At 33.0% G+C, this 269963-nt stretch overlaps 2 protein-coding genes across 3 annotated transcripts; one reads left to right on the top strand and one right to left on the bottom strand.

Moving 5' to 3' along the window:
• The first annotated feature begins 27988 nt into the window (after positions 1-27988).
• Positions 27989-36142, top strand: LOC147079704 (acyl-coenzyme A thioesterase 13). Its single transcript, XM_085944641.1, has 3 exons — positions 27989-28365; positions 29059-29252; positions 35812-36142. The coding sequence occupies exons 1-3, from the start codon at positions 28279-28281 to the stop codon at positions 35969-35971; spliced, it is 441 nt and encodes a 146-aa protein (XP_085800767.1). The 5' UTR covers positions 27989-28278; the 3' UTR covers positions 35972-36142.
• A 15945-nt stretch (positions 36143-52087) lies between these two features.
• On the bottom strand, positions 52088-215532 carry Pxn (Peroxidasin). 2 transcript variants are annotated; one of them, XM_085943350.1, is made up of 8 exons: positions 215384-215532; positions 193540-193718; positions 88237-88452; positions 66143-66214; positions 59986-60233; positions 59413-59706; positions 58106-58378; positions 52088-55376 (listed from the first exon to the last, which is right to left on the bottom strand). In XM_085943350.1, the coding sequence occupies exons 2-8, from the start codon at positions 193713-193715 to the stop codon at positions 52462-52464; spliced, it is 4194 nt and encodes a 1397-aa protein (XP_085799476.1). In that variant the 5' UTR covers positions 193716-193718; positions 215384-215532; the 3' UTR covers positions 52088-52461. The 2 variants fall into 2 exon arrangements, with proteins under 2 accessions (XP_085799476.1, XP_085799477.1); XM_085943351.1 differs by having other exon boundaries at positions 58106-58375.
• Between the last annotated feature and the right edge of the window lie 54431 nt (positions 215533-269963).

Genomic DNA, 269963 nt, shown 5'->3' with positions numbered 1-269963 from the left:
ACATGCACAGGTCGATTACGAGACGTCGAAATTCTAGCCCATAACCAATCTTATGGTCACCCTTTTGAAACTTCACCAACAAAGTCTATTTATTTAATAAAAATGTATTAAGAATAAAATCATCCATTGATACTTTTTCAAAATGGGTCTCACCCAGATCATTTTTCTGTGTGCGTTAGACCAGTGCTCCGCAACCGGTGTGCTGTGGGACGATGCTAGGTGTGCCGCGGTGCATTGCTTCAAAAATAAAAATACAAATAATTTTGTATATTTTCCAATACTTACTTAATTGCCAAATTTTCATATATGGCTGGTAGTATATTTGAGTACCTGTATTTAGGGATTGTAATACCGGTATTTCAAAACTGGTATTCAATTATTTATCGATACCGAAATACCAGTTTCAAAAATCCAAAATACCGGTATTTTCGGATTAAGAAAGCATACATGTTGATGTTTTTTGAAAATGAATTTAATGTTATGTTTTCATTACTTATTGTAGGTACTTATATTAAAGTTAGTGTATAAGATTAATGCTGCCAAAATGCAAATATAATGAGTGAAACTAGCAAATATTAAATAACAATAAAACAAAATCCCTTAAATGTAATATACTTATGATTAATTAACATATTTCGAAAAAGAAAACATTCGTGGCAAATATTTCCAATTATTCTATAACTATTGATCCAACGTTGATCGTACATCCAACAAACGTTGAATTTGAGAGATTTTCCTGTACCTGGACTTCTTGGATGGTATTTGTAAAAATTAGCAGTTTTAAAATATTACGATCAACATAATAAATGTAGGTAGGTTCGTTAGGGCGCTATAAAAAGTGTTTTCAATAGATTTTAATAGGTATTTTTATTGATAGGTAGTGATACCAAATATCACAATGCCTAAATCCCCCATCAAAAATCTTGTAATGATATTGGGATGATAATAATATTATATTTTGTAACTGTAAACTAGTCGAGGCCAGGCCAGGGTGCACAGCCAAACAAACAAACAAAAAAATACTATTAATTGTTTCTGGGCGGATTAAGGACCGAGAGTAGTACGGCCAGTCGGTAACCTACCCCCGAGCCTTGAACTTCGCGTCTAAATACAATTTGCCACCTTTTCGCACCAAAGCGTGCATTTAAAAATGTTGCTAATAATTAATAAATTGTTACTCGTCTTAAAAGTGAAATATACGTACGTAATACTTAATGTCCCTGAATCCGTGTTTTTAATAAGTGTAAAAGTATAAATCAACACCCTTCATACACCCGTACCTATCAGTAGGTACTTCCTTAATTTTTTATAATATGTTTTGACGAATACCGGTATTTAATAAGAAATACTGGAATACCGATATTGATATATTCATTCGGTATTGCAATCCCTACCTGTATTAACTTTATAAGACAATGCAAGGTTAGAATGAAAATATATTGACATGCTCTGATAAAGTAGAAGGGGTTAAGACAAGGATCTCTACAAATGTACCAAAAGACCTACCAGACCACCATTAAAAACAAACAATTAATTTTGGATCAAAAATATTTAACTTTGCTGCAAAATAAATTTCATCATTACTTTCATACAATCAATATGACTGGATTCGAAACCCTTTTGCAACCAATGCTGAACATTCTAAAGCGCTTTCCCTATAAATTCGCCGAGGAATTTAATTTTGGTACATGGCCCCCACAAGGGGGAGCTGACAGGGTTCTAGTCTGTGGGCCTGGGCTCAGCGGGGCCGGCGTGGCAGGTCAACCAGATAAGTGAGATAAACACAAATTACAAATTTGTATTAATAGTAAAAAAGTCGCCTTCGGGGCTATTTTACTACGCTGGTATTAATATTTTAAAACATACGATTGTAGGATACAATTTATTATTATTATGTCAATACTCAACAAATAATAATAAAATTATTCTTAACCCGACAACTATCCATAATTCAAGTGGATGTATGATCCAAAAAATCACTAAACATGAAATCAATACCATTAATTTTACCTCGAACACCATTTGAAAAACGCTATTTTAGAGTATCATGCTGTCTTTAACCTTAGCGATAGGTAGGGGGGCCCGCCAAATTTCAGGGTGTGGGGTCCATATTTTTTGGTGTATAAATTGTTTTACGTGTGGTGTGCCGTGGAATTCTGAGAAGACCTTAGGTGTGCCGTGGGTGAGAAAGGTTGCGAAGCACTGCGCTAGACCAGTGTTTCTTAACCTTTTTACATCCGCGGACCACAAAAAAATCAAGAAATGTTTTGCGGACCATCAACATTGGAATAAAATAATAAATATTTATATTTACACTATTTTTGCAACAATTGTTGACATATATACAACCCCACTTCAAATTTGGGTTTCTAGGTAACTATTTTTGAACTACAGAAAATTTTTGTGGCCCACCCAAAAATCTTGCAGACCACCGGTTAACAACCTATGCACTAGACTCTAGTAAGTCATATCTGGCAAGAAAAATGCTAAAATGACGATGCTGCTTTTAAGTCAAGTAATCATTATGATGATTTTATTTGTGGTACCTACTTTCGCAGGTTCATTCATCAGCACTCAGTAACATAATCGGCATAACCTCATATTTAATTCCACTGAGTATATGCATAAACTATTCCAGTGGGTCTATTCTATACACAAGGCTGCTATCGATGGTTATTTATCCTATGTATGTATTGAAGTGCTTAATTGTTACAATAAGGTAACCGGAAAATTCAGATCGTATTACATATATAAATATAATTTATTTCTGCGCCAGCGGTCCACAAAACGTTTCTCCTATTTTCAGTGGTCAACAGGTGTAAAAAAATCGGGCTAGATTTTATGTAATTCTTAATCAGATTTAATAATAAACACCTTTATGCCAAAAACTATCTTAAGAATTTCTTCTTCTTTGACTTAACATATTGATGCATAAGCATAGGACCATAAGTTTGATATACAATATGGCCACTCGCTTATCAGATGCTTGGCGAATTATGTATCTTTTCCATGAATGTCTGTGTTCTTTGTACCTTGTAATAAAACTTCTGCCTGTCCAACATGAATGTTCGGCAGTTTTGTAGTAGCTTGAATTTGTTACTTACTACAATTTATAATATTACCTTTACATGCTCATCTCTCCCATGGGTAGGTACCTTAACTTAAAGTCCTGTACATTCAGTCAAAAGTACATTTGAGGGCATGGCGACCTTAGTCTTGGGTAACTGCTCCTGAGACATTCCCAGTCATATAAAAAATGATGCTTCACACCAAACGTAGGGTCCCGTGATATACCCGATTAAGACCGGGTGTGGTGCATGGGGGGTGGTTTGGTGAAGCCATTAACTTCAATGTCCAACAAGTTCCACGTGGATTATTACTAGCTAATTTGTATTTTTTACAAGGATAGTTCTCTGATTACATCGGGGTTACCTATTTACTGTTCATGTTTTATCAACCAACTGGTTGTTTTCATTTATTCGGGTATGTACCCTACCTACTGTGCGAAAACATCTTCTTGGCTACGTAAGAAAGCGCTGTTGGCGACTAAATGGGAGGAGCTTGTTAGTTCACAGTTTTAACATGTGGCCAAGATGTTTTCGCACTATATCTGTCGCTTTACTCACGCAGAGCCTCTTATCGTGAAGGTTATATGGTATTGATTTCAGCGTTTAGTTCTATTCTTCTTTGGGACTTTCTTGAATGAATGAGATTTTGTCCACTAGCGACAATGGTAGGTATAGTATTTTTTATTGTGTCTATAAGTCTGTAAAATAATAGTATTTTGTTATTAACTATTTCTTTTATTCAACGAATAATTCACAAGATTTAAGAATGTACCATTCTAATTATTGAACATAATTATAATTTTGAAAAACACTTTCTGAGAAAATATATTATAACCAATAGAAAAAATCTTATTGAAAAAAGTAAGCCACCCCGGCAAGGAATCGAACCCTGCATCTCCCAGGTTTACGTCCCATCCGCGCATTACCTCTATGCTACGCAGTGACATACTAATTGCGACAAATTTTAACTATTGGCCACTTTTAATACCCACTCATCAGCGCTCTTCTAAATCAGGCTACTTTGGCAATCGATTTTTGTTTATTAAATCAAAGTAGATACCTATTACTTCAATTACTAACTGACGTCGTTGATTTCTCCAATATTTTTTATGATCTAACTTACAAAGTAGCTTGATTTCGAAGAGCGCTGATGAGTGGGTATAAAAAGTGGCCAATAGTTCAAATTTGTCGCAATTAGTATGTCATTGCGTACCATAGAGGTAATGTGTGTTAATCATGTATGTTCAATAGTATTTTGATTATTATTAGTACGTAAAGCAACTTTAAGGTGATGTTTTAAATTAAAAATGTTATTATTTATTATATCCACCCTGAATATGAATACAAAACTATATAAGATTTTTAATGAAATAATTGCTATTAAAAGTATTTGTTCACTAATACTATATTAAAGAAATGGAATTAAAACACAATTTTTTTTAGAAAAAGTTTATTGTACACATAGTAAAAGTTTGTTATTGAAGAACTGAGGTTAACTCGTTTTCACTATACAGTTTATTGGTTTGTTATCGCGGAATGGGGTTATTTTATTATTTACTTTATTGCTTGTACTCTGTTTCATAGTCAACATCGACATAACTGGTCCGGTGGGAAAAATTCCATTGGGCCACACAGAATGTTAGAAAATAGATATTATGTAATGTTTCTACCACCCCTGTATTCAAGATTTTTGCTAAAACTTACTATGTTTCTGAATTACTAAGAGTGTAACATGTTTGGGAAGAGTCAGAGCGGTGATATTATGAGTTAGTTGTCATTATGTGAGTATTGGAAGTGTTTTAGTTCTACCCTGTCACACTAGCCATGAGGCAAGCGTTCTAACCTCTACTCTAGACTCTAATATTAATAATTTATAGATAAATAGATATTGTCAGATAAAATAAAGATAAAACAGTAAAGAATTCTTTTGATATATTTGTATATTTAAAAAAAAAAAAATTAAGCATTGAAATACTGAACAATTACATGAATAACATATACAAAAAGTAAAACATTGAAATAATTAACATAACATGAACATAATTTGATAGTGTTTAGGCAAAGGGGTTAACCAACCCTCACTGAACCAATTTTACAGAAAGCACAAAAAATGTTTTTTTGAATGATTTTGGTTTAATATATTGTTACAATGTGTTAACACAATCACTGCTGACCTGTTAATTAAATTTTAATTACCACATTTAAATATCATGTCTTTAATAATGGTAATTTTTCTTTAAATCATAAGCAGAGACAAGTCGTTTATTTTTGTAGTCTTGATAATGTGCATGAGCAGTTTTTATTAGGTATGTTTGTTAAGATGGTTTTCCGATATTCCTTCTGAGAATAATGTACTCTTACAATTAATAATTTAAAAAATATATTTCCACCTTCAACACCGTTTTAGATCATTTTTTATGATAAATGTAGAGTCGTCACTTCATAACTTTGCCCTCCGTAATATATTTTATTAAATATATTACCTATTTATTTATTACTACATATTACATAAAACAAGTGAATATCATTTGATCTAATTTAATGCGAGGTAATCAGTCGAAGAGGCGTATCAGTGCAGTAAAAAAGTGAAAAAAGGAAACCAACATTTCATGACTTTCATGGAGGAAACGTTCGGACTTCTGCTGATAACGAATCCAGCTATCTCAACTACTCGTGGTGGGTCTCGAATCGATTTGATCTTCGCTCGCCACATCAACAAAATTCATTCTAAAATTTACTTTTTCTAAAACTTATTTCAGCTATCATAAACCCATATTGACCATTGCTTCTAACGATTATGTGTAGCAAATACTTACGCACCAACATTACTAATTATTCATAAATTAAAATTTTCAGAAAAGTGCAATTGTTTGAATCTTTTGGATTCGGTTACTTTGACAAATAAATTTTCTTCCGAATTTGGACAACCAGCATTCAGAGAATCAGTACGCAAAGCATGTATCCATGTTTAATAATTTTAGCCGTCAGGGTTTAAGTAACCATCATCTGAGGGGCAGACGCGACGCGCAAAGCGCTGAGTTTTTTATCGGTAATATTCTAATAATATTTCGTCCTAATCAATCTAAAATGCTTGGGTGACTAGGTTAAGGAAATAATAAGTATAATAATTCTGTGGAGTGTTATTAATTGTTTTTGATAATCATTTAGTGAATGGTTCTAATAACTAACATGAATAGCATGACAATAAAATGAGATACGATAAATAGTAATGATCATTGTTGTTTTGCGGAGATGTTTTTGTCAGTAATTGGTGGTGCATGGATAACAATTTATTTGGCAATATCGTAATTTTCTTTAAAATGACAAATGCGATTTCATAATGATTATTCAATATTCGCAATGGCCGTATTAAAATCGAATCTGTAGGCCCCCCCACGAATAGCATCAATAATTGATGCTGTTCGGCCATACAAAAAAAGATTCTGAATTTTGAGCAACGCACTTCTACTATTTATCAGAAAGTATCCCAAAATTGTCAAAAAAGAGGGCACGCCGGCATGGCTATTACAATAGAACAATATTGTTAATGAATTATTCATATTATATAAATGTAATATTTTTCTTAGTTGGACATTATTATAAAGATAATATTATCAAAAAACAACATGGTTTAAAACAAGACAAGAGTTTTTTAGACATGGCTGCTGCAAATGCCTCGATGGAATACAGGATGGATCGTAGGAAAAATCAGCTCGTTACAATAGAACAATATTGTTAATGAATTATTCATATTATATAAATGTAATATTTTTCTTAGTTGGACATTATTATAAAGATAATATTATCAAAAAACAACGTGGTTTAAAACAAGGAAATGGCCCCTGAAAGTTGCCATTAACTTTTTAGACATGGCTGCTGCAAATGCCTGGATGGAATACAGGATGGATCGTAGGAAAAATCAGTTCGTTCAGGAAACCAACCCTCCAAGTGTAGGAGTCCGCCGAGTCAAGACAACGGTGGAAAAAGCCAACGGCCGCATTAAAATCGAATCTGTAGGCCCACGAACAGCATCAATTCGGCCATACAAAAACAGATTCCGAATTTTGAGCAACGCACGTTGTGACATTGCAGACGTCACCAACGGCCTGATTAATAATTTTAATTAGTGGAGAGGTTTTTCTCTCGCGGGCAACACAAAAATCCTGCGGTTGGTACTTCGAGAAAGCATCCGGGTTCGATAAGTGGTGGGGGGAATCGATCGTTGGCCGGTCGATATCCGCTCTGCGTCCATTTCTTTTCTGGTTGAACTTTGACACGAGAGGTCATGGAGCAGCAGTTCTGCGTGGCAACCGCCACGCGGTTGTAAATACGTTTCATTTTTATTATTAATTAATCTTAAGTTATTTGTTTTAATTATAGCCTCACTCACATGTGGATATTTTGTTTAAACTAGGTTAAGTTGCTGAGGATATATTGTATAAATATCATAGTTTGCAGACGGTAGCGCGTCTTTTGTTTAACGTAAATATTCGTTTATGTATTATAAATACCATCGTGTATGAACGGTGATGAATTTCCTGCGGCATTGCATCGCCATTTTGTACTTTCGTATTTATTTGTTATTACGATATTGTACCATTGACTTTTAATCATAAATTTATATTAAATGCAGTGAGGTTAAATTATCACGGTGTTTCATTTAATTTAATTGTACCCTATATTATTTTCTTTTCTTTCAGAGAAAAGCCGTTGGCGTCCAGTTCGAGTTTAGTTTTCAATACTCGCAATTAACCGCTGCAACGGTATGATAAACACATCCATTGGATACCAATTGATTCCGATGGTCCTTTCCGTAACAGGATTGGAATTCACCAGAGAGATAGTGCGAAACTATCTACTATACCCTGAGCTAGCTGTGCCTTTTGGCGCTTTCAACGCAGTCTCTCTGGTGAAGATTTATCGTAAGATTTTGTCATATTGTTGCAGTAATTTTTACTATTATATCCACATGTGAAAGCATTTTTGTATTTACATATGATAGCATTGTTTTATCCACATGTGAAACTCTTTTCTAGTTTTATTTTAGTTATAATGAAGTATCTTAAACTCAGTGTGAAGCAATGTTTTGTTTCAATTTTGTGTCACCCTTTTTTTTTTAAATGCTATGCGCTGTGAGTGGCTCAACCAAGTTTAGTGGTTGTGAAAATTCACGCGAGCGGAGCGCTGCAAGCGCGTGCTTCGATCACGGCGCGGAATAATTACTTCGTTTTCTGTTTGTGCCTCCAAGCAATGATGAAGCATTTTTTCTTTGCGCTCTCTGTCTTCACTAATATTTTTTTGCGAATATTTCAATTCTCCAGTTTTCATAACAATCACTTGTTGCAAACAGTGTTCATCATTGCTCAATTTTTCATTAATTGTGGCATTTAATTCGAAAAACCACGCGGTTTTCATTTTGACCACGTGAAGTTGAAAAGTGTGTGTTAGATTTCGTTGCTTGATAAACGGCCATTTTGCATTCGGCTCAGATCCGAAAATTTCAAATCCAACTTTATCAAGTACATCCGACGCATCTTTTCAAATGTATTGTTGAATTGTGTAATGCTTTGTTGTTTTCAATCAAATGTTCTAGATTTGTTTGATTGAAAACGGGTGTTGGCGAAATTTCGAGGCGGCATCTGCGGATTCAAGCTTGAACAGGTTCTTCCAGATTGGAACGTGGCGGCGTCATTCCGAGAATTGGAGCTAATTTCCGCTGCAATCTTCCTCGTGGACATGGGAGATTCGTAGAAAACATCCCCACGAAGCTGATGGCAGACTTTGGACGTTTCCGATAGAACCCCGTGCAGAGAAACGAAACCACGCTCGCAAATCAAAGATAAGTACAATAATGACAATTTGTGCTGTTTTCAGATTTTTCAAATTCATAGCTTATTTTTGCTAGAATTTTGTTTGTGCCGCTACAATTTTTATTTGAGATTGAATCATAATTTTTTATACATAGTTAATTTCATTTGTGATTCGTGAATGATTCAGATTAAATTTCCATTTAAATATAGCTTATTTTACTACTAGATAGTTAAGAGTTAAATTTTTTCACAGCTAGATCTGTGATTTGTTCATCTAACTATTGTTGTGGTGACCTAGAGAGTATTTAGGCAGTTAAGTTAGTACATAGAACTTCGTGTATAAGTCAAATCTTGATTCATCTAAGATGGATGAAAATGGTTCAGGAATTGTTAACCTTCCGATTGATATGGCACTTTCGTGGCATATTGCCACATTAAAACCAGCCCTTGAGGCGAGGGGTATTCGCCCAGGTAATAAACTCCCACAGATGCAGGAACAGGCAGACCTCTGGAACAAAAAACTGTCCACGGCATCCTCCAAGGAAAGAGCACGAGTGTTGGACTCGCCTACCCCAGCCGTAAAAGAGGTGGCGGTCATAAAAAAACCAGCTATAAATTATAAAATGCTAAGCTCATTCAATCTACGATTTTCTGGCAACACGTCGGTTCACGACTTTATTACACGAATTGAGGAGATAAGGAGAGTTTTCCACCATGTTTATTTATTTTTCGGAAATACTAGAAGGTAGAGCGCTCGGGTGGTTTCGTTTTATAAAAAAAGAAGTTAATACGTGGGAACAACTGAAAGAGGCGTTATACGTTCAATTTGAGACACCAAGTTTAACCGCTTCTCTTGTCGAAGACTTATTAGTCAGGCGACAGAAGGAGGGTGAAATGGCATGTAACTTTATATTAGACATGAGAATTTTAGCAGGAAGGTTGAGACCCGCGTATAGTGAAAGTGATCTCATGGAGATCATTACATGCAGACTATTGCAACCCATTCGTCAGGCAGTCGGCATGCAAAAGCCAAAAACTTTTAGCCAGCTGGTCGAGGTCTGTAGGGATCTCGAAAAGACAGGAAGGCCTCCCATTCCCTCCTTCTCTTCTCGCCCCAACCAATCAGAAATCGCGGCGATCAACACGCACCAATCGAATGATACCGGAAACATTTCTCAAACCTGTGCAAAGTGCAATGGCATGGGTCACCACTGGTCGGCCTGCCCCAAATACCCTTATCCCATTTGCTTCTCATGTGGGAAAGAGCAAAGCTCTAACAAAAAATGCAGTGCTTGTGCTCGGAATAGCAAACCCACTCCTGCTCCTCAAGCGGGTGGTGTTGGCAGGAATCCACAGGTTACTCATGCAAACAGACCAAATGCTCTGCCAAAAAACTAATTCCGCCCCGCTCCTTCAGGCCTTCAGATTTGGTGTGTGAGGAGTGGAGTGAACTTATAGGTTATGTCAAATATTTTTTAAGAACGGACAGGTTAGTCGCACCGATCTCTCAAAGAGAGGATTCCGATGTGAGACCTTTTGTGGAAGTTTCGTTGGGAGGGGTCATAGCGGATGGTTTTTTAGACTCAGGAGCGTCCCTATCATGCTTAAGCAGGGAGATGGCTGCCACTTTAGTAAGAAAAGGAGTCTACTGACTCATGCAGAGTGAAATGCCTTGCATTGGCCAAGAACTCTGGTGGAGTCTGGTTTGTGAGTGGAGATGACCGCAAGTTAGATATTTGTTTTATTTTAATCATAGTAAAGCTAAAAGAATTGCAGTTGTGCGAAAGCCAACGAAATGGGATACATGCTTATGAATTATGCTTGGTAATTTTCTAATCGTATGCATGGCGTTGAACTTTGGTTCATGCAAACGATTGACAGACGACCCAGCTGGAAAAAGCAGTGTCCTGCGCTTAGGTCTGAATTTTGTCGTGTTTTTTTTTTTTGTAGTGATAGAGACCATCAAGTACTCGTTTGTTGTGGTATCTTGAGGGGTTTCGTACCAGCAGCTCTGAGTAGAGGTCCCAGATGCAATCTCTAATATAGCATAGTAAATTAAGTTTGGTTCAACGAGACTTGAACAAACGGGGGTGCCTAACCTGCATTTTCTGGAGGCATGTAGCGTTATTTATATCAGAAAACAGCTTGGCATAAAGATCGGGCAATAAGATGATGTCAATCGACACATCGCAAAATTTTATCCTAAATTCAGATGCAAGTCTGAAGAAGGCTCGCGTCAGTGGCAAACCTGACCAATCTCTGTTAAATTCTTGGTAATGTCATGTTGTTCACAGGTAGTGCGCAACCCTTGCGCATTAGCATAAGATCATTTTAGTTATAAGCAGGGCTTTTTTTCCATTTAACGCGGTGGAACGGCGTTCCGGCACCTTTTTTCACGGTTTTATTTCAAAATCAATTAAACGAAAAAATATTTGCGCTTAAGTAATTACAATAATAATTCGTTAAAATGATAAAATAAGGTACAGGTGGAAGCCATTTTGAATGTTGGCGTGTTAGTGTTAGTGAAGTAACCGTATAGTTTAAATAGCAAACCTGCGTATGTAACTAGCTTCATACGTATGTCTTTGCGTATTATGATTTTGACAGTTTGACGTTTATCGCATGGCGGCATCTGCGTATATTGTTATTTACGTTTGTTTAGTCAGTTTGTGTTACGATTACGTGTTGTGCAACTATTTTATATATTATTTAGTGCAACCCCCAGTTTAAATAAGAAAAAAATTTCCTGTTACTTCTCAACCACCGGCAGCGGCGCCGATTCCGCAAATAAAAAGCTCAAAACAGTAACAGAAACGATGACAGAAGATATGGAAATATCGGTACATGTAGATGTTCCTGAATCATCTCGAGCTGATCTCGGGGATCAAGGTCGAACTCAAAACGATTGGCCAGACTGCTGGTCATTAGATCAAAAAAACGATTTTTGCTCAAAAAACGAATGGTTGACGTACACAAAATGAAACTTGGCTGCACAATTTGCAGAAACGTTGGAACTCTTGGAACTGAAACGACAATGGGAATGAAAATATCCAAAGAATGGGCCAATAATGAAATCACGTATTCTGGGAGAGAGGAAGCTACAATTGGGGTCACTTCGAAAAAAAAATTTCGATCACAGAGGATCTATTGCACACAAAGCAGCGTTAAAAATCATTTCTGAAGCCAAAAAAAAGCAGATTGAAAATACTTTTTTAAAATCGTTATCTCGCGAAAAAGTAATAACAGCAAACATTTTTCGAACTGCATATAAAATAGCTAAGGAAAATCAATCATTCAATATGTTTGAAAGTGAAATTAATCTCCAAGAACTAAATGGGATCGAAATGGGTCATATTCTCCATTCCACTAACGCATGTATTAACATTGTAAATCATATATGTGATTAAATGAGAAAAAATGTTTTCAAAGAAATTGTTCAATCGAAAAATATAATTTCTTTGATAATTGATGAGTCTACCACCATAAGCCAAAAAACCACCCTCATTGTGTATGTTCGATGCTGTGTCGAAAGTGTTGGAATGAATTCACCAATTAATTTGTTTTTGGATTTGATTGAACTTAAAGACGTAACGGCAAAAGGAATATTTGAATCATTACTCCAATCTCTTGATTTATATGGGATGACAGAAGAATATTTAAAAAAATATTTAGTTTCGGTTGCATGCGACGGCGCTGCTGTGATGTTAGGTTCTAAAAATGGAGTGAAAAAATTGCTGACAGAAAAATTTCCTTCAATTATAGTTTGGCATTGTACTAATCACAGATTAGAATTATCAGTAAGTGATGTTGTAAAGAAAATTTCAGGGATCAATAGATTCAAATCATTTATTGATAAACTTTATGTTATATACCACGCGTCGCCGAAAAATAATAGAGAGTTGCATTTATGTGCAGAATCACTAGGCGTTGAGGTACTGAAAATCGGAAGAGTTTTAAGTACCCGATGGGTGGCATCTAGTTTTCGTTCAGTTTCGGCTGTGTGGAATAATTATGAATCCCTTGTGCGTCATTTTGAAGAAGCGATGAATGACCTTACAAGAGATAAAAATGACAAGTGTACTTACAGTGGCTTAAAGAACAAAATAACATCAACAGCATTTTTATTGGATCTAGCATTGATGTGCGACGCTCTCCAAGAATTGTCGGAACTTAGCTCTGGCATAGCTCCTTTAAATTTCATTTAAGTGACATTTGAATATAATTTTATTTAGTAAAAAGCTTGACATGAAGTGAGTTCCGGCACCTTTTTTTTTTAAAAAAAAGCCCTGGTTATAAGAAGCGCCAGGGGAGCGTACGCTCGAAGAACGCATGAAAAACTCTCAGCTTGTCTGGAGGGACTTTGCAGCGTTTGGGGCGGAGTAATTTATAAAACTAGCATGTAAGCACACACATCACACAGGAGTAGCGTAGTCTCGAAGAAAGAGCCTTGGCTGCTGTCGGAGTCCCCACCATACAACGCTGATTGCAGTTCATAGGGTATAGAGTCGTGCGATTAAAATAACAATATAAAGCTTCCGCGCGATTAATCGGAGGTATATTTTCAGGTATAAAATATTTAAGCCTACGTGGCAATAGGATTTCATTGTACTGTAGTTTTCTTGCAGGGAAAGGTTTGGGAGAGTCACCCGCGACCGCCGTCTCCAGCTGCATCACATTTCTTGTGTTTCTCTGAACAAACCCCTCTTACTGTTATTGCTTAGGGGCAACAGTAAGAAAGCATGATGAGTTAGCAACATCTTGCATATTTCAGTATTTAATATTAAGATTTATGGTAAGCTTGGACTTCACCCATGCCGCAATACCAAGGAAAGGTCACTCCACGAGCAAACGATCATGATTTGATGTAGCTTGCTTAGGCATAAAAGTCTAAAACGGGGAGCCAATACTCTCAAATGATCAATTTAGTGCGTGGGCACGAACTTTTGTAGTTGAACAACAATATGTTTTGTTGGGGGCGACACTTTCGCCTGAGAGGATTTCTATCATCCGATGTAGGATGACATTTTCAGGCAGTCGGATTGATGCCCGAACATAAATCCTATTGACTAAATTTCTTGGAGATGTTTGGGAGAATTATGTCCCAGGTATTGTAAAGCTATATTTTTGCTTAACAATATTGATAATTTCTTGTTTTAAAAGAAAAACATTATTGATTTAGACTCAGTAATAAGGGTTCACATACAAGGCCAGCGGAAGGTGACAATAGCATAAGCAATATTGTATTTAGGTGTTAGTAAACCCTCATTGTTCGAGGATGCGCAATAAGTTTCTTGTATGCTCAATATTGTGTGAGCACCTCATTATTGAGAACACTCACATCCAAGCATGTACCTGTATGGTCATATTAGCTTTATTTAATTATATATAAATAGGTTAAGTCCAAATGCAAATTCAAAAAAGTAAATGTTTTAACACAAGGTCAACTGAGGAGGCAAGAAGGGATCAAGGAGCGCCAAGGCAGTCTCATCCAGAAAAGGATCTAGAAGACTCTTGGATCAGCGGATCGACTGCTTCGCCCCGCCACCACCTTTCACCCGGATCAAACTTCCACCGAACCCAGTTGGTTGTCCTGCGCCACTGAGGGACCCGCTTCCAAGAAAACGAGACACCCTTCCTTTATTCAAGAGGAGATAGTCCGCCATGAGAAGACCCAAGGAATGCTGTGGTCACAAACAAATTGACTCTTGCGGCGTCAATTTCTCCCGACTGATGGGGTATTGTGACGTTGCAGACGTCACCAACGGCCTAAATAATAATTTTAATTAGTGGAGAGGTTTTTCTCTCGCGGGCAACACAAAAATCCTGCGGTTGGTACTTCGAGAAAGCATCCGGGTTTGATAAGTGGTGAGGGGAATCGATCGTTGGCCGGTCGATATCCGCTCGCGTCCATTTCTTTTCTGGTTGAACTTTGACAAAAGAGGTCATGGAGCAGCAGCTCTGCGTGGCTACCGCCACACAGTTGTAAATACGTTTCATTTTTATTATTAATTAATCTTAAGTTATTTGTTTTAATTATAGCTTCACTCACATGTGGATATTTTGTTTAAACTAGGTTAAGTTGCTGAGGATATATTGTATAAATATCATAGTTTGCAGACGGTAGCGCGTCTTTTGTTTAACGTAAATATTCGTTTATGTATTATAAATACCATCGTGTATGAACGGTGATGAATTTCCTGCGGCGTTGCATCGCCATTTTGTACTTTCGTAATTATTTGTTATTACGATATTGTACCATTGACTTTTAATCATAAATTTATATTAAATGCAGTGAGGTTAAATTATCACGGTGTTTCATTTAATTTAATTGTACCCTATATTATGTACTTTTCTTTCAGAGAAAAGCCGTTGGCGTCCAGTTCGAGTTTAGTTTTCAATACTCGCAAGTAACCGCTGCAACGGTATGATAAACACATCCATTGGATACCAATTGATTCCGATGGTCCTTTCCGTAACAGGATTGGAATTCACCAAAGAGATAGTGCGAAAACCCAATACCCTGAGCTAGCTGTGCCTGTTATCCACATAGACTTGGATAACAGTGTTAATGGATCGTAGGTTGTATGTGGCCTAGAGTAAATTCTTCATAACAACGTTCAACCATTTATCAGGAAGTATAAAGTATAGTATAGTATAGTATATAAGTAAAAAAAAGAGGGCAAGCTGTCATGGCGATTACAATAGAACAATATTGTTAATGAATTATTCATATTATATAAATGTAATATTTTTCTTAGTTGGACATTATTATAAAGATAATATTATCAAAAAACAACGTGGTTTAAAACAAGGAAATGGCCCCTGAAAGTTCCCATTAACTTTTTAGACATGGCTGCTGCAAATGCCTGGATGGAATACAGGATGGATCGTAGGAAAAATCAGCTCGTTCAGGAAACCAACCCTCCAAGTGTAGGAGTCCGCCGAGTCAAGATAACGGTGGAAAAAGATAACGGTGGAAAAAGCCAACGGCCGCATTAAAATCGAATCTGTAGGCCCACGAACAGCATCAATTTGGCCATACAAAAACAGATTCCGAATTTTGAGCAACGCACCGTTCAACCATTTATCAGGAAGTATCCCAAGATTATAAAAAAAGAGGGCGCGCCGTCATGGTGATTACAATAGAACAATATTGTTAATGAATTATTCATATTATATAAATGTAATATTTTTCTTAGTTGGACATTATTATAAAGATAATATTATCAAAAAACAACATGGTTTAAAACAAGGAAATGGCCCCTGAAACTTGCCATTCACTTTTTAGACATGGCTGCTGCAAATGCCTGGATGGAATACAGGATGGATTATAGGAAATATCTGCTCCCCAAGACCAAAATTATGGATCTATTAAGCTTTCGCTTGCAATTGGGAAAAACGTTATTGGCTGTGCCAAAAAAAAGTCACAGATGTCTGTAGAAAAACTTTAGTAGAAAAAGACATGTCAAATTGAGCGCATGGAATCAGCGCAGCGATTGACACATCTTGGCCGTTCAGGAAACCAACCCTCCAAGTGTAGGAGTCCGCCGAGTCAAGACAAAGGTGGAAAAAGCCAACGGCCGCATTCCCCAATGCTGTGACACGACAGGGTGAAAGATGAAAAAATAATCAATAATTATTAGGTACCCATAATAGTGTAAGCATTGGGTTCCAACATGAATTCAATCTTTATTTTCTGGATAGGTAGGTTCACTATATTATGGAGGTTGCTGATTCCCTCGTTATAAAAGTAACATGAAAAGTTTATAAGAAAACAAAACAATCTATGTTGATCAAAAAATTACATGCACACACCGTGATCGTTATTACGAAAACTGAAAGAAGGCTACGTTGGCGATAGATGATGATATAACCAGCCACAACGATATTAAATATTGCGAATCTCCGACAGTGTTTGTAAATAATATTTCTACGAATCCCGTGTTGCAAATGTATTCAAAATCGAGTAAACTGGGTACGTCCATGGTACAGAAACCACTGTTATAAATTATACAATAATTACATAGTCTCCGAAAATCGGTTACTACCCATTTGAGGTTATTGTAGTCCCACTTTATATTGTTCTACTATTATAATTATTATGACTAGCCACCTATTGATTTGTAGGATTTGTAAGAATTGTAGGAAGTATATTTTAATACCATCAAACACTGTTCGGGAAAGGATAAAGAGCTACCTGACTTGCTATCGTGACAACCCACCGAGAACCCAATCGGAAAAGCACTGTACAATTTGCAATGGATGCTATCATGAATGAGAGACAAAGGAAATGCCCACGAACCAACTGCCTTGATGAACACGACCACACTTACCCTATCATAGACGACAAGTAGCGCTCAAAGTGAAGATGCCATTATTAAAGAGGTGATACAAAAATGGGAGGAAGTGAAACAGGAAAATGATACAAACATCCGATTACTATGGAAGGAGTTGAAAAATCATTACGATATGGTGGTATTGACATCATACTGATAATATGAATTAACTCTCTGGGCTTTTATGAGCTCGATTCACTCTGCCAAAACTCTGACCACGGCATGTATTAGGTAAGGTAAAGTCACCAATTACCGTCCCCTGTCCTAATACCGCCCCCCTCTTCTATCTCAGAAAGTATGAGTCGCAATTCTGCGATGAAAATTTTAACTTATGTTACATATGGTTTCATTCCCCTGCAAACAACATATCAAGCAAAAGCTAGTCGACAATAAAAATATTAAACTATTTGGCAATGATGAGTTTTTTTCTTAAATACACATAAATCTATGTAGGTTAGTTTCCATGCAACGTTTTACAAATATTTTAATGGAATAATATGATCGATGTGTCATGGATTGAGAGGATTAAGTTTTATTCTGTATTATTTAAGCCATGTGAAAGATACCAGCTTCCAAATTGATGCACAAATATCGCCCCCTATGGTGTGTACATAACGTCCCGGGGGCGGTATTTAGATCATCCCATATTCACAATTCATACAAATATATTGATCATTTATGAAAATAATATATTATATAATATTATATCTATAGATGTATCGATTGAGGGAATTACCCAATGGTCACTATTATCAATTGTGTTTGATTGTGATGGGGAAAAGGAAAAATTGGGACCAGATCTGTATGATGAAAGCAGTTGCAGCAGTAAAAAAGGAAAAGACAGGATACAAAATTGCCCACACTTATTTAATTGTAATACATAATGCATAATTTAAATAAAAATCATTGAATAATGTATTTAGTAATCCAACTTTCATTTAGCATTCCAAGTTTATGTTAAAAAATGATATTAATTCTGTTTGGATAACTTTTACAAAAGTAACAAAAATCCCATTTTATATTATATCGATAAAATTATTTTTGTTTTAGTTTATATGCTATTTTCTCTTGTATATTGTTATAACCAACAATATAAAGAATATAAAGAAAATCAATTAAAATATCACTACACACAAATAAGCTTGTGAAATGGCCAAAACAAACGGGGGATGGTATTTGGAGACTTTACGTTAACCATAAAGAATGCCCCATACACTTTTAAAATTTTGATATCACCTTAATCGAAGAATTCAAAATATTGTTTCTTTTCTGGCAGAGGTCTAAAAAATTTATTTATGACGATAACAATGCTGCTGAAAGATTTATTAGCATAATTTATAAGTATGTTGGAAGTAAACAAATAAATTTAAGTCCAAGGCAGTGGCTCTTGACCAGTGTGCCGCGGCACACTAGTGCCGTGAAGTTTTTTTTAAATTTCGACTTATTATAAAGTATGCTTATTCACAACCAAGAGTAAATGGTCGCTAGAGGGCTAGGGCAATTAAAGAGTGGGAGCTGTTAAACCCCGCACATGCGCCTTGTGCCACCCATGTCACTCGAGTTCGTGATATGCCATGATTGAGTATAGATGTATGCGCACGTGTTTGTTGTGTAGAACTGTGTGTTAACAATGGTGGTATTATTTGTATAATTTCAATAACCGTTATAAAGTAGCTGCCCTAAAAATGGATCAAACAGGGTTGCAACCAAAAGACCCGTAGTGTTAGTATGAATTTATTATATAAGCAAGAATTAACTGAATTCAGTATGAATTTACCATTGGCGAGTGCGCACAGTAACTAAAGATGCCAAAAGGCGAAACCCTAGTCGAGAAAAATGACTCAAATGGAATAGTACAAAACTTAAATCAATTAGAAAAATATATTATTAAGTATATTTATTTATAAACGGAATCTATAAAAAATTCACTTTGTTTACAATGTTTTAAATTGTACCCTTTTCTTATAATACAAAAATAATGACCAAAATATCGAATAATCGAGATTCCACTGTAATTACCAATAAACACTAAGTTTTAAGCATTTTTTGCTTAGGTACTTAATATTTAGATTTTGTAATTCGTCATTTTTATTTTCATATTCTGATATTGTCGATTTTGAATTTACAGGGTTTTACTTTAGTAACATCAGATACTCAACACAAATTATTAGGTTCCACAACCAAATTTATATTCTCAATATCTATGCTACTTTCTATGACCGCGGTGCGGCGGCTTTAGTATCAAGCCTGATTCTTTCAATAAGGTGAATTCAAATTAGTGTACACTCCATATTGAGAATCTGGTAGTTTGGTTTTTCTTACTGGTTATTGTGGTTTAAGAAAAATGGCACACTTCCTGTCAGCTCACTATGCACACATACCATACATTAGGTCAATGTAGCTACAAACTACAAATTACAAACTTGGCGACAATGAAGACATTAATTGCTGCTGACTTGCTTCTCTCTCCTAGCAAGAAGCGACAATGAAGACATAATAAACTATCGGCTTCTTCCTGGTGAGAGTCACGCTATGTGGATCTTGACGGACATTCTGCGCTGTCGCATTCTGAAAGCAATAAGAAAGTAAGCTATTTTACAGTCAAATTTTAAGATTTTGTCATCAATAAAAATCATCATTAACAATAATTTGCTATTTTATTATGATTACCTACTCCATGGCCCTCACAAGGGGGGGGGCTGATAGGGCTCTAGCCTGAGGGCCAAGGTTCAGGGGGGCCCGGTGTGGCAGTTTAACCAAATAAGGGAGATAAATACATCACAAATTTTCTTTACTAATGAAAAGATTGCATGCGGCGCTATTTTCCTGCAATAATATTAAGGTTTAAAAATTTTGATTATTGTGTGTGATACTTGACAATTCAAGTGGATGTATTAAATCAGCGATTTCCAAATTGGGAGGCGCGGAGTGGTGCAAAGGGAGGCGCGAAAAGTTTAACACAATTATTAATGTAGCAACAGGTATGCAGTTTGCAAATGCATAGTTTATAAAACGGCCGCTAGTTATAAACTACACAAAAAAACAGTCCTATAAAAAGTTGTTTGCAAACCTGTCTTATTATATATACTTATACCGTTTAAAAAAAAGATTTTTTTTCGGTTTCAAACACGCGCGTTAACATGATCTTACTCCCTACTTCAGTTTTACCCTACGCCAGCTTCCCCAAGCTAGGGCCTCTGTATATAATTATTTTTTCAGTATTTGCCAGTCAATTTCAAATTACAGTACCTTTATATTTTAGGCAGAATTGAAAATCTTTCAGGTCAATTATTTCAGTAGCCAGACCCTAAAATTCACATGCGACCATCGCAAATTAGGACACAAAATATGGCCAAGTCACATATTGACTGATTGACTTATTTTTACAATAATATTATTTACTGTACCGTCAAATGGGGTTATTCCGCTAACCAAGTATAATTCCGCGGGTCTAGGACGATTTGACACCGCGAACTGGCCTCCGCCGATTGGCCTCTGGTAATTGGCCGCCGGTACAATCAGACGCCGGCCCAATTGGACGCCGACCCAATTCGACGCCGACCAAATTGGCCTCCGGGAGGATTGGACGCCGCACAGTTGAATTAAATGCGCAAAGGAATAGACGTACGTTACGATTTGTTGGAGTAAATAAGCAAGTCAGTTTAATATGCTTCTATCTTCTCAGTAGTTGTACCTTATACATTTCGCGCTTGACGCATTTTTAATATAGATTGAGAAAAATTATTATGCCTTATGATGTTTATTAAAAGAAAATAATTCTTCCTCACTAAAACTTAAAGGATGTGCATAATCAATTAATTTATTGTCTATACATGGGTACTTATTTATATTTACAACAAATATTTCCTGGCCGAAATCCCGAAAAATAAAAAAATACAAACATCAATAATTGCGCAATCGTAAATTGCGCAATTTTTTTCAAACAAAATCCATTCGTTCTACAAAATGGTCTCTCCTGAAAAAAAATGCGCTGTTGTAAATATAAATAAGTACCCATGGATAGACAATAAATTAATTGATTATGCACATCTTTAAGTTTTAGCGAGGGAAGAATTATTTTCTTTTAATAAACATCATAAGGCATAATAATCATTCTCAATATATATTAAAAATGCGTCAAGCGCGAAATTTATAAGGTACAACTACTGAGAAGATAGAAGCATATTAAACTGACTTGCTTATTTACTCCAACAAATCGTAACGTACGTCTATTCCTTTGCGCATTTAATTCAACTGTGCGGCGCCCAATCCTCCCGGAGGCCAATTGGGTCGGCGTCGAATTGGGTCGGCGTCCAATTGGGCCGGCGTCCGATTGTACCGGCGGCCAATTACCGGAGGCCAATCGGCGGAGGCCAGTTCGCGGTGTCAAATCGTCCCATTCCCTAATTCCGCTTAGTAAAAAATATTTTGTTTGTGTGGCCACTACTTATTTTTACACTCGGGTAGACAAAATAGTTTTTATAACCTTATTCTCAATTGTCAGTTAGTCATATTGTACAATTTAAACGTCTATAACTTTGCGTTAGTTAATATAAAACTTGACTTTTGTAAATGGTGTGTGCATATGCAGTGACGTCAACTGTTGAAAAATCATCATTTATCTACCAGAAATACAAAAGGTACGATATTGATATTTTTACTCTTCATTCCATTATATTTTAGCAATTAGAATGCATAGCTATATTTAAATAAATTGAATTTTTAAGACTTAAAATACGTCAGGCGGACTTGTACCAAAGATCGACATGAAATTTTGGGGTTATTCCGCCTGGGATAGGATCGTCAAAACACTTTTTAATAGTATTATTTTTTGATATCAATAAATACAATAAATTGTCTATTATTTATTAGTGGAACGCCATTATTAGTATAACATCACGATTATTATTATTTGTTCGATAATAAACGAATTTGATAGAAGCATGGTGAAATTGATATTGGCGTCATAAAATTGTGTAAAAAGTACTAACATATAAAAATACACATAAGCATAATAATTGTATTATTGGTGTCTATTTTGTCAGAGGTTTCGTTAAATCAGTTTTTGTATTCAGTTACAAAGATACTTTTTGTTATAATTCTTTCAAAAAAACAAAAATAAGCATAAAAAACAATAGTTTCATACATTATTTTCTTCCCTAATTAATATGCACATTAATTTGTTAGAACATATCATAATATTATGACCATAGTTCATGTACAAAAAAAAAAAAATTATATGTTTTGCACACCCCTAAGTTCAATCTACAAAATGTATGCACGTGTCAGAGAAACAAGGGTAATTACGCCTATAAAATTTTGATGATGCAAAATCACACAAAAAAGATGAATGTAGATGGGTTATGGTATTTAACATGTTTGCAGCACGTGTTATGAGTATTATTCTACTACATTGTTGTTTCCTCATAACAGTGATAATGACTTACACAGATTGTTTTTAAAATTGGGTGGAATAACCCCGAGACAGTGTTATTACGCCTACATATTTTTATCAGTAAAATCAATGTATTAGAATGTAGATAAATAATATTAACTATTTTTAATAATAAAATTGCAGTTAAGTATATATAACCATAAAAACTACATAACAATGGATACGTAGTACAAAAAAATTAGAAAATACAAATTAACAACTCGGCGTAAAAAAACCAAGCGGAATAACCCCGTTTGACGGAATTTGAAATTGCAAGATAAAAAAAACATAGATGCCATGAAAAAGTAGTCGAAAAAACTTATGACATCTTGAAGTATAATAGGTTGTCATGGTTATCTCAATGTATTCTCAAAATATTCACGACAAAAAATTATATTGATAATCTCTGTGATCCCAAATTCGACAAGAATTAGGCATTTTATTATTTAAAAAATCGGCAAGATTAACACATTTCAAGATGATTCTAAAGATATTTATTATAAGCTATGTCTTTGACCATTCAAGTGTGATAAACATCTTATGAATATTGATTGCTTTATAATAATTATTGACCTAAGAATAAGGTAGTGTTTTTTTGAAATACGCCATTTCTTTTGTCATTCCCCAGTGGTTAAGCTACAACATAAGGCCGTAGCCATAAATTGACAAACTATAATTGAAGTAGGGAGTAAAATGATATTGACGCGCGTGTTTGAACATATACCGTTTAAAAAAAAAAAAAAAAAAAAAATCGGTTAGGTACATGTTCAAACACGCGCGTTAACATAATTTTACTCCCTACTTTAATTATAGTTTGTCAATTTATGGCTACGGCCGTATGTTGTAGCTTAATTACTGGGGAATGCCAAAAGAAATGGCGTATTTAAAAAACACTACCTTATTCTTAGGTCAATAATTATTATAAAGCAATCATTATTCATAAGATGTTTAATACACTTGAATGGTCAAAGACATAGCTTATAATAAATATCTTTAAAATCATCTTCAAATGTGTTAATCTTGCCGATTTTTTGAATAATAAAATGCCTAATTCTTGTCAAATCTGGGATCACAGAGATTATCAATATAATTTTTTATCGTGAATATTTTACATAAATTATACTAATGGTTTTATAAATGCGTTTAAAAATTAATAAATGTAAATTTTTTTAACACCACTGCACAGTTATGTACCGAAATATGACTATATTCTAAAACATTAGAGCGAGAGGTTTAAAAGAATACTATTTTATGTAACAAAAATACGTTATGCAGTCATCAAATGTTAAAAATAACTATAAAGGATAATAAGGCTTCAAAATTATATAAATAGATTATCTACAACGTCTAAGGAGTGTCCAGGATCATGGTTTGAAAATACAATAAAAACTCAATTTTGACCTTCGACGAGCATGTCCCCCCAATTCCTTAGTCTCAATACGTGTATAAGGAATTGAAAATTTTAAATTATCTATGCCTCTTGCATTGTATTACAATTATTATCTCTGAATAATTTAAATACATCAAGATTAAATTAATACATTTGACAGGTAAAAGTTCAACAATTATATAGTTACCGGTAGTCCCAGAAGTACCCGACCTGACGTATAGATAGCAGTTGTTTAAAAATATGACCATGATAGAAAGCACCAACCTTATAAAGCCTACGTTTGAAGTTTGACGACGCTACGTTGTTCAGTAATTAGAAAGAATTGTTTACCAAACATTCAACTTTGTAATTATTTATAATGGCCGTTCAATAAATACTCTGCTCAATTTAAACTTCTATTAGTTGTAAAATCAATACATTAAAAGAGTTTGTCCGGAATTTAAAATTTCCGAAACGCCAAGCCCAAAGGCGCTGAAATTTTCTACTGAAGATTTCTTGGCTAAAGCGCATAAAACCACAAAAAAAAATTAAATAAATTTGTAGGTTTAATTCACGAGATACGAACATGATTAAAATTTGAATTTACAGACGTTTACTTAATTTTATATTCCTTCAATAATCGATATTGGAATAACAAAATTGTCTGAAAACATTATTCAACATTAAAAGTAAGTATATCGATTGGAATTCAGAATTCACCAGTAATATTTACAATTTTACAATCACGTCGTAATAATGAATAGCGATATTGCAGAAATCCTCATTCGAAGAACAAAATGAATTGGAAGATCTTGAACGAATGTAAGATGATTTTGTGGTATGACATTCGAGAAGATGATAATTTTTATTTCATATTATTATCATCGGCCTGATTGAGTGGCGCACTCAGGATTTAATATTGGAGGGAGCCTAAGATGTAAATTAGTCCCATAGGCTCTTTTTCTTCTTCATATATTATTTTTTACATATTTTCACAATACACGGCGCGGCGGTATATTTGTACAGTTTCTGTTAGTTTTTAATTAAATTGGAGGCATAATGGCGGTAACCGTGGAGCGTGTCATCAGCGACTGGCGGATTGGAAGTGACTACCAGCGACCATGCTGGACATGTGCGCCTAGTATGGTAAAACATTACTCAAATAATATCGGCTATCCTACCCGCTTGGTCTAGTGAGCTACAATATCTATGCCGAATTCCATTGAAAAAAAATGTTCTTTTGATTTACACTACCACCGACTGTAGTGCGTGCAGTCGTTCTTTTCGCCGAATGTTCATCGTCAATTTTTGGTTTTTTAATATTGAGGTTCCAAAATATAAATTGAAAATGGACAAAAAAAATATTATTGCATTTAACTTATACACAAACCTACTCAACACAACACAGCCTAATTTCTCGTTTATCGGTCTTTTGTCTATTGTCGTACCTTTGTATACCTACACGATGGTACCCGCATCCTGAAACGGGCCCTCAAGCTAGGATATTTGGCGGACCCCCTACCTACCGCTAAGATTAAAGGTACTGTGAAACACTACATTAACGTTTTTCAAATTGTGTTTTAGTTCAAATTAATGGTACTTATACAATGAATTATTGGCGATTTTTAATACATCTACTTTAATAATGGAGCTGTCGAGTATCGATACATAATAATCAGAAAATATATTGCACAATTATATAATTTAAAATGTTCATAGCCACGAAGTATGATAGCATCGCAGGCGACTTTTTTAGTATTAAAGCTAATTTATGATGTGTGTTTATCTCACTTATCTGGTCAACCTGACACGCCGGGCCCCCGACAGCCCGGGCCCCCAGGCTAGAGTTCTGTCAGCCCTCCCCAGCCATGACCTACACCATTCCGGAAGTCGGGTGGACACCGAGAAATTTTTGACAGTTTCATTAAGGATTGGGTTTCTAAAAAAACCCGACATTAGTGTTTCGAAATTTTTGTGTTAGAAATTAGAATCTAACAATTTTTTTCTAAAACGGGTGCTGGAGAATTGCAAATCATTTTTTTTCATCAAGCTACATTTGCAAGGTATAGTTTATTACCTTTCAATTTCAATGTTTAAAATCATTCTGATAATTTTCATGTTTGGGGGGTGCCAGGGCCCCTTGTCCCCCCCTCCTGGGTGCGCCACTGACCTGAATTATATCAGGAATTTCATTAAAATATATCCAAGAGGGCGGGGCACATTGCTCGCCGAAAGGACGGCCGCTGGACAAATGCCGTCATCCAGTGGTAGCCAAGGGGTACAAAACGGCCATAGGGTCGCCCTAAAAGCCGCTGGATAGACGACCTGGTAAAGTTCGCCGGAATTACGTGGCAGCGAACGACACAGGATCGAGAGAGTTGGAAGAAGCTTGGGGAGGCCTTCATCCAGCAGTGGATTGACCCCGGCTGATGATGATGATATCCAAGAGGATAACTTAAATAGGTATACAAACATTAAGTATTTTAAGTTCGGTTGGATTCGCCTGTATCACGTCATGTAGGTAGTTAGTTATTGTTAAAATTACCTTCAATCTTCTTGGCCGTTGCCTGGGAATCTTGACCAAATTGTTGCCACAAAAATTTGACAGCTTAACTGTTTACATTTTTACGAGACATTTATCAACGCCGTTAATTTTAATCACTATCAAATGCCCATAGATATTTTATAATATTAAATTATAATATAAATTTATTATTAATTGAGTTAGCATTTACTTGGTAGAATTTAATTTTAAAACAAATGAAAATATAATTAATATTAAATTCTACAGGTTAACCTAAACCCAACCTAACCTAACCGAAAAAAAATATTTTTTTTAAACGGTACATGTTCAAACACGCGCGTTAACATCATTTTACTCCCTACTTCAATTATAGTTTTTCAATTTATGGCTACGGCCGTATGTTGTAGGTTAACCACTGGGGAATGCCAAAAGAAATGGCGTATTTCAAAAAATTATTATAAAAAATATTTATTATTATAAAATATAATTATTATAAAGCAATCATTATTCGTAGGATGTTTATCACACTTGAATGGTCAAAGACATGGCTTATAATGAGTATCTTTAGAATTATCTTCAAATGTGTTAATCTTGCCCATTTTTTGAATAATAAAATGCCTAATTCTTGTCAAATTTGGGATCACAGAGATTATCAATATAATTTTTTATCGTAATTATTTTACTAAAATTATCTCGTCATAAATTATACTAATGGTTTTATAAATGCGTTTAAAAATTAATAAATGTAAAAAAATCTTAACACCACTGCACAGCTATGTACCGAAATATGACTATATTCTAAAACATTAGAGCGAGAGGTTTAAAAGAATACTATTTTATGTTATAAAAAATACTTTATGTAGTCATCAAATAAATGTTAAAAATAAATATAAAGGATAATAAGTCTTCAAAATTATACAAATAGATTGTCTACAACGTTTAAGGTATGTTCAAGATCATGCTTTGAAAATAGAAAAAAGCTCCATTTTGACCCACGCTAAGCACGTTAGTATAATTTTCTTAATCATTTGTGCTTAAATTATATTTAATAGTGGCGACGAATGCATTACCAAATTTTCATTAATAATTATGTGATTGCTTTTGGATAATTCGCGATTAATTTCCAACTGTTCGATTAAATTTAATTTTAGACCTTTGTAACATAAATATGCAAACATTCTGGCGTTATTTTAGCACTGACAAACAACTTCCAAAAATGTTTTTTTCGTTTGTGCACGCACATTAAGGGGGTTAACTATTCGAATTTCAATTTGGGTGACCCGGCAATTAGGGTGACGCACAAATCGTCGACAAGTGTTTAAAAGTTAAATTTAAAAAAAATCCAAGTTCAGTGACGCAAGCATCCAGAATTTAGCTGGGTCACCCTAATTGAAATTCGAATAACCCGCTAAATTTGCGTGCACAAACGAACGTACCAAAAAAAGTTGGAGTTTCATGGGTGAGCCAGGTAAATGGACCTGTTATTGCTATTTTTATACTGGCAAGTGTCATACCTACTTGTTTTTTTTAATTTCAAAATAGTAACATTATAATCAACTGTCAAAAAGTCTAACGTCAATAACGTCTTACGTCAATCTGCATCCTGCATGCATCCTGCATTCTGCAATCTAGCTATTAAGTACATTCAGTATAACCAAACATTAAAATATTCAATCTGGCCATCGTACAGAGCTAAGTACTGTATTAAAAAAATAATTAACTCATTAGTGAAGCAAAATGACCACACAAAAGGGAATGGAACTATTAAAGATAGTATCGCAGTACATTAGCAAAGCTAATGGTTTTGATCGGGTTTTAAATAAGGTGAGTTTTAGTTTTATACCTATGTTAGTATTTCAATTTATTTGGCCAGTCTATAGTGTGAATAACAACGTCAGTTTATAAAAGTATATGCAATATTCACCCCATGTTAATTAAAAAAACGAAAACACGACATGAATAGAGCAAGTCAATTTAAAGGTTAGGTACATATGCTATTAAGCATAATATTATGTGAGCAAGTAATCTTACTAGAATATCATAGTTTGACATGGTTGATGAAAAAAAAAACTAATGCCCTCTTAAGTAACTCTTGCGTCTTTTAAATTATTCATCATTTATGGTGTGAATGAGTCATTGCATTTAAAATTTTCAGTTTTATTTTATTCTAATTCAATTAAGTATATTCATTATATGAATTAAGTTGGTACCTACTTATAGTAAAAAAATAGTATGTATTAAGGAGGGGATAGAGTTAATGATCTATCTACACGCCATACAAGTAATAAGATGTAATATTATTGTGTATTTAAAATTATAAATTAAACCTTTCCACAAACACTTAAATAAGTGTAACCATTATTGTAAAAAAATTACCTAACAAATCTTAATCTCATCTTAAACAAATTACGATGTAATGAAAACATCATACTCACAACCTTCAACGTTGCAAATTGAAATTGTAAGTCATTAATAACCATGAATTTTAGCTATACAACTAATGTGTTGATTTTCTAGGTGTCCCTTGTCGCAGGAGGAAATGGTATGTGCACAGCTGAGTTTAAGGTATCGACAGAACATTTGAATGGAGGAGGTGGTCTTCATGGAGGCTACATCGCCACTCTAGTCGATGTTATATCAACTTATGCTTTAATGACTAGTGAAAAATCCAATGGAACCAGTGGTGGAGTATCGGTAGACATTCATGTTAGGTAAGTAAAACCTTTTTTTTACGTTTATTGATGCCAAAAATATCTCCATTCTATTGAGCTAGCTACCATTGTTGATACTTATATCGTATAATCCAGGGGTGGGTCTAGCGGTAAGCGGACTAAGCGGCCGCGTGGTGCCACGAGATCTTGGAATGTTTTTAAAGAATTGTCTTACAGACGCATTTTGATAATTTCTGATAATTTTTTGATAATTTCTGTGATTGGGTGCAGTTCATCGTTCACTTTATAATGGTCTCACTGCTCAAGTCTTAGTTTCCGAACAATAAAAAAATGCCCTGAATTTAATCATTTATCCTGACGTTATGTGAATGTTGTTTCAGCAATAACTGATAGGAAGTGACTCACTATAGGTCGACCGGCAATAGTCTAGACGAGTGACTAGAGCCCTTCCGCCGTTAGAAGACCTACGAAATGAAGCGGAGTGAGAGGAAAGACTTGTGAAAGGTGGGGGTTGTGGTGGGTCCACTCATGTCTAGCGACACATTTCATTCAATAAACACATTTTTTTCCTCTCGCCCCGCTTCATCTCGTAGGTCTTCTAACGGCGGAAGGGCTCTAGTCACTCGTTAAGAAAATATGTTAGTGTATCAGACATTTTCAGACAGACTTTGGGAGCGGTTTGTTTACATTATCACGGGAATCGGATTATTTATTTTTATTGTGTTGTTCCCAATTTTAATTATATTCTCGACGCAAGAAAATACTGTAAAAGTACATCCTATTTTATATTTTAGTATATTAATGTACATATAACCAATCGTTTTGATTTAAAAAATCATTTTTTTTTAAATGCAGAAAAAATGCTAGTTATTTGTATTAAGTATATGAAATTTTCCGATTAAAAATAAATGGTAAAAAAAGTATCATATTATTGTTAGAGGGACTGAACAAAAATGTCATTATACGTAATATTATGTAAATAAACACGACAAAGTTATTGAGATCGAGCAATCTCATCCGCATTGGTGGCTTGCAAGGATTGAGATAGTATGTACATACAATCTCTTCCACAAAGAAAAGGTTAAATTGCTATATTTTTGGTTTTAACCGATTTCTCCATAAAAGCAAAATTTTATTTACATAAAAATATATATTATTTTACGTATAATATTTGTTTATAAATTTATTCGAAAAGAGTCATGTCATCTTCTTCTGAAAGATCATCAAAGCTGACCACATTCTGCATTCCATTCTGAATTTTCGCCAGATCCATTTCCTCACGCTAGGGCGGGCTTATTTTCGATAGATGTCTTATTTTCGGAAAACACGGTATACCATTTAAAGGGGGTACTTATACCAGCAGAGGCACCTAGCGGGAAAATACGAAGCTTGCAATTTGAGACATTCTTTTGATAATTTACAATTTCAACTCATTCGCTGCTGACTAGATAATGATTTTTTTTAATTACCACCTTTAAAAAGCACGTTAATTACATCGATCGGCCGCCTGGTCATTACGCGCCAGGTTCGTCTTCAGCGTCCAATTTGTTTACGGGCCGCACAAAATTGTGTTTTTGCTAATTGCTTTTCAATTACAAATTAACACGTTAATTACAAAAATAGTTAAAACGGCCCGTAAGCATTGTGTTAATATAAAATGTATTAGATGATTGTTATGACTTGCATCAAGCATCGCAAGACATTATTAGTACATAAATTCCACCAATAAAATATAATGCTATCAGTTAAAATAATTAGTAGGTAATTAATACACTACATAATTATTACACAATTTTATGGCAATTTATAAAAGGTAAACGAGAAACATAATATTATATTGGACAATAACATAGTAATTATTTCGTAGGAAAGTATGTGAACATTTGCTAAGTTACATCTGACGTTTGTATTATTTTCCCTGTATTATTTTTCATGGCTCTATTGCATTTATAGTTGCTTCGGCTGATTAAATATGGCTCAGAAAGTCTTCTTTGTGTAGTATTTAATCAATATTTGCATTACAACACTGATCGCAATTCCAGAACATTTTTAATATGCTTGAATCGGTAAAAAATACATATTTTCTATGTTGACAGGTAGTTGTAAATAATATGCAAATCGCACTTTGCTATTCTCGCTTGCTCTGCTTACTTAAATATATACTGTTATTTGTAATTGTTCTTCTTTGTGCTACAACCCTATGTACGTCTGAGTGTCTTCTCGTACCTGCTTCCATGCAAGTCTGTCCAAAGACTTTTATATGCCCGAGGTCTTCAATTCCAACTCGACACTATCCCTCTATTTTGTATGAGATCGACTTATTTGCCTTCTGGGTTCTTGAAAGTGAGTTTCCTTGTCATGCATGACTCACCCATCCCATCTATACGACCCAGCCATCTAAAGTATTTCAATTTAATGGACTGTAAGTTGTGCGGGGTTCTGCATAGAGCATACAGCTTGTAATTGTGTCCCTGTGCCAATAGTGTGTCATTGATGTATTCGATAATACCGTGCAGCACACTCCACTCAAATGAGCCCAATATTTTTTGATCATACACCAGGTTTCTGGCCATATCGTCGGTAATTTTCTACAAACACGTATCGCAAAAAACACAACTTTTCAGGAGAGGCAAATAACAATTTTATAGTTTATTCTCTCAGTTTTTAATTTAGAAATAAATTTTCTTCTATGAAATATACATTTAGTATAGTTACACATATTTTCATGAAAAAAATGTTTCTTTAATTTATCGCACTATACTTTCGATCGATCAGTCATATTGTCGAAGATACGTGAATGCGTTGCAACTTTACTGTGAATATTACTGCAGCAAACACTTATCTTGACTTACGAGAAAGAACTTCAGTATAATCATCTGTCGGAGTTCAGTATTCTGTATACTTACAAACACGTAACTCAAGATACGAGTTTATAATATTTATAAAAGTCTTTTATTGTGATACGATTTTTTTGTTATTGCTTAAACCTATTATGTTATAAAGTATGTTTTGAGATACGTGTTAGTGGAATATGTGCGTATTTAAATTCTGAATTCATTACATCAAACAACTCAAAACTGACAAAAATTGAGATATGTGTTTGTAGAAAATTAGCAACGATATGTGACTACAAGTCTTATTATTGTTTTGTACAAGATGCATTTCGAGTTCAATGACTTACAATAATTGTTCATCTAAATATCGTGGTTAGTTGTGGCTTCCTCTGTAGGAATTAACATAATATTATGTAGTTACTTTAAGAATTCAACTTTTTATTTATACTGACAATGCAATTTTTTGAATTAAAACAATGATGGTTGTCTTGAATTTATAATTATTAGTCTCCTTGGTATATTCATGATTTTTATTTTCCCCAATACCGAAAAGTTTCTTCTTACTATTGAATTATGCTGAAAGTACCTGTGGTTATGATCAGTGGCGGCCGGTGATTTTTTGGATTGTAATTTTTGATGGTGCACTGGAAATTTACCTTATTGAAAAATGAAATCAATTTGGCGTTGTTTTAGATTTGACAAAACGTTATTGACATTTGGAAAATTACCTGTATATTTTATATTTTTAATAAAACATGATGCGTTAACATTATGTTAACGCGCGTGTTTGAACATGTACCTAACCGATTTTTTTTTAATTTTTTTTTAAACGGTACATGTTCAAACACGCGCGTCAATATCATTTTACTCCCTACTTCAATTATAGTTTGTCAATTTATGGCTACGGCCGTATGTTGTAGCTTAACTACTAGGGAATGACAAAAGAAATGGCGTATTTCAAAAAAACACTACCTTATTCTTAGGTCAATAATTATTATAAAGCAATCATTATTCATAAGATGTTTATCACACTTGAATGATCAAAGACATAGCTTATAATAAGTATCTTTAGCATCTTCAAATGTGTTAATCTTGCCGATTTTTTGAATAATAAAATGCCTAATTCTTGTCAAATTTGGGATCACAGAGATTATCAATATAATTTTTTATCGTGAATATTTTACAAAAATTATCTCGTAATAAATTATACTAATAGTTTCATAAATGCGTTTAAAAATTAATAAATGTAAAAAATCTTAACACCACTGCACAGTTATGTACCGAAATATGACTATATTCTAAAACATTAGAGCGAGAGGTTTAAAAGAATACTATTTTATGTAACAAAAATACTTTATGCAGTCATCAAATGTTTAAAATAACTATAAAGGATAATAAGGCTTCAAAAATATATAAATAGATTATCTACAACGTTTAAGGAGTGTCCAGGATCATGGTTTGAAAATACAATAAAAACTCATTTTTGACCTTCGACGAGCATTTCCCCCCTTAAGAAATATTAGCTTATCACTAGAATTCATGAATTCATAATTTTCTATATTATAAATAACCAACATCATTTCGCGGTTAGTGAACACACAGGATAATGAAATATTAATTTTCCAGAAATGCGGTAGGCAGCGCCTATAATAACAAACCATAATTCAAATCTGTAATTGCTCTCTACTCAGACCAATATGATGTCATTTTACCCGGTCGGCACACGATATTCTGGAACTTACGCATGGCGAAAATGATTAGCACGGTTTAAGTTGTTTTATAATGGAGACGGGTATCTTTCCCGAATTGTGGAAGATGTCAAAGGTTACTCCAATCCATAAGAGTGGTGCTGAGTCATCAGTGGAGAACTACAGGCCGGTGGCTGTTCTCTCGGCACCCGCAAAAGTTCTTGAGATGATCATGCATAACATGATTTATCCAAAAATTGAGTCATTTATAATGAATGAGCAGCATGGATTTAGAGTTGGCCGATCAACGGAAACTAACCTGATGGTATTTGTAGATTATGTGTCGTCAGCACTAGATAGAGGCCATCAGGTTGACTGTTCCTACAATGACTTCTCAAAAGCGTTTGACAGAGTCGATCACGACATCCTGTTGGAAAAACTCCAACTAATTGGATTGTCCGATCGTTTTCTGAAGTTATTCGGGAGCTATTTTAGGAATCGTCAACAATACGTATCGTATGGCGTCTATCAGTCACAGATGTTCAATAAATTTTCTGGTGTCCCTCAGGGCTCAAACTTGGGGCCATTGCTGTTTACGATTTTTATAAATGACATAGCAATTGTCATTAAAAATGCTATGTTTTTGTTGTTCGCTGATGACCTGAAACTCTTCATGGAAGTTGTCACCTTGGACGATTGTCGTCAACTCCAACTTGATATAGACAATATATTAGATTGGGGCAGGCGTAACAAACTGGACTTCAATATTGAAAAATGCAATATTTTATCATTTACCAGAGCCTCGCGAGTATTATTTTTCCAATATTCGATGAATGGCAGAGTTCTTTCGCGAATACCATCTGTAAGGGATCTTGGCATTACGTTTGACAGTAAGCTGTCATTTAGTGGTCATATAGCTATCATTTGTAAAAAGGCGCTACAAATGTTGGGCTTCGTCTTGCGTACTTCCCGGGTCTTTTCGGATGTTACTGTATTAAAAATTCTTTATAATTCCTTAGTGAGAAGCCGGCTTGAGAGTGGGTCGATTGTTTGGGCCCCGCATCAGTTGAAATATGACCTTATGGTGGAGCGAGTTCAAAAGAAATTTTTGAGACTCCTTTATTTGAGGTTATATGGATACTATCCGTGGCTTTATCCAACTGACTTTCTCTTAGGTATGCTAACATACTGTAGTTTAAGTGCTAGAAGATATCAATATTTGGCCACGTATTTTTTTCGACTAATACGTGGTGTGAATGAGAACTCTGCCATTCTTGGTAATATTGACTTGTGTGTCCCTGATAACTATCTTAGAAATCGGGAGCATCAGTTGTTTGTTCTCCCGAGGAGCAGAACTAACCTGCCATTGGTGATGCCAATTGGTAGAGCAATAACTCTGTTCAACCAAATTGCTTCGGATGTTGATATATTCCATCTACGTGAAAATGAGTATAGGTGGACGTTATTTTATAAATTCTTAAAATAGGGTCTGCTTAACTCATCCGGTGTACTTCCTTGTACTTATATACTTCATATTTTTTGTATTTACACATTTATACTATAGAATAACTTAATATTGCATAATTACAATATTACATAATACTTTTTTAATAATATTTATTTGTTTCTAAATGTCATGTTGTGAACGTCTTAAACTTATAATTTGTAATGTCCACAATATGTAAAATAAATTAAAATTGAAAAAAAAATTGAAATTGAAAAAAAATACTAAGCTTTGGGTTCATTTTAAGTAAACTAAATTTAATATATTGCCGGGGGGCGCAAATGATTTCAGTGAGGATGACGTATACGGTGCATATTGCCTGTATTATCGCCTATTGGCAATATGGGCACATCGGTTTATGGTTTGCATTACAATAAGTGAGCGATAATATTAAAAACCTATGAAGAAAAAATATGATTTACGATATTGAATGATGTTTCAGAGCGATGCAAGCAGTGCAGTGCACTTGTATGATGTTAAACCAGCCGCCGTTGATTATGATATATTATTAATCATATTATTTGTATGTGTGCTTCATGTTATTAAACCATATATTTTTGTCCATTTTGCAGCTATATCAAAGGAGCTCGAGAAGGTGATGAAATAGTGATTGACGCTAAGACAGTGCGATGCGGCAGAACTTTAGCATTTTTAGAAATCGAATTGAAAAAGAAGGACACTAATGAAATTATTGCCAAGGGGATGCACACAAAATTTATAGGAAAAATGTAGGAAAATTGTAAAGGAATATAATATGCTTAAAAACACTGAAAGTGTGACTATTCTTCTTTGAGTTCTGTTGTATCCTCATTACAGATTAAAAATGTTATTTAAATTATTACCACAGGTGCTAAATATTATTGTAAATAAGTTTTATTGTGAATAAATTAATGTATTAGTCAAGGAATGTATTTATTTTTTGCTTACCCACCAATGTAATTTAATTTGTTCATTGTTTGAAAATCTAAAATCAAAATCCAAAAGAAGCTGGCAAATATTTATATCATATTTACTTATATTGTTATCAAGAATGCTGTTTGTGTTCTTTTCGCAGAAAATGATGAAGATTTTAATAAAAGTTTGCTAAAATATCTGGTAAGTAATATTTTCAATTTGTAATTATTGGACCGTGTGTTCCATTACCGGATCAAGTAATGAATCCAAAAAAAATATCAATGACAATGGCTAGTGAAGCCTCCAAATTACATCATATATTTGTCTTGATTTATCTGTCCGTGCATGAAAAAAAACATTATCTAAAATTGCAAGAGAGAGAGACAGAGATAAGATGTATTTTCATATGCTGGGTTTATCCGGGTCTGAAGAGACACTTATAGAGAGTTGAAAACACAATTAATTGTGCCCTGCAATGCACTATAAATATGGACCAACTATTATGTTTTGGCTTAGGCAGGGTTTGATTGAATTTTAAAAACTAACCAACACCCTCTGCAAATTGTATTCTTAGTTCAATGAAAACAAACAAGAATGTATGACTGACAAACTTTAGTGTGCACTATTTATGTTGGATCTTAACAGGCTACCTCCACCCATCGCCACTGATATGGGCAGTCAAAGTCCTGAGAGGGCTGGCCACAAACGTCTCGTACAGTTACAATTTGCAACATGATAACGGTGCTGTGGAAAAATGCATTCAGTAAGCTCATTATTTTGATAACCTAGAATTTTTGGGTAGTTCTTGTAAATAAAAGTAGAGATATGACGCAATTTTAAATTTTATTATTTTTGGCTTATTAAACAAATACTGGTGGCCTCTGTGATCCCTAAAGTTGAGCTGCTCCTGCGTACATTATATTAATTTTGCGTTAAGTTTGGTTGATGTATAAATGCATATCTCTGTTACATTTGTCGATCTATACTCAATAGATTTCTGTAAAATAATGGTGATGTGTTTGTTGATTAATTTGAATTTTAATGATAGTATTTTATACACTCAGATCAAAGTTCAGAGATAATAATAGTATGTATTATTATTAACTGATTGCAATCATTTATTGAACGATAGTAGATACAATATGGTGACTGCTTAATTAAAAAAAAATAGCATGTCATAAGTGTAATATTATGTCAGATTAATCTCTATATATATAAAAATCTCGTGTCACGATGTTTGTGGTCGAACTCCTCCGAAACCGCTAGACCAATTTTCATGATTTTTTTTATGTATATTTGTTAGGTATAAGAATAGGTCAACAAGTATATTTCATACCGCTAGGTGATTCGGGTATCTCTATCCAGAAAAAAAATTCTTTTATTTTTTTGACAATTTTTTTTTTGTATTTTTTTTTTATTTGGCATCAAAAAATACCTATAACCCAAAATTTTCACCCTCCTACTTCCACCCTCCCATTTTTTAATCGCGATTTTAGTATTTTTGTATGAACAAATGAACCGTCGTTCGTATTTCAAACAGAACGAAATTATTTATGTTGTTGAATGACAGATGGCGCTACGTCCGAGAAGAATTCACGAGAAGCGTCGTGTTATTTTGACATTTCATTCGGCATATCACAAGGCAGTGTGTGCAAAATGTTGTATGATTTATTTTAATTTATCTATTTGTGTGTGTGTGTGTTGTGTTACAGTGTACAATGCCAGCAAGACGCAAGAGGGCCTATTTGAGCCGTCAAACGAATAAAGCAACAAACATGCGAAACATTAGAGCAGAAATCACAGACGAACAAATCCAACAAGATAACGAAAATGTGCGTGTGAGCATGTCGCGATTGCGTGAATCTCAATCACAAGAGGCACGAGCTGAACGAAATCAACAACAACAATTGGAACGGAGACAAGCGCGCCAAACACACGCAGAGCAAATGACCGACAACGTCAACAAGTGCATCGAACATTATCCGCTTCGTTACTTCGTCTTGCATTCGAATACGAGCCAGATATTGAATATTCCGCTCATCCGAAAGTGCTGATTGGTGCTATGGACAAAGAATGTCCCCATTGTCATGCGCTAAAATTCAAACATGAGTCAGCCGGGATGTGTTGCGCATCAGGAAAAGTGCAACTACCAGAAATTGAGAACCACATAAATTTTTACAAATTTACTTCATGGGCGGTGAGGACATCAATCGCGTGGATGCACGTTGCGGCTACAATAACCTCAATTCGCCTAATGCTAGGCGCATCGTTGGCGAACTGGACACCCTATTGAATGAGCACAACGAATTATTGAAATTCTTCAAATCATATATGCACGAATTGCAAAGTGACAACCACGCTATTGTCATCAATCCTGATAAAACACCAGCTGGAGAGCACTTGCGTCGATTCAATGCGCCTGTTGTTGACGACGTTGCTGGAATCATGGTAGGCGACTGCACATCGCCGCGAGAAATCGTGATTCGAAGAAGAAACAATAATCTGGAGTTCATCGCTGACATACACCGTTCATACGACGCTCTCCAATATCCGCTAATTTTCTGGAAGGGACAAGACGGATATTGCATAAACATTAAACAACGAGATCCCGCCACAGGTAATTCATTCATTATAAACATCATTATTCATTTTGAATTAATATTTATGAATGAATTAATATTTTTGAATATGTTGTTACAGGAGCCGAAACAAACAAGAAAGTGAGCTCGATGGATTTTTATGCGTATCGTATGATGATTCGACGTGGTCAGGACAACGTCATTCTGCGATGTCGTGAGCTGTGCCAACAATTCATGGTCGACATGTACGCGAAGGTAGAGAGCGAACGACTGCAATTCCTACGACACAATCAACAGAAGTTGCGTGCGGAAGAATACATTCACTTGCGAGACGCTATCATGAGCGACGCCGACACCACCGAAATTGGTAACTCTATCATTCTACCATCATCCTACGTAGGCAGTCCACGTCATATTCAAGAATACATACAGGATGCTATGACTTTCTTGCGCGAGTACGGACGACCGTGTTTATTTATAACGTTTACATGTAATCCAAAGTGGCAGGAGATTACATCTTTGCTATTGCCAGGCCAAAATGCAATACATCGTCATGATATTACAGCACGTCTGTTCAAACAAAAATTGAAGTCTTTAATGAGCTTCATTACAAAATTACACGTATTCGGTCCCACACGTTGCTGGATGTATTCGGTAGAATGGCAAAAGCGAGGATTACCTCATGCACACATTTTGATTTGGTTAGTCGACAAAATACGCCCTGAAGAAATCGATAGTGTAATTTCCACGGAAATTATAGATCCGTCTACTGATCAACTACTGTTCGATATTGTTACCACAAACATGATTCATGGCCCATGCGGTGATCTGAATCGTTTATCGCCTTGCATGGCAGATGGAAAATGTACAAAGCGTTTTCCTAAACATTTCACCAACGACACGATCACAAATGTCGACGGATATGCAATATATCGTCGAAGAAATACTGATAATGGCGGACAATCATTTACGCTAAATATCAACAACGCAGACATTGACATTGACAATCGTTGGGTGGTACCATATTCGCCTCTGCTGAGCAAAACATTCAATGCTCATATTTATTAATGTTGAGTTCTGCAGTTCGGTGAAGAGCATCAAATACATTTGCAAGTATGTGAATAAAGGCAGCGATATGGCTGTATTTCAAATTCAAAATACCGATGTGAATGCTCCTCGATTGAATGACAACGACGAAATAATGCGCTACCAAATTGGCCGGTACATCAGCTCCAATGAAGCTGTCTGGCGTATCTTTGGTTTCCCAATTCATGAACGGGACCCAGCAGTTATACATTTAGCCGTCCATCTTGAAAACGGCCAGCGCGTATTTTTCACCAACGAGACAGCAATTGAGCGTGCCATAAATCCACCAAAAACTACACTCACCGAATTTTTCGAATTGTGTAATCGTGCGGATACTTTCGGTGCCTTTGCACGAACATTACTCTATTCCGAAGTACCTCGCTATTTCACATGGAATCAAACAAAAAAATGGATGCCCCGCAAGCAAGGTACACCAATTGTTGCGTGCCCCGGCCTATTCAAATCAAACACTTTGGGCCGAGTATATACAGTCAATCCAAGGCAGATTGAGTGTTTCTATCTGCGACTGTTGTTGGTTAATGTCACCGGCTCATTATCATTTCAAGATATACGCAAAGTGAATGGGCAACAGTATCCAACATATAAAGATGCATGCCTTGCACTCGGCTTGCTCGAAGACGACAATCACTGGGACGATATGCTTGCTGAAGCAGCATTGGGCTGTACAGCAACACAAATTCGTCTACTATTCGCTATAGTGTTGACTACATGTTTCCCGGGACGAGCAGACACGTTGTGGGATAAGCACAAAGATTCAATGACTGACGATATATTGCATCGAATTCGTACACGGTGCAACGATCTAACGATTACATTCAGTGACGCTATGTACAATGAAGAATTGATTACTATCGAGGATCTTTGCGTTGTCATTGCCAATTTACCACTCAGTCATTTCGGTATGAGTTCGCCAAATCGAAGTACTTCTGATTTAATGGACACCGAAATGAATCGTGAACTGCAGTACGATACTGCAGAAATGGCAGCGATTGTTACTCGCAATGTCCCACTACTGACTCATGAACAAAAAATCATTTACGACCGCATTATGCTGGCAGTTTTGGCGGGACAAGGTGGATTCTTTTTTTTGGATGTACCAGGTGGAACTGGCAAAACATTTCTCATTTCGCTAATTCTCGCCAAAATACGATCAAATAATGGCATTGCATTGGCTGTTGCATCATCTGGCATTGCAGCAACTTTATTGGATGGAGGCAGAACAGCTCATTCAGCATTTAAGCTGCCACTGAATATTCATAATAACCCAGACGCAATGTGCAACATAAAAAAACAATCGTCCATGGCCACAGTGCTGAAACAATGCAAAATTATCATCTGGGATGAATGCACTATGGCACACAAACATTCTCTTGAGGCGTTGAACAGAACACTCAAAGATATAAAAAACAACGACAAACTATTCGGCGGCACTCTGTTACTCCTTTCAGGTGATTTCAAACAAACACTTCCCATCATTCCACGTTCAACGTACGCTGATGAGATCAACGCTTGTGCTACAAAAAATAAACATGCGCATGCAAATGCTACAAGATCCATCTGCTGACACTTTCTCGAACCAATTGTTAGATATCGGCGATGGAAAAGTTGCTGTCTATGAAAATACTGGATGCATAAAATTGCCCACTAATTTCTGCAGAATCGTTGATTCGCAAAATGCTCTCATTGACCGCATATTTCCCGATGTATGCACACAATACATAAATCATGCGTGGCTAGCAGAAAGAGCCATTTTGGCAGCAAAAAATGTGGACGTTGACGATTTAAACTTCAAGATACAACAGTCGTTGCCAGGCAATTTGGTATCATACAAATCGATCGATACAGTTTGCGATGTCAACGAATTTGTAAATTATCCAACAGAGTTTTTGAACTCACTGGATTTACCAGGCATGTCAACACACCTTCTACGACTGAAAGTTGGATCTCCGGTTATTTTACTTCGGAATTTGAACCCACCACGGCTGTGCAATGGCACGCGATTGGTCATTAAAAAATTGATGAAAAACATTATCGAAGCCACCATTTTGAATGGCAAATTCCGAGCCACCTGCCACGAATTCCAATGATTCTTACAGACGTGCCAATTGAATTCAAACGCGTTCAATTTCCTATTAGATTGGCATTCACAATGACAATCAATAAGTCGCAAGGCCAAACGATGTCTGTTTGCGGCTTAGATCTGGGCACACCATGTTTTTCACACGGACAATTGTACGTGGCATGTTCTCGCGTGGGCAAACCATCGAGCTTATTCGTGTTGGCTAAAGACGGACTGACAAAAAATATTGTACACTCAATTGCTCTTCAAAATTAATATTGATTTTCTTTATTTCATTTTCCTACTTTAGGATAAAAAATTTATAATTTTTTTTCACTTTACATTTAACTTTTAAGAGATCAAACAATGCATATGTTATCGGCGGTCATCGTCTACAGTGCTCCATTCCTCTTTCTGTCATAGATCTCATCCCCACACACTTACAATACATTCGTTATTTTTTATTTAACAACCAAAATATTTACTAGAAATAATTTAGATGGCAGAACAACGTTTGCCGGGTCAGCTAGTAACATATAAAAAATTAAAAGTATTTTTATCACTTTATGTAACACAAATTGAGAATAATATAGGGTGCAGCAAATGTCATAATCTCATTTGGTAAGTCTATAATTTTGAAAATATTTAGTATTTATTCAAAAATATGCTTATTTTAGTCCTTGTATTATTTCAATTTGGCCCTTATGACATTGTTCATCACGGCCTTTAACATATTGGTCCTTACAATCCCACACATTTTTTTCCACATGTTATCCTTATGCTGTTCCAATATCCATGACTTATTCACATAAACTTTGCCTTCAAAGTAACTCCACTAAGAAAGATGGGCTGCTAAATCGCGTGAAATGTTCCGCGAGGTAAAATTAGTAAGAGTATTCAGTATATTATTGTTGAGTGCATCTGTTTGAAGTAGGTATTGAGTTGTCTTGACACACTATAATCACAAATTGTATCGCATAATCATATATTTTTAAATTTTAATAATCTCAAAGTAAATGTGCTACTTTTTTTGCTATTTGAGCAAATTTTTTATCATATAGACCAGGGATCGGCAATGCGCCGCGGTGCCTGCGGGCGCCAGTGCGCCCTCGGAGAATATTTCATGCGCCCTCAAGATACTATCAAATTATAATACTGTCACTCCACTAACAATTTGAATTTCATAAAAAAGGGCAAGTTTAATGATTTAAATTTAAAGATGCAAGGAAAAAATCACCACATTGCTGACACGAATGACAAGATTATGGATACTTTCTAGATTTGAGGAATTTGTGTTATTACGAGTAGAACCAGTGGTGAGATTTTTTCATAAATTCATTTAATATTACTGAAAAATATGATATACCCAGTATGTTATCAACATGTTTTGGAATTAGTAATACTGAAGACCTAATAATAGCAACAAATATACATGATTTTTCAATAAAAATTTAAATTGAATGTTGTTATTTAATAAAACGTTATTTTTTTAGAAACATAAAATTTTAATGCTCTTTTTTTCAATACCCCCCTTTACATTTTCCCTCCAATTAGGTTTTTTTTCCAGTCCCTTAAAAAACGTAAAATAGAAGTTATACTGTATATTAAAAGCACATTATAATGATAAAATTTTTTGGAATTTAGTCGAAGAGAATAGTTATCCTAATTTAAGACATAATGTACTATGACATATTCTTGCGAGTCTCTGTTTTCTAACATGAAATACCGAAAATCAAAATATCGATCAAGACACACAGACCCGCACTTGGATAATTGCTTAAGAGGGGGCTCAAGAGAAGGAGATTGAAATATAATCTAGTATAAAAAGGACATCGGCGTCGTTAGGACGTTAATTTAAATCGATATTTTCGCAAAAATCACTAATCATCGGAGATTTTATTTAAAAAAAAAAAAATTGTTATTGGTATTGTCGGCCGTCTTACACATTATTATTTGATAAACAACTGCACGTGTCCGCCGATCAGAAAACAGAGCTGTCAAAATATTATATGGATTAATACTTTTAAAATGTTAATTTCGTCATAGTTTTTAATCAAACCTGTAAGTACATACTGATAACTTGGGTGGATATCGTAGTAAACATACTATTGATATATCTACGGGTATATTATTATTATTGCCTAATTCAAATTGAGCATAGGTTGATACTCAAATACTATTATAGTATGTTTATGATTTCGAGAAAATAATACGATGGTATATAATCCATATCAATTATTTGAAAACATTACATTTGCATGTAGGTACATGTATAATATAGTGAAAAGGTCAGATACCTGTTTAATTTGCAAGATAACATCAAAATTTATATATACTTACCTAAATGAAGAATGACATTCATGAGTGAGCACGGCTCAAAGCTTGGAAAATGTGTTTTTTTTCCATTTGAAAATATTTTAATTGTGTATTATTTTATTACAGATTCAAAATACATTATATAACTAATAGAACATACTGTTTTTTCTATGAATAAAAAAGACTGGAAGGAACATATTGTGTCACAGCAATCAAGAAAGACCGGAAAATATGGCCAACAATGCATGATACACAAACAAAATTACCTATTTAAGTTTACCGCACACGTGCAGACCACGCGATATTTGTTTACGCAAAGTCGTCGCTTTCCAAAATGGCGAATTTGGTTCCCAGTTTTTATGGCGATGAATCAGTATGTTCCTTCCTGTCTTTTTTTATTTGTAGGTTTGTTTACTATGTACACCAAGAAATTTCCATTTATAAAATCGGAAATGAGTTTTGGAATATAATGCAACTAAAACTGGAAAAATTCTATCATGGGTGTTTACTTCTTGTTGTCATATCCATCATATCAGTTGCAAAACTTCCCACCAAAGAACTGATAAACATATTGAATTTAGTAACATTTATTAGAAAGTACTATTTTTTGGTCACCCCATAGCTTCACTTCACAAGCTGCACTTGGAGGGAGTTTATTGAGACAAACATTGGCGGCAACCTTTTTATATTAACTAGTAGACCAGTTATTATGGACCACATGAAAAAATCATATTTTCAATTCTCAAGGCCGATTCTGTAGAGCGTCCCCTTAAGGATAGGTAATTCGAATTATGTACCTGACTATAATAAGTTAGCTGTAGATTTACAGTGCCGAGTGTCGCATTGAATTTTTTTTGCATAGCATGTTTTCATATATAAATATATGTATGTGGGTACATTTAAATGTAAGAACACCCATATTAAAATAATTAACAATTTAAATTTATAATAATGTTGAAAATTTGAATCTTGGTTTATTGTTTAACTTTTTTAGTATATGTATTTTTATTTTAAAGCTTGAAATATTAGTTATATATTTTTTATGTTGATTTATATGTATACAGTAAAACCTCTTAATTAGTTAATAAGAACACGGATAATTCGAAATTCGGCGTAATTCAAAATTTTCATGAAAAAAAAGTCCCTTGAACATTATTTTCATATAAAATCATACCTTTAATTAGAATTTCTTAATTCGAAATTATTTCCGAGTCCTGGCATGTAAAAATTATGACAGACTTTTCTTAAAACATCATAAATTACTTATTTTAAGAAGGTAATAAAAATAATCCTGATATTTATCATGACCCATTAACACACACGGAACCAGAAATTTGGTAGGCACATCTATGATCTTAAACGATATTAATGAAAATCAATTTTTTTTTTAATTTCTATATTTTTCCTCCATACATTTCATAATTCGTATTTCGATTTTTTTTTCAATTTTCGGTCCCGTGGAATTCGTATTAACAAGGTTCTACTGTATTCTCTTAAATAAATATTAATTGATTGATTAATATGGTGTTTAATTTATAGAGCTTCATATTATTAATAAAGTACATTTTTGTGATCAAGATTTTATGTTCGTCAGCCTGTATATTTGTCACTTTATGTACTTAATACAATTGGGAATAATAGATATGCAATAAAAGAAATTTTTAAATTATCAAATACAAATTTTATTACAAGAATAAAAGTATTGTCAAATAAGATATCTCTTAATTATAACAATCTGATACATTGTTGCAGATATTTGGCAAGTACTTATTTTACATCATATTGTATTTTAAGCAATATGTAATTATGTAAACGTTTCATCATGATAAGTTGATGATTAACGCCACACAATGATACTAACACATCTCACACAACTACATTTATTTCTTAATCTTTCTACAAAATATGTCTCTACTCTAATACATACCTTTCTTTATATTCTTTTTCAATGCCTGTAATTGAACATTGTCATAATGCTCGTTAAATTAAAATAATGCAAGTCAATTAATGGAGGTACAGTACTCTCTCAGTAATCCGCCACTCCAATAACCAGACAAGTGTCCAATTAGTGAAAGCGGCAATTTATAGTGCATATATATAAAATATGGTAAGAATTAAAACAGGTATTTTGTAAAAATAGTTTATTTTTGAGAAATTTGTACTAGCAAATTACGGTTTTATTTATAATCAATATCAAGTATGTATTTACTAAATTATACATATTTATAAACTAAGTTTATTAACTAAATATTAAACAGTAAATCACCAAATGACCAAAAGCCTCAGTTGTTGTGTCCCGGTTGCAATGGAGCACGGCATAATTGTGATGCGGTCCTTGGGCACTTTTCTCTCTGGTACATTCCTTTCTTTGCGATGAACGTACGTTTTACGAAGGAGAAGTTTCCAAAATAAACCCGTCTCATCTGCGTTGTATACTTGTATGTGGTGGACTACTGAATTTGACAATCGAATACCGGCGAATTATAGAGCGTGATTTTGTGCTTTCAACTAGGAAAAATAACGTCGGATTATAGTAGTTGTAGGATAATCGAGCGGCGGATTACTGAGAGTGTACTGTATTTCAATTAATCATGAAAATAAGTTTTTGACTCGTTAACCTATGAACTTTGTATACCATAGACTAATATAGATAAATGTATACAAATTCCTATAAATAGCGTTTTAAATAAAAAAATATCTTTAAAAGGCACTTTCCATCAATTTTAGTCGAGATCAATGTTATTAAGAGAGTAAATCATTATTTTTTTATTATTGACTCTAAAAAGAGTTACTGATAAAATGCATTTATGGTCACAGAACTATTTTACGAAGAATAGTCATTAGACATTCGCTCAATTTATTTGATCAACAACAACATGGGATTTTGCCAGTTGCTGATTTGATGCCAGCTTCAGAGATGGTCGCTTTACCAACAAGACCATGGGACTGTCCATAGTATCTATGTCTTACATTTACCAATTAGGTTTCATAAGAATCATCAATAAGAATAATTTGCTGAAGAAAATCTTAATCAGCTGACATTATTTTATGAGAGAACATAATATGTTAGAATATTATTCTCTAATGTTAGAAATTTTCATTGTATTATTTTTAAAGGATTCAGCGTATGCTTTGTGGTGATTACAATTTAAGTACCAGAAAATCATAATTATATAAGTAGTTGTCCGATGGTCTTTATGAAGAGTAATATTTAGAAGTTTTATTTGATAATAATAATATATTATATTTTAAATTATATTACAAAATAAATATTATGTAAGTAACTAAAAAGGCATAAAAATTCTTCTATAAGAACTTTTGCAGATTAAACATATTCTTAATATATATATATATATAGTATAGATTAATTATAGTGGACATATTAAGTAAAATTAAAAAAATATATATTCAATATTGGAGGCAGTAGACCCATTCTGCAGTCAAATTTGTACATATTCATCAATATTATTCAAGATATGGTATGAATATATAGGTAAGTTTATGATTATCAATGTTCAGGACAACACCTATAAATGTGTCGCTAAATTTCAAAACCCGCTATAACACCTTTTCGAAATAATTAAGATATGTATTATCAATGGATTCGTAATTAAAATCTCTACATAAAAACTTTATCGCTTCTTTCAAAATCCGCTAGGATTGACTCATTTATGAAACAAAATCAATGCATCTATCAATTCCCGCTATAACATTATGTGTAACATTCAAAAACCGCTTTAACACAGTTACCAATAAAAAGCGAAAAACAACATGGCCGCCAGTACATTTATGTTGCGACTTGTGAGAAGAATGTTATTTTGTTGATTTGTAATTTAACTATTTATAGTCTTAAAGTGTGTGACGAACTTGTGAATATGGTTAAATGTCCAATTAATAAAGCAAGGAAGATGTTGAGCCAACCAAAATCTTGGAAAGTAAACCAAATGCGCCAAAAACAGTAAGTTAAATTTGACATAAATGTGTTAGAAATGCATGGGTCACTACCTGAATTTCCAGTGGCATGTATTTTAATTATGAGTGGTTAAAACTTTTCACTAATATATTTTTTAACAAAAAAAAATTGTCACGAAATCATTTAAAAATCTCATTCTAATATACGAGGAGAGTTCCATAAATTCGCGGAATGGTGGTGAAAGTAGCAAGTATCGGGGCTAAAATTATTTTTTTATTGTTAGGTAATCCTTTTTAGGTATTCTTCTGCAATTTCAAATTGATTGTTCCATTAAATCGTTTCCAATATTCAAAAGAACAAATGCAAGTCAGTGATAATTTTTTTTTTTTCGACCATGTCCGATCCTAATAGGATCATATGGGCCTCCACAGGGTAGAGGTTTGTATTAACAGATTTTGTTTTTTACGAGAAATGCATGTCAGCCACTTGCTCAACCTATTAGGTCCAAACCCTGACTCACACACAAATTGAAAAACAATATGTGTACTTTAAAAAATGTCAAATATTGAGATCCGTGCAGTAATTAAATTCCTCACAAAACAGGGAAAGAGTGTGGAAACCATCCGAAATTAAATGAAATTGGTTTATGGCACTCTTTGTTGTGGTAAAACCATGATTTACAAATGGTCATGTTTATTTAAACAAGGTAGAGAGTCATTAGAACATGATGAACGTTGTGGAAGGCAAAGTGACGTCACTACATGTGAAATGGTACTAAAAATCCCAGATATCCTTATGGAAATTGGTCGGCTAAAACTAATAGAAATCGCAGAAAGGTTCAAGATATCTAAAACAATAATTTTCAGAATTATAGACGAAAATCTGGGGATGTCAACGGCAAAGGCGCAAGATGGGAGCCACGAATGCTTATGCCACATCAAAAAAGTTAGTTCTAAGCAATTTTTAAAGCTGTCTGGCATCAATCAAGAAGAATTTATTAAGAAAATTGTTACGGGAGATGAAATTTGGGTTCATCATTATGAGTTAAAACAGGAGTCCATGCAGTGGCATAAAAAGGATGGTTCAGCCCCGAAGAAGTTTAAGGTCGTACCATCGGCTGGGAAGGTGATGGCAACAGTGTTTTGGGATTCACAAGGAATCCTGATGATAGATTATAAACAAAAAGGCACCAACATCACGAGACAGTACTACGTTAGTATTATAAGTCGCTTAAAAGAATCTATTAAAGTAAAAAAACAAAAGGCGTGTCCTTACTTCATGACAACGTACCTGTTCACAAGGCTCAAATTGCAATGGCTGCTATGATAAAATGCGGCTTCCAGGAATTCCCTCATCTACCTTAAAGTCCTGATCTGGCACCTAGTGATTATTACCTGTTTCCAAATTTGAAGAAAGATTTACGTGGAAAACATATTGATGATGATGAGTCCTTACAGGTGGCCGTAAACGGGCAAATCGGAAAATTATTTTTATGAAGGTTTAGAAAAATTAATCGATATACCTAAGAAGTGCATTCATGTGCAAGGAGATTATATTGAAAAATAAAAATATAAAACATAATATATATTCTTTTCCTCCTATCACGTTCCGCAAACTTATGGAACTCCCCTCTTATATACTATTTTGTATACGATAAATAATGATACCCAGCAGGTAAATTAATATGTAAAGTTACTAAATACGTAGGTACTATGCAAATTTTATCTAATTAACTATTTCATTTCAGATATGCATATATTTTGGTGTTGAGAAAACAACATTTTTGTAGCAATAAGTTTAAATAAAAATAATACTAATTCATCCTACCACACGCCACCAATGGAATATTCCGACATTAAGTCGTCAAAATATTCCCTAACAAAATAGGTACGCTATAACCTTCAATACGTATTTCAAAAACCGTTATATACTATATAACTTACAAAAGCTGCTATAACCAAACATTTAAGCCTTTTATTTAATCAGTAGACTATAATACAATATAAATAGGTATGCAAAATATTTCCAATAATGATCTATCATTGGGAAAAAAAGAAAAATATCAATAATCCAATCCATCAATCAATCAATCCATTATTGATTTTCTCAAAAAATTGAAAAGTGTTATAGTGGGTTTTGAAACTTGCCGACACAAATCGGGATATTTTTTATTTTTGGAATACATATATATATATAAAATATATTGAAATGTCTAATAGGTATATTTGAAAAATATATAGTAGGTAATTTGAAGTTAATAAGAAACTCCAAGAATTATCAACACACCACTGCTGCATCATACCTACATGAATAATATACCATATTATTATGTAGGTTATGACATTGAAAAGTTCATAGCATTTAAAAGTATAAAGAAAATATTATGTTTACACACTGCGTTCAATTTAAACCTTTTCGGGCTCCACGGGAAATTACCACACATTAATTTTATTTATTTTCTTTCACATTATTGAAATATTATAATAAAAGCAAAAAACATTATGAAGGATTGTACATTATTCTTGGTAATTGGTCATCACTTGAGTTTTTGTGAATTCATTTATGCATTGGTTCCCAACCTTCTTCGAGTTGCGACGCACTTTTATGTTAGCTACGACTTGTATATGGGATTGTTTGGAAATATTTTCTTGGATATTGCAACATCTTTCGTTTCTAATACTTGTGAATACAAATGAAAATAATTAATAGTTGTCATCATAGTTTGGATTTTGAGAAGAAGATAAGTAGGATTGGGTGATAAACGCTTTTTTTTCGAGTTGAACCCATTCTCTGCAAATTTCGAAATATGAGATTAAAAATTCAAAAGCTTCGGACATGTTTTCTTGATTCGGACACTTGGTCACATTTTACTAGTCTCTGTTTGATTATTGCCAAATATCGATTTATTGATTTTAAATTGTTTTTTTCTACTTTAAGCAAAATTCTCTAATTTTCAGTTGACAATGATCAATTTCTCGAGTCTAAAATTCTGGATTCAATGGGTGTGGTGAAGCTTCAAATCGATGATGTTTTATAAGACTACAGATTGCGCTATATGACAATAAAAGTAATTTGCCTTACAAGTGTCACATAATAAAATATATAATACACACATGTGCATAAGTATAATACACATAAGTATAATATATTATGAAATTCCATATTCGACATGAGGACCAATTAATAATGAATTTTGATATTTAATTTCGCATCATCGTTTATATATTTTTCAGTTGTTGGTGACCCTTGCAATTCATAGGTTGGGAACCCATGAAACATAAACTAATGCTGAAACTAGTGTATTTTGATTTTGCAAGTGATATAAATACATAGATATGATTAAATTTATTACAAATTTATTTGGTATCACATTAAATAATTGTGTAGACAAATATTTAAACTTGTTAAGTTTACATACTAATATTACGTGATATGACTATGCTCCAAACATTTTCCTGCGATAACGTTAATATATTATAAATATAAATAATAAATTTAAGGCTATACGGTAAAAAACAATATTAGCAATGCATATTAATTATTACTGTATTAAATATACATCTCTACATACATGTTACATACTGGTAAGTATAAAGAAATTGAATATGATTGTAATTATTAAAATATGCATTTGTGTCAACAAAAATTGACCCATGGGTTGTGTAAAATTGAATATTATCTTACATACATTTTTTTATACGAGATCAAAAGTGCTGGACCTAATAGTACACAAACATAATATGTTCAGTCATGTCAAAAAATGAAATAATTATCTAATTTTAAACAAATTCACCATTTCATATTTGATACATAGCAAAATAAAGTGATCGAAAACAGTTACAAAAAATAATTTCTTGCCACTCACACTCTCAGGTCCAGAATATATTTCACTATCTCATTAAAGAGACAGTATTTTATAAAAACTTCAAGGTAGAAATGTTTATAAATATTTTTATTCTAATCTTGACACGATTCTATCTGAGCTCATGTTGACACGATTCCTATTCTTTTTTGACAATTAATGTCGGTATTTTGTAAGGATCAACCAGAAAGATCAAATGAATCACTGCTATTCAGCATACGATAAGATCAACATAGAATATTTTATTAATTTTGTAGAAAATACTCATTCTACTTAACCACCCGAAACAAATAATACCGGCAAGTATTTCTGAAACTAAAATTTTTAATGTTCTTTTTCTATTTATTTACTTATTTCTTTTTAAAATAGGTAGGTATAACCTTTTAATTTCGTTATCACAGGGAAAGTTTTGATTTTTATTATGGCATTATAATATTAGTGCTTGCAAGTTGATTTTTATAAAAATCTTTATAATCTTTTACATAGGTTGATTTAAGTTTTTTTATAATCCATTTCTTTAATACAACTCTTTTCTAATATTTCCATTCTTGATTGGATCTCTTCAAACCTCTTCTCAAATGATTTTATGGTCTCTTCATACTTCTCTATTAGCAACTGCTGATTTAAAGAGGTAGACTCAGAATCTTTTGATGTATCAGGTTTAATCATATTAGAAATGTCTCGTCTATTCCTTCTAGAACTCGCAGTTGTTGAATCAGATGTACTACAAAAACCACCATCACAATCCGTACAATCTGTCCACATTAGCAAATCCATACTGGATAGCTCGTCACATTCAATGAAGCCGCCTTGACTTTCAGGTATGAAAAAAACATTATTTGTTATTTTATCAATTTTGTCACCATTATCGCACAAAATTCTAGAAAGTGAGCTTTTTTGGATTTGTATTAATTGTTCTGGCTTGAAGATTTGTGGATTTTCATACCAAAACCTGTCCCCATCTCTCAGTCGCCTAAACTGATCGATTAACAAACATTGAAACAGTGGGCCTACTTTACCACCTGGTACCTGATCTTCCAATATACCACCAACCCAGACATCGACGTTATGAACACTACCGTAAAGTTCCTTGAGTTTCTGGCGTACACCCGCATCAGATATTTCAGTCTGCAAGTCATCAAATGAATTCACTGGTGTCATATTACAAAACTTTCTCCATTCGGAATAAAAAGGAATTGCATGGTCTCTAGATCTCTGAATATTCATCGCTGCTAAATCCAAAGCGACAGCGTGAGCTACTTCAAACAATTTTTCAGTCAATTCAGTATTTAAATTTTGTCCAGGTGTTTTAAGCTTTGCAGGCACAGTAAATAAACCTCTGAGTAATGGATCGACTCCACCTTCTTCGACGACTCGCCATGAGGCAAAAAATGCTTTATGCAGAGGCAAATGGCCTTCTGCAATTTCCTCAAAATTGTTATTGAGTCTCTGAAGGACAGGATTTATTAATGAGTGACCAAAGCGAAGTGCAGCCGTTGCAAATACATTTGCTATTGTGGGATTAAGTGTTGGATCATATTTCTTGAATGAGCCTAATTTCGACATACCAGATGGACCTAAAATAATTGGCAACCAATGTGTATAAGTGAAGTGTTGCATTTGAGCGCCAACAATTTTTCTGGCCTCGTGATAAATAACATCCCCGTTCCAATGTGGATTTAAATAACGCAGCTCTAACGCAATGCGATTGTGTTCTCGTAACCAAAGAGTATGCATAGAGATTAAGCCTACTTGCTCATTGGCTCTTATATCTCCTGCGGCAAAACATTTCACATCACTTTCCAATGCGCCTTTACGACAGTCCATTTCATGAGTTCCTGAAGAATAGGGAAGCAAGGGTTTTCTGCCAGGGAATTGTGGCCCATTTCGTAAAAGACCATCGTCACTCGTCAAATTACGAAGATCTCTTGCAACATTTTCATCAAATCCATAGACTTGTGATCCATCAATGAATGTTGTCAGTTGATTGATTTGTTCTCTGGGCTGGACTTCTTCAAAAAATACTGATGTCAATCCGGATCCGCAAACTGAACTAGATCGAATAAAGTCAAGACATCTTCTGTTACCAACTCTCAAGTCACCTTTTGGGATATCAATAGGGAAACAAGGAGCAGCATAGTCACATGATTTTTTGCAGTCTATTCCGTCCCAACTTTGAGAACTCACTGAAGGTGTGGCATGATCTAAATCATGATCTAAAAATTGTCCCCATTGCATCACCATATGGGAAATGGAAGAATCGGGAGTTATTTCATTAGTTGCTATGAGTTTGGAAGATACTAGCCTTGAGCTAGGTAAATCAAATCCATTATATTTGATGCCTTTTGTCCAACCTACTGGTTGACTGAATCCATTTTCATAAATTGGTTTTAATAAGCGTCTAAATCCTGTATTTGATGCTCCCCATGTGGGGTTCTGGATATTATTACATGTGCCATCAATTGAACGATACTTGGCATTGAAACATATGTTGGTGCAATTAGTGTGAAGCCTGTGGCTAATGCATCCAGATAATTTTGCAACGAGACTCAAATGATCAGGGGAAAGCAATTCTTTATAGCTAAAATCTGATGTATTATTGACAGCTTTTCCTGCATTAACATGCTTTCGTATATTTACTAAAGTTCTCTCGTAAACTTCACCAGCTCGTGCTAGTTCTCTTGTTGGTGCACTTGGAAATCGTATTAATCTGTATAAGTCACCCATGTTGGACCGGATGTCTCGGTTGCCGAATAACGAGTTTATCGTTTGATTAATAGCTGAATCTACTTCTCTTGTTGCCTCAGCGAATGCTATTTTGACAAACTTATCACCGGGCTTAGATAAGGACAGCTCTTTGATACTCAGCAAGCAAGACGCTACATCTCTACCAATTTCATTCGCCGCTGTGCATTCGTATCGCCCACTATCTTGCTCAGTAACATTAGTTATGTATAAACTTCCAAAAGATGATACTCTGTGCCTAGTGCTTCTAAAAATGTGTGATCCATCTTTTTTCCAAGATATAGCTGGTATTGGGTAGCCTTCACTTCTGCACGGCAACTCTATTTTGCTTCCTAAAATTGTTTCTACATCATAGGGTTTATAAATAAGTCGTGGTGGTTTTCTTAAATTTCTTTCAACTATTAGTTCTGTTTTCTCTTCTATGAAGCCTACTGAATTTTCAGCTCTGCATAAGTAATATCCTGAATCAGTATCTCTCAGTGCAGAAATCTTTATATTGTTTTCCTGAATTTGAATTCTTTGACCTCTTTGTATTAAGTCATTGTCTTTGTACCATGAAACGATTGGAGTTGGTGATCCCTCAGTCTCACATTTCAACGAAACCTGTCCACCAATTATAATCGGAGATGGTGTCTGTGTTAGTGATACAATACTTGGCGCACCTAAAAACCAACAAAACATAATATTATATTTTAAGACTTTATAATGTAGGTATTTTAGGTTTCCTATTAAATTCTTTTATTTAAATATTGTAGATATAGAATGATAGATGATGATTGGTTTTGATTATAATTTAATGAATAATTTGAGGCTTAGTTAAGTCCGGTCGCACACACAAACTCTTTTCGACTACAACACGTTGAATTTGTTGATGTAATTTTGTTCTCATTCACAAAACACATGTAACTTTAACACAATCACTGCTAACCTTTTAATTACTACATTTAAATAACACGCTAATTATATCTAATGGCCAATGACTCCAAACGCGCCAGTCGCGGTGTTAGCACTAAATGAGTTTTAATGTAATACTGTATATAATGTCAGTGTGACATTTTTGATAAAAAAACAGCAAGTAGAATAGCAAAATATTTCTATTTATTTCGGCTAGCCGCATGACATCACTGTCCCGGCATGATCTCACCTGTGCGCGCAGAAGAGAGTTGCAACATTACCGGTGGTTTTGATTTATGATCATGTTCCAGTCGAGACGATTTTTCATGTGCAATCTAGGGCTTTCAAAACAATATAACGTCGTTTCCATTGCAAAATTGTATATTTACAAAATCTTAAAGTTTCAGGGGAGCATAAAAACAGTTTAAAAAATGTATGGCATTTGAATAAATTTAAAAAACGTTTCCATAATTTCAACGAAAAGCCAATTTTTGTGAATTGTGTTATTTTGCATGTTTTATTTATACAAAAATGCATATTTTGCAGATATACAATTTTACAATCGAAACGACGATAATATGAAAGATGGAATGGTACTTAGGTCTGTACAATAAGAAAGAATCTGTTGAGATAACCTACACCAATTGAGGCCCGTATGCTCTGCTTACCAGCCAAAATGGCAATTTACCTTTTCTTTTAGAAATCCAATTTCTTAAATGAATAAAACCATATATTCATTAGGGGACAAATGGAGCAACATGTTGCGGGACATCAACATCAATGTCACGGAAACAACGTTGCGGAACACTTTGCTTGTACACACCAGAATACACATCAGTTGTCACAGAAATAACGGCTGAGGAGATTGTGTTAGCGCTGCGTACATATTTATTCCAACGAGTAGTTTATCGAAACGTTAGAGAAAGAAAAGGTGGTGGGTGGAGAACTATTTACAACAAATAGAAAGAAAAGTGGATATTCAAGTGACTCATTGCGCGACACGTTGCGCACCCGTGTACACTAGACAACATCTGACGCAGGACAAACATGCGGTATGTGCGCTCGATTGCACTTGTTAGGGGACAGTGCGCAACGCTGCAGCGTCACATAGACTCTATGTTGCGTGTCATGTTGAGGAACATTTTATTCCCTAGTAAAACGAGGCTTAAATAGTAAACTTCTGATTATTCAGGTTAATGATGAGGAATTGATATTCTGAACTATTTATTTTTATTGGTTTAAAATCCTGATTATTAATACAGACTATTATTTTATTTTAATATGTATTATTTATTGAGAAGATCTGTGATTTTTGTTTATTTTTGAGAATCTAAATATTTTCTAATATTACTTAGTATGAATTTTCCTAAGACATGATTATACATATTAAAATATTATAAATGTATTCAAATCCTCATTATAGAAAAATTGAAACCTCGTTCATTTTATCATGTATGATTGAGAATTTACTGAATTAACATATTTTATGCAGTACCTACATCAGTGACGAAGGGTGGAGGTAGACTGTAGAGATCCGACATAAATAGTGGAAAATAAATATTGTCAGTCATACTTATTTGTTTTCATTAAACTAAGAATACAAATTCCAGATGGTATTGGTTAGTTTTTAAAATTCAATTAAACTCTGCCTACAGTAAACCATACTATTAGATAAAAAATATTCTTCTATCCATAAAATATATTTAACCCATCAGGGCTCGAAATGGACCGGAGCGCACCGGAGCGCTGTTCCTGTTCGTGAAGTTGGAAAAATTGTCGCTCCGTCTCGTGGATAAAACAATTTGACCGTCTGAGCTAGATAGGCCATATAATACAAAATCTAACACACTTATTTTTATGAAATACACATAAAATTTGATAACTACGTAAATATCTTCTGAAAACTGTCGGGCGCTCCGGTTCGTAAACTTTTCCATTTCGAGCGCCGTAACCCATTATGTTTGGTTAGGCCGGGTAATTGAATTTTAAAAACTAACAAATACATAACATTAACATTTGCAATTTGTATTCTTAGTTCAATGAAAGCAAGTATGACGTTCAAGTGTGCATTATTTGTGTCGGATCTCTACAGCCCTACCACTACTATATGTTGTGGTCTAGGTAGGGTTTAATTGAATTTTAAAACCTAACCAATACCATCTGCAATTTGTATTCTTAGTTCAATGAAAACAAACAAGTATGACTGACAAAGTTTAGTGAACACTATTTATATTGAATCTCCACAGCCTACCTCCACCCTTCGCCGCTGATGTAGGTACTGCATAAAATATGTCAATTCAGTTAACTGTTGATCATACAGGTGCGGATTATTCATGCATAAAATGAACGAAGTTTCAATTATATTCGGTTCAATTATGTGTGGTTTACTGAAATGTGATCAAAAAAGCTATGATTATTGCTGAATTTTGGTAGTTCATTGTTACGACTTAAAAAGGTTTTATGAATATGAATAAAACTGAAAAGTATTGTGACATACCGTGTACTGTTAGATCTGCAGAAGTGAATATTTTTCCATTTATATTTTTGGCTTCACATCTATAATTGCCTGCATCACTTTTGTCAATATCAGAGATAGTTAAACTTCCATCACTATCCAACTTAATTTTGTTTGTGAGACCAATTCTATCCTCGTTGTGATGCCACGTGATGTATGGATTTGGTGAACCTGTTGCTTTGCATTGAAAAGTCACAGATCTTTCACCAACATTTACGACTTGATCGTTTGGAATAACTGTGAATTCAGGTTCTTCTGTAATGAAAGAAAGTTACTCTAAAGCCATTTTTATATTATAAATATGTATAAATAGTTTTATAATATAGTATATACTATATGCTGTATCAACTTTGCAGTTTTTTTTTCACTTTTTACTACACTAACACGCTTCTTTGCCTGATTACCTCGCATAAAATTAGATCAAATGATAATCACTTGTATTAATATTTGTAATAATAAATAAATACATAATATATCGTCTCTGTTCTGGCAGAATACACTAACTGGAGAATACTAGTTTTGAGTAATTTGACTTTGAAGTAGTTAAAATGTTTGAAATGGTCTATCATGTTAGTTTATTAAGTAATCGTAAAAAAGATCACTTTAAAATAATAAAGACTGTTTATTTATTAAGAAGGTTTCCAGACGGTAAAGTTTGAAATAAGGAATATTTTGGTATAACTAACTCAATATGCAATTTTTTCGAATTAGTGTCTTTTGCCAGAACAGTGACGATATTATGTAAAAATTTTTTTTGAAATATTTTATATCATTGTCATCCTAGAGCCGGGGTGCAAAGTTATAAAGTCGCAACTCCAGTTATAATTATAATTGGTTAACGCAACATATAAGATTACTAAGCGCTTATGGGCAAATGTTTCATTTTGATAATCGCTTTGCTCGGATTGATTGTGTAGACAATAGATGACTTGAATCTCCTTAAATATATGCAGATAAACATTTGAGGAATAGTAACCTAACTTTATAAAAATAATTAAATACAACATTGATTATTTTCACTTAATTAAATATGTAGACAGTCATCGCGCTAAAAGATTTCACTCGCATTGCAAAAAAAAAAAAAAACGACCACTTGATTATCATAACTACTAAGCTGCCGAGCCCCAATATTTTGGTTTGAAAAGAAAGGTAAATTATTAAATAAAAAATTAATGCCACAATTACTTTGTGTTTAATGGTAATAATCAAATTATTTTTAATCTAGGGAAAAGGTTCAATTAATACAAATAAATGGTAGTCGCAGCTTTAGTAGATTATATTATTTTTACCATTATCGTAAACATTGTTTTGAACAATCATTCTAGCTTCTCTGGACTTAATTTCCCCCAGAGGATTCTTCGCCATACATTCATATGCGCCGACATCATTCTGATTTGGACGTTCAATCTTCAATGTGCCATTGTTCAAAACTTGATATCTCGGATCGGAATATGGAATTTCAAGGGAGTCTTTCATCCATACGACTTCAGGAAATGGATCCCCACTCACTTGGCAGGTGAAGAATGCTGTTCCACCAAAATTTACTTCTACATCCTTCGGTCCGACTCTTATTATAGGTTCCTCTGTAATTTTTTAAATTAATTAATACCTACACTATTACCAGTCTTAAAAATAATTAATTATTACATGATTATAATATTGTTGCTTGATAAAAATTAGATGATTTCTTATTGGTAAAAGTTTTTATAAATTATAATCATTTTACCACCAGAAAAACAAAGCACTCACAGATATTGTCTACTTGTCTACTACCATCTTTTAATAAGAAATATAAGTTATTTATAATGGACCATTGTTACAGGAATCTTCATGTGAAGAAATAGTACGAGGGCTAAATTTACCGCAATGCAGGCTAGATTTATCCATTAAAGCGATGGACATGCCCCGCATTTCCATTGGCGAATGACAGGTGGCTGCCGCTTGTAGCGATGGTTTGTTGTGATTGTTACTGCTATTCAACATATTCATCAGAGGTATTATAGAGCAGTCACAGATTATTGAGTTTCCGTCTAATCTCAATCTACTTAATGATGTTAGACCATCAAAGGTACCAGCAGGTATTCGTTTTATCATATTATTCTGTAAAAATCTGAAATATTACAAGAAAGTTTTCAATATCGCAATGCAGTACCTACAAAAGATATAATTACAATATTGATAGATAGATGATTGCACAATTAAGGTATAAAATGTTATCATTGATGTTTATTTATTATGTTATCATAATAATATAATAATGACCTAAGTAGGTATATAAAAGTTCAGAAAATATAATATTTATGTTTAGATATTATTACATATTTTTATGAATAAATTGTTGTTTAATAAGTTTTTTTGACGGTAAAAGAACTGTACCGATTGTTAACCAATTGTTAATATAATAAAAAACAGTAGTATATTTTTTTTTAAAGGATTGTATCTATATAATTATACCTAAATAGATTATATCATTTCTTTTAAAAGAATCTCAAAAACTCTGTAGATGAAAAATTATATTAAATTAAGCCATCTTCTGTCACTGATGTAGTAGCAAGTATTTTATAAACTCTCGTTGTATATTATATGTCGAATATGCAGCATTAGGAACGTATTCAATAATCGGTTCAGTTCCTACATTTTAATGTGTTTTGGTAAATAAAAATATGCTTTACTCTGAATTGTATATATTAATTTATAGTTACTACAATCCGATCCAATCGAGTCTACAATCCACAATTTTACACCCTCATGACAATATTTTTATGGTAATATTTGGTAAATTTTATTAAAATAAAATATAATAATTGAGTTTAAACTTTGTAATCCAATTCTTATTAAAATCATATGCAATTATTATTCACCCCATCTTCTGATGTCTGATAAAAAGAAGATGACAATAATTTGTTTTTCTTTTAACAATTTATATTAAGTACTTGCAAATAATATGTTGCATAAAAATGTAACTATTATAGTAAATAAAATTGTAGTAACTTAAAACGTAATTTCATCGGTAGATGTCACTAGTAAATATTATACCACTTAATATTAATAATATGTAATGAATGTGATAAAATACCTATGCTGCAATTTTTAAAAGTTATCAATGTTATCATTAGACACCGGACATCTGGAGTCCTTTTTTTTTTGGGACGGACTCGAATATTACAACATTTTTTAATTAAAAAATGCGTTAATAATTTATGGAACCTATGTTTTTCAGAAAAATAAGTTGTACGATGTAGTAGGTACAATGAAATATGAAATAAATGATATTGATAATATGTGCAAGAGACTTTATCGATACTTAATTATATAGAAACGCTGCTATTAGTAGATATACTATCCTATTTAGAGAAATTAATGAAGCGCTTACGTATAGAGTGGAAGAATTAGTTGTTAATAGTAATATCTATAATATTTAATAATATTCCACTTTTTATATACCTATTACTGAAATCAAAGTTTAAAATTTCTACTAAACTACTTTTATTTTCACTATCAAATAACAAATCACACTTGCTCCCATAATGAGAAGGACCTGACAGCTAGTGTATTATTAAAATCGTACCAAATCTGAATGATTTCGTATATTATGTTGATACTACGAAAATATATAATATGAAAACATATTATTATATTATATGGATTTATGGATAGGTACAATGGGGAATATCGGACCTACGTGGTTAATGAAACCCTTTAGAAAAAGTTTCGTACGAAAGATACTTCAAATCGTACTTTTGTGTTTCAAGCAAGTGGTTGGACATATTGAGATATTCAATTTTAATATATAGGTAGGTACTGATGTTGTCATGTTTTTTTTGACATTTTTATAGGCCATTTTCAAACACTTTATATTCATCATGCAAAATATGTAAGTACATGCGTTTTCTGTTAATTGCTACTCCCTAATACTATAAATTATATATCATAGTATTATTTCAATGAAATATATAAACCCGATATAATTATTTATTTCGGAAGTTATCAAAATGATACAATCATAATTAGTCGACATTGATACATTGTGTATATATAGTACCTAATACCATTGATAATAAATTATTTTATCAAGAAAATATTAGATATAAATAGGTATAACCAGCGCTCGAAATGGAAAAGTTTACGAACCGGAGCGCTCGACAATTTTCTGAAAATATTAACATAGTGATGTGTTATGTTATTATGTGTATTTTATAAAAATAAGTTTGTTAGATTTTTTTTATTTAGCTCAGATGATCAAATTATTTTTTCCACGAGACGGAACGAAAACTTTACTTATTTCACGAACCGGAACGGCGCTCCGGTGCGCTCTGGTCCATTTCGAACCCTGGGTATAACACAGTTGCAGTGCCTACCATTTGCCTTAACAAGTTGACCTTGGTTCTAATAGTCCATTGCTTTATCCAATCTGGGAGTTCACACATGAAACTATAATTTGATGTTATAGTAATATGGTAGAAAAAACAAAAAAAACTTAACCTGCGCGTTTGTTAACTGATCTACGTATTTTCTTAAAATCCGAGATCACTTCAGTTTTGACGATTATGGATTATAGCTTAAAATTGTTTATTTGTTTTTATTTAGTGAGTAGGTATATTTCGTGATATTTCACATTAGCTGGTTCCATTGTTTACGGGAAATGACGTTTTAACAGGCTTACCTATTGAATGTATTAATAGTATGTAATATATTCATTACGAGTTTTCACAAAGACTTCAGATAATCAAAATTTGTTTTTTACTTGATCCTTTACTAATAGGTAAGAAGGTTTTAACAATCTTTTATTATGTCAATGTGCATTTACGATCGGTGATGCGCATAGTGCACGAAGAAGCCAGAAGGCATAACCCGGTCGTAAATAATGACTAATAGAATACCTAGTACACTCGTACCCGTTAGATATAGGGACCATTATACCACTTTCCTCTAGAAGGTATATAAGGTACTTTTAAACACTTTGTACATTTTGCATTTTTGTTTATTGTTATTAAATCTTAGTTGATATTATTCTTTTGACTTATTAACTTAAAAATAACAACAATGGATGAAATATAATATTCCTAAATATTATAATATGTCACATATATAATATTGTGTAAGTATATAATATATAATTATCAAGCCTCGATAGCGAAGGCTGCGTGACTAGCAAATGCACTTACGACCTATGTAAACCTGCCGTTCATATTGTTTTAAAAGCATATTGCAAAGATTATCCTTTGCTTTGTAATTTTATTCTTGTAAATCCACGGTATTATAGATGGTTGCACTATTATATCTAAAATGTAAACATAAATTTATATACAATATTGGTATATACTACAGCTGATGATGATACATACTATCGTATGGAAAATAATTCATTTTTAAGTTGTGGACTTCTTGTACGTATCATGCGACAAAAGCAATAAAATCGTCTTCAAGTTTTTGTCATTGGTCGGGAACCTTTTTTGATACATACACCTATGTGGAATTTTAAACACAGCAAATTTTTCACAGTTTTGAAGTTACGCTATTTCTTAATGTATATAAATCAGTCATTTAATAAATAAGGACAAATATCACCAACAAGTTAGTTCAAGTAAACAATTGACTCCCACGTCCTCTATACTTAATTGACTTTTTATGCAATAATATGTACCTACCTATATTTTGTACTGTTATTCAATTGAAAATGTCCATTAGGATAAAATCGGTTGAATATCAACATTATGGAATAAATGTGGAAAAAGTACGAAAGTACATATAAAGTGTTTTAATGAAATATGTATCTAGATTCTAGGTACTAGTCGTTTTATGTGATGAATAGTTCTTTACACTTTATAATATGTAAGTATTTAAATCAAATACATAATATAATCATATATCAGATAATTACTTTTTAATAACAACATTTAAATATAATGCTAATTATGTCGAATGGCCACCTAATCGGCGCGCCTTTAGCGTACAATGAATTAAATGGGATGGCGGGACTTTTTTTCACATTACACACCTACAAACTTACCTGTAGAATTGCCAAAATGGAACTACGAATTACCATAGGACGCCATTTTGAAAATTTCATTCGAATGTCAGATTTTGTCCAGTTACTAGTCTTGATTGGGTAGTTTTCGACAATGGCTCCATTTTTTTTTGTAGTACATATTCCACTTTTAATCAATAAATTAGGACCGGTTTCGTCCGCCTCAGAGGGACATTTTCAACTGAATCTTCCCTTGTTCAGTTGAAAATATCCCTCTGATGCGAACGAAACCGGTCCTAATTTATTGATTAAAAGTGGAATAAGTACTACAAAAAAATGCGTTTTTTTAATTAAACAACAATAAATATTAACGCAATACAATCACTAAGTGAAAATCTGAAGTATTAAATGGGACGGCGGGACTTTTTTTTAACGTTACACACCTACAAACTTACCTGTAGAATGGCCAAAAATGGAACTACGAACTACCATAGGACGCCATTTTGAAAATTGGTCAAAATTTGAAAAATGTCAGATTTTGTCCAATTACGAGTCTTGATTGGGTAGTTTTCAACAATGGCTCCCCCATCCCATTCTTCAGATAAGTTTGTAGGTCTGTAACATGCATTTTATCTACTCAAGGTCTTATAACTAATTTAATCACGGTGAGTAGTTTAGTGTGTGGCATTGCGGATTAGTAGCTCTGGAATATTCTAAATCTAAATATATTAACGTAATACGTAATATTTATAATAAACCTATTCAATAAGTGAAAATCTGAAGTAATATTATACTGCAAACCTTTTAGAAAAATGCAATTACGGCTTATGCAATACACAATATTATAATAGTAGGTATTTTAATTATTCAAACGAATATTTCCAGGGATGTCTCGCATCTACATATGTATTCTATAGACCGTACGCCACTGGTATTTTGAAGAGGAAATTTCTTACGATCAATTTGATGAAATTCTGCAATGTCAATAGTTTATAATCAAATATACCAGATTGGGCAGAGCATCCTCAAAATACTTAAATATCTAAATAAATAAATAAGTATATGTATTTTTTATCGATATGTAGGTATTGTTGTTTAATTTAATAAAACGCATTTTTTTGTAGTACTTATTCCATTTTTAATCAATAAATTAGGACCGGTTTCGTCCGCCTCAGAGGGACATTTTCAACTGAAGGCATAAAGGCTGAACTCATTTCCCTCTGAGGCGGACGAAACCGGTCCTAATTTATTGATTAAAAGTGGTACAAGTACTACAAAAAATTGCGTTTTATTAAATTAAACAATTATACAATGCAGTTCCACCATGAATTAACAGTTAACAAAATAAAAGATATGTAGGTACTTTTGCGATATCGGTATTGTCACTTGGTAATACTAATAGGTATCAATATGATACATTTAGAACATAAAACGGGTCAGCGGACAAAATCTTTCAATATTTGTATTTATATTAATGGTAGGTACGCAAAAGCTATTCGATATTTAATTATGAAAAACATATTCTACACGCAGTTTATAAAAATGGTTTACCATTACTTACCTGCAATAAAACAAACCATCAATTTTGTAATGCGATCTTTTTAATTGCGATTTGCGAATTTGAATTCGTTTGAAGTGGCCACACTTCGCATTATAATATTGGCAAGACGATTATTTTAATTACAATAATTATCATCGCACCTGAGCTGCCAGAAAAAACAACTGACTATTTGTAGAAATCCATACTAAGAATCATTTGGGCAAAAGTCTCCTTAGGATATTGGATTCGTCCACCATCTTAATGTGTTTTTTTATGGGTTGACGGTTAAAGACTCGAAAGATCCGGCCTTTAGTTATCATATATTGCCAATCTCTAGACGTCTGTCTATATAACATAAATTTCATAATCATTTTCAATGTTTTCATAGCACAGTTAATAAAATAACTGAAAATAATAAATCATATCACGGATGACCTCAACCTTATCTGACCACCCAAGATTAGGAATTATAAAACAATAAAGATGATTAGACATAATATTGTATACTTACAATCTCTCCAGTGATGGTAAATTAGCAAAAACTTCTTTATTAAAATGTTCTATTTCATTCCCTTGAAGATATCTGGAAAAGTAAATGACACTCGATTAATAACACATTTTCCAGATTAAAGAATATTACCATAACAAGAAATAATGTACATACAGAATTAAATCATTTATCTAGTGCAATTACTTTTGAATATAAGACATTGAAGGGGGAACCTTCTTTTGAAAACGGAGTCCAAATATTATAATATTATGATATTGAAACTGAAAAGAAGACATTTCACATTAAGGATTCATTTGCAGCAAATATTACATTAAAATCGTTTGCATCTGTCAATAAACAAAAGCATTTATACATAATTTTAGATTCACTCAAGAAAACAGTTCAGTAAATTATTAAATTTGTCTTGAAATTTAATTTTGTTTTGAATGAATAGTATTGTTTTAATATACATTGGTCGTTGCAAATGCCAAACGTGATTGGCTTATATTTAAAGTAAAAACATCAGTGTGTGTACTTACGTACGCGCATTAGAAGTTATACTTCTTTGGCGTAACAAAACAAAAAATAACAAAATAAATTATTATTCCAGAATGTACCTACTTTGGAAAAAAAAATCTCCAAACCAGTGTTTGAAAAATTTAGCAAACCGCTATTTCGACCATCTTTGCTTAAACAGATGACTGTACAACTATTATCGTTAACAATATTAATTTATTACAAATCAATAGCCTATTTAATGGTTTAACTGAAACGTGATATTGGCTTTTGTGATGATTACTGATGAAACATAATAATTATTATTGTCTTCAATTATTATAAACCGCTAATAAATAAATTGACATGGGATATACCACATATATTATCCTAAACTGTAAAAATATGTATTTTTGTGTATGAAGTGTCTAAATATTGTAAATTTACAACATACCATTATTTGAATTATTTACCAACTCAACATTCACAAAATTTATTTATTTATTGATATATAATTTTACTCATAAATAATACTTACATAAATATAGCCTCAAATCTTGATACACAACCTTTACAATTAAAAATAAATATGCACTCCAATATAAATAAAGTTTTACGAATATAAATTAACAGTGTAGAATGTTAGTCTCCAGAAATTTGTTTATAAATATATATATATTATTATAATACAATATTAGTTATGTTTACAACACGTGCTGCTTACTTGGTTGTAGGTATTGAACGACTATGCGCATGTGCATGTACGCTTGAGACCGAAATGAAAAATGAATAATCATAATAAAAGTTGCAACATACAGTCTTTACCCAACCGGCCCAAGCCACAGCCGAAAATTACAGACCCCCAGCATTTAGAACACCCGAACGTCGCCACGCAAAATAAAATATGTTGCATCGGCGGGCAAAACTTCCGTCCCATGCCAAATTAATGCATTACATTTGCGCGCGCAACTTTATCACATGCCAAAAATACACTCTGATCTGTTTTCCCAAACTCGCCTAAAGAAGTAAAACTTCTTCTTACATTCACGGTTGGGGTTGGAAAATGAGGATAGGAGTAGGATCTGCTTTGTTTAGGAGAGGAAAGAGAATAACTCAATCATGCAATTAAATAAATTAATTTATGCCGTTCAAAAAACACACGTTTATTGGAGCACCAATCTACAATAGTCAGAAATGATCTCTTGGACGAGAGGTGATCGCTGTCGTGGACCCCGCTGATGGTGCTACAGCTGCCGGAGAGAGAAAGCTCTGAACGGGATGGAGCACTGAGAGCTTTTGAGCGTTTGGATTTTGCTAGTCTTTCAATGTTTGGTGCTAAATTAGTTACCGAGAGCAGCAGAGAATTCTTCAAATTTGAATCAGTTATTCGCGACCTTGTTTTGTTTTTAATCAATTTAATGAATGAAAATGCTTGTTCACATCTGTATGTCGATCCAAAGCGATATATTAAACTTTTTGCAAAATTTCTTAGCTCTGGGAAATATTCACAGGGTTAATGAACGCCAGAAATTAATTATATCAGAGGCATTTTGATCTGGAATAAGCTCATCAAATTTCATCTCATTTTAAATAATGAATTTGTTTTTAAATCAATCAGTTCCATTTGTATGTTACTAGGCATCTGCATTACATTTTGTTTATAAGTGAAAATGGGTTTATAAATGCGAGCATGCAGTTTTCTTCTTTAGCAAAATCATGAAAACGACTTTCTGACTTAATGACCCTTGTAAAATATAAATATCTCGATTTTTTCTATATATTTGGTCAAATTGCTATTATCCGCAGCACATTCATTCTGCTTTTTCAAGTGTGGAAATTGACTCAAATCCACATTTTATAACTGAGAGATGAACAGTTTTAATTTCATTTTTTTCAGTTACGGGGCCCGCCTACTTCAAGAGAATAAGTAGGTGCGCCATTTGTAATTTGTAACACCGTAACAACCGTTGTAACAACAGTTAGATATTGTTATGCAAATATGTAGCTTATAAGGACATTATTAAGGACAGACTGCATCAATTATTACTAAATTTAATATTGATAAGTAGTCAAAACACCGAAGCAGTGAATATGCATGTATGTGCGCTTTGTAAGCTATACAACTATAAAGTAATTACTATGTAGTTTGAACCCTAACATTTCTTACTGGAATAATTGTCATAAAATAAAATTTAATAGTATAAATAGAGCATAGATCGATTGAAAATGAGATAAATTTTAGTAACTATGCCATTTGCACTGACTTGCAGAGTAGCATGATGAATATTGTCCGTTATGAAAAATAGCACCATGACGTGTTTAGAATTTACGAATTACGGAATTAACTTAGTTTTGATGGCTAACCATATTAACAATAATTTTATGCATTTAAAAATGCACTTTTATGGTTTATCAAGATGCTGATACTGAAATCATTATACTGAAAATACGGTTCCAACCAAAAATATAAATCTGAAAATCTCACCCTATCTATATAATACGACGTTACACCGTAAAGGAGGGGGGGGGGGTTGATATTACGTGTTAATTTGTGACGAAGGGAATAAGGTTATATAAAAGTGACATTACAAAACCAACAAAATATAAACCTATTTTTTAATTAAATAAAACGCTATAATGATGATTTTTAATCAATGGGAGGTGCCAAGAGCATGGCCCCCACAAAGGGGGGCTGACAGGGCTCTAGCCAGAGGGCCCGGGCTCAGAATAGGCCAGGCGTGGCGAGTCGACTAGATAAGTGAGATAAACACATATCACAAATTTTGCTCTAATAGTAAAAAAGTCGCCTGCGGTGCTATGTTACTACAATAATATTAATATTTTAAATTAAGTGATTATGCATTACAATTTTTAATTGTGTGTCGATACTCGACTACTCTAAACCCGAGAATTATAATAGATGCATAATATGGATGCATTACTGTTGAGTGTCACACTGCCTTTACCCTTAGAGATAGGTACGGGGGCCCACCAAAGATCCTAACCTGGTGGCCCACTTCAGAATGTGGGGGTCATGGCCAAGAGGGGTTAAAATGTACCGTAATTTTGACAGAAGGATAAAAGGTTTTTGTGATGTGCGACTTTTGGATTCAGAAAATATCGAAAATCGCGATGACATTAAATTTATAAACGGCCGATATTATACTACGATTCTACGACGAACCCAGCCGTATGACATTTAGTTGTGTCGCCGTGTGGTGCCAGTTTGTAAAGGTTCTTATTGCATAAAGTCGACGTTTTGAATACATTCTATACTCTTATACCTTATGCGTACCATACTTACGAAACTTTAAACCGGGACAGGAACAGGGTGGGGTATAGGGCAAAGAAACAAATTTAACCACCAAAAATTGTTTTATTACCTATTAAAACTATGTACAAAAGAAGAATGCAGAAGTGCTGCTGCAGCAGAAATTTTTATTTATTGTACAAGTCATGACCCCCACATCTTGAAGTGGGACCCCAGGCTAAAATCTTCGGTGGGCCCCCCTACCTATCGCTAAGGTTAAAGTCAGTGTGACGATCTACAGTTGTGTAATACAAATAATATAATTTAGGGTATTTTATAGCGATTTCTTGTATTTTTAATACACCCATCTGAATTGTGGAGTTGTCGAATATCGACAAACAATAATCGAAAATTGCATCGCACAAGTACACATTTTGAAATGTTAGTAGGTATGATTGAAGTGAAATAGCGCCGCAGGCGAAATTCTTTACTATTAGTGCAATTTTGTGATGTGTGTTTATCTCACTTGGCTGGTTGGTCCGCCACGCCTGACTCCCTTAAGCCCAGGCCCCCAGGCTAGAGCACAGTCAGCCCTCCCTTGCCATGGTACCAGTCGTACTTCTCGATGGAATAAACTTTTTAACACCCTTCCCGCTGTCTCATACCATATACGATACTACGGCCAATCATGGCAATTTATTGTTGACAATCATTCATACGCGGCACAACAGCCGGACAAAATGTCAAACCGGCCGGGACGCCGGGACCAATGTGTGAAACCGGGCCAATTCTGCTCAAATCGGTATGTATGGTAAGCCTACTTATGCTTATATTATAACATGAATATTATTATAAATAGTACGTGCATCTTAGCTTGATGAGTGCATCGCTAAAATTCAAAGGTTATATTATTCTATATGTAATATATTATATTTTATACAATAACATTCCATCAGCAAATATTTGCAAAATTATAAACAGAATTCATTGTTTATCTGAAACTTGGTTTGTAATTAATTGCTATGCACAAAAACACCCGCTGCAGATATTACACACAAACTTTATACGTACACAGAAGACAGAAATAAGTATGCACATAGTAAGGTATTAAATTAAGACAGTGGTATCAAACAGTGCGCCACAGGCTGTTCGAAAACAAATTACACACAATCTTAAGGCTTATACTTCAGCTGAGGCATAGTCTAAAACGATTGTGACTATGCGACGCGCAGATTGTGAAAACGACGCGTGACAAACAAAACATAATTTGTCATAAAAATTCAACATGCGTCCATTTAATGTTATGTTTATTGTTATTTAAGTAATAATAATAATATCGTCGTCATAAAAGAGAAAGTGACCAAGTGCATTTTTTACGAAATTGGATTTATTGACTATCTGACATCTTACTAACATAATGGTTGTTTGGAAAAAATGACCAACTAAATTTCAGCCTGGAAACATACTATCTCGAATTTATCAAAATGACTATCTGCATTAAGGCACATTTTTTGCCAAGCAAAATTGACTATTAGACACATGGTCATTTCTCTTTGTAATCTTTTACAATAAAAAATGACCAAGTGACAGTTGGACAGTTTTCCTTGTAGTAGTAATTCTCAACGCCGTGAAGTTAGTCATATATTTCTTACGAAACGTTTGACGTATCAATTTTCTCTCATTGTAAAGTGATAGAATTCGTTCATAAAATGAGCTGTAGAAGTAAATCAATGGTGGAAATGTGCCAAAACCAAGACAGAGGTGAGTTGGAATCTATTTGTTTATCCATTGTATAAACATAAAAATCTTCAGAGCAGCTCAATCCCAACGACATAAAAATAAAAATAGTGAGCCATATGAAGTGAATGAGTTTAGAATCAAATGCCGCCTATTCCACGCTTGCATTCTGACGGTGCTGCTTTAGCGAATCATGGCACCTTACGAAGGCTCAGAGCAACCGTATACTGAACTTCGAAAACAGATGTTTGCGACGGATACTGGGTGTGCAGTGGTATGACTTTATCGGCAACGAGGAGATAAAAGATTGCACCGAGTAGCCTCTCATCACGCTGAGAGTAAAGAGGCAACGTTGGACCAGAATTTCAACCTGGCTTGCCTGTTCTTCAAGGATTCTGACGTCATGGAAGGCAGCTAAATACTATCTATAAAGTGTATATGGCTGAGCTACGGGATGCTGGTTTGACCTGGAACAATGCAAGAAGACTGGCGAGCGACAGGGATTCTTGGAGGCGCCTGGTATCCATATGCTCTAACTAAGGAGCTGATACGGCCAAAGAAGATCTTAAATTACTTGCTGCCAAAATAATGAAAAATCAGTATGAGCGTGACAGACCAGTACATTCTCTATAAAATATTCTTATAACGACGACTTTAAAACCCTGTCAGCGTTTGAGCGAGGTCGGCCACCACTCGTTCCCTCATTAAAATACATATTTAAAGAAGAACTTAGTATAACTAGGTTAAAAAGAGAGATTTAGTAAAGCTGTGTGATACTGGATTATACCATGGATGGTACAGATCACTTGCTGAAAATAACATGCCAGATATGCCAGACAGGGCACCAGAACCAAACATGGATTCTCAATCTGAAGCAGAGTAATTTTTTACATTAATTTATTTTAACGTAGGTACTTATATTTTTGTGACTTTTGTACTTTTTCATGTAAAGCAACTGGGTTTATTTTCCATAGAAAATTAAAAAAATATTCTATTTTCGCCATTCTATTCAGAATGCACTCAAAATAAAGTCAATTTGAAAGAAAAATACCTATACTTCATTTTTGTTTCACCTATATTCCAAGAATGAAAAGTGACTATATGCTATTTTTCCAATAATTCGTGGGTGCTAAAGCTGACCAACTCCATTTCGTATTTTTAAAATCTAGAACAAAAGTGATTTCTTAAAATATTATAATTTCATTTTCAAAGGAAATATCATATCTACATCCACAAAAAGAATCAGAAATGTGAATGCAATGTAAGGATTTTTTAGATTGATTACAAATGTTGAAATGGCTCTCCTGAACAATTTACTATTGTACACTTGGTCACTTTCTCTTGTATGACGACGATATATTCATTGACATGTTTTGTTTTTCGAGTAAATACGAAACGTTTTTTAGTCATCTTTACACGATTTAAGAATTAATTCCTCCGACGCCATCACAAAACAAATTGACGGGCTCAGGTCGACTATCGCTCTCCGATTGGCAACGCTTGCGAAATTATGTCCCACCTATTGCTGAAAATTATTTGCTGTTTCACTGTAGATGTCATTGTTCACCAGTTTGTGACTTCCAATGATTCTTGTCATAAGAATATAAAAATGTTTTTGAACAGTACCTGTGTATCTCACCCAAGAAACTGGTTTTAAAAATACTTTCTGGAAGATAATGAAGAGAAAGTCACATGAATCCAAGATTTGATAAAAATTAGGGTTTAGTGACTATGAGGTCATGCGTTGTTTAGGAGTTTTAAGTAAATGGTAGGAATACGAATAATACAACTTTTAGTAGATTTTTTGTAGATTCCGTGGAGTCGACAATTTTTTCAACTGGGGCACACTAACTGCGATTCCTACTTCGATATAGGGTAAGGGGATGAAGATCTTGGCATAAAAACAGCAAATGTCACAAAACACTTTTTTTTCAGGAGAGGGTAAACACATAATATCTTGGTTGTCAAGAGAAATTTTATTAATTGAACAATGAGGAATTATAGAGAAACCTTATATGCACTATATGAATGTAAAAAATATATTAAATTTATTTCGGTTAAATAGATATTTAAAAAAGAATGAGTGTGACATTTGCTGTTTTACACAATTTATGGACATTTGTTGTTTTTATTGCAAAATTGAAAAGATCGAAATGTAAATAGTATGACTAAAACTATAATTTTATTAAATAAAATAAAGAATATATATTTCTGTTATTTTTTAATCATAATACAACTTTTAATAAGGTTTGAACATATTATTTACCTATTAACAAACGACTTCAATGTATGTAAAAAATCAAGAATTAAATATTTAAAAAAATGTTTTAATTATGTGCGAGTTAATAATGATTAGTTTCATATTATTATTATTGATTTAATTTAATAAAACACATTTTTTATTATCTACTTATTCCACATTAAATAAATAAATGTGGACCGGTTTCGTCCGTCTCTGTTTTTCTGCCAACTGTTTTCAACAGTTGAAAATGTCCCTCTAAGGCGGACGAAACCTGTCCAGATTTATTTATTAAAAGTGGAATAAGTACTAAAAAAATGTGTTTTTATTAAATTAAATCATTAACATAATGGATTTCCACCATGAATTGATAGTTAACACGAAAAAAGAAAACCGATTAGCTTCGTCTGACACCTTCACTATCAACAAATTAAACGATGCATTTATTGAGTTTTGTAAATATTTAGCTCATTTTAAAATATATTTTTTTTAGCTCCTTTCAATGGAATTAATCCACCATTATGTTGTTTTAAATGCAATCGTGACTTGAATTTGATTTTTCTTCACTACATTAAATCTATCCCACAGCCCAGAGAGAAACTGAAATGTTCGCAAAGCACTTCTCCCTTACTATCCTGGTCTATTCCGTACATTTTAACTAGCCTACAAATTTTTACCGAAAAATGCCAAAGTTTTAACCTATATTTGATATTAAAAAAAATCTCTTTTCCGGTCTTTTTAGATTTTATAATGAAGGGCCTAGAATTTTCCTTATTGCATCCAATACCACCCTATTCAACTGATCCGAACTATCAACTGAACAATAATGAAAGTCACCGTTTTGGTAAAAACGTTGCTTGGTGTTGTTAATTTTTCTCTTTCGAGACGTTTCAGATGTCTATGCTAGTAATATCCATGATAAAATATTAAAAAAATCATAAGAAAACGTTATAAAAAGCAATAATTAAAAGAATCAAGGATAATTTGACAGCTCAGACACTAAATTGTATGGAATGTATACTAACATTATTAACGCCGCCTGGTGATAAAAGTGTAGAACTACTGGACCTTTGCTGTTTTCACACAAAAATGCCTGGACTATTGCTGTTTTTAGAAAAGTGGCATATTTTGGAGAGCAGATTTGAGGGACTTATGTTTTTTTTTTTAAATATATCTTTGCACAGTTGTATGTAATCATACACAGGGAATATAGAAATGCAATAAAATGAAAATGGAAAAAAGTGGACATTTGATGTTTTTATGCCAAGATCTTCATGTATTATCGTGATAGATTTTACAAAGTACTATATATAACTGTAAACTTGTATAATATTAAAAATGTGAAATATGTAATGTAAATGGCCATGCTTCACCTTAATGATGAACATTAAATGGACTTTATAAACATATTAACTATTCTTTTTTTTTACAATTTTATTTGAAACGAAAAAGTTTGGTAATATCGTGACAAGCACAGTTAATACCGTGATACTGGTAAGGTAATATCGTGACAACTAAAATAAAAAGGAAATCAGCGAAAATATTTATTTATAGATGAAAGAGATACTGACATTGGTATTTTTATCTACAGATTGATTAATTAATTGAATAATTAAATTAATTGAATGGTTAAATTAATAAATTACATTTGAACACTCGTCACACATGATGTAAAGTTCATCATCGTCTAGTGCAATGTTCAAGCAATCGTTATTATATGGACGAATGCAATAAGAACACTGTACCAATTTTTTCCCATTTTTCTCTTTTGCATCATGAGAATATGTTAATCCACATGCACCACAGATCCAATCTTCATCAGTATTTTTTAGTTTTCTGGCGTTTCTGTTTGATTTTTCTTTGTTTTGGCTGTTCTTTTCTTTTTTATTAGCCTCTGTTGAAGTAGATGCATGACTAATGATCTCTATATCATTCAAACATTTTGCTGATGAGTCGGACTTTCTTTTTGTTGTGGTTTTCGTTTTTTCAATAGGCTTCGTAATAGGCAACACATCTTCAATGTTTTGATCAGTCATTACATTTTCATCAGCACTTGTAATTTTTTTTCTGTTAAACGAGAAGGTGCCATAGCGTCTGGGTTTACAGCATCCTTACAAAAACGGAAAATTCCACATTTTTTGAAAGCATTTTGTATATTACTGGATGTGAATGATTTGAAATAAACCGGATTTAACATGGAGTGAAAATTGGTTCTGTCTGGTTTTTCTATCGGATGATTTTTCATATGATCCTTCACGCTATCATTGCAATGGTGCTTAAAGGACTTATAGACACCAACGTCCAATGGCTGCAGGATGTGAGTGTTGTGTGTCGGAAAAGTGAACAAATAAACTGAATTATCCTTCGCCAGATTAATCACGTCTGGAGTTATGTGAGATGAGTGGGAATCAAGAAGCAGAACCACAGAACGGTCCCCCGGGATAGCGTGAATGATGATTTTGAAGCTGCATAAATTGTCATTCCACCTTCTTGCACTAATCGTAAAGCACGATCTATATCTGAAGATGCGTATTATCTCCTTTTTTGGATTCTTTCGCTGTCGCAGCCATATCTGAATCAAAGAAATTATACTAATATAGGCAATATCGTGATAAAAAAACCAACGAAAACCGGATAAATAATTATCAAGTAATAATGCTGACCGTATAAGCTGTACGTACATATATTAATATAGCAGTAAAAATGTGTTAAAACATTAAAACAGTTCATTCAAAAATAGGTCGTCAAAATAACATGTAATTTTTTGAAAACAACCTAACAAATTCATCGGCTAACTTAAGAAATTTTGTTCAATATTTTATTAAATTTTGAACAAATACCAACAAATATAGTAAGGTTGATCTATTAACTATCGATGTTGTGCAGAAAAAAAATAACTTACCGGTTTCAAGTTAGATAATTTTACGAAAAACTGAGCGTATATGTTGCAAAAATCAGTTGAACACGTCTGAACAGGTTCGCGAATTAAAAGTTTTTGTACTCGCTCGACAGCGTCTTAGCGATCAATGTGAAAATACCATTGTCCTTTTCACTCCTTTGACTCATCGTATGCGTTGTTTCATATTCATCACCAGGCTAGGTAATATCGTAATTTTGAATTGAAAATGTATCACGATATTACCTATATCACGATAATACATCCCCTTACCCTAATGTGTTACGGTCAATTTTCGATGAGAATAGATCTTCTCGCTCGCAGTAACATGCCGCAAACTTTTTAAATGCTGAAAATTTTTCCCTCGTAGATACCAAGTCGTAATGACCGACCGTCATAAAATAAAATAAAAACGAAAATATAACAGAAAAAATACTTTTAATAACAAATAACTACATTAGAAATAAACTGAGTTTGAATGAAGTTTGATTTATTACCCATGTGTAAGTTGCCAATTCATTTTATTTTTTCACATAAATTAATAAAAATGAGAAAGATTGGAAAAACAATGATTCGCACTTTTAACAAAGTAATTCCACCAAGATCTCATACATTTTACGGCAATTTCATATTTGTCTGACTAATAAGATTTATGAAGCGGAAAGGCCATGCACCATGATTTGCTTTACTATTTTAAATCTCGCTAACCCATTCATTAAATCTTTACTATCAGAAACAGCAATCTCATATAATGTATTATGTAAACACTAAACACAATATTGATTTTACGAAATTTTATAAATGAAAATTTCACATAATATATACGATGACGGTAACATCCGTAAAGTGAATTTGAGAAATAGAATAAATTAATCAAGAAACATTTAGTTAGACGTTTCAGCCATTTACACCTAAGCTGTCTTCTTTTTATAGAAAGTAAACCATTACGCACTACCAAAAAATGCTATTCTGGAGATTACTTCGGGCATATTATTCAGAATAATGTTTTAATTACTTAGAATAATGTTAAAATTTTGGCTTGGGATTGGATTCCCAGTCATGAGGTCCTGATATTCCATTCGCTCTAAACTATTTGTACTTCTTTCTAATGAAACTGATTTTCGAAATACTTAATTGTTTCAAATTAAACCTTTTTTTAATATATTACCACAAGTTTACAACTTGTAGTTTTTTTGCATCTTGATGCGAATTCTAGTAGACCCGGTTGGAAATCACTGTAGGTAGGATGCGTCTATTGATTACAGTTGAAAATAAACAATGGCATACAGGATGCAGGATCGACAATAGCTACGCATTTCAGTTTGTGAAATTAACGGTATTATATTCCTTATAGAACCAGGATGGGATTTTCAATCTCTTGACAAACTATTATTTACGAATACCTTAGATATACATGCTAACATGGAATCGAAAGGAGAATAACAATGTCAAATATGTGTGGCCTTTCCAGATGCTATTTATTTCTCTCACGGTCGTCACAATGCAATCAAATTGCGAGAATACATTCAATATTTGTGCGGATTTGATTTCCTTTAATTATGCACATTGAGCATAAGTTGCACAAATTGGATTTTTCAATTCTCTTTGCTACGCTATGACTGTTATCAATTTTGAAGAGTAAGAGTTACGTCATTATCAAAGCGAGTAAAGATCTCAATGTTTTCTCAAATTTTATTTTATATGCCTTAGAGGTTTGGACAGTAAACCAAGAGAAAGATAGATACGTGCCTTTTTTTAATATGGTGCCGACGACGAATATTAAGTCGGGTGTATTCTTAAATTGTACACGAGAATATTGATTATAAATGCTATTACAGCCATTAAAACAATTACGGCAGTATGTATATTGATCATAAATGCCATCAGACTGAATCCCTGTTGGACAAAACACTGGCAAGAATATTATACAAAATATTTTCACACTTTGCAATTTGAAATTCAACATAAAATGATTGCAACATCATAATATTTATTAAAAATAGCACTTTGGTGTTATGAACATATAAGTAATAGCATTAATGAACTGGCCTCATAATATCAATAATAATAATATAAAGTACCTACCCAGATAGTTCGGAGAGATTCACAACCTTATTAAAAACAAAATATTGTTTATTCGCAGCGATATGTATGAAATTTATTTTTCTACAATTCTATATCCTAATCCGATGAGTTTTTTCAAAGTATCAAGGGAGCCAAGCCACAAATTTGGCGAAAATGAGTAAAGTACACAAAAGAATTTTAAAATCATCAAAGATGCAGTGGTCAACGTATTTAAGCCACAAAACTCTTTTGACTACCACACACGTGTGCCAACTGTACATTTCAATATTCAGTGGTCAAGAGATATAACACACATAACTTCTAAGATACAATTTTTTTAGTTATTTGCACAAAATAATAAAAAGATAACACCACGAAGGTGTATGTTCAAAGTTTCACCGTTATATCTTTAAAGACAAAAAAAATCAATAAAAAAATGTTACTTTTTTTGTCACACGAGATCTTTGCCTGCATATTTCTCAGCATTATGATTTTGTGGTCTGGCTCCCTTGACATCTACGGCGACGATATTTGATAACCCAGTCAGTCACATGACCGATTAAAAACCCAATACCCATTAGTCAGACCGTACACGAAACTCTAAACTTTAATAATAGTGCTAGTAACTGCTCAAATTTCGAATGCAATATTATTGTAAACATTTTGTAAACAATGATGATTTGAAGATAAAAAAATCAGAGCGTTGTAGCGGAGCTCGGAGCAGGAGCACGGAACAGTGGAGCAATGGGGTTTCACCTGGAGCAGAAGCGGAGCCGGAACACCGAGAATATGTTGTGCTCCACTGCTCCGGATGTTTTTTTTTTATTAAATTTCGTCCTAAAATCCAATGAAAATATTATATTTGACACATTGCAGCACTGGAATTGTTTTAAATGCGGCAATATTGCGCATGATAAATAACCTCATTTTTTGGACAGAAGAGACAAATAATGAAAGACGATTTGCTGACGGTTTTGTTAAATATAATTAACAGTGAAAATGACGATTATTTTAAAACTTTTTTACCCGGAGCGGACCAGACCCTGGAGCGGAACTGGAGCAAGTATTAGGTCCCGGAGCGGAGCAACTCAATAAAGGTCCGTTCCAACCCTCTGTAAAAAATAACTAGCAATACCATCGTAATTCGGAATTCAATGCCACAGTCTGTACATAGTCGGCCTTGATTAGAACCACGCTCTGGATCGAAGCATCAAAGATATTTGCCACTAGCGGAATTCGAACCAAATATCCACGGCTTTAGAAGCGGACAGTACCACTCGCCCACCACAACTGCTAATCACTACGACATTATAAAACAATTATAATTGAGGAACTAGTTAAAAGACGGTCCTACGCAGGGAACACAAAATGAATGGGAACTGGCTTACCCTACTGGGTGTGGTATATCTATATATAATAAGCTAAATATCTCGAGTGTGGAAAAATATGGGATAAACTTAAACACTTGTTATAGAATATGCTATTTTTAATAGTTAATAATATGCATGTTAGTTTGTCACGTTAAGGCTACACCTCAGTTGAGGCATGGTCTAAAAAGATCGTGGCTAGGCAATGCGCGGATTGCGGGTTGCGGGTGCAAATGACGCATGCCGAACGAAATATAATTTGTCATATAAATCCAACATGCGTCCATTTAATGTTCTGTTTATTCTTTAAGCACTACTGTGCATGGTTGCAGCATCAGTCCCGTGCGGCTCCGTCTCAGGACGGAATGAGCACTTAAAATCACTTCTTTCAGACACGTTTAAAGCGTCATAGAAAGCGGCCGTGCATATCCACGGCTGTGCATGTATGACGGGTGGTGGTGGGAACTTTAACGTGTTCTATTAGTATAGTAACAATAATAATATATTTATTGACATGTTTTCTCTTTCAAGTAAATCGGTATTGTTTTTAGTCATCTTTACATGATTTAAGAATTAATACCCCCGTCGCCATCACGAAAAAAATTTGCGTATTCACACCCCGACGTTCGCTCTCCGAATGACAGCGAGTCAAAAATTTCGTCGCGCTTATAGTTGAAAATTATTGTAACGTCCTTTCAATCTTTGAGAATTTTCTCGATTCCTTATTCAAGTCACCAAAAACATATCTACTGATATGCATTTTTTGTAAAAATGAAAAGGTTTAGACACGTTTTTTCTTAAAACAGTTTAGTATTATCCCAACCGATGTAACGTAGGTGTGCCGCACTTTTATTTTCGAAAACTTGTAATAAAGTGAAAATGTGTTATTATATTTTCAAGTAATTTACTAAAGTTTGGTGTGTGTCGCTAACTGACAAAAAAAATGAAAAGCACTACAACAGCTTAACACTTACGTCTCTTTCTAACCCTAACCAGATCCAGACTTGTGTATTGATTATTTCTTAATCAGAAATAATATTTAACGAAATGGGTTAGAGTGCGTTCTATAAATGTTTGTTAATAGTTCGGGTTTATATCCAATCGCACTAGTTATACGAGTAATTTATTTTTTGAATGTGAACAACGAAGTGAAAATAAATCTTGAACCAAAATTTATTTTTTCATTCGCGATCATAAAGTATTGTCCGCGGAAGTGAATTCTTTGTTAACTATAATAATGATAGATATTAACAAACCGTCCTCCCACTCCAGAAGAATACGGTAGAAGGAGTAGCATGTTTTATGAAGAGCGTCATGATGAACATTGTTTTGATAAAACTGATTTATTAACACTATAAATTACAAAATTGCTTTACAGTAACGCACGCTTCACACACTACGGTTTTTGCCGTCACGGTTAAAAATCAAACGGCAATATTCCATTAGTGGCGCGAAGAAATGAATAGCGCTTTTAACATTACACGACTATTACCCGTCGCCGTGTAATGTGAAAAGGGCTATTCATTTATTCGCGCCACTAATGGAATATTGCCGTTCGTTTTTCTGACGTGACGGCAAAAACCGTATAGTGTGAAAGGAGGGTTAGTTTGACGCTCGCCACGTCGTGCGTCGGAACACCTCTATGGTCGGAACATTTTAATATTTCTCTCATTATACAGCGCGATTACGAGAGTTAAGTATCCATTGAATGCGTCTTAATCTTATGGCGTATTGTACACGTGCATGGATTTACTTGCACACATAGTGTATATTTAAAACTATCGAGATAATAACTGTTTAGACGTAAAAGTGCTGACTGTCTCGCCAATCTCATTCTTCAAGAGTAAGCGAAACGCGGTGTCGTCATTGTATGGTACCTAATATTTGACGGGTCGTGAAAATCGGTTAACCTCAAAATGAGTCTGCGCGGTGTGGTTAGTTTTTTTTACCCGCAGGTTCGCTGCTATCATCGCACGGTCCAATTGTCGCGTGAAAATTCAGAAGCTTCTAAACTTTTTTGATCCATGCATGCAATTTGCACGATACTACGTTTTTTTTGTTTTGACCGCGATAATACGTACTGTCAGCAGTAAATCCATGCACTTGTAAACGGGGTATTACGGTAGGGAGGTAAAGACTGAATCTGAAAACACTTCCTATGTGCTAACTTTGAGTAAACTTTATGCATCCGGAATGCATCGTATATCCAACGACAACGTGTGTGGTGAATTAGCTTTACGAGCGACAACGGGGCTTGAAATGTATACATATGAGTGCCGCCATAAAAGGGTGCCTACTGCGTATCTACAATGTTATAAAACGTTATATTAGATGCTTTTTTTTTTTTTAATTACTCATAATGTAAGTAATTAACACATTAATACACATTAATCAGGTTTTATGATTTTTTTGTTTCATACACATATTATTATGTCCAAGAAACGTAGCCATAATATTATTTCGATTATAATCATTATTTAATATCTAGAAGTACTTCAAGCTCGTGCTCAAAGAGCTTATCAGAAAATCAGCAGTCAACTACTAAGTGCCTCCTATGGCGTTTCAGAGTTAGGGCTTTTTACAGTGCATATTATACAGATTTTTGCTCATAATTGCAACATTAAAATTAAGAGTTGAAGTTTTGCATTATCACAGGCCCAGTGTGTTGCTGAATACTTGATGAGTCGTGAAGAAGGAATCCGACGGTTGAACCATCCGGGTCGTGATCTTCAGTTACAGCCATCAGGCCCCGATGAAGAAGAAAACACAATAAAATAATAAAGGAAAAATTTCCTTTGGAAATGTCTGCAGTAGGTAGGGAAAGTTTGTATATATGTATAACATGCCCCCCCCATCCTGAAACGGTCTCCCAGGCCACGATATTTGGAGGGCCACCCAACCTAACGGCAATGAAATGTACTACAGTAGTATTCCCCAAATGGTATTCCGCGGAACTCCAGGGTTCCCCGTGTATTTTTAGCGATTTTTTTTGTATTCTTAAATAAATCCACTTGAATTTTCGACACTGGGCATTATATTATTAAGGCTATACCTCAGTTGAGCCATGGTCTAAAAAAATCGTGGCTAGGCGATGCGCGGATTGCGGGTCGCGGGTGCAAATGACGCATGCCGAACGAAATATTATAATTTGTCATATAAATCCAACATGCGTCCATTTAATGTTATGTTTATTTTTCTATTAGTAACAATAATAATATATTCATTGATATGTTTTTAGTCATCTTCACACGATTTAAGAATTAATACACCCGTCGCCATCACGAAACAAATTGACGTATTCACAGCTCGACGCTCGCTCTCAGAATGCCAGCGAATCCAAAATTTCATCGCGCCTATAGTTGAAAATTATTTGCCGTTTCACTGAAGTATCGCCTTAAGCACTTATCACGACGACCTTTTGTGATAGCCAAGTAAAATGCCTTCGCCATATTGGATAAATATTTTTATTAGTCAGGAAACACAATAAAAAGAATTATAAAATAAAATTCTACTCGTGAAATCGTGTCGCAGCCGACTTTTTTACCGTTCGAGAAAATTTGTGGCGTGTTATTATTTTACTTAACTGGTCGACCCACTACGCCGGGCCCCAAGGTAGAGCCCTGTCAGCCCTCCCCTTGTGGAGGCCATGATGTATAATATTTAACAGTGGATTGAAATAGTTTTTCACTCCTGGCCTAGTTAAACGAGTCAAATCATAAATGAATTATTGCCGAGGTTGAACCCTTGGTGTCATAACAATAAAACGTAAGTAGCATATTTATTACAGACTATAAGATGGTAGAAAGTATTTTATAATCAATTTTTATTTAGGTTGTACTTAACCCCGTATAGTAGTTTAAATCACTCCAGAGCCATATAGTGTAGTATTGTTAGCATTTTGACCCAAATATCTGTCATTTAAATAGCTTCACTTCAATTAGTATTGTCCATTTTCATCACACATTAAAATTAACAGCATGAAAAATTCCAAATATAATAAAATGGTAGATATATAAAATTAGTGAGAGATGATATTACATTTACGGCTGATTAACGATTAAATAATGGTATTATTTTTTCACTATTAATAAATACTAGGTCCTAGTTTTAGTGACAAATTTATCAGAAAAGTAGTGAGTCAAAACAACAGGCTTGACGTCACACCAGATACAAGAATTCAAAATTCGAATAGTTTGTCTGATATCAAAAAGATTTAAGTACAATTCAAACACCCAAATCATCGAATTCATTTTTATGTGTAGTTATGTACCTACTAAATAAATAATTATTGTTTTTTCTCATATTTTTTTTATTCCATAATATGTGGTTGTGTGTTAAAATTTTTGATTATTGTGTGTCGATCGATACTCGACAACTTTATTGTGTGTCGATCGATACTCGACAACTTTATAATTCAAGTGGATGTGTTGAAATTAAATATTAATAAAATCGCAACAAATACACTGATTAGGTACCTACCCTCAATTTTACCTCGAACATTGTTTGGAAAACGCTACTGTAGAGCGTCACACTGCCATATTGATTTCCATAGTAACGCACGTATATATTAATAATTTAGTTGCTAGGACCCCCTTGGCAACCAATAATAATAACTTAACATACAAAACAGAATTAACTGAAAATGAATTCAATTCTGCTTAAAAATGGCTAAATGTATTAAAAGAATGCATTGTCGTCGTGTTCTGATATATTCTAAAAGTTTCAAATAGCTAGCTAGTCGGAAAGTTAGTTAAAAATCTTCAATCGTCCAATACACATCTTGGACAAACAAGAAAAAAATTATACTGGACACACAAGAAAAAATCTGTACCGGACAAACAAGAATATAAGCTAATAAAAACGTGGTAAAATATCGCCGGCCGTGCTCATACACTAACTGGAGAATAAAAATAGAAAAGGGTGCTTCTTATTTCAGTATACCATCGTTTACTGCTTTACATGTATGTTATAAATGTTATACTTAATGTATTTTTTCTATCTAAACCTTAATATATTGTGTAGGCCAGGTGAAGGTTCCTCGAGATTCTAGAAAATTTTCAAGGGTTCCGCCAAACAAACAAATTTGGGAATCAGTACATAAAAAGGTATATATTACATAATTATGTTAGGTAGTTACCAATATAAAACAGTACACTATATTCACAATAGTTTTTGTTATAAAAGTTTTCATAAGTACAAATAGAAATTCACCTGTAATACTTTAAGAAGATCTCACGTCATAACAAGTCGTCCCACTGCAACAAGTCGAATTTCTTGATGTGATTTTACTGGCATTCACAAAAAATATTATTATATAACTATAATTATGTACCATCGCAAACCGCATGATTGCAACATTAAATTTTAGTTTGAAGAAAACAGCTGGTGTCGCATGCAATAAATTTCAGTCGACATACGGCGTTGGTATAATCCCAAAATGTCGCACTTGGTCTTTCATTTTGGCTGGCCGCGTGACGTCGCCAATGCGTTGCGTCCAGTTTTGATTAATGACTATAAATCCGAGTCGAGACGATTTTCAGTGTGCGATTGGGCTAATGCTAATTAATGGCCAGAATCCACTTGTTGTATATCCGCGTACTTACCGTATCATCATTGTGTACCAGTGTGGGCATGCAAACATTGCACCGTTGCATATCAAAACAAACGCAACGGGCAGCCTGAAGAATAAAATAGAATAGAAGAGAATAAAAGAGATGGTATGTCACGCTGTCGCATGTTCGTTTTGGTACGCTTTCGAGATATGGCTGTATAGACGCATCCTTTAAGTTCCTTGAACTGACCGGGTGACAAATGTTGAAGTTCTCAATCGAATGGGGAAGGACCGAGAAGTTCTACATAGTATCAAAACCAGGAAACTACAATATCTCAGCCACATTATGAGAGGACAAACATACAGCATTCCCCAACTTGTCATTCAAGGAAAGATCAATTGGAAGCGTAGCAGAGGACGGCGCCGCATTTCGTGGCTTAAGAACATACGTGATTGGTACGAGTGTAGCTCCACCGAACTGTTTCGGGTAGCAGACGACAAAGATAAGGTCGCCTTGATGGTGGCCGACCTCCGCTTGGGGATGGCACAATAAGAAGAAGAAGACGTCACGTTGCTTTAGTCGGTGCGGTACGGAAACGCAGTGTCGGGGAGGAAAACAATCTGTCACTACTCACTTGACTGTTACACCGTATGGTAAAACAGGACAATAATGCGATATACCTACAGATGCAACGATATGCGGATATGCAATGATTGGTTGATGCTCACAATACGATTTTAAGTAGGTATAAATAACAACGCTAGAAATAGATAATTGTTAATAAAGTATTTACATGTTAGCATGGGAGATTTACATTTAATTATTATGGAAGAAAAAAAAAACATAAATCTTTATTACATATAGTTTTTAATTCGCTTGCTGAAAGTAATAACTACGGTATCATTAAAAAACTTACTTAATTAGTTAGCATCAAGAATAGTTTACGTCGGCATGTGTACTGTATGATACTATAATAATAATACATAAGGCTGGTTGGTTCTTGTCGGTTTATAGGAAGTCAGCGGCAAACAAATTTTGAAAATAGCCGATATACCAGATTATTAAATTTATTAGGTTAGGTTTTCATTCTTCAATAAATTCATGAATTTTGCCAAAATCGGTAATGAAAATTAGCGTGGTTCCCGTCTGGCTTCTTATAAACCGACTCGTACTGGCTAGTTTTAGGAACAACATACGTATTTTGTGGCTACAGTGATTGTGGTTACCTTTTTCATAAATGGTGTATTAATTATTAATTATTGCGTGTTACACAAAATTGTCAAACATTGGGGTGCATTTCTTGCAATACAAATACCAGTATTCTCACAGTAGGTACACGATGTGTGCGTTTGACGTATCGACTCACGAGGAGTGGCGATACTGTTGGCTAGATCAGTCTTCCGCAACCTTTTCGGTATCATGTGTTATTAATACCAAATTTAATCATTTTCCTCAAGTTTTAATTAAAAAAAAGGGATGTAAACATATAAAAAATAAATTAAACTTAAAATTAATTAATATTATAAAAAAATAATGTAAATTTAAAAGAATAGTTGAAGAATAATTATATCACCAAACAATTAATAACAAGTAAGTTAATAACCATTAAAATTTCGTTAAATTATAATTATACCAAACGTGTTTAGCTCCGATAACAACAATCGGCCGCAAAATTTACGCGCATTTGGCAAATTTGTTTTCTTTAGTTTTAAGTAAATAAATACATCAGTGTTGCGGAATGCAGACTTCCATTCGTTACCGCCATTAGTAAGAGCAACATGCTTTTTAAAAGTTTTTTTACTTCCCAGTCGCGTCCGCATTGAAATCGTTGACTTCAATGGTTAACATCCGTCCTTTGAAAAACATGAGTTAGGCTTCCTAACAATTCTTACGATATTGTATGAATTCCACGAAAAACAAAAAAAAACATTGGTTGTAATTTGCAACTAATTTCTTTGTAAGTAGGTACATGTAGGTATGATTTAATACATATTTATTTTAACCATTTTGTCTATATTTTTATAATTTGGCTTGGCTGACCACCGCTTGCGGAACACTGAACTAGATCATGTCTCTAGAATGACAGACACCCAACCATACAAGTTTGCCCTCTTTAATAGAGCACGAAGTAAAACGTCTGGTCAGGAGAACGAAACGGATGTGGCATGACGGATCGGAAAAGGAAGCAGCAAGCCAAGGGACAGAGAGTAGTGGAGGTTTCCACAATTATAGATTGACATCGTGTTGTAGTACCTACTAATGATATATTATTATACGTTTTCAGGGAAGTGTCACACAATTTGTCGTCGTACAATTAAAAAAAATATACTAGTTTACTATATATATATACTGGTGAAAGCGTACATATAACTAAACTATCAATAATAATTGTTGTTGATACTATTGATCGGCCACAACTACTTGTCATTTAAAGCAATGCTTACTCTTTACAACACGTTGAGGTGACACATAGATGTTGTCGGGGTATAATAATATAAGATGGTAAGCAACTTACAATTGCTGCAGATTCTTCAGTCCTCGGAATGCATCATCATCTATGTGGTGTATTTTATTCTTGTAAAGGTATAGATGCTTGAGGCTATATAAGCCTTGGAAGGCATCGGCCCTTAGCATCACCAGATGGTTGAAGTTCATCATCAGATGCGAGAGATATCGGAGACTTCCGAACTCGCCGGGTAGCACATCGCGTATTTTGTTAAAGCGAAGATCTCTGGAAAGAAACAAAATAAATTGATTGAATTTATATTTTTGAATATTCACCAATGATAAATCACTAAAAACTTTATTATTTTTCACACTGCTTTTTAAAGATACATTTAAAAGTATATTTATTTATTTCAAAAGCTACAGAAAACTTTTTGTTGTTGTGGAGAATAAATAATCATTCTAAAAGTTATACAATTAAGTTCTGAGCACTAATTATCATCAAACAGTTCTTAGACGATACGTAAGATTCTATGCTACACGTCATAATAGTACAAAAAAAAGTACTTTAGTTTATTTATTTGCCACCAAAATTGTGTGGATTTTGATATCGGCAGATAAGAAATAGGACCACACAGAATTTGGCACTGTCAGTGATTTGTAATGACTAAAGATTGCCTATGCTGAGATTAATAGGCGAACAATAGAAACTGATAGCTTTGATTTTTTTTCTGGTGGATCACTTCCAAACCACGTAGGTAGACAACCTGACGAACGGTTTCGTTCGATTTCAACCATAAACAATCCCGCTCTTCAGCATTGTTTGTGAGAAGAAGTATGGAGAAAGGCCAAAACTTTCAACATTAATAAATTAATAAATCCAAATGTTATAGATACAATTAATAATACAACATAAAGGATGGATAATTCAGTTGAAATGGATTTTTAAATTATTAGGTTTCGAGCCAAAAATGAATGTAAAAAAAGAATTCCACTTTGTATTATCATAATATGTTGGGGTCAGATTAGCAGGTGCAAATTTATTTGTTGAGAGTGGGACCTGACAGGATCTGAGCTAGGTAACAGCTGATTGAACAATAGGACAAAAATTCTAAAAAAAAACATCTTGCCCCTGTCACGCGGTTTAAATAAATCAGCGCGTGTGGCAACTGATGTCGAAATTCATTCAACCGAATCGGCATTTAATTGGAAGAGGCGCGGGCCGCCATTGTTGGGATAATCGTCCTCGTACTCAACTCATCCGTATAACCTTGACACAACTCGATCATCCGACTGTGTCAATACGATAATAATAAAATGTGAAAAAATGACACATGGACGAATTTATCGCCTCTTGGTGTTTGATCCGACGAAACTGATAACTATGTAGCTTGGATTATTAATTATTATTACGACATTCTCGGAGCCAAAACGAGTCCCGGCTCATCTCTAAGAAACCAAGGTTATCTATGATAATGGGCACATAAAATAGATTATTGTTTTTGAGCGACTACCTAAGTAACTAGAATTATTATTCTTGATTGAGGTCTACTGAGCTACTCTAGTGACTAACCGAGGCAGTGTTGCTATCTTTTTCTAGGCTGATTATAGTACAAAGGCGTAAAAACTATAGTATTTCTGAAAAATATATAGTACAGGAACATTTTTCGTCTTCAATCCTTTAAAATTATAGTATTTTGGTATATTTGGCGTAAAATTATAGTATTTTACATTTTTCGCGGAATTAAAATTATAGTATTGTACTATAATTATAGTACGGTTGGCATCACTGAACCGAGGTCTCTTTTAATGTATTTTATTTTATGTTTTCCATAGTCACGTGCTTAACATTAATTAACTTTTATTGTAAGCTTAAAACATATTTTAATTTACTTAATATCAAGGGACATGTCCTAGCTATATTAAAACATATTATATTATCGGCGATGGAGAATAATTAATCCATAGTTCTCAAAGTATAACATTGTTCTCAAAGCGGAACACACCTACTGCTTGAGCAGTGGAGCAGAATCAGATAGATCCAAAATCTCGATGTATTTGATAATCTGGGGTTTTTAAATGTACGAAATCAGCCGACGCCTCCCGAATATTTTTGAAGCGGACGTTTGTTGCCTTAAAAAAAAAAAAACAATAAACATATTATATTTGAATACTTTAGCTAAGAAGGTAATTCGAAACAAAATCATAACCATGTAATACATGCATAACAACATAATAATTTGTCAGATGCGGGATGCGAACCTGCAACCAACTGCTGCAGAACCGAACTCTGCTATTGGTACGCCGTGTAGGCGTATGCTATCTATATTCTATGATAACCGGTTACGTGTACATTGTAGTATCTATAGTCTAGGACATTGTATGTATTTCGCCGTAGCACAGTTCATCGTGAGTTGTCCTACAGGAAAGAGATGGCCTTATAACAGACAGTGGAACAGGGGATTTGAGATAAGTAGGTACCGACATCCCAATACTCTCTCCGCACACGCGTTGTGTAAACAATATACGACGATCGTGAATTATTGACGACAATATTGACAATAACTATATTATTTGTTCCCATATATTTTCATGGACTTCACACGAAGATTAAAATTAATAAATTGTTTGTTAGCATTTTGGGAACTCCAATTCAATAATGTATTGTATGGATTAATTGATGGAACATCCAGTTAACAACCGACGCATAAAGTGAAGATAGGTGACCTAATTGCCAAAGTTAGAAAAGACATCTACTGGAAAGCATAGTTTCTGTCAAGTCAGGATGGCAATGGTCGCAGATTTATAAAATGCTTATAGTTATAGGAATAGTCACAGAACAGATTAATAAATAAAATTCCGATAGGCCATACCCCAAATACACTACATTTTGACGCAGAGTTTTGAATGTGTGAGTGTCCTACGAAAATAAACCACACATTATAGACGTGCAACAATGTGTGTTGCAATCTTCAAATACACCAATATTGAATGAGCGCAAGTGCATAAACCGAGAGCAGTTGTCAGAATGAAGGGCAACCTTAGGCATAAAGTCCACTAAAGCGGACTTGCGGGGCGCTCGCGCATATTCTATGTGAATCATCAAAAATACAACGTAATCAAATACGCCAGCGCACACTGGATTTGACGACGCATTGTGCCCGCGTGCCCCATGATTCATCGTTTTTTGGCTTCTCAGCGATACGAATTAACGAAAATACAACGTAATCCATTCATTGAACACGGCAAGCAAAATCACGCTCCTTGAAGCGTCGTCGATAGACGGGCGAGAAGCCATTATTTAATAACAGTGAACCCATTGTTTAGTTTGCTGCGTGTCCAATATTTCGCTGGTAAAATGATGTCATCGTGAATATTAATTACAAGCCCCGAGAAATAATATAATATTTTTATTGCTTTGTTATGAGAGACGCTGAAATAATAATTATTGTGTGCTTCTTGGACCCCTTATTACATAGGTGAAGGGTAATGCGCGGGTGGGAGGGGGCCTACTCAGTAGTGAGCGCACCGAGCGCTTTTTTGGTGGGCTTTATGCCTTAGTTACCTGTTATTCCACACCCGTTAGGTATTTCACTTCTTATTATTTCTGAATTCACTGGGAGTAGTAGATAGATACGTTAAGAATATCATAAGGAGGTATATAATCGCTGGGGTTTGTGTGTAAGTTGGAAGAATCTGAATAAAGCCTACATGTATGAAAAAAAAGTTTAATCTTGTCGGTCATTCCAGCTGATAAAAAGGTATTGTGTAACAAGTATGTAGGGTTCTATCCTCGATTTGCCGCCCTTACCTGCCCACCCTGCGGGATATCACCACTATCTATCACCGATATCAGCGGCTCCACCAAAGCCTTGAGCTCCCGCAGCTCATTGATAGACCCTTTTGACTGGGTTAAATGGACCCAATGAGAGGTCACTTCGATACGATACCTCATCGATACGTCAACGATCAATCAATAATCAGTTCCGTCGAGACGATCCCGAATCGGTCGTGTATGGTGATGTTATTTATGTAACTACGTTGGTGTATGTATATTATATCGACTCTTTTGTCGGACCCCGATCGATCAAGCAAATCCATGGAATTCTTTCATTCCAAGGACCGGATGATATTAAAATACTGCTGACCTCGGACAACAATATAACTTTACAATAACGATTTAACATTTTTATAACTACTGGCGCCGTACAACCGTTTTCAATTTACGTTTATTATGTTAATGGATTACACAATGCTTTTTTTTAAGTAGATACCTATACGAAATAGCGTTTAAGGTTAAATCGATTCATTTTACTACACAATAAATCGATGGCATAGTACAGGGCTTGCGAACCTTTTTCCGCACACGTGCCAAAATTTCCCAAATATTTTTTTTCGACTGACGTGCAGTTTTTCATGTAGAAAAAAAGTGGGTACTGTTCGGTTATCAGGAATACAGCGGAAAACACATTTTGAAAGTAGCCGATAAACTGGATTATTTGTTAGGTTAACCTAACCTAACCTAAACTAACCCAAACTAACAAATAATCAAGTACACCGGGTATTTTCAAAATGTGTTTTCCGCTGTATTCCTGATAACCGAACAGTACCAAAAAGTGTTTTTAAGAATTCTATTAAAAATGATAATGTTATAGATATTACTCATAAAACATAGCATACATATAGCTTTATTACTTTTTTTAATTACGCATACATTTCGGTCCACCAATTTTGAAATTGTCTGTCAGAAATACTACTACAAGCACCATCAAGTTTTTGTTTCTTATTTGGTACAGATATTTTTGTGGGTAGAAATGAACTGGTTTGTTACTATATTACTTATTTTGGTTCTTTACGCACAAATTTACACCAGAATTGCTTCGACCAGATGAGGCATTCTCTCGCAACAGTGGTCTCAAGCATGATTGTAAATCGATCAAAATCAGAGGTTCGCGACGCGGTTTCTCCCACCGCCTGATGAGGTTAGTGCGATAATATTATATGTGACGCATAAAACCCAAGAACCAGCCTATGCAATTATATATTTTATATTAAACGTAATACTTATTCTTGAAGAGTATTTATCTACCTGCTATTTTTAATACAGTACGACCTGTCATTTATTATTCTTATATGAATATTTTTTCTTTTGAAAATAAAACATTTGCGTGCCATGCAAAATTATCTTGCGTGCCACTAGTGGCACGTGTACCATAGATTCGCAACCACTGTCATTTTATATTGTAAAAACGGTTCAAGTGCAATTCTAATATTCGCCTGTTATTTCATGGATACAATTAATCTCGCGTTAATTTGAGATATCCCATTGATTATCGACGGACAAACATCGAACATGTCGACGACTTTATATACTTGGCGATGCACATCACGGAAGATAGCATTTCGCAAAGAAAATTCGACATTTAAATAGGAATGGCTGGAGAACATACTATGTGGAATATCTGGGCTGGGAATATATCGCCCATTCGATGCTTACATGCTGACGGTACTGCTATACGGTAGAGATTCATCGTACCTTACGAAGGCTCAAAACAACCGATACTGCGGTGCTAGAACTAGATCTAGCATTTAGATAATTTTCAAAATACATTTCTGACGTTTGGAGTTAAATCTAGAGTTTTTCGATACCGCAAAAAGTTTAAAATCCTTCATAAAAATGCTAGACTATTAGACCATACGTCTTTTATTTGTACCTTCTATCTTACCAATAAAATTAATGTAACATACATATTACAATATTTAAGGCGCGACCACATTTCCTATCTGCATTAATTTTTAGTTGCGAAACAATAAATTCATTATCAACCAACGTTTCAATCAATTAGTGAAAATAATGTCCACAATAATTGTGATTTAAAAAATGCTAGTTGTTGGAAATATTTAAATTTTGTGAAAATCTAGCATTTTTCTACATATTTACTTACTAGCTTATTTTCCTACCATATTATATGGCATATTTTTTTTAAATTTCAGTCAGCAACACTGTTTACACTACACGGGTACAGAGTTAAATACGCGATCATATTGTGTTTGAATTTTTAACATTTTCGTACGCCCACGATGGACGTGCGGCGTACGCGTCGGCTTGTAATGTCCCAGGTTCGAATCCTGGGTCTGGAAAATATGCATATTGTTTTTCAATTTGTGTTTGGAGTCAGGCTATGGACATAATAGGTTGCCATTTCTCGTAAAAACAAAAGTTAATACAAATCTCCGTTCCGTGGAGGCCTGTAATTATGATCTCATTAGAATAAATTGGACATGGTCAAATAAATAAATAATAATATTAAGTACCTATTTATAAAATTTGAGTACAAGATGATGAGTATCGAGAAATGGCCATGAATTTATCATTATTTAATTATTAATGAATCATTATCATATCGATAATATTGATGACAAAAATGGATTGAAATAGTAGATTTTATTTCGTGACTTTAATTTGATTTTATGGTTTTAGTTTTCGTAGAAAGATTGAAATAATTTCACCTTAACCGTGATGTTATCACCTAATTAAGTAAATCGTCCATTAATCAGTTGGCAAATCCGTAACAGAACGAAAAGAAGTCGACCAAAAATAATGTCACCGAATTTATTTTCGGCGATTTTTAATTGCATTCCCAAACAGTGAGCGAGAAATCTGAAATATCTGTTCTGGAAAAGTCGTTTATTTCGTGTGACTAACATACAACACCGACTCCAGTAGGAAAATAAACATTTTGTAGGTCAACAATAAATTTTGAATCACAATGTTAATGAAATAGATAATGAGGACGACAACGGAGAGTCCGTGAACATATTATACGTCAGTTGCTATCTATATGTCTACATTTATTTTGTTCAGTTCATTTCCCACTTCGCTTCAATTTTTATACCAATAATTTGTGGAACGCAAACCGTCAACTGTGTAAATTTATGTGGTATGATGGCAGAACATGATAATGTGTCTGTTTTTTTGGCAAATTGAGTTACGTATACCTTCAGACTAGTCTCAGTGAGATACAATAATATATCAAAATATGGTATGTCTATGTTTTATAGATTGGGAGAAACAAGCTGTGTCAATATGACGTGTAATAATGTCCATTGTTTGAATGTCTTTCGAAGTTGAAAATTACTCTCCTGATAAAAAAAATGGATATATCGTGTTATCTGACTAAAGATTTATACGTCAAATAGAGATCATTTTCAAGGGAAGCTGTGCTGACATATTTTACCACGTTTTTATTAACTCGTAATCTTGTTTGTCCAGTACACATTTTTCTTGTGTGTCCAGTCCTAGCAACTAAATTATTAAAATATATACGTGCGTTACTATGGAAATCGATATGAAATGTCAGAATGACATTTCAGTACCTATTCTATATTTATTCGGTATTTCTATCAAGTACATAAAAAAGTATTTACTGATTGTTGAATTGAATTGTCAAGTTTATATGAATCAAGAGACAATTTAAAAAGGTGGTATATAAAAAGTTCTTTTTATCTTGTAATTATTTATATTATGTTGCTTATAATACAAAGATGTAAAAAATATAGTATTTTGAAAAAACTACAGTACGCACCTACACTATATTTTTCGTTTTGAATCCTTCAAAAATATAGTGTTTTTGGTTAATTTGGCGTAAAAATATAGAATTGTTTACTATTATACATTTTTAGCGGAATCATTCGGTTTACAACACTGACGTGATGGTTGAACATCCATCTATTGGTGGTGCCGGTCATTTTTAAACTGTTTTGAGGCAGCCAATGTAGCGTGCGCATTGGCATGCACTGCGATGCGTCCCTCTAGCGAACGAAAAAAATGTACAATTAATGTGGACAGGACTAGTGGCTAGACATCTTATTCGTAATACATTTTTGTTAGACAATATGTCGAGAGCGTATATTTTACCCTTCTATGAGTTCTATGTATCTAAATTAATATTTAATTTATTTGTCAGCTGCCATGAGGTACACGGCGACGCTATCTTAAAATGTATGTGCCTAATACAACTGAAATAAAGTCTATGATATGACTTTCATTTGAAATAATGTATGTATTTCTAAGAATTAAGTAAATGACATACCTAATAAGAAATTGATAAGATTTAAAGATTTTTTGAAATAAAATTACTTAGGTACCTACATAGGTATACGACAATATTGTTATTTAACTCCTTAAAGCCTAGTCCAGACTGAACTATTTTCGATAACTATGAGTCCCGGGATTGGTAAACATAATCCCGCAATTTCGGGATTGATTTTTTTATCAATTTTTATGAAAAATAAAATAAAAATGAAAATGTAACAGAAAAATACTTTTAATGATACGATAACATTAGAAATAAACTGAGTTTGAATGAAGTTTGATTTATTACCCATGTGTTGCCAATTCATGTTATTTTTTCACATAAATTAATAAAAATGAGAAAGATTGGAAAAAAACAATGCTTCCCACTTTTAACAAAGTGTCACCGTGATATCATACTTTTTACGACAGTTTCATATTTGGCTGACTAATTAGATTTATGAAGCGAAAAGGTCATAATCCAGGATTTACTTATTTTAAATCTAAAAAAGCCCATTCTTTACATCGTTACAATCAGAAATAGTAATCTCATTTAATATAATATGTAAACCAGTGGCGAAGGGTGGAGGAAGGCTGTTAAGATCCGCCATAAATAGTGCACACTAAACTTTGACAGTCATACTTATTTGTTTTTATTGAACTAAGACTACAATTTACAGATGCGAGTTGGTTAAATTTAAAAAAATCAATTAAACCCTGAATAAACCAAACCATAATAGTTTTGGTATGATTTGGGCGATCCAATGAAATTGTGCACATTATTTTTATTCATACGTATTTGTGTTCGATGAATTAAATATAAATATTACACATGTTGTTGGTCAATTTTGTAAAATTCATTAAGGGGGGACATGCTCAGCGTAGGTCAAAATGGAGCTTTTGTTCTATTTTCAAACCATGATCCTGGACACTCCTTAAACGTTGTAGATAATCTATTTATATAATTTTGAAGCCTTATTATCCTTTATATTTATTTTAAACATTTGATGACCGCATAAAGTATTTTTATTACATAAAATAGTATTCTTTTAAACCTCTCGCTCTAATATTTTTGAATATAGTCATATTTCGGTACATAACTGTGCAGTGGTGTTAAGATTTTTTACATTTATTAATTATTAAACGCATTTATAAAACCATTAGTATAATTTATAGTTAATTAGTCATAAATTATACTAATGGTTTTATAAATGCGTTTAAAAATTAATAAATGTAAAAAATCTTAACACCACTGCACAGTTATGTACCGAAATATGGCTATATTCTAAAACATTAGAGCGAGAGGTTTAAAAGAATACTATTTTATGTAATACAAATACTTTATGCAGTGATAAAATGTTTAAAATAAATATAAAGGATATTTTTTTTTCGATGGCGCTACAGCTCAAGTCGAGCCCTGGCTTCCTCCACCGCTGTCCTCCAGCCGGAACGGCCCTCCGCACGTCCTTTCCAGTTCCCGACCTTTAGCAGCTGGTTGGCATCCTTTGCAACACTATCACCCCATCGTGTGCGTGGCTTTCCCACTGGCCTTTTCCCCCCTGGGTTTCTTTCAAGGATCTTCTTCGGTATCCGTGACTCAGGCATGCGCTGGACATGGCCTGCCCAGTTTAGCCTCTGGAGTTTTATGAAGTTGGAGAGTTTTGTATCTTGGTATAAGCGGTATAGTTCCGTGTTGTACCTAATTCTCCACTCCCCACCATCATTCATGGGTCCGTATATCCGCCTAAGGATCTTTCTCTCAAAGCAATCCACCATTTCAGCTGCTTTCACATTTAGCGTCCATGACTCGCACCCGTATGCAACGACTGTGCGTATGACGGTTTTATAGAGCCGTTTCTTAGTTTTTCTGTGGACATTTCTGGATTTGAATATGGGCAGCAATGAGAAGTACGATTTATTTGCAGCGGTTATTCGGGCTTTTATTTCTTCCTGTTCCTCGTTCTCTTTTGTAATATTGGAACCCAGGTAGCTTTTTAGCTGTGAACCGGTTGACAACCTCAAATTGATGGTTTCCAAAACTGGAAATTTGGCCTAGCCTACTCTGATTTTGTCGGCTTTGTACCATGACTTTGGTTTTGTTTTCATTTACTCTTAAGCCAATCTCTAGTGCGGCCCTTTGGAGGTGGTCAAATTCTTTAAAAAATTAAAAAATTAAAGGATAATAAGGCTTCAAAATTATACAAATAGATTATCTACAACGTTTAAGGTATGTCCAGGATCATGGTTTGAAAATAGAAAAAAAGCTCCATTTTGACCCACGCTGAGCACGTCCGCCCTTCTAAGCCATGATATATAAAAAATATTATATCTATAAAATATCTAAAATTATGAATGATGTAATATCATAATTATAGATATTTTATAGATGGACGAATATTTTTTGACTATTATCAGATTATGGCTTGATTTCGCAGGGTTTAATTCAATTTTAAAAACTAACCAACACCATCTGTAAATTGTAGTCTTAGTTCAATGAAAACAAATACGTATAACTGACAAAGTTTAGTATGAACTATTTTATAGCGGATCTTAACAGCCTACGTCCACCCTTCGCCACTGATGTAAACACTTAACACAATATTGATTCTACGAAATTTTATAAATGAAAATCATTTAAACTTGTAAATAGTTTAACATAAATTAAAAGTTCCACATAAGATGCAGGAAACATCCGTGAAGTGAATTTGAGAAATAGAATAAATAGATCAAGAAATATTTAGTTAGACGTTTCACCCATTTACACCTAAGCTGTCTTATTTTTATAGAAAGTAAACCATTGCGCACAACCATAAAATGATATTCTGGAGACCCAAATCACCGGATAATAAATAACCATTTTTTGCTGCCTTATGCAATCAATCGTAACATCAGAAAAATAATAAATTAGTTTTTATTTTTTATTTAAATGAATTTTAGAGGAGGAAAAATATTAAAAAGAAAAAGTAGAGCTCGTTTAAGGTGATACATAATGTTTTAATAGATGTAAAATGCATTACAACCTGAACTCTATCGTAACATCCGGGGAAATTAATGGATTTGTCATTAATAAAAACGATATTTATTATCTCTACTTTTAAAATATTAACAATTGAAATTTGAAAATATGACGAATCAACAAAAAATCACAGGCAGCCTGGGTACCAAAATTAAATCTAGATTAAATGAGGAAACACTTGATGCTTTGGTATTACTTTGGGCATATTATTCAGAATAATGTTTTAATTACTCAAATCTTTAATTTTTTTATATTTTATTTATTGTCAACACAATAGGTTATTTTTTAATTTTAATTGAGCTTGTATTCGTATTTGTTTTTAAAACGCTTTTACTTTCACATTATTATTTTTTATATTACAATATTATTTACTCCATTAAACCTATGTATTTCCAAGATTGAACGTACACAATATTAACAATAAATAATATAATAAAATAATATATAATAAAAAATAAAAAAATGGGAAAAAAATATCTTTATTTCTCTACCTAGTCTCCTTTTGGGTCGATACATTTTCCCCAGCGATGTTCAATAGCTTCGATACCCTGTTTATAGAGAGAATCGTCGAGCTCCTCAAAATAGCCATCAACCGCAGACCCCACCTCTTCATTGTTGGTAAATCTTTTACCACCGAGCCATTTTTTCAAGTTTGGAAACAGAAAATAATACGAGAGGGCTAAATCTGGCGAATAGGGTGCGTGCGGAAGCAATTCGAACTTTAACTCATTGATTTTGGCCATCTCGATAACGGATGTGTGAACTGGTGCATTGTCCTGATGAAACGAAACTTTCTTTTTCGCCAAATGCGGTTGTTTTTTCTTGGTTTCATCACTCAAACGCTGCAATAAGTTTGCATAATACACGCCGTTGATTGATTTTCCTTTCTGAAAATAATCAATCCTGGATTACGGCTACAATTTACATTTGATTTGATTTTTTAATATACATATATAGATCATTAATTTAGTAGTGTTATTTAAATCTATATTTTTGTAGTAATTTTTACAGCATATTACTTTCATTGACTACTGCTCCTCATAAATCTTCCATAGTTTCCTCGAGTGTTAATCCTACTCCAGATTCCTTCCACACATTTTCGGTGTGCTTTTATCTAGTTTCCACTGTGATACTCATCTGATCACAATCTTTGTATCCTATCATCTTGTATTTTTTTTCAATAGGAGTCACCTAGCACACTTACATTGTGTCTTATACAATCTAACGATAGTTTTCCACTCTATAATGGTATCCAACTCATAGTTCCGTATTTTCGAACTCACGTAAAAATAAACAGGAAAAGAGTCTCGACAAATCAATTTCCTTGAAAAAACCGGCTTCCTATTCGTATTGCAATGTATCCGTGAATATTTTTCTCTTTCCGTCCCTTATGAATATTTTTAAAGCCAATGCAATTGAAAACTTCGATAACATTTCAATATTGAGAAGAAATGGGGTCGTCTAGAAATTCATACTTCGCCGAAGAAGCTGAAGCTAAACTTTCTTGGAAACTTGAAAAATTATAATACATTACCCAGCAAACTCTTTTTTTTTTAATAAATTGTTACAAGGGAGGAATTTACATTTCCAATAATTATTTGCGTTGGAGCGTAGTTTTAGATATTAAAATAGGATCACTCATAATGCATTAGGTATACGTATAGGAAATTCTCGTAGTCTAATGTGCCAGGCACTATCTTTACATCTGGGGGCTCTAGATTTAATTCTTAGTAAGATCCCACCCCACCCGCATCCCAAAAAACTGACGCCATGACCTTGCCTGCGGATGGATCTTTCGCCTTCTTTGGAGCCGATTCTCCCCTTTCAGTCCATTGTTTTGACTGTTCCTTCGTCCCAGGTGTGAAATTGATGGACCCATATTTCATCCATGGTTATGAATAGACGCAAAAACTCTGTTTTATTGCTGTGAAACTTCGCCAAACACTCGATTGAAACATCCTCACGATGCTGTTTGTGTTCCATTGTGACTAATCGCGGCACCCACCTTACGCACAGCTTTCTTATGTCCAAATTTTCAGTCAATATGTGATGTACTTACAGCACTTTTTGAAATGCCTACCATATCTACTAGCTCGCGCAATTTCATTCGACGTTCATCCAATACCATTTTGTGGATTTTCGTTACCATTTCTGTCGGGTACTTCTTGGACTACCCGGTAAATTATACAAGATTTATTTTTGACAGATTTTATCAACGTTATTTGTATATATAAAATTTTTATATTACTATTGAAAAAAATACCAATTCCGGGACCGTCTCGGGATCAAAATTTTGGCTCTTGATTGGATTCCCTAGTCCAGACTAATATAAATGCACATCCGAATACATTATTATAAATGTTCGTTTATTAATTATTATAACTTTTGCCGCAAGACAAAATATACCCGTGCATGTACTGAAATAAGAATATATTCAAAAACATTAGATCGAGAGGTTTAAAAGAATACTATTTTAAGTAATAAAACTACTTTATGCTGTTAGCAGATGTTTAAAATAAATATAAAGGATAATAAGGCTTAAAAATTATATAAATAAATTATCTATGACGTTTAAGGAATGTTCAGGCTAATGCTTTTAAAATACCATAAAATCCTCCATTTTGACCTACGTTAGGCATGTGGGCCGTTAAAGGATCCTTCTTATTATTACATATAATTTATTTTGTGGTCATGTTGATTATTAAAATATAATTTATAAAGTTTTCTCTAATGTATATACTTTTTTTGACTAATTTCATAGTTTCAATGTATTCTATATTTATTTTAAAAAACATCAATTTTTATAAAAAGATAAAAATAACTTGAAATTATTTGTAAAACTTACATAAAGTACCTAATATCAAATCTAATTTCGGTATGGTCACAATATTGATGCTTTTTTACATAATATTTGAGTTTCAGTGGATGTTTATTTATATATTATTATATATATAACTTTGGGGTCACCTTTCATATTATATCCAATATTCAGTACTTCTCAAACTGGGGGGCGCGGCCCCCCAGGGGGCCCTGGAGTTTCTGCCAGGGAGCCGCAAAATATTTCAATGTTGAAAAAAATATATAAAAACGTGTCAAAAATCACTGGAAACCAGTCAAAATCTTGAGGTCGAATTTTCACACGATCACTATAAATACTTTATCCGATAAGGATAAATAATCTACTAATATTTATAAATTATTTACAAAATTTATATTGACCTTGACTTTTTACAATGTTGATCAATCTAAAAAGTATAGGTACCTATTATTCTCTTTCTCACACATTCAGATATAACGTGATCGTATTATATTCCTGTCTCATTCGGAAACAATTAATTGAGACAATACACATAGTGTTATACTGAAACTATGAAGATTTCTTTAGTTAGTGTCAATAAGCTGAACAGTGGTTCGCATTTATGTACGCGCGTTAGAAGTTATACTTCTTTGGCGTAACAAAACAAAATAAGCGGTTACCTGATTATATTAATATTACAGTGGATTAGGTTGACGAAAACGTACGCGATTCATCGGTCTCATAATATAGCACATGATAATTGTAATCTAATTATTGTTTTTGACCAAAACTCATCTTTGCCATACAGCGGTTATAATCGATTCAGAAGTGCCCATGATGGATTAAAATTATTTACCAACTCAACATTCACAAAATTTATTTATTTATTGATATATAATTTTACTCATAAATAATACTTACATAAATATAGCCTCAAATCTTGATACACAACCTTTACAATGAAAAATAAATATACACTCCAATATAAATAAAGTTTTATGAATATAAATTAACAGTGTAGAATGTTAGTCTCCAAAAATTTGTCTATAAACATTATATATTTATTATGACACAATATTGGTTATGTTTACAACACGCACTCTTTACTTGGTTGTATTGAACGACTAACTAAATGACACTATGCGCATGCGCATGTACCCTTGAGACCGAAATGAATATAATCATAAAAACTATGTGTTACATCGGCACGCACAACTTCGTCACATGCTAAAAATAAACTCTGATCTGTTTTCCCAAACGCGCCAAAAGAAGTGTAACTTCAAAAATGTACTTATAATTAATGATAAATAAAGTACTGTTGATCACTAAAGGTAAAGACTAAAGTTTTTGGCCCTTGGATTTTTTTCTATTTCGGGGGCCGAAAATGAAAAGGGGCATGAAAAAGTTGAGTAGCACTGCAAAATAGGAACCGATTCGTCAGACATTTTTTTTTCATTCGAGACAGTCGCGTAATCGATTAACGTAAATTATTTAAATATATTTTTAATGGGACACGAAGCAGACGTCAAAACAAAAATGATATAACTTACCTACTTTGCAAAACGGAAAATATCTTATGTGACTTTCTCAAGTTCATTAATCATTCATACAAATCAATAATTTAGATCATGGATGACAAGTAAATTTAACTTCACGGGCCCCTTTCCTATTAATTTGTTGGTCCAAAATAATATATCGGGCGCGGGCTGTGACTATGCTCACGGAATACATTATAATATATACATAATATTTGTATAGATTGAACTGTCGTTTAAAACTCCATTATAATGGTTATCGAAACGAATATGGCCGGTAAAAATAACTGAAATGATTGTTAGCAAGCCTTTGTTGCCAATTTTAGTCTAATATTATATATCAGAAAGGGTAAAAATATACGACATTTGGCAGGAATAAAATTTTAGGTTTTCTTAAAATTATATCACAGCTATCCCCTTTGTCACTTGGGAAAACAAAATCATGTGAGAATTTTTTTTAGATCATCCTAGAAAAAAACGATGCCTGTCTAAGTTTCAGTCAGTTCAGTTTTTAGTCGATTTTTACGTCGGTTGCAACATTAATAGATACCTATAAGTACCTATGACAATAATTATTGTTTTGGTAATTTTGTTATATCCGAAATTACTACATTTATCGATTAATAAACAAAGTGTGTGGAAATCATTATTATTAATGACACAGCTGTTACTTAAAATCGTAAAATATTCACTGGGTCTACAATCCATTAGCGATTTTAGGACTAGTATTTATTCGCACAATCCATTAAGTGACCCTTAATCATATTATATAAAAGTCTAACTAAGTAAGAGGAAAAAATATGCGGATCAATACATAATAATATATTTCCTTTTAAAAACATATGAGAGACTTTTTTCTTCTGCTCCACCGGAGAAACCTCGATGGTGCATTCAACTGTACATCAGAGCTTATTTTATTGACGTAAAGTGTCCGGCCTTTTCAATTTATCTAAAAATACACCACAGACGTGACAGGCGTATAATCCAAAAAATCTAACTCGGTATGTACAAAAAAATCGGTGTGCGTACTTATGTACGCGCGTTAGAAGTTATACTTCTTTGGTGTAATAAAACAAAATAAGCCGTTACCTGAGTCTATTAATATTACAGTGGATTAGGTTGATGAAAACGTATGCGATTCATCTGTGTCTCATATAGCACATGATAATTGTAGGTAATTTAATTATTGTATTGGACCAAAACTCATCTTTGTCATAAAGCGGTTATAATCGATTCAGAAGTGCCCATGATGAATTAATAAAAAAATCAAATTTAATATATTTTTTGAATTATTTACCAACTCAACATTAACAAAATTTATTTATTTATTGATATATAATTTTACTCGTGTTCAAATCTCTATGAACTTTTAATAAGAATCATACATTATTTAGATCAGCACGATGGTGTAAATTTTAGATCCCTCTTTTCTAAAGAAGTATTATGCTTATAGTCTGTCACATATTACACGCAGTTTTTTCAATGCGTATATGGTTCATAGCAAGAGACTAATAGTAATTTATACAACTTCCAGTCTGTGGATGTTCATATGATTTACCAATTAGCTTCAGGGCATTCGTGTAGTTCAGAATTCAGATGGTACGCAATGATTCTCGCATATCAGCTGATTTTCATTGAATTACTAGATAGGGAGATAGCATATACAACCTAAAACGACCTACAATTATATTAAATACAGTATAACCCCTATTTTACGTTTTTTAAGGGACTGAAGAAAAAAAACCTAATTGGAGGGAAAATGTAAAAGGGGGGTATTGAAAAAAAGAACATTTAAATTTTATGTTTCTAAAAAAATAACGTTTTATTAAAAAACAACATTCAATTAAAATTTTTATTGAAAAATCGTTCGAATGTCACGACCCAATCATTGTCGAGTGCGCGTAACTCGCATATTTTGAATATTTCCGACGTAAATCGCGGGAAATACATCGGGACTGAAAAAAATACACGCAATTGCCGGGAAAACGTGAATTCCGGGCACGTAAAAACGAGGTTATACTGTAAGTACATTTTAAGATACAATTTCAAAGAAAAGAAATGAATCTATCGTAAATAAATCATCATAAAATAGTTGTTTTACGACAAAGACATGTCTGACTCTCGACTAGGGAATCCAATCCCGGGGTACCAGACAATTTTTGATACCTATGAATCCCGGGATTAGTAAACATAATCCCGAAACTTTCGGGATTAATTTTTTTATCAATCACTATCAATAATTTGTATGTGTACAAAGTCATTATGTCAGTGACAATGTGTATGTACCTGCATATGTCACAGGGGGAATCGCCGGATGCTTACGGATAATAAATAACCAGTGTTTTACTGGCATACGCAATCGTAATGTCATCAGAAAAATAAAAAAAATCGATCCTGTTATACGCCACTGACGTGCTGGCACGCGAACGGCCTCTAACCGCCAGTGCCTCGGACGTCCAGACACGCACTTTTTGTAAGGCGAATTAATTGTATGAATGCATGTTTTATTTTTATCATTGAATTTAATACCCATAATACATCCATGAATGAATAGCAATAATTGTTAGAATCTCGGAATGTTTGTGAATTTTATTATATATCTTATGTTTATTGTCAATGCGATATGTTATTACAACGTTTTTCTTAGCTCGTATTCTTATTTGTCCGGTGGTTCTTTGTCCGGTACAAATCTTGCAATCGATTTTTAACTAACTTCCCGACTAGCTAGACATTTGAAACTTTTAGCATATATCAAAACACGATGCGAAGCCATCTTTACGGAGAATTGAATTCATTCTCAGTTAATTCTGTTTTGTATGAAAAGTTATTTCGACACCATTATTGGTTGCTAGGGGTCTGGGGTCCTAGCAACTAGATTATTAATATATACGTGCGTTACTACGGAAATCAATATGACATGTCAAGTACAATTTTTTTTGATCGTTTAAGCTAGTCGAGTCAAGTTTATATAATATATGGTTCAACAGAAAAATTAAAAACGTTATAATACGTATATAAAAAGTTCTTTTTATGTTATAATTATTTTTCATTTCATTTTAATTGAACTTGTATTTGTATATGTTAAATTTTCTTACATAAATAAGTACAACTGTTTTACTTTCACATTATTATTTATATTACAATATTATTTATTCCATTAAACCAATGTATTTATAAGAATGAACGCACCCACAGAATATAAAACTAAATGGTCTTTAAGTATTAATTATACTAAACATTTTTGACCGATTTTATCAATGCTATTTGTATATACAAATTCAATATAAACTATCGAAAAAATGCCAATCCCGGGATCGTCAAATTGTAATTTCGAAATCCCGGAAGAAAAATTTTGGCTCGGGGTTGAATTCCCTTTAAACGGTTGGATTTAATGGTAAAACATTTTTCTGGAAGTGAAAGTAATAGACCATTTTTGACGCAACAGCTATCGCATTCAACAATTGCATCTTAACATTATTTATATAGGTACCTACCTAATAAATATTATACGCCTATCAAATTATGTTATCTTTTCACTTTTCCGTATAATTTGTTCATCTTGTATTGAGATGATAGCTCTCACCTTACGTTAACCGCACTTTATGCACTTTTTTGACGCCCATATAAAATAAACAGGTTTTTGAACTTGTGTCACTGATTTTGGAACATGGTATACACAAAATGGAATATTGATAAAAAGTTTTTTGATTACTTAAGTATAAATTTAATAATATATCAACAAAATGTACAGATTTACATGTTATAAATATACTGACATTATGGACAAAGGAAGATATAATTAAACAAAAATATCATAATAAACTATTTCTTTTATTCAACGAATAATTCACAGGATTTGAAAATATTAATATTCTTCATATTGAAAACACATCATTAAGGCATTTCATTGATACCTTGATTTAAAACACAGAAACCGCTAGCGAAAATTAACGCAATTTGATAAGAATATCAATATGTACAAATTATTAGTTAATTTCGTCGTAATTGCACACGACGCCCGTTGCTTAATTGGCGAAGCCCATCTTTTCCAAAGATATTGTTCTAGTACCTAAGTATCTGAGGTGTTTTTAAATAATATATGTGGCATATCATAATATTTAGAACAGCTCCAAAAACAAAATGTTTAAAAATGTGCACAGTTTCGTTCATTTTAAAGAAGACATTTGATATATCTTGTTGAATGTAATGTGGGTTTTAACTTTTGATAGGCGATAAAAGCGATAACGTGACAGATACAATTATAAAAGTCAAAAAAATCTCTATGCATGAATTTTTGAATTAAAAAAAAAAAAAAAGTAATGGGATGTCATTACATTACAAAGTAATGCAAATATGCTTTAGTTAATAATTCTTAATTCTTAATACAAATATAAACAATAACGAGAATTTAAATTAGATAATTTGTATAAATCATGTTTATACCTGCTCACTTATTATGAAATATTATATGAGATTTAAAAATCTAAAGCAAAGTATGAGTCTAGAATAATTTGTTATGTAAATGAGAGATTTATTAAAGAATTTTAAGCTATCAAAATCTTCCAGAGGATTGACTAGCACAGACTGATATTTATGCTCGTAGACTGCGGCTTACATGCATATGGAAGAAAATTGTTAACTTTAAAAAAGTTTGCGATGCTTTACGGCAGTGGTCCACAACCTTTTCTCACCCGCGGCACACCACACGCAAAATAATTTATACACCAAAACATGGACCCCACATACTCTAAAATAGCGTTTTTTAAATGGTGTTCGAGGTAAAATGAATGGTATTGATTGTATGTATAGCGATTTTTTATATGTATTAATACATCTACTTGATTTATGGTTAGTTGTCGGCTTAAGAATAATTATTTGTCGACTATTGACATAATAATAATTAATTGTATCCTATAATTGCATGTTTTAAAATATTAATACCCACGTAGGGTATTTATAAGATGTACCTAATTTATAAGATAACTATATTATAATTACTATATTATAAATTAACATCTCATTAATAAATTTATGGTATAATACATTATATATTTTATTAGCACATGCCTTTATATTAGAATCTTACTGAATACTAAACATTATCGTTATGCATTAAACATTATGTTTTTCTAATCTAAATACTGAACTTAGGAACCGGCATGGTTTAAACTCTTGGAAGAGAGTCGGAAGGTGAGCTCTGAAGGGAGAAAGAATATGGTAATATTTCATGACGTGTGGCCATTTCATTACAAACGTTTGAAAAGAACGTTTTGCGTAGGTGGAGTAACCCACATGTGAACATATCAGCGTATACAAAATATTATTTTATGTGTCAACAAAAAAAGCAAACCAAGAACCGAGTTCAATACGCCAGTGTAAAATTATGAAAACGAAATTATAATGAAATTTTAGCTGCGTTATAATATTCAGACCTTTAACCATTATATTTTAAATAAAGTCAAATCTTCAAAACCAAAATACCACGTAAATAAGACATTAAAAAAATTGACAACAAAATAAAGTATGTATATTTCAATAAATAAATTTTTACACACATTTTTAAATATACAAAAATGCAAAAAATGAAAAAAAAAATATTTAAAAAAATAATTTTACTATGTATTCATTTTTAAATTAATTTATTTTTCATGCGATGGATGTGCTTGTTTAAACAAAGTGCTTTTCTACTAAACAGGCTCGAAATATGGATTTCATTGCATCTAATGCAGAAAATTCCGTTTCGCATAAATATGATGTTACGAATGGTAGCAGTATCTACGTGCATTGCTTTTCTGGACAAAGTATTTATTAGGTATTCTTCAGTTCGATTCAACCAAAATTTAACAAAGTTTGTATCCATATAGCCATTTTTATTAGTCAGGAAATACACTACAAATAATCGTAAAATAAAATTCTACATGTGGATTATCATCAATCACACACATCAGACAATCACATCAAATTGTATCACACAGACACATAGGTATATTATAAAATATTGGTAGGCGACTTTTTTTTACTAATAGAGCGAATTTGTAGTGAGTGTTTATCCCACTTAACTGGTCGATCCGCAACGGTAGGCCCCAAGGCTGGATCCCTATCAGCCTCCTTCTTGTGGAGGCCATGCACAGTAGTATAGAAATAAGATATAATAAAATTAGTCTCCATATCTTCATACAGGTTTGCAAACAACCTAGCTTTTATAGGACTGTTTTTTATGTGGTTTATAACTAGCTGCCATTTATGAACTATGCACTTGCAAACTGCAAACCTGTGACTACATACTACATTATTGTGTTAAACTTTTCGCGCCCCCCAGTTTGGAAATCGCTGCGATAGAGAGAAGGGATAAAAAATGTTGTGAGGGAGAGTGTGGTATCATGATGAATACTGATGTTATTAAATAACTGATTTATTGGGACTAGGTAGTAGGTCGTAGGTACAATATATAATATGTCCCGCACTGTATTTATAAGTATATAATTATTGTATTTTTTACTGGTATAAAATTATCTTATTGCTTCATTTCGTATTTATTAATATTAGGTATTACCTATTACTATTTTAATTATCTTGTTAATTTACATACTCAGAAAAAGGGGCCGCGTATTGGAGCGCCGCTGGTTTAAAATTATTTTATTGCTTCATTCCGTAATTATTAATATTGTTTAATATTACTATTTTAATTATCTTGTTAAATTACACACTCAAAAAAAGAGCCGTTTATTGGAGTGCCACTGGTTTATTTCTATACACTTTAACTTATATTACTAAATCTTAATTATTTCTCGTTTTTTTAATTTTTAAGTAACAACTGTCACTCTGACGTTAAATCCTTTTTTACGTAACGAATTGCAAATGGCCGACAATAGTAAATTCGTTGCCTAGGCAACGGAACAATTCTACTATCAAACGTTATCAAAACCATGTTGCACTTTCGCAAATTTTACCCTCTACTAAACGCGCCAAAAGAAGTATAACTTCAAAAATAGTCATTTAATAATAATCGAATGTTCAGATGTTCATTGGAGGGAGTGATTTCATTAATTTGGGCACATCGTAAATCATAATAATATAAATTATGACCGCTGTACTTGCGGTCAGCGTGTCGTGACTCTTGTGGCCAATTTGAGTTTACGGCCGAACGCGATGGATCTCTTGAAATGCACCTAGATGCGGAGCCGTCACGAAAATGTGATTTCAGTACCTATTACAATTGTACTACCTATTATAGTGTACCTACCAAATGTTATTTTTTTATTAAATGTCTACGTACCTAGTTTAATACTGCAATTATATGAAACCTGCCCTGATACTTAGTTGTTTTTAAATTGTGACATCAAAGATAATATGGCTCATCATCACAGTTCTAAATTGTAACTGAACGAAAAGTGAGATTTCTTAGTTTTATGAAGGGGTTGTTGTATAAGGCTCGCGGAAACTTCAGGCGTTGATTAATTTTTAACCTGCCAAGAAAATTCGCCACTGGTTTTGAGTTAAACGAGGTAAGTATATTATTATTATGCGATGTTGAAAAACCATGAATGTTAGCATATTATAACCAAATATAGAATTTCTGGAAGGGAAGCTCAAGCAGATGAATAAAAATACATGATATCTACTCAATATTATATAACAATGCCTTCAGTAACGGCACTTCAAATTCTGGTTACCCTCGCAAAAATATTAGACCCTTCCTTTTCTATAACACAAAAAAATATTATATTAATATCTCACTAGAATTATCCTACAAAACGATGGTGTTTACTGTTTACATATTCAAATGTATAAAATTATTTCGATCGATCGTTTGGTGAGATCAACCAAGGCCACGCTTAAATTTGCGCTTTTTTATATTTGCGTAGTAGGTAAGTGATTATAGGCTATGTATAACATTTTTATTTTTACTGCGATTAAATTAGGTAGGTAGAAAATAATCACAACGAACCTCGTCTGCAAACTGTTTTGATCGTATTGACAACAAAATAATATTTTCTGAAAGACCATAATATTATTATCTACTTGATAATTTTCTTTACATATTTGCTCGTTGTATTGAAATATTTTATGCACTGTCTGGCGCTAATGATGAATGTCGTATGACATTAAATTATCGAATAGGGAAATATACATCTATTTTTTCAGTTACTCCTAGTAACTCAGTTACTTTGGTGAAACTGATGATAACTCATAGACAAACCGCTCTGCACCACACTCGGTCTTAATCGACCGTATCACGGGGTCCTACATTTAGATGAGAAGCATTGACAGTTTTTTAATGCATGGAAATGTCTCAGGAGTAGATATATGTCTAAGGACGCCACGCACTCAAGTGTGCTTTAACTGACTTTACTGTGACCCATTCTAACAAAAAGTGCCGATGGGAGAGAGGAGCACGGTGAATTAACAACAAATAAATGATCCTAATTAGAAAATTAAAGTTAAAACAATACTGATAGACCAGACTATGTGAAAAAATCTTCACGTCAGCAGTAAGACGGCGCAGGTCTTTGTGGTGGCCAAGTCAAGTAATGACGGTGTACCTAGAATTTATATTAGTTATTATTATTCTGAAATACATTTGTGATATGCATTAAAAATTGACTCCCATGCCACTCAAACTGTACTGTCGAGTACCGCGAATATCAATCCACTGAAGAAAAACCAAAGATACCAGCATTGACAGACGTCCCGATTTCTATGGGACGTCCCGCTTTTTAAGCAAAAATAGATTGTCCCGCGGGGGCAGCGATTCAACAACTAAATACAAATAAGATGTTTAGGTTGATACATGTTTTATAACCATGAAGAACGAAATAAGTTTCAAAAGTATAAAGAATACGGTGTCTGTATTAAATTTGTATGTATGAAGAATTTACCTCGCTGAAATCTTCTATCGATGTGATTGCGAAAGATTCGAAAGGTTAAGCTGCACAGAAATCAATTATTCAAGCTATTCCCGGAAAAAGAGACTAAAATTATTTTCAAGCTAATTTAATTTATTTTAATCATAACATCTAATTGGTATAACAGGTATTTTCTCAGATGAATTTATAATGGTAAGATGCAAGAAACAGATGTTCAATTGAGTTGATAATATCGGAATTACTTGTTTAATTCAACATGATAATATACTCATGTGCTGAATTTTACCAATACATTAAGCAGCAGAAAGAAACTCGAAAAAAAGAAAGTAAAATCTTCAGCCAAGTACCAAATAGGCGAGTGACGGAAAAAATATAATTTAACTCATTGGATACTAACGATACGCCTAGCACGTATTCATTAGATGGCCATTAGATATGATTAGCATGTTATTTAAATGTGGTAATTAAAATATAATTAAAAGGTCAGCAGTGATTGTGTTATATTTTGATAGTTAAAGAGTTTTGTAGTTTGTTTTGTGCCATTTATGATTGATATTATGGAAATATTGAACTATGCGCTTTTTAGGTTGTCCCGCTTTTTGCTCCTAAATCCCGATTTATTTTATTTCACATGGTAAAAATCCCGATTTGGTAAAATAATTGTCTGGCGATGCTGAAAGATATAGATATTTGTGATAAATGTTCTATGGCAATTCAAGAACTATCTTTTTCATTACGGCAAGTTAGAAACGGGATGAGAATAATGTATATGTATGTTATATTATAATTAGATCAAAAGCGGGCCACAGGTTGCAGACCGCTGAGTTATAACATCTGAAACCCGCCAAAAGCATAGACAAAAATGTTTAACACTTAAATGACTAATTGGTTTAAATGATACAAATACACGTTTATATATCCAATTTCATTTTGCTTATATTTATTTGAATAACGGGTTAATTTATTATAGGCTAATAAAAATAGTAATACGATGTTTTAATTTGAAAGTATAGAAAACAACAACTACATAAAGAATCTAACGTTAAAATCGACCATTTATGCTATAAAAACATTATTTACCGGAAATTAATATTAAATTATGGACTGGTAGGTATTTGAAAATAGCTGAGCGTTAGAGCGGAGCCGGAGCAGTGGAGCAATGGGATTTACCCGGAGCACTGAAACTTTGTAGTGTTCCACTAATCCGGATGTTATTTTAGTATTATTAAATTTTCGCCCCAAAATTAAGTGAGAAGTGTTTACTGTTGGAAATTATGTTAAACGGGATTAATAATGAAAATGACGAACAATAAACCTCTTTTTAAATTACTTATTTTTAAATTTATTAACATAGACATAATAATAATGCCCTTTACCCAGAGCGGAGCTGGAGCAAGTATTAGGTTCCATAGAGGAGCTGGAGCGGAGCAACTTAAAAAAGAGTCCGCCCCAACCCTCTGGAAAATACCTAGGGACATTTATAGTTTATACAAATACACTAGTCACTAGTGCCAATCTTTTTACGCACGCGTGCAAAAATTTCCCAAATATTTTTTTTCGACTGTGACGAGCCGAGCAGTTTTTTATGGGGAAAAAATGAAAAACATGGTTTTTAAGAATTCTTTTAAAAAAAGTTTAAAAATTACAATTGAGTTCTTGAGATTATATCATTCACCATGTTTCTAGACGAAGGTATATCTTTTATTCATTGAATAATTTTTTCCTTGTTTTCAAAGTTTTCAAAGAGATCGTGGTCATACATTTCGGTCCACCAATTTTGAAACTGTCTGCCAGAAAGAATAAAATTACTACTACTAGCTCCACCAAGTTTTTGTTTCTTATTTGGTACAGCCTTTTTTGTAGGTAGCAATGAAATTGTTTGTTACTGTATTACCTACTTAGTTTGATTTTAACGCACAAATTGACATCAGAATTGCTCCGATCATCTGAGGCATCCTCTCAGTACAGTGGTCACAAGCATTATAACTCAACCAAAATCAGAGTTTCACGGCGCCTGATGAGGTCAGTGTGATAATATTATGTGTGACGCATAAAACCTAAGAACCGATTTATGCAATATTATATTATTTACATTGAACGCCATAAGTATTTATTCTTGAAGATAATTTGTCTGCTATTTTTTATACAATGCGATCTGTCATTTATGCATGAATTTCGTCGTTTTCGTTTGCGCATCGATTTTGTAAATATTATATTACAAATAATATTTTTTTTTCTCTTCAAAATAAAACATTCATATGCGTTCAATCGTGCCATAGGTTCACTATCACTGCGACTAATGTTCATTTTTGGTTTCACGGCGGCTTAAATTTTTGACTCGTAGTAAATAACATAATATATGACCGCAATTTTTTATACCCAATTATTGAAATTCTAGAAATTTAAAAATATCTTGAGATGGGATTGTTGGCGTTAAGTGAGGGTGCTGGTGCTCGTCTAAAAATATTGATTTGCAGATATTTTACCTGAATAACATCTCGATATACCTATATGGTATTTTTAATAATCTTTTAGTAAAGCAAACGTTCAACACGTAACTTGGACTGTAAACAGATTCACACCATTAAAAAAACTATGATGTATCCAATAAAACAGGGGTTCCCAAACTTTTTATGCAATGGAACACTTCACAACCCCGCAAATTTTAACGGAACACTTAGTTTCCTTTTTAGGTTATTTATTAGCGCAGCTAACCGTTCTGCCAATTTTGGCAACTGTCGTTAAACTGGCAAGACTTGTCAGCCGGCCAGTTAAAAACAATATACCCCATCTTTTTCATGCGCACGGTGTGAGAAAAGATGGTCCTCCGCCTGTACCTAGATCATGGCCCCCACATACCGAAGCGGCCCCTCAGGCTAGGATCTTTGGCGGGGCCCCTACTTATCGCTAAGGCTAAAGGCAATGTGACGATCTACAGTTGCATAATATTCTAATTGGTGTTCGAGGTAAAATTAAGGGTATTTTTTAGCGATTTTTTGTATTTTTATACAGCCACTTTTATGTTGATATGCACAATTATGGATATGTCAAATATAGATAATAATTACAAATTGTAAGTATGGCAAGACCATACACAGCGCAACATTTTTTTACTATTAGTGCATGTTTGTGATGTGTGCTTATCTCACTTGGCTGGTCGATCTCTCACACCGGGCCCCCAGGCTAGAGGTCTATCAACCCCCCCCCCCCCCTTGTGGGAGCCATGGCCAAGATACTTGACGTCATAAACATCAGTGGAGATTGATCATCACTCGCTTTTCAATATGAATAAGATTCTTTAATTATGTTAGTTTTACTTATTTTACTTCTACTTAGTAGAAAATTTTTAAATGTGTTGTGCAAAATGTGCAGGGTATAAAACCTTTCCAAATGGTCGCGGAACACCTATTCAGGTTCGGCGGAACATAGTTTGGGAAACCCTACAATAGAACATTAAAGGAAATTAATAGCCAATATAAAATTCCTCTCATTCGACGTTACAAAACAAACAGTTGAATATTGTCATTTATAACATTTAATGGGTAATACAGATTGGATTGTCTCTTATAATCGCCGTTACGTTGTTCACCGTGCGCTGATTTACTGGAAAAAGATTTTTTATATAAACTCTATATTAAATAAATTTAATACTATCAATTATTGCCTGTAGGTAATTTATTGAAAATTAAATTCTAATTAATGAAAGTTTTGCACTATTTCATATTATGAACTAGACATAGAGTCTGAATAATATGTCGAATAGTGAAACCCGGATCGCTATAACCGATTACCATGTAATAGTATAAAATTCTCTATGAAACTCAATAAATTTTATCCAGTAATAGGGATTTGGTACTAGGCAGTATGTATACGAAACTCGTCTCATGTAATGTAGGTATATTCAAATTATTTTCATATATAATGTATATGTATATATATACACCCACGATGGCCGCGTGGCTTAAGGGCCGGTCTATAGTGTCGAGGGTCCCAGGTTCGAATTCTGGGTCTGGCAAGTACACAAATTGTTTTTCAATTTGTGTATGAGTCAGAGTATGGACCTAATAGGTTGAGCAAGTGGCTGACATCCATTTCTCGTAAAAATAAAAATCTGTTAATACAAACCTCCACTCTGTGGAGGCCCATATGATCCTATTAGGATCGGACATGGTCAAAAGAAAGAAGAATATATATTATGTATATATTTTCATATACATATACCTTAATATAAAACTGATTTATTATTCAGAGGTTAAAATATGTAAATTGTACGTATTACATTTCACCGTAGCATAATTACCGTAAGCTTTCTTGCCGGAAAGAGATGGCTGTAAAATATTGAGATAACAAAATTTGCGTTGCTCGTGAAGCATTGCAGACAGTAATGCTCCAATAACGCTGTCTTTATTATAGATTATATTAATACCTATATACGTTCTGATTGTATTTTATTATTACCACGTTTTTATTAGCTCGTTTTCTTATTTGTCTAGTACAAATCTTGCAATCGATTTATAAATAGACCTTAGGTAGATAAATTTAAAGAGACTTCTCGACTAGCTAGAAACTTTTAGAATATATCAGAACACGATGACAATGCATTCTTTTAATACTTTTTAGCCATCTTTAAGTAGAATTGAATTGATTTTCAGTTAATTCTGTTTTGTATAGAAAGTTAGTTCGGAAAAAATCCGCAAGGCGGCGTTTCGATCGAATTCAATGCTTGCACTTTTGCGTAACGGCGTTCGACGATTTTGAAAAAAGGAATTAACTCGCTTTCTGGTTGATGTTGAAGTTGATGGAAAAATTCATCAAAAAATTAAAAAAATAGTATTTATTAATACATAGAATTGTCAAGTTTATATGATTCAACTGGATTTAAAAACGTGATATATAAAAAGTTATTTTTATCTTGTAATTATTTATACCTAATTTACTTATGTATCTATTTTCTACGATATTTTTCTTGTACTCCGGTAGTTTTATTCCGTATTTTGTGTTTAATTTTTTTAGATATGAATTTGATCTTGATACTATATGGTCATATATTGTATACAGATACAGGTATACAGGTCGCCATGAGATATTGTATACAGATACAATATCTCATGGCGAAGTGTGATACGATTAACTGCAATAGGTACGTACACATTTATGGAAATGGGCGCATCATAAATCGTCCGGTCGTCGAATTTAGAACTAAGCTCATCACTCATCACAGTATAAACAGTATTGAATAATATTACTATGTCAAACATTAGCATGTGGCGCCCTTACTGGCGGACAACTTATACTGGTGGATCTATTATAAGTAGTAAGTAAGTTAATCATTGATTTGTCTTTTGGTCCACCTATAATAATTAATTGGAATACTTTTCAACTGTCTCTTGAAATGGTACAAAACGTTTCCATCTTAGCAGAAAGAGAAAATATGAAACTAATCTTTATTAAAAATTTAAACCACCCAATGGTTTCTACACCATGATTAATGACAATAATGATCTTCAATAACACAGATATAATATGTAAATCTTATAATATATTATATGGTCGATAATCTAAAAACCTGGTCATGTTATTTCAATACAACAGACCTTGAAGACAAATATATGATATTGTGTCATTCATTTATTATCTTATTGTTATTTTATTATTTATCTCTTGCGATATTCCCGTGCAGTGGGATGTATAAAGAAATATAATATTCTACTGTCAACATAGGCATAAAGCCCATTGACGCAGCGAGTGCGGCGCTCGCGCAAAATTTCTACAAGTGGCGCGTAAATCATCAAAAATACAACGTAATCAAATACGCCAGCGCCCACTGGATTTAACGATGCCTTGCGCGCCGCCTGCCGCATGAGTCACCGTTTTTCGCTTCTCGGCGATACGATTTAATGAAAATACAAAGAAGTCCATTCATTGAACACGGCTACCAAAATTACGCTGCTTGAGGCGTCGTCGATCGACGGGCCAAAAGCAATTATTTAATAACAGAGAACCCATTGTTTTATTTTATTCCGTGTCATTATATTTCGCTGGTTGAATAATGTCGTCGTAAATATTTATTACAAGCCCCGAAATAATATAATATTTTTATTGCTTTGTTATGAGAGACGCTGTAAAAATAATTGTTTTGTGCTGCTTGAGCCGCTTATTACATAGGTGAAGGGTAATGCGCGGCGAGAGACGTGTGATTATGGTTATGAATACGCCGACTTCACCCGCTCGACGCGTTCTGTGGGCACCATCGCGTCATAAGTCGAAAACATTATTTATTTTATATTATTTATCTCGTGTCATCATCATAATCAGCCTGAATCTATCCACTGCTGGATGAAGGCATCTTCAAGCTGCTTCCACTTCTCTCGAACCTGTGCGTTGCGTTGCCACGTACTTCTGCAGAACTTTATCATTTCATCGATCCAGCGGCCTCTACGTCTACCTTGCGGACGTTTTGTACTTCTTGGATACCGCTGGATGTCTAGATTTGTCCAACGATTGTCTCTTCTTCGAGCTATGTGTCCAGCCCATCTTCATCTAAGGCTTTTAATACACTCTATTATCGCATACCATTGTCTGCTTCCTTATCCACTCATTGCTCTTTTTGTCCTTTCGCGTTACGCCTAGCATGCACATCTCCATACCACGTTGTGCTACTCTTAATTTCTGGATCTCTCTTTGACTTAGGGTCCATGTTTCACACGCATGTGTGATTACGGAAAGCACACACTGGTTATCTCGTGTAAAGGATAAATAATACATATTTAGGCAGAGTGAGAGATATTTGCGAAAAATGAAAGTCAAGTTGTATGACGTATGAGATCGTTTTCCAAGTTATGCTAACAGTACATTTTTCAATACATTGTAATGGAAACCTTTAAAGAGTCTTTTGTGGTCCTTTTAACACTTCGTGATTGAATCACGTGACCGAGTAACTTTTGAAGGAATACATGTGAAATACAAAGTTTTTTCAGGGTAACTACGTCAGAGAAATTCATATTCAATAATATAAAAAAATAATAATGGAATAAAAACATTATAGGTGTCTGGTCACGCTGCTAATAATCATAATCAAACTAACGGCCTCTAAATGAGAAAAATCGACGGTGACGCCAAGTGTGCGAGTTTATTTGTGAAAAATCGACAAAAAACCTCCTACTTTTTTCAATTTACATAAACACATAATATAATTAATTGATGAGTATAATATTTATCAGAAAAAAATAATGATTTTATAAAACCTTTTCAGCTAGTCGCGAAATTAGAAAAAAAACTAGATCTAATGCCACATGCCAGATGCGATTTTTGCTAGACAGATGAATAGTGAAAAATGTTAGTGAAAAACGATACATTGGCAACGCTGAATCCTGGATACGGAAAACAAATCAACAAGATTGATTTGCAGAGCTTCGTGAACGTAAACTCGGGTTTATATAAATAGGCTATGATGAATTCCGAAAATATGGTACAATACTTATTCAGTATGTGCGTAACGTGAAATTTTCACACGCCGTAATCCTCGCAATGGCCGTTACGGGAAGTTTTATTGGACATTTTAAAATCCACCTGGAATTCACTTATTGGAATTGTGATTTGCGGACGGAAGTTATAATATTTTTACTTGTTATAGAAATGCACATTGGGAATGTCTGTTCCAGAACGGACCGTTTCGAGTAGTATAGTAATGTAGGTACATATAAGCCAAAGGCACAATCGTCAATACTACTGTTTTTTAATTTTTTTAATGAATCTTTAGGGGTATTTTTGAGGAGCAATTTGGGAAAGGTCTTGGCGAGGTAGATGTCTAAAAATTCCGAGGTCGTAGGATAAGAATTAATTTCCACATTTCCGTCCTATCCATTGAGTTGGATTGATACCTGGCAAAGACTACACCATTGTGTTGACGGCTCGTACCATTCTCAGGATCAGAAGTAGTGAGCAGTCAAAACGGATGCCTGATGAGACGTGGGATGAAAATGGATAGCGAGTTACAACCCGACATTTTGTGATGTGCCCATTTCCACTTGAATCAAGTAGTCTTCTCAAGTATGTGTTTTCTTTTACTTTCCTTTCATTTCCCTTCCATTCTTTTCATTTATTTTTAGCACTACAGTAAGTAAAAAGGTCCAATGATAGAATAAACGTTTTATAACTTTACACTTTTTTGCACTCTTTACTATACTGATACGCCTCTTTGCCTGATTACCTTGCATAAAATTAGATCAAATGATATTCATATATTATTACGTAGTAATAAATAAATAGACAGATAATATATGTAGAAAAATATTTTTAGAATAATATATTACATTATTTTTATCCTAGAGCCTAAGTGCAAAGTTATGACGCATATAGGTAATCTAGTAGCATATACTCTGGTCATGGCCCCCACAAGGGGAGGGCTGGCAGGACTCTAGCTTGGGGGCCTGTCGTGGCGGGTCAACCAGATACATGAGATAAACGCACATATCACAAATTTGCTCTAAAAGTCGCTGCGGCGCTATTTCGCTCCAAGGTTATCAACATTTTTAAATATATGATTGTGCGAATGTGCGATGCATTTTTGGATTTTTTGTGTTGATACTCGACAACTCTATAATTCAAGTAGATATATTTAAAAAAAAATGCTAAAAGTACATTGAATACACTTAATTTTACCTAGAACACTATTTGGAAAATGTTACTATTGAGTGTCACACTGCATTTAACCTTAGCGATCGGTAGGGGTCCGTCAAAGATCGTAGCCTAGGGGCCTGCTTCAGGATATAGGGGCCACCACAATAAGTAGCAGTGAAATAATCACAGAGATACTCAGGCGTTGATAAAATTAGATATACCTACTATGTATTATGACTTAAGGCCATGCATTAGTTGAGGCACGGTCTAAAAAGATCGTCGCTAGGCGATGCGCGGATTGCGGGTGGCGGGTGAAAATGACGCCTGTCAAACGAAATATTAATTGTCATATAAATCCAACATACGTCCATTTTATGTTCTGTTTATTGTTCTATTAGTAACAATAATAATATATTCATTGACATGTTTTCTTTTTAAAGTAAATGGGTAACGTTTTTAGTCATCTTTACACGATTTTAGAATTAATTGACCCGTCGCCATCACGCAGCAAAGTGACGTGTTCCTGGGTCAACATTCTCTCAGTGAATGGCAGCGAGTCCAAAATTTCGTCGCCCATACAGTTGAAAATTATTTGGCGTTTCACTGATGCGTCACCTTAAGTGGGTATCGTACTGAAGCCCTCAGAGAAACCAGTGTTTTGTGCACTGGGTTACGAGGGACATCTTTTAACCGTTGGTTGGCTGGTAATTAAGTCATTGGCTTCAACAATTCCTCAGGATCCTGCCCCCTTTTCCGAGAGCTGAAGAGTGTCGTTCACATTTGTAGGTCATAGAGTTGGTTGACCGTTAATGTATATCATGTTAGAGACCGATCACGTCAATACCAGATATAGGGGGTGCCAAAATTAAAACTATCACTATGTCTTTATTGCAGTCTTACCTGTCAGTTAAATAGAATCCATAGTCGATTATGTCAACAGGACCTGTTTATCAAAAAACTGGTACCCATGATTATAAGTTTTAATTGATAATATTATTTATTTATTTTATTATGAATAAACAAATTCACAATAATTAGATTTTTCACCACAGACAAAAAAATAAACATAAACATGACGCAATATATAAATGATTGAAGGTAATCACTAATCAGTAATCACTAATCAGTAATCATTATGAAGGTAGGTAAATCATTTTAGAGTACCTACATAATGTTTGAATTATGGATGCTTCGTGGTGTAGATAGGTACTACCTTACGTATTAACGATAATGATATTTTATTTAAAGATATCCGATCGCCAATCAGTGATCATTTGATCAATTATACAAATTAAGATTCATTGTAAAGCATTTAGTGCTTACCTATTAAATTTAATGATCATTATGTATGTATACAATCATCAATGTCAATAACAAATAGGTAGTATGTATTGTAGATACCTACGTAAATTTTTAACTATATTATGTAGGTAGCCATTAGGAAGTATTTAGTGGCTAAGAATCTTTGTTGATACCCAAATTGATTGAAGAGTTGATATACTATTTGCATAAACAAATAGGTATCATTGCAATGGTACTTTCAAGGAGGTACCCACATGCGACATTAATACTAATGTTCGTTCGATCTCGTTCCCGAACAATTTCGATATCTGGATTAAGCTCGGAATTGGATTCCCTACTCATGAGTAGGGAATCCAATTCCGAGCCAAAATTTCGATCCCGGGATTTCAGGATTACAATTTGACGATCTCGGGATTGGCATTTTTTTCGTTAGTTCATATAAAAAAATATAACATATATAAAAACAAACATCATTGATAAAATCAGTCAACAATGTCTAGAATAGTTTATACTATTTAAGAAATTTATTGTCAATTATTGCGTACGTTCGATCTTGGAAATACATAGTAGTAATTGAGTAAATAATATTATATGAATTTTCATCTTGTATATTATTTGAAACAAATGTGTATACAGTCCTTTGGTATTTCCCGCGCCAGTTTTTAACACCACACTACATTTTTTTTACAATTAACTGTAGCCCCATCATCCACTGATGTCAAATAGTATTTCCATATTGAATTGATATCACCATTTTTCTTGTGAATGTGAAATTTCAATTGTTTATCCATTTTTAATGAACAAAAATATTTTGTGAAATATCCGTGGGTGTGAATGCGATCTTAGAACTGATTGAAATAAAAAAAGACACCAGATTATAATATTACTAGAAGTATCACCCGGCGCTGCCCGGGAGTGGAATGGTTTAATATTTGAAAATTAAAAATTCCAAATTTAATTCGTAGAGTGCAAAGGTTGAATTTAAAAAAACACGGAAACGCGATGGAAATGTTTACGACAAATTATCAGATTATCTATATGCTATCTGTCAGGGCTGAAAATTGCATATAAGGTGAGTCTCGCTGAGCCTTTTTGAATTGGATTCATTAGAAAATTTGGCAGCATTGCGTCTCCCACGCCGCGCCGGCTCGGTTGGCTCCCTACCAATTAGCTATTCTAATAACACAATTATTTGCATCTAACTTTGCCATTTGACCTCCGATCGAGATGAAATAAACGCCAATTTTTTTAAATGTACACATTCTTGTAACATTTTTAATAAAAATGGGGGTTGCAGCATTAACTTCCGCGTTTCAAGGACCTGGACCTGTGAAAATTGTCCGGATTGTCATGACAGACTTTATAGAACCTACTCATGATTGTAGCGACATCGCCAGATCACACCCTCACAAGACTATACCAACTATTTAAATCAGTGGCGCACTCAGGGTTTAATATTGGGGGGGCCCAAGGAGGAGAATATAAATTAGTCCCATAGGCTCTTTTTCTTCTTCATATAATTATTTTTACAAATTTTCACAATGCACGGCGGTATATTTGTAGAGTTTCTCCTAGTTTTTATTAAATTGGAGGCATAGCGGTAACCGTTAAGCGTGTCATCAGCGACTGGCGGATTGGAAGAGACTAACAGCGACCATGCCGGACATGTGCGCTTAGTATGCTAAAACATTACTCAAATAATATCGGCTGTACTACCCTCTAGGTCTTGAGAGCTACAATATTTATGCCGAATTCTACTGAAAAAAAATGTTCTTTTGATTTACACCACCACCAACTGTAGTGGGTGTAGTCGCTCTTTTCGCCGAATGTTTGTCGTTGATTTTTTTATTGAGGTTCCATAATATTAATTGAAAATGGACAAAAGTATTATTGCATTTAACTTATACACAAACCTACTCAACACAGCCTAATTTCTCGTTTATCGGTCTTTTGTCTATATCACTCGGTGTACTTACACAATGGCCCCCACATCCTGAAACGGGCCCTCAGGCTAAGATATTTGGCGGACCCCCTACCTACCACTAAGATTGAAGGCAGTGTGAAACACTACAGTAACGTTTTTCAAATTGTGTTTTCGTTCAAATTAAGGGTATGTTTCTACTTATATAGTGAATTATTGGCGATTTTTAATACATCTACTTTAATAATGGAACTGTCGAGTATCGACACATAATAATCAGTAAATATATTACACAATTATATTATTTAAAATGTTCATGGCTATGAAGTATAATAGCTCCGCAGGCGACTTTTTTTTTAACTATTAAAGTTAATTTGGTTATCTCATTTATCAGGTCAACCCGACACGCCGGGCCCCCCACAGCCCGGACCCCAGGCTAGCGCCCTGTCAGCCCTCCCCAGTTAAGACCTACACCAGTCCGGAATTCGGGTGAACATCAAGAATTTTTCGACAGTTCCATTAGTGATTGGGTTTCTAAAAAAACCCGACATTAGTGTTTCGAAATTTTTGTGTTAGAAATTAAAATCTTAGAAAATTTTCTAAAAAGGGTGCTAGAGAATAATTATAAATCATTTTTTGCTGTGTTTTTATTTGTGTAAGCCCAAGGTATTTATAGTTTATTGCCTTTCAATTTCAGTGTTTAAAGTCATTCTGATAATTTTCATGTTTGGGGGGTGCCAGGGCCCCTTGCCCTTGGTTGTTAATTATAATTTGGAACTAATCAGGAAACAGACACGAATACTTCACAGAATCTCCTGTTTTCCAAAAATTGCAAAGTTATAAAAGCAAAAGAGCTTATTTTTTAACTACGCATATCAGATACCTAAATAGAAAAAAAAAACAAATTGAATATATAAAAGTGCAAGTAAATCTAACAATATTTTTTCGTATGCTTTGTTGACAGTATTGTCATCATAAAAAAATGCTCCACTGGATAATGTAACTTTACTATTAGTATTATTTTTATAGCTATTTCTGTCGACATACAACATCGTAGCTATCTGGCATTGGCTATAAAAATAGCCCATTCAAATTAGGTCTCCTACTATAGACAATACAAGCATATTTTTCTTTTTTAATATCTAGTAATAAAATAATTATTTTGATGCATCCTGACTAGGGTTTGTAATCCCGGGATTCCAAACTCCGGGAACCCGCTCGATTTATTGATGCCGAAATCCCAAGATTGGAAATATTTAAGTGAATGAATATAAAATCCAAATAAGTGTAGTTTATGGAAGCGGTTGATTTATACATGAAAATATATTATTTAATTCTCAGAAAAAATACATCAATTTCCCAAAATTGCATATTATGGTCAAACCCATACACTTATAAATTCGTAAGCGCACATGCTGCCGATTATGGGAGTGATCATTTTATAAATGATTTTTGATTTTTTTCATCGAGAAGACAACCATTATTGTAGACGCAAACCAATAAATTATTAATTATCGAAAATTATGTTTGATTTACTAGGGTTTGCAATACCGGTATTTCAAAACCGGGATTCCAGTATATTTCGCTACCGAAACACCGGTTTTAAATATCGAAAACACTATCATATTATTTTTATCTATGTATAAGTATTTTTCAACGTCAACATAATAATATTATATGGGTATACCGGTATTCAACAAGAAATTCCGAAATACCGGTATTGATGCAACCTCCAGAATTCACTTTTTTTGAAAAATAAGAAAACAATCAGTATTTTATTTAAAATAAAAGTATCCATTAACTCCAAACACTCAACAAATATATGTATCATCTGGTATCAAAGATGAAACTATCCCATAATGATAATATTATAGGATAGTTCAACCTTTGATACCAGAAGACATCATATATTATGTATATACTATATTTGGTCGATAAAAGCTACAGTAGGTAGCTTCCCAACCAGCGTGTCGTGAAAATCATTTGATAGTTACTAATTAGTGTCTAACTCAAAAATGTAGGAAAACACTCATCTACACGTCCGTGAATGGAGAGAAAACCGAAATGTTTTTCTTCGGTCGCGTGTTATCACCACAATTTCCGTACTAATTACACTAAAAAAATTCTGGTTAAACTTCACTTATTTTTGTCTGACCGGGATTGAAAATTCGGTCTGGGATTGCAGTCCCTTGTTTTCCCGTCGCGTCTCGCTATTCGGGGAAATAAACAATATGTTTTCGTTTCAGAACCATATAAATTAGGATGAAATTAATACTAGTAACAGCTGTTTAACGAGAAAAGAAAACCACAACATTTATATTACTTCATTTTTTCATACCTACCTACAGTATTTATCTTATTGCTTTTGATGCAGCAACATAATTTATTTCATAAAACCTAATATTATGTACCTAGACTTAATTTTGTATCAGTGTTTATAGTATATTGTAGATTACGGGAGACGAGATTATTAAATCGATACACAGGCTTTAAGTTTACACATATTTCATTATTTTAATTTTGACGTCATAAAATATTTAGTTGGTCTAATACAGGAGTCCCGACCTTAGACTATAGATATGTACATCGTCCCGACCTTATCTCCATCAGGAGTACATTTACACTGTGGTTTCCAAACTTTATGTTACTACGCCTCCCTTAAAAAATATCTAATGTTGGAGCCTCCCCCCTTTATTTCATTAAATAATGTAGACACATTTTTAAATAGTCAAAAATGTACTAATACAAAAATGAAAAAAACTTAATTATAAAAATAAACAAGGTTTTACTACTTATTTTATATTCATTTTTAAATTAATTTGTTTTTCATGCGATGGACGTGCTTGTTTATTGGCACAAAGTGCTCTTTTCTACTAAACGGGCTCGATATTTGGATTTCATTGCAGCTAATGCAGAAAATCCCGTTTCGCATAAATGTGATGTTACGAATGGTAGCAGTACTTTACTTACAACTTGCATTGCTTTTCTTTGGATTCAACAAAAATTGAGCAAGGGTTTTGGTTTCAATGAATTATCGCATGATATTTCTATCAAATTTCCTTTTCAATAAATGACAATCTAAATTGGAATGGATTGAACAAATGGATTCTATCGCTATCGCTAAGGTTAAGGGCAGTGTGGTGCTCTAAAGTAGTGCTTCCTAAATTACACACGGGATTTATCACTTAATAAGTATATCAATCATCATCATCATATAGGTATCACATCAAAATCATATAGGTATCAATCATCATATAGGTATCACATCAAAATGCAACGCACAACCACATATATTATTTAAAATATTTAATAGCACTGAAACAAAGTAGCGCCCCTTTTTACTGTTCTAAATTTGTAATGTGTGTTTATCTCACTGAGCTGGTCGATCCAGTCTGCCATGGATTCTATATCCACGCAAACTTTGTAAAATCGAGATCTTATAAATAAATACTGTGAAAAGTGCATTAGCAAACTATCCAAGTGCTCAGTAAATAGATTTTTGTTTGCTTCAATACACCTGGCGCAGAAATCATTTAAAAGGGGAAACATGACGAACTTATTTTTTTGTAATTTTGATTTCCAAGGCTCCAATTTTTTATGAATGCCTTCGCTTTGTCTTTTTAAATCAGTGAATGCATTAGTGGTCCTTGATTTATTCACTATTTATTTTTAATTTCAACCAAATAGACAACCAAATTATCGTTTCTAAACAAATTTGCCTCAAATTTCAATATTATAATTTTATTTCATTGTTTCACGAGATAGCCAGCGCGCTTCATAATAGTATATACCTAAGTGAAGTATTATAAAATTAGTCTCCATATCTATAGACAGGTTTGCAAACAACCTTTTATATGACTATTTTTATTTAGTTTATAACTAGCGGCCGTTTTATAAACTATGCATTTGCAAACTGCAAACCTGTGGCTACATTTGTGTTAAACTTTTCGCGCCTCCCTTTGCAACACTCCGCGCCTCCCAGTTTGGAAATCGCTGATTTACAGAAACAATGGAATGGCGGGAAATTTTTTTCGAATGAAACTTACTGAGAATTTTATTTGATAACTACTCTTCGGTTTTTGTCTATTTAGTGGAAGCCAGCGGCAAACAAAATTTTAAAATAGCTGATATACTTACTTGATTATTTGTTAGGCTTAGATTATGTTGTTAGGTTTCTTTCATTCATTCTTTAATTCATGAATTTTGCCGAAATCGAATATGATAATTGCCGCTCTTTCCGCCTGACTTCTAGTATATAGACTAGTATATAACTACTAGTTCTATTTTAAGCAATTCGTAGTCAACAACTTTGTGTTAATGTAGTTCTAAATAATATTTAAAAAAACATTATTCAATATAATGAAGCAGATAATTAAACATATGTAATTATTATAAGTATTCCATAAAAATATGATTTATAAAAAAATAAGTTTATAACAAAAAAGAATGTCAATTTATTTCGTCGATCATGGTTAGGAATATATGTAGATTCCTATTCTTAAAAAGTAATTTTATTATGTTCAAAATAGTGAAGTTTAACCAAAGCACAATTTTATATTTTATAAAAATGCCCCACTATGTAGAGAGGGATAGTTTTTTTTAGATCGACCAGGTTGCTTGTTCAACCATACATAGACGATAAATTTAATATATCCAATCAGCCAACACAAAAATTCAATTTCAATTATTTTTATTAATCGATTTAAAATATGATAGCAATTATATATTGTTTAAATATTTAAAATGCAGAAATGAGTCCGTGGGCACTCCTGCGTTGGGTTGGGAAACCCTTGTCTAATATGTATTGATTGGACGAGGAATGTTATGTAGAGAATTCTGAGTAGGAAAGTAAAATTATTGAAGACAGAAACGAGGACAAATTATGAAATAAGTAATATTAATTGTATTTCACCATATCACGATAAATAACGTTTAATAACACGAAATGAAGTATCTTCTTTAGAATAATTGTGAATAATTCGAGTATACTGCCAAATGAATATATTATATCATTTGATTTTTATTTTATATATTCTTGTATAATACAGCCACCAAACATTGAAATGTAAATGACTTTTTTGTTTGTGCCCAACTGTCCGTGAATAGGTCCAGCAAGCGCGTTGGATGGTTTGTATTGGGATGCGAAATGAACAATTCCGCCTTCCTCCCAATTCTATTTCAGTAAATCTGCAATTGCCAACCGTGATGAAACAGTTGAAATCGATCAGTGATAGGTTTATGCTAGGTGGCTTGATATATCAAGGAATGTTGCCAACCGACATTCACATAACCTAAAACCATCTTAATGGTGAATTATTCCTGGTATGATGTGAAATAAACGTGATGTACATTAAATTTTATTGGGTAAAACTAAAGATGGTTGAGTCTTATTACAGATTAAACATTCAACGGTTTTTTCTATAAAATGGACAATTTACAGTTTGTTGAATGCAAAAAATCTAATTTTGTATTAAAAATTAAGTTCAAAAAGTATTTTTGTATGATTTTAATTATGTTAAGGGCTTCACCTCTAAAGAATAAGTCTTACTTTAATATCACTGTTAAAATACCCTTCCATCTACTATTTTTAAAACAGCGAAAAAGCTAATAACCCGATAAAGCCTCAAAATCGCCTGTATTATAAAACTCTTGCACTGATTGGGAATCGAATGCAATATTATGTTTACCGGGTTGATGCTTTCACAGTTAAAGCAATAATATTATAATATATAGGGTATATATAGCTAGAGAAAAATCTCCCATTAAGAAGACCAAAAATAGCAGTTTTTATAATTTTATAAACTGTTTTATGTTGTTTCATTATCTGGGATATGCATAAAAAAAGATGCTCCATTTGCATGAATTGTTCGAATAAATCAGCCTCTGCAACAGAGGTTCCCATGTGCGGCCATCAGAGGATTTTGCTGCGGCCACCAGCGCTTTACAGAATTATAGTTCGATAAATAAACAATTACAAAAAAGTAACCTAACAATAATAGAAACCGTGTTCATCGTAGGCAAATTAAAAAACACAGTGAAAAGTCTCGTGTCAGAAATTTTTCTATTTTACCTTCTTTTAGCGATTTCATAGACAGAATTACGAACACAACTTCTAAATTAAATTTAAAGCTTAAAATAATAGAGTATCTGCAATCTCTAAGTCTGGAACTCGATAAAAGGTTCAAAGAATTGAATTTTTTTTAAAACTCGTTCTTTCGTAACTTTGCCTTTTCAGATGATGACAAATAAAAATTTCATAGGACTACAAACGAGATTAATATCATTTTCAGTATTTAATTTAATTAACTGGGCTAACCTTAAATATGCGTTATTGGAAATGAGTCATGACGAAGTACTTAAAAACTATTTTAATAATTCCACGGTTGAAAAATTATGGTTGTTGTTATGGTCAAGTTATACGTTGACCAAGAGTCAAGTCAATTCAAGGAATTGGCAACAATTGATTTATTAATATTGTCGATTTTTCCAACTACTGTATACTGTGAAAGATCATTCAGTGGAATATACTTCATAAAAAAACAAATATCGAAGCCAGTTGACAGATGTAAACTTAGAAGCAGCCATGCGGCTCGCATTAGAAATAAGGAGTAAGTATTGAGGAATTTTCATTTGCATTATTTTTAAATAAATAGATATGTGAGTACTAAAATGTTCAAATGTCTTTTATTAAATGGACTTGTCTATAAATAAATTGATTCATTTTTTAGTAAATAAAATTTAGCTTTAATTTTTTTCAATCACAACAAAAGTGAAATTTGGTGCGGCCACCAGACGTTTCCATAGAACTGTCAATGTCAATTTTACGACCACAGTTAAATTTCACGTGAGAATCACTGCTCTACAACGATATTATGCTCGATTAAAACTATATTTTATTAGTGTACGGATATTATACCTTTGGCATTTTGCTGTATAATTTCTCCGCATTCTTCTGGATTCAACGAATTTTACTCTCAACAATTTTCGCATTATTTCCTTAATTTGCATCCCAACAGTATCTATATTATGGCATGTATAAATACTCCTACAGGACATCTCTGAATTGTGTTATCGACCCAAGTATAAGAAAAATGTGCACGCGCACAAATAATGTCAATTATATTGAAATCTAACCTTCGTTCATTGGGGAAAAGGTCTATCTATAATCTAAAAGGAACAATAAATGACTCTTTGACTAGGTTCCCATTGGATTGGGAAGAAATTAATCAAATATATTAAGGATTTGTATGAATTTGCTGGTAACATTATTTTCATGAGAATAGTCAATAGGATGAAGAAGTTAAACTTTAAAATACACTGCAACAAAATAGCACGTATGTCAATAAATTTAATAATAAATATAGCAATGTACGTTTCAAAAGATACCCTCGTATATTGTTCGTTTTGTTACATACTACCCAGTGTACCTACACAAATGATAACATGTTTTAATTAGTGCTAAAAGATATTAATAATTTATTAACCCTGTGTTCTGAGACCTTTCTGTTATGATCAGTTAGTTACGGGTGTTGAAATACCATACTAATTGTCATATTAAAGCATGGCTGAGGCTATTTTTGCATCTACATCGAAGTAGCCTTTGGCAACCACGTTTCAACATCGCCCATACAGACAACAGTTCCAAACCCTACTTATCGGAACTCAGTGAATCGCAGTAGCCTTTGCCTTTGCGCTCATATCATATTAAAAGTTACACTGAAGTAGAGTTGGGTATTTCCCGAGAAAATCTCAATCTCGAGATTCGGGATTTCCCGAAATGATGAAATTTTGAATTCTCGAGATTCGGGATTTCCGGAAAAGAATTCTCGAGAATTCCCGATAAATCGGGAAGTTTAAAAAAAACCTGTAAAAATCCTAAAATTAGTGTAAAAAGAGACAATTTCCAAAAAAATATGATTTTTTTTATTTATGTAAGAAGACAAACAAAACAGAAGTAGGAAAACAAAAATAATTCAAAACATTACTTATTAAAATAGTATTTCAAAAAACACAGACTGTCAATCGCTGCGTCTGACAATCGCGTACGCTTTTGAGACACAAAATTCCCTGATATTGCAAAAATTGCGCTCATTTTGAGTCGACGTTGGCTTAATTGTGTTAAATGCCCCTATCAGTCCTTGGAAGTTTTGTGTTTTCTGTCTACTTTTTTTCATATAGAAAATCATTTTTTCAATTAGTATTTGATAATAAAGAAATCCCGAATCCCGAGAAAAAATTCTCGAGATCCGGGATTTCCCGGAATGTTAAAAATTTCAATTCTCGAGATTCGGGATGGAAAATCTCGAAAATTTCTCGAGAATTCTCGTCGGGAAAATTCCGAAACCCAACTCTACACTTGAAACTTCCTTACTTAAATAAAATATTTTGTATACAAATATAAAAGTATTACATAAAATCCTACGAATATAAAATAACCAATTCAACAATATTTTATATGTTGATAAAAATCAACCCTTTCTGCTTGCTTTTAATAAAAAAAATATCAACAAAACCAGTAGAAGTAGATATTATTTAATTTTGCTCCGTTAAGCGTGAGTAGGATTTGGCGTTACATCGTGTAGGTACATATTATATCGGTATGAGTGAATAGCAGCGTTCGCGCCAAAGGTTATTTGCGAATTCGATGTACTGAGTTCCGGTAGGGTTTGGAGTTGTAGATTGTGTGGGCGATGTTGAAATGTAGTCGACAAAAGAAAGCTATATCGATTTTTGGCGAAAATTCGTTCTGATTTGCTTTCTGATAAATGGAGTTTGGCAAGATGCGTCCGTGACCAAGGTAATCCGGGTAAGCACTGGTTGTCTAGCAACGCTACTACGTATAAACAATGAGAGATGAAAGGAAAATCACGCATGCTCGATAATAAGTGTATGTGAATTTAAGGAAGAAAAGCAACGATTGGATAAGAAAGCAACCTCGAGTTGTTGATATGTACAATTAATTACGATAACCGGAAATCAAATGGTCAGGATATACTTAGAATGCGTTGATTTATTATGTACACGTGTTATCTGGAGATTTAACGAGCCTCCAGATATTTAGGTATACTCATACAAATTAGATTATTTCATAAACAGGTAATTATGATTGAAAAATGAACGATTAAAATGTGCATATTGAGAATTCGCATTCAGGTTTAATAATCTTATACTGATAACGTGTCCGCACAGGTCCGCTACGTTGTATTTTTTATGTTAATAGTGTTTTTAAAAGATTCATCGTTTTGCAATTCTAAGAGTTCTTCTTAATGCTGCAAGGCCACATCAATTATATCTAGCAACATCGGTTGAGTTATCAAAGGTGGGAAATCAATTTCTAACAAATATTAATGATCTTAGCATTGCCCCCAGGTGGGGCGTACGCCCCACGTTGGGAAACACTGCACTAGAGGTATACTATTTTAGTGTTTAATTAATATTATTTTTTGTAATGGATTGTAGTTTCTAGTTAGCAAAATTTAGTTTCTCAAAACAGATCAACCATGTTGTTTTTTGAACTATCTATATACATATCTCCCCAAATATTAATATTTTTACTAAGGTGTTTCAACCATTCTTTACTAAAAGTATTGAGTATGGTTGTTCATACCTTTAGCATAGTGGTATATGTGCGTGGGCACGAAACCCGAGAGATGCAGGTTCGATTCCTGCGGGGTGTCTTACTTTTTGCAAAAAGATTTTTTCAATTGGTTATAATGTATTTTCTCAGAAGTGTTTTCAAAATTATGTATGTTGAATATTATAGCATTTATACCTACTAGAAATATATAATAAACAAGATAAAATTAGTAATATGTGTATAACATATTATCTGATTCGTGGGTTACGGGTTATCTACAGGCTTCATGATTATCACTGGCATCAGTTAAACTCTTGAAAGCAATTAGACGCTCTACCACACTACTGCACTTGACTGTATCATGATTCACGTGTGCCAGGGTTTATTAACGTTTTCGAGGAGAGTTTAGGGTAGTATGTTTGGGTTAGCAACTGATGATAAAAATTTCTGTCTTTAAAATTATCCTGCCCATTTTTTGAATAATAAAATGCCTAATTCTGGTCAAAATTGGGATCACAGAGATTATCAATATAATTTTTTATTGTAAATATGTCACTGTAATAATGTAGAGATAAATTTTACTAAAGGTTTTATAAATGCTTTTAAAAATTAATAAATATAAAAAATCCTAACACCACTATATGACTATATTCTAAAACATTCAAGCGAGAAGTTTAAAAGAATACTATTTTATGTAATAAAAATACTTTATGCAGACATCAAATGTTTAAAATAAATATAAAGGATAATAAGGCTTCAAAATTATGTACATAGATTATCTACAACGTTTAAGGAATGTCCAGGATCATGCTTTGAAAATAGCATAATAGCCGTACGCTGAGCATGACCCCCCTTAAGCTCTACTTGCAAAATAACAAATCGTCAATATGATTAAATCTTCCGCCTAAATAGACAAATTCCCTTCCATTCAAGCATTTTCTTTCAAAAAAATTTCAAAGGTTTTTCAAATAATATTTGTGATGTATATATCAAATGCTATTTATTTTCACAAAAATTGTGTTATTGTTGAAAATGTTCTACGGGCTTCAATAAGTCTAACGATCCATAGGTTAAGCCGTTATGGTATCTGATGTGTACTAGAATAGCTTTATTAGGAATTTAGTTAAATGTCGGTTTAGGCAATACTCGTTCATGAAAACATCGCCGAAAAAAACCGCGAAAAAAGCCTGTGTTAAAACCATTGATTAATAAGTAATGGAAAAACTATAATTGAGGCGTCTAATTCCAAAAAGCGATAAGTCCACAGTTGGTCAAAATCGAGAAAAAAATACGCACGTATTCTTTGTATAATTTTACACAATATCTATTGATCTATAAATTCCAAAACGCGACATAACCCCAAGAAAAAAATATTTTAAGTATCGAGTTATTACAAAAAGCGTCAAGTCCGTGTTTCATAATATTTAAAGCTTGGTTGATTTTGCGCGTGTTTAAGTCAACCAATAAGGGAACGTTCAATATTGAAAAGGGCGTCTCCCATGCTGTAGCATCTGGTAAACTTATGACAGTGCCACGAAAATATGTGCCTTATGCGGGATACATTAAAAAGTGAAGTACAAGTAGCGCTAAGTCCAATTTTATTTTGTTTATATTTATTACATTTAAGAGTTTATTGGCTGAAACAAATTGCCATTTGGTTCTAATTTCGACATAGAATACAACGGAAAAAAAAATCTCAGAAACATAAAAACGTTGTTTCCCGAAAATATTGAATTGTGGACTTGTCGCTTTTTGTAATTAGACGCCTCAATTATCTAATATATTTTTATTATTATTATCTGTAACGTATGAGGGAAAATATATGAAAATGTGTAAGAGAGAGCGAGACAGGGAAACACCGTTTTAAACATAAATTCTCAATTTGAAAAATGAGAGGAATCGTTTATTTTAATCGGGTGGTGAAAAAAAAACAAATGATACTCTCAGAATAGTTTGATAGATGCTTGTAGTACGGTAATATCAGGATAATAATTATAATAAGGACATGATACTGTAACCTACTGTAATCTTAGAAAACATACACAACCAAAAAAAGTAGAAAATTATGGATGATGATGAACCACCACACAATAGGACGAGTTCAGCGATGGCGTTCTCGATAGAGTTAGGAGACCCTACAAAGACTCTCCCAGGCTAATACCAAATAATTAAGTCTAAGGCATAAAGTCCACTAAAGCAGGCTTACGGGGCGCTCGCGCATTTTCTATGTGAATCATCGAAAATACAACGTAATCAAATACGCCAGCGCACACTGGATTTGACGACGCATTGTGCCCGCCTGCCCCATGAGTCACCGTTTTTGGCTTCTCAGCGATACGAATTAACGAAAATACAACGTAGTCCATTCATTGAACACGGCAAGCAAAATCACGTTCCTCGAAGCGTCGTCGATAGACGGGCGAGAAGCCATTATTTAAGAACAGTGAACTCTTTGTTTAGTTATTGCGTGTCCGATATTAATTACAAGCCCCGAGAAATTTAATAATATTTTTATTGGTTTGTTATGAGAGACGCTGATAATAATAATTATTTTGTGCTCCTTGAGCCCCTCATTACATAGGTGAAGGGTAATGCGCGGGTGGGAGGGGACCTACTCAGTAGTGAGCGCACCGAACGCTTTTTTGGTGGGCTTTATGCCTAACATACCAGAATAAAGAGAGTAATACACACTCATGTAAACGTATGAGAGTGAAAGGGAGACAGGGAGAAGACGTATGAAAATGTTGACAGGTAGTATTGCCACCTGGTAATATCTGTTAGTAACTAATAATGCCTTATCTGCAAATTGTCGATGTTTTGTATTACATTTAAATAAATAATGCATACAACAGAGAATATAATTAACGGAAGCCTTCATATACCTACCAACGTACCAATTATTGAGAGATTACGGCTGGTGACGAAACATATATTTTTTTTATTCACAAATGTTGTGAAACTTAACTAAAGATATGAATTATACGATATTAATAGATAATGTAATGTCAGAATGGATAATTCTACCTTTGGTGGGATAAATGACCTTTCTCTTCTGTCTACCAGGCAGTGGTGTTGCTATTACTGCCAGCTGATATTTGTTATTTATAAGAAGCACAAGGTACCAGTTATAATAATAAAATATACCGGTAAGTTTAAGTACCATTCCGGTATATTAATACAGCGTGTCCAACAATTCACATTCAGTTTCTGGCTAGGTGAAAATACATTCAAGTCTAGATAATAGTCAAGTAAAATATTTTGTATTATTTAAAAAAAAATCATATTATTATGATATTTATTTTTTATCTACTTAAATAAAAAAAAACAAATGTCTATGAAAACCTATACGATTTATTTTTGTGTAGAACTTATTCCATATTATTATTACTTGACTGATGAGAATGCCTTATTTTTTTTCTCGATGCCTTTATGGATACCTCGCATTTACTATCGAGGCTTCTTTTAGGACTTTGGCACGCAAACTACTCTACTTGATGCTAGTCAAATGAAAATTGTTGCCGGCTGAGAAATATGCCTTATTGAAAACTATTCTTCTAACCGCATCAGGTATTGCTAATTTTAATTCGGCCAGGGCCTATGAAACCGCCTTGCAAAAACCCTGGAAAATTCTTTGTAGCAGCGCAAGGCGGTGGTGATTCTGATGAATATTTTGTCGTGTTCAGAAAGCGGACGAAATCGGTCCTGATTATTATTAAATCATATTGTAGAATATGAATCTAAACTTTGGTACGTCGGTGGTTAGGGTTTGCAATACCAGTATTTCAAAATCAGTATCCCAGTATTTTTCCAAACCGAAATACCGGTTTTAAACATCAAATAATACCGATATATTCGGTGAAAACAAAATATATGAATTAACGTAGAAGATTTAACGTGACTGTATTCTTTTGTTGGGTTACGCGATGTCTGGTTTACTTCCATTACCCTTCAACGCCCTTGGAGACCGGCAATGGCACGTGCTATAGCATATTAATATTTTAAAGAGAACTTATATATATATATTGGTAGATACTTCTGTTTTCCATATATTTCATGAATACCGGTATTCAATAGAAAATACTAAAATACCAGTATTTTAGTATTTTCATTCGGTACTGCAATCCCTATCGGTAGTATATGTTGATAGCTGTGTTTGTATTAATTTGAACATAGTTTATAATATTTTTAGTTACTATCTGAGTTAAAATGAAGGTTTTCTTGTTCTTTATAAACTGGTTCCAGCAGTGATCTCTAGTAGAAGATAATATCGGTACACCATACCATTTTGCAGCCTCGAATTCTTAATAACAAATTACGAAATCGCAAATGCATATTATTGAGATATATTCATTCAGATAGAATCTCTCCTATTTAAATAATCAATTATAATATTACGAAAACATGTAAATCTTTTAAACAATTTGATTATTCTAAATATGTATATTTTGTCCTCCTACTCCTACAGATGAGCCAATATTCTTGTTGTAGGTATATCTGATTATTTGATCTGGAATATATATTCACGAATTTTCAATATTCGAAATAAATTAGAAATAAAAGTATTAACAATTTTACATACTCGCATTTTAGGTTTCTTACGTCGAGTAATTTAATTTATTAATTATTCATTTAAAACAACTTTTTTTAAATTAATTAATTTAGATTTCTTTAGACATTAATTAACCCATCGGTACTCAACCTTTTTCTAATAGCCACACGATAGAAATGTATCTTCCGACATTGCAACAATCCGCATTATCGTTAAAGCCATACTTCTTCAGCTGGGACATGGTCTAAAACTATCATGACTGCGCGACGCGAAGATTGTGCAAACGACGCGTGCAGAACAAAACATAATTTGTCATAAAACTTCAACATGTGTCCATTTAGTGTTAAGTTTATTGTTCTATTTGTAATAATAATAATATATTCATTGACATGTTTTCTTTTTCAAGTAAATGGGTAACGTTTTTTAGTCATCTTTACACGATTTATGAATTAATTTCCCCGACGCCATCACAAAACAAATTGACGTGTTTACAGCTCTACTTTCGCTCTCCGATTGGCAGCCAGTCCGAAATTTCGTCGCACCTGTAACGATCTACGGTAATTTGGTCGCCAATTTATTTTCGATAAAAGACCGTATTAAAAGAAATAAAGATTCCTACTTACCTCGAATGACGCACTAGTCGCTAAATAGCCGTTGTTTTCACACGAACGTGACAGATTTCAAGCTCATTCGTTTTGTGTGCGTTGTGCAATACATACATGCAAACCGAGTTATGCTATAAAGCTAGCAAAAGTCGTATACCTACTTAAGTTTCTACTGCATGACAAGGGTCTCCAATCGTTTGGGACTTAATAACTAAAGATCTACCATCGTAAGCTGGCAGCCGGTCGAATTTGAAACTAAAATTGTTTATCGAGGATAAATTTGTTATAAGGGCATTTTCGCCAAAGTTTGTACATTGCGTTTTTGGCATGTCCCATGACTTTGATTGATTTTTTCATAGTTATTATATTATAAAATGTTGGAAAGTTATGTACTTTTAACATGCAAATTTATTAATTTACTCTATTCAATCAGTTAAATACAACTATCTGACCTGTATATATTTTTAATTGATTATTTAGATCGAAAGGTAGTGCGTTTTTACCATGTCCCACCCATAAATTCAAATAAACAAAGTCTGATTTCGTCATTAATTTTGAGTGTGTAAAATTAAATTCGTAGTGTTTTCAACAGCTTACATTATATATTTTTGGAAAATATATAGTTTTTTCGTAAATTTGTACCAATATTGAAAAAAAATCACGTTTAAAGTGTGTCCCAGGATATTTGAAAAAGTGGAACTCCACATTCCGTTACCACGATTTTAGCATGAAGGCGAAAAATTTTCACTATAAATATGTTTTTTTTTAATGTAGCAACATTTTTGTATAACACTGATCGCCATGTACACTTTAAATTGTTGGTGTGTGTCGGTATCGCTATCGGAACAGGTTGCTTTCTGGGTTGGTCATTTAAGAAGTTCCACTACTGTTACCACGATTTATAAGGTAAGAAAACACATATTTCTATTTCACATACTACACATATGGAGCTTATCTTTCATACTACAGATATAATAAAACATATCGCAGGTTTAACAATAAAACTAAGCTAAATTTTGGCTTCAAACACTTCTGAAACAGAATCCGTTACTTCCACTCCGAAACTATATTGGTGGTAACGTATATGTGGAATGTAAAAGTAACGAAATGGCATGCATAAAGTTGGGTTTACAGTGTGTGTTTAGTTCTTCATAGATTATAAAAAAAATTATTTTGTCTGTTCGTATGAAAAACAAAAATATTTTCATTAAAAAATATAAAAAATAACCTGACTATAATATAATAATATAATAAAGATTAAAAAAGTATGTGATATGTCTGAATACGCAAAAATAGCGCACATAAAAGTATGGAGATAAAAAAAAACAACAGAAGGAAAAGAAAAAACACCAGACTGAAATAATTGCGAGACAGGCACTGGCTCTGTCATACTCTTTCTGTTATACGCCACCAAAATTTTAAAACTTCTCCATACATTTTAGGCATAGAAATTTATAAAAATGTATGAAAAAGTATTTTTTTGTCACGTTTAACAGAAATGTGTACTCGATTAGATTTAATACCTAGAACTGTAGGTATTCACGAAATGTCAGAAAAGTACGTCTTGATTACAATCAACCTGTATAGCTACATTTTATGTTGATGAATACAATTAAATTTCAAGACAACATAAAGTCGAACTTGGTTATTACGAGGAAGATGGGACCGACTGAATTTGCTTGTTATAAGCGTTACTCGTTATATCAGAGAATAGGTATTTTTAAATGAGCATGTCACATTACACAAAAAGCCGAAAATAAAAAATTTGGAAACCATCGTAAAAATCCCCGAAACGAGCATGGCATTCATAAACTACAAAAGAAGTTGTTTATTGTAATTAACGCTGGTAGGTACCTACGGACTTCACAAACCTTGGATTTTTCAACCATATGCGTGGATACTTTTTTATTATTGTCGGTGAAACACCAATAAGGTAGGTACTTAGACACTTTACTAGTGTCATAAACGTAATCCGACCCCGGCGGCATCCTGTCCAATCGGATTTTATTGCTTAGGGTCGAAATGTTTTAAAACGGTCGACACATTAACAGTATTTTAGCTCGGTATATCCGATAAGTTGCTCGTTATAACAGTGAAAGAATTAAATGTATGGCGAAAATCATAAACCAATTGTCAACAAATGTTTCGTTATTACATCCGAGATCTCGCTATGTCAGAGATCGTAATAACCGAGTTTGACTATAATTATTTTCGTAAAAGTTATATACTCCGTGCCGCGCTAGGAACTCGCGTCTGAATCCCTTGCTGATTTTTTTTTTCATATATTGTTAATTTGCTTAAAAATATTTTTTATCTGAGTTACAAATAATATAAATGCCAAATAAAGTTATGGTAATGTATAGTGTGTCAAAATTATTACCTACCTTATTTTACAAGTATTGTGAAATTTATTATAAAATATGTCTATTTTAGTGATTAAGTTTGATTTGTTTTGTTATTTTGACGCACGTTGAATATTTATCTGTCTATCAAAAAATTCAAATAAATTTCATAAAACAAAAATTTGTTTTTATGGTAACATGTAACTTAAGCTTTACAAATTACACTCCGTTACCATTTCGTTCCATTCCGAAAATGTCCCCAAAAAAGTTGAACGTTAACTATTTTTCATTTGATTATTAAATAACGAAACTTATTTATTTTTCCAATAAAATTTAGTAAAAGTGATTATTGTCTTTAAAAAAATAGCAGAACGAACATTGATTGGTTTTTTCAAATACTAAAGGAAAAATGCTCTGCCATTATAGACATAGGGTAACGGAGGGGAACGAAATGTGCCCAAGAATTAAAATTCAATAATATTTTTTGACTATTTGTAGTTTTATTTTGAAGTGTATGGTTTTTTTAATCTAATAGAGCTCTTTTAAGTGATAAAAAGTGTTTCATTCATGTTTTAAAAGCTAAGTTTCGTAGTCACGGAACGGAAACTTATTATGCCCAATTTCATAATAAAAATGATATAAATATTGTATTAATCAATATTTTGCTGAAAAATTGCTATCACCAATTCAGCAATAGAACAAGGAATCTGCTAGCTATATAAAAATGGTTAATTTGAGTGAAAAAATAATATTACCCAAATTTCAAACATGTACAAACTTTGGCGAAAATGCCCATAAATGCCATTTAATTTTACAACATGTTTCTCGAATTATGGATTGCATAATATTTGTACAGATATCTACTACCAATAATAAATTATAAATTACTATTTTTTTGTTAGTTATGGTAAAATTCTCAATGTCATACTAGCGCCCTCGCTGAAACGCCAATTTATGATGGTAGATCTATACTTATCATTTTTAATTTTGATCAATTCATTTAGTACCTATTACAATGCATAATATATAGCAGTGGCGAAGGGTGGAGGTAGGCTGTTAAGATCTGCCATAAATAGTGAACAAAAAACTTTGTTAGTTAGGTATATCTGCGTATTTGTTTTCATTGAAATAAAACTAGACTTTACAGACAGTGTTGGTTAGTTTTTCAAATTCATTAACCCTGCGAAACCATGCCATACTAAATAATAATCAAAAATACTCGCCCATCTATAAAATATCTAAAATTATGCAATTAAATCATACATAAAATTGAATATTTTTTTGATAGAATAATATTTTTTATTTCTTATAGTTTGGTTTAAGCAGGGCTTAATTAATTTAAAAAAAATGCACTAACAATATGTGACATATTGCATGCTTAATCCAATGACAGTAAAAAAGTATGAATGTAAAAGTGAGCACAATTTGGTCGTATCGCCCAAAGTATACCAAATCTATTAAGCTTTGGTTAGGCAGGGTTGATTGATTTTTAAAAACTAACCAACACCATCTGTAAATAGTTCAATAGAAACAAATACGTAAGTAACAACGTTTAATGTGCACTATTTATGGCATATAAGAAAAACATATTCAGGATTTTCTTTTAGCAGACGGTTCCGGTTTTAGTTTGGTTCCCGCTAGAAATCATCAATCGATTTAATCCAGATGGACATTTTTAGTATTCATGCGCGAATTCAAAACAGTTTCCTGATAATTTGCCAAATATTAGCATAAAAACATGTAGTTTTTAGATGGCTAGATTTTTGTTTTACTCAAAACATAATTATAATACTGCCACCTGTCACCTTTCACTACGGTTGGATAAAAAATCTGTACTCTGAAAATAGTTCCCGTCTGAAACCTTCGAGAATAAACCAATAATTCATGATCTATTTTAACCGCTAGTTCATCGTTTGGTCAATAATGCATATTATGCTAAATTATTGCATACCAGCTACAGTGCTACCTGGAATAATTAAACCAAAATATATACACTGGAAGTAGGTAGCGATATACATCACAATCTTAAATAAATATACTATATTAAGCAATTAATAATTGTGTGTGAAGATACTTCTTGGCCACTAAGGCCCACCGCACATTACGATGGCTAGACGCAACCACAAAACAGTTAGTTCTCGTTGTGTCTAGCAATCGTAATGGGTCGCGCGCCTCAAGATTTCATGCAATACTATTATATTGTGATGGATTCGTATTACATAATATTATTCTTGTCAGAAAATGACGCACAACTCTGGTTATCTACCTAATTTATTTATAAATGCCACATGCACAATTATGAAACAAAATATATAAAATACAACAGTAAAACAGTGCACACAGAATAATAATAAATATTAACTAAGTTGTACCTACTTATGTTACAAACCCTATACAAAATATGTTGTATAATTAGTAATATAATGTGCTGCACTTTAATGGTATTAACCTACTGTCAATTATTATTGGTGAGAAAATATTGTATTAACGATAATAATAACATGTAGTGTTGATTCCACACAATATATTAGTAGCCAGGACCGGTATTTATAGCTATTAGTGTTAGTTAGTGTTTATACGAGTTCTACAACAAATAATTTTAATCTGTAAATTTGTCAGTATAAATAAAGACGCGATCTCAACGCTATTTGGCCATGTGTTTCCAGTACACCAGCTCACAATGAACTGTGATACGGCGAACTTCTTACTTACAATTTACATGGGACCTTTTAACAGATACCACTGTTAATAATGTTGAAAAAATAATATTACCGAAAATATCCTATATTCACATTTATCAAATCTGGCCACCCTAGCTGGAAATATTATATATATATATATATTTATCATAGGTATAAAATTTTAAACCCATATAATATATATAATATTATTATTGTGTTGAACACGTCTTGCTATTTTTAAACATGTACACAAGTGTGTTTCATTCCTGCGTGGTATTTTATTGTTTAGGTTTAGAGTGTTTAGACTGTTTAGAGCAAAGTATTTCCAGTACTCGTATTCTTGTATGGGAAATGTGTCTTTATTCAAGCACGTTTTAGCATTTGCAAGATAATAAATGCATATTGTATGCAGTGATTTATAACCTTATACCATATATTGTCACAATAGTTTGTTAAATGAGTCCGTATTGGACTAGTAGCAGGCTGTGAAGAAGTAAGAGAAGAAAAGAGAGGTCGGACATTACAACTTGTTTTCTACGATAGAAAAGTTATTAGGTTTCAAAAAAATTGCTGTGTCTAACGGCGAGTGAGTTTTCTTCTACATGAATCCCGTCTACTCTGGTGTATGTTACGCCGAATGTGCGAAATTGACTATTACATGAAATGGGCAAAATTTTGGCTAATTCATGTAATAGTCAAGCCTGTTGCCTTATTCATGAATTAGGTAAATTTTCTGCCGAATACATGAATTCGCCAGGGTATGGAATTCTTAAACTGTCAACATGACAGAAGAAAAAGTAAATTTAATATGGATGGTTTTATTAGTTATAATTGAACATAATATAATATTATTATTATTAAGTTAGGTTAGGTTAGGTTTTGTAATTCTGAATTAAGTTATTCAACTGAATGTCCATTTTGAGGTTAGCTAACAAGTGTCAACAAACTATCACAAACATACAATCGACCATTGCACGATTGATACCCAAGCACGAATCAAATCGCGAAAATACCTTTCAATAAAATTCTTCCGTTATCATATTATAGTTCTAGATTTTTTTTGCGCATAGTAAATGGATATGAACGTCATTGTAGTTATTGATTGGTATATTTTTATATTATAATTAATGACATTTGACACATTTAGCTTAGTTGCAAAAAATACCACCGTAGCGCTACTATCTAATTTGTTCAATGCATGAACTAGGCAAAAAAATTACTGCCGAATTCACGCACTCACCAGATATTTTGTCTAATTCGTGAATAAGGCAACGGGCTTGCATTTTTCATGATTTAGGCAAAATTTTGCCCATTTCATGTAATAGTCAATTTCGCACATTCGGCGTAACATACACCCACGAAAGTCTTTAGAGCAGTGGCGTCCCGTGGGGGTAGGCAGATTGAGCGTCACTTGGGGGCGGCAGTTACTCGAAGGGCGGTAAATCGATTAGAAACATTAGGTATATATATAAATAGCAACCTAAACTTAATAATGTGGAAATATCTTTCCATTAAAAAAGCATTTCACTGGTTGGAAATAAAATGTATTAATTAACATACAAGGTTTAACAGGACTGTATTTTTGTCGGATTCGCGATGTCTAGTTTACTTACGTTGTCCTTGGAGGTCAGTCCTTGATGACCAGCAATGCTACATGCAGATTTTTGAATTATAGGTAGGTACGTACTTGCCTAATTTTAAAATTTATCCAAATATTTTTGCCAGTCACTCGAGAGTTTCGGAAGTTGCCAGGTGTATTTTTATAATATTTCTATTGAAGCAGAGATAGCATTTAAATTAGATTTAGTAGTATATATTTTGTCGGTAATGTATCTATACAATACATTTCTTAGATATGTTAGTATTAGTATTATACTACTTATTAGTGAGTAGTAGTTATTAGTATAAAAATGGGGTGGCATTTTGGCGCTGCCTAGGGGTGGCATTTTGTCTAAGGACGTCACTGCTTTGGAGGTTGCTCGTTTTGGGATAATGTCAGAAGACATTTGTTACATCAAAATATATGTCCGCATACCATACGCGATGTAAAAAACAAGTGACAGAATGCTCACTTCTGGAGTGCTGTTTGCAATCCCGCGTCTGGATAACTCGAATGTTATTTTTGGTTAAAATAATGGATTACAACTGTTTCTTGTTCTTACAAGTCTAAAGATAACTAAGTTCATAGTAACTACATACTTAATTTAAAATTGAAAGATATATCTAATACTAATCGAGTAGGTTTGATGGACTATCTCTTAGAGATGATATTGGTGGAGTACTGGAGTAGTGCAAACATCCGTCTCTCAAGCAGTGGTTCCAGGGTTTAGAAAATTTAAAAATGTGAAAAGGGTAAATAGCTAAAAAATGTAGATTGTAAAAAAATCTTTTACAAACCTCTTTTTTAAAGGATGCTCAGGACACACACCGGACGGTACAGCCAATGAGCAAAATGGTTCATTCTAGTATCAAATGTACATTTAATTAACTACTGGAATAGAAACAAGTTAGTTTTGATAATGGTGTTATAACACAAGATATCGACAAATAAATAATTTTACGAATTTTATTATTATCAATTTAATAGTACTGAGTTGCAAAATGGAATTCCAGGAAATAAATATTTTCCTAATACTTAAGTGATTAAACGAGTTTAAACATTCGGTAGTGACTGCTAGAGATAGATAAAGATTACTGTCTCGCAACTTTAAGTCAGCTTAAGCTATCCCCATATTATGTCATTACTCTCATATCACTGAACTGCGAAGTTACAAAAGTAATACATGCGATATAAACGCCGTGCAATATTAAATTGAAAAATAATCTTCAAATAAAGCGACTATTTTTCAGGATCTTAACATTACGATACCATTTCTGTAGACACATTTTGGTGTATTTTCTGGGTCTACTATCTCAAAATAAATTCATTTAGGGAAAATATTGAAACATTTTATGAATTGATGAAGTCACATCGATTTACATATTATAAATATTGAATCACGAATGTTACTGTTACCAAGTGATGTCATACAGATACAGGTATCAATCACCGAGATGTATCCGATTCAAAATTCAAAAGAAGAATCGTCTATAAATAATATTGACAGGCACATTAGATGGGATATTGACTTATGTAATATTATATTGATTCATGATTCATGGACTACTTTACTAATTGACAAAATGATATATTTATGTGAATTTTTGATTGTCAACGTCAACTAACCAAAGTATTTTATGCTTACTCAATTTCACCATTATTTTATACATTCAAATTGTAGATGGCAGTCACATCCTTTGAGTGTCCCCGTATCAGTGTTGACATTTTTTTCTATGCTGATTATAGTAAAAAGGTGTAAAAAATATAGTATTCTACCAAAATTATAGTACGGTTGGCAAATTTGTAAGTACGTTTGCAAGGGAAGAGCTACCCGAGTCTGTTTGATCTTCAGTCGAGACGATTAGCTATTGTGATCATCGGATTTCCACGAATACTACGTTTTATTAGGTATAAATTACTCTGGATCATACGGCGAAGAAGAATAAAATTATAGGCTTTACAAAAATAGCATTTATTAGGAATATTCAAAATAAAAATTTTACCCACTCTAATGCACGCCATTCACAGCCAGGGTATTAGGAAATTCTTCCTGGAAGACTCCCAGCACAACTTTGAATGGCAATTTTAGTTTGTTACTTCTCAGTAGGTATATGGAAGCGGAACCATGTGTCTAAACAAACGAAGCTGATCTTTTGTTAAATTTATCGGATTCTGGTCAAAATGGAGATTTTATAGTATTTTCAGAGCATAAGCCTGTACCTTCCTTAAACGTTGTAGATAATCTATTTATATAATTTTGAAGCCTTATTATCTTTTACATTTATTTTAAACATTTGTTGACTGCATACAGTATTTTTATTACATAAAATAGTATTCTTTTAAACCTCTCGATCTAATGTTTTAGAATATAGTCATATTTCAGTACATACATGTGCAGTGGTGTTAAGATTTTTTACATTTATTAATTTTTAAACGCATTTACAAAACCATTCGTAAAATTGTTGTTAATATTATGTAGTGAAATATTTACGATAAAAAAATATATTGATAATCTGTGTGATCCCAAATTTGACAAGAATTAGGCATTTTATTATTCAACAAATGGGCACGATTAACACATTTAAAGATAATTCTAAAGATACTAATTATATGATATATCTTTGACCATTCAAATGAGATAAAACATGCTGCGAATAATGATTGTTTTATAATAATTATTGACCTAAGAATAAGGTAAGTAGTATTTTTTTGAAATACGCAATTTCTATTGGCATTTCATTCCAGCAAAAGAATGGATGTCCCTACTGAACTATGACTATATTCTAAAACACTAGGTCGAGGGGTTTAAAAAAATACTATTTTATGTAATCAAAATACTTCATGCGCGGTCATCAAATGTTTAAAATAAATATAAAGGATTCAAAGTTATATAAATAGTTTATCTACAAGGTTTAAGGAATGTCGGAAAAGTGTGTTTATAAGTCTAAGCAAATAATTATAAAATAATATTTTAACTTTTTTTATTAATTACAAAAATTATTTTTAATTTATTCAAACGGTGGACTGTTCACTGTGGACAATAATATTATTTTTGTTAGTGATCAATGTTTAATTAAATTAATATATTTTTCAAGGGGGTTAATTATTTGGTGGTTATTATTAATGATCATAATAAATACTTTGTTTTTAAAAATATCCTTACGTAGATTATAGGCTCAGACCCGGGCTCTGTTTATAGATTTTTGATAAATTCTAAATTACATAAATAAAAATGCAATAACAATCAATCAATATGCAAAGAAAAGTCCTCATCTATGACAATGGCGTATTTTGCGATGAGTTTACATTTAAAATGACGTATCTTAAGCTTTATTCAATCTGTTCTGTGGTCATAATGGTGCATGTCGATTCAATGAGCAATGGGCGCTTTCTCTTGGTTCAACATCATCTTATTTTCAGACGTACTGGTTCCCTTTTAAGACTAATGTTTCGAAACATCGTTTTCTTTATTTTTATTGAAAGAAATGGCTAACAACCAGCTGAAAGAGGGTAGTTCCAGTCTGCAAACCTTTTTTCTGAGGAACGGTTGTCAAGCAATCGTTCAAATTATTAAGGTCTTGCCACCCACATCATATTGATTAAAAAATATTGAATTTTATGTAAATATAACTTGTTACCATTCAATCGAAATTACATTTTTGAAACAGATGGCATAGAACTTTATCAACAAAAAAAAGTGTTGTTCGTAGAGCATTTCAGATAGTAATACTCTCCAATTCATTAGGCCAAACAAGAACATTACTGTGATATTGATGTATATCAAACATTTGATAAAAAGCTGTTTATGTACCTTCGACTCGATACTTACGAACACCTAGCAGAAATTTATATAAATATATACGATATGATTGTATTTCTAATTTAAATGCCTACCTACCTATTTTCTTCCGTATTTCCCTAGCGTTCCGATTGTTTTTATGACGTATGAGTTCGAACTCAATACTATACGGCTATACATATCTGATACAACAGCTCACGATGCACTGTGATACGGCCAACAGTATACGTCAAAAATTCCGGACACGTCGCGTTAATCGGTACTTCACGGTGGGCACCGGTTTTATTAATACATCTCCATACGCGAGCAACGTCACATCAATAATAATTTATTATAATTATAAATATTTACGTTATCAACATGTTCATATCATCACTATTCTGGCAGAAAACACTAATTCGAAAAAATGACATATTGAGTTAGTACCAAAATGTTCCTTATTTCAAACTTTACCGTCTGGAAACCTTCTTAATAAATAAACAGTCTTTATTTTAAAGTCATCCTTTTTACGATTATTTAATAAACTCACATGATAGACCATTATTTCAAACATTTTAACAACTTAAAAGTCAAATTACTCAAAACTAGTATTCTCCAGTTAGTGTGTTCTGCCAGAAGAGAGACGAATGTTTATCAGCAAAGGTGGGTAAAATTAATTAAAATGATAATTTTGTATGGCAAATTTATTAGAGTGAATTTGAAATATCATTAAATTAAAATAATTAAATACTGTAGTAATCTAACTTATCAAATTAAGACCTATTGTTATTGTAGAAATCTTTATTCATTTGTATAATAATTTATTTTCGGATTGTTTCAAGTCTGTTGAACTCATATTAAAATAAAATAAACAAATGCAAAATAAGTTTGTGCTTATACCAATGTTAAGGCCGTATTACGAGGTTATAACATATTATAGTATAATATTATTAATTTATATTACAAAGCCACAGTCGAATAACACCGGTAATTTTATTAATAAAACTATTTGGATGCTAATCATGTAGTTGATGGTAGAGTGATACCTACACCGATAAGTAGGTAGTATTATTTTAGCAGGAACTAATCAAAAGGATCTTATCGAAAGAATATTAATTACTAAATTTTATCTTATAAAATAAATGTATGTATATACGTAGGTTATACCTCAGTTGAGGCATGGTCTAAAAAGATCGTGGCTAGGCGGATTGCGGGTGCAAATGACGCATGCCGAACGAAATATAATTTGTCATATAAATCCAACATGCGTCCATTTAATTTTCTGTTTATTATTCTATTAGTAACAATAATAATATATTCATTGACATGTTTTCTTTTTAAAGTAAATGGGTAACGTTTTTAGTCATCTTTACACGATTTAAGAATTAATACCCCCGTCGCCACCACGAAACAAATTCACGTATTCACACCTTGACGTTCACTCCCAGACTGATTATTTTATAAAATTATTTGGCGTTTCACTGAAGTATCGCCTTAATATAATATTGATTGACGTTAGGATGGTTATCTGTTTATTCACTTCAGTAGACTGGAAGACCTTTTCTGAAAACCGATGATAAAATAATACTGTTTTATGAACTTGTTAATACTTATATTAAAATTACCCCTCCCGTCAATAGATACTAGATACAGATAATAGATACAGTGTGAAGGTCAAAAATGATGAAAGTGGGTATCTTCGGTTTTAGGAAAACTGTACGTAGGTATACATACGTCAATATGATCTCTAGTATTTTCTCATATTAGAAATTTACATTATGCACAATGTACATGATCATAATATAAAATATATTCATATTTCTTCTTTTGACCATTTCCGTTCCTAATATGATCATAATATGGGCGTCCACAGAGTTACCATAAAATAGGATTATTGTACATATATAGGTACGTTGTCGTGTTAAAATTGAGAATAATATCGCATGTACACGTGCATGGGTTTACTTGCACCAATAGTGTGTATTTTTATCTATCGCGATAATAACTGTTTACACGTAAAAGTGCTGACTGTCTCGCCAATCTCATTCATCAAGAGTAAGAGAGACGCGATGTTGTCATTTTATAGTACCTACTATGTCTCGAGCGATGTAGCTAATTTTTTAGCAGGCAGGTTCGCCACTATCGTTCTACTGTGCAGGCTCAGATATCGCACAGTCCAATTCTTGAATTCAGAACCTTCTGAACTTTTTTGATCCATGCATGCAATCTAGCAATTTGCACGATAATACGTATTTACACGTGCATTTTTTTGTTGTCAGCACTAAATCTATGCACGTGTAAACGGGTATCAAGCGATATCTATTTCTCAGGTACGTCAGATGCCCGTACTTATGCACTTTTACAAATTATTATTATGTAAATTTGTTATTTAACATTATAAAATAGTAATTGTGTCAAAAACCCATTATGTATGTCTAAGTATCGAAACACACCTGTATCCGAGAATATTTCTCCTCCACTTTGGTATGGCGTTCAAGTTGAGAATTAACTTTTTCTCTATATATGTTTATTTAATTATCAATGGATCGTTTTCAAAAATAAGTTAAATTACCTACCCGAAAGAGTTATCGTTATCAGTACCTATCACGATTTATAGCTCAACAATTGAATATTTAATAAAACATTCAAAACCATTACACAAGTAAACAAGTTCCGTAAACCAAAAAAATCATATCTACACACTAAATTCTATCTAAGAATTAATAGTTTTAACAAAACTTTTGTGTGATAATAATATGTATGTGATAGAATTCATTAGTCAATAAATATTATTGACTACCTCGAGCTCGTACCTACTTAGGAACATTATATCGGAAGTATCAAAACTGGTGTCAAATGATGCTTGTTCGTGAGGGACTTATTTCTGAAAATAAGTATCGATTTCGAATGAAAATATCGATACCAGTATGGGTTTTGGTTAGGGCTTCGAAGCGAAACTGAACCGAAAACTGAAAACAGGAAAACCGTTATTTTTGTCGAAACGGAAAAAAATATCGGTTTTCGGTTACACATTACATGTTCAAACATGTTCTTAATCCCCACCTCAGTTGTCTTTCGGTTGTTGCAGTCACAACACGTCTTACGTCTTAGGTCTTCAACTGAACCGAAAACTGGAAAAACCGTTATTTTTTTCGGAACGAAAAGCGGAACTGAACTGATATGTATATATTTTTACTTGAATCAGCAACGAAAAAAAATAGCGTTTCGAAAGAAACGTATCGATACTTATTTGACGACCTTACTCGTAATATGATGATTGTCGTGTCACCACTCGATATGCGAAACATGTAATTCATTCAACTTTATTTAAATATTAAAAAATTAATAATAACCTAACTATCGAATAGTAATCATCGATCGATATGTTTAATTATTCATTTCACGCAGTTCAGCGGTCCAATTTGTAAACTTTTTTGCAGGTTACCCAACTTCTATTATGTATATTATTACATTTATTACAAGTATTTTTTCACACGTAAGTATGTATAGGTATATTAAATTTATATGTAAATACCTATACATATTACTGATTAATTTTGAATGTGTAGACAAGCCGTTTGAATAAAAATAGTGACATGGGATTTCCTTCTCTGTGAAATACGGGCTTAAGCCAATTACCAAACAATAGGTTATGAAGGCCGCAGACTGTATAATAAAGGCCAATGGGAGTGCTTATTTAAATATTGTATTTTTTTAAAAGACAGTATCAACATAATGTGTTTGATACCTACACAAAAACTACATGATAATACCTAGTTATTATTTATTGTTCACGGAACATTCAATACTAATATTATGAGTATTATGACATTATACGTTGTTATGACGTTTAGACACGTTTCAGACGAAAACAATCCGCCAAACATAGATAACAATGTATTTTTTTCTAATTTTGAATTAGTGTTATGCAGAAAGGAGTCATCCCACACTATGTCACAAAACTAAATACATACATTTAAATAAACACACAGACCGGGAAATGATTATCATTCTTCCTATGATACGTACCTACATAATAATACGATACAGCTGAAAAAGAAAATTTGGTCTTAATAAAGTATGTACTTATATCAAACGGAAATTTTATCATTATTTTAGTACCAATTTAATTATCTTCAAAATTGATCAAATTTAAAAATGTTACCAATTTGTACAAAAGGTGAATAAATAATTATATCGTTTTTTCTTATTTCTCATTTATAGAGTTTTTTTAACTTACTTTAATTCATTTTTATTTATACAGTGAGTTCTCGACTTACGACGGGGCTCCGTTCCGCCATCTAGGTCGTAAGTCGAATTTCATTAAGTATAACAGACAGGTAGTGGTTGCTGAATGATGCGGCGTACCTTCGAATATCGTGAATAAACCATTGTCAACAAGCGCACTCAAAGGTAACTGCACATTAAAAAAATAGATAACGCGATCGATTGCTACATTTGACATAATTCGTGGGGTGACATAATTCGTCGTAAGTCAGAATGGTCGTAACTCGAAAGTCAAAGTGGTCGTAAGTCGAGAACTCACTGTACTCTTTTAGTATGAAAACGTACACTGAAAACCTATTCGAACTAATATGATTGTATCGTTAGATATTATTAATAACACCCTATTACAATTAAACAATAATTGTTAATATTACACATAGTAATATGTCGTTATAATATCATACCGTTTCATTACGATATAGAAGAAAATATTATTGTTTTTTCTCATTTGTTTTTGTTAAATGATATTGTAAAGTAAATACACTTTATATACAGATATATTTTTCAAGTTATACTTCTTTAGTGACATTAAAAAACCGTATTGAAAAACCGTTACGGAAGTGGAAATGACGTTGGCTGCGTAATCAAGGTATACCAACGTGCATTTGCGAATTAATATGCTGTCCTGTCATGGCGGCCGCCTGCGCCCATAGATGAAAGACGTAAATAATATGCTGCGCCCTGCCAATAATCATTTATTTTCAAATGAAAAAAAAAACGTGTCTACGAGTGGATTCGAATCGCCGACTTTTCGCTTGGCAGCTGAACGCGCTGGGTTTGTGATATCGCTCGCAGCGGCGATATTGACAATTTTATGATATAAATAATTATTAACTGCGGACGGTTGCTAACTAAAGTGGTTACACAATAAATTTCACAACATCGCAGTAAGTTGCAGTAATTGAATAAAAAAATAATTGAACATCTGTTGGCATGGGTTTTTATTATATTATGTACCTTTCTGTAATTTTCTCAACATATTGCGTTATCTATGAACATTATAATATTTTTAGGATTAAGAATTTTTTTTTCAAGTTAATACTAAATACAAACAAATACAAAAATACAAAAAAAAAATAATGAGAAACCATGTCACTCAGATTTGATCGTCATATCATCGATCAAGAAGATCATAATGTGGGGCGGGGCTGCTTAGAGTGGAGGTTGTATTATTTTTTTGCACTTGCTCAAACTTTTAGGTCCATACTATACATATTGAAAAAATAACATGTATTTTTTCCAGACTCGAGATTCGAATCCGGCAAGCACGACAATATAAATTGACACGTTACCGTTCGGCTATCGTGGACGTTAACAAACTTACAGCATCGCAAAACATATTGTGCAAAATGTAAAACAGCCTGTTAGCTATCTAAATAGGTAGATTCTGTAGGATGTTCCTTTTTACATTATGGTATCCATTATTTAACCTACATTATTTAACTCTTCTTGGAGTTCTTCAAAGCTTGAATAAAAAAATATAGTAACAACGTCTTCCTGTTTTGCGTCACCCGCATTGACTCCTTAACGTCCACAGCGTTGAACAAATCCTTCCTCCAATATTTCCATCTGCGATATGCTTGAAAGAAAGCATACTTATTACTACAGAATGTGTGTCGAAGTACATAATATTAACTTTGGATGTATCCTTAAAGGAACTCTGGGCTAATAAGCTCTGCTTATTTGGAGACCGTGTGATACATCCAGGATTAATATTAACTATATTATATTCTTCATTGGAGACCAGGGTGACTTTATTTATTTTCAGACTTCATCTCATTATATTATTAAAAATAATAACATCAATAATGAATGACATGCAACAACGTATCTTAACAGATTATTACGTCATCATTTAAAACGAAATCTCAAAGAAGAAACTCCGCAACGTATGACATCAAAATTTATTTATCAATATTTCCCACGTAAACATCTTTTTGAAAATGATGGTTTCATACTAGTCCATGTGCTGAGACGTTTGGCGTATGTATAATATGAGAGACACAGTTTCTTTTGTGACAGGACTGAAAGCCGCTGGATGCCGAGAGGGGTAGAGTTGAGACATGGAGAAGGATTCTGCTCGATGGCCGAATTATTTGAGTCACGATCACCAGTCACGAGGTCTTCTTCTTTTTCTTCAAGAAGAAGAATGATGCTAACGAATATTACGTGTTTATTTAAAACATGTCAGAAGTCAAAGTTCGTATATAAAATATTTTGTTTACAAAATCGATGTGATACAATGAAAATACCAAGCTAAGAGACGAAACGTGAGGTGAGATTCAAGGCCGCTTCCAGGCCCGTCAATATGACTTTTCGTGTATACCATTGTCTTATGTAAACGAATCGCAAAGCAATCTGCGTCTCTCATATAATGCAGAGAAAAAAAGTCGCAGCACCCGGGCTATAGTTAGTTATTCATCGGGATACAATGGGTGGTAAATCACATATATAATACGGAAGAGATTAACATATTTTTTAATATTTATTACTAACCATTCGTTAGACTAGTATTTAGGGGGAGGGAAGAGAGATGAGGAAGGGAGGCCTGGATATTATCCTAAATCCAAACACGCGTATTGATTAGTTTCAAAACAAATTTGCTAACACAGTCTGCGGATTTCGAATCCGAAACAGAGCGTGAGTGTAACTTACGCCCCACTGCTCTTGGCTGAATGGCTATAGAAGTACCTAATGGAAATGAGTAAATTATTTTCTAATAAGGTATAGCTTATATCAAGTGCAGAAAGGCTGCACACTTCAGCCATATTTTACGTAATGATAATTATGATTTACTCTAATTAATAATGCAGGGGAGGATAGAAAGCTGCATTAGGGTGTCAATATTTCAGTTCAACAATTAAGCGATTAATTCTCGAACAGTTTCTGTCAGATGACTAATATTAATATTTCTGATGATACAGCATCAGTCAAATAATCGAAGACTTAAAAATAATATGTAGTATTGCAAAAGCCGATTTTTTAAACCTTAATAAAAATTCAAAAAAAATTGCAACGCAGCCGACATTATTACTGTTTATGGAACAAATTTAGGAAAACATGTGAGAAGATACCGATAGCTTTTTTAATAGAATTTACGAGATTTTACAAGGGGTCATTTTTCCATATTTGGTAATTTAAAGATGAAATTTGATTTAAGAGAAATGTGGGTAACAAAACAAATCTGTAGTCTTTCCGTGCCGAATATTCCTATATTTTATTAATCTAATCAATTTAGGTAAGTCGGTAAGGGTAAGCGATGTTTGAACTTCACACAGTAAATTATGCTGACCTACGTATTTTATGGCGGTCATTGATATTCCAAAACAATTATTTTAATATTCAAAAAACTTCGTTTGTTGATCATTTTAATGCATTTGCTTCATTATATAAAAAATATCGAGAATGAAAATTTAAATGATGCTACGTATTTTATGGCGGTCATTGATATTCCAAAACAATTATTTTAATATTCAAAAAACTTCGTTTGTTGATCATTTTAATGCATTTGCTTCATTATATAAAAAATATCGAGAATGAAAATTTAAATGATGAATGGTGGAGTGGCATGAAATTCCGACCCCGGGGACTGCAAGTTTGAATCCAGCGTTTGGTAAATTTACGTGTTGTTTTTTGAAGTTATACTTCTATAGGCGCGTTTGGGAAATCATATCAGAGTGTATTTTTGGCGTGTGACATGTAACACATAATTTATTTTTCACACGAAAAAAATCGCACTCGGTTAGATTCGAACCACCGATTGTTCGGTTATCAGCCAAACGCACTACCACTACGTCACAGTATGATACTGCAATCGTGACGATTATACATTATTACACAATATTATAGTTTAGAATTGTTCCGTAGCCTAGGCAGCGAATTTATTATTATATGTACGAAGAATTGTTCCGTTGCCTAGAAAACGAATTTATTATTGTTGGCCAAAATAAAATAAAAACAATGAGAAATAATTAAATAATTTATTAAGTGATATAAGTTAAAGTGTCTAGAAATAAACCAGCGGCACTCCAATAAGGGGCACTCCTTTATTCTAGTTTTTATTGATATGGGGCTATTAAAACGTCAATTCTATCTTATAACATACTTTATTATTTGACAGATGTGAAACATGACGTCTCGCGCAATGATGTGATCATAACCGACCATAGTAACCATAGAATACGTAGTATAGATTATTTTGCTTGGTAAAAAATATTCTTTCGCGTTGTGAATTGTACCTACTCCTTTTTATATGTGATTAGCTGTCAAAACTAAGCTTAATATTTTTAAGTGTGATAGGTAGGTAGGTACGTTACTTTTGTCTGGTATTACATATTTAGTTTATGTGAAAACTATTTTCTAACGGTTTGAATATTTTTGGTTGGTGTGAATTTTGACTAACGTAGTGTGCGATTATTTTATTTTGTTATGCCAAAGAAGTATAACTTCTAACGCGCGTGCATAAGTACACACACCGATTTTTTTAACGTGGTTTCGATCTTAAGCACGGATCTAATAAGTTGAGAAAATTGGTCTTGGAATCATTCTTTTAGGTATTAAGCTAAGATTTGCACCAAATTGTGGTTAGTCAAAAAAAAATATAGGTATTTAACCCCACGTGGCATATTTTTCTCAGTAGTAATTAGGAATACTTGCAGCGATGTATCGTATTAAATCATTACGTGTAGGTACGCGCTGGAGTAGATCGGTAACCGGACAAAACAGAACGTGACAAAACAGAGCATGACAAAACAGAATATGACAAAACAGAACAGCCAGGGGAAAAATAAGACAGTGGAATCTATATATTAATTAAATACTTATAAAACTTAAGTTTAGAAACGAAATACAATAGGTAAGTATATAAATATTTAATATTTAAAAAAAAAACAATTTTTAAGAGAAATCATCAACTGTTTGTTAGGTATATATCCTATATAATATAAGTAGGTATACATTTTTTACAAAACCGTTATTTTGAAAATAATGCATTTTTTTATATAAGTATATAAATATACTATAGTTGATATATGTAAGTATATATTAGTACTAAAATCTTGCATGATACGGGAGCTGATGACCCAGAAAGAATATTGGCAATTGGGAACGGAGATCTGCTCACAGAATTAAACAAAGATGTCATTTGAGGAGACGGAACATTAATTTATTGATAAAGCACCCAGCATGTTTTATCAGCTGTATTCATGGCATGCCAAGATTGGAAATTCATAGCCTCATGTATTTATCTTCTTTTGCAAAAAAAATAATATGGATACATACAACATTTATTATACCTATAAAAAATGCATTATTTTCAAAATAACGGTTTTGTAAAAATAAAATATACCGAATAAACAGTTGAAGATTTCACTTAAAAATTGAAATTTTAAAAAATATTAAATGTTTATATATATTTCGTTTATAAGCTTAAGTTTTATAAGTAAATAACTAATAAATAGATTTAAAAAAAAAATGTTTTATTTTTCCTCTGGCTGTTCTGTTTTGTCATGTAATCATTCTACTGTGGCTCGAAATATATAACATTTAACTTGCTACATCTCCACAACCTGTCAGATGTCAGTTCCATCAGTGGTTACTGGGCTCTTTATTTTCATTTTACTAAATTATCTCTAACCAAGGAACACGAAAATATAAAGAAAAAAACCATGACTTTTCACATCATGGTCCCCATCTGACAGGGCTCTAGCCTAGGGGCTCGGGCTCAGGAGGGCCCGGCGTGGTAGGTCAGCCGGATAAGTGAGATAAACACACATCACAAATCGACCATAATAGTAAAAAAGTCTAAACGTCGCTAATTTACTTCATATTATGTTAATGTTGACTATGGTTTTAAAACATGTAATATTATGCGATGTAATTGTTGATGTGTGTCGATACTTGATAGTTCAATAATGTCAAGTTGTTGTATTAAAAGATACTAAAAATCGCTAAAAAATACACATACCTACTCTTAATTACACCTTGAACACCATTTGGAAAAAGTTACTGTAGAGCGCTGTAGTGCCTTTAATCTTAGCGATAGGTAGGGGGTTACTAAGGATCCTATCATGGGGGCCCGCTTCATGGTGTGGGGGCCATATTTCACATACTCCAGTTTGGTTACAGGGGCGTTATGTTGTAACTTGCGAGTTGAAGTCGCCCGGTCGACATGACGTCATATGACATCATTGTGACGTAATACCGGAGTGATAATAGCATTCGAGAAATTAACGCTACTCAAATACAGGCGTTATTCATTGTCCCCATACACAAATAGGTGTTTCAGCATATCTATGGTGAGCTGTGTGCTTGGGCGGCTCGTCTCGATGCGCGTATTCTTAAGTCACAATTATATCATGTCGTCGGGTGACTTCGTGTCACAGGTTATAACATAGGGCACCAGGACGTCAATATAAACTATTTTTTAAGTAGGTACAAATTTACTGGCATAATGTTGTGAGTTTTAACGATTTTCTGTAATTTCGTATGAACCACCAATTATCAAATTCATAGTTAATCTACACTCTACAGTCTACATTCTACAGCAGTGATTCTCAAACTTTTTCATACCACGGCCCCCTAAATTAGAAAAAATAAATTCAAGGCTCCTCTCCCCCAAAAAAATTGTCTTTAGTGACAGACAGTACTTTATTTAACATTAAGTACATTTTTTATAAAAAATAATAGAATATATTTTCATTTACTTAATTGTTTAGCAAAAATTAAAAAAAAAAACTTTTAATGTATTACATACAGCTACACCCTGCAAAACCAATTTAAAGAACGTAATAAAGCAATATCCGGTACAATGTTTGCTCCAAAGTCTCCGTTGAAAGACACGCTTGTGTTTATTTTTTATTACCAGTAATGATAAAAATGCTGTTTCGCCTATGTAGGTTTGTTGTCGCAAAAGGAATTATGATTAACAATGCTGCTTTTGCCATTGACGGATATTCTTGCTGTCACCTTATCCAAAATTCTTCAAGACTTCTTTCATTAAATTCGACTGGAATTATCTGATCTAATATCAACCAATTCTTCTTGAGCTGCCCTCGTAATATGATCATATTTTAAGGATTTAGCGAATGGTGTTCTTATGCAATTGTACTTTTGGTATTCATTTAAGTTTGGGATATATATGTTGAAAAATCGTTGTGATTCGGCAATAATATGATCAAGTATTGAGCAATCGAAGTCGAGAGTGATATTTCATTGGTGGTAAGACACTCTCAATCAAGCATGGAAATATGTCAGTGCATCCTCGGTTAATACCTTTTGACCACGATGAAAGTTTTATTACAAAGCTTGAAGTTTGATATTCAGATTTAAAATGTTGATATCTTTTCTCTGAAGAGAAAGATTCAATTCATTTACTAATCTACCAAATATGAAGCAAAAAACATCCATTTTTCATCACTAGAGTATGAAGAAAGATCTGATTTTTGTCATGAAGAAAGAGGCGAAGTTTACTACTTAGTTCTACATTTATCCATATCGGATAAAGTATTATGATCGTGTACAAATTCGACCTCGAGATTTTGACTGCTTTGTATCAGGTATCGTCCAGTGATCACGTTATGATTTTTGTTTTTTCAAATACTGAAATATTTTGCGGCTCCTTAGCAGGAGCTTCACGCCCCCCATGGGGAACCCCGCCCCCCAGTTTGAGAAGTACTGCTCTACAGGATCTAAAGATCATATGTAAATTATATATCCGCCATTTTGAAGGTGTTGATTTTGAATGAATAGAGTAAATCCATTCGAAATTGCTTATGCAGTTGGGTTTTTTCTTTTGTTCATTATTATTACATACCGTATAGGTCTTGTGGCACATTGGCCAAAAACGGCAATGAATAAAAATAAATGTGCAGGATGTAGGCAAATAAATTATGACAAACGAAACGTTGTATTATTTTGTCGGAGATTATGCTAATAAAACTGATGACATGCATTGCGTATATATTGATAAAATTATTAGTCTGTCCGGATTCTATAATAAATTTTTATTGATTTTGGTACCCTATCTACAGTATTATTTTTCAGTCATCCGAAATGCGACTTTAGCGATAATTTCTCTATAAAATGGTTGAAAGATCAGGGACAATGAATGATTAGAGAGAAGTTAGCATAATATTATATCACATTGGTCATTTATAATACATATATATTATTTATAATGGTAACGACCAATAATATTCCATTTATGTATGCCAGAGCAGTGGTCGGCAACCTACATACGTTATGATATTTTTAATGTATTTGACACTGTGGAGCAACAAATTTACAGATCTGACCAGCCGCTTGAAAGAACTCGAAAGAGAGAAATCCAATTTGATTTCTCAGCATAAGGGGACAGGTATAAAACAACTGCCTTAAATAGAAACTATAATATTTTGTTGATACATGGAATAGTTTGCCTGAAACATATGACGCGTTAAAAAAAACTAGGTTTTGGTATTCTCACAATATTTGGTCTCTACACATTATATGCGAACAAAATCACCTGTGAACCAAATAAAAAATAAACTTATAAGCAGAATAACGGATTAATTCAATTAAAAATAAGTAGCTATCTGCCAGATATAGTAAAGCTATCAAAAGCGACGCATGAACGCCGTTCTAATCTTTTTTTAATAAAAAAATCTCGAACTTTCCCCCCCCCCTAAAAATACATAAACATATTATATTATGTATATTACATGTATGCGGCTCTCTGGTACCTTTGTTATCCAGTTTCCTTGACAATTTGGCTCTTCTCAATTGACAAACTGCCAACCCCTGGTCTATACTCTATGGTAAAACATAATCATTATTATTATACTCATCATCAAAAGAGAATCCACTGCCTGATGAATGCCTTCCCTAGTTCCATTTATCCATTCAAATCCTTAATGTTAAGGTGTTTCATATTATCGGTGAACATAATCAGTTTGATGATTCAGTTGGTTTTAGTGGAAAACCGCAAAAAAAAACAACGAGCAAGGAAAAATTTCGCGGTAATAGATGTCATCAAACCAGTTTTGTTAGATACGATTTATAGATTTTCCCACACCGAGGCCTAACATTTATCGATTAGGTTAAAAAAAAACACGTGTTATCATGTTTTTCATCAATAAATCTTAACCTGATTTTAAATAGTTCGAATCTAGGGTCTGACAAGTACATATAATATTGTTTTTCAATCTGTGTATGAGTCAGAGAAAGGACGTAATAGGTTGAGCAATTGGTTGACATCCATTTCTCGTAAAAACAAAAAATCTATTAATACAAACCTCCAGTCTGTAGAGGCCCATATGATTTCATTACTTATATTATCTTAATAGCATCGAACATGGTCAAAAAAGGTTAACTATCGACACAATACTATTTATCGAACAAATTTGCAAACAAAAAATGGATGAAATTGTTACCTTTTATCTAAATTTTACTTGACAACTCCCCTCCCCTGACTCTGGATCCTAGAGTCTTGCACAGCACATTAATCTACATTTAAAAACATAGTTATGAATTCGTCTAGAAAAATTCACACGCTGTTTTTCTAAAGTTTACTTAAATTCAGAGGATGGGGAGTTAATAGGGAATAAGTTAAGTAAGTGACTAATATCCATTTCTAACATTAAATTCATAAAATGTTAAGAAACATCTGTGTAAGGTGGATAAGGACTGTGGACCGAATAAAAATATGGATGCGATCTGCTTTTAAAATAAGAAAAAATACTGATCGACGTTACTTTGAAAACGAATCGAATGAATTAATCTACAAACAGTTTTCCAAAAACATATCTGATCTATGAATGAATCCGCTTGGTAGAGCAATTCGAATAGTTATTAATTTAAAAGATTTCCATTCTCTATTGGCTCATATCGTTGGTGGATTGGTCACTATAATATACTTACTTTTATTGAAAATATCTCAGAATCAAATTTTATAAGAAATTAAACGTCATTATGTTTTTATACAAGTAGTAGTACAATGTAATAGAAATATGTAGGTACTTAGATTAGCAGGGCAGTCAAGCGTATCTTGTGGTATTCATTTTAAATGATATACTGAGGTCAGTTTATATAATCTGATCAATGATTATTCTAATCAAATTAACATAATATATGTTATTATATTATATTATATTATATTTTTGTTGCTAGGTAGGTAATGGATGCTTTATTTCATTCGACCGTTTTTGTGACCAGTAAAAAAAACCTATTTGTGACAGTGTTGATAACCATTCACTCGTTCAAACTTGACTAATGTACTTACACAAAAATTAAAATGGCTTTAAAATCCTTATTTTTTTTAATAACCAATCAATTAAGAATTTTATTCTCTATGCACCATCGATACCATATCTACTTCTGAAACTATAGTTAAGTTTTCTGTGTATTTTAAAAATATAACTACCCTATTTGTAAATTTTTAAATTGAAAAAATAAACACAGAAGAGAACACTATTAAAAAAAAACAAATGCTTAATAGGTAGGTACACAATAATAATATAAACATGGCAAATACATGTACATATTTGAAAGAACTATAAAAAGATTTTCTAGAAAATATATTTTATAAAAAAAAATATTTTAATAATTCAGATAGATTTATAAAAAAATAAGATTTCGGAAACAAATAACATAATATTATACAAAAAAAAAATTGATTATATTTTCTTAAGTAGGTAGGTCTTTTAGATTATTTCATAAAGCTTTTGGGGAGTAGGGGCAGGCGAGTAAATATAATGTTTTTTTTTATGTATAACTGACACCGGTGAATCAATGTTCTACTATATAGTTGTTTATAGAATTTTACTCATTATTTTGGCTAAATATGTATTACGAATTCCTCTGATCGTGTGCTATCGTATTTAATCATTACTAGGAAATCATATTAATCAGAACGCAACCTACACAGGTGAGTTACTTAACAAGATTACTAATTACCAAAGATCTACCCAGATGTACCAACAGTACCTAAGTATATATATATATATATATATATATATATATATATATATATATATATATATATAAAATAACATTTATAACGTACGAAATTCTTTTGCAAAGGTACGCTTATTCAATATAATATATAATAATGTAACTATTAATATATTGTATATATGTAACTATTCTAATTTTAAGTAGGCAGTATAGAAAATATAATTTATTAATGTCAATTATTAAAAGAAAATCCAATCATTAGAGATAATTTTTTTTTTGTTATTTTGGATACGTGCTTTCTGTAGATAACATTTTTTTACATGTTAGTATGTCCAGTAGGATTTCATTCTTTGTTTTCCCACCACCACCCGTCATATATGTACAGCCGTGGATATGCACGGCCGCCTTCCATGACGCTGTAAACGTGTCTGAAAGAAGTGATTTTAAGTGCTCATTCCGTCCCGAAATGGAGCCACACGGGACTGATGCTTCAACCATACACCGTAGTGCTTAAAGAAGGAAGTTAAGTAAGTAAAGAAAAAAGATCTTTTTGGACTGGCTCTGCTGTCCGCTGACGTTAAGCGCGCTATGTATCCGCATACTGAGTGTTACGAGTTGAAATGGATGAGTCTACAGAGGAGTCGGGATTATCCCGCTCCCCATACGACGCTGCAAATTTCTCATATGCCGCAAAGTTGGCCTCGGTTGGTATCAAATCTGCGTGGACAATTGGGCCCGTGTGAGGACGGACCCTGGCAAACAGCTCGGTTCGTTCAGTTTCTATAAGCGGGTAATCCCAGAGGAGGTGTTCAACGTGTTGGTAGTCATGTCTGCAGGTACAACCCGACCCAGCTACTATCAAGTCAAACTCGTGGAGTTTGGCGGCAAGGTTTCCATGGCCGGTGAGGAACTGGCTAATCCAGTGCGAGGGTTGGAGTTTTCTAGTTTAGTGTCTGCGAATACGTCTGGAAAGAAACGGTGAGTATGCCGCTCCTTGGGGGACGCCGTCCACCTTGCCTGCTATGACGCATATGCGGTCTTGTACACAATGTCGCTTACAGTCTTCCTATAAGGAACGTCCTCGGATCTCTGCGGCGGTGTCATACTACATTAAAGTTCCCACCACCACCCGTCATATATGCACAGCCGTGGATATGCACGGCCGCTTTCCATGACGCTTTAAACGTGTCTGAAAGAAGTGATTTTAAGTGCTCATTCCGTCCTGAGACGGAGTCGCACGAGACTGATACTGCAACCATGCACCGTAGTGCTTAAAAAAGAAAGTTAAGAAAGATTTTTTTTTGTTGTTTTTGGACTGGCTCTGCTGTCCGATGACATGTAATTATAAAAAGAGACAGCGTTCTAGTGAATAAACTTCCTATTAAAGCAATAATATATCTACGCGATGCAAACTATGATCCGCCAGGATAAGTTGTCCGCTGAGTGAGACTGAGTTTGACATATCATTCAATACTTTTTATACGGTGATGAGCTTAGTTCTAAATTCTAACACTTGACAATTTATGATGGTATATTCTATAGCTATACCTATCTATATAGTTGAAGTAATCCGATGACATGTTAAAACCTTAACCAGAAAAATAGACTATATGTATAAAAGATATGATTAAATTAATTTATTTATAATATATAAGTATTTCTATTAATATGTATAATATTCATTTCTTCTTATCATGACCACTAGGTACCTATCTCAAAACCACAGAACCGAAGTATAAACTTTTGGTTGCGGTATTTTTTACGGTAGACACAATATGCTAGGACATGACGTGTACCTACGTGTACATGTACATTGGTTGAATCACATACCTATTTAAAATGTATGCCGAGTAAATCTAGTAATAATATAAGCATATCTGCAATGAAATTGGTACCTACCTATTTCCATAGATAAAAGTTAGGGACGTAAACAAAACTTGAATTGGGATTAATTGATGATGGCAATGTAATTGAGACAATAATAATTATATTCAGTCAGTTGTGGATACAATAGTTCCGTAGGTAGGTACAATTGGATGAATACATTATTGATTATTTTCCTATTTATACGAATTGTAAATGAGACCTGTGCCATGATTGGTAGTAGCGACATGTATAGGTATCCCTGAATAACTATCTTGGAAATCGGGAGTACATAATACCTATATAGTAAATTATCTGTTTTCCCAAGTTACCGGATTCATCTGCCATTAGTAGAGATATTTAAAAAAAAATGGTGTTATATAGTGATTTTTCATCAATCAGTACTAAGAAATGAGAAACTTTTGTCACCTATGTATACAGTGACGTCCCGTGGGGGTAGGCAGATTGAGCGTCGCTTCGGGGCGGCAGTTACTCGAAGGGCGGCAAATCAAGGATAATCATTTGCTATATATTGAAATAGCTACCTGAACTTAGTAATAAAGAAAATATCTTTCCATTAAAAAAAATAGCTTACTGGTTGGAAACAAAATGTATTAATTAACGTAAAAGGTTTAACAGGACTGTAATTTTTTTGTCGAGTTCGCGATGTCTAGTTTATTTCCGTTTCTCTTCGACATCCATGGTGACAAGAAACGACACGTACACGGATGATACAAAATACTGTAAGTATAAAAAAAATGGGGCCCCTGCCCAGTGGCGGCATTTTGTCTAGGGACGTTACTGTATGTATACTATAACAAAAAATTCTAAGCAGGCTTTAGGAGAAACATTGTTCATGGTTGTAAATGTTGTGATGGGTGGATCGCAATTACTATCAAATGGTCGAAGAAGTGTATTGTTGAGTGCATTTGTTCGGAATATTATATCATGATCCGGATGATTTAGCTGTCGAACAGTCTTCTCAACAGGTTGTTCCCCCTCCTCCCGGAATTCTACGGCACGCGAAACCCGTGTTCAATAAAAGACCCGTTGCACTCATGAATAATAATTGGTGCAACATCTGGGGAATCCGATATTTGGTTTAATATTCCGATGCGGCATGTCTATGAGATATTAATGATTCTAATAATTATGACTGTTGGCCCACGTGCATACGATGATCACTTGCTTGTGACAGTTTGCAATAACTCGTAGGTGAGTACCTACCCTTAGTAAATACGATTGAAGAGATGCACATTGCACAATATCTCAAAACTTAGATCTTAGTGCGTCACTCAATGACATTAATATGGACGAAGCATCTGGGAATAAAAATGACACTCACTTTTTTGTCGGGTCTGCCGAATGGCATAATCTGTTCTAACGCCATTACAATAAAGGTGATATTGCTATAAATTCCCAATGCTTTTTGTCGGGTCTGCCAAACGGTTCGGTTCGAACGGGTTCGCTCAAATGAACATTGACACTAGAAACACTGCTCTAACGCCATTACAATAAAGGTGATATTGCTATAAATTCCCGATGCGTGGTATCGCATAATGGAAATTGCGTGACGTCTACCTATACATGTGCGAATGTCGCTGTGCGTGAATTTACTTGGTAGCTACTGTATTGAGTGCGTTGTCCATTAATAATGTCATTGGCGTCACTACAAAATTTCGGTTCATTTACATAAAATTGCAATCTGCGGTGCCAGTCGACCCTTGAAAAGCTGCCAATACCATATGGCCTACGATATGCATATTGAAAGAGATAAGATAATAATATTTAACATCCTGTAAAAAAATTCACAAAAAATTAAATACTTTTTCAATATAACGGCTTTTTAAATATTTACATACATGATATTAATTAGTTAAGTGGCTTAAACAAACCAATGTTGATTAGTGAGAGTTAGATTACTTACATATTTTAAAATGTTACTTAATAGTACTTACAACTCTTTTAGTATGAGTGCATTGCATGCACCATAGAAGTGAAACTTCTGTATAAGTATATGGTGTACCTAATGAACAAGTGATTTATTTGATTTTGATAAAAACCTTTTTGATTTTTCTATTTCTATCTCATCTCATAAGCAAATACCATCTGAATTAAAATAAAACTATTGACAGCCCGATCATATTAAAAATCAAAAAATAATGCATGCAATTAATACATACATTTTTTATATTTTCACGAACCACTACTGCCTACCTACATGTTATATATTATGTAGGTCAGGTTTGGCGAACCTTTTTATGTAGGTACGCGTGCCAAAATTTCTCAAATATTATTTTTCAACTCTGACGTGCCGAGCATTTTTTCACTAGGAAAAATAGTTTTTAAAGATTCTATTAAAAATGATGATGTTCTAGATACCTACCACTCACAGAACATAGCAGACATATTATAGCTCACTTTTTTCAATTACGCCATACGTTTCCGTCCACCAATTTTGAAACTGTTTGCCAGAATTACTACTAAGCTTCACCAAGTTTTTGTTTATTTGGTGCAGTCATCTTTTTGTGGGTAGAAATGAAATTGTTTGTTAATGTTTCAATTAGTTTGGTTTTTATCGAACAAATTGACACAAGAATTACTCCGATCGGATGAGGCATTCTCTCGCAACGGTGGTCTCAAGTATTGTAAATCGATCAAAATTAGAGGTTCGCGGCGCGGTACCCCCCGCCGCTGTTAAGGTTAGTGTGATAATATTATATGTGACGCATAAATTCTAAGGACCGACCTATTCAATTATTTATTTAAATTAAACGTAATGCTTAATTTTGAAGAGTATTTGTATGCTATTTTTATACAATGCGATCTGTCATTTATTACTATTATAGGTATTTTTTCTCTTCAAACGCGTGCCATAGGTTCGCTAGCCCTGATGTGGGTGGTACTGATCTTTTAGTTTCTTGTGGGTTAGAAGTCTTACAGAAGACGTTATGTCCTGATTGGAAAAATAGCAAAACATTATTATTTCATTCGATTTACTGATTTGAATAAAATTGACTTGTGTCGTCGACAAGACAACCACATCTAAAGAACTTGTAAAATAGTTGTACGCTAAAATTGTCGCTCTCGCCTCGACCTCAATGACGCAAATGGTAGCGCTTTCGGCTGTTAACAAAAAGGTTGGTGGTTCGATCCCAACCGTAGGCGTTATTTTTTTCAAGTTCTCGTGTTTCGCCAATTTAAGCCAGCGAATATGGTTCAGTGGTAGAGGTTTTGACTGCAGACCGAAAGACTCGTTAGCCGGGTTCATGCTACTACCGATTACACTGTATCTTGCATAAAAAAAAGTTTCATTTGAAAAAGCATTACTGCAAGCCTACAACATGAAGCAATCGACTATTCAAACAGTGCATGAAATAACATATTGACGCAGGTAAAGTAGATGAGCTTCCAATGATAAATAATAACAACGATTACCTGGCAATTTATTGCCGTTAAGACGATACATCAGTGAAACGGAAAATAATTTTCAACTATACGCGCGACGAAATTTTGGACTCGCTGGCATTAGGAGAGAGAACGTCGAGCTGGGAACACGTCAATTTGTTTCGTGATGGCGACGAGGGTATTAATTCTTAAATCGTGTAAAGATGATTAAAAACGTTACCCATTTACTTGAAGAAGAAAACATGTCAATGAATATATTATTATTGTAATAGAACATTACGTTAAAATGCCCACCACCACCCGTCATATATGCACAGCCGTGGATATGCACGGCCGCTTTCTATGACGCTTTAAACGTGTCTGAAAGAAGTGATTTTAAGTGCTCATTCCGTCCTGAGACGGAGCCGCACGGGACTGATGCTGCAACCATGCACCGTAGTGCTTAAAGAAGAAAGTTAAGAAAGATTTTTTTTGTTTTTTGGACTGGCTCTGCTGTCCGCTGAGGTTAAGCGCTTTGTGTACCCGCATACTGAGTGTCACGAATTGAAATGGATGAGTCTACAGAAGAGTCGGGACTATCCCGCTCCCCGTACGACGCTGCAAATTTCTCGAATGCCGCAAAGTTGGCCTCGGTTGCTATCAAATCTCCATGACCAAGTGGACCCGTGTGAGGACGGACCCTGGCAAACAGCTCCGCTCGTTCGAGTTCTATAAGCGGGCAATCCCAGAGGATGAGTTCAACATCTCGGTGGTCATGCCCGCAGGTACAACCCGGCTCATCTACTATCAAGCCAAACTCGTGGAGTCTGGCGGCGAAGTTGTCATGGCCGGTGAGGAACTGGCTAATCCAGTGCGAAGGTTGGAGTCTTCTAGTTTGGTGCCTGCAGAATACGTCTGGAAAAAAACGGTAAATGTGCCGCCCCTTGGGGTGGCGGTCCACCTCGCCTGCCATGCCGCAAATGCGGTCTTGTACACAATGTCACTTACAGTCTTCCTGTAAGGAACGTCCTCGGATCTCTGCGGTGGTGTCAGATGGACACCGGCGAGTGTTGTGCTGATCCCCCTCAAGAGGAGGGTGATCGATCCTCTGACTTGGACGTAACAATAAACAGAAAGTTAAATGGACGCATGTTGGATTTATATGACAAATTATATTTCGTTTGGCATGCGTCATTTCGCATCGCCTAGCCACGGTGTTTTTAGACCGTGCCTCAACTGAGATATAGCGTTAGTGAATTTTATGTTTTTGAATAACGTGTTTAAGAAATTATTAAGATACAATGTAGGTATTAAATAACTATTTTTACTTTTCATTCTCTTCAAATAAAAAAATGTGTAGCAAAGTTGCAAAGTAAGTATTACATGATATTATTATTGTGTGTATGCAATAATTATTCAGTGCAGTGTTGAAACGCAGCGATGATAGTATTATGTACTTCTGCACAGTGTAACCAACACGTGCGTGGTAAGTACCCATTAAGTTTACAAACCCGGAATCCCGATATCCAGCTCGAGTTCTTGATTCCGAAAATAAAAAATGCTGAAATGCCGGGAATTCGGAATTAGTTTTCATATTACACTATTTTGTCGGAAAATAGCGTATTTTTGATAACTAAATAAATATAATTTAAACATAGAAAAAAAACAAATATTAAAATTTATGAAAACACAATTCAACACTTTATCATTCAATATTTATGGGTAATTAACGTCGACTTTATTCTTCTTCTTTCTTTCGACCATGTCCGATCCTAATAGGATCATATGAGCCTCCACAGAGTAGAGGTTTGTATTAACAGATTTTATTTTTTACGAGAAATGGATGTCAGCCACTTGCTCAACCTGACAGACACAAATTGAAAAACAATATGTGTAATTGCCAGACCCAGGATTCTAAACTGGGACCCACGGCGTGATAGTCGAACGCTTAAGCCGCGCGGCCACCGTAGGTGTTTATTTATTACCTACAGCTTAATAAAATTAATAGACCTTTTAAATTTTCCCATCGACTCGATAAACCGATATGGATATTTGACTGTTTTTCGAAAAGGGTTCTTCACAGATCTTTCTACGAGAAGTAGATGTTATGAACACACATTGAAAACGACATATGGATTTTGCAAACCCGGGGTTCAAGCCCGATTCCTATGACTTCACAAACGGATACGTCACCACTCATCCGTCGTAACCGAGGACTGAATCGTATTTATTTTATCGGTTATAGGACTGGCATTTTGTTATATTGGTATGTAGGTAAACTAATGCTCCGCCATCGTGACTCTGGTGGAATACAGTATGGAATCGTGGAAGAGAGTAGGTGAAATGTTTCAGGATGAAACTGTTTATTTGGGGGGACGAACTTTATGTATCTGGTGCATCCTAAGCCAAAAATGCGTGGCGAATCCATTTTACGGGGTAGAGATGAATCCAAAGGGATGCCTCATAAGAAGGCGATGTCAGTATCTACCTACATATAAAACGTATCTATTCATAATACCAAATGATTCTAAATAAAAACATTATTCATGCTTTAATACAAATTCCTCATATATTTTTTATGAAAAATTAAATTTGTTTTTAAATCCCGGGATCGAAGATTAATTCCGAAATTCCGGGATTAAAATTACAATCCTTAGTAAGTACCTATTCGTGCTAATATCTTGCAGCCGATTCTAGTACCAATAAATAATAATTATTGTTATGTCTAGGCATGTTTTTAGATGTTTATTTTTGTCTCACGTAAGAAGGATAGAGCTGAAGGAGTAAACAGTTTATCGTAAATCCGCGAGAGAAATTCATTGTTTATATTAACGCTTCTCAAACTTTAATTTTATACATTGGATTATTGTAATCTCTCGACTCTTGGAGTCAAACTCAATTATATTATAATGCATCGAAGGGCACATAACCAAATTTCGTAGACTTCGAGTGTAGTGTAGGGATTTTCCAATGTGCTGTCTTCAAATAATACAATTTTTTTAAATGGTCACTCGGTGACCACAGAAAAATATGAAACAACCATTTTTTTAAATTATTTTTCTATTTGAGGTTATTTTCTAACTTATTTTTTAAATTTTAGGGTGATTACGCCATTCTTTAGGTACCTACCTACCTATAATTAGTTGGATTGCAATAACTTTATAACTGACGTTATAATCATATAATATAACGCAGCGATGTTATAATATTATTATTATGCAATTGATCTTCTTAATTAGTCATGATAATTTTATGTATTTATGTTCATAATAAGTAGGTAAATATGGATATCACCAACGCTCGAAATAAAAAAATTACGAACCGGAGCGCACGACAATTTTCCGAAAATAATAACATAGTTATCTAATTTTATAAAAATAAATGTGTTCGATTTTTTGTTTTATGGCCTATCTACCTCAGACAGACAAATTAATTTTTCCACGAGACGGAACGATAATTTTGCCGATTTCATGAACCGGAACGGCGCTCCGGTGCGCTTCGGTCGATTTAGAGCCCTGGATATGACCCATTTAGCAAGACTATTTATTTTTATATAGGAAACATTGTTTTTTTGCAGTATGCGTATGCAGTAACATTGTAGGTACGGTAAAATAGGTAAACATAGTAGACCCATAGTCGAATTTCCAAAATGATTAAAATTAACAACCAAAAAATTAATATTAAAGCTCACCAATAGTTCAGAACAACACACAAATAAATAAATATTGTATAAAAACATTTGAAATGAACAAAAACGGACTGTTTGGATAAGGAAGCAAACAATCGTAGGTACGCAATGTAATAGAGCTAAAAACCTCAAATAGAAAAGGGTTAGACACATGGCTCGCAGACGAGACGATTTCTGGACAAATTTAGTCATCCAGTAGTATCCAAGAGCAAGGTTTCGAACCGGAAATGATCCTAAAACAGGAAAAAACGTTATTTTTGTCGGATCGAATACCAGAATACATGTTCAAACACGCGCGTTAACATGAACTCACTTCAGTTGTCGTATAGACTGTATGAACTATAATATTACTTTTTTAGGAATACTTGCAGGGTTGGAGTTCAAACAAACAATTATTGTCCATATACATGTGGATATCAGAAAAATATTTATAAAATACGATGTACATACCTACTAATAAAAATCTGATTTCCATAAAACACAATTTTTAAATAGTTTTTTTCTAAATGGTAAGTTTATTTTTATTTAAAACAAATCAATTTAATCTTTTTAGATAAGTATTGATTATTTAAAATTAAAATTATCATTGTAATGTATTAATTTAAAGTTTCCAAATTCACTCTTATGAGAGGTTTACAAATATTGTTAAACTCTCTTCTTGGAATTCTTGAAATACAGCCATCTTCTGACTCATCTTAAGTCATCAAGACTCCCCCACCCCTCACGGACCTCTGCTCCTCTCAGGGCAGTGTGAAGGCTATCCCCAGAAGTTCATTCACTTAGTCGCTCTAGCACGCCGACGCTCTTCTTCTTGCTACGTCTTTGAGGATACCCAGAACCACCAGTCTCTCCAGGTTATTCGATTTCGCGTTGAACATGTACAATAAAAATTGCACAATGCTTCTCAGACATATTGTCGAGATTCGTTATTTTATCTGGCGTCTCTGGATGATTGACTGGCTCATCCAGTACTTTATAAATGAGACACTAAAAAATCAATATCGAAGGAATCAACTGCCTTTCGCTCCATTCCACTCAGCACCGTAAAAAATATGAATAACACTAAATAATGTTTGCATAAGCACAATAATTTTCGTGGCAATTGAACCGGAGCGCTCAATAATTTTCTGAAAATATTAATATACTTGGTAAGTTATCTAATTTTATGTGTATTTTATAAAAACAAGTGTATTCGATTTTTTTAATACAGCTTATAACTCAGATGATCTAATTAATTTTTCGACGAGACGGAGCTATAATTTTGGTGATTTTATGAACCGGAACGACGCTCCGTTGCGCTCCGGTGCATTTCGAGTTCTGGTGTCATTGCATTTTTCGTAATCTATGTGGGCTTTCTCATTTATGCTTTATATCCGTCATTTCTAGTTATGCATACTCGTTCACTGTTTCTAGATCTCGGATTGTACTTTATGCGAGTAGACTCCATATTCACCGGTCGCGATTTGTATACGGCCGCTTTCCATGACGCTATAAACGTGTCAGAATGAAAAAATATTACTACCACACTTCCTTGTTCTGAAACGAAGCTCGAGTAAGAAACTTTTTCAAAGTACGTGAATAATACGTATCAATTAGTTTTAATTCTCCATGTAATTCTCGACTGTTTGTTTTTAATTCTTCTACCTATTTATATTAGTTTTAATCATATTTTGAAGATACAACTTTTCGTCAAGGACACACATCGGATCACTTGCCTTAAACCCCGAGTCACGGTTTCTAATTTCATGGCTCGATCAAAATCATGTGTTGTTTTCAATGTGTGTTTGAATTCAGATCGTATATTCAACGGGCGAGCGAATTATTAAAAACCATTCCTCATAAAATCTGTCAGATATACCTTCAAAGGAAGCGGTCGATATCCACACAGCATTGTATAACCAATGAAATAATATATATTATTATACAACATTTAAACATGCTATTGAATCGAATACGAAAATAACCTTTGAAGTATGTATAATAATTCTGTTTGATATATTATGTTTTTTGTTAGAGTTATGCAACAAAAATAACAAAATATATGTTAATAGATATTATTGAAACAGCGATTTATATTATTAAAAGTTGAATAAAAGAAGTGTTAATATTTTTTATAAATCTTTAAATTTCAAATTAATAAATGTCTTATATGGGTAATCTATAATTTCTGGTAGGTATATGTACTGTTAGAAGATGTTGCTACATTTTAATTATTTATTCAGTACATTATTATAGTGTAAATAATATTCAATGATGATTAATAATTGTTATTCTTACACTTAATTGAAAATACATTGTTTTATAAATAGGTAAAAATAATAATATACCAGTAGCTCAAGGAACATAACCAGTCACACGTGCGCTGAAAATAATAGGTAGGTATGACGTGACGTTGATTCCCGTTTGGTCTATCTTTTATTCTTGGATTATTTCGAATTTCAAATTTCAAATTTATTTATTGATTTTATATGTATTTATAATGAACATGACAAATTATAAATTCAAAGCGTTCACGATATAACATATAAGCATGCTGTTATGTATTTTCTATAATAATTATTAATATGTTCAAATAAATTGGTATATACTCCCACGATGGCCGCGCGGCTTAAGCGTCGGACTATAGCGTCGTGGGTCCCAGGTTTGAATCCTGGGTCGTCTGGGAGTATACATATTGTTTTTCAATTTGTGTACGAGTCAGAGTATGGACCTAATAGGTTGAGCAAGTGGCCGACATCCATTTCTCGTATAAACAAAATTTGTTAATACAAACCTCCACTCTGTGGAGGCCTATTATGATCTTATTAGGATCGGACATGGTCGAAAAAAAAAGAATAAATTGGTATATTTTAATCATTCAACGATGGCAAGCTAATTAACAACTACAGGAAACCGCAGCAGGCCAGGCGTTGTTTATTGACGAAGAGATTTCACTCATTTAGTGCCAACAGCGCGACTGGCGCTTTTGGAGTCGTTGGCCATTAGATACAATTAACGTGTTATTTAAATGTGGTAATTAAAAGGTTAGCAGTGATTTAACTTATAATATTATAATATGAATTGATCTGGCGTTTATGTAGCTGGTAGCAGAACTCCATTAATAATAGATGTTTTTTTTTATTTTTGTTAATTCTACTTTAGTTGAGTTATTTACTTTGAGAGATGTTATAAACCCATCTCCCGCAATACATATTATTCTTACAAATAAGTAAGTATAAAAAAAATCATTAGACATATCGATCGTTTCATCTGCAAACCGGGTAACTCCATTTAAGCTTGTTCAGGAAGGAGAAAAAAATGAACTATTGAGCATTTTAACAAATCCAAAAATACACTTGATTTTTTTTTCAAATAAACTGCACTATGAATTAATGAACTATTTTAGCTTCCCTTTTATATATAAAGACTATTTATATAAAGAGCGGGGTTGTTTCATTTACGATATTAGAAATTTGGTATGTGCAGTTGGCTGTTTTGTTTGAAGAACGATAATACTTACCTACATTTATCTAAAGGTTTAGTTTAGGAGTTTAAAATTTGGTCTGAGCATAGAAAACATGCTTTATAACAAAATGTCATCAAAATCTCATTTTTGGTCAAAAAGCAGTTAGCTGGTTTACAAATTAAGCAGTGGATATCAGACATATCAAGAGAGAATATTAACAATGAAGATCATTTCATTGGACAATGTAAGAACAAAAAAATACAACTATAGTGAAAGAAATCTAGAAAACTTGGATATCACCTTATACGAAATTTATTATTATTAATATAGGTATGGCGTGTTAGTTCACAAAGTAAGCTTTAAAAAAATATATTATGTACCTACCCTTGTTTTTTTCTTACAAGGTGGTTCTGTTATTATATGGAAGTATTGAGATTTGCTTTGATATATTTGTTGTCGAAGGTACCTACCTACATTTTTATTCTATATAGTAAGAAGTACCTAGTTATAGTTCGATTACATAGTATCTACATACGTATGATGAATATCAAGCATTGGCTGATACATAATATATTAATATTAAAACTAATAAAAATATTATACAGGTAGGTATCATAAATTACCACTGTTGAACACCTTCGATAATAGTGATTTCAAATAGGTAATTCAAATCCACATAATAGCAGCCAACAAAATACCATATTATCTGTCATATCATATACGATTATTTTAAAAACTACAGAATGACGAGGAACATGAGGGAGGGGATATGATAATTAATCCTTGAAAAATATAGAATGATTGAAAATTAGTCTACAAAGAAGGAAGAAGAAGTGAAACGAAGAAAAAAAATGAGTTAGTCAATCACAAAAGTTTTATCGTGATTTTTTTTTGTTCATTTGGTATGGAGTTATTTATACAAAAGGATATAATATATCTGTACTTATTTATGCATTTGTTTTTTTATAATCAAAATATAATAATTACTTTATTAATTTATTCAACTAATCACTTCTAATTCACGATTCTTGGACATACTTGGTTTGCTTCCGTCAAATCGTAAACTTTTTAGTGCCAAGGGAAGATTATATTATTTTGTATACGTTGTAGACAGTATAAACAGTCATATACCATGCCATGAATTTTAATTATACTATCAAAAGTTTCTAACTAACGATGATGTACTAAACTCGGGGTCAATGTTTTTGTATATCTATAAACCGATGTATTTACACGTACTACTGAAATATTTTTTTTACGATGTCGATGAAATGTGTATTGATTTTTTTTATTAAGATGTCAAATATTATGTTCACGATCAATGAATTTAGGGAAGTTGAACACGTCACTCTACGAGTAGATAATCACTGTCGAAATACTCCCATCCAATCGTACAAGAGGCACAAAATGGCCAGAGATCCGGTCTGAAAGTCACTGAAGTTGATTGTTCAGGGAAAATACGCTAATTTCCGTTTCTGGTGATGAAAGAAAGGAATAAAATATTAATAGGAAAGATTCATCGATTTTATAATATACATTTTCGATATAGGTTCTATTATTTATTAACAAACAACCGTCTCAAATTTTCTGAGGAAGTGTTTAGCTACCTGGATGAATATGTTTTGGAGAACGTTATGCCGTGTCCACACTGGCAACATGTCGCCGGCAACCTCGTTAAATTTTACGATAATTATCATAATTGCTTAAGAAATTTTACGAAAATTATCATACTTATCGTAAAATTTAACGAAGTTGCCGGCAACATGTTGCCAGTGTGGACCCGGCATTAGTACAAACAGAGCAAATTATTGCAATTATGAATAAATTAATTAAGAATTCAATCATTGCATGTCGCGTGTCAAAGTAATTTATATTTTTATTAATTGTAACTGAATATGAAATCAAAATTCTGCGTTTTTGGGACGGAACTTATTAATTGGTCCATATCTTAAATCATTTGATTGCTGAACAAATTATGTTATTTTATGTTTTACCTAACCGAAAAAAACGATTTTTTCCAGTTCGGTACATGTTCAAACACGCGCGTTAACATGATCTTACTTCCTATTTCAGTTATCGTTGTAGCTTAACCACTGGGAAATGCCAATAGAAATGGCGTATTTCAAAAAAATACTACCTTATTCTTAGGTCCATAATTATTATAAAACAATCATTATTCGTAGGATGTTTTATCACATTTGAATGGTCAAAGACATATAGATTATACTAAATATATTTTTTTATCGTAAATATTTCATTATAATAATGTCGACATAAATTTTAATAATGGTTTTATAAATGCGTTTAAAAATTAATAAATCTAAAAAATCTTAACACCACTGCACATGTTTAAAAGAATACTATTTTATGTAATACAAATACTTTATGCAGTCATCAAATGGTTAAAATAAATATTAAGGATAATAACGCTTCCAAATTATATAAATAGATTATCTACAACGTTTAAGGAATGTACCTACAGGCTTATGCATTAAAAAAATATAATTCATGTTTTCATTAATAAACCCATTTAAATAGTAGGCGTTAATGTACGTGGCATGGAAAGGTGTATGTTTGACATAATGTGGAAAGACCACAATAAGAAATCGATGAATGAGGAACTAGGCGAGAGTATAGTAGAGTAGAGAGTATAGTATAATATGTAGAGTCGCCAAGCTGATGAAATGATATTGTGCTGGAATGTTGGTCGGTGAGTAAAGTTCACCGGCACTACGTAGCAGCGAAGGACTAGGGTTCGAAAATAATGGAAGGAGCTAGGGCGAGGAGGCCTTTATCGCGGAGTCAATAGGTATTTAGAGTCTGTCTTCTATAAGCTGGCGTGCGGTCCCCCCCCCCCTGCTTCAGCATTCAGCACTGCATTCTCTCTCTTCCCTCCCATTGAAAACTTGCAACGGTCGAACGCGGTGGCACAATGCTCTCCGTCCGCGAACGACGTGACGTGAACGCCAGCTTATAGAATACTGACTCTAGTAATGTTATTAAAAAAACAAAAACTTTCTAATGTTTATTTATAAGACAAATGTGATTTGTTATGTAATAATTTCAGCAATGTGTTATTGCTATTCGCGATGGTTAATAAATATCAAAATCTTCGGTACATACCGCTAAATATTTTCACACTGTGTATCGTCGATATATTCTATAAAGGCGAAATGTTGAATGAATTTATGGCGTAAACACACTTAACGCAGCGAGTGGGGCACTCGCGCAAAATTTCATAAGTGGCGCGTAAATCATCGAACATTCAACGTAATCAAATACGCCAGCGCACACTGGATTTGACGACGCATTGTGCCCGCCCGCCCCATGATTCACCGTTGTGTGGCTTCTCAGCGGCACGAATTAACGAAAATACAACGTAGTCCATTCATTGAACACGGCAAGCAAAATCACGCTTCTGAAAGCGTCGTAGATAGACGGGCGAGAAGGCATTATTTAATAACAGTGAACTCATTGTTTAGTTATTGCGTGTCCGATATTTCGCTGGTAGAATGATGTCATCGTAAATATTAATTGTCTCGTGTAAGATGCTTCCAATAAATTATGACTAAACTGTCATCTCAGACTCCAGATATGGTAAACAAATATTTTGATGAATGATAATAGAATAGAATAGAGAATAGTATAGAAATTTAAAAAAAATATATACCTATATATTAAGTAAGTATATCATCATCATCGGAACTACAAGTTTTTCTGCACAATCCAATCATCTTATCGTTGGCCTCGGGACTCTCCCTTTCCTTTGGCCTTATTGACGATTCTAGGTTTATTAAGTGACTTCCATCCTTGAGACATCCTGCCCAACGGAATTGACTCACTTCCCATGTGAAAAAATAAAAAAAAAATCGTCATACAAAGTTTGATATAGTTTAGCACTCCAAGCCATTGGTCATTTATTATATCATTAAAAACGCTAAAATAATTAGAGAAAAGAATAATTTGAATTCCATAATACGATTTTAAAATGTCCGTTGGCAATTGGATATTTTCAGATATATAAAATCACATTCCATTATCAGACCATATTTTATATTTATAAATTCGTAGTTTAATTTTGATATTTGTATGTTTCAATAGGAAAGAATGGACCTTCAGATAATAATAGATATTATATAAAATTATCAAAAAATATATACGAGCATATCAAGGCAAATATGGAACGCAAAACGCTGCAATTTCTCTAAAATTTACGACGATTAAAAACTCCATTGAATGACTACATTATTCTGTTAAATTTGACAAAAACTGGAAATACTCGTATAATATGTGTTATAGAAAATATTATTTTAAAAAGTGCTATAACCTACTATGGCTTTTTTCTCAATTTTCACGACTCTTTATACAACAATACTCTTTTATGGTATTAATATATATGGAAAAAAGACAAGGTAAGTATTATTATGACATATGTAGGTATAAATTTTTCCTACAAAGCCTACATATTATCTAGATTATAATGCATTCAATTTTATTTAAAATTTTAGCGTTCGCTGTAATAAGTGAAACAGGCAGCCATGACGAAAACACGTTGAATATAGAAAACACCAACAAACATTGTTAATTCTGAACAAACCATAAAATGAAATCATTATTACTCGTATCAGACACTTCAATGAAGTTTGTCATAAATAATAAATGCAATACCCAGTTATAACTTAATTTGATCAACTTTCCATACCCATGTAGATTGCGTTTTACTCGATGATTCTGGCAGTAACACCAGGTCCAGGCATATCCAACTTCAAGTAAGTTTTAATCTACTGTTCACTATCAAAACTGCTAGTAATCAACCACACTCTTCCATTGACATTCTTCAACGTATTATATTTGGTTGATGACACTGATGCGTTACAAATTAAACGTATAATATCTGGAGCCTAATGCAAGAAGTCCCTATGTCAAATATATCGATTATTGTTCAGTACAGGTGATTGTTTATTTCTCATCAACAAATAATATTATTAACTTTTACAATACACATCACGAAAACCTGGTTATACAAATATTAATTAATACGCTCAAGGCTGATAATCAGACAGTTTTTTTTTTTAAATACTGGAAAATGAGGAAATCTCAAAATTTGAATCGCTATGTCAACATAGGCATTATTTTTACATACATTTTTAATGTGCTCTTATTTCATCCATTTTACATCGGCTGACATAGGCATTTCTAGCACTGAAAGAAGGAACATTTTCAAAGTACTTTCTCATACTTAACTCAAAATGGCAAAATCTGACATATGTACTTCCAGCACTAGGCCCCATATAATATATATATATGTTTTGGTCTTCTGTAGGACAATTATTATTCATTCATCGTCAAACAATTATCTTATTGTAGGGAATCTACGCCACAGTTTAAAGCAGGAATTCACTCTATTATTTCTTCACTCTTGTGGCAGGCCACATAATACAAGTAATACGACGAGGTCTCACGAACTTTCTCGTGGTTAATCTGAACACGCCTTTGACTGTTGATTAAGTAAATAAAGATATAAATGGATAAATGCTTTCCCTTCAAAATCTTACTGAAATCATATAATTTTATTACTCCTGAATTTATACGCTTTTTATAAATTTTAACGACTCAATGCATATGGGTTTTTAATGCGATCGGCTAAAATCTATTCCATGATCGACGTGTTGTGCATGCATATTCTATTTGAATCAGAAGTTGGTGATTATTAATTGTTTAATTACCTATTGCTGTTTAACAGTTTGAGTGGGCAATTTTTTCATTTAATTAAAAGATGTCATATACGCTGATCTACTGCAATCAAAAAAGCTAGTTATCGATCAATGTGCAGTCTCGTGAATATAATATCAAGATCGAAAACGTGGACATATTAAGAGTGCCACAGCGAGGGATGTTAAAATTTCATTGCGGAATAAAATCAGGATGCAAAGAAAACTGGCATACTCATTTATAGCATTGCAAGATTTATTATGGGCCGGTCACAGTAGGAAATAAGGTTCTGGAATGGTGGCTTCGAATAGGGCATCTAAGGATATGAACACCTAGGTGTTACTTACTATATGAACGAATGCCATAAGAATAGCTATCGGATAGATTTGGTTGTGGAAGGTAAATGATCGAATACAATATAAAGAACTAGGAAAGGTCTATGACTATTTACACTATTATTACAAGATTGAGAATATTTCATAGTAGAAAAGAATTCTACGACCTAATTTATTTATTGATAAGTAGGATTTACGTTAATGTTTAAGTGATCGGAATCATTAAATTGATCGGTATTTATCTGATAACTAGCATACTGCATTAAACTATTGTGTTGAAAATAATTCTAGCGCACAATTTAGTATCCAGCAAAATATTTATATTATAATTATAGTATTACTAGCTCAATTATCCGGCTTTGCTCGAGGTCACTTCCTTGATGGATTTACATTAATTATCCATAGTAAGTAATCATAAGTTCATTAAATATTTTGGAAGAACACTTTAGACTCAACTTAAATCGCGAATAGCATGTTGTTAGACATAGTTAACACATACCGCCAGTCTTAGTATTAAGAATCACAAATAGTACACACATCTACTAGTTCATCCCTTACAATAACTCACCCATGTGAACCCACCTTAATGAAATCAAAACAATAAACTGTTAAAATGAAAATTATTCTGACAGCACCAATGATTTAAAATTTAATCCAAACAATAATGTAAACTTTATACAAAAATTCAAATTTGGAATAATTGGCAAGAAAAATAATTTGAAAACTATGTATTTTTATTTTTACAACGTTTTTCTTAGGTCGTATTCTTATTTGTTCGGTGGTTGTTTGTCCGGTACAAATCTTGCAATCGATTTTTAACTAACTTCCCGACTAGCTAGATATTTGAAATTTTTAGAATATATCAAAACACGATGCCAATGCATTTTTTTAATAATTTTAGCCATATTTAAGTAGAATTGAATTCATTTTTAGTTAATTCTGATTTGTATGAAAAGTTATTTCGATACCATTATTGGTTGCTAGGGGGTCCTAGCAACTAAATTATTAAATAATATGTACGTGCGTTACTTGGAAATCAATATGAAATGACATTTCATTATTCAGTATTTCTATCAAGTACAAATTTTTTTGATCGTCAAGTCAAGTTTATATGATTTAACAGAAAATTTAAAAACGTTGTATATAAAAAGTTCTTTTTATCTTGTAATTATTATATATTGTATACAGCTGTTGTGATTTTTAATAGATAATCTGGTACTTGCAATCCAGGCTAGAAGAAAAAAATATTCAGTTACATGTTATTGTTATGATTTACCACACGTAAAATTTTAGCAAGTAAACAAATTCGTCACTATAATATGTTGAAGTAGTAACACTATAGTGTTGATTGACACATTGAAGTTAATAACATGGCGTCAGTGTTGCCATCTTGTTCTATGCTAATTTTAGTGCGAAGGTTTGAAAATATATGGGAAAAAAACTTCAATAGTTAGGTACACGGACGATTTTTCGTTTGGAATCATTCAAAACTATAGTATTTTAGGCATTTACTGCGGAGTATAATACAAAAATTGTACTGAGAAAGACACTGATTAAGGTTAATCAAAGACATATTATTAGTTTCAAAATTCAACATTTTGTTTGTTCTCTAGAGTTGAATAGTAATAATCTGCCATTGGTAGAGGCAATTGGGAGGGCAATACCTAACAGTTTTCAATTAAATCGCCTCGGATATTGATATATTCCACTTACGAGAGGATACGTGTAGGTACCCGGACGTTGTTTTATAAATTTTTAAAATATGGCCTACTTAGCTCACTTGGTATGCTTCCATGAACATTTTATGAATTCTTCTTATAGCTTATATCCATAATTTTGTTTAAATCTTGTTAATACCATTATATTTTTATTTATATTATGAAAAAAATATAACTAAAAAAAACATTTAAAAAATATACTTACTTCAAAACGCGTTTGCAAAATTACAGTGGAATGAAATTTACATTTTGAAATAAAATAAATTACTTAAATAAATATCTGACTTGATTTGATAATAATTATTATTCATCTTTAGGATATGTAGATTTATTATGTCTATGCAAAAGGGTGAATTACAATAATTTATGTTGCAAAAGTAGCATAATATTATTATTATGTACACTTTTGATGATTTTGTTGTTCGCTTTTATGCGTGTTTGACATCCAACAAGAGGCGCACGTTTCTCAATGTATATTTCACTGTCTATCTATAGGTATATATAAAAATTAAATTAATATTATAATTACATTAAAAATAATTGGATTTAAATTTATTATTCCCTATTTCCTGGCCTGTATACGAACACAGATAAATATTTTTTACCACCCGTAGATACAGTTAAATATAAAATTATTATTATACGACCAGTATAATAAATCTCAAGCCTAGGAAAAATACATGTCGTGTCGTAAAAGAATGTATCTAATACTCCGTACTTATTTCCGTAGTGTGTTTAAATAAATATCTATATTCCTTATAGACTAATTATTTATTGTAGAATTAAATCAGTGTTTCTTAACCTTTTTGAGCCGCTACCCAAAATAGAATAACTATACAGTAACACATAGGTAGGTATTACAGTGAAATAAATTCAATTTTTACATTATTAACAACAGCATAAAATCTTATTAATTATAACTAGTAATTCAATAAGTTTTGAAAGCTCATCAAATTTTGGTGTTATTCAATATTATGTTGCATATTTGGTCAACTTAAGACTGTTATCTGTTCGCAATTTAGTTAGAGTTGAAAATTCTGACTCGTCAATATATTGTTATGTTGTTGCAAAGGGTGGTAGTCCAATTGGTGATAGTTTGTTGTTATTGAATTTTCGTTTTTTCTTTAAACGGGAATGCATTCAAAAATATATTATTAAATCTGTAGAGAAGTGCCTTGTCATGGCCCTCACATCCTGAAGCGGACCCCAAGGCTAGGATCTTTGACGCCCTCCTAAAAGCAGCGTGAAGTTCTACAGTAGCGTTTTCCAAATGGTGTTCACGGTAAAATTAAGGGTATTTAGTGTATTTTTAATACTTATATCCGCTTGCATTATGGAGTTATCGAGTGACGACACACAATTAATAATTGCATCGCACAACCAAATATTTTAAAACGGCACTACTAATCAAGGAAAATAGCTCTACATTTGGGCAAATTTTTGATGTGTGTTTAATTCACCTATCTGGTCAACTCGCCACGCTGCGCCCCCATCCCTCTTGTGGGGGCCATGTGCCTTGTACTTCGATGAATAGTATTATAGGTTATTATTATTAAAAAAAGATACAATACTGAAACGCTAACGCATAGTTTATAATACATTTAAGTGAATTATAAATACCACCAAGTTACTTTGATGTGCAGTAGGTAGGTCAACAGATATTTATATTTACAGATATATCATATTTATCGAAATGTTATTGCTGAGCGACCCACTTAATATGCTAATCGAGCCAATTTTGGGTCGCGATCCATACGCTGAGAGCCCTTTAATTAAGTAGTTTCACTGCTATGATTAATTTGATCCAATGATCACGCAACCACACGATAATTATTAAATACAAACATAATAATATGATACGTTGGTGTTTATCTAGGTGTAGTTTAAGCGATCATTTAACATTAAATTTGCCATGTAACCATGTTACCGTTTGACTTTAAATAGGAGAGTTTTCCAAACACGATACAATTAAATTGTCACAAATGGGTAAATAGTGTGATATTACCGATCTTTCGATAGTATGACATTATTTGCGAATGATCGTAACTCAAATGTGGATAAACATAGCTAATGACACGCCAAGTAAGAAATATTGAAAAAATTCTATAAAAAGGTAATATTTAATATACATTGAAAATATTCAGCTTATTCTGCTTCTACTGGGTTAAACCGAATATGCATGAAGATATTACTAAGTGTTAACTATCTACTATATCAGGGATGGCGAATGTTTTTACGAACGCGTGCCAAAATTTCCCAAATAATATTTTGCCAAGCAGTTTTTCATGAAGAAAAAAAAGTTTTTAAAAGTGTTCTAAAAATAGTTTTTATAGAATTTGATTAAAAAAGTTTAAAAATTACAATTGAGTTCTTGATATTCTATCTTTCACCGTATTTATAGCCGAAGGCATATCTTTTATTCTTTGAATATTTTTGTCTTGTTTTCAAAACAATTGGAAGTATATGAAACACTTCTTTCGTATTATATTCTCCATCACTGAACGTTTTCCATTTTTAGAGATTATGTTTGAGTCAAACTAACAAGTAGTTATTATATTTGAATGACTGCCGATAATTAATTTCATAAGGTTTGTTGATTGAATATTTAAATTTAAATTTTTAATTGCTCGATCCTAAGGACCGACGTATACAATTGTATATTTACATTAAACGTAATGATTAGCCTGCTATTTTTTATACAATGCGATTTGTCATTTATGCATGAATTACGTCGTTTCCGTTTGCGCGTCGATTGGTAAACATAATATAAAAAATCGAAGAAAATACGCATGGCTATGTCGTCATTATTTTTTAATATTATGTAAGTACTTAAGTAAGTATACATTTATTTGTAAAACTTTTAAAACAAAAAACATTTTTTAAATAGGTATAAAATTATATAAAATAGTAATTTCTTTTTTTTCAAAATGAAAGATTTGGGTGCCATGCAAAATCATCTCGCGTGCCATAGGTTCGCCATCCCTGCACTATTATAAAAATTATAACGCGTAAGTCTAAGTATGTATTTTCTTTATATTTATTATAATCACAGAACAGATAAATAAATATAATTCCGATAGGCTATATTCCAATACCTACTCTACATTTTGACGAAGGGTTTTGAATGTGTAAGTGTCCTACAAAAATGAACCACCCATTATGGAAGCGCAATAGTGTGTGTTGCAACCTTCAATACACCAAAATTAAATAAGCGTCAATGCATAAACCGAGAGCAGTTGTCAGCATTCGGCGTATGACGTATTCTTGTCACGTGTTTAAGTTTATCCCGTATTAATCAACACTAGAGATCGGTTGCCTGCTTCTCCACACCCGTTAGGTATTTCAGTTCCCATTATTTCTGAGTTCCCTGGTCATAATCATTTGCCTGTTACCACCGCCAAACATGTAGTCTTCGCCTATGATGTATGTTGGTACTGTTGGTAGTATATAATGTACTATTATTATTACAAGTACCTACATACTTGCAATCATTTTTTTAAACAAATGATCAGGGAACTCAGCTTCTGTGCAAACGAAGCTTGCTTCCACGATGAAACCGATTAAACCGGTTCATGCTAAAAAAAGTAATTAATGCGTGACAGTTGATTTTTTTTTTCAAAAATAGACATTATATTATTTTATCTGCATTTTATATTGGGTAATAAAGTTATCGATAGTGTTTTTGTTAATCCAAGAAATCTTCGTGAAAACAATTCATTAGACATCCAATTTATCCCCGAATAATAATAAAATTAGAAATAACAAAGACTTAAGGCATAAAGCCCACCAACGCGGCGCTCGGTGCGCTCTCTACGAAGTAGGCCCCCTCCCACCCGCGCATTACCCTTCACCTATGTAATAAGGGGCTCAAGGAGCACAAAATAATTATTATTATCAGCGTCTCTCATAACAAAGCAATAAAAATATTATTACATTTCTCGGGGCTTGTAATTAATATTCACGATGACATCATTATACCAGCGAAATATCGGACACGCAATAACTAAACAAAGAATTCACTGTTATTAAATAATGGCTTCTCGTCCGTCTATCGACGATGCTTCCAGGAGCGTGATTTTGCTTGCCGTGTTCAATGAATGGACTACGTTGTATTTTTGTTAATTCGTATCGCTGAGAAGCCAACAAACAATGAATCATGGGGCAGGCGGGCACAATGCGTCGTCAAATCCAGTGTGCGCTGGCGTGTTTGATTACATTGTACTTTCGATGATTCACATAGAATATGCGCGAGACGGACGGAGATGCCGACTTTATGCCTAACACTTAATCTGTATGGCGTTGCCTGTCATCAAAAAACTGTACTACCTATTCTTTATATTTTTTTGGTGGGAACTTGCAGTTCTCCGCTGTGAACAAAAAGTGCTAATAAAATAGTTATAATATTTTAATTCACATGTGCCACTGTTAATGTATAATAACTATTAAGCATTAAATGTGATCGATTAGAAAAGTAATATATTTTATACCTACATTAAAGAGTTGCCACCGCGCAGTGTGTTGGGTATGTATTTTTATTTTTAGTTACCAGTTGAGAATCTTCTAAGGATGAAACCTGTCATATTACATTTAATATAAATTGAGATAATGCTAAAAGAAGCTTTCATCAATAATTAAGTGTTATTATTAAAGCATGGCAGCCATCTGGGGGAGGAACTTTCATCTGGTGATAGATTCAATGGTCGGGATCCTATACACTTAAATCTACCGCATGTACATTATGGGTGACATTTATGTCACTGAAGAGATATCTGATATTATACAACCCACTGACTACCTGTGGGTCTATTCTGTACTTATTGACCGCTAAAGTGATAGAGTGATAGATGTTATCAAACTTAGGGTAGGTTTGTATCAAAGTATTAGCACTTATTGTAACAATTACAATACGTTGGTTGTAATTGTTGCAATAAGCGTTACATTTGAACAGCGCTTCTCTTGGTGCTGTTAAAATATAGCACTTATTATACACGAGGTTGTGACGACAAATAATAATAAGTTTCTATTCACCTAAGTTATTTGTATATTTGTTGTTCCTGATCGGAACCGAACTCCCCCTCTATTGAGAACCATTTTTTGCAATTTGACTTGGTGCCTGTGCAGTGTTTTTTGAAAGTTACATATTTCCTTACCATAAATTGGTGCAAAGTAGTAAAGTAAGAAAATTTAGCGAACCATGAAAAAAAGATGTAAAAATAGCCTTTGACTTCAGTTTAAAATGTAATTTATTGAATTTTCCGGTAATGATTTTTGGTCAGAAGAGATACCTACATTTGATTTGATGTGATATGAATGATAATTATGAAGATTGATGTAATTAAATGATATTTCATGTGTAGAATTTTATCTTATAAATATTTTTTTGTATGTTTCCTGACTAATAAAATGGCTATTTACCCAAAATGGCAAAGGGTTGCATGTTACTTTGGTACTACAAAAGGAGGTCGCGATCACTGACTGCTTCATAATAAACGATGGGTGTCGAAAACTCAATAATTTAACTGGATTTATTTAAAAATTGCTGAAAATACACAGAATAACCTTCACTCTGGGGTTACGTGAAAACCATTTTAGGAACACTACTGTCGTAAATCACACCGCCCTTAACCTTAGCGCAAGGTAGGGGGGCCCGCTATAGATCCTAGCCGGACCTGGGGGACCGCTTCAGGATGTGGGGGCCATGGATATGATAGTATAATAGAAATTTGCAAAATTCAAACACCTACATATGTTTCTATTAAAATCAAGAAAACCATAATAATTGTTCATTTCCGCACATACTTTATATAAAATTTATTTCAATGGTGCGTATTACACGCGTTAAAAGAAAGTATTTTAGTGATCCTATCAAGATGATACATCCAGCATTCTACAATATGGCAATAAAAATCTAATAAAAGTTCGCCTACCGCCAGAATAATTTTAAACTGGCGCCTACTATAATATAGTATTTATCTTATGTAAAGTCAGGCTGTTTTTCCTCTACCGATAATTCAGTCTCCAAGATCTTACTTAATGAAGTTGCGGAACGTAATTTAGTTTCAAAAATACATAACTATTTTGAAAAGCGTGAACCTTAATGCTGCTTTGACAATGAATCGTGGGATTTTATTTTAGCCGCAAGGTTATCTTTTACAAACCGAACGACGATTTTAACTCATTAAACCTTTGTATAAACTTAATTATCGGCAATCTAGACAGAAATTTAATAGCGGTGTGGGAAAATTAATTATAATATGAACCAGTAGCAAAGACGTCGTGCTAAACGAATATTAATTTTAACGTTTAATTTTGCTTATAAAAATATTCAAATGTGTGCTTTGAGACGACAATATGTGAGATACGCGAAGTGTTAAATTGAAATCGTATTTAATTATAAGTACATTATTCAGTGTTGCTAACTGTCTGACATTGACAAAAATATGCCGTATAGGGTAAGAAAATAAAAGAAATAATTACAAGATAAAAATAACTTTTTATATACAACGTTTTAAAATTTTCTGTTGAATCATATAAACTTGACTTGACTAGCTTAAACGATCAAAAAATTTTGTACTTGTGGGTCTATTCTATGCTTATCGACCGCTAAAGTGATAAAGTGAAAAATATTATCAAACTTAGGGTAGGTTTGTATCAAAATATTAGCACTTATTGTAACAATTACACGAAGCCGGTTTTTATTGTTGCAATAAGTGCTATATTTTAACAGCACCTATCTTGCTGCTGTTAAAATATCGCACTTATTGCAACAATAAAAATCGGCTTCGTGTAATTGTTACAATAAGTGCTAATATTTTGATACAAACCTACCCTAAGTTTGATACTATTTATCAATTTAGTGTTCGATAAGTATAGAATAGACCCATTGATAGAAATAATACTGAAATGTCATTTTGACACGTCATATTGATTTCCATAGTAACGTACGTATATATGAATAATTTAGTTGCTAGGTCCTCAGACCTAGCAACCTATAATGGTGTCAAAATAACTTTTCATACAAAACCGAATTTAAATGAATTCAATTCTACTAAAGATGGCTAAAAGTATTAAAAGAATGCATTGGCATCGTGTTCTGATATATTCTAAAAGTTTCAAATGTCTAACTAGTCGGGAAGCTAGTTAAAAATCGATTGCAAGATTTGTACCGGACAAATAAGAATACGAGCTAATAAAAACGTTGTAAAATGCTACATTTTCTCGAAATTCAAAAAACGTCGAAAAACAATCAGTTAAAATATGTCATAATTATTAACATTGTTTTTACAAGAACAATGATCGAAAAAGAATTTCGTTTTTAGTCAATAATGAGTCTAAAATAAGTCTTAAAATTTAAAATTAATAACGGTTAAGAAATTTAGTCACCATTTTATCCGTAACATTGATTTTATTTATAAAATATAAAGTAAAAAGATCAGAATGTTGATTTTCTTGAAAATCAAGCTTTGTTATGAGTAATTTTAAGCGGTTTGCGGTGTCGAAAAAAGCTAGATTTAAAACCATACGCCAGATGCAAAAATTGCATGTTTGATGCTTCTTCAAAAATGATACACAAGGCAAGAAAAACGATAAGTTGCCGAGGCTGATTATACAATTCAATGAATCTAAAACTTCAATTGTTATTTTGGCAATATCTGCACATGGAATCATGTATGAAATTAGCTAATTGGGTGAATCTGAAATTACAGTGGAATGCTGCTCGTTAGTGAGATGTGCGTGCGCAGGGGTGAACTATTTTTTTGCCCAAAATATTAATTGTCATAATAATCATGGCCCCTGAAGCGGATAGCTAAGGTTAAAGGTAGTCTGACGCTCTACAGTGTCGTTTTCTAAATGGTCTTCGAGGTCAAATAAAATTCAGTGTTCTTTTAGCGATTTTTTTAACATATCGAATAATGGAGTTGTCGAATATCGACACACAACAACCAAAAAATGCATGACACAACCATTTATTTTAAAATGGTAATAACCCCGAAGTAAAATAGCGCCGCTGGCTATCTATGTTTATCTCATTTATCTGATCGACCCGGCACGATGGGCCCCGCCTGAGCCCGAGCCCTGTCAGTCCCCCTCTTGTGGGATCCATAGGTACCATTGACATTTAGCCCACCTAGTACTTTTAGTTTAACCGTGGACCTCTACAATATTCCGGGTACATTTCCCATACCCAGACACTCCGAACTTTGGAGTAATTTTACATTGATATATATATAATTTTCGCGGTTTCTGTGATTATTTGAAACATATTTAAGTAGGTACTTACTTTATTTTGAGATGTTTTTCTTTCATTTCTGGAAAGAATAATTTCTATAGCCGATTTTTTAAATTAAAACGAATATATTGCAAACCTACTATTATACATACTATACACTTAAACTATTTTTTTTTTGTTATGTCATCAATGTGAAAATTATTTCACATTTTTAATTTAAATAGATTTACTAACTATTATTAAAACCTATGTAAAAGAAAAATATGGATATCATCGATCTATTTATTTTTTTTCATTTCTGGAAAGAAAAATCTTCATAGACGAATTTCTTAAGTATTATAAGTAGATATTATATAGAGACTATATGCATAAAAAATAACTTTTTGTTAATGAACCTATCAATGTGAAATATTATCGATTCACTAATAAAATGGAAAAAAAAACAGTATCAAGAACAGCAAGGAGTTAAACTTGTAAATAATTTTATTTCATTATAATGTTGTATGAACTCACAGAATGATTGTGTCCGAATGCACTGAAGGCACTCGCTCCATCAGAAGGTGCATACACCGTATGATCTTCTTCTGGCACATGCATCGTTTGGGGCAGGCGGCGTCTGATGTTGATACTAAAGCTGCGGTTATGCATGCAACTGCCAGTAGCCGCCATGCTACCCGTGCGGTCGACATCGCCTGTAAAAAATATATAATATGTTGAGTATTCACGAAAAAAAAAAGATTGGGTCATGTCAAGGAACACACAATGCATGGGAACTGATTTACCCTGCGGGGCGTGATAGAAGTTTTGCAGAAGGAGCATCCGATTTATTACTTTAGTTTAGATCATAAAACCAATGGACACAAAGCGACCCGATTGGCTTTATGTGACAAAAGTTAATGCATATTATGAGAAAGATGTAGGTCACTAAGTATATATTCAAAATAAAATATTCTATAATACGTGTGTTTATCTATGGCAATAGATAGAGCCATTGAGTTAGCCAATTACCCATTAATTTTGTGTTTCCTGGGTGGTGCGTTTCTGGAATCCAGAAGGCAAACGAAAATCTGATTGATTTAATTTTAAATACTGGTCAAAATTTAAGGTTTTGGATCAAAGATGTTGGAGAAATCCTTATGCTGCTAGATGGATCTTTCTGTGGTTTCTTTATAAAAATCGCTGAAGTAAAACTGCCATTATTTCTAAGCATCGACCTCTCAAACTAAAAATAATTTGTAGACGAAAAGTCCTTTTTTGCTTAAATTGAATATATTTGGAGAAAATTTTCTTAAACATTTTTGCTTTAGACAAACATGAATGCAGACAAGTGCTAGATCAGGTATATACCAATTTAAAGTTGATCACATTCAAGCTAAGAAAAAGTAGAATAATATATTAAGATTATTCAGCTAATATAACGTAATTGACAATTTTATTTGAAATCTAACAAGAGAGGGTTTCAGTGGTTTCACATACCTACTACATATTATTCAGTAACGTCTTACAAAAAAAAACTTGTATCTTAGTCGCGGAATAGTTTTTGCGGATGGGATTTTTGGGACGATAATATTGAAAATATCGATGGCTCAGTTCCACAGTACGATAAGCAAAAATTTAAAGTTTTGGGTTATGACAGTAATGTTATTAACCAAATATTACTAGTTGTGCTCCTTTGTAGGGCCGATGTTTTTGTCACTTTTCTACAAGTCAGTAAAGGCGAGTCAAAACTTTGCTCAGCCATTACTCAAAACTACTAATTCCTCGTTGTAGCACTATGGAACTGAGCCATCGATATGTACAATTTAACTCCACGAGTAACGGTATTATGTGTAGTTTTATCCGGCTACAACTTTGACACAGATTTTGTAAATTAAGAAGAGAAGTTGGAAATTATTAAAAAACCTACGTATATTAAAATTACACATATACTACCGATTGAAAATATACATAAGTAATATAATAAAATGCGTTAAAAACGAATCTGCTGATTTTTGACGACTCCAATTTCGAAATGCACAGCCCTGCTATGAGGTATCATTTCACCGTATTTGAGGATTACAATTACTATAATTCGTGAGCTGTGTAAGTAGTATTATGGTTTAAAATAAAGTATGATCTAATGTTGCATGTTTTATCAATTATCATACACACAACTGCAACCCACAAAGCTAATAACTGATATTATCATTTAAACCGCATTTTTCTAAGAATGCTGTCTATCTAACTATACATATTTGTCACGCCATGATGCCATCTACATTATTTTGTGAAATAGTTGTATTTAGTATAATATTCAAATATAAACGTAGTTATGTCATATTATTAAGTTTTCAGGCAATATTATGAACACAGAGCCGATTATTGTTTCCTGATTGTTCACATAATACACAGGTCGTTACAATGAATACACTATTGGTTTAAATAATTTGGTAGTAATATAAGATTCCTAGCTCCGGGCTCTGCGTTCAACCAATTTGGAGTCGCATGGAGGTCAAGGCTGTATTCTGTGAGGACCAAATGTCGTTTGTTTAACGCGTGCGTGCTACCTGTGCTCCTGTATGGCTGTGAGACATGGCATCTTACTAAGCTTCAAGAGTCTCGGCTTTTGAGCTTTGAGAATCGATGTCTCCGCCGAATCTTAGGGGTACATTGGTACGACCACGTTACAAACACCCGAGCAGACACAACAGCCTTCGGTGATTGAAGTTATCATGAAGAGACGTTTTGCGTAGCTGGGACATGTATTCCGGATGCCGCCAAAGAGTGCGGCATTTCGTACCCTTGAGGCTATGCCACAAGGGTTCCGTCGCCGTGGCTGGCCCTCCCTCACCCTGCAGCGGTGCTACAAGAGCTACCTACGTGCTGCAGGTCTGACATGGCGGGAGGCGCAAGAGTTGGGGATGGATCGAGGGAAGTGGCGCCAACTTGTGCTTGCCCTATGCCCCAATGTTGGGACGTGACAGGGTGGAAGAAGAAGAAGAAGAATATAATATCAATAATGTATTATAATTATAAAATAACCTTCTATTTTCCTACCATATTATGATGTAGATTTATTTCATCTATAATACACATTGAAAATTAGATTGTTAATGATAAAATAAACATGAAATAATATCCTATAATAAAAGGAGACGTATCAACGAACGCACGAAAAACATGTAGGTATTTTATTTTAAAATTTTAATTGATTATTCAAAATACTTTATAATAAATATAAACGTAAATTATCATTATTATATTGAATGAAGGGGCGGGTTAACTAATACTTTCTGTGCAGGCAGATTATTAAAATATTATGCAAAAGTGTTTGAAAACTATGAAAATAGTAGTGAGTAAATCACTGCAGTCAAGAAATTAGCATTTTGTAATACTTATACAATATTATTGTTTTCCACCCCTGATTGGTTGATGCCCACAATATAATTATTAGCCGTAATACTGCACTTCCACTCAAGAGCATGGGCTCTCAAGTAAGGGAAGTGGAAACAAGTGAATGATAATATAAGAAAAAAGGTTAAAAACGTAATTTCGTAAGTCGTACACCCACTCTCACTCATTTATCAATTTTATATAATATTAATACTTTCGACCGAAGGTAATTGATGGAATTTGAATTTAAATTCTAATGGATTCAAGCTCTGTACTATTCCATTTAAGTCGTTTTTTGCGACCCGGGTTTCGCCTTTTGGCATCTTCAGGGGTCGTGTACACTCACCAAAGGCAAACACACACTGTGTTTGCCGAAAGGCGAAACCCGGGTCGCAAAAAACGACTTAAATGGAATAGTACAGAGCTTGAATCCATTAGAATTTTGTATAAATTAAAAAAATATATTTATTTTTGATAGATTAAATACCTACGTGTCGTACAGTTAAATTCATATTATGAAATACTTAACTATAAAGATATTTTTTATGATTGTATCAAATATTTTCTTCTTTCTAGCCATCCGCACTTGGAGATCGGGCACCATTAGGTAGATCTTCAATTATTCATTGAACGAAATGCGAGTGGTATGTATAATGTTGACTTGCTTGAATAATGAGCTGGGGGAGGTTGTATTTCTGCCTCTCATAATGTGGCTGAAGTATTATAAATAGCTTGATACTATAACAACTTTATGGTTTTAATGCTACGCAGAACTTCAGAAAGAACGATCTTTTCCCATTTGTTTAAATTAAAAATTCCATTAAAGTAACTTTTATGAAAATTACAAAATGGTTAAATAAATTATCGAGCATTAGAATTCTGTGGAAAGATATAATAGAATGTGCCTAGGTACCTAATATAATATATTTTTTCAAGATAGATGTTTGCACGTTTTAAGCTCATTGGAAGAACAGAAATTACAAAAAAAATGAATATTACATTTTATTGTAATAGTATGACGAATTTATAGAACCGAGGATACTATTTTCAACACATTATTTTACTTTCTTAACGTATTATTCATAACCACTTTTATACATTTTTGGTATGTTTAAATAATTCATGATCGGATTATAACTTAATATCACCATTCCCCAATATACATAATAGATTATTAATGAGATGAATTAGAAAGAATTTTACTAGATACCTACATACAAATTTATAAATTTTCTAAAAGATTTAATCAATTGACACGGAATTGCTGCAATATAATTTTCCTATACTTACCTAATGTTTCAGAATGTTGACATACAGATCTGTTTATGACCGTTCATTTTAAGAGTCTAGCTAGTAGATTATAGAAGGTTTACGATATATTATTATGTATTAACAATAATTTTAAGTATTTATAATTATTAATTTTTATGCCCATATTTAATTTATCTAATTCGTATCCGAGGACATTCTTAACGAAACAATAGTCTCTTATCTTCTGCTAGATTATTACTATTAGTAATTGTACACAATTTAAGAAGCGCAACAATTACCATGTATTATAATTATAATATTACCTATATTATTTAATGACATATAAACACTTAAAAATACAAAGAGCGTGATTTTAATGTCAAAGAATGCATATTATTTACTAATAATTATTATATTTTTAGAGACGATGTCATGCTCAAAGTTCATTAATAATTTATTATTACTATGGAACAATTAGGTACAGATAATAGTGTTGTACTTATGTATATTTGTGTTTAATGTTAACAACTTGAATTAGCAAACATTTTAATAATAAATCAGTTTTAAATTGAGGTACCTACCGCATATAAAAATCATTTGAATATAATAAACTATTTTTCTTATTCAACGAATAATTCACAACATTAAGAACGTAACATTATTTATTTATTGACATATAATTTGAAAATACCTCAGTTAAATTGACGCAGTTTGTGAAGCGCTTCAGAAATTCAAAAACTATTAGTTAATTTCGTCGTAATTTGATAGGACACACATAGCTTAGCTGGTTCAACACATTTGCGTGAATCCAGTGAACGCGAGTAGGTAGTTATATATTATTTCTTTTCGTTTAAATTATGTAAATTTGAATTTACATTACAATATGAGATATGTATCGTCTACCTCTGTATATACTGCACACTGTTCAGTACCAAGTAACTATTAGTAGCTAAAATATATTGAGATAAAAGAAAAATGTATGCTATTACACAGCAACGTTGCACATAACGCGGAAAGATCACAAAATAAATCAATGGATAAGGAGGTAGACAAAAGTACGCGGTGTGATAAGAGGTCGCTAAGCAGATGACATGGCAATAGGCTGTACATGTAGCTCGGCGAGTGGGCAACCGTTGAACAAATGCCGTCATTCAGTGGTAAACAAGGGGCTCTAAACGTCCACAATGATGCCCAAAACTCGCTTTATAGACGAACTCACAAAGTTCAGTGGATGTACATGGCAGCGAAGAGAGGAGTGGAGTGAGCTAGATGAGGCCTTTATCCAGCAGTGGATCGACCCCGGCTGATGATGTTGATGATTGTGATTACATAGCAATCGGGTTCCACTTTTCGACATATTCAGGTTCTATGTAGGGATGATTCATATGAAATAGTACACAACTCGATTAGAATTTAATTTCAATTTCCATCAATTACCTACACTCAATTGATAATATTACATTTAATATTGAGTCTATATAATAATAGCTTTGTTCCCGTACGAAAAGCAAACACGAGGTTTATTTTGATATAAAGGTTATTTATATAATTGACAATTGTACACAGTAAACTTTATCAAGTATATGACTACTAATAGATAATGATTAAGTTTATAGCATATTATAACTTTATTATTATCAATTATTGTCAATAGATTGAGGTTTACAAAAGAGCTATAGGTATAGTAATGTAAGAAGGGACAGCTATTTGCATTGTTTGCAATATTGCAGTATTAGAAGGTGTTACAAAAAGTTTATTCTCGAAGCATTTTATTCAGTACAGAATCTTGCCATTTTAATGGTATGTACTGTTTCCATTATGATATTATTACGACCGACTTAATATTTGGTTGACCTAAAAGGACCAAATTAAATTTCATTTATTCAAAATTCCCGTCCCGTAGGGACATAATTTCAAAATATACCAAAAAAGGCCGCCCGGTCACTAGATTGCCAGTACAAAGTACCTGAAAAAAGGATTTTTGAAAAACAGCAGTTGACAAAGGCCGGGAGAGCGAGTACGCCATTTTTATTACTAACCCATAACCGAAAGCCATGCTCAAACCAGCGCGTTGGAGCGGAGCTCGGAGCAGGAGCACGGAAGAGTGGAGCAATGGGGTTTTAGCCGGAGCACGAGAAATTTGTAGTGCTCCGCGAGTACGCCATTTTTATTACTAACCCATAACCGAAAGTCATGTTCAAACCAGCGCGTTGGAGCGGAGCTCGGAGCAGGAGCACGGAGCAGTGGAGCAATGGGGTTTTAGCCGGAGCACGAGAAATTTGTAGTGCTCCACTGCTACGAATGTTTTTTTTTAATATTATTAAATATTCGTCCTAAAATTCAATGAAAATATTATATTTGACACGAAGACGAATTCAAGCGGCATGTTGAGTCGTATCCAGTATGCCCACTACCCAAGCGAGTGTCGAGAGGATATTTTCAGTACAAAAATTAATTTTAGGTGTGAAGAGGCAGATAATGAAAGACGAATTGCTGTCGGAATTTTGTTTAATAGAATTAATAATGAGAATGACGAATAATAAACCTTGTATTAAAACTTTCTAATTTTTCAAGATTTTGTATACATATAATACTTACCAATTAACTTTTTACCCGGAGCGGAGCTGGAGCAAGTATTAGGTCCCGGAGCGAAACTGGAGCGGAGCAACTCAAAAAAAGGTCCGCTCCAACCCTTTGGTTCAAACATGTTATCGAATATTTTTTGTAACCGGGCGGCGATGTCCGCGTCGCCTATTCAGTAACGACATAATTTATAACCATATGTACTTACCCAATATTATACCTTGCCTTATACCCACATGCCTTGAAGAACAAAAGTATCTCCACGCGCTGAATACGTCACATCGTTTAAATACATCAAACATGATCAAACACACCCTCTCCAAGAAATCTCGCTCGATCGCACGCTGTAAGAAGTTGACCTAATGTCATTATAGCGCCTGTATACGTGAATGGAATAGATGGATACTGGACAAACAACCGCCGGACAAACAAGAATACGAGCTAATAAAAACGTTGTGAATAATAAATATAGAATACTGAAATGTCATTTTGACATTTCACATTGATTTCCATAGTAACGCACGTATATATTAATAATTTAGTTGCTAGGACCCACTTAGCAACCAATGATAGTGAGTAGTAAATATTAAATTTAACGATTTTTTCCCGAAACATACAAAACAGAATTAACTAAAAATGAATTCAATTCTGCTTAAAGATGGCCAAAAGTATTTAAAAATGCATTCCCGTCGTGTTCTGATAAATTCTAAAAGTTTCAAATGTCTAGCTAGTCAGGAAGTTAGTTAAAAATCTTGGGCAAACAAAAATATGAGCTAATAAAAACATGGTAAAATAGTGTGTATTTTAAACTATCGCGACAATAACTGTTTACACGTAAAAGTGCTGACTGTCTCGCCAATCTCATTCTTCAAGAGTAAGCAAGACGCGATGTTGTCATTCTATAGTACTATTTGAAATGTCATGAAAATCGATTACATAGCCTCAAAATAAGTCCGTACGTATAAGTACTCAGATATAGAACTAATCAAAACTGTCGCGTGAAAATTCAGAAGCTTCCGAACATTTTTGATTCATGCATGCAATCTTGCAACTTCCATAATAATACGTGTTTACACGTGCATTTTATTGTTATGGCCGCGATAATACGCACTATCAGCAATAAATCCATGCACGTTGAAACGGAATATTAGTTTGCAGTACCTAATACCTACCTACCAAAGCATGGCTCCCACAAGGAGGGGGGTGACAGGGCTCGAACCTGGGGGCCCGGCGTGGTGAGTCGACCAGCTAAGTGAGATTAACACACACCACAAATTTACTCTAATAGTAAAAAAAAAAGTCCACTGTGGCGCTACTTTGTTTCAAAACTATTCAGTATTTTAAATATGACGTGGTTGTGCGTTGCAATTTGATGTGATACCTATATAATGATATACTTAAATAATAACTCCCGTGTATAATTTAGGATACACTACTTTAGAGCACCTCAGTGCCCTTAACCTCAGCGATAGGTAGGTGCGCCCGCCAAAGATCCTGGTCTGGGGGACCGCTTCAGGATGTGGGGCCCATGTACCAAAGTATCGTTCAAAACCATCGATACTTATTTCGATATTCCTAGATAGACTCCTACCCGCTTGAATCGTTTGCATCAGTCCGTCCTCACACAGGACCGACTGTGCAATATACCTATTTAAACTAAAGAATTTCTGTAGATATGTACCTACATAGATATTCGACAAATTTGCGACGTCATAATGGAATCAATGCTTTGTTTCGACTATAAACATAATAAAACTAATTTAAATAATACGACTGGTATCTTGTCTCCTGCTGTTATTAAAGTGAGCTATAACTTGATGATTTAAATTAATATCATTATAATGTGACGCCGCTGTATTTTATATTAGTGGATACATACTAACTTTTGGTAAATTAGAACCAATGTAATAAACATAGCGCATTGGCTACAGACTCGTAATATTATTATAATTTAATAAGTCGACACTTATAGTTGACGTATTATTAATATGACGCTGAGATGCAATTTGCAAAGAAGATTTTTCATATATAAAAATGCCGTATTTACGATGAGTTAATCGTTAATTTAAAATTAAATTGACAATGGATATATTATTTTAACCTTTACTCAGCTTTTACCTTGACCATAATTTTACACATTGATTCAATAATAAATGGTGAACTACCTGATTCAATACATCAACTTTTTCTATTTTGTGACGATTTGGTCCATGAATATTGTTATTTGTTCGAAACCCTGGTAATTATTTAATTTTTTTTATAGATATCCCATTTATAATATTATTAATATAATTTAATAATAATAATGAGTTTATAAAGTTCATTATATATTAAAGAAGTCAGTGGAGTAGAAGCAGGCTTGAGAGTGAGTCTATTGTCATCAATTATTGAAGTACGGTCTTATGGAGGAGAGGATTCAAAAGAAATTGTTGATACTCCTTTACTTTCGGCTGTATGGATATTATCCGATTGACTTTTTTCGGTATGATTACGTAGGTACCTACTGTAGTTTAAAGTTTAGAAGATATCTATATATAGCAGCATATTTTTTCCGACTTATACGCGGTGTGAATGGAAACCTTGCAATTCTTGGTAGTATTGACTTGTGTGTTCCTGATAATGTATCTTATGAATCAGGAGCATCCGTTGTTTGTTCGCCCAAGGTGCATAACTAAACTGTAATTGGTAGTGCCAATTGGGAAGGGAATAAATGTGTAAAATCCAATATTGATATATTCCACTTACCTACGTGAGCGTGAGTTTAGATGGACGATGTTTTATAAGTTTTTAAGATAGGGTAGGTAGTTGGTTCATTCAGTATACTTCCATGTAAGTAATTAAAAAAAATACCTACTCATAATTACCCTATATTTTTATTTAAATTTTATTAGCACTTATTTATAATGTTATGTCTTGGACGTATTCGATTTGTAATATTGTCATATTGTTCGTTATAATATGCAAAATCAATCAATTTGTATTTGGATAAGGTCCCATTATTTATGTGTAACACTCCTTAGGGTAACAATGGTAACGTAGCTCATTGCAAGAGTATGCAAAGTATCGGGGGGCAGTAGGGGAAGGTTCCTATAAACGTTTTCTTGATATTTTCAAAACTTATGGTCCACGCCAATGCATGTATAAGGGTAGTTTAATTGCCGATTTTAGTTATTGTTATTAACAAGCCTAAAATACTTCATTGTTTTTGTCTTAACGTGACCTCAATAATTATAATAGTACTAACTAATAATAAGTAGTGATACGCTTAGTCGAAATAACGCAATTATTAAGGGCCCATGCGTTTGCGTCTACATACTAACATTAAAAAATAAAGAATTTTGGGTAAGTATCACTTTCAGTAAAATAACGAGGCAATTACAAAGTTCATATGAAAGTTTACCGACATTATATTACAATACAATATTAGATGGTAATTACATAAAATTAAATACAGGTTTGACAAAAAAATAATCTTTAAAGTGGTATAGCCACTCTACATCTAATGTACCAATAATTATTGTATATGGTGATAAATGAAAGGCATCATAAGGACATATTATTATATATTATTCCTATAAACTCTATAAATTGTTCATACATACTTAAGTCTCAAAAGTACCCAAAGTTTTTGACGTGTATAATTAGTTGTCCATTTTTGGTGGAAGACATTAGTTGTATTAAAATAAAACATAACCTAATATAGTACTTGTTTCACATTATTTAATAAAAACAAGGAGCGGATTCAACCACAACTTTATCAACTGAAGGATAAATGAGGCTGTTCGTTTCTATGTTGGTAACCTTTATATTCTGCCTTTTTGAGATAATCGCAAAAAAGGGCCAAGCATATTAATTTAAGAATACAAAAAATAGAACATTTGACGTAAAGAATAAGTAGAAAATAAATTAACGTCGTTAATATCAATAAAAAGTCGTGTTTAAACTTAGTCGTAAAATAATTAAAAAGGGGGGCTGATGAATATGAACGACTTTGTAACCAACCTCCGGTTTTAATTATATTTACCTAACAAACGGAGCCGGATTTAATATTTTATGAATATACCTACTTACCATGAAAAAGTAATAACAGAATCAGAACCGAAAAAATAAAATAAAAGGAAAACTGGAATATACCGAGATTGAAATTAATAGAACTAATTCGACAAAGGTCAGTTGGCAATGTTTGATTCAAGAGGAGTAATCAGTCCTGACATTTATTACGACACACTGTGGAAAAGTACTATAATACTTCGACCATGTCCGATCCTAATAGGATCATATGGGCCTCCACAGAGTAGAGGTTTGTATTAACAGATTTTGTTTTTTTACGAGAAATGGATGTCAGCCACTTGCTCAACCTATTAGGTCCATACCCTGACCCACACACATATTGAAAAACAATATGTGTACTTGCCAGACCCAGGATTCGAACCTGGGACCCACGGCATGATAGTCCGACACTTTATATATTTATTTTAAGACATGTTATGTTGGTACCAATTATTAATAAAACTAAGTTGAAGATAGTTCAAGCTTAATTCCAACTTCGACGCATGGACCCTTAACATCGAGTTTATGTTTTACTGGTTATCATGTAACAATATAATATTATGGTTCATCTTAATAAATTACGTTGTTTGAGTTGTGCGTACTTAGGCGTTACAGAGTTATTGGTTTATGTGTACTTATATGGTTATATGTTACAGAGTTAAAGTGTTATGTTATGACGTGTTATGATTATGTTAGCCATTATGCGGGTGCTATTTTGTATACGGTATTAATAACTTGTACGCAAGTGCTGCCTATGGTGTGATACGAGTGTTCTTATGACATGACTGTTAATAATATAAGTTATTGTTATTATGATTTACGCATAGTGCTTAATGAGTAGTAAGTAGCCTTGTATAAAAATAGACACTTTGTATATAATATACTTTTAATTTAATTCAAAAGTATATTGTAGTATTTTCACAGTATTACATTAGGCATAAATGTACTTAGAGCTAGCTACCTACCTTATGGGTATGATAGTGATAGTGATTTTGACAAATAAAATGAAGCACGTAGTTATTTTACTACGTTTTTATTAGCTCGTATTCTTGTTTGTCCAGTACTAATTTTTTCTTGTGTGTCCAGTACATATTTTTTCTTGTTTGTCGAAGATTTGTATTGGACGATTGAAGATTTTTAACTAACTTCCCGACTAGCTAGCTAGACATTTGAAACTTTTAGAATATATCAGAACACGACGACAATCCATTCTTTTAATACTTTTAGCTATTTTTAAGCATAATTGAATTCATTTTCAGTTAATTCCGTTTTGTATGGAAAGTGATTATTGTTGATTGCTAAGGGGGTCATAGCAACAAACTAAATTATTAATATATACTCGCGTTACTATGGAAACCAATATGAAATGTCAAAATGACATTCATATTCAGTATTTGTATCAAGTACAATAAAAAGGTTTTATTAACACGTAGAATTATCAAGTTTATATGATTCAACATAAAATTTAAAAACGTGGTAATATAAAAAGTTCTTTTTATCTTGTAATTATTTTTAATAGTTAGGTACATCTAAATCGTAAAAGGTATGAACATTGAAGTTGGTCATGTAAACGAATATTTTAGGGCACTTAAGGGGGGACATGCTCAGCGTAGGTCAAAATGGAGCTTTTGTTCTATTTTCAAAGCATGACCCTGGACATTCCTTAAACGTTGTAGTTAATCTATTTATATAATTTTGAAGCCTTATTATCCTTTATATTTATTTTAAACATTTGATGACTGTATAAAGTATTTTTATTACATAAAATAGTATTCTTTTAAACCTCTCGCTCTAATGTTTTAGAATATAGTCATATTTCAGTACATACATGTGCTGTGGTGTTAAGATTTTTTATATTTATTAATTTTTAAATGCATTTATAAAACCATCAGTATAATTAATGTCGACATTATTATAGTGAAATATATACGATAAAAAAATATATTGATAATGTCTGTGATCCCAAATTTGATGATAAGAATTAGGCATTTTACTATTCAAAAAATGGGCAAGATTAACACATTTGAAGATAGTTCTAAAGATACTAATTATAAGCTACATATGTCTTTGACGATTCAAGTGTGATAAACATTCTACGAGTAATGTTTGCTTTATAATAATTATTGACCTAAGAATAAGGTGATTTTTTGAAATACGCCATTTTTTTTTGGCATTCCCCAGTGGTTAAGCTACAACATACGGCCGTTGTCATAAATTGACAAACTAAAACTAAAGTAGGGAGTAAGAACATGTTTACGCGCGTGTTTAAACATGTACCTAAGGGAAAAAAAAATCTTTTTTTAAACCGTACATGTTCAAACACGCGCGTTATCATGATCTTACTCCCTACTTCAGTTTTAGTTTGACCTGAGGCTTCACCTTAATGCCAGGCTTCAAAATCAATTACATTTATATTTTATTAATCTGTATTATTAATGTGTCGGATACGTGAATTCAACGTGTGAAAACGCTCTCACATTAATGTATTTTCTGATTATTAAAATATGTATTAAGAAAAGTAGTCAGTCGATAATAAAAAATTAATTACTAATTTATTAATCTTTAATTTTTTTATAAAATATGTACGACTGGTAAGTTGTTTTATTAATATTGTGTTATCTGACAAACTATTAATGGTCATTCTACAATCTATTCTATAATTAATTGATGTCGATTCAGCACAAAATGTAATAAATAAAAAATATTTTATAATTTATTAAAATATAAAACATTCAAGCCAATATGTAAGTATACGTATATCTTTTCTAATGTCAGTATAATACATATTATGTGTGTATAATTTATTTGATACCTATGCTTTCATAATAACATAATTAATTAATATATTAGCAGAGGTTTTAACGGCGCAAGCATTTGACTACTTAATTAAATTTAGTCCAGACCAACATAAATTTGTCCGTAAACAAATAAACATTGCTTACAAATTGTATATAAACTGTTTACAAGCATTATTTGACCATGCTTTTTGTATTTCGTCACAGATGGGAAACATAATATACAAATGCACTGACAAACAACACGTCCACGTTCATAAGAAAAAAATGACTATTTCATGGGAAGTAGTGACGCGTGATTTTATGGGATGTTGTTATGATTAAAGCGGGCAAATTTGTGGAACACGGACGATCCAAACTACATTTAATTTGATAGGACATGCGTTGAATTTACAAAATATATTGTACACGGTTGTATGGCAGCGGCTAGGGTTAAGAAGCCATTGTGTAGTTTGTTACCTACCGATATTGTCCTGTAAGTTAAAATTTAGTCTTTTCAAGACATTCAGCATTTACTTCGTGTTAATTCATAATATTTTATGAAATGTGTATCACTAGTAATCATACAATATAAAATATAAAAATGGATTCACGACATGTGTTTCGCTCACATGGTAAACTTTATCGAGTATGAGTTTGAGTTTATATTATACTATTATAATTATTAATATTATTGTCTGGTGAATACTGTAATGGGTTTCGAAAATAAGCTATGCTATGTACCTAATATGGTATAGGGATATTTGGTGAAATTACAATATATAATTGGATGGATGCAATGGAGTGGGGAGCAATTAGAGTTTAAAATATTGTTATATAATATGTTACTGCTGAAAATATTTTTTGTACATGGGAATTTTATATTTTTACATATATATTTATTTACTAAGTGATAAGTTATCACTGATAACTATTTTACATATGTAACAGATTTCAAATATGCTGAGACTAGGGATTTCAATCCCGGGATCCCGAGCTATTTTCGATACCTATGAATCCCGGGATTGATTTTTTTATCAATTTTTATGGAAAATAAAATAAAAACGAAAATATAACAGAAAAAATACTTTTAATAACAAATAACTACATTAGAAATCAACTGAATTTGAATGAAGTTTGATTTATACCGATGTGTAAGTTGCCGATTCATTTATTTTTTTCACATAAATTAATAAAAATGAGAAATATTGGAAAAAACAATGCTTCGCACTATTAACAAAGTAGTTCCACCATGATCTTATACGTTTTACGGCACTTTCATATTTGGCTGAGTAATTAGATTTATGAAGCGGAAAGGCCATAAGGACACCATGATTTGCTTTACTATTTTAAATCTCGCTAACCCATTCATTAAGTCTTTACTATCAGAAACAGCGATCTCATATTAAATTCACTTATTAAATTATTTAACTTATGTATTTCCAAGATTGAACGTGTACAATATTAACAATAAATGTCTTAAATAGTATAAATTATACTAGATTTATTTTTGACCGATTTTATCAATGTTATTTGTAAATATAAAATTTTTATATTAACAATGGAAAAAATGCCAATCCCGGGATTGTCACATTGTAATCCCGAAATCTCGGGTCAGAATTTTGGCTCTGGATTGGATTCCCTAGCTGAGACCATAGCCGACCATAGTGATATTAGCCACGTAAGGATTAGATACATATTATAATGAACGTATAGTATACGGTTATCTCTTTTCGATAAGAAAGCTCACGGCGAACTGTGCTACGGTGAAATGTAATACGTAAAATTTACACGTAACCATGTCTAGTACCTATCTATATAGTAGATTTTGTTACAAAGTAACTGCAAATAAACGATGCTAAATTATTGAAAAATTCACGGAATAAACCTAATATAATTATGTGGTATGGGTACGCATTGTCCGCAAGATACTTGAGTTAAATTACGCTACTGGTTAGAGAATGGCAACACTAAGCGATGGTGCCCATAGAACGCGTTGAGCGGGCGAAGTCCGCGTATGCAGCGTTTATTCATAACCATAATCACACGTCTCGTGCCGCGCATTACCCTTCACCTATGTAATAAGCGGCCCAAGCAGCACAAAATAATTATTATTACAGCGCCTCTCATAACAAAGCAATAAAAATATTATATTATTTCGGGGCTTGTAATTAATATTTACGACGACATTATTCAACCAGCGATAAACTTGACACGCAATAAAATTAAACAATGATTCTCTGTTATTAAATAATTGCTTTTCGCCCGTCGATCGACGACGCCTCGAGCAGCGTAATTTTGGTAGCCATGTTCAATGAATGGACTCCATTGTATTTTCATTCATTCGTATCGCCGAGAAGCGGTGATTCGCGAAAAAACGATGATTCATGCGGCGGGCGCGTATAATGCATCGTGAAATCCAGTGGGCGCTGGCGTATTTGATTACGTTGTATTTTCGTTGATTTACGCGCCACTTGTAGAAATTTTGCGCGAGCGCCGCACTCGCTGCGTCAATGGGCTTTATGCCTAATGTGTATATATAGTTAGTAATGTAGTAACTGTCCGTTAGTTCATTAATCATTATGACATTCATTCATTACAAAAAACCGTTCTATCGACATTTTTGCAACATCATAATAATATTAAGTCGTAGCAATTATATTGATCGTAATTATTGTTAGGACAGAAAGATTAATCATAGGTAGTCTCTATACAATTATTTTATTATCTTGTCATGATTGAAGTAAGCAATTGATTTTATTTAAATAAATAAATGATTCGACTCTAATTTATGAGAGGTCTTGGCAGGTTGGGTTTCGCCTTCCGGCATTGCCAGGTTTTGACGACCAGAGAAAACGATATTTTGAATCCCTTCGGGTTGTATACTGTATAGTCAATAGTATATACTTTCGTTTACAATTTAGTGTTGGGAAACTAAGGAGAAACTTCAATTGAAACATGGTGTCTTTTGGTTGCCACACTTGTTTGCCATATATGCGATTGTTCATCTAAATAAAATATTTGCCAATATCTGCACACATTTAGCTGTGAAATATTAGAAGCTTCATGAGAATAGTAAAGTTAGTTTAAAAAATAAATTATTCGAAATGCGAAATAAATTGTACTTCCATAATTTAAATAGTATTCCAGTAGTACCTACTTTAAGTTTAATTTCATGATGTGTTTTATCTCCCCACTCAGACAGAAAAGCAACTCACGATTTTCAAATGATACCTACCACGCTAATTTATTTATTTATTTATTTAAGAATACAAAACATTGTGGACATAACAAATCTAAATTCAAGACGTACACAACATGAGATTTACATTATAAGTCAAACATTACCCGCACAAGAGAGAAGAGAATATAGAAAAAAGAAATATATATATAATAACAATAATAATAACAAAAAAAAAATAATCAAAACATACTTAAGTATAATTTTTGAGAACGGAAAATATACAATTTTATACAGAAAAATACAGTTTCAAAAATAAAATGCAAAGTACATCATTGAAAATGTCTATGTCTTTAGGGAGCGCATTTACTAGTCTTGCACCCCTCGCTAATGGTGCCTGATAGGCTTGACACGAGGAAACGGTTCCAATCCAGAATAAATCATGACTGCGACCACGTAGGTAATTGACAGGCGCATGGAAATTCAAATTCATTAGGACACCAGGATTGGAAACCATCCCTCGCGATAACAGGCAAAAGTGTTTCAACAGCAGAAGAGACCGATGAGATTCAAGAGAGTGAAAAGTAAGCATGCCTTGTAGAAAGGCAGTCGGAAAATAATCATGTGACGAATTATCGAAAGGAAAATAGTTAAATGTTTTAAAATAAAGACATCGAAGAAATTTCTTCTGGACGCGTTCTAAAATAAGCTTATAGGAAACCTCATAAGGACACCAGATAATCGACCCATATTCAAGAATGCTACGCACTAATGAGACGTAGAGTGTACGTAATACATTAGGATTCTTGAATGGTTTGGATTGTCGCATGATGAATCCTAGAAGCTTACTCGCACGTAGAGCCGTGGAAGTTATATGCGAGTGAAAGGATAATGAAGAATCAAAAATTATCCCAAGATCTTTCGCCTCAGATTGACGTTTTAAAGAATTTTTTGACATAATATAATTGTATTTAATCGGAGTTCTTGACCTAGAAAAAGTAATACAAAAGCATTTGTCAGTATTAAATTTTAATTTATTCTTTTTTGACCAACTTTCAATTGAACAGAGATTTCTCTGTAACATGCAACAGTCCAACTCATTGCGAATTGGTGCATATAATTTCAAATCATCCGCAAAAAGTAAAAATTCTACTCCATCCATGGCTTTAACTATATCATTGACAAATATGAGGAACATAATTGGTCCAAGATTTGATCCTTGGGGAACACCTGAAAGAGTTTGAAAGACTTCAGATGCACACCCAGCGTACTCGATTATACAACGATGCTAAAAATAAGATTTGAAAAAATTTACAAAATTAATAGATCCGCCTACTGCACTCAGTTTAGTTAAAAGAATATCATGATCAACTCGATCGAAAGCCTTTGACATATCCGTATAAATTGCATCAACTTGACAATGATTGTCTAGTGAACGAGATATGTATTCAGTGTACTCCATGAGGTTGGTAACTGTTGATCGAGTAAATCGAAAACCATGTTGAGCGTCAGTCAGCTGACCATCCACATGTGTATATATATATGTATGTAAAATGGACTCAAATAGTTTGACCGGTGCAGAGAGAACAGCCACTGGTCGGAAGTTAGTTATTTCAGATACCGAGCCATTTTTATACACCGGTCGTATACGAGTTAAGCTCCAACATTCAGGGAAGGTAGATTTACTTAAACATAGATTGAAAATATACAACAAAGGATCGCTTAAAAGTTTTTTGCATCCTTTTAATAGCCATGGAGGAATGCCATCTGGACCTACTGAGGATTTCGGATATAGTCTAGAAAAAGCATATTTCATATCTGACTCATCCAGAGGACCAATATTTAGTATGGGCCAAGAAGACGAAAAGTATTCAGGTTGAGGTTGAAGTTTTGGTGGAATCGTGGAATAAACTGACCTAAAACCGTCAACGATGGATTTATAGCCATTCAATATACTACCCCCAAAAGACATAGACGATAGCTGTGCAGAAGAGTTACGTAAGCTCCTAACATACGTCCAAAAAGTTTTCGGGTCTGAGCTTAAATTCAAGGAAATTTTCTCAATGTACGCTTTGTGAGCAGCGTCAATGGCGCGATGAACTCTTCTGCGCATATCGGAGAAAGCACCATAATCATTCAGGCACTTCGAGCGCTTCCATCGTTTATGACAGATGGCTTTCAAGTCAATGGATTTAATAATGCTATGAGTGAACCATTTAGGGTAGCTGCGCGAAGTACCCGAAGACTTCTTAATGGGAAAAGACTTGGAAAATACACTATAAATATTTACATAGAAAACATCAATTGCACTTTTAATATCATCGTTACTATATAAAGCATTCCAATCAATACTCTGCATTTCATAATACATTTGTAATACACATCACATTGTACCGTCAGCAAGTACACTTCAAAACCTTAGAAACAGTAGACGATTTTGCATATCTGGGTTCGACAATTAGTGGAATAGGCGGATGTGAAGCAGAGATAATAAAGCGCACAAAGCTTGCAAAATATGCTCTGGCACGTCTTACCACTATAACTATATGAAAGGATCGGGGAATTTCAATTGGCACGAAAGTAATGATTGTGCAACCATTTGTATTCTCCATATTTGTGTACGGTGTCATGGAACCTGTTAGTAGGTAAGGGAGCGGAAGGTAATTGATTCCTTCAAAATGTGGTGTTCGTGCACAGGACGATCATCTAGAAACTACCGATAAATGAAGGGCTCACGACAATAATATGTTTGAGATGCATTCTGCAGTTTTTTGGATATTTTTTCGGCGTGGACCGGATAACCTGGAGAGACTGGTGGTTTTGGGTAGTCTCCGGGGAAGGCGAAACAGGGTAAGGGCGTCGGCGCGCTGGAGCGACCAAGTGAAGGAGTTGATTGGGAACGGTCTTCACTCTGCTCTGAGAGAAGCAGAGGATCGAGAGGGGTGGAAAGTCTTGGTCACTCAAAAGATGACGGAATTTCACGATAATAACGATCCTCAGTCATGAGGAAACGACCAAGAAGAGTACATATAATTACGAAGAATTGCCCGGGTACTCGCAAAATTAAAAAAAAAATAGTTAAACATATTAACAGTTATTTCGGGCTATAAACCCATCGTCAGAACTCAGAACCGTCCAATGTTAACGTTATTAAAAATAGTTCTGTAATCCATTCGGTAAATAATTGTAATTCAGTGTAAAATGTAGGTAATAAGTATGAGAGACAGTGTTAGTTTAATTAAAGTTTAAATAATATTTTTACATTTTATTAAAATACAAAAAACCCAACCGAATATGTATCGAATATATTTGTTTAATATGCAAGTACATGTTTTGTTAATTCTACAAGTTTTTAGTTATTTCTGTTGACAGCTGTTTGAGTCTGAGCGGTAAAGAAAACCTGGGAATGAGTTTACAGCCTAATACATATTCAATCATTGTGGAATTGTCAAAGGCTTTGTTTAAAATATGTAATATGGTAATGAGTACCTGTAATCGCCTATTTGAAGTTCAATAGTCTGTAAACTAAGCAATTGTTATGTTGTACCTAATGTACCTAAATGTTTAAACAAACTAATTCAATATAGTTAATCGAACTCAAAATAATCAAGAGTACTATTATTAATTTTACTCTACGGTTCAAAAATCTCAATTTAATTAAATGATGGAGCGGAAACTTCAATGCATAGCTCCGTGTTATTCAACATGTGCAATTCCTAGAGATGAATAATTATTCATCCGGAAAATCGTATTCAACGTGGTAATGCACGATCGCAGTGATAGATTCGTCTGGTTCGGTGACTATTTTCAAATTAATTAAACAGATTCCCTTAATACTGTGGTGACCATCCGTCGTTTATTTAAGAGAACAGTCCTGTAAAAATCATTTTTTCTTCTTCTAAAAAACCGAGTTTTGTCCCTTATTTTCAAAATAAGTCGTATTTTATTTTTGGTGAATCAAGAAAACAGTAGGCACCTCTATACGATTGGTATCTCTCGTTGGGGGGAAATGAAAATGGCGAAAAAGAGAGAAAAGGAGGTCCGACGCACCGGCAGAATTTGAATAAAGCCGCCCCCCACGATAAAAAAAAACGTACGTATAAGTAAACATAGTATGTTTGAGGATTTTTGGGATGCTTTGGCTAATATTTTATAAGTACCTACTGAATTTGTGAGAAATGTATACAGTAATTGTTTGACAGGTTGCAACTGTTTCGAAGTCCTCTTTTAAATTTTCTCACGAAACCATTACATCATCTGATTCACAGAAAATCGTCGCTGTTCATAATATAGTTGCCGATGTAAATTGGTACATTTTCGAGGCATGTTACATGACGTGCAATGGTATATCGAAAGACTGGACGAATCTAGTATTTAATCCAGTGGTACGAAAGATGTAGAAAATGACCAAAAGGTAAACTGACATAGATGCCAATAGATTGAGGATATAGGTCTGCGGAAGTACCTAGCGTAGGAACGAGAGAAATGGAACCAGCTTGGAGAGGCTATCATCCAGCAGTGGACTGATGATAATGATGATTGGTATCTATGTAATTCTGTTTGTAAAGATATAACAAAAAGTAAGAAGATACGATTTAGAATTAATATACCACTTGTACTTATTTGATGAGATGATTTACCTACCTTTAAGACTTAGGTCACATTATTTTTAAGATCCAGACATTTTTATCCTTCTTTTTCAGGATTCCTATGATACGTACCTACCTAATGATTTTTTAATCTAATTATTTTTATATTAATACTCTACATAAGATATGTAATACAATATATACTTAATGATATTATTGAACTGTTAAAAATCGTTCAAGGTGGATAAAACAAACCTATATAATATATATAAATATATATACAGCGATATTATCGTTGATATAGAATAGCGAAAGTCATTATTTTTTTGTTGCATTCTTCGAAATGTATAGCCCTTTAAAATGGCAAAACAAAACCAGTCAGTCTGGATGAGAAAATACAAAAAAAAACATGTGGGAACACAGCGAATAATGACGTATTCGACTAAAGTTGAAAGTCTAAACCTCTAAACTAAGCGTGTTTACGTTAATTTTTTTGAAAACAATGAATGAAAGCGATGAAAATAATAAGAGTGACTAAAACGATTACATGGACTTACCGTAAACAGTTTGCTTCCGAAGAAGCCAGAACACAGCGGAAGACGTAAAAAATGATATGATAAAGCAGAACTAAACTCGCGTAAAATAAGAATAAACTAAAAAATATAACGAACGCGCGTCCTCCTACTTCGACCGCTCTCAGTTGACTAACTTTAAAACTTTAACCAACAAACTTTCGAAGCTGCTGGGATGCTGCCAACTGGATCCTATCTATGATCACTAAATAACTAGCTACCTATATGCAAGGAAACACGAGAAATATACTACTCACACATTATTAAATTGCAACTTAGCTATCTTATCTTGTATTGGTTGAATAAATAAACATAATAATAATAATTATTAAAATCCGATTTTAATCAAATAACAGTGTAAATACGTTTATTTATTCATGGAAAAACATGATAATAAAATGAAATACATACTTACTAATATTATTTTGTTTATAATGTGTATTAGTTTTTACATTAATTATAATACACCATGATAGGTTTTGTTATACAACAATTTTGACTATTTGTGTATTATAAATAATTTAGAAAACACTTAAGTAATTATTATAATGGTAGTTTCATTGTTACTTTTTAACAAAATAATTGTCTTTTGCGCTGATTTAAATGAGTAGAAAATCATACATCGGGCTGTATAAAAGTATTTTATATATTTCTAAGTATTAGAGCGGATTAACGGGTTGGACTCAGTGATGCCAACCGTACTATAATTATAGTACATTACTATAAATTTAATTCCGCGAAAAATGTAAAATACTATAATTTTACGCCAAATAAACCAAAATACTATAATTTTAAACAATTCAAGACGAAAAATGTTCCTGCACTATATATTTTTCAGAAATACCTACTATAATTTTTACGCTTTTGTAGTATAATCAGCATAGAAAAAGATGGCAACACTGGGGTAGGTACATATTACTATAATAATATTGAGTGCGTACAGGAAAGGCCTCGCTTTGAAAGGCGTTCCCAAATTCAAAATCTTCAAAAAATATTAAGCAAAAGTTTGAATAATATTAAAATGCTCGTATAACATATTACAATATTATGGAACTGTTTATTTTATTGTAGAAGTAAATTTATTTCTATGGTAAAAAAATCATTATCTACTGTAGGATAATTACCTTTTTCAAAACATTTCTTATCGTTTTACGAAAGGTCTTATTAAACCTTTTAAAGTATTTATTAAACAATTATATTCTATTATATTTTATAGAGATAGATATAATCTCGACTGAAACTATTAAAAAGATTAACGCTCAAATTAACGTATATATATATAATATAATAATATTATATTCATACTGAAAAATATATTTAATACACATATATTTTCTTTTTAATATTACAACAGGCCATGGGGCACAATGACAGTAGTGTAGTCAAACATTAGTGCAGTAGTGGAAGCGAAACGATCACACAAACATTCAGGCGTTGAGAAAACTACATAAATATATTTTGACCTCGCCGGGTCGATCCCAGAGCCCCCGTGAGAGCTCAGTTTCATTCTGAACGGAATTTCTTAAATTTATTGGTAGAATAATTTTAGGCAAGAAGAGGTTATTTCGTTATAATGTCGATTTTTCGACAATCTTGAGAATACATATAATAATCTTGATTTTGAGAATAAATCTCGTATCTCGAGAAATGTAAAAAAAGTCGAGAAATCACAAGCTCCAATTTCGTAACGTATACCTACTTTTCTATAAACTTTCGGTTTTTTTCATTTTACCTATACTTACATGTAAATAGTATTAATTATTGAAAATAAATAATGTGTAGGTATGAGTATAGGTAATTAATTTGGTAAATATTAATAATATACATATAACACGTAGGTAGGTATTTAATGAATTTAGCACACAGTAGACTTCATAATATAATTATTATAAAGTGATTGAATTATATTAAAAAATGTTGTTTCATTATAAATTAGAGGAAAACATAAATTTAATCATACGGTTTTATAATTCAGGCACATCTCTGGATCATTCGATTCGCCACCTTATCATTATTTTATTATTATGATATCATCTTGTTCAGGGGTCATCAACTTATTTTTAATACGGTCCACTTCGGGATTATGAAATTCGTTTTCGGAGCACAACAGATAGAATTTGATAGACGGTCGCAAATGCGTTTGGTTAGTAAATGTAAAAATAGTCAAATAGCACTATGAATGTTTTCGTAAGAAGTATCGGTTTGGCTATGTTAACCAGTTGCTAGCATATTTTGGCTACTTTGGACATGTCATGTTATGTGGTACGAAATATCAATTTGACACCATACAAAACGTACCATAATTTAATAATGGAGATGTTATCTTAAATTCGGTTAATATTGACGTTACTCTTATTTTTTTCAGGAAGAAGAATATCAACACTCAAGTGTAGTTTAGATGGAGATACATCTTACCGCAAGCAAATGAACATTGCGTAAAAATTGTCCCAATACCAGATAATTTATATTATAAGTAATTAATAATATCTGAAATAACCAAAAAATCTCTCGACAAATTCTTATCAAAAATCAAACATATACCTACTATGTAACTAACGACTTGTAAACCTAGTCAAATACCTAAATATTGTATAAAACCTTTTAAAAAATTGTTTCGCTTTTTCGAAAATGGCTTCCCATTGATTTTTCCTTGAATGACAAGTTGGGGAATGCCGTATTTTTGTCCTCTCATAATGTGGCCGAGGTACTGTAGTTTCCTGGTTTTGATAAACTACGTAGAACTTCTCGGTCCTTCCCCATTCGATTGAGAACTTCAACATTTGTCATCCGGTCAGTCCAAGGAATTTTGAGGATGCGTCTATACAGCCACATCTTGAAAGCTTCAAGTCTCCGTGACATCTCTTGGTTTAGCGTCCATACTTCCATACCATAGAAAAGAATTGAGATAACAACGTACCATACGCATTCTCGTTTAGTCTCAGTTAAGATCTCGATTGCTATGGAGGCGTCTCATTTTGAGAAGGCGCTCTTTGCGATCTTAATTCTAGTTTTTATTTCCTGATACTGGTCCCATTTCTCATTGAAAAATTGTATAAGAATATTTAAAAGGTTTTGATGCAAATTTCTGTGCTTTTTGTATTCTGCCGCAAAAATACTAATGGTCATGTTTGGGTGAAAAAATAGTGTTTCACCGTAGAGGTGGAAGATGTAGTGGAAAATGTTTTGGTTAAAGTGCTGCAATGTTTGTAGGTTGGGACACGGAAATTTGTGTTGTAACATATTTTTTTTATATCTTGGTGTATTCACTCTATTCTAAGCATCAGAAATCTCAGATACTGATTTGAAACCAGTACTCCGAGTACTCCATCCTTGAAAACAGTGAGAACTGAGACACGAAAAAGATTGTCAAAAACATCGTTGACGTCTGGTTGTAGGTGATATGACATAAAATAGAGAATAGTTAAAAAATAGAGACACTAAAAATATACAGAGGCGTAATTATTGATCAACTAATTTCATCTACCATTAATAATTATTCATTAAATACAGTGTACCTATATAGGATAGATTAATACGAGTGGTAAGCCATGAAATGCGGGAAATACAAAACCCCTGAATGTCTTTAAATATTACCAATATTAAATGCGCGTTGCGTCCACGTGACAAACTTTAATGAATATTACGCCACAGTAACCATTGAACCACTGAACTATTGAAAATTACACGTAACTATACACGTAAGATAACAAAAATATGATATTTAACACTTGTATGTTTATCTAATATTTTTCTACACTCGAAAATCGTACTTTCTAACAATCACACCCAGAAGGTAGTACACTTATTTTTGTGTTCCCTGGTCATTTGAGTAGTGATAGAGATTATTAACTTTATTAAGAACAGAGCATTTTTGTCAATATCTACTTATTATTTCGAAATCAATGTTTTTAGAGAAAATGATACATTAACAGGCATTTAAATTATTAATTTTTATGACTAATAGTTATATAAATAGTTTTTTTAGAAGGTTTTAGTAGACATGAATCATTGGAAGGTGGGTTTGAATAAGTCGCGATGACACAAAAAATAGCAGACCGCAATCCACGCAGAGTTGTAATGCTGCATAATATTATACAAGAATCTCACAAAGTTTCATTTTAAATGATTTAATATTGTACCTATCTAGTGTAAATTAGTATGAGTATTGCATCTTTTTGGAAACTTTATTTTTTACAAAATTAAAGAACAGTCAGTAAATACATAGTACGTAAACTATTCCATTTTTAATATACATTTTTACAAATTCATTTGGTACGTATTGTATTATCAATCAGAAAAAAATATTTAACACCTTTTCAAATTTATGACAAACACATTATCTACTGATTATCACAGCAGGAAAAACCTGCCAGTGCAGTGGACAAAAATCTTAATTGTACATATCGTCACTGTTCTGGCAGATGACACTAATTCTAAAAAATGACATATTGAGGTAGTTATACCAAAATGTTCCTTATTTCAAACTTTACCGTCTGGAAACCTTCTTAATAAATAAACAGTCTTTATTTTAAAGTCATCCTTTTTACGATTACTTAATAAACTCACATGATAGACTATTTCAAACATTTAAAAAAATTCAAAGTCAAATTACTCAAAACTAGTATTCTCCAGTTAGTGTGTTATGCCAGAAAAGAGACGATCTGTAACATTAGCATTCGTTTCTTCATTGATTTAATGTGCCATATCTAAGTAGGGTATGACTTATGACCTGCCCACCCTCATGGGATATCTAACCTAACAATCATTACGAATATTTGTCAAAGTGAGAAAGAAAATCATGTAATTAAAAGAATAATGTCAGAAAAGTAAAAAAATCAGACTATAACCGTTACGTTAATCATTTTAAACTTTTCAAATAGGTACAAGACTTCATGACTAATTAATAGAAGTTGTAAAAGTATTATTTATTATCGAGTAGAAAAATAAAGGTATGTAGGTAGGTACTTCATTTGATTAGATAATTCATTATTGATTATAACCATTTTCAAACATCGAGTATTTAGAATACCCTCATTATTTAAAATCTTTTTGGTAATTGTATTTTATTATTATCAACGAAACACATCTATCTGTTGACGATGCCTGTTTTTATTCAGTTACAGTAGTGAAATCTTGTTTTTGGGCCATTATGTCCAAAGAGGGAAATAAGTTATTTTTTGTTTATGGTGACTACTTATTTATTATGTCTTAAATTGGATATGCGAGATTTCATACTAGCCTATATAGAAATGAATGTCTTCAAAATATTCAGTGGTGTATTTTTGAACAATTAATACAAATGTAATTATTATCTTAATTATTCATCCTTTCCTGTCAACATTGTTATAACAAAAATTGAAAATTACGTAGAAAACAATTGATCTAAGTAATATTATTTTTATCTGTAAGGAGGGGTCCATTTCCAAAAAATATCCATAATATAATATGTTTTATTGACGGAAGAAATATTTTGGGAAGGGGGGAAGGGGGTAACAATACTTAGACGGTACGACTAACTTCGGAATATATTCCCCTTAACCAGCCATTCCGCTTTTTGAGTTTGACGACGCTGATCAAACAGCTGGTTAAATGTGATGAATGTGATGATGATGACTGATGAAACATGATTAAGTGGGTGACCAATCAATTTTACGTGTAATCATTTAAGTGCTAAAAGCTACGTACGTATAATACAAAATCCGATTTTTCATTCCCTTCATTCTAAACCCCTAAAATATAGTAAGTAAATGCAGTGGCGCACCCAGGGGGGGGGGGGGGGTTGGGCAAGGGGCCCTGGCATATTGTCCATTTTCAATTAATATTTTGGAACCTCAATATTAAAAAACCAAAAATCGACGATAAACATTCGGCGAAAAAAACAACTACACCCACTACAGTCGGTGGTGGTGTAAATCAAAAGAACATTTTTTTTCACTGGAATTCGGCATAAATATTGTAGCTCTCTAGACCAGTGTTTCCCAAACTTTCGACATCTGTGTACCCCTTCTATAATTTTCGTAACACTGAGTACCCCTCATCAAAAAAATGCATATAAGTACTTTAATAACAATCAAAATATATATAAAATAATAATAAACTAAAAATAAAATTCGTTCATAATAAGATATAAATAAAAGTTATATTATAAAAAAATAACATTCATTATAATCAATGAGAAGGATGAAATTGTTTATGTTGAAACGACAGATCATCGTAATTTGGCTCCTTGATTATTAATTTTGATTCTCCTCGTTGCCCCCCCCCCAATATTAAATCCTGAGTGCGCCACTGAGTACATAGTATAAAAGTTGAATTACTGCATCACGATATTTAATTTTATGTTCACTTAATAATTGCGCCGCTCTAAATTTAAGCGTTTAAATTTGCGACATTCGCATTAAAAGGAATAGTTTAATCAAAAATTCACATTCAACCTGAAGTTTGGTATGATATTATGGTTTTTGGCCTCTTTTATTACAAAAAATAAGAAAATAATGTTAACCCGAGTGGTGCAAAATTTATTTTTGGGTCGGTCCTGTTCTTAATTTGGTTATTACGTTATCTTCCATGGCCTGACTATTATTAACCTAGAATAACAGTTGACCCATCAAAGTGCAGGTAATAAATTATTGCAATTGGACAATTAATTAACTCAAATAACAAATACATTACTTACATAATATTTTGATAATAAAAATACTTATAAAAAATTCATGAAATGGAGATATGTCAGTGTAGTATTACATTACTTTCTATGTACTGAGGGATGGAGTATAATATAAACTATAAGAATATATTATTGAGGACTTTAAGTGGTAATAGTAAATAATTAATAGTACCTAAGGCAGTGCAGTGTTCTTTAGTTACTAATAATTTAAACTTTTATTGTGTAGAAGAATGTTCGCATATATTAAAAACAGAACTATTTTTAATTAATACCTAATGTTTAATGATGGAATCAAAAGGAACAAGCGAAAAGGTGACTCACTTGTTTCAAAATAAATGAAAATAATAAAAAGAGAAAGCAGTACACTGCATTACTTTTCGAGCTTTCATTTATTATTTTCGCCAATAGGTAATAGCGGCGATTTGAAAAATATTTTTATGCTCTTCAACAAAAAATAACTAAGGAAATGGCAAAATGGCATGCTCACGACTATTGCTAGGGAGGCCGCAAGGTTACAACTCTCTTTCGTGCAGACATGCGAGACCATGCCGGGACAGTGACGTCACGCGGATAGCCGAAACGAATAAAAAATCAGCTTTTGTACGTGCGACGATGTGACATTTTGCTGTTCTACATGCACCTCGTGACATTTGAAATTTATTACATGCGAAAAACAAATGTTATTACTTTTTTACCAAAAATGTCGCACCGACGCTATGTGTGGCCAAAAATTAAATGCATTCTCTGAATAACAACACAATCACATCGATATATTCAATGTGCTGCAATCGGACGAGTTTCGATGTGCAACGAAGATTAGGGCACCGCTAAGTATTAAGCAGTAGACTGAAAAAATGTTGAAAATAATATTATATTGTCCAGTATATACCTACTTTGGATGGAATTTCATATTTAACAATAATATTTACATATTATAATTTATTTTGTGTATCCATGTAAGCCCAAAATCATTTTTTTACTTCGCCGACTGAAAATCAGATAATTTGGATGAAAAAACAACCAAGGCTCGAAATGAACCGGAGCGGTAAAATCGGTAAAATTATCGCTGTCTCGTGGAAAAAATAATTTGACCATCTGAGCTAGATAGGTAATATATCAAGAAATCGAACACACTTCTTTTTATTAATACACATAAAATTTATCTTCAGATAATTTATTGACTAGCGCTCCGGTTCATAAACTTTTCCATTTCGACCGAGGCAAAAAATATACTATTACCTATAATACAGAAAGACAATTATTACTGGTAGAAAGGATGAAAAAATGTCTTAAAAATACTAGCAAAACTGTGATATTTGAGATTAAATAACATATTAGACTAGTTAAATTAATAAAAAATGGCGATCAAAACATCCACATGATAAGAAAATGTGAATTGTGAAAACATACAAAGTGTGAGATATTATGATGATTATTAATACATAATATCGTCACCGTTCAGGCAAAAGTCACCAAACCTAAAAACATAGTTTTGAGATATCGCAATTTGAAAGTTTGAAAATGCAGGAAAAATCAGATTTTAATGTTTTTAATGTTTTATCTACATTAAATTATTTTCTCATGTCTTCTTAATAATTTTTTTAAGGTACTTTTACTTTTTGATTCTAATTAAAACATCTGGAAGGTTTTGAAGGAGGCAAGGTAGCTCAAATTATGGTTTGGTGACTTTTGCTTGTTAATAATCTGAACAATGTTAGCCAAAAGAAGGATCAGTAAAACTCACCATCCATAGTATAGTGACTTTTGCTTGTATATTTATAACGAAGGATTTTTTTTTTATAGAGTCAATAATGTCTATTCACCTATAATGACTTTTGCTTGTTAAGATTTTATCGAAAGTCATTTAGTGAAAAACAAATAATTCGGATTTAAGCAAAATTTTACTAACTAATGTACCGAGGTGAGTTTTGCATCTTAAAGAACATAATTTTACGCTTCGGGTGACATACTCAACTCAAAACTGCCATTTTCAGGGTTGGTGACTTTTGCCTGAACGGTGACGATATGTATAATTTTATTTTATACCTATGTCTTCTTATGAAAATGTGGCTAGTACGAAAGGGGGCTCGAAAAAGATTAGGAACCAGTGCATTAATAATGTTTCTGGCATGATGGTTTTCGATTTTTTCCGAGACATAAGCCCTAGTATGTCGAGATTCAAGAACATTATTGTAATGTTGGAAAGTCATGGTTTGGTATTTTATTTCCCTTCATTGGGTAACCAGTGGCTCATTTTTAGAACGATCATAATATTAATCTAACTTATATCGCATAATATAATAAGCTGATTTATCTTAATAAAAAAAACATTTTTGAAGTTATACCTACTTCTTTAGGCGCGTCTGGGAAGACAGATCTGAGTGTGTGACGTGGGACGGAAGTTTTGTCGGGCGATGCAACATAATTTATTTTGCGCAGCGACGTTCGGGTGTTCCAAATAATGTTGCAACTTTTAATATGATTTTTCATTAAGATCTGAGGCTATATTTATGTAAGTATTATTTATGAGTAAAACTATATATCAATAAATAAATAAATTTTGTGAAATTTATAATATTTAGACACTTCATACACAAAAATACATATTTTTATAGTTTAGGATAATATTTGTCGCATATCCCATGTCAATTTATTTATTAGCGGTTTATACTAATTAAAGACAATAATAATTATTATGTTTCATCACAAACGGCAATATCACGTTTCAGTTAAACCATTAAATAAGGCATAGGCTATGTTTTACTTTTGATTTGTAATAAATTATTATTGTTAACGAAAATAGTTGTAGTTATCTGTCTCATCGAAATAGCGGTTTGCTAAATTTTTCAAACACAGGTTTTGAGATTTTTTTCTTCCAAAGTAGGTATATTCTGCAATAATATTATTTATTCGCATACATAATATTATTGCTGACGGTACCTATATCGATAAAATACCCTTGAGACCGAAATGTATATAATCATAATAACGCGCCAATAAAATTTGATTTTTTATTAATTCATCAGACACTTTTGAATCGATTATTACCGCTGTATGGCAAAGATGAGTTTTTTTGTTTTGTTACGCCAAAGAAGTATAACTTCTAACTCGCGTACATAAGTACACATACCATTTTTTTTTATTTTGTGGTATTGAACGATTTTTATTTTATTTATACTATATTAAAAAATATTTGAACAGTTAACAAATTACTTTATAACATTACAAGAGTATTAATGAATTACTTGAATTTATAGATAATAAACATTAAATAAATAAATATCACCGACAATACCAGCAATGGCATACATACAAGAGATTATTTTTTCGTCACTGTTCTGGCAGAAGACACTAATTCGAAAAAATGACATATTGAGTTAGTTATACCAAAATGTTCCTTATTTAAAATTTTACCGTCTGGAAACATTCTTAATAACTAAACAGTCTTTATTATAAAGTCATCTTTTTTATGATTACTTAATAAACTCACAAGATAGACCATTTCAAACATTTTAACAACTTCAAAGTCAAATTACTCAAAACTAGTATTCTCCAGTTAGTGTGTTCTGCCAAAACAGAGACGATTTTAATTATAAAACATACCAACACACGGTATGTATTATAAATGCAAGTACTATTCTAATTTAATCAGATTTAACAATATTATTCTTGAATTATAAATTAAACTATGTGTACATCGGCTTAGCTGACCCGTAAAAAAGGTTTTGATAAAGATAAATCAGACGTTCACAATACTCAAAAAATAATAATATGTTTGAATGGCTGGCTATCGCTTGCGGTAGGCGCCAACACATTAACGTACTCAATGTTGCCAGAAACCATTGAAATTATTTTTTCAAAGCACACTTTTACAAAGGTAATAAGATAATTTATATAAGTATAAATTAAGGCTATACTTCAGCTGAGGCATGGTCTAAAACGATCGTGACTACGCGTCGCGCAGATTGTGCAAACGACGCGTGACGAGCAAAACATAATTTGTCATAAAAATTCAACATGCGTCCAATTAATGTTATGTTTATTGTTATTTAAGTAATAATAATAATATATTCATTGACATGTTTTGTTTTTCGAGTAGATCATCATCATCAGGGGCGCGACAACCCGGTGTGGGTCCTGGCCTCCTCCAACAGCTCCCTCCACCTGTCTCTATCCAGTGTGGCCGCTTTCCAATTTGGTACCCCCAGAATACGGCAGTCACTGGCAGCTCCATCTAACCAGCGAATCTTTGGCCTCCCTCTTCTTCTACGTCCTATTGGATTGCTGGACATCACTCTCTTTGCCGGTTCATTGTCATTCATACGGTGCACATGACCTAGCCATCACAGTCTCTCAATCTTAATTGATTGAACTGCGCTGCAATCTTCGTACAGTCCGTAGAGCTCAGCATTATATCTTCTCCTCCAATTGGTGCCATCCCTGATCGGTCCATACATACGGTGGAGAATTTTTGTTTCAAAGATGTTCAGGGCTCGTTCATTTCGCAGAGTTAATGTCCAGGTTTCCGATGCGTAGGTGAGCACTGGCTTTACAAGTGTCTTGTAAAGAGTGCTTTTAGTTCGACGAGATAGAAAGCGGGACTTAAAATGTCTTAACAGACCAAAGTAGCATTTATTCGCAGACATGATTCTCTTGTTGATTTCTTCTGTAATATCATGATGTCGAGTTACAAGAGATCCAAGGTATATGAAACTGTCGACCGTATCAAACTTGTATGCACCAATATCTAACTTTGGTGCGACTTCTCGTGCTGTGACATAGACAGGCGTGTATTTAGTTTTTGCGAGTAGATACAGAACGACTTTTAGTCATCTTTACATGATTTAAGAATTAATTCCTTCGACGCCATCATAAAACAAATTGACGTGCTAACAGGTCGACTGTCGCTCTACGATTGGCAACGCTTGCGAAATTACGTCCCATCTATTGCTGAATATTATTTGCCGTTTCACTGGAGTATGCTCTAAAGTCATTGTGATGAACTCTAAATGCGTAATAATGTAAAGACAAGAATTAATTATTACCGTCTTAACAATGAAAAATAAGGTTAATTGATTTCGTTGAGTTTTGTTGAATAACTACTATCTACATATTATTATTATTAATATCAATCTATTACATATATCTACTTACTTATATTATAATTACTATAATTATCGCCACTGTATTGTATATTATAATAGTTTTTTCAATAGTATTTCTTTTTCTAATGTTATGTACCTTTGTGATTTTCTCCGAGATGTAGGTCGTGATGTTAAAAAACTTTTAAATATTGTAGTGGTATTCAAACTATGCAACCCTCGGAGAGCCACAGGCTATCGGAAAATATGTCTTCAGTAATTAGCATTTCTATCATCTCATTTGTATTTCAGCTTCTCAAGAAATGAAAAATTCTAAATGAAATTGTCTGTACTTCGGATTTTCGATGAATTTTTAGGGAAGGAAAGCTAAAAAAAATAGGACTCCGTGAAATGTAAACCAAAACCATTGTAACGTTACTTACCAATAATCGAAATATTTTCTACTAAAAGCTGAAAACTTCACTTATACTACCGAACGTTTGATGATTATTTTTATCATTTCTCATCGATGAATATAGGTAAGTAGATTATAATTTTCGTTTATATTGACATTCCCATTTTTGTGAAACTTAAAATACGATTAACAGCTAACAAATATAATAATATTACATCAATCAATTGGTTATAATATAATATCGACTTTTTGGTATTTAGCAACTCGCAAGTATGGCAATACTGATCAATGAACATCCCATTGAGTTAAGCCATCTGTTGATTTGGTAACATGACTTTTCTTAAAGCGGTTTGCGTCTGAAATATTGTAAAATTATAATTAATTATTGTAGTAAAGATTGAATGAAAAGATATTTTATTCTAATTATTGTAAAAAACTATGCATGAAAATATCTTTTGCTTGAGTTAAAATGTAATAGCATTATTGCAAGATAAGTCATCAATCATCAGCGATAATCTTTGAGATCTCCGAGATCAAGATCTTACCAAGATCCTAATAATTATGGGATTCTTTGTGAAAATAAATGTATTTACATACTAATGCAATACAGAAGACAAAATAAAAAGGAACTTATTTTTTATGTAAATAAATAAAAATATATTTAATATAATATTATTATGATCTTCATAGTGATAAAAATGTAACAATAAGATAGATGCATTCAACGAACACGCATTTTTTAAATTATTAGGTACCTACCTATCTATATTGTTTCTTTTTTTAAATATTTCCAGATACACATTGATTAATTTATTTAAAACATTTTAAAATGTAAATAAAATTATCAGTGAATAATTTATTGTAATATTATTGATGAAATGTCATTGACTATTATAATATTATACCTATTGCACCTTTAGTTTTCGGTTGCAAGATGTCCACAGTAGCTCTATAGCATGGGTGGTCAACCTTTCAGCAGCCGGGCCAGATTCTAAAAATGAGACTTCCTACCGGGCCGCACAACCATTTTTTTTATTTTACAAAACGAAAAAGAAGTATATGTTATATCTGTTATGTTGTTATATTGTATTATATGTTATCGCTGCTGACTAGATAATGATTTTTTAATTACCACCTTTAAAATATACGTTAAATACATCGATCGGCCGCCTGGTCATTACGCGCCAGGTGCGTCTTCAGCGTCCAAAGTATTAATAAAATAAAACAAAAATGAGATTCCAACATATTTATTAGATTAGATTTTTTTTAAATAATAAAAAATAAACAAAATAATATAAAAATATAAAAGTAATAAATTTTAGTGAGAAGTTTGATTTTGTGTGGCAGAACTAAGTGCATCAATATCGATATCGAGTGAAGTTGTTCCTATACGCAAACAGTTTTCCAAATGCACATCAATGATTCGTGTTCTCACTCGGGATTTGATATGCTCATCTGACTAAAAAGCTGTTCACACGTGTAGGTTTTTCCAAATAGCGAAGTCATCATTAGAGCGTGTTTGTAAAACGAAGGATATTTCTCCTTGTCAAAATATGTTTTGTAAAACTCTTCCAAACCAACCTGATGGAATTTCTCCTTCAGCTGTTCATCGCAACATATTTCACAATGTTCCATTTGTAAATTTCCCGGTAATAAATTCACGTCTACGGAAAATGGCGTTGCAAATGCAGCAAAAAGCACACGGTGATTTTTAAAATCTTAAAAATTTGCGAAATTAGCACATCTAGCAGCAGCAGCATTTGATATTATTTTTATTTTCTCACTGCTCCACGGGCCAGTGGATGGTCACCCATGCTCTATAGTGTCCGGAAAATTGTACCTGAGCATTTCACCGTATCATTGTTGTATAGGATACAGATGGCCGTATAGTATTCAGATCAAATCCATGTCAAAATAAAACAGTTAAAATACGTAATAAAGCAATTGGTAGGTAGGTACGTAAATTAGAGCAGAGCGTTGGAACAGAGCTCGAAACAGGAGTACGGAGCTGTGGAGCAATGAGATTTTAACCGGAGCACCGAAAGTTTGCAGTGCTCTACTAACTGCTCCGGATGTTTTTTTTAAATTATTAAATTAATTTTCGTTAAATTTTCGTCCTAAAATCCAATGAAAATATTATTATATTATTGACAGTGCAACACTGGAATTATTTGATATACGGAAACACTCCCAAGTGATAAATAACCTTACTTTTTTGACAGAAGATTTTCTGAATCTGAAGAATTAATAATGAAAAGGATGAATAATAAACCTTATTTCAAAACTACATATTTTTTATTTTTTTTTAACATACATATTATTATAGGTACCTATTAAAACTTTTTCCCCGGAGCGGAGAAGATCCTGGAACGGAGCTGGAGCAATTATTAGGTCCCGGAGCGGAGCAATTAAGAAAAGGATCCGCTCCAACCCTCTGATTTACCGATATTAACTTAGCGCATGTATTAATGTAGAATTCTAAATAGAATTATTGAAAAATAGTTTAGCAAGTAGGTGCTCCTGAAAATATCCACGATAAACGCGTTTTTTTTATCGCAATGCTATACGACCATCTGTTCACGGTACAACAGCTCACGGTGAACTGTGGTACGGAGAATTGCATACGTACGATTTACATGACAAGTAGTAATATAGTGACGAAAATAGCTTTTCGTTATGAAACTTGTCATAAACAAAGTTGACAGCACGTCCAATGCGTAGACTTAATCAATGTAATGACGTTTAGTATAGGTATAGATCGGTACTCCAACGTTCGTTCTTCCAGAAGAAAGAATTATTGGGTCGCATATTAATAACTAGAACGACACGGTATGGATGAGAGGAGAGATGACCTTTATTAAACTTAACGATTCAAATTTTGTTTTTCTGGCAAACAAAACGAAATAAAGTATGAACATTTAAAAAATATTATTGAGTAGATAGGTACCTATAGCAAATACGCGTCAGTCAGAGAGTTATATCTAAAGGAAGTATCACGAGATTTTTATTATTATACGATACACATGTACGGAAAACAGTTGCGAAGGGTGGAGGTAGGCTGTAGAGATTTGACATAAATAGGGCATATTATGGTATCGGTTAGTTTTTCAAATCCAATTAAACCTTGCCTAGACCAAACTATAATATTATTGGTCGGCTATAGAGATCCGAGAAAAATAATGTACACTTTGTCAGTTATACTTATTTGTATTCATTGAACTAATAATACAAATTGCAGATGGTCTTTGAAAATTCGATTAAGTCCTGCCTAACTAAACCATAATAGATAAAAAATATTCTTCTATCTATAAAATATCTAAAATTATGTATGATTTATTGACATATTTTAGAATTCAGGGCTCGAAATGGACCGGAGCGCACTGGAGCGTCGTTCCGGGTCGTAAAAGCAGCAACATTGTCGTTCCGTCTCGTGGAAGAAATAATTTTACTGCATGGCCACATTATAACAACAAATTAACACACTTATTTTTACAAAACATATAAAATTAGTTAACTATGTTACTATTTTCAGAAAATTAACGAGCGCTCTGGTTCGTAAAATTTTCCATTTCGAGTGCTGCTTTAGATATTTTATAGACAGAAGAATATTTTTATCTAATATCTATGATGGCTTGCTTTGGGCATGGTTTAATTGACTTATAAAAACTAACCAATACCATCTGCAATTTATTTTCTTAGTTCAATGAAAACAAATAAGTATGACTGACAAAGTTTAGTTTGCACTATTTATGTTGAATCTCCACAGCCTACTTCCACCAAGAAACAAAACAAAGCTAAGAACGTTTTGAAAATGCCTTTAGACGTTCTATTATAAATATTTTTAAGAATCTCTTTGCAATCAATATCTTAATGTCAAACCCTTATAGTAGGTAAATATCAAATGATATTTCCCTGTACTTACCAGAAACTCGTTCGAGTGAGGGTGGACGAATGACTGACCTCAACTCAGTATCAGTGGAAGAAGTCGATAATAAAAATATAATTTAATGTTGTAAAAATATTTGAATTACGAATATTTATTAAACAATTAATAATATATATAATTACCACACAGAGTGAAAAATGGTTTGGCACAAACTGGCAACCCTTATAAATAACATTTTATTAAGAAGTATTAAATTTATCTTCTAAGTTTATGAAAACACCAACGCAACTAAACGGCAATCAAAAAATCTGAAAACTCTGTGCGTAAAAAAAACTCCAGAAATGTCAATCATTGAGAGTTTCGTCGAACCGTAGAATAATACAACTAGGGAATGCTTTTTTTTTTAATTTCATAAACATGCAACTATGCAAGGGTGGTGTTATTCGTCCATTTTCATAGTACCATACTAAATAACTACTATAATCTAATAGTAAAACCGGTCGCACATTGAAAATCATCTCGACTGTCATATATTAAAATCAGGCACAATGTTACAGCTTTCTTCCATGCAGTGACGTCCCGTGGGGGTAGGCAGATTGAGCGTCGCTTGGGGGCGGCTGTTACTCGAAGGGCGGCAAATCGAGGAGAATTATTTTGGTGTAAGTATATAGAAATAGCTAAAATTATTTTTTACGCGTTTTAGGTACATAATAGCATAGTAAAAATGTTGTGAAAATAATAAATTTCTGTATTGCTGAATGGTACAAACCAAATGTGTCAGAAATATCAACCAAATAAGACCTCAGCTCTGGTGATTTGGGTAAATGTTTAACTCATATTATATTTTTTGGTTAAATTTAATTTTGTATCGTCACTGTTCTGGCAGAAGACACTAATTCGAAAAAATGACATATTGAGTTAGTTATACCAAAATGTTTCTTATTTCAAACTTTACCGTCTGGAAACCTTCTTAATAAATAAACAGTCTTTATTTTAAAGTCATCCTTTTTACGATTACTTAATAAACTCACATGATAGACCATTTCAAACATGTTAACAACTTCAAAGTCAAATTACTCAAAACTAGTATTCTCCAGTTATTGTGTTCTGCCAGAACAGAGACGGTATGTTTTAGTGGTACCTACTTATATTTTTTGTTAGTACATTATTTCTTAGATATTTGAGTCATGAAAGGATGACAAAAATACTGTATAAAAAATGGAGTGACATTTTAGCGCTGCCTATGGCGGCATTTTTCTAGGGACGTCACTGCTTCCATACGCACAAGGGTTGTTTTACAGACGACAACAAATGTTTTTTTTTTTCTACCAAAGATATCTTACCGACGCTACGTGTGGTATTACATTACGTTTCATATGTTTTGGGAATAACAAGAAAATTATATAGACTAATTCGACGCATTGCTGTCGAGACGAGTTGGTAACCTCCGTGGGATGTGTAACCAGGCTAGGGATCCACGGTATTAGAATATTTATGGGGACGCGCAAAGGGGGTGGGCGCACTAAGTAGTGACAAATTGAAATACGTTGCTGGACACGAATGCACCCCTTCTGCCTCTCCCACCGCACGTCTGGATGTAATTACTAATACGCCTGTAGGTATCTACCCCTACACACCACCCAGTATAAATAATAGAATACCTCAAACATACAGAACAACATAGGCCTAACGAGATTTTCACTCAACACTGTATTTACACTGGTATAGGACATTATTATTATTATTATTGTTTACCCATCGATTGATTTCATCTAACTGACACTTTTCGCTCCGACCACTGTGGAGTAGCTAGAAATATTGGGCCCATATACAAACATCATGTAAGACCTCCGCTCATTGTTTCAAAAAAAAAATTATGTCCAAAAGCCGAAAAATTTGTTTAGCTTTTCCTTGGTGGTTTCGGGTGGCCTTCAGGTTAAGCGAAACAGAGAAAGAGCGTCCGCGCGTTAGAGCAACCAAGCTGACTGGGGCAGCCCTGAAAGAAGCAAATGATTGAGAGGCATGGAAAGTCTTGGTCGCTCAAAAAGTGGTCTCGATCCTCAGCCATCAGGAAAAACCAAGAAGAAGATAAAAGGCCACCCGTACAATCATACCAGTAGTGTTTTAGGGACTGTGTGACTTACTAAAATTATGATTTCTATTCATGTATCTACTGTATAGTAGGTATATGCTTATAATAAACTACTTACCATAAATCATACGTTCAGTATGTGACATGCTACAGAACCACATAATGATTTATGTCTATAAATGAGATCCTTTAAACTAAACTATCGCCAATCCCGAAATCAAAAAGTCCGGGATTCAAAAATTCGAGATTCTAGGATTAACAACCCTATTCGTAACCTTCTAACGGCACAATGTTCTCTCTCCTATTATATAATACAAGAGAATTAATAATAAATAAGTAATCTGCGAAAATATCTCAAACATTTTCAGCAGAGCTTTTATCTTGTAGAAATAACATTCCTGTTTATCGTTGCGCGTAATTTGAGGAAACCTGTGACGTATAAATTACTGAAGTTTTGGGTATACCTAACATTGCGCGGCGGTGGTGTTAATGGGACTTCGAAATATTATGTAATAATAATAAAAATATATATTATATAATTAAATTTATGCAATACCATTTAAGCGACTCGGAAAAATAGGGTACCTATGCTATCAGTACCTGTACATATTTGGGTAACGAATTGAATGGGAAAACCTCGAAAAAATAATTATTCTGAGCAATGATTTAAGTTACCCCATCTCCACTCGCCATGTATACGCAGCCGCGATTATTTATGCTGTAAACGTGTCAGAATGGAAAGATTTTAGTGCCACACTTCCTTGTCTCGAACAAAGCTGCACCGGACTGATGTAGTAACCACGCACAGTGGTGCTTAAAGAAAGAGTTTTAGAAAATGAAAAATAGTCTTGACTTGTTCTGCTGTCATTTATCTTTAATGACATGAAGTATCCTCTGTACCCGTGTACTGAAACACTTCCGAAACAAAGGATTCAGGAGTTGAAAGTGATGAATCTACGAGGGATCGGAATTCTTTCGTTCTCCATATGACGCAGCAATTTTTTCAAATGTATCAAAGTTGGCCTTGGTTGATGTCAAGTCGGCGTGGTAGATCAGGCCCGTGTGTGGATGGACCCTGCCAAACAGCTCCGATCAGTCGGATCCCATCATCGGGCAGTCCCAGCGGACGTGTTCAGCGTCTTGATGGTCGTGCCCGCATATGCATTTCGGCCCATGTATTATCAATCGAAAACTGTGTAGAGAAAACAAAACAAAAAAAGAGAAAACGAGAAAGAATCACAAGATGAATACTTATGAAGTGCAAAGACCGAGTGAATAAGTAACCCTATAGCAGCCGCTACGCGCCTTTTAGAGGATAGAGGAAGGTGGTGAAAGCTAATTTAGAGTTTCCAGAGACCACGATCCTCAAGAGTTACGATAAGGAAGAGAGGGCGAGTTGACGGATTATGACTAGGCGAAAATTTAACATCCTAGGTAGAATACGGAATCTCTCGTTTTTGATATTTTACCGTGGATTTTATAAGAGAGAAAGAAATCCACTTTGTAATATTGGATACATTATGAGTAGGGAATCCAATCCCGAGCCAAAATGTTGATCCCGGGATTTTGGGATTACAATTCGACGATCCCGGGATCCCGGAACTGGTCCCGGGATTGGCATTTTTTTCGATAGTTATTATTAAATTTTTATATATACAAATAACACTGATAAAATTGGTCAAAAATTAATTTAGTACAATTTAATCTAGCTAGGCTCTATTTTTTACTATGTACTATCTTACTCGCTCTACTTTTCCCCCTCGAAATTCATTTAAATAAACGGATTTATTATTTTTCTGTTACGATTGCGTAAGGAAGCAAAAAATGGTTATTTATTATCCGATGCCCCCTGTACGCAATGGTTTACTTTCTATAAAAAAGAAGACAGATTAGGTGTAAATAGCTGAAACATCTAACTAAATGTTTCTTGATTTATTTATTGTATTTCTCAAATTCACTTCAGGTATGTTACCTACATCGTACATATTAAACAGTACAAATCTAAACGATTTTCATTTATAAAATTTCGTAGAATCAATATTGTGTTTAGTGTTTAGATATTATATTATATGAGATTACTGTTTATAGTAGTAAAGACTTAATGAATGGGTTAGCGAGATTTAAAATAGTAAAATAAATCAATATGAAACTATGGTATAACGTATGATATCATGGTCGAATTACTTTGTTAAAAGTGTCAAGTATTGTTTTTTCCCAATCTTTCTCAATTTTATTAATTCACGTGAAAAAATAAAATGAAATAGCAACACATCGGTATTAAATCAAGCTTCATTCAAATTCAGTTTATTTCTAATGTAGTTATATGTTATTTAAAGTGTTTTGTATGTTATATTTTCGTTTTTATTTTATATTCGTTAAAAATTGATAAAAAATCAATCCCGAAAGTTTCGGGATTATGTTTACCAATACCGGGATTCAAATGTTTTGAAAATGATTCGGGATCCCGGGATTGGAATCCCTAATAATTATGAGTAAATCGATGTTGCTAGGTAATGGTTGCATCATCAGTTAGAGTACCTATACGCTTCATAACTTTGCATTTTTTACCACACTGATACACCTCTTTGCTTGATTATTTTTTTCCCTTTTATTTTGTTAACTTTCAATGATTACTTCGTATAAAATAGATCAAATGATATTCGCTTACATTACTATAATATGTAGTAATAAAAATAAATAAATATATTCTTCTTCGTATTGTGCCATCCCCTAGCGGAGGTCGGCCACCATCAAGGCGATCTTATCTTTGTCGTCTGCTACCCGGAACAGTTCAGTGGAGCTGCACTCGCACCAATCACGGAGGTTCTTAAGTCACGAAACGCGGCGCCGTCCTCTGTTACGCTTGTATGACATGTCATTGAATGACAAGTTGGGGAATGCTGTACTTTTGTCCTCTCATAATGTGGCCGTATTCCTGGTTTTAATACCACGTAGAACTTCTCGGTCCTTCCCCGTTCGATTGAGAACTTCAACATTTGTCACCCGGTCAGTCCAAGGAATTTTGAGGATGCGTCTATACAGCCACATCTTGAAAGCTTCAAGTCTTCGTGACATCTCTACAAAATAAATACATAATAATTATAATATAACATAACATAATACAAATAAATACATAATATATGTAAAAAAAATATAATATTATACCATTGTCAATCTAGAGCCGAAGTGAAAAGTTATGAAGCATATACTTTAACTCCATAAACGTCTATTCCGAGATATCACAAAAATCTACTGCTATTGGAAAATGATATTATTTGCTTTAACAATCATGTTGGCAGCGAAGAGGCATTCAGTGTTATATTTCATTCAATATTGAGTTATTAGTTTTGAGCTCTATAAATCCACATTCATTTTCTATATACGTTTGTATTCACTGCAATAATGTAGATATTATATAGTTTATTGTTAATGCATTTAGATAAAATGAAATTAGTTATATACTTATGTGAATTTAGTACTTACCTATTTGATAGTTTTACGTCATTCTCGGAAAAAACAGTATGCGAGGAACGATTATTTTATTGGGTGATTATTTGTGAACTGCTTGATTAAAAGGTTTGATATCGACTTATACAATGTAATATTATAAGTTCGAGTGACGCGTACTTAATTATCGTCTGGTATCATTAGTACTATTTTATGATTATATTTTATATATTTTTAGATATTTTTGATAGATGTTACTGTACATCAGAATATGTCTGTTGTCATAACATATTTTCAAATTATTTTGTTCTCTTCTTAATTTATAGGCAGTATTTTTTGAAAAATTAATGTTTTTATAATAAAATATTCAGTAATCTTTCCCCCGGAGTTTGCGCCGTGCATTTTCCCCCAATTTCTCAGAAATTGTAACATTTTTCATTCTATATTAATTTGCCCTGATACAATATCCAGTATTATTTCGTCCCATTATTTTCGTTATAAAATATGATTTAAATTATTTTTCATTTGCGAAATGACAGTCATTTTTCATAGGTATGTTTCATTTATCTTTAGAATATTTGCGTATCATTTGATTGTTTATCGTGTGTAGTTATATTGTAGTCTCTTCTAAAAAACCCGTTGAATTTTATTACAAAGAGGATACATATTAAAGCATTATAGAGAGAAAAAAGTACTTCGATAAGAATTTAATATGTGGGTAATGATTAATACAATTTTATCGTAAATTTTTTCAATTTTCTAGTGAAACATTTTAATCTATTCACATGGATGCACAATTTATCAATTTATAATTGTCGAAAAATCACCTGAATCCCACCGCGGTCACAAAATGCGCGATATAATAATTTGGTTTCTAAAATATTTATTTTCGTAGTGAAAATATTTAGCCACGTGTGTAGGTTTGTTCAATGGAAATGGAAATCGAAATGAAACCGAGGAGCTTGATACATTAAGTCGGGCTCTTCCTTTCTTAAAGGCCGGCCACACGCTCATGCTTCACCACGATGTTGCCTGCGCAAACCGGTTTGCGCAGGCAAACCCGTACGTCTGAACGGCAAAACTGTACACATCGAAAACCAAAAAGTGCGGCCTGCCGCTAGAGTCAGATAAAAGGTTTACAGATGTGTAGAAGATTTTGTTGTCGGCGTAGCCGCCAAATCTTAGGCTTTTGCTTAACTAAGCGTCGATAACCTGCAAGCGCGTGTTGCTAAAATTGATATTTTTTTGTGTTAACATAAAGTCAGTGGTAAATATTTTAAGTTAATTAAGTAGAAACGATGGTTCCGTGTGCTGTATTAAAATGTGGTAGCCGTACTGATAAGCAAAAAGATGGTATTACGTTTCATAGGTAAGTTGATACATGAAGCGCCTAGTTTCAAAAGCCCCTAAAACGATTTTGAGTAGTTCTGAGAAAAATGAGAAAAACGATTTCAGGTAGTTTTGAAAAAAATGAGAAAAAATCATATCTATTAAATCTGTGAACTTTATGTATTTATTTTTTAATTCGTTATATTCTAAAAAGTATTTTGGCTTTCCATTTTAGAGGTATTTGAAAAGCACACCCTATCATTTTGGCGGGTTTTGAAATTTACCCTTATTTATGATCATACATATTGGCGGTTTTTGGCGTTTTTTTAAGATCAATTTTTGGCCATCATATAGTGTAACAAAAATATCTATCTAAATACACATCTAACTCAAAAATTTTCAAAAACCGTTTTAGGGACTTTTGAAACTAGGCGCTTCACATGATCGTGATAATTTATTTGTATATTATTAATATTTTAATATCAAGTGACCGTGTTTCTTTAAAATAACTTAAATTATGGATATTTTTACATAATGGTTGCATTTTGACCGCCTCAAAATACTATATAACGTAAAAAATATATTTTAATTCTGAGCGTCTAGTGCGAGCACTTTGGGCGAGCACTAGCGAAATGGTCTATGGTCTCGAACATTTGTATACGAATGCGTTCGCTCGCCCACAAACCAAACGCACGGCACGCAGCTTCATTTGGCAATGCAATGGTGGCGTCTAGATATATCTATAGTCTAAGGCGGCCTGCGTAAAATTCAACTTGCTTGAAATTTTAACTGTGCAAACTCGGTTTGCGCAGTTAAACCTGTGCGTGTGAACGGGTGTACGGGGTACAAGCCGCGCTTGTTCTCAGTTCATCGCAGGTTACGGTCATGCAACATATGTTTAATGTGTATTTTATATATTTATAATAGACTATATTTTGGGGGATACGACAAAATTGTGCTCATTCTTTCATTTATACTTATTTGTTTTCGTTGGATTAAAAATACATATTACACAATATAATATTGTTAGTTCATTTTTTTTAAATTCATTAAGCTCTGTATAACCAAATTATAATAGATACGAAATATTATTATATCTATAAAATATTCATATTTATGTATGATTTAATTGCATAATTTTAGATGACTAGTATTTTTTGACTATTAATTATGGCATGGTTTTCGCAGGGTTTAATTGAATTTTAAAAACTAACCAACACCATCTGTAAATTGTAGTCTTATTTCAATGAAAACAAATACATATGACTGACAAAGTTTAGTGTGCTCCATTTATGGTGGATCTTAATAGCCTATCTCCACCCTTCACCACTAGCATATATTATATTTAAACAAAAAATACTGATTTATTTATAAACATAGTCTGCATAAGCTTTCAACTTCGGAGACAAGTTTCTTAGCAAATTTATGCTTCTTCGTAATTTGGGTATCACCATTCTTAAATAATTCCGCCAGTCCGCTAAATCTTCTCTTAAATCGTTGGTAAATTTATATGCGAGTGTATGTTTCTTCTCAATAGTCATTGTTTGGTCCACTTGGATCTGTAGGATTTATTTCTCTTTTTCTTAACCAATAAACAATAGAAAAACGCTTGTGCATGTGTGCGACAAATCGTCACTTGACATCTTGACAACATTGCTGCGATTCCGAAAAACAGTGTTTTCACGACGACGACTTCTGTCGTAATGAAGTTTGCGCAGTTTTACATGTGCCGTGTGGCCACGCGAGAATGTTTTTTTTGCAGAGGCAAGTCGCTGACGTGTGGCCGGCGCATTACTTGTAATGTCAGTCAATCGAGGGACTAGATAACATCTGCATTGCACCATACGCCAATGACCTGCCTCACCTGCCAGTTGCTTGCTACATAATCTTCCACAAAATCTGGACGACGATGATTGATGCAGTGTTTATAAAATATTTGTAATAATTACAATATATTATGTATCGTATTACATATATTATTTTAGTTCTAATATCATACACCGATAATTAATTGTTTTAAATGTTAGCAAATGGATGCTTCATACTATAATTAAATTTTCAATTATCCAATGATTTTTTATGATATACATTAGTTTCTAGTAGTCCGCAGAGCATGCCTATGATAAAATTTACAATAAAATCTTCAAAACCCGTGTAATTGTGCACGTGTTTATGCATTGTGATTTGTTCTTAAAATAGATCAATAGTTTTAAGTGATGAAATCAACCGCGACCATGCGTTTCATATTTTGAACAATAAACTCGCAGTTGTGTCCATCCCGGTTTTGCGGTCCCCAAAACGTTTCTCCTATTTACAGTGAGTGCTCCACTCCGCACGTGTATAGAGTGAGGAACACCAGTATTGCGGACTGCAAAACTTATCTCCTATTTACAATGGTCCGCTCCGCACGTGTAAAAAGGGTGAGAAACACCGGTGTATATCATCACTACATTATATATTATGATTAATACACTCTTTCATTAATTATTTTTGTATACCATCGACAAATCGTACCACTTTAATATGTGGTTTAGATTCGAGAGGAAAACAGATCAGAGTGTATGTTTTGTGTGTGACCGGCCGCGATGTAACACATATTTTTTATGATTTATATTGCATTCGGGTTGCGTAATACTTTGAAATATTTATTGTTGTGTTGGGCAGATTCAGATTTGTTTCTGTTAAATGTCCAAATTAATAATAACGAAATGAAGCAATAAAATAATTTTAAACCAGCGGCTCTCTAATAAGCGGTCCTTTTTCTGTGTGTGTAATTTAACAAGATAATTAAAAGAATAATACTAAATATTATTAATAATTACTGAGTGAAGCAATAAATAGGTTTAAACCAGCGGCGCTCTTATAAGCGGCCCTTTATCTGAGTGTGTAATTTAACAAGGTTATTGAAATAGTAATATTAAATAATATTAATAATTAAGGAGTGAAGCAATAAAACAATTTTAAACTAGCGGCGCTCAAATAAGAGACCTTTTTCTTACTTTGTTGTTTAACAAGATATTTAAAATATGTAGTAATATTAAAAAATATTAATAATTACGGAATGAACCAATAAAATAAATTTAATCCAGCGACGCTCCAATAAGCGGCCTTTTTTCTGAGTGAGTAATTTGACAAGATAATTAAAATAGTAATATTAAATACTTTTAATAATTACGGAATGAAGCAATAAAATAATTTTAAACCAGCGGAGTGCCGCTTATTGGAGCTCCGCTGGTTCGCTGCCTTATTCTGAGGGGTAATTTAACAAGGTAATTAAAATGGTAATAGTAAATAATATTAATAAATACGGAATGAAGCAACAAGATAATTTTAAACCAGCGGCACTCCATTTTAACTTCCTACCAATAAGAAAAATAAATAATTTGGATGGTTCGATGAACCAAAGAAATACTTTTATTTATTTTGTGAACCTGATTCTAAACCACCACACCAGAGGAGCTAGTCGAAGAATCTAGGTTATCACAAGTTTTGTTTTTGTTTTGTTACGCCAAAGAAGTATAACTTCTAACGCGCGTACATAAGTACACACTTTTACAGTTTTTTTTTTTTTAAATTTTATTGAACAATCTGATTATACTACGTGAACGACAGCGTTAACAACAAATTCTTAAAATATTAATTTATATTTTTAACCTTAGTAAGACAAATATATGTTAAAAGGGGAGGGTTGTACCCACAGAGGCACCTAGCGGAAAAATACGAAACTTGCAATTTGAGTTATTTTTTTGATAATTTACAATTTCAACCAGGGCACTCAGTTTCAACTGTATTAATTAATAAATATGTATCTGAAAACATTTAAAAGATTTTTTTAAAGTCAAAAATAAACTTGCAATTGTAAAAAAAATGTGAATTTGTTACATATTTAATTTCCCAGTTACGCTATTATTATATTATATTTTATGGTCATATTAATTATTATTACAATTAAGTTTATTAAATTTTCAATTTTATATGGTTTAATGGCATAATTTTGTATATTAATTATTTAATTATAATAGGAATAAGGAATATTATTTTAGGCTTATATTGGATTTCAGAGATTAAAGAGTATAAAATCAAACATATTGTATACTTGTGTATACGTAGGATTAAGACACCACTGTATCATATTATTTCGAAGAAAATTTTTTTTTTTTTGACTTGCGGTGATATTACTGAAGTATTTAGAATATTTCGATGAATGTAACAGGAAGCAACCATTAACATTTTAAATGTTTTCTCTAGAGGATTTTATTTTCCAACTGACCTCGCACTTAGCAATAACACAACTCCGTTTATTTTCTTTATCTTGACTGTAAGCAATACGGTGGGATTGTTTTCACCTTGTATTTTCAATTCCTCCTTTCAATATCCTTTCAATTACTATTGTCTGTTCAGTTATAAAATATATGAAGGTTTACAAAGATGTAGGTTAGTGTCAGGAGAGAATCATTGCTTATGAATGATTATATTACTCTAGTTTTAGAAATACGTACCAGTCGTTGGCTATAATGGCCCAAACTTATGTAAATTTATTTTAATTTACCGTCGGCAAGACTCACTAGTTTATATTATACATAGTGCTGTATTATCCCTGAAATGTGTCCGCATCAGGATCTCAGTCTCATAGGGGCCTTAAAGCGCCGCATTTTTTTTTTTTAACATTATGTATTATTAATAAATTGAGGCCATTTACTTAGTTACGTTGTCCCATCGCATATTTTTAGGAGATTGCAGTTCAGGAAGACAAAAAATGGAGAAAAAGTTACGTAGGTGTATTTATATTTTTAATTAAAAAATTATTTACGTCTTTTTGACACTTTGATAGGGAAACTACGCTCATAGTTCTAAAATCTAGGCGCAATAACATAGCCCGTAACATTATACAAAAGTGTCACATTAAGATATAAAAGTTGTAGAATCTAGAGCATTATAAGCATGCCCAACTTACTTCAAGTAGGCTACTATACAGTGTTAAAGCTGTCAGTGATCTACCACACTATTCCATTGTCTTTCTTAAACTTGAACAGACGTATTATATTTACGTATATTTGAATGATGATACTGACCTGTGAAATTATACAAGAAAACTTGTCTTTCACTATCACAAAAAAAAAAAAAATTATTAAATATATTAAAAATATATAAATAAATTAAATAATTTAAAATAGAGAGCCTACTACGCGATGGTATGGGGAATCTACCCATCAGTATTAAGTTAGGAGATTGACATTTTTTCTCTCACTCCTGTGGTAGACCGTGAGTGATGTAATATGAAGAGGTTAAACGAATTTCACGTAAGCTGGTTAAAGATATAAACATAGGAATGGTTAATACTTTCACAACTAAATTTATATGGCCCGGGCTTATGGTGCGATCGACCCGTGGATCACCGCGCAATTTCTGACTGGCAAATTGATTTACAGAAACGAGCTTGAGAAACGGTTCATTGGTCTGGAAAACAAAAGCGTGAACAGTTGTGGATATAGCAAAAATTAATAAATTGATTGTGAATACACTCACTTCAATAAATCCAGATGAACTAGAAGAATAAATGAACGTGGGGCAGAATATGTTTTCTTAGATCCTAAACAACAAATTAGCTCTCTAGTCTACGTTATAATTTGTATTCTTTCACCCACGCGAATACGAAAAGAGAATTATTATTCGACGACTGGTGAAAAGCTCCAGCTTACCAACAAAGCAAACCCTCTGCGATCAGTGGGCACTTGTTTTATTTTTCGAACATCGACACTAAATTTGTCAGAGAATTACACGAAATATAAATTTCCAAATCAAGCAAACTGTTATGGTCTAATCTAATTAATCTCAAAGTATCTAATAATTCGACGCGAAGAAACAATTGAATGTGAATAGAGGTCATGCCGTCGACTATTTATAGATATAGAATACATATTATAATTATAGAAGCGTCTAAGCTACTGTTAAAAATATCTAATTTATAAATATTACAACTAGTATTCAGTAAGTAAAGAATGCTCTTCGAGATTCTAGGGAGTGAAACAAAAAATATGACGAGGAAATTTCCATAGAAAATAATGTTGGAGGTATTGAACAGAAAATAATTAAATCTCTCCTAGAGTATAAATTTCCGAGAAAATTCTTATATTTACATTCCAAAACTAATTTTTAATAGGTTTCATACTGATTCCAAATTATGAATCTAATATAAGAATACTAACTACAAAAGAAGTTTGCAAAGAATATTTACATCGATGAATGACTTGGTTTGCCTTGTATATCCTAGAGCAGCGATTTCCAAGCTGGGAGGCGTGGAGTGTTGGAAAGTTTAACACAATTATTAATGTAGCCACAAGTTCGCAGTTTGCAAATGCATAGTCTATAAAGTGGCTGCTAGTTATAAACTACACAAAAACAGTCTTAAAAGTTTGTTTGCAAACCTGTTTGAAAATATGGAGACTAATTTTATAATACCTTACCTTTATACTATTGTGAAGATTGGAACGCGCTGGCTATCTCGTGGAAAAATTAAGTAAAAGGGTCAAATCATATTGTTGAAATTTGAGGCAAATTTGTTGAGGAACGATAATTTTGTTGTTAAACTTGTCTATTTGGTTGAAATTAAAAAAAAACTGAGTGAATAAATCAATGCAAGGACCACTAATGCATTCACTGATTTAAAAAGATAAATTGAAGTCATTCATAAAAAATTGGAGCTTTGGAAATTAATATTACAAAAAAATAAGTTCGCCATGTCTCCACTTTTAAATGATTTCTACGCCAGATATATTAAAGCAAACAAAAATCTATTTCCTGAGTTCCTGGTTAGTTTGCTAATGCACTTTTGACATTATTTTATTAATATTTAGTAAGTAGGCGCTGCTTTGTTTCAGGACTGTTAAATGTTTCAAATATATGATTGAAAGATCCCGATCTTAGGGGCCCGCTTCAGGATGTGGGGCCCATGATAGAATCCATTTGTCAATGAACGATGATGAATTTGGATTGACTACTATTAAATTGTGCTAATACACAAGCACATTCGTCGCATGAAAAACAAATTAATTTAAAAATGAATATATCTAATATAAGTAGTAAAAACTTGTTTATTTTTATATTTTTTTCCATTTTTGTATTAGTACTTACATTGTTAACTATTTAAAAATGTGACTGTATTATTTAATGAAATAAAGGGGGGGAGGCGCCAAGATTAGATTTTTTTAAAAGGAAGGCGTAGTAACATAAAGTTTGGAACTCATCAACTCGCTCTTCTAGAGCCAGAAACTTACTAGAGTTTTATTATTATTATGATAATGAAAATGAATCAAATAATATGATACTAAAATCTTTCACCTCTGTAAAATGTCTCAATGTTGTGACATTGTGTTGTGATTAATATCATAATTATTAGGAAAGGCCAATTTCGAATCTCGAGAAATTCATTTTTTGCAATTTCATTTTGAAAAAAGTATCGGAAATGTAATTATTTATTATTGATTGATTATACGGCGGGGCGAAGGATTATTCTAAGCTGGCCAGTGTCACAAAATTTCTTAACCTCGCCTACTACTTACCGTGCCTTGTCGCTTCAGTCATTGCCCCCGCATTTTCCTGGGTACAATCCACGCTTTGACACGGATGAAATCTGTCATGGAGTTATAATCGCTGGTGGGGCGCTCACTTATGAGTCGCTATGACCCATCGCATCCATAAGTGGTTATAGAGTGCTCGTTGCCCAATAATTATGACCGTAAGTGTCTGTTTCTATCATCCACGCCAGGCTGTTCTATCTTTTAGATATTATATCATGTGGGAATTTTAAAAGCAAACATTTTTTAAATATAATATATAAAATTACAGAGATGATCATCTTGGGTATATATTATAGATATCTCGGGTTCAGCTTCTCTAATAACGGTGGATGGATTGTGAGAAGAATAGTACAAATGTGTGACTAAAATGAGATAGATTGTCTTCCTAATTTGTGGGTATATACTATTATGCCTCCAAGGCTTTTACAGTACAGGAAAAAGACAGAGGCTAGGCATATTTGAACTGTTGTTTGAGTCAGATGCTCAGATTTCCGTGGATGGAAAAACGAACTAACGATTTAACAATATAGAGTGAGAAAAATGAACACTTGGGAAGACTAGAGGTATTTGGTCTGGTCAAAGGTTGGAGAGGGCGAGAAATAGTTTCTTCAGTGGATAGCTGGATTGATCAAATTAAAGATGTCACCGGTTTTCCATTGACACAGATCACGAGTACTGCATATTGTCGAAATGAGTGAATCCTAAACACGAAAAAGGCTTCCCAATGACCATATCTTCTGAGTCACAATCCTCAGTCATGACTGAGATCCCGACGAAAAGGAAGCACACTTATGTAATATTTCATTCTACTTAACAATTTGTGTATTTTTACTTCTATTATCGTGCATACGAAGAACCCCCTTTATATACGCGTCTTGATTAAATTAATAACGTTTTGCAAACGGGAATATAAATTTAATGAATCTGAAAAAAGAATCCAATTTATTGCAGTCACGCTAATCTATACTATTTTGAAGAATATATTTGGATGTTTGTATGTTTGTACCGTCCTTCGGTTTTTCTTTATACAAGTCGGATTTCGACAAAATTTTGACAGTAGACGGAGACCCATGAGCCGGAGTGGTCCATTTCAGATCCCAGCACCCCAGGGACAGTTTTACGGTTTTTTAAAGTCTTTAAAGTCCACCGCGTACAGGGCCTTGAAATACGGAAGTTAATACTGCAACTTCCATTTTTTATTGAAATTTCGCTAGAATGTATATATGTAAAAAATATTGGCGTTTATTTCAGCTCGATCGAAGGTCAAATCGCAAAGTTAGATGCAAATAATTGTGTTATTAGAATCGCTAATCGGCAGCTTGGCGCGGTCGACGTAGTGCTACGACATTAGATCGGAATGCTTCACTCACGGACAATAAGTCGGATTTAGACAAGATTTAGAGAGTAAACGGAGGCCAATGAGTCGGAGTGAGTGGTCTGAAAATATTGGAAACCAATTAACGTGTGCATTAATGTATTCAATGTTATATTGATGTCTATTTGCAAGATAGGACAAAATGAATCGTTATAATATAATATTAGTCTTTATGATGTTATCACGATAAACTTGATCAAAAGCTTTGGGAATGTCTGTATAGATGGCATCTATTTGATGAGTGAGAGAATACAATATAGAAAATCCTATTTGGTACCTAGCATAAAAATTGTCAAAAGCAGTATTGCCATCGGTCGATTGGTCACATATCCATAATATAAAATGATTACTGCAGCAGAAAGTATACTGAACGAAAATTTGTTATTTGTAAACCAACTAGGGATTTACTCAGTGTGGAAGTGGAAGTGGATTTACTCAGTGTAGATTGAATAAATATTATAAGGCTCTCTTAAAAGTATTCTACAACCCTTCAATAGTAATGGAAAATGCCATCTGGAGGATTAAGAATATAATCTCTAGACTCAAGCAGGGGTCGGCAACCTTGTTGCCACGAAGGGCGCAATAAAAATTTTGAACATAGCCGGGGGCACATAATATACACATATATATACTTTTCGTTATTAAAAATTCCAATAGAACTTAAAATTTGGATATAACCACGAAAATCACAGAAATGTGCATTATTAATGATATGGAGTTCTATAAATTAAACACCATATTAATCAATCAATTAATATTTATTTAAGAGAAGATACATACTTATTGATATAAATCAACATAAATTATATGTAACTAATATTTTACGCTATAAAATAAAAAATATAAATACTAAACTAAACAATAAACCGAGATTCAAATTTTTAACATTATTATAAATTTTAATTGTTAATATGTATTTTAAAATGGGTGTTCTTATATTTAAATGTAGGTAAATACATATATTTATATGCAAATAGGTACATGCTATGCAAAAAAAATTAATGCGACCCTTGGCACTGTAAATATTCAGCTAACTTATTATAGTCAGGTACATAATTAGAGTTACCTGTCCTTATGCAGTTATTATCCAAGTGAGTAATTATAATAAGTGAGTATTAATTATTCTCAATGCAGTGCATCCACTGTATGCAAAAAAATATGATTGAGAGCACAAGCCTACGTTATAAAGTCATGCTAAACAGGTAAGCTATATGATCTGTCTATACCTGCACATCAGTGGCGTGCGGTGACTTTTGTGAAGTATTATCTTCTGTTTTATTTTTCAAAAGATTAAAGTATTTGTATATTAGGTTCGGTTAGGTTTCCATTTTTATTCACCAAACCATTTTGATTTGGTAAAAAAGCAAGAAAAATTATTTTAGAAATATATCAAATTAATGAAACTAATAGGTAGTAGGTACAGAATGAAAATATTTTATGGTTAGATTTTCAATATAGATTTTTAGAGGTAAAATGGGAAAATAAAATATTAAATAAAAAGATGTTTCAAAAAAGGAACATGTGTTTGCTCCTAGAATCGACAATTTTAGAATGTGATCTTTGATTAAGTTAAATCAAGATTAAGATACATTTTATATATAAAACAATGATAAATCCATTGTAAATGATCACAAACTTTGGTTGCCAAAATAAACATAACTTATGATGAATATTAGCTAATTTCATCATAATTAGGTAGAACGCAAGTGGCTCAATGGTAAAGCACATTAACTCAAACCCAATAGATGCGAATGCAAGTAACGTCCGGCATAGTATTTTTTTCGTTTTTTTTTATGTTAGGTGTTTTCAAATAATGTATATTTCAGCGATGCATATTTCAGCAAATAAACCGAAGAGATATAGAGTAGGTAGGTACCCTTAGATTGGCCCACAATTAGACCCACGGTGGCCGCGCGGCTTAAGCGTTGGACTATAAAGCCGTGGGTCCCAAGTTCGAATCCTGGGTCTGGCAAGTACACATATTTTTTTTCAATTTGTATGTCAGGGTATGGACCTAATAGGTTGAGCAAGTGGCTGACATCCATTTCTCGTAAAAAACAAAAATCTGTCAATACAAACCTCCACTCTGTGGAGTCCAATAATATGATCCTATCAGGATCGGACATGGTCAAAAAAAACCCTTAGATTGAGGCTATTATCCCAACAAATTATTACTATTAGGTACTTTAGAATAGTAAATTTTACAAAATATGTCGTCTATCTGTACAATAATAATATAGTCTTACGCATTTAAAAGGACGGTGCTTTTGCATCACTGAAGAAGAATTATTGATATCCCATGGGTATACCATGAAAAATAGCATGTTTTCAATTTAAATAAAATTCAAATTATTTATAAAATTACCAGTAAATACTTACAATGGTAAGCTGTACCTGAGATGTAGTGTTCCATATAGGAAAATACAAGATAGTGAATTCGATTTATGGAAAGGAAACTATTTTTTTCATTCAATATTCTTTATTGAACGTGCATAATTCGGAACCACCTCAGAAATATATATATTAGAAAAAATCTTTAAAAAGCACTGCAGGTAGAATCGGAACCCGCATCCATCGGATTCTGGTCAATGTGCTTTACCAATTAATACATGCAATGAGTCTAGTAGATACCTCCTAGATAAGTTTGAATATTTGCAACAGCATTCGATCTTATTATTTAAATGTAAACCTTGATTCTCAAAATTCATTAAATCTAAGTGTTATATTATTAGCAAAAGGTGATTGGATTGGATGCCATATTAATTGGATTGATTGATGTTGAAAACTTTGAATCACGTCAAAACATTTGTTGTAGTAAGTTAAGCAACTTTAAATTGATTAGAAGGTTTCAGAAATAATACACAAAGTTTATATTATTTAAAAGATTAATAGAACTTTTAATTGTTTACTTTCCTTAAATTTACATACCTACTCATAGGTAAGTAAAAATATTTTAATTATAATTCTTTTTTATATAGCGAATACCTACCGACTGTGAGAGCTGCCAAATAGAAGAAACGATGAATAATATAATCTAATATATAAAAATCAATATTTGTTTGTTTGTTCGTATTTTATGCGCTGCCATACCGTTCATCCGATTGCGATAAAACTTTGTCAACTTATTGCTTGCACTTTCGCGAAGAGTATAGGCTATATCTTAAATATAAAAATGAATGTCTGCCAGTCTGTCTGTCTGTCTGCCTGTCCCGTATGCGTTCCTATACCATTCATCCGATTGCGATAAAATTTTTGTAAGTGGTTGTATGCACACCTGCAAAGGTTTCTGAATTAGAAAAACTATCTTCTTCTTCTTATTCATCATTATATCTTCTTTTATTCGTATGGTTCCTACACCAGTCATCCGATTGCGATGAAACCTTCGTCAGTTGTTGGTCCCTATACCATTTATCCGATTGCGATGAAACTTTCGTCAGTGGTTGTGCCAACATCCGCAAAGATTTCTGAATTAGTACAACTATCTTCTTCTTCTTCTTCTTCTTCATTATATCTTCTTTTATTCGTATGGTTCCTATTCCATTCATCCGATTGCAATAAAACTTTCGTCAGTAATTGTGCCAACACCCGCGAAGGTTTCTGAATTAGTACAACCATCTTCTTTTTCTTCTATTCGTATGCGTTCCCATACCATTCATCCGATTGCAATGAAACTTTGGTGAGTTGTCGTGCGCATGCTCACGAAGATTTCTGAATTAGAAAATCATTTTTTTTTTCTATTTGTATGCGTTCCTATACCATTTATTGGGTCACTCCTGTGGTGTTCGATGTGTGGGTAGAGGATGATGATGATGAAGTCTACGATGTAGCAGGGTGAGATTTATTAGCAGCGTATTGGTACAATAGTATATTATACACGATAGTTACGAGCTAGGTACTTGGATTCGAGTGACCCAACAGTGGTGAACCCGACGTTCCACGCAACCGCAAATTCAACATTTTCAAGACAATGCCGAGAGGATAATAATATGACGACACCTACAGCCCCACCGCAACCAGTAACAGCGAACCTCTACCTACACATCGAACACCACACTAGAGTGACTCAACACATTCATTAGATTGCGATGAAACTTTGGTTAGTTGTTGTGCGCACACCTGCAAAGGTTTCTAAATTAGTATTATATAATATACAAAGTTTGTTGTTTGTTTGTTCCATCCAATTTTGGTTTTTTTACTGCATATTAACAACATTAATAACGTTTGCATATTTTGGATTCGATTTTAATTTAGTGTTCTTTTGTTTGACCTTTACTCCTATTAGAATTATTTTCATATTGCCATATTGTATTACACAGATATTTTAATATTAAAAAAATAATTACCTCTTATTATTTTTTAAATATTTAAGATAAATATAACCACAAAGCGACCCTGTGCGAAGCCGGGTACTTCAGCTAGTTATTTATAAAATTGAGTATGTACTAACTCAAAATACTTAAAGTTTAGTGACGGGTATGCGGTATACTACTTAACTGCTTGAATACACATGAAGCTACCGAATAAGTAGTTTTATATACACACATACAATATCGTAATGGTTGCATCATCATCATCAGTCTGAATCTATCCACTGATGGATGAAGGCCTTTTCAAGCTGCTTCCACTTCTCTCGGTCCTGTGCGTTGCGTTGCCACGTACTTCTGCAGAACTTTATCATTCCATCGATCCAGCGGCCTCTAGGTCTACCTTGCGGATGTTTTGTACCTCTTGGATACTACTGGATAGCTAAATTTGTCCAACGATTGTCTCTTCTTCGAGCGATGTCTCCACCCCATATCCATTTGAGGCTTTTAATAAACTCTATTATATCGCAAACCCTTGTCTACTCATTCCTCTTGTTGTCCTTTCGCGTTATGCCAAGCATGCACCTCTCCATACCACGTTGTGCTACTCTAAGTTTCTGGATCTCTTTTTTATTTAGGGTCCATGTTTCATACGCACATGTGATTACGGGAAGCACACACTGCTTGAACACTTTGTGTCGTAGGCACAGTATAAGGTCACTTTTGAAGACATTATTTAGGTGGCCATAAGCACTCCAGCCTAGCTTTACTCTGCGAACAATTTCGTCAAATATTCTTCCATCTATAGATACTTGTTGTCCCAGATAGATGTTGTTTTTCACATATTCGAGCTGAATGCCATTGCTGAGGATCTCTTTTTGGCCCATAAAGCAGTTGATTTTCGTCTTTGTTACATTTATTTTCAAACCTACTTTGTTCCTTACTTCAGCGAGTTCCTGCATTCTGCTTTGGAGGCCTTCTGAGTCTTGCAAGAATATGAAGCACAGATGACCCAAGTATTCTCCAATTATGAAGATCCCTTTGTCATTCCAGTCAAGTTGAATGAATAAATCTTAAAGGGTCGCTGTAAATAGTTTAAATGAGATTGTATCACCTTGTCGAACTCCTTTAATTACTATGAAACTTTCATTAAATCAAAATTTAAAAAAAATAATAGAATATATTATAATATATGGTAAATGAACAAATCACTAAAGAAAATTTACAGATTTACAATATTATAGTACTGCTAATAAAGTAAGGCTATGCCTCCCCTGACTCCGCTCACGCCGTCGAACGTTATTTTTGATATGCATTTTTGATCTAGACTCTAGATCAAAAATGCAAGTGGTCGGCAACCTACTACCTGCTAATAATTGAATGACGCACTACAACATTTTGAGTAACCCGCCAAGAAATATTTTCCATCAATAAAAACAAACGAAAGCATTGAAGATGTCGGTATGAATATAACATTATGAAATATATCAGCGCTATAAAAACGGGATTTGACACGAAATTTCAGGATTTATGGTCCAAAGTTTACCTTTATTACATACAATTGCTTACATATTTTGAATATCTTGGAATAAATAATCTGGAATAATTAGAATACATTTAATTCAAATATTCAGTTCTATGGACAAATATATTAAATTCAAAGATCTTCGCCAGCATTTTGAAAACACAGAACATGATCACATGAATGCAATATCATTATGCTGGGCATCATTACCACAAAAATTGTGATGCTTAAAAAAATTGCATTTGCTTTATTATCAGCATTTGGAACAACATATTCTTGTGAGCAAATGTTTTCTCAAATGAAATGTGTCCAGAATACTCTGCGAAATCGATAATTAACACCAGAGAATCGTGATTCCTGTGTTCGACTCGAGACAATTACGTATTTGCCTAATGTTGAAAAACAAAGTAAGCCACTAATAAAAATATTATATTATATGTAGGTAAGTTTTTATAAAATAAATTTGTTTTTATACATACATAAAAATAAAATTGTTTTTTTCACTAACCAAATAAAATTTTCAAAATTGAATTTTTTTTACAGTCTCTCAAAAAGTCTCTAACCACTGATCTAGAGCAAGTATAAATGTTAAAATATCATTCACTCTATGTGCTCTATAATCAATTAGACTCATTTACTTGACTATGTATGGATACAATCCGTAGTTTTGTCCGACTAGCATTCTCTATAGGGAATGGGACAATTGGACTCCGGATAATTGGACGCCGCATTGTCGTAGACACGTATACAGAACGTAGACGTGGCATTTTAACCAGTTTCTATCTACTACTTAGTAGTTTTAATTCAACATAGTGTATTATTTATTGCGGATTGAGAATTACCATGCCTAAGGCTTTATATAAAATAAAAACTCTTTTTTCGTTAGAACTTGAACATATGCACGATTAAATCATTATTTACGTCTGCATATTTACATTCTCAGCAACTATTAAATCATAATATAATCATTTAAATATAAATAATAAAATTAAATATTTTTTTTAAGTTCCTATAAGTATCTAACGTCTATTTATTTTCGAATTCCGTGGCGTCCAGTTGTCCGGTGACAAATCGTCCTAGACCCTTCTCTATATACGCATGCTCGCATACTAAATTCTAAAGTTAGCAAGATATATAGGTAGTATGTTTGGCTACAAAATTTTCCGACTAACCTATAAAAATACGTAAATGGAAACTTCCATTCTTGATAGTAGTGCCCTGTGTTTCCATGATCAGTTTTTTTATAAATCTGGTGAATACGTTGTTTATTCTCCCAAGGTGCATAGCTGACCTGCCATTGGTAATTCCAATTAGGATGGTAATAACTGTGTTTAATTAAATCGTTTCGGATATTGATATATTTCATTAACATGAATATGAATTTATATATAATATTCGATAAGCTCCATTTTCTTTTGTACTTATTATATTAGTTCCTGTCATTTAAACAAGTATTTTCATTGTTTTTAATTTGTATTTTCTTATGTTCATTTTAATATTATTTAAAATAACAATGGCAACCAAAAGTGGTTGATTTTTAACTTAAAATAATTACAGGGCAAACAATAAATAAACTATCTTAAATTTAAAACTTAAATAATTACAAGATAAAAAGAACTTTTTATAAACCACGTTTTTAAATTTTCTGTTGAATCATATAAACTTCACAATTCCATGTATTAATAAAAACTTTTTTTGTACTTGATAGAAATACTGAATAAATATAGAATACTGAAATGTCATTTTGACATTTCATATTGATTTCCATAGTAACGCACATATTTATATTAATAATTTAGTTGCTAGGACCCCCTTAGCAACCAATAATCGTGTTTTACTTTTTACGATTTTTTTCCGACTTAACTTTCTATACAAAACAGAAATAACTGAAAATGAATTCAATTCTGCTTAAAGATGGCTAAAAGTATTAAAAGAATGCATTGTCATCGTGTTCTGATATATTCTAAAAGTTTCAAATGTCTATCTAGTCGGAAAAATTGATTGCAAGATTTGTATTGGACAAACAAGAAAAAATTTGTACTGGACAAACAAGAATACGAGCTAATAAAAACGTGGTAAAATATGTACTGTCACGAAGGCATATTTTTTTAAATGTTCAATACCGTCAAAGAAAACCTAAGGCGATTTTTTACTACCTACGCATTTAATCAATCTATGAAAAAAAAACTTTTGAAATTTTACAATATTTTGATTCCACTTCTCGTCGCCTTTTGCGGTATGATGAATTACATTTTTGCGGACATGTTTAATTTAATTTGTGTCTATTATTATAGCGTTTATTATTATTCAGAGTAGCGACTTTACTGTAATAGTTTTTTTTGATGACCAATCAAAGTCAATAGTATTTTTAGCTTTCCTACAAAAATGTTTGTTATTTTGTCTTTGTGGTTTTCTTGCAACATTTTTTTTTTGTCAATAATCAAAGCAGAGTGCTCTGTTACAGTTATGTAAAATCCTAACTGGCATGTGGATATAATATTATGTACGTATTATTGAAAATGGTTTTAGTACATAGTAGGTACTAATAGAAGTGGTATCGTATGTAGTAAAATATTGTTAAAAATATTTCAGGCCTCACTCGATATAACGTTCAAACTATAGCCCTGATATACCTATACACTGAGAATATATTATGAAATACGGAATTTTGGACCGCAACTAAAGAATATCATATCAACGTTTTGTAATACAACGCTTGAAGATGATTCCACAGTGTTTTTATGAGCATATTTGAATAAATTTGGTATGCATAAAAAATATATACTTAATATATTGTTCTGTCAGTTCGCAGTGCTCCGCAACCGGTGTACCGCGGTGAATTGCTTCCAAAAAAAAATCTGAAATATTTTGTATATTATCCAATACTTACCAAATTTGCGTACATGTCTGGCAATATATTTGAGCACCTGGATGAACTTTTTAATAAAACAAACATTATATTGTATATAACAATAAACAATATATACAAAAACAATATATTTATATGCTCTGATAAATTAGAAGGATTTGAAAATAAACACGAACATTGGCAGAAGGATTTAAGACAAGGATCTCTACAAATGTACCAAGGACCTACCAGACCACCATTGAAAACAAGCAATTAATTTTGGATCTGGTTCAAAAACATTTAACTTTGCTGCAAAATAAATTTCATCATTACTTTCATACAATCAATATGACTGGATTCGAACCCTCTTGCTACCAATGCCGAACATTCTATAGGAACGTTTTCCATATGAATTCGATAGGAATTTGTTGAATTGAGAAACGACGGAATGCTGAAACTGAACTTCGCCGATGTTCCATTGGCTATTTTCTGGATTTCGGTTAATAAAGAATATTCACTAGAACTCAGTATTCCGACAAGTCTATCACAATTGGACATAGTTATGCAGAACGTAGCCAGTCCACAAAAAAATAAAAAATGAGATATGATATAGATCAGATGCGAGAAGGTTTTCTCTACGTTCTGCTGAAAATAGCCAAGCCGCAAACAAATTATTCTTGAAATAAAATACTATTTACAATTTTACATACATTTTTAATATCATGTTGTTGCTAAAGTGCAATTTAAAGTGCTCAGCTCGACATTATTGTGGATTGGCTACATTCTGCATTTTCTACGATATATCTAGGTGAGCAAAGTTTATCAACTCAAGTTATAATTAAAAATGATAAGCAGTCGTGCTCGAAGCGTCTTGAGCAAGAACTTCAGGTTACTCTTTCAAATATCAAGCCAAATATATAAAACTTTTACGTTAATTTAAAAAAGCTCAGGTATCACATTAATTAGTTATTATATTGATAATACAAATACATGGGGATATGTACATTTACGAGTTCCTCGTGTGCTATGTATATCTAATTAGGTATATATCAAATAAAAAACATAATTTAATGTAATTTTGGTGCATGGCCCCCACAGGTCAACCAGATAAGTGAGATAAACCGAAATTACAAATTTGCTCTATTAGTAAAAAAAGTCTTATTGTGTGAAAACTCGATTACTAATAATTATTATTAACCCGACAACTAAGCATAATTCAAGTGGATGTATTAATAAATATAAAAAATCACTGAATGAACAATGAACACCATTAATTTTACCTCGAACACCATTTGGTAAACGCTACTTTAGAGTATTACACTGTCTTTAACCTTAGTGATAGGTAGAGGGCCCGCTTTTGGTGTATAAATTGTTTTACGCGTAGTGTGCCGCGGAATTCTGGGACGACCTTTGGTATACCGTGGGTAAGAAAAAGCTGCGGAGCAGTGCTTTAGCGCATTGGACGAAATCGATTATACCCTAATGTTTAGGAATAAGCTCTTTTTGACGTTTTGTTATTTTGTAGTCGGTAGAAATTTAATGTTTTTGCAATTTATATAATATTTAGACTCCGTCTGTAGGTATAGATAAGGTTATTTTTTTTTACGAATTTTATCTAAACGTAGTAGCAGCAGGTAGGTACTTACAACATGCCTATTTTTATGACTGAATACTGCCGTCATGATACATACCTATATCGAATTATTTGTTCATTGAATACTTATACAGCTATTACCACATATTAAGATAAAGTTTGGATATTTCAGATTAATTTTTAATTTTGTGTCTTATTGTTTGACTTTGACAGTATTGTTTGAATTATTTTCATCATATTATATGCCTAGAAACACAAAGTTATATTGATGAAAATATAATTATTATATCGATGAATGTGACAAACTCGTGCGATGCTGGGTACTTCAGCTAATATTATAAAATACAAAGTAGGTATGTACGTTCGGGTGTGGGGTATGTAACAATGTTTGCTAGTTCTTCCCAAATTTGAATTTTTGCTATTGAAATTGAATTTCCTTTGAATTTGAAAGTTCGCATAATATAATTTTGGATTCGATTTTAGTTTGGTGTTTTTTTGTTTGACTTTTCTGTTATGAAAACTATTTTTATTTCGACATATTATTATTGCGCGCTTAGATTGAACAGTTATTTTATTATTGGAGAATGCGATTGTTATTATTTGGTCTAGTAAGGCTAATGAATGTCCCTTACTATATAATAATTATTATCTATTTTAAAATACCTAGTGAAATTAAGTGTAACAAGTAACAAAAGTAGCTAGTACAATCCAATTCAAATCGACAAGCGTCTGAACAATTTAATCCTAATTTATACTGCACGAAGTCAAGAAATTGTACAAAAAAGGACCTTCGAGGACTAACATAAGAAACTCAAACTTCAGATGATGGATATCATTCTTAAAAACATGATACTCAGAAAATGAGACAGTATACTGCAATAAAAACTGCAGACAAATTGAGGTGGACAATGAATGTGAATTAGGTACATTCTTCATACTCCCCTGCTTTCGATTCAAGCACACATAAATATTGAATACAGCAACTCAGTAATTACGTTAATGGCCCACATGCCCAATGAAGGTCAAATTGGAGATTTTATGGTATTCACAAAGCATTGGCCTGAACATTTCTTAAACGTTGTAGAATGTAGATAATCTATTTCCATAATTTTGAAGCCGTATTATCCTTTATATTTATTTTATGATGATTGCACCAAGTATTTTTATTACATAAAATTGTATTCTTTTAAACCTCTCGATCTAATGTTTTAGAATATAGTCATATTTCAGTACAACCTTTAGCAGTGGTGTTAAGATTTTTTAGATTTATTAATTTTTAAATGAATTTATAAAACTATTAGTAAAATTTATGTTGACATTATGATAGTGAAATATTTACGAAAAAAAAATATATTTATAATCTCTGCGATTTTCAAATTTGATAAGAATTAGGCATTTTATTATTCAAAAAATGGGCAAGATTACCACATTTGAAGATAATTCTTAAGATACTAATTATAAGCTATGTCTTTGACCATTCAAATGTAATAAGACATCCTATGAATAATGATTGTTTAATAATAATTATTGACCTAAGAATAAGGTAGTATTTTTTTGAAATACGCCATTTCTATTGGCATTTCCCAGTAGTTAGGCTACAACATACGGCCGTAGCCATAAATTGACAAACTATAACTGAAGTAGGAAGTAAGACCATATTAAGGTGAAGCCTTTACAGAACCGTTTTTAAAGAGGCACCTAGCGGAAAAATACGAAGCTTGCAATTCGAGTTTTTTTTTTGATAATTTACAATTTCAACTGTATTAATTAATCAATATGTATCTAAAAACATTAATCAAAGCAAGCTTTAATATTGGAACCATACATAAATAAAAAGGATTTCAAGTTATACACATTTATATTTTTTATAAAAATCGATGTTTTTTAAAATAGATATAAAAAATATTAAAACTATGAATTTGTCAAAAATCTCTTAGGTGATGCTTAGAAAACTTAATAAACTAAATTTTATAAAAAATATGACTTTAAAATAAATGTAATAATAGGGTGCGGTCCGATTCAACAAATTCACATTTTATTTCATTTTTTACAATTGTTAGTTTATCTTTGACTTAAAATAAAAAATATTATTCTTTTTATTATTAATATACTTATTTATTTTATTATTTTATTATATATTATATAGTTGAAATTGTAAATTATCAAAAAAATGTCTCAAATTGCAAGCTTCATATTTTTTCGCTAGGTGCCTCTTTAAAAAAGGCTCAGTAAAAACTTAACGTGCCTGTTTGAACATGTACCGTACCGGAAAAAAATCGTTTTTCTGCTAATCGAAGGTGACAATATTATTTTCTACGATCAGTTGAAGTTTCTTTATGGACTTGTATGACAGTTTTTTGGTGAAGGAGGCCTGTGTGATATATTATGCAGAGGTAGAAAAAGGATGTTACATTATCTTATACACGAGTACTTACCACTTGTCAACATTTTCACACGTCTTCTCACTGTCTCATACGTTTAAGTGTATGTTCTGTCTTACTTTATTTCTTAGCTGGCAAACTATTGTGATAGTAATTCATTTGTTTTTTTTCACAACCCGATTAAAATAAACAATTTATCAAATTTAGAATTTGCTTTCATACGGGTATGTTTAATACATGTTATATTTGTCTTGCTCTCTCTTACACATTGTCATATGTTTTCTCTCATACGGATAATTCAAGGCATGTAAAAAATTATTTTGTAAGTGATGCCACTGTGATTATTAATTTACATCAATATCGCAGTGAAGTATCATTATACGACACCATTTCTGAAATTCGTCGAAGAGCTGGGATCACAGGTAGGTACATGAACTGACCTACGCCGGAGAATTAAGTTGGATAAATCGAATTTTTTCCTCGACTGAAAAAGTTGCATTTTTCGATTAACCCTTTTTACCTCTTGGATTCAGATATGCGATCATTTGTATTACGATGTATCTCTCTAATTATTTATGAATGATTATTTTGTTAGGTAGTAATTAATATTACAATAATAATACTACTTCAAATTAATATGGTGCTTTGGTAGACATGGCAGCCAATTTGACACGTTAACGTCACTGTTTTTTGGTTGACAATAGAATATCATCAACCAGTTCATTAAACATCTGTTTGATTGGCATTTTGTAGTACTATAATAATTATAATCATCATCATTCATACATTGGGTAACGTGGTTATATTTGTGATACTTTACACAGTGATGAGAAATTCTTTTTTACTTATTTTTTTCTCACTACAAGCCATGAGGCCCAATGAAAGATGACTGTAGTGAATTAGTAGTGTAGCATTAGAAGTGAAACAAATAATATAAATACACAGACTTTGAGAAAATCACATAAGTTAAAGGTGCCCTCACCACGATCGAACACGGAGCACCCGAATGAGAAGCCATAGAAAATCGTCACTCTAAGTTAAAATGTAAATAAAACAGTTTCCAAAGAATCTTTATTACATTTTAGAAATTTTTATCAATTATTAAGTATGTAGTGTCTCGTTTCAGTCAGTCCACGGCATGCCTTGATACGATACGCACACTTGCAATGTACACGTTCATAATTTAACATTGAATAAAATCAACTCCAATAAACGTATATCAAAATTGTTCGTACGCGTTTCCCCGATCACTCACCAAATATATTATGTCGGGTTCACCATTATGGAATTGGTTTTGGTGGGGGTCAGGGAAACAAAATGATCTAATCATATAAATAGCATGTTGAAAAAAGGAAAAAATAAAAAAAAGCAATTACATTTTAATGATGGCCGTCACCCAATAATAGGGAAATAATAAAATTGAGATATCAACGATTATTTAATATTTATATTGGTGCAATGGCACGGGTTTTTTTCTGTAAAAAGGTATATAGTAATATTCAAAGCTTTTCAAGATCACAACAAAGTATCTATATTCATCTAATTACTCTAATTATTGAAAAAAGTGTAGTTCGACTTTTTACAGGTATTATAATATATTAATTACAAAGATTATTTATACCAAAAAATGTATTAATCAATAAAATATCTATAGTAGTAGACTCAGTACAAATTTATAAGACGGTTTTGTGTAGTTTTTGTGCTCAAAAATAATAGTTTAAACTAAAAGATTATATACAATAAAATTTAATTAAAATAACTGATAATACTGACTGTTTATATCGGCCAATAAGTAGCCATATAAAGCAAATTCTATCGGATAAAAAATATTATGTTTGTGTTATTGACCGTCTTAAATATTAAGTCCACCTCTACCTACCTAAATAAAGTTAATAATACTAAAACAACAACAATAGTAATACCTAATAATGATAATAATACTAGTAATATACTAATATTAATAATAACACTAATATTAATAATAACAGCAACAGCAATAACAACCTTAAAATTGCGCAGATTGCAATATCTTCGAGAAGTAAATTATGAAGCCTATTGGACCGTTTTCTCTCGACCAACGTCACTCTAACTAAGTCATATTTTCTGTCAAAACAATCGATCTTCACGCATATGTGATATGTTTATAATACTAATAGCAATAGTACTAATAATCAGAATAATATTCATCATCAGGAGTGCAATAACCAAAATGGGTCGTGGCTCCTTCAACAACTCTCTTCACTGTTCCTATTTAGAGTTGAAATTTTCAAAATTTGCTGCACCAAGTTAGAAGTAAAGCAAGCATTTGTACTTATATCAAATATGTAGGTAGTAAATAATATGTATGAAGTAAATAATATGTATGAAGGTTAAGGCGGCGGGAGCAGGACGCGACCGAAAAATCGCATATTTGAAACTTTCGTATTACATGTTTTTATTAAAGTGAAACCTTTTTACGCGTGTTGGGTACAGCGATTTCCGGGTGATATGTAACAAAAACCGACACAGCAGATTCGAAAAACACAAAACGAACACGGTCGGCCTTAAATCACCAACCTTTCGAGAGCGAACTACCAATTGTTTGACATTGAGGCTGTAGCAAAATGAATTTTTTAGAACACTCAATACATTAGTGCAATTATTTGACAATTTGGATTGTATTGATTTCAAGTCAGCCGGCCAACCATGTAAATCACTCGACGCTCACACGACTGTGTAAATTACAACAATAATACAAATTTAAAGGATGATTGATGTCTTATATATAATTAGATTGAACATAACTGCACAGCGATCGAAAGAGTATCGCAAAAAAGTTGAAATCACTTAGTATAAAAATGGACGATAATGTCTTGTAGAATAAAGAGTAAAACAAAAAACTACTTCAGTTAAACATTCTCATTCTTGTTATAAGTTTTTTTAAATTGTATTTTTGGTGTGATTAAACTTTATTGGCATGCTTATCAATCGCTGTAAAGTATTATCAGGAGCAAAGCTTAAAGCTCTGGTGTAATAGCAATGTAATCAGCTTCCCTCCCCAACAAAGTTCTTTGACAGATTAAATAATTGGTGTAGGGTGGACATAATCGATTTCTTGCCGCTAAAATCAATCAACTTGAACTTCCGTGTTTTTATTTTATATATAGATAGATGTATATTGTGTTTTTAACGACTTTTCATTATCAAAATTTATTATTGTAATGCAGTGAATTATAAAATAAATATTATAGCCGGTGCCACTATTAATTAGTACAATAATAATGAATTTAGTTATGTTTATAATTTAGAATGTAATTCTTGGATTATTCATTATCAGCCACGCGGAAAACTGTAATTCAGCCTATTAATAATTCGAAATAGAAAGGACTATGAAAATTCAGAAAACAAAACAATGTAAATAGTAATTAATTATAGGTATTTCAGACTTTTATCACAGTGAAAACTTACAATTAATGTTGGTATAGAAATGAAATAGATGTAATTAATAGATATAAGCTGAAAAGTGTAAAGCGAAGATTTAATTGACTCTTAAGATCAGGGCGTGCGTTCGAGCTGTCACGTGGATTTGACTATTATTGAAACGTGAACCCATAGGCTGAAAAAAGATGTTAAATATGAAAGTATTGTAAGTGCATATATTAGTAATTAGGGCGGCAAATGTGATCTACATATTATGTTATAATGAAATATTGCAGATTTAAAGAAAACGTTACAATTTAGATAGTCTACAATTATTTGTTAAAAGATAAAACACACATTAATTCAATTAAAATTAATGAAAAAAAGTAATAACAACAACAATGTAACAATTAACAATGAAGACTCGTCATCTATATTTGCAGAGACAAAGAATTTATAAAAAAAACATTAATATATATATATGTATACTCATCTGTACGTCATTCGTCCTTCTGATTATATTAATGTTTCAAATGGAGATACATATTACACTGAATTTAAAGTTGGATGCCGTCCGAGCGGTAACCATCAAGGTAAATTACTGTTTATCAAGGAGAACGGTCTATCTGTGAAGTTAAGGTTATAAGTGACCAAATCAAAGGAGTCTAGGGCCCGGCACGTCTTCTCTGTCAACACTGTTGCACTTTGATGTGAAACAGAAAATCAATCTCTTGTTTTTATCGTTTTGATCATCCTATACTTATTTTTTTATTATGTGTATTTGCAACGTGATACGGTTTCAGAATAATTAAGGGGTTATTACGATTTCAGAATTCGTTTTCGGGTCAATTTCCAGCTCTGGTTCGCATATTATGCAAGATACTGGAAGGTACTATATGTTATAATTGTATGGTAACCGTATTATTGGTATATGATTGTAGTTCAAACGATCTTTTTGATATTCGATAGTGCTTTAAAGCTTTAATCGGGAATTGTTACATTATACGATTTCCGCTGAATATAATTCTAATATATTATAATGCAACGTGACACTTTCACTGTTATTTGTTTACGTACCTAATACATTTCCGGGTTTACCACATATTATTTCATCGTCTCTTCGTAAACGATCCCGAAACATCGAGGAAAGGAGAAAGAATACGCAGCAGCAACTGCAAAATATATAAGGTACCTAAATTTAGTATATTACCATTTTATTCACTTTTAACAAAAAATATTTTAAACTTTCGGCATATACATTGTGATAATTTTAAAATAATATTATTAGTTTTCTTCCAGCTGCAAGAGACGTAAGAATCTCACTTTTAAAACATTACTGTTAATGATTACAAGATAAAAAGAACTTTTTATGTACAACGTTTTTAAATTTTCTGTTGAATCATATAAACTTGACTTGACTGGCTTAAACGATCATATTATAATACTGAAATGTCATATTGACATTTAATTTGGCTTTCCATAATAACGCACGTATATATTAATAATTTAGTTGCTAGGACAATCTGCTTAGCAACCAATAATGGTGTCAAAATAACTTTTCATACAAAACAGAATTAACTGAAAATGAATTAAATTCTACTTAAAGATGGCTAAAAGTATTAAAAGAATGCATTGGCATCGTGTTCTGATATATTTTAAAAGTTTCAACGATTGCAAGATTTGTACCGGACAAAGAACCACAGGACAAATAAGAATACGAGCTAAGAAAAACGTTGTAAAATACGATGGGCTTAAACTGACCGTAGTTAGAAATCGATATGACTTCGTAGGACTGATGTATATTTGGAAGTCTTTCATGCACCTATTATTATTTTAATATATTATGTCTCCATATCACAGAAACGGTGTCTGTTCACAATACGATTCGAAAATCGGTTATTATATCAATAAAGAAAAACGCAAGTTAGAAATACAGCTTGTTAGAAAATATAATTATGATGAAATGAATAAATATTTGAGTGGTGAAATACGTATTATTCGAGTTTTACATTTAAGGGGGGACATGCTCAGCGTACGTCAAAATGGAGTATTAATGCTATTTTCAAAGCATGATCCTGGACATTCCTTAAACGTTGTAGATAATGTATTTAAGTACATAATTTTGAAGCCTTATTATCCTTTATATTTATTTTAAACATTTGATGACTGCATATATAAGTATTTTTATTACATAAAATAGTATTCTTTTAAACCTCTCGCTCTAATGTTTTAGAATATAGTCATATTTCAGTACGTCCATGTGGAGTGGTGTTAAGATTTTTTATATTTATTAATTTTTAAAAGCATTTATAAAACCATTAGTAAAATTTATGTCGACATTATTATAGTGAAATATTTACAATAAAAATATATACTGATAATCTCTGTAGCATTTTATTTTTCAAAAAATGGGCAAGATTTACACATTTAAAGATACTGTTTATAAGCTATGTCTTTGACCATTCAAATGTGATACACATTCTACGAATTTTGCTTTATAATAATTATTGACCTAAGAATAAGGTTTTTGTTTTTGAAATACGTCATTTCTATTGGCATTTCCAAGTGGCTAAGCTACAGCATACGGCCGTAGTCATAAATTGACAAACGATAAATGAAGTAGGGAGTAGGATCATGGTAACGCGCGTGTTTGAACATGAAGCTCAATTTTGACGTACGCTGAGCATGTGCGCCATTAAGTATTACAAATAATTATTCATATTATTGTATTATTTATAATTATATACAGTTAAAATTCGGCGCAATTATATAAGATACCAATAGCATAGTGTTCAGTGTACATCAGCGCGATTCCCGAGAGACGCAGGACTTAATCATATTGGGTGTACTATTTTTTCAAAAAGGTTGTATAAAAATTCAAAAGTATTGGTTTTATTAACCATTTTATATATTAAACGAATAATTAACAAGATTTAAGAATGTAACATTCTTTTAGATATTGAAAATACATAATTTTTAAAAAAACTTCCCGAGAGACGCAGGTTCGATTCCTGCTGGGTGTCGTAATTTTTTTTTCAAAAAATATTTTTTCTATTGGTTATATATTTTCTCAGAAGTGTTTTCAAAATTATGTAAGTATATTGATATATTTCTCAGAAGTATTTTCAAATCATGTTTGTTCAATAGAAGTATATTTTTAAAGTAAATTGTATCTTGACTGATAAAATAGCAAAACATGAAATTTAATTCGATGAGCCCATTCATTTTCATTGATTTTCATCACTACATAGCGAATAAAGCTAGAAATCAGATAGCTCGTAAATCGCTCTCACATGGTAGTTAGCAGTCGCGCAATAATTGAATCTAATTAATTGTTTTACCACTGTATTATTATATGAATACAAACTGGGCTTACCTCTATTCATTTATAGCTATGAGATGTGGCATATGAATACATCGTAAAGGTCTTGATTTGTATGCCTTGCCAATCGGTGTCCTCGCCGAATTCTATGGGCGCACTGGTACGAAAGCGACAGAGGCATGGGCATTTCTCCTGGAATCCAGTATTCGCATAGCTGACTATCTCTCACCCCGTGGCTATTATGCTCCGATATAGTGGATTGCGTAGGACGTAAAACATGGGGCGGTCGATGTATTTCAATGACATAGCTGCGAAATAAAGACGCAATCACTTCACAAAGAAATTAACATATTCCTACTCCGGTTTATTTAATTATTATTATAGGGACCATCACTTACTAATTTTTTATATCGCATACTCTTAATATTGTACGGTAGGCCTTTGTGATTGAGAACAGCGCACTGCGTTGCCCACTTAAAAGAGATCCGTTGATTACTACACTTTTTTGGATACGTTTATTTTATACTATATGCTTGCAGCGTAGGCAGCGATCCCCATAAAAAGGGCGTCATGGGCAATTTTAAGCGCCTGTATTCTTTGACCCAATCCGTCGCCAGTCATACGACCGACTCTTTGGCAAGCCGTCCCGGCCTTGTGGACCGCGGATTTGACATGACGATCGAATTTTAACATTATCAACCGTCATATTTTCTGTGATTGATCTTCTCGGTTGATCTTACGTTAAAATTCTATCGCCATGTCAAATCCGCGGTCCACAAGGCTGGGATGGCTTTCCAGAGAGTCGGTCGTATGACTGGCGGATGAGGCGTTAAAGACCAGGAAGAAAAAATGGGATGCCTCCACCAAAGGCAGGCACACATATATGTTTTTTACAAATATCAGATTGCGAATGGAGATAACCGCTTTGAATACAGATCATTGCACCAGTCAATTCTTGCCTGGACATGGTGATTTTGCTGGCAGGCTCTTTGAGCTTGGTTACCCGTTCAACATGTTCATGTGGCGGAGAAAAACAGGATGCAAATCACATCCTCTGGGAATGTGCTAAAATTCGTACAGAAAGAGAAGAGCTGCTCAAGTCAGTTCAACCAGGTGTTGGTCCCATCGGACCATCCAACCTGGTCGCCACAAAGGGAAATTTTGTTGCATTTAGAAAATTTGCGGCGTCATAATGCCAACGTGGAGATCTCTACACTTATGTCTTGAAATGTTCGGCAGTTTTATATTAGCTTTTGTTGCTTACTACAATTTTTAATATTGCCTCTACTTGCTCATCTCTCCCACGGGTACTCTTAACGTAAAGTCATGGAAATTCAGTAAAAGCACATTTGAGTGCATGGCGATCTCAGTCTTGAGTAACTGCTCCTAAGACATTCCCAGTCATAAAAAATGATGCTTCACATCCAAACGTAGGGTTCCATGATACGCCTGATTAAGACCAGGTGTGGTTTGGTGGGGCTATTAACTTCAATGTTCGTTGACCTAAATACATTTAAAATATGTCTTGTTTTGTAACTGATATCGTTAGAAACAGATAAATATGAGAAAATGTATAGTCTACTTACAGCGGTGATTTTTATTGACGCGGATGACCCAATAGATTCGTCAGAGGATTTAGAAGGGGCCACGGAACATCTCAAATCAGTCATATTATATTAGACCGAAATTTTAAAAAAGTAAGTATAAAATATTACGAAAAGCATAACCTTTAACTAACATTAAAGTGGCCCATAACATAACCACGTACATAGATATTTAGGTACCTTTACACAAAAAAACAACTCTATCATCACTGTCATGTACAATAATAATAATTTTTATTTATAGTGAAAGAATATAATTCTGGGAAAGAGATTCATTGATATTTTTACTATTTACCTATGTAAATGGTACTCTGTTTGATTATAATATGTATTTTGTCAAGGCATATAAAAAATAATTAGAAATTACAGTTTTTATTTGATTATTTTTTTGTGAAGTGAGTTGGGTCTAGTCATGTTATGTTATAATTATATATGAGAACTTCTTCGGGGTATGGGACACGTGTAAGAGTGGTGCTTGCTATAATAAGTGGAGAATATAGAGAAAGGTACGTCCTGTGGTTAGGCAAAGATTAAAGAGAAAACAAAATCTTACTATCAATATAGGAATGGTTAGCTAGCTATTCAGACTTAAAGTCGAAACTTACTAACTATAAAATATTAATTATATAATTGCGTGATGTATATAATATAGTTAAAGACATTTTCATGAGATATTACCTTTGACATAACATAACTTAACGAAATAATATTGTAAATTGCTTTATAAGATACGTGGAGTAATGCCAAATGCCAGAGTGTCCTTCACAAAATTTATGTTGGGTTTATCTATATTATAAATCTCGTGTCTGGAAAATTGTTATTTTGTCAGAAGGTATGTTTTTATATTTATAGTCAAGCTCTATAAAAAATCAATTGTCATATGAATTATGTTAATATAACCCCTAATCCTATGGAGGCTCATATATTCCGCTTATGAGTAAAATGGTAATAGGTACTAAACTTACGCATAAAAATGATTATAATCTATATTATGCTATAGTAACGTCAGTAGATTTTAAAATTACAATAGAAAAGATTTTTACACGGAATCTGTATAAATTCAAAAATATTTTATTATTATTTATAAATCTATCACTAAAATTACTAAAATATATCGTTGCTATCATCAATTGGACAGAACAACACATTTCAAGTCAAAAACATTTTTATTTCTCAGAAAATCGATGTTTGCAGAAAAATAAGTTAAAATGTTAGTTAGTAACTTGCTAACTGTGTTACCTACTTACCTTTTTTATTTGTAGCCCTCTTGAGTTTAACATTTTTCTATGCCATGCACCTAAAATAAAATAATATTAAATGAACACCAAGAATTGCACCGTCGCTTTTAAAATTACAAAAGGATTGTTAACAAAAATAATTATAACATACTCGTATTTATTATGAACCAGAATTAATATATTCGAATTTACATACTCTACGCGAGCGTGAAGTACGATAGTTTTGACAGAAAATATGACGTCGTTAGAGCAAAAAGATAAAACGTTCCAATAGGCTTCGTGCAAGAGCAGTCGGAAATAATAACGGTAACAATAATTAAATTTAACTTATGTAATTCGTGCGCAGTTGAAGAATCTGCGCAATTTCAAGGTTAAATTGTTCCAGTATAACCGTATTTAGTGTGATCTTTAAGCTGATGCAAACTAGCAAGTTTTTGATGTCTGATTCAGCGATTAATGAAAGCTGCATCTGTTCATGACA

Source organism: Rhyacophila brunnea, unplaced genomic scaffold, assembly GCF_057557595.1.
Source record: "Rhyacophila brunnea isolate RB1 unplaced genomic scaffold, BYU_Rbru_1.0 scaffold_1, whole genome shotgun sequence".
In the NCBI taxonomy this organism is placed as follows: Eukaryota; Metazoa; Arthropoda; class Insecta; order Trichoptera; family Rhyacophilidae; genus Rhyacophila; species Rhyacophila brunnea.
The sequence above is the reverse complement of the archived record's forward strand: the minus strand, read 5'-3'. Positions and strand labels throughout refer to the sequence as shown.

Coding starts and splice junctions, on each gene's coding strand:
- Pxn (XM_085943350.1), bottom strand. CDS start 193,715: ATGTCGACCGCACGGGTAGCATGGCGGCTACTGGCAGTTGCATGCATA. Junction 66,215..88,236: donor CTGAAGAATCTGCAGCAATT/GTAAGTTGCTTA, acceptor TTACTTTTCCAG/ATATCTTCAAGGGAATGAAA. Junction 55,377..58,105: donor TGCAGATCTAACAGTACACG/GTATGTCACAAT, acceptor GTTGGTTTTTAG/GTGCGCCAAGTATTGTATCA.
- LOC147079704 (XM_085944641.1), top strand. CDS start 28,279: ATGACCACACAAAAGGGAATGGAACTATTAAAGATAGTATCGCAGTAC. Junction 28,366..29,058: donor TTGATCGGGTTTTAAATAAG/GTGAGTTTTAGT, acceptor TTGATTTTCTAG/GTGTCCCTTGTCGCAGGAGG. Junction 29,253..35,811: donor TCGGTAGACATTCATGTTAG/GTAAGTAAAACC, acceptor TCCATTTTGCAG/CTATATCAAAGGAGCTCGAG.